This window comes from Myxocyprinus asiaticus, chromosome 2 (assembly GCF_019703515.2).
Source record: "Myxocyprinus asiaticus isolate MX2 ecotype Aquarium Trade chromosome 2, UBuf_Myxa_2, whole genome shotgun sequence".
In the NCBI taxonomy this organism is placed as follows: Eukaryota; Metazoa; Chordata; class Actinopteri; order Cypriniformes; family Catostomidae; genus Myxocyprinus; species Myxocyprinus asiaticus.
In genome coordinates, this window is record NC_059345.1 from 32,217,167 (window position 1) to 32,505,524 (window position 288,358).

The 288,358-nt window shown below is 41.0% G+C and overlaps 2 protein-coding genes across 3 annotated transcripts; one reads left to right on the top strand and one right to left on the bottom strand.

The window, feature by feature from the left end:
- Positions 1 to 8,661: 8,661 nt before the first annotated feature.
- LOC127455842 (kinesin-like protein KIF18A) lies at positions 8,662 to 67,913 on the bottom strand. Its single transcript, XM_051723993.1, has 18 exons — positions 67,777 to 67,913; positions 66,666 to 67,037; positions 65,751 to 65,908; positions 61,897 to 62,001; positions 61,654 to 61,764; positions 61,137 to 61,334; positions 36,404 to 36,580; positions 36,134 to 36,208; positions 35,490 to 35,590; positions 33,474 to 33,636; positions 30,326 to 30,490; positions 23,262 to 23,383; positions 22,814 to 23,052; positions 21,025 to 21,084; positions 14,772 to 15,126; positions 14,100 to 14,192; positions 13,867 to 13,976; positions 8,662 to 11,308 (listed from the first exon to the last, which is right to left on the bottom strand). The coding sequence occupies exons 2-18, from the start codon at positions 66,982 to 66,984 to the stop codon at positions 11,172 to 11,174; spliced, it is 2,688 nt and encodes an 895-aa protein (XP_051579953.1). The 5' UTR covers positions 66,985 to 67,037; positions 67,777 to 67,913; the 3' UTR covers positions 8,662 to 11,171.
- A 387-nt stretch (positions 67,914 to 68,300) lies between these two features.
- On the top strand, positions 68,301 to 204,343 carry LOC127455854 (12S rRNA N4-methylcytidine methyltransferase-like). 2 transcript variants are annotated; one of them, XM_051724000.1, is made up of 6 exons: positions 68,301 to 68,362; positions 68,886 to 69,162; positions 140,516 to 140,652; positions 170,463 to 170,654; positions 174,825 to 175,003; positions 201,154 to 204,343. In XM_051724000.1, the coding sequence occupies exons 2-6, from the start codon at positions 68,893 to 68,895 to the stop codon at positions 201,609 to 201,611; spliced, it is 1,236 nt and encodes a 411-aa protein (XP_051579960.1). In that variant the 5' UTR covers positions 68,301 to 68,362; positions 68,886 to 68,892; the 3' UTR covers positions 201,612 to 204,343. The 2 variants fall into 2 exon arrangements, with proteins under 2 accessions (XP_051579960.1, XP_051579957.1); XM_051723997.1 differs by having other exon boundaries at positions 68,302 to 68,499.
- Positions 204,344 to 288,358: the final 84,015 nt, after the last annotated feature.

Here is a 288,358-nt window from a genome sequence, read left to right on the forward strand (position 1 = left end):
TGATATTAAATGTACTTAAGTATCAAAAGTACAAGAAATTGCATAAATAATGGAGGTGGTGGGGTGCTTATGTTAGGATAAGTAGGAGTTAACTCAAGAACCACTCTAAACAATTCAGTGAGTGAATGTCCTACCATGATGGCCCTCTGGTGTGCGATACAACAAAATAAAGTAAACAAAGGGAATAAAGACACAACAGATGGAAAAAAAAAAAGGTTAAAGTTGCACTAGTCGATCACCATGCTCTGGACAATGTGATGTCTGTGATGATGGATGTTTTTCTAATATGCATTGCAGCTGCTGTTTTTATGATTAGTGGTGTTTGCTAAGGCAAGCATCACTATTACTATTGCTCACGACAGTGATTTGGACAAAGTATTAAACTTTAGCATGTAACTCATTTCAAGACCATATGTGCTACGGACATGAATGATACCTCAATGACAACTTATTTACAAGTTTCACCTAGCGGGTGATAAAACAGACAAAAATCTCATAGATTTACATTGAAGGGGGGACCCAAGCCATATCTGGAGACCAGAATATCAGAAACTTGGGGGTGCGGGCTCTTTTTACTTGGGCCAGTATGCAACCACCCAGAACATCCTAGCAACTACATAGCAATGTTCCAAAACCACTGAAAGCACCATATCAACTGGATAGCAACAGCCCTAGCAACCACATAACAATGCTCTAAAAACCACTGAGAACACCTTAGCAACTGCATAGCAGCTGGCAACCACTCAGAAGCAGCACTCACATTTTCCTCAGAACATATTAGAACATGTAGTTTCTTTTAGATACTGTTAAATATGTGTTTTTACTATATGATTGTTGCTCAATTCTTATGTGGTGTTTAGCTTACCTGTTTATATATGTGCAACTATGTGTGTTTAAAATAAAGAAAAAGTGAGTGTTAAGTTGTTTTGGGTACAATTAGTTTAGAAGATTTGAGTTTTTATTAGATCAAAAAAATTCCGTTATTGTCGATTCATACATGACACGTTGGTTAAATGAAAACCGGTAACCATTATAGTTATGAACGCGACATCTGTTGTTATAGATAGGAACAGTTCTCCAGGAAAGGCAGGAGACGCGGATTAAAATTTACATGAATAGTCTCTCTACTTTGGATTCCCTTAGTGGTGTCCCATTATGTGTTGTGGGGTGCTTCTCTTGTGATTTTGATCCATACTGCTATGCAAGGGATTATACCGGTTTATTGAGAAGAATCGACCCAAAAGATTAGACTCAAATGGTTTGTTCACGAAGTTACTGTCAGCAGCTTGCATACAGCTGACATTTGTAGTGATATATATATATATATATAATGATTATTATTATTTAGTTGGTATTGAAAAGTAATGAAAGGGTTTGGCCATTTTTTTTCAGAATAAAAGTATTAATTTTCTCTTCAAATTGTTGTGAAGCTAAAGTCAACAGAAAAATATATATCTGACTCAAGTAAAGAAGAAATATCCCAAAACTTCTGAAGTACAATAACGAAGTATTTGTACTGCATTAAACTGCACCTCTGATAGAGACTTTACACAAGTCCCTTGCTTCTCAAAATTTTAGAAAGAAATTTTATATTTTATAAACTTTTTACACTTTTTTGAGATTCAGTTTTCCTCATCTTAAATTGTCCTTACATAGAAGTCCATATTCCTTTGTGCAACCATTTACACTCTAAAATCTAATTAGTTAACCGTACTTAAAAAGCATGTAAACCAATTGCCTTAAAAAAAAGTAAATATGCTTATTTGGCTCGAGTAAAGTGAACTAGTCCACTTTACTTTACAAGTATATTTACTTGATTTTTTTAAGGCAATTGGTTTCCTCACAAGTAAATTCAACTTGTTACATTTTAGTGTAGTAAATACTCTTATACACTGTATAAAAACACAATACATCACAACAATTTTTTCAGGCACACCTGTTTGTGGTTTGCGCAATAATTAATCCCTTCCTGCAGGAGCTATGCATAGACAAAGGCCAACATTTATTTTGTTGACCTTTAACCTACCTTTGGTACAAACTGCATATTATGTATGCTCAGTTTTGAAGCTGTACTAGCACTTAATAATAATTAAATAATAGTGATTGAACAGGATCTAAATAGAAACATTTAATTATTATACTTAAATGGACAAAATGTGTTTGGTGGTTCATAAACATTTTTCATGCTGTGTAATTCATGATATGTAGTTGCACCTGGATTTGACACTGTTGTCATTGCAGAATATCAAAGCTCTTTTTGTTATAAAGTAAATCAATATCTCTTTTGAAATGAAAGAGATGCGGCCTTAATACAGCGCTATAGACATCTTTTGTGCATCCTTTTCATTTTTATCCTTGGTCTCTATTCTTGCTCGTTCTCTGAAGAATTTTGGCTATCAGGGGCATTTTATGCAACTCCTACTGAGGCCATCTTTGAGTCCACATCTATTTATGGTCCAATCTCAGGTGTTCTTGCTAATCAAATCATACTTATTCATTATCTTCATCCTTTCAGACATTCAACTATTATCATCCTGCTATTTCTTTTTTACCTCCCTAACACTGTTAAGTTCCTCTCAAACCAATAATTTCCCCTGCACCACTACTACTTTTTGCATGTTAGCCCAACACACTGTATCCTCTGATAAAGCCTTTAAATTATTGCTATTTGTGTTAAAGATACAGGAATCATAGAAGACTAAATACATTTTTAGAGTAAACTAAAAGATTATGTTATAATAAGATCTAAATAGAATATACTGGAAAGATAATATAGATATACATTTCACAGACACTTCAATATTACTATTAATCTTGTGTCAGTTGTGTTTTTACATCTACCAGTAATCCACACCGTGCACATTTAGTCAATATGATGCATTATACTACACACCCACACATAAATCTGCGTAATGGCACTTTAGGTCAGATGTAAAATTAGTTATGTAGTGATATGCACAATCATGCATCATACTGTGGGGTCTCTGAAGTGTTAGCTGGCAAACTCTACTCTCTCTCACATGTTGGGAGTACAGTGCTGTAATTAGCAGGGTACACAAGCATGGCATCAGTGATGTATGCTGGCTGGTGGGGGAGAGAGGCTACATTGCATCGTAGGAGGCACTGCTTGTGTTTGTTTACGATGAGACGGGGGCGTATTAGCCTGTGTTCCACCACTTACCTGTCACGAAAACAGCGAGGTGCAATGTAGTTTTAGAGTCTGGAGAGCGCTCACCCAAAGTCTCTATTTTTTCTTCTTTGTCTATACATTGTTTTCCCGTCCGTCACTCTATCATAGCCACACCACACTGATGCATCCTGCTTCACTTATCTCTTGATAAACAGCTCTACATACACTGCCTGGCCAAAAGTCACGTCAAGCCTTTAGTGTTGATTATGACGTGCATTCATCTTCGCATTGTTTCGACAACTTTATTTTCTTCCAGAGATGCATTAATGTTTTGGCTGAGATCTTGTATTGATGATGGGAGATTCGGACCACTCCGTAAAGTCTTCTCCAGCACATCCCGAAGACTTTCAATTGTGTTAAGATCAGAACTCTGAGGTGGCCAATTCATGTGTAAAAATGACTCCTCATACTCCCTGAACCACTGTTTCACAATTTGAGCCTGATGAATCTTGGCATTGTCATCCTGTAATATGTCTGTGCCATCAGGGAAGAAAAAAATTCATTGATGGAATAACCTGGTCATTCAGTACATTCAGGTAGTCAGCTGACTGAAGCAAGCCCAGATCATAACACTGCCTCCTGAGGCTTGTACAGTAGGAACTATGCTTGATGTGTGCATTGTTTAATACGCTTCACTTCTTACCCTGACATGCCCATCGCTTTGGAATAGGGTAAATCTGGACTCATCAGACCACATGACCTTTTTCCATTGCTCCACAGTCCAATCTTTATGCTCCCTAGCAAATTGAAGTTGTTTTTTTCAATTAGTCTCACTAACAAGTGGCTTTCTTGTGGCCACACAGCTGTCAGACCCAATCCTGTAAGTTCTCGTTGCATTGTGTGTGTGGAAATGGCCCTCACTTTCAATAATTTCAACTCATAGCCATGAGTTCTACTGTCGATTTTTTTATGATGTGACTTCAAGCATTTTAGTGATCTCCGATCATGATCATTCAAGATTTTTTTCCGACCACATTTCTTCCACGAAGCTGACGGTTCACCACTATCCTTCCAGGTTTTAATAATGTGTTGGACAGTTCTTAACCCAATTCCAGTGATTTTAGCAATCTCCTTAGTTGTTTTCTTTGCTTGATGCAGGCCAATAATGTGCCCCTTCTGAAACACAGTAACATCTTTTCCTCGACCACAGGATACATCTTCCGACATGGTTGTTTAAGAAATGAGATGCTGCACACTGCATCCGTTAGGGTTAAAAGAATTGTTGCCAGCTGAAACACATCACTGCAATAACGATCCAATCATAGGCTCTTAAGAATCTGCTTATTTATTTCCAAACTGCAACTTCTTTTTTTTTTTTTTGGCCAGGCAGTGTAGCTCAGCTACAGTTAGTGTACCAGATTATGTCATACTTGTATGATTGTATTTTGAAAGGCATCTACAGTATCTCTCTTATATTTTTTTTATGATTCCTCTTTAAAGGTGCACTCAGTAATTTTTTCCTCATTAAAAAACTCCTAAAGACATGAATTGTAATTTTGCAATATATGCAGGAAATCATGACCACTCAACATTTAAAAGAAGACTCCAGTCATATCAGTCATTTCTCTCCAATTTGGAATGCCCAATTCCCAATGCACTGGTAGCGTAGTGACTCGCCTCAATCCGGGTGGCGGAGGACTAATCTCAGTTGCCTCCGTGTCTGAGACAGTCAACCCATGCTTGTTGAGCGCATTACCGCGGAGACATAGCAAGTGTGGTATCCACCGCAACATCCATGCACAACTCACCACATGCCCCAACGAGAGTGAACCACATTATAGCGACCATGAGGAGGCTACCCTCCCTAGCAACTGGGCCAATTTGGTTGCTTAGGAGACCTGGCTGGAGTTACTTAGCAAGCTCTGGGATTTGAACTCCTGAACTCCAGGGGTGGTAGTCCACGTCTTTACTCGCTGAGCTACCCAGCTCCCCCCATATCAGTAATCTTATAAAAGCTGTTTTATTCTACATGGAGAAGGTCCGCACATGGGGGCAGCCATGTTAAAATCACACGACCAGCCGAATACTACACGCTTAATCTCAGTAACCGTCCTGTTATTTGACACTTTCACTCATTGATTAAAGTAATCATGGCTGACTGTGAATACTACATTTCTACAATGGCTTCTGAAACTTAAAACTTGATTTTAAATGATGCTGCATCCAAGCTGCTAAGTATTATTTTAAGTCCATGATGACACAAAGACAAAAGTGAATGAGTGCACCTTTAAAGAAGGTAAAAGCGGTAAGGGAGTCCTGTATCTTTGTCAGTTCGACAAAAACAATTGGTGAAAAAGACATTTACAAATGAGGGGTCTCTCAAAGGCCTTGATGTAGAAGGTACAATACATTTTTTATTTATTTTTTGTATCTTATCAAAGTCAAAAAACTAAAAACTTCTTAATAGTCATCACAAGAAGTTCTTTGTCTACTTGACAACAGCAGTTGGTGCAAAAAATGTGGTTGTCTCATAGGCTTTCATGTAGGAAGTACGATAAAAATAAAATCTTTGTTTTGAATCTCATCAAAGTCACAAAACTAAACAACTTTGGACCTTCGACAGACTTTACACATGCAACTTTTGTTTAACCATTTATATCACAAAACAATGCATGTGAAGTCTCTTGGGGGCCTCTGATAAGACAATGACTTCAACGTGATCCCAGATTCTACCTGCAGTTGCTAAGCAACATCCACCTCCAACCTCTCACTCAGATTCATTGGACAATCTTGGAAACACAGCAGTCAGCCCATTGGCTTGAAGGAAGTTAATAAACTTTAGTCACAACCTGCCCCTTCCAGATAAAAATAGGGGGGAAAAAAACACTCTGAACAGAATTTTGTGAATGAGAGAGAGAGAGAGAGAGAGAGAGAGAGAGAGAGAAGGGAACAGGAGGAGCCAGAGAGAGTGTCAGTGCATATGCTGTTTTCTTGTTGCATGCTTTAAGCTAACTGTTAAAACAAAGCTTACAATGAAATCAGGGTGAAAACTGTTGGCTAAGAAACTGACATCAAAGTTGCAGAAGAGACATTTCCATGTATTGTAGATGACACTGGCTTTCGCCCTGGAGATCGGAGCTTAAGAGACACTAAAAAGGGGAGGCAGGTATCCAATTGCATGCTCAACATCAGTCTTTTGTGATGTTTGGCTGTGGGAGTATGAAAGCAGCAACCAAGGGGGTTTTACAAAGTAGATCCTATTACTGTTTAGTCTCGACAACAGTCCCACCAATGATCAATACTATTTGTTTGCAGTAGCAGTTATCAAATCACTGGTGACATTTTGTACACAGTTGTATTTAAGAAAAATATAGACCACACAAAACTCAAGTCACGTTGAAAGTGTGCACATTATATATATATATATATATATAGAATAAAAGTCCATTATTTGGCTGTCCTATCCCTTAAAGCACTTTTACCTAATAAAAATAGATGCTTTTAAAATACAATTATTAGTGAAATACCAATGCACAAATTTTATAACTGCGTCCTACTGCATAATCACCATCAGAAATGAGACAGAACTGCGGACTGTGAAATGAAATAAAGATACAGAGAAATAGTTTTGCAACAGGACAAAAAAATCTAAGGGAAACATGCAAAAAAAAAAATATAGGGAATATTTATACTTGGGGGTGGGGGAGTCTCAAAAACATGCATTAGGTGAGATAAAGTAAATAATTTTTCAAGACAGAATTGCTCAGGGTTACAGTTGCTTTACAAACAGAAAAAAAGCATTGGTGATTATTCACTTAAACTTCCATTTGCTGAATACTTAAAACCTCACAGTAAGCTGAATACATTATCTCAAAAAAAAAAAAAAAAAAAATTAAAATCACCTAAACCTGACTGCAATTAATAAGTAAAAGGGTTTAATATGCTCTTTAAACTACAAAAAGTCTGCAACATGAAATATCACAGAATTACTGCTGTGATTAAAGCTGCTAAAGAGATATTTACGGTCACCATGAGATTAATGTTAAATTCTCAGAAAAAGTAAATTTATTATGAATACATTAATGCACATTAATGGATGCCTCTAGATTCAAACTGACAATTATGGGATATTACAAGTGTGACAATTCTTGCATTTGATAAGTGAATGGACTCACTGCAGCTTTGATTTAAATTGTCATGACTTTCAAGAAAAATTCAATTAGCAATACAAATTAATGACTTGGTTTTTTTAACACTCCTGCTGCTGATTTACCTTTTTAGATAATCGCGTGAGAAGGTAGTCGGATACCTTACATAGAAGGTTATGTGATGGGTCTCAGAAGCCTCCCACAACCTATTGATGACATTTCTGATTTGGGCTTGTGGAGGTTCAGCAGGTTTGAAGCCAAGTTTGTTTTTGAGTGCCCTCCTAAGACATGTTCTGCTCTTATTTCAGCTTTGGCCTATTCTGTGTTGATACTGAACAAGAAAAAGAACAGAGGACATAGTAAACTTATTCGAGGGTGGAAAATTCAGAATTCAGACAGAGAAGAGTGTCATTATATCATTAATGGAGGAGAAAGAGAGAGATTGTGTGGTTTTGGCATTGTGCTTGACATTGCTTCACAGCTGTCAGGTGGCCTGCCCATTACACTACTAGACTATTTTAACAAACATAATGCATTATGTGAGAAATCGACTGATTATGTCATAAACACAATCCATGAGAACAGCCCAGAGAGCAGTAAAGTGTAATTGTACTAACTTTCCAGGTGTTGAGAGGAGTGAAACCAGGACCAGCCATCAAAACATCATTGGTTTCATAGCAATTCAGATTCAGACTTTCTCATGATGTTTGGGTGCTGCTGTGGCTCTATTGTTCTATATAACTATTCCAGAGTATTGTTCTTTTTAGCAAAGCTAGAGCAGCCATACTCACATATACAGGCAAACACAGTTGGAGATATTTGAGCAAATACCAGAAGCATGAAATATCTTCAAGCCATGTTTAAAATTATGCTTACATAAGGGAAATGACATCCTGTATTAGCTTTCTCAAATGTATGTGCTACATTAACAGAGAGCCTGGTTCATTGTAGCTATCAAACTGTTAATTGGTTAACAGGTAACATATATGGTAAATCATGATATTATATTTAACAAGTAATTTTTACAGTAAAATATTGTAAATTTTTAGATATGATTTTTTTCATATAAATAACGGCCTTCCATTGTTACTACACTGTTTAACCATACATTTGAAAGTGAACAGCAGATGTTCCAAAATGTTGGTATATTAGGGTTACATCATTTAATAATATAAATGGTAGTGAACTGTAAAATATACAGGCACTAAAATGATACCCCATAATGCCTGAAACATGGTCATTATATTATTTTCGGAAACATTTAGGCAACCGCAACTGCTGGTATTTTACCGTTAAATGAAACAACATTTTTATTTACAGTATGACTAATAAAATGCAATGTTCACCAATTATGCAAGTTGTTATTGTAAACATTAAGGCTAATATATTGATATTTTCTGTCCAGTAGAAAAAGTCTTTATAGAAATTCATATAGAATGTTTCTCCCGTTTTGTGCAAGTCAGTCAAAAATGACACAGTATATTTGAATGTCTCTATGTCAAAACCCAACACTGACACATTTGATCACAAAAAATACATTATTCCATTGTTGGCACACTGGACATCCTCATAAGTGTGGACATCCACATCAAAACAAGGTGTAAGAGCTTTAGGGATGTGGTGCTCTGGATGCCATGAGTTCAGTAGATCATCTGCCTGTAGGCGGTTACATAATTATCTGATAATAACATTATTAACAGAATTAATTACAGTTAACTCCTTAGGCATGATGCCAGCACCAGCAAGCTATTCATTGCACACACCACTGTCTCCAAAACCAAATAAAAAAAATAGTTACATAAGACTTGAAATAAAAATCGCAACTTTAATCTTTTCATAAGATATTTATAATACTATTTACATCACTTGTCAATACTACATATAACAAGGACCGAGACAGCTAAACCAGCACATTTATTCAGAATCCAGCTGCATTGTTTGTACATTAATATTGGAGGAAAAAACGTATTTGATCTAAAAGCCATCCAACAGCAATAATACATGTTTATGCATTACCTGAGCTGCGATGGATGGAACTATTTGAGCATTAATACATATGTCAAGGAAAGGAAAATGTTGTTCTGGTTAATCAGGAACATACTTACGCAGAACTTCATTTTCTTGATTGATATGTAAAGAAGTTTGAACACCTCTGTTCAGTTTTAGTGTTATAAGCACAACAAATCACATTCAAAACAAGGTTGTGACAGAATGAGTTAAGCCTGAGGCTGGCTTGCATCATCTTGATGAGTTTAACTGCAAATAAATGTGTTGTAAAAGTGCTGCAGAGTGCTGAAAAGATATTTAGCCTGACAATTAGTGGGGTGCCATCTAAACACAAGATTCTTAAAATAGTTAAGAATACTGGTAGAAACCCAGGCTCTCCTCTCTATGTACCATTGAACAAGTCTAATGCATAATTTTATACTGCCCATTTCTAATGATTATATTCATTGTCAGAAAGTTTGTCAATAAGAGCTTGGCATTAACTGGGCCATCCTTCTAATGAGAGGCTCAGTTTTCTTTTGTTTCAGATAGTTTAGGCAGCATGCAGGAAATGGACCATGCTAGACCTTTCACCAGTTTCCAGACTCCTCTTTTCCCCTAGGTCTAGACCTAATACTAGTTCAGAACCTACTGTAAAGCCTATGAATCACCAAGAAACAAGCTGCATTTGGAGACAGTCAAAGTTGAGGTTGCATGAAAATCTGGTTAATTGGACTGGATTAATAAGGTAAGCTCTTTAGCTACAATAATAAAATGTTATAAAGTAAAAATTCAAGAACTGAAATAAGTATTAATAAATGTTCTAGAAATATCAAATAATTATTAACTTTTTTTTTTAATCCTGCACTGTTTATTTACAAAGCTCATATCAAAGAAATGTTCACAGGAAATTAAATGCAATCTTCATGATAAGAGATAATTTCAAAGAATGGAGATTTTTGGAAAGGGATTTGTGTTGGGCATCCAGTGTTTGGTTACTTCAATCCTTTACAACAGACATTTCTGTAATGTACTAATCTTTAATATTAATCCATATCACTGTGGGTGTCTAAATCACGGTTATACTACACTAAAATCACAATATTATTTCAATGTTGAAATAACCCCCCCCCTTTAAAAAAAGTTTTACTTGGAAATACTCAAGGCTGATTTTTCCCCACAACAAATTTATTATCTTTAACCTTTTTTTTTTTTTTTTTCAACATTTATTTTAAATGTTGCCTGGCCAACATCTACATTTCTATTGTGATGCAAGTTTAAATGTTGAAAGTCACAATAAAGTACACATATGTGGATACTGTACTGGTGGATAGCAAAATTATGTGTTAAATTGCATGCTTTCATCCCACTTTTCTCCTTTTAATTTTTGAAATATTAAATTTGACTTTTACAGTAAATCATTTATTTTCAGCATGGGGACAGTGAATGCAAATCATCTAATTTAAAGCTCAGATAAAAAAAAGGTTGACATTTCTTTTTTTTAATTCATTATAAAATAGAAACACAACTGACCTGAAAGTTGCTCTCTAAATTGAGCAAATTTTAATTAAAACATTTAAAAAGGGAGAAAAAGAGTCACTCAATAATAAAACCAAGTTGCTTTATAAGATCTAAACATCAGTAAAAAAAAAAAATTAAAAATACTACTTTAATGTGTGTATCCTGTTAAGATGGACAAATCTGATATGCACTTTTAGAGGTTAACAAAAAAATAAAAAAATAAAAAATTAATAATATGTCCTGGAAATATTAAGCCCAAATGCTTATGCCTCACTCTTTAAAATTACATTTCATGTTTAGTTCTTTTCTACAGCAACTCTAATGAGAAAGAAGCGTGTGGGGCAATGTATGAGAGACCTGTGGCTTTCACAGTATGTGAAGCTCCCTCACATCCTCTTGGTGACTTTTTTAAAGAGAGCAGCGGGCCCCATTGAGCTCGATTTAGGCTTGCGCTGGTCAGGTTGTTGGAGATTCCCCTCAGACACGCTCCGTACAACTCTTCTTGGCTCATTCTCTGATGATACTGGACACGATGGAAGAGAACAGACAGGGAATTAAGGGTTTTTATAAAATTTAGTGGCTCTGAAATTTCATTCAGTGAGCTGTTGGAAAACAGTTAACTATCACAAAATCAGTGGTGCAGTGGTGGCTCAGCGGTTAAGGCTCTGGGTTACTGATCAGAAGGTCAGGGGTTCAAGCCCCAGCACTGCCAAGATGCCACTGTTGGGCCCTTGAGCAAAGCCCTTGACCCTATCTGTTCCAGGGGCGCTGTATCATGGCTGACCCTGCACTCTGACCCCAGCTTAGCTGGGATATGTGAAAAAAAAGAATTTCACTGTATATGTGCAAATGATAATGTGTGATAAATAAATAAAATAAAAAAATCAATTTTATACTATAATAAAGGAATGTTCAATACAAGTTGAGCTCAATTGACAGCATTTGTAACACAATATTGACTAGAACAAAAAAAATGTTTGACTTGTCCCTCCTTTTCTTTAAAAAAAAAAAAAAGGAAAGCAAAAATCTTGGTTCCAGTGAGGCATTTACAATGGTGAATGGGGGCCTTTACACTTTAAAATACTCACCATTTCAAAAGTATAGCCACAAGACATAAAGGATAGATGTGTAAAAATGATTTTAGTGTGATAAAATCACTTACTAACCTTTTCTGTGTAAAGTTATAGCCAATTTTACATCTTTGTTGCCATGATGTAATGTGAACAAACCCTAAAACGACTTTAAAAATTACGATTTAAACAAATTTACAGCTCAAATAATACACAAGTTTTAACAGAAGAATTACTGCAAGTGCTTTTATAAAATTATAAGCTTCACATTTCTGTTTGAATCCTCCAAATATTGGCCACATTCACTTCCATTGTGCCTCACTGTAACCTCGATTTCAGCTTTTTTTGCTTTTCTCCCCAATTTGGAATGCCCAATTCCCAATGCGCTCTAAGACCTTATGATGGCGTAGTGACTCGCCTCAGTCCGGGTGGCGGAGGACAAATCTCAGTTGCCTCCGCATCCGAGACCATCAATCCGTGCATCTTATCACGTGGCTTGAGCGGGTTACCGCAGAGACATAGCGTGTGTGGAGGCTTCACGCTGTTCTCCAAAGCATCCACGCACAATTCACCACGCGCCCCACCAAGAGCAAGAACCACATTATAGCGACCACGAGGAGGTTACACCATGTGACTCTACCATCCCTAGCAACTGGGCCAATTTGGTTGCTTAGGAGACCTGGCTGGAGTCACTCAGCACGCCCTGGATTCACACTCGCGACTCCAGGGGTGGTAGTCAGCGTCAATACCCGCTGAGCTACCCAGGCCCCCAAATTTGCTTTTTTAAAGATAAGGGGGGATGAGTCAAAATATTTTTTTGTGGTAATCAAAATTATGCCACAAATGCTGTCGATTGAGCTTAACTTGTATTGAACCCAGAACATTCCTTTAATGAAACAAGATTATATATCTACAATAACACCTACAATTTCACTATTTACACTATATTATTTGACAGAAGCATTGTTTATGTGTTATGAGTAGTCATCATTTAAAGGAATATTCCAGGTTCAATACAAGTTAAGCTCAGTCAACAGCATTTGTGGCATAATGTTGATTACCACAAAATATTATTTCCACTCGTCCCTCCTTTTTTTTTTTTTTTAAATCGAGGTTACAGTGAGGCACTTACAATGGAGGTGAATGGGGGCCCATTTTTGGAGGATTTAAAGGCAGAAAAGTGAAGCTTATAATTTTATAAAAGCACTTACATTCATTCTTCTGTTAAAACTCATGTATTATTTGAGCTGTAAATTTGTTCAAATCGTAACTTTTATAGTCGTTTAAGGGTTTGTTGACATTACATCATCATGGCAATGAAGTTGTAAAATTGCCTATAACTGCAAAGAAAAGGATAGTAAGGGATGTTTTCACACTAAAATAATGTTAACACGCATATTAACATCTTGTGGCAATACTTTTGAAACTGTGAATATTTTAACGTGAACTGATTGGCCCCATTCACTTCCATTGTAAGTCCCTCACTGGAACCAAGATTTCTGCTTTCTTTAAAGAAAAGGAGAGGCAAGTCAAAATTTATTTTTGTGGTAATCAATATTATGCCACAAATTCTGTCAATTGAGCTTAACTTGTTTTTAACCTGAAAAATTCCTTTAATAAAAGAAATAATTCCTAACAGGACCCCATAAATGTGGTAAAATATCTGTGCTGCACGGTTACTCGTGGCTTATTGGTTTATGAAACGGTTAAATTCAGCCAATTTATGCCATAATATTGTTTAGGAGAAAGACAGCGTGAGAGTGAGAGAACCACTGGAAGTGGAAAGAGGAGATTGTGTGCTTCTGGCTGTGCGCCTGACATCGTTTCACAGCTGTCAGCCAGCCCGCCCATTACACTATTACAATACTTTACCACACATAATGGATTATGTGAGGACTTCATAAATGGAATATAATGAGACGCTTATGTTCTGCATCCAAGATACAAATGGAGAGCGAATAGAGGGTAACTGCAATTGCTCAAGTGTGGAGAAGGATGCAGCTATACAAACCTCCAAAACGCCTGATTCGCAATGGTTTAGATGCCTCGCAGGGATCTCTCTTTATGCGCTTGGGTGCCGCGGCTCCTGCTTGAGAACTGTCCTCTTTCCCACTGTTGGAACTGTTGCACGCACACACACAAAGTGAGATTTTGGCAATTAGCAAGTGCAAAATGTCAATGAGCCATGATCTAAATGGCTCCTCTTAATGCCCCAGCAAACACACCCCCACAATAAACACGCACCAGTTGAATTTGCGCTTGCCCTGAGCCGCGGAGGTCATGGACATGTAGGATGGTTTGGCTCTTCGCAGGTCTAAAAGTGATGGGATCTCCAACCTAGAATCAATTGGGGCAGAAAGTCACTCACTGCATCTTATGCATCTCACACAGGCCAGGTAAACAGATCTAACTGATGCACTTTAAAAGCAGAAGTGTGTCATTTCTGTGTCACTAGTACCAAATGTAATTGGAAAAATAATTTCTGTTTTCAAACAGACTCCAGAAAACACCTGCTGTCTTCCATTGGTTGCACAAACATATAAACTCTCTCCAAATTCATACCATTGGCAGAGCCAGTGTTGCTATATCGAGCTGAATGGGACAATGAAATAAACAGGGGAATGTTTTAATAGCGTCAAAGTTCCAAAGTATTACACTTTGTAGAAATCAATCTACAAAAGGCTTAATTTTAGTTGACTCTGCATATTAAACAGGGAAAAGAGAAAGAATTTTAACACAAGTTACACACATCAGCTTTAATATGCATCATTGAAACTAAACAAAAAGTGTTGTTTCTCTACACCTTTAGCATTATTAACCCATGCAAATATATTATGCAGGAACAAATCAGTGTCAAAATGGGCATTTAGTAACAATACTGATTTTGATGGATGCTGTTCTCGCCACAGGTGGTACCTTTTAGATGGCTCATTCCCATTGTTAGCGCGTAGTGCCCGGAGCGTTGTGTGCCCAGGGGGCTCAGGTGACAGGATTATTGTGGCATTAGTGGCTGTTGGGTCCTCGCTATGACCAATGTCGAAAGTGCCGTTTGGATCACAGGTGCTGGAGGTGTGTGGCTGGCACTCAGGGGTGTACTGTAGTGGGAACATGCCCTCCTGTCTTAAGACCTCTCGAAGGGCAGGAGGGTAATGGGACAGCACAGAAATTGGTCCATCCTCATCTGGGTTTGCAGTCGACACAGACAGCTTCCTCCTGATTGGTTTTTTAGGAGGACATTCAGCTTCTGCCTCTGGATGTTGAGGGTCACAGCCTGACAGAAAGGAAGCACAAAATTTAGCTCACAGAAGCTGAATGTTTGAAATGATCATGTTCTTTAGTACAGGCTTTCCCACCCCTTTTATCAATTAATTTCCATTACTTTTTTAGACATTACTCATGCTTACTGGATAACGATTTAAGTAATTTTATAGAGATTGCACTTAAAAGTGATTTCTAGCCAATGAAATATTTTGAATATGAATACTTTATGAAAACGAACACTTTTTTGTTTAAAGGTAATGGGTGTATTTTGAGAAATACTGGTAAATCAGCTCCGGCAATTTTTCGGAATAAGTTGCAACATTAACGGGAAAGGTACATTTTGAAAGTTCCATTATGTGTAAACAAAGCCTGAAGAATTAGGTTGTATTTCTGATTGTAAAAGTCAGATGGTTTTACATGGTAACTGTGCCTCAGATGCAAATCTATTGTTGTTGTGTTTGTTAAGATGGAACAGATTTGCCAAAACGGTCTATTGGTTGGGTTATCCTCAGGGGGTTTCTCTGAGACCCCATTTGGTGGGTTCCACTCAGGAGCATCCTGCGGATGCTACCTACTGTGTTCCTCTCAGGAGGTCCTATGGGATCTCCTGTATGTTTAGCTAGCACATTTGTTATGAGGTATAAAAACTTTGTCATATAGACAGTTCCTTGGGTTAAGTTTCAGAAGGGCTATGCTACCTGATCGTCATCAATAAACTCTTCCCTAGTATTAGATGAACTCTGATACATTGGTGAGCAACCCAACATCTGGTCAGCCAAATACAAGATCTAACAATCCGTAAGATTAACAGTTTAAGCACATACAAAGTCAGGTGCTGATGCAAAATAGTCTGCTTTGGGCCAGACAGAAAGTTCTGATGGAGATGACGCAATTACTCTGTGCTGTTAAACGTGAATTAGGAGTCAAATAAATAAATACATTTGTCAGGTTGGACAGATAGTGAAACTAACATGCTTCTCTTCATCTGAAAGAAGAAATTGTTAAGGAACAATAACTAATTCTGTAATTTTTACTTGATAAAATAACTAGCCTCCTTCGGAAACGAGGTACACACTGAGCCAAAAGTCTTTCCGGAAAATAACATTAGAGTTTAACAGCATTTTGGTGCCCATGTAAGAATGGTACCAAAATGGAAAAAATACGGAAAGCCATTACATATGTGAATAACAAATGTGGTACATTAACCAGAAAAAGCAATCCGGAATTCCAACAAGGCAACTGGAATTTAACCGGTTTCATGTGCAAAAGTGACTACTTAAGAAATTGGCCTGGAAATCACAATTTTAAATTCTGATATTTCTAGTTTTTCCATGACCATGGAAACCCTGTTAGAAGCAGAGCAAATCTCTTCTTTAATTAAATACTAACAAACGCAAGAGACTGGCATGAATATATACTAAGTTTTTAACCATCTGTCCACATCAGGAGAGATGCTGCACACACATGCAGTTTACTTATGCAAATACACAAGCATTCTTTACTCGTAGAACAATGAATAATTTAGCAGTGCATGTCACATGACTATGAGTGCATGTCAAGGTCTTTATATTTAGCTAAAACCAGAAGCCTCACTTATTAAACGTATGCACGATCAGCTTTGAGACTACGTCAAAAGTGAGGAACAAATAAGGATTTATAAAGGCGGAAACTGACGTTAAAAATGTTATGCGTGCGTCAACTGACAAGCATGTGTACAAAGATTTTTTTTGTGCTAATGCTGCAGTGTGTAAAGTCAGAATGTGGCCATATTTTTGGATACATGAGTAATGTAAATGCTTTATTTTGGACATCCGGTGTAACAATAGTCATTTATAGCTCTATCTGCACATTTCAATAATACATTTATTTTGAGACCTACGAGATAACAGGCAGGTGTAACACACGGTATGTAATATGTCAAGCACATTTGTGGAGCGAGGAGGAGATATTATAGTTTACAGCCCTTAAAACAACTAAATTAATATACAGATGGGTGAAAGCACAGCAACAGTCTCAAATTTAAAACTCGCCTATATATTTTTATCAATTCATCCTTCGGCCTCTTGTCTGCTATTGTTGAGGACATAAATAAAAATGAATGATTTGACTAAAATGCAGAGTAATCAATGGCAAGAGCAAGCAGAAGAGAACAGCAGGAAAAGAACGCGCAGGTAGTTTATACAAAACACGATTGCCATGTAGACTACGCATATTTCATAATAAGCAAAGAAAAAAAGAGAGAAAAAAGAAATTAGTAAAGCTCTTTTTGGAATTAAGGTTTAGCAAGAATATGAATGGACATTGGTTGAAGAATAGAGCGGATTTACAGTTAACATGGTAAATGAATGGATTTATTACACATTAACTTTTCTTATGAATGAATGAACAAATTAATAACTTTCGTATGAGGTTTAATTGTATTTGGTCCACCATATTAGAATATTTGGGTGTTCTGTAGGCCGAGTCCATGTATTTGTTCATGTGCACATGATTTTAAGATAAATTGCGATTTATAAAGTTGGATGCATTTAGAAAACAAAACAAAAAAAAAAAAAGTGCGTACAAACATTTGTGAAATAGTTAATAAAGTATTTAGGAAATTGTTATACATTCACATTTAAGATAATTCTACAAACGTCTTTGTAAATGAGGCCCCAGTTTCTTTGCTCAGGACAGACAGTATGTGTATGTGTGCGCGAGTGGGTGTATGTGGGTGGGGATGGCAAGGGAGGCTCCAGGAAGATGTTGGAGAGGTCTGACATTGGATATTGAGTGGCAGAGTATGCTTGAGCACGTCGCAGTCTGGCCGCACACTGACTCACACGATGCAGAAAAGAGAGGGAGAGAGAGACACTGCGGCTGCATCTTTTAAGTGTTCTTGACCAATGGCGATGCTTCAGAGCTCCTGCTGGTCAAACTGTTGACACATGGCCATCTCTCTTTCACTCTGAGTCAGTGCTGATTCTCAGAAATCTGGATTGCATGAGAGAGGACCTGACATCCTGTTAATGACTAACTACACACTCTTTTAACAGCAAAAGAAAGTTTGAGAACTGAAAACAGCTCTTATGAATCTCAGACCAAACAAGCTTCTCTTTCATGGCTTCTCAAAACCAACAGCTGTGTAAAATCACCAGAGAGCTTGCGCACAAATGACAAGCATGCAATATAACTTCATGTGAGAGGCACACGGCATCAATGAACAGGTGAAAAGGCAAAAAGAGAGGAACAGCAATGTATGGCCCTGAGGCAGAAGAATAGGTGCGATCAGCAATTGGTGGCAGAGTGCCCTTGGTGGCGTATTTTTGGCTGGTGGGATTAAAACATGCATGAGGCACTATTTCTGGAGGAAGCTACGGCGGATTAGGGTCACCTGGCTCCTGCCACCCTCGCTCATCCCTTGCTCTCTATTTTTATTGCAAAACTGTCCTCACCCAATCCAGGAGCATTTCATTCCATATGAGATAGCTCCCCCTCCCTGCACTGAGCGATGATTTTATGAATGAAATTCGGAAGGGCGGAGATTGGGCAGTACTGAGAGAGACAAGACGGAGATAGCGAGGTGAGGAGGGGAGATAAGACAATAGAGAAATAGACTGATTACAAGCAAGTCAGAATGAGCTTGGGAAAAAGACACAGAAGAGAGCACTAAAACAAATAAAAACAGAAATTATGAAAGGGGAGGTAAAACAAGCAAGACAAGAAACAGACTGCAGACTTTAGAGTGCATTTTTACAGGGACAGGTCTGAGATGCAGGGACACGGCAGTCTCGTGCACATCAACACGTGACCCCTCCCACTTCTCTCCTCTATTCCATCACAATGTTTTTCCAGCCTTTCACTCTCTCACTCCCTCTCTCCACAGATCACTTGAGCACGAGTGCAGAGACGATATCGTCATGAAGCGCGTCAATGGTGGGGGTGGGGCGGAGGTTCATTCATAACCCTCTCTTTCAATCGCTGTATCTCTTTCAGTTTCTGCAGACATGGCTCCATCTCTATTGTTTTTAAGAAGGGGACCGGGAACACAGCGCAGGATGAACTGAACTTAGCTCTTATTTATGCCTGAGTGAATTCCAAAAGAAATTGTTCAACATTGAAGCCTCAAAAATAAACATTTTATTCCCTGACCCTGGTAAACATTTAGTTGCTGAACGTTTTTGTAAGTGATAAATGTTATGTAAATCTGAAAATTATGATGACACAATAATAGACCGGCGTGCAACAGTGATATGCCATTCAAATAACGGGCAATCTCTTAAAATGGTCATACAAAGAAATTCAAAGAAAATGCATGATGAATTTATGGTCAGAACTTCTGTCTGTCCAAAAGAAATAAGTACAGATTACTTTAACGGATATAACACCTTAAGCAAAGTGGAGCATAAAGTGGTGCTCAAGGATGTCAGTTTTACTTTAACACAAAGTGTCTTAACACAGCTCATTTTAATTAATTACTTTTTATTAGATTTTTTTTTTTTTTAATGTGATGCCCCAAACTTGGCAAATGTGGCAAATCCAGCAACGTCTTTTTCAGAATCGCTTGTTATAGTAGCATGGAAAATTGTAAATAATTTTTCCCCTAGGGGACTGAAAAAAACCTGTGAACAATTTGTGTGCGCAATATGCTTCAGACGGTTTGTGGGTGCACCTTCTGAGTCTACGCATCAACCGACTGATGCCTGACTGCACATTTGCACAAACACTTGCTTTTATGAGACATCAAGCAAATCATACTTCAATTAAAAAAGAGATACATTTTCAGTGGAGTGAAAACAACTTTTGGAAATAAAGTCGTGTTTTATACTGTCCTGAACTGGTCAAACTCCATATGGTATTTGAAATTAATCTTTACAAATTTAAACAACCAGTGGACAAGGGGAAAAAACTAAACACTAAAACAAAAGGACACCCCAATCAATCTGTTAAAATGACAAATTATACACATAGGAAATTTGTTTCTCTAATAAATACAATGTGCAACAATGCGACTCATGGAGAAAATTCCTAATACTATAGATGCAGAAGTACACAAGATTTTTTTCCCCATCCATAAATATTTAACAGTATCCGTCTGTATTTCTCCACTTCCCTCTTTTTCTTTCTTTGAGCAGGTCTCTGCATTTTCCTGAAATGTGTTTTTCCTACAGCGTGTCTCAATCAAATGAAGAACACCTGTTCTGCAGCAAATATCATTACTCTCCATTTACTGAGAAATAACTCACTACTCCTTCAATTTTCCAAAGATTTCCTCTCTTTTCCCCTTTCTCTCACCCTTACATTCCCTCCATGCCGTAAAAGCTCATTGTTGTTATATTTCATTCAGTCATCGTGGCGAATGCAGCAACTATGTTTCTGAGCTAAATCATCAATCATGCTGTTTTGTATAAATTGCCAGTGTAATTAAAGTCTTAAAGACACAGATATAATTTAGCTATTGAAACACAATTTTATTTTGATGCTTACATGGATATAACAAATGATCAAAGTACTAAAAGGGGACCACTGCAAACAATATAGCGAATTTAAAAAAGCTGTATGGTCTAGTAGAACAAACACCTGTACAAATGTAAGCATAAGTATAACTTGTTATAAACATATGTCTCTCCACACTGCTATTTGACAAAGTGCCTGGCCACCTTTGAGGGATCATTCTCTCTCTCACACACACACACACACGTCAGTATGAGCAATGAGACAGAAGCGGACAGCTGGATTGATGACTGAAGCTGAGTATGTTCAAGAAGCAGACCATGGGGAACAGAAACGGAGAGAGACAGAGACAGACAGACAGAGAGAGAGAGAGAGAGAGAGAGAGAGAGAGAGAGAGAGAGAGAGAGAGAGAGAGAGAGAGAGAGAGAGAGAGACAGAGAAAGAGAGAAAGAGAGAGAGAGAGAGACGAGTTTACCTTTAGATGAGTATGTGGGTCTGAGGCGTTGTGAGGTTCGCCGTAAGTGTTTCTCCGCACCTGATTGAACACAATGAATTGTTATTAATTTGCTCTGTTCCTTCCTAGGGAGGTAAACATTTACATCACACGTGAAGTTAACTAGTTAATCAAGGCACATATATCTGTCGACACTCACACAATGCAGATCACAGATCACATTACAGTGACACTAAAAACAGTAAATCACTGAGAAGAGACTAAATCAGAGCACTGTGAGGTGGCTGTTTGACACTTAAAACGAGATGAAAGGAGGAAGCTTACTGACATTATCTAATGGAGATTGTCTGTGCAGTTTGAATGGTCATGCTGATCTGCTAATGACTGAACATGTTATTGTTAATGTTATTCTGCCGAAAAATTAGCAGCATTAACAACATGTTATTGTGAATATCTTCACATAATTCTTAAGCCAAAAAATATGGGTCAGTTCAGTCTTTTAGGTGAATTTTGGTAGAACAGGTTCACCATTTAGCCCACTGTACCCTATGTTTGTTCCTAATCCTAATCATATGGAGCCTGTAAAGACCAAAGTATACTTCGGTCAGATGCGAATGCTGTGCGTTAGTGTTCAGGATGCGTGACGCAAATCTCATAATCAGTGCTCGAGCACTGAACGTGCACATCCCGATTTTTCTAACAGTGGTCTGCGCATGCGCCTGGAGTTTTTTGCACTAATTAGTGTGTCCACTAGGTGGCAACACTCACATTTGAGCCGTTGCTGTCACAAAGAAGCGCTAGATGTAATCACCGCTAAACAACAGGAGATGAAGGTAAAAACAGCAACAGTGGATGTGCAAGTCAAGAGCGCGTGTGTGAGGAGGTCTGGAGATACCTGCATTTATACAACTTGAGTCTTAATGGGTCTAAACTCCTGAAGAGATAGTTCTGTCTCATAGCAGTCGTAGCACGCATGCACCAACCACCTGTGTATGCGTGTCCAGATAAATAGAGCATACTTTGACAGACTCGCATTCAACTGTACGCAGACACTGAGTGTTTGCGTCAAAATGGAAGTATTCCCTGCCAGGAACAACCTGAGGCACCTTTCTCCCATCATGCACCAGCCATTATTTATTCATTAATATTCCCCCACCCCACACTGTGCCTTATCAGCAGAGACATACGGATCATACAGGTCATTTATACACAGGAAAGGGGAAAAGGCGGCTGTAGGAATTGAAGTACAAAGAGCCAATCATCTTTTTGATGTAGACATTACCTGTCAGTTTACTCAAGTACGTGCAAATGCATTAGCTGGACCAACCTGAAAAATAGCGCTTTTTTGTGATTGTGAAGCTAAAGAAGCACATTTTATGATATCATTGTTATCAGATTTTATTGCCAATTTGAAATATGTTTCTTGAACATAATCTTGACAACCGGTTTTGGAGATATCGCTCTTTCACCATTTAGGTAGACAGGAGCTGTACTTGCATGGCTAGAAAACAGCTACCTTGAGGCATTTCAGAACATGGCCACAAAGTGAACTGATTTTGATAGCAGCTGGATAAAACAGTTTTGTCAATCTCTGAATGCTGGTTTAAAGCATTGAAATGGTTTGTTATAAAATAAAGAGTTCCTTGTTTACATTAAAATGTAAACTGCAAATATATATATATATATATATTTTTTTTTTTTTATATTTTTTTATTTTGTTTTTTTAAGCGAGACGTGTCGACTACAGAAAATGAGACAGCATTTCATTTGAATTTGTGAATCCGTTTAATCGTATGAAGGTTTCACTCACTGCATGGTGTGCTCTGGTGACAAATGAGGCGTGAGAAAGACAGGATGGGTTGTAGACGAGTGTTTCCTGAGCCACCATCACCCCTCTCCTCTGCTTTCTCCTGGTCTGCCCAGACCACACCCCTCTCCCTGTGCACCAGACGCTCCAGCTCCTCCCACTCAGCGTCATCTGTGCCGATGCTCGCGGCCTTCAATGCCAGGTGCTGTCGGCGGCAGGTGGACAGCAGGGCGTTCAACAATCTAGCAGGATAGGTGGAAATAAAGAGTGGTATTGCTGAATGATACAGATGTACATTTACACTGGTACATTCTTTGTAGAATGTTCTTTTTATTATTCAATTTAATGTGGAAATTTACAGAGCATACAAGAGCTCACAAACCCATTGATTCACATGACTAAGCTCGAAATCACAAAACCTGGTACAAAACCTCTACAAGTGTTGACATACTTGTGCGTGTGAGCGTTCTCCTGGTCTTGCACACTGATGAGGTGGCCTGTGTGCTCAACCTGTTGCTGAAGGTCAGCGATCTGTAGCTGCAGCTGATGGCTCTGTAGTTCTCTTTTCAACTCCTGTATGCAGAGACAAATTGAAACAATGTAGACAAATGCTACAAAAACACAGCAGCAGCAACCTTAAATGGATTTTTTTTTTAAAACATTGAAAAATTAAACCACAAACAGCTGGGCTAGTATATTAGTAGACATCCATCAGAACTACATTTTCAAAATTGACTAGGCAGTGGGCTGTCTGAATGACTGTACGATCTGAATGATCTGTTTTAATTATCATAATAAACTTAATAAAATTCTTAATAAAATTAGGCTTGTTTCTGATTCATCTGACCCCAATCAGACACATTTCTTGGGGACATTTACATAAGATGGGTTCTTGCATTCAGAAACAGCTAGATGGAGCAAGAAGGAATGGAACAAAATGCAGAAGCCTTAAGATGTTTTTTTTTATTTTTATTATTTGCACTATTTTAAATCAACTTGCAGTCTTAAAGCAACTCTCATGACAGGATGAAAAAGAAGGAAAAAAAAAGCACAAGATGCAATGCGATACAATGGGCAAAGACGTCCATCTAAACATGTTTGGTTGTAGCGTTGGTGTTTTAAAGGGGATGAATTTAAAGAAGCAACTTTTCTGAAAGAAGATTGTACCAAACAAGGGAACAAAATGCTAATATATATATATATATATATAAAAAAAACTAGTCAACCTCACTAATCATCTAGTCTGTTGTTGGATAACTAGTCAACATCACTAATTGTCTAGTCTGCTGTTGGACGACTAGATTAGTGGACCATCCTGATCCCTAGTCAGAACACAGGTATGCATGTGCAATGTCTTATATTTTAGTAGTTATATTTAATAAAATGGCAAGCACAGGCGTGAGACTGGCACAGATTTCTGGGTGAAGATGAGGACGGCGAGATTAAACCATCTCATCTATGCACTATAATGAGAAAGGCAACAGAGGTGAGACACTACAAAAATGATGAAACGGCTTAGATGTTGTTTTTAGTCTAGCTCTGTTTTCTTTCTGACTGAAAATGCACCTTCTGAGGAGCCTTCTACCCCCTCTGACGCAAGAAAACGCAAAACAGCACAGCACGGAACATTTGATGGGCGGGTGCGTCACTACTCCGTTCAACTTCCAGGAAAAGATAAAAAACCATGAGGAAAAATGAGAGCGAGAAGAGGTGCGGATTTAGGTAAAGCAGCTGTAGGGAGTGATGAGGAACAAGCATTGATTTTTCTTTTATTAAGACATCCTCCGGTGGGGAAATGGAGAAAAGAGGGTGGCAGAGGGGGTGAGAGAGACTCACACAGAAACGGTGCTTCAATGGCCGTAAGAGAAAACAAAGGTTCTGCAATAAGACAAAATCAGTTTCTGATTAGAACGGAGAAATAGGCTTGTTAAAGAAAACTAATGATGCTTGGTGATTTTTGCCTGTTTTTCTACTTCACTAATAAATGGTTCACCTCCTATAGTGAGACTGCATGCATAGCGACAAAATACTTCAATTGCTTCAATGGAACGTGACTGTGAAATTAAAACATAGGCTCAGGTGACAACTCTTCCTGTATACAGATAATGGTATTCATCTTTAAATCTAGTTGGCCGTTTCGCAGATGGGCTCAAACAAGTGCATCAAAAGAGTGCCGCTATCCAGGGCATCTGAGGAGTATGCCTTTCTCACACTTCAACACTACAGACCGGCACCCTGGTGCTTCAGTGCTTGGGTAGAAAGCATGAAAAACATCATAATAACATTTAGAAACGGATAACAAGCAGAGGTCTTCCAGTCAAGGCTGAAATGAAACCTCAAATAAAGAAATGAAATAAAACTCAGCAGAGTATATCACTGTGTAACAGTTTTTTTCCCCTGGGTAGTAGGTGTTATTTCCTAATTGCTTATGCCTCAAAAGTATAGAAAATGGCTATTATTCCCCATAAACTTTGCTTTTGTGACCAGGACAGTGATATTTTGAAATGTACCTATTTCCAATGAGAAAACGGGCGAATGTGTCTTTTCGTTCACATAAAGCCAGAAAAAAACAACATATGAATCCAATTTAACATGTATTTATACTAAAGTAATATTCATAGCCATGCTGGTCCATAATGGTAACAAGTACCTGTCTCTTCCCCTGGCTCACTCGGTGCACCTCAAAGAGGATTACAACAGCATCAAGACCTTGCTGGATGCCTTGAAATACGAGTATGGCTGGGAGGTCATAGAAGACTTCAAAATGGTGGCATTCCTGATGGGTCTCCAAGGCGGTTTTACCAAGTTTCCCTGCTATCTTTGCCTTTGGGACTGCAGGGACACCAAGGTGCACTACTACAGGCGGGACTGGCCACAGCGGACAGAGTTCTCTGTTGGGAGGAACAACGTCAAGTGGGAGCCACTGGTGGACCCCCGGAAGGTGCTGATGCCACCACTGCACATCAAATTAGGCCTTATGAAACAATTTGTCAGAGCTCTAGATAAGGAGTCGGCAGCCTTCAAGACTTCTTCCCTTAGCTGTCTGAGGCAAAGGTCAAAGCCGGTGTCTTCATCGGACCACAGATAAAGAAGTATTTTGGATTCATATATTGTTTTTTTCTGACTTTATGTGAATGAAAAGACACAAATTCGCCCATTTTCTCACTGGAAATAGGTACATTTCAAAATATCACTGCCCTGGGTAAGGTTGCACCAGCTGTGCGTAAGTTCTCATGTAAGTTAGGATGTAAAGTTCACACTAAGGGCTTAGTAACTACTAGTTAGTTTGTAACTAAGTCAGTTACAAACTGCTTAATTTGGTTGCACCACCTTTTCTTAAAGCAAGACTTAACTAGTAGGTCGTAAGCTCTCCATAAAATAACGCGTAGTCGCATAATATGTTTACCCGTATTTATCCAATAAACAGCCTTCAAATTTATACACAGAAGTGTTAAAAAACCATGAATTTCAATTTGATCTTGTTACGGTTGATGTTCAAACCTTGTTTGCTCACGTAACTGTCAGCTGTAATAAATTATATCCCCATTAAAATATGATACGTAATAAAAGTAGATAAATAGTATATTTGCCCTGTGTAAATAACAATATTATAGGAACTGTACCTAAAATAAATAAGGGGTGATAAATACAAATACAACAGGCTAGAAAATTAGACATTTATTCATTTTAATATCTTATATATTTTGAATGTGTTGAAACTTGACACCGGGTAACGCATCCTGAAAACTACACCGTTAGATTGGTTTCATGCTGAAGAGCCGTTTAAAAGTTTTTTTAAATGTAAAAATGTAAATGTAAACAGGTGTAAATGTCAACATCATAATGTATGTCGAAATGATTGATGCCTATCACGCAAAACATGAGCTCATTGATGTCATAAAATATCAGTCTGCTTCTTTATTCCATCCGTTAAGCCTGGTCGGAGGCTTCCGTAAATATTTTGTTTATATGTAGGGTTACGTTTAATGGTGCAATGCTCAAATATTTAGTAGTGCGTAAATTGTGACTTAGTGCCCATTTACACCACAATTAGGCTAAGTTTGAACTTACACACAGCTGGTGCAACCGGCCCCTGGTCACAAAAGCAAAATTTGTGGGGAATAATAGCCTTTTTCTATACTTTTGAGACATAAGCAATTAAGAAATAACACTTACTACCCAGGAACAAAAATTGTGTTACATAGTGTAATCAGTGGAGCTGGGAAAGTTAATGTTTTATTTTTGCGATTAATAGTTGACTATTTAACTAAAAAAAAAATTAATGCAGTATCCGTTTTCTTTTTTTTTTATTTCACTTCCTGAAACTTCACTAATGTTTTCCCCACTTCCTATGGCTAAAATTGACATAAATAAATTTCCAGGAGGTACACGGTCGACTCCACTGCACATCCTAGCACAGAAACTGATTGTGTGTAGCAGTGCACACTTAATCATGACTTGTGATGCATTTCCCGGGCATAATAAACATGGGAGCGGATTTACTGTACAGAGAATGGAGACTTCACCTGCAAATGGTGAGCCAGGTGTGGAAGAGATACAACAAGCTGCCATATTTATTCGTATTGCCCAAAAGCTCACTCACTATCATCTGAACCAGTGCCAAAAGCAAAACCCAGCGCGTTCGTGATAGAAATTGAATGACAGCCAGAGAAAATAAGTTGAGATTTTAAACTTCAGCAAATCAAACTTCAGAATTCAATTTGTTTAATATCTGTTTTGTCCAAATTCTAATTACAGGATGTCCACTGATTTTATGGCATACACACATATACTTGTGTGTGTATATGTATATATATATATATATATATATATATATATATTTATACACCTTTAAAAATGTGTCTAACTTTATCCGCAAAAAATAAATAAATAAAAAAATGAACATTTTAACATAAGTAATAAATTAAAATAAATGACTAACAAATTTATTTCAAGTTCTTTGAGACAAAGTAAAAAGTAAATATATTTATGATTAGATTTTTTATGTTTGTTGTAATTAAAGGTGGGCGATATGACCAAAATTCTATATCACGATACGAGTAATTTTATATAACGATAAATATCACAAAATAGTTAAATTTTTCTGAAAAATCAATACAATTGTATTATATATTAAGCCATGTCACAATGTGTAATTTTGAGTTATCCAGTCAGTTATTTAAATACTTTATAAATAAAAATTCTTCATCTTATATAATTTTCTCTTTATTTTGAACTTGACAAAAAAAAAGAAAAAGAAAAAAGAAAAAAAAGCCACATTTAAGTTTGATGATGTGCACCAATTCTCTTTCTTTTTATTATTGTTGTTGTGATTATTTTGATTATTGTTATAACTTTCCTCAAGAAACTTAACATCTTCTCAAAGCAATGCAAAAAGTAAAACATAAAAAAATATCCATAAATAAAACACTTAATTAGGCTTTTTGTATTTTTAGTAAATCTCTATAAACAACATATAAAATATCTAAAAGGAAAATATGTCTGGTTTGTTTCCTGATATCAAACATCATTTGAACAGAATTTTTGAAAGGGTATTGATGTGTATTTTAAAAATCTACTTGACATCGAGAGAAACCAGAATGAGTAGTGTGTGTGATCTGCACTTTTTCTGTCACAGGAGCTCAAGGAACTGGGATGACTTCAATACTCGCACGCACTTGCATGTTTCAGACTCGCACAAAACACAGCTGCGTGTGTTTGGATGGGAGGCATGTTTGGAGCACGGGATGAAGCTCATTGAATTTGCTTTAACGGTGGCTCAAGCAAAATTTCATGCCGCAGAAGTGGATTCGGTGTTATTTTTTCTCACGTTCTAGACAAGCTTTTCATCTGATGACACGTGCAGCTGTCAGTGAAAAACTGCATTTCATTATTTCTATCAGTCTCATGTGAAGCCCTGACCACTGATATATACCGACCAGCCACAACATTAAAACCACCTGCCTAATATTATGTAGCTCCCTCCGTGCCGCCAAAACTGCGCCAACCCGCGTCTCAGAATAGCATTCCAAGATGCTATTCTTCAAACCACAATTGTACAGAGCGGTTATCTGAGTTACCGTAGACTTTGTCAGTTCGAACCAGTCTGGCACCAACAATCATCCGTGTGATTATCTAATCAGCCAATCTCTTGGCAGCAGAGCATAAAATCATGCAGATACAGGTCAGAAGCTTCAGTTAATGTTCACATCAACCATCAGAATGGGGGAAAACATTTTATCTCAGTGATTTAGACCGTGGCATGATTGTTGGTGCCAGATGGGCTGGTTTGAGTATTTCTGTAACTGCAGATCTCCTGGGATTTTCATGCACAACAGTCTCTAGAATTTACTCCTGAATGTTGCCAAAAACAAAAAACATCCAGTGAGCAGCAGTTCTGTGGACGGAAATGCCTTGTTGATGAAAATGGGTCAACAGAGAATGGCCAGACTGGTTCGAACTGACAAAGTCTACGGTAATTCAGATAACCGCTCTGTAAAATTGTGGTGAGAAGAATAACATCTCAGAATGCTATTCTGAGATGCGGGTTGGCGCCGTTTTTGGCGGTACAAAGGGGACCTAAACAATATTAGGCAGGCTGTTTTAATGTTGTGGCTGATCGGTGTATATGCGCACATGGATATATCGACATACACAATGTACAAACCTTGCAAATTGCTGTTTTCTGCTCAGTATCACGCTTTCTAAAGCCAAACCAATTCCACACTACGAAGGACGCACTTTTCCTTCATAATCTCCTCTCATTTTCTCATTCAAATGTATTTGAGGAACGAGCAGTCCCTCAGCCTTCCTCCATATATCCAACAGAGTGTAATGCGTGTGCGTTATGTGCTGTACACGTCTCGTGTGGCAATTTTGCGTTACCGTGATAGAGACGATAATCTAAAATGTATACTTGTTGGCAAATTTCTAATGGTTTATCATGTCTTCCAGTATATCACCCACTCCTAGTTGTAATGTACCATGCACCATGATTAACCCGATTAATCAGAAAACTGTGTGATTAATAAGTTAAAACATTTTTATCGATTCACAACCCTAATAATCAGTTTTCTTTTTCTTATTTAAATTGTCATAATGAAGTATTCTATAATTTCTGGCACTGAGGCCTCAAAGTGTGGCCATGTATAAAAAGCACCAGCACTGAACTGAATAAAAGAGTTGGTTTCCTGAAATGCATGTAGTAGCACAACTACAGAAAATAATGATGTATATAGTTATATATTATTTGTTAATGAATTTCTGTTTTAAAGCTGAAGTGTGAAATTTCTGCATCATCAAACGGAAGTGCCAAAGTAAACAGCTTTCTCAAATACTCCCCTATCTGCCATTGGTCAAACAAGCAGATGGTCCCTGGAAAGTCAACCTACGAATGGTTTACATTTAGTTGTCAATTGAGGCTGGAGGAAAATATTTTAACAGTAAAAATTCCACACATTTGCTTTTAACGCACAGGTTACATGTAGTGACCTGAAGTCTTGACCCTCCCCTTACCTCTGGAGAGTGTCCTTCGTGTCCGAGCAGCTTCATCTCGTTTTCGATGCGGTGAAGCCACCCCTCATTCTCCTGGAAGCGTTTTTCACTCTCCAGCAAGCGTTTCTGCAAGTGCTCCTGATGAGACTTCAGGGAGGCCAGCTTACGCTCGAATTTACAGGTGGCCTAAAACAAACAAAAATAACAATCTTGGAGAATTCGCCACAGTTCTTCTATCTATGTAGAATGTTTCAATTGCTTCTGTCTCTTCATGTGTCCCAGACTGACTCGATGTTCTTTGGGAGCAGTGTCATCTGTTGCAGGGCTCCATGTTCTTCTATTCTATTTGCAAAAGGGATGCTTGGGAGTCTAAAAAGTATATTTCCTACTGACACACTTAAGTTGAATATATAAATAACCATCTTAAGACACATTTTTTTGTAAAACATCTTAAGTGCTTAAGACTTAGCAGATGCACAGGTAGCTGTAAAAACCTGCCGGGCATTATTGCCTGCTGCACCTCCACCAGTGCCTTCAGCCCAGCTGTGGGGTCATCAGCCGGGAGCCACCTATCTTCAATGTTTTGCCCCATTAACCCCAGACATCTCCTGGTGGTGGGGCAGCGGTCAGGGACGTCTCCCTGCCACCCCCCGCAGCTGGACATCGGATCCCCTCCAACACCTCATCCATGCCTTCCCATCCAGACATCCTTCCTTCACTAATTACTTGCAACCAGGGTTCTGTGTCATAATACCTCGAAATGATACCATTTTCTCCCCTTTTCTCCCCAATTTAGAATGCCCAATTCCCAATGTGCTCCAAATCCTCGTGGTGGTGTAGTGACTCGCCTCAATCCGGGTGGCGGCGAATCTCAGTTGCCTCCGCATCTGAGACGGTCAATCCACACATCTTATCACGTGGCTTGTTAAGCGCGTTATCGCGGAGACATACCGTGTGTGGAGGCTTCACGCTATTCTCCGCGGCATCCACACACACAACTCACCACGTGCCCCACCGAGAGCGAGAACCACGCATTATAGCGACCACGAGGAGGTTACCCCATGTGACTCTACCCTCCCTAGCAATCAGGCCAATTTGGTTGCTTAGGAAACCTGGCAGGAGTCACTCAGCACGCCGTGGATTCGAACTCGTGACTCCAGGGGTGGTAGACAGTGTCTTTACTCGCTGAGCTACCCAGGCCCCGGCACCTCCCTTTTTAACAGGACCTGATCATGCCGCCACCTGTACCGTCCTTGTGCCAGGGCTGTCTTGCACCCAACCAATATGTGCTGCAAGTTTGCTCTTGGGGCCTCACAGAGGGGGCAACTCTCCTCTTCGCTATACCTCAGAGACAAATTCCCAGGGCTTGGTAGGGTATCGTAGGTGGATCTTATTAGAAAACTTAGCCTGGCCTGTGGCACCTTCCACAGGTCAGCCCACCCTAAATCTATCAGATGTCCCCTCCCATATGGTCCAGTGCCCTTGCTTCTGCTGGCCGACTGCCCTAACCTTATACCCTTCCTCTTCCATCCTAGTTACTTCCGTAACTGCCATTGCTTTCCTCTGTTTTCTAGAGGCTGCTGACCACAGTTTGGGAGCCACCACCTATCCAAGGCCTATTCTTCTTGACTGTGTTCTTCCAACAATCTCTTGATGCTTTAGTCTTTAAACCGCCTGGTTTACGACCTCCTCTGCCTTCCAAGTTTTGCCTGTTCGGACTTGGACTTGACCTGCCCTCACTGCCTGGTCTGTTGATTCCCGCAGCTCCAAAATAAGACTGTTTTTTTCCTGCTTGTAGCCCAGAGTGAGTGATTTTAGAGGCAGTTGTAAAGCATTGCTTCTAAACAATGCTACATCTGAGAGACAACGTGGCAGGCCTAGCCACTTCCTGGTATAACTGTTGGCCTTGGCGTCCATCCTTGCCACTGCCGCTGCAGAAACCCCACACATTTTTAGCGGCCACATCAGGTGATGGTAGAGTGTAAATTGGTAACACCAAACCTTGAATTTGCCAGGGAGATCTTATCCAGGGCCTCTTTCAGTTGCTTCAGGACCAACTGGCCATGTGCTTGTCCAAAAGATCTGTAGTGTATTCTCTCCCTAAATTTCGAATAGGCTGCTCTGCCACAAACGGGATTCTTTCCCCCTCCACCTCAAATAAAATCCAATCGTTCCTCACTCCCCTTTCAAATAGAAAGTCTACGTGATTTTGTTGGCTCAATCTTCATTCTGGCACATGCCAATAGCTCTTTTAGCCTTTTCAAGAGCAGGTTTGTACATGCAGCAGTCTGGAGGATGCTTGTGACATCATCCATTTATCTGCGCAGACCTGGAGGATGCTTGTGACATCATCCATATATCTGTGCAGAGCTGGCAATCTCACCCCAGATTGTGCACGGATTCCTCGGACCATTTGTCTAGCACCAATCAGGACGATCTCGAACACAGCCGTGAACAGGATGGGAGAGATTGAACATCCCATCGCTATTCCTTTCACGTTGTGTAGTCCCGTGTTGCATGACATATCTTCAAGTTCCCATAGTAGCTGTCTACCAAGCTCCTAATGCATTCTGGTACATGAAAAAACTCCAGTGCATAGCTAAAAAGCTGGTGTGGAACTGATCCATAGGCATTTTCAAGTCCAGCCAGACAACATGGATGTCTTTCTTATCACTCTTGGCAGACTGGATATGCTCCCATATTACTGACGCATGTTTCACACACCCGAACCTGGTATGCCTGTCTTCTGCCAGCTTGTGTCCATGTATCCATTCTTCAGGAGGTAGTCAGACATCCTCGTTGATACCACCGAAAAGAAATGCTTTCCCTCCACGTTCAATAGAGTAATGCTCCTAAACTGACTAATGTTGGTGGATCCCTGCTCTTTGGGTATGAAGATGGCCACTGCCCTTTGCCACTCCACAGGTATGCACTGCTTCTTCCAGGCAACCCTCAACACCTACCTCACCTCACTCAGTTTAGGCGGATCTACGTCAAATTCCACTACTGGCTCTACTGGCCATGGATCATATCCAGGGGAGCCAAGAGGGTTGTCTTTGTAGAGGACATCAAGTTGATGTTCCATGTGGTCTTTTAGTTCCTCTTTTGCCATCAACAGTTTAAACGACAGTGTGTGTGTGTGTGTGTATGTGTGAATTGGTGACGTTACCCTCTCTGCCTTGTTGTCGGGGAAGAAGATCAGACCCTGCTGGTGCCAAAGCTCTCTGTGTCTCATAGTCAATCTGCTTTCATTCAGCTGCTTTTCAATGTTCAGCTGCTCTTTACGGAACTGCAGAAGCGCTGCAAACACACTGCGCAGAGACTCAGACATCCTGCAAAAACAGAAAAAAAGCACACAGCCATTAGTGTGAAAGTATGTTCCATGTAATTTTTCCTCTTTTCGTATAAAAAAAAAGAAAAAAGAAAAAAAAAAAAGAATTAAGTGAATATCAACTTGAGCAGTATTAACAGCATCTGTAGCCTGCTGTCGATTACCAAAAGATGATGAGGTTGACCCCTCTATGTTTACGAAAACAAACGAAAAACGTGTGCACAATAATGCACTTACAATGGAAGCCTAGCAGTCGACATTATTTTCTGTGGTAATTAACAGCAGGATGCAACATAGCCACAATGAAAAACAGATAAGGCCAAAACGACCCATTACCAACCTATTCCATTCCTGAGTGAATATATATTGGATTTTAGTGCAAGTTGAATCATTTGCTGACTGAATCATCACACTGATTCAGCCTTTTGCAACACCGCAAACACTGACCCAAATGAATGTTCTGAGATATCACCTGAACTATATGTGGGCGGTATTAGTTTTTTATTAAAAATAAATAAATAAAAAAAGTCCACTGAGAGAGAGAGAGAGAGAGAGAGAGAGAGAGAGAGAGAGAGAGAGAGAGAGAGAGCAGAGGCTTTATCTGGGGCCATCTATGCAGTGTCGACAATGCCAGTCTCCTGCATTTTTAATGTGGGCAAGAGACTGCCGCCCCTCCTAGCTGCTCAGCACCTCTCTCGACAAGTTGTGAATTCTGATGTCGGTGAATGAAACACGTAGGAGTGAGACTCATTCAGCTTTCCCCCTCCTTCCCACCCTTGCTATTTTCCCTCTTTCTCTCCTCCCTCTGCCTGTCCTTCATTTTCTCCCTCCCATCTACGGATGCTGCAGTGTTTTTTGCTGACGAGAACCACAGACAATAAAGCCATAGAGACTGACAGAATCTAGAGGCTGAGGGTGGGGCAGAGGGACATGTTGCAAAACTGTGATACATTTCCTCTCCAATACATGCAATAAACAAGACCGAGAGAGAGAGAGAGAGAGAGGAAAAAAAGAAGAAAAAAAAAACACCCTGAAAAACTGGGGGCCTGGGTAGCTCAGTGAGTATTGATGCTGACTACCACCCCTGGGGTCGCGAGTTCGAAACCAGGGTGTGCGGAGTGACTCCAGCCAGGTCTCCTAAGCAACCAAATTGGCCCGGTTGCTAGGGAGGGTAAAGTCACATGGGGTAACCTCCTCGTGGTCACAATTAGTGGATCTCGCTCTCAATGGGGCGCGTGGTAAATTGTGCTTGGATCGCGGGGAGTAGCATGAGCCTCCACATGCTGGGAGTTTCCGTGGTGTCATGCACAATGAGCCACATGATAAGATGCGTGGAGTGACTGTCTCAGAAGTGGAGGCAACTGAGACTTGTCCTCTGCCTCCCGTATTGAGGTGAATAACCGCGCCACCACGAAGACCTAGTAAGTAGTAGGAATTGGGCATTCCAAATTGGGGAGTAAAGGGGATGGTTAAAAAAAAAAAAAAAAAAAAAAAAAAAAGAAAACCTGAAAAATTTAAGAAACAGAGGAAAACACAAAGAACAAGCCTACTCTCTCCACTGGCCTGATGAAAAATGCAGAGGTAAGGAGACCTCCACCTGCGATGGTGTCTGGCTTTGTCCTGTGTACTCTTACTCATGAATAATTGAGACGTATTCAAAGTTTCAAAGGACAACATTAAAGAGCTGCACATCACACATGGCATAAAATAAAAAAATATCGAAACAAACAAAAACACAGGTCTCAAGATGCATGCTGATCCCTGCAAATATAGTTTGCTCTGTTGCATGACTGCACACTTATACAGTAAACACAACTGTTCCCATACGCACACGAGCGCGCACACAGTGCTTACTTCTCCAGTTCAGCTCTCCTCTGGATGGGGACTGGATTATGGGCAGGAACCTCCACCTTCCGCTCCTCATACTCTTTGAGTTTCTGTTTCAGCAAGATGATCTGCAAACACAAACATACAGACACTCACTTGGTCTCTGTAAGCAAACTAGTCTCATGAGGATTAGACCCATCTCACCAATCAGAAGCAGCAAACCAGATTTAGAAGTGCTACAGAGTGTGTACAGTACATGTGTATGAGTTGCTAAAGCAATAAGCCACGAGAGGCTGTGGGTTATAGTGATTTTACTATGGGTGTTCTTAATCACTGTAAGGCAACAGACTTCAGTGGCTTATTGTTTAATAAAACGTCAGCAATAGCATTAGGATACAAGACACCAATGTTCAGTAAACATTTAAATTTATCATTAATAATAATTAGCAATATAGTATATTATACCAACAGTAGGAGTTTGCTATTGCCAAGCAAATTGGCGCATTAGTATAGAACGTGCGGTCACAGGTATGGGTTTACAGTAATTTAGGAATATAGAGTCAGAACTATTCGTTTTATAAATTCAAACCATCTAGTTCCCCAGCAAGGGAACAGCATAATGGGTACAGAGACAATCAAAGATGAGACCCTTCAAGCAAACTTGTTTTTACCTCAGCTTTCTGCTTTTCACAGATGACTGCATACTGGCCAATGTGACTGTCTAAGCTCATCACATTACTCTTCAGCTGAAACACAGGGAGAGACAGAAACAGAGATAAGACCTATGCTGCGCTTATAAAAGCACTCAAATCCTGTTGACATCAACATGAGCCATCATTGCTCAGTCTCCATTGTTCAGTTTTACATTGAAATTGTGGGTGATCAAGGCATATTGTTGGTCGAGGGACTGCTGAAGCTGTGTGTGTATGTGTAGGACTTACATTGGACTTGATCTCTTTGGCACGGTTGGCATATTTGAGAGTGTTGTGTGTATCTTCATAGGAGAAAGAGGAAGGGCTGACGTTAGCGATCATCACAGTTCGGCAGTTCCCACCCAGAGAGTCTTTGAGGAGCCGTGTCAGCTTACTATCTCTGTAAGGAATGTGTGTCTTCTTACACTGAGAAGAAAAAAACAAGCCAAAAATTAAATCCAAGAATATCATGAAATGTCTACTAGACATAAGAAACAATGACTAAAGAATAAATGGATTCAGCCTGCTAGAAATGGGATATGACGACTTGGTAAGGCATAAATTTAATTTCAGGCCATTTCTGAGATGAGTTCAAATTTAATTCACAATGAATAACCATCTGAGCATTTCAGAGAAAGTTAAATGTGTGTCCATCTTTCTAAACTTGTTATTTGTGAGATGAGTCCAATTTGTTGTAAAATTGCACTATGAAGCAGAATTGACAAATCAATCAAGCAAGCATTTTTTCGGTAAATTTCTTCAAAGAGATATTTTCTTATTTCTTCCAAAATTACATTGACTAACTCGACTACTAATACTGATGTGGACCGATGTTCTCTAAAAGATCCTGACAATAATTTCTAATTTGTCTCATTTATGTAGAACTTCAATAGCTTCATGCTGTTACACATGTTCAAACAGCCAGTTGGCACTCGATCTTTCATCTCGCTGACCTGTCTAACCCGAGAAAGAAAGCATTCACAAACTGACTGTCTAATTAATCACAAAATCTAGTGACTGGTGCACATTCTGGCATCCATAAAACATCAAAGCCAAGTTTCTATTTAGCTTATGTGAAACTGTTAACATACATGAAGAATGACATATGGATAATGTGCCAACACGAACACAAACATAGGGGAAAACAGCAGTCGGGGAGGGTTTTGTGGAACTTTTGCATCTCTGATTTCATTCAGCTGATGTGTATCATCTGGACATTGTGTGTGTTAATGTTTTCTTTATAGTTTCGAATCAAGTGGTGGCCTGCTGGAAACTTAGCAAATCCCTTTGCAAGGGGGTGAAATGAAAACTGTGTCCCACTTTTCTGTTGATTTCACCATCTCTGTTGGGAATTAATGCACCAAGAAGAAAAGAGGGAGTAGAAAACAGACAGAGGGAATTTTTTTGAGGTAAATCAGCAGCTTATGTAACCTTCAAAAACTACAAGCAGCTACTGCCATCACAAAAGCAAGCTTTCGAAAATCACATCTCTGAAGCCTGCATGTTCCCTCTGTGGGCACGACTGTATTAGCTGTGTGTGAGTGTCAGTGGCCTGTTTTAGGCCCTCATAGGAGAACGTGGGTAAGAAGAGCCATCTGCGTGACAGGTTAATGTATGCGGATGGCATGAAAACAATACCTATGAAGCTGCACTGCGGAGGGGCCCAGAGACGGGGACAAACCTCCTCACCTTACACACACACACAAACACACACACACACACACACACACACACACACACACACACACACACACACCACTAGTGGTGCACCAATCAGGAAATTTGAGGCCAGTACGATCTCCGATTTTTTAACACGTAGATTGGCCGATGCCGATTTTTTTTAAAAGTGCCCTTTGCCACACTTTTGCAAGTTATATTGTGCAGTTATACGTTTATGCTCCACACAGATAAATTACGTTAACACTTTACAAAAAGGTTCCATTTGTTAACATTATTTAACAACATTACTGTAGTTAACATGAACTTAATGTTAGTTACAACAAATACCATTAAATATTTTAAATCAAAAGTTTTATTAATGAACATTTATTGCACTATGAACTAACATTGAACAATTATAATTTTATTTACTAACATTACAATTAATAAAGGCTTTAAAAATATATTGCTCATTGTTTGTTTATGATACCTAATGCATTAACTAATGTTAAAGAATAGAACCTTTTTATTAAGTTACCAAAATTACATTAATTTTGAATTGCTAAAATACTAAATTTGTTTTGAAAAAGTTTAGTTCTGTTCAGGTCATTGTGACATACTGGTAAGCAGTAAAAACCATGAGAGCATCACACACAGCAGAGAAATCATGAATATCTATGATTTGTTTACTGTCTTTGGCGTCTTGTTGTAACAAATCACTAATTAGTAAATCAAATGCGTGAAGACGCGGTGCCATTATGGTTAAAATGTAATTGTTGCGATTAGTGGTAATGTGACCAATATTAATCTGATTTAAATTGGTATCCTCACAGAATAGCGCTGAGATGAGTGACTGATGATGAGGTATTGAGAGTACCCGGGTAGGGTTGCACAAGCTGTGCGCAAGTTCTCATGTAAGTTAGGATGTAAAGTTCACACTAAGGGCTTAGTAACTACTAGTTAGTTTGTAACTAAGTCAGTGCTTAATTTGGTTGCACCACCTGTTCTTAAGGAAAGACTTAACTAGTAGGTCGTAAGCTCTCCATAAAATAATGCGTAGTCGCATAATATGATGTTTACCCGTATTTATCCAATAAGCAGCCTTCATATTTATACACAGAAGTGTTAAAAATCCATGAACTTCAATTTGATCTTGTTACTGTTGATGTTAAAACCTTGTTTGTTCATATAATGGTCAACTGTATTAAATTAAATCCCCATTAAAATATGATGCATAATAAAAGTAGATTTGATAAATAGTATATAAATAACAATATTATAGGAACTATCTAAAATAAATGATAGGGGTGATAATAAATACTAATACAACAGGCTGGAAAAACAGACAATTTTAATATCCTATATATATATATATATATATATATATATATATTTGGAATGTGTTGAAACATGACACTGGGCGACACACCCTGAAAACTGCACCGTTAGATCGGTTTCATGCTGAAGAGCTGCTTAAAAGTAAAAATTTTTCTCTCTCTCGTAAATGTCAACATTGTAATGTATATTGAAAGGATTGATGCCTGTCACGCAAAACGAGCTCACTGATGTCAAAAAAATATCAATCTGCTTTTTTATTCCATCCGTTAAGCCTGGTCGGAGGCTTCCGTAAATATTTTGTTTATATGTAGGGTTACGTTCTACCTAAGTGTAATGGTGCAACGCTCAAATATTTAGTAGTGCGTATATTGTGACTTAGTGCCCATTTACGCCACAACTAGGCTAAGTTTTAACTTATGCACAGCTGGTGCAACCGGCCCCTGGAGAGCGTGCATGTTTGATTGACACCGAGAGTGAGCATATTGAAGGGAGATGCTGAAAGTGCTCATGATCGCTCTGTCTCTATCGCTCAACACAACATCTGATTGTCACGACATATGATTTGTATACGCATGTTTATTTGTTGTTTAATTCGTTTTTATACCCATTTGCAGTCTCTTTATCCTATCCGTGTGCTCACAGTGCAGCGAGTCTGAATTACTACCGTGACGACTCTAGAAAATGGGCAACTTAATATTCATGTACATGTAATTCTTACACATTTTTAGAATTTAGAATGGCCAACAATTCACCTTCCAGGGGCCACAGTGTCATGCATTGAGGGCTGAGAAAGCACATATTAATTATAGTAGCAGCATGTGTGTGATTTCCTGTGTGCAGGAAAAAAAAAAGATCGGCCCTGATTCTAGGCACGATCGGCTGATCACAGACTTAAGATAAAGATCGGACGATTTAGATCGGTGGCCGATCCATTGGTGCACCCCTACAAAACACTCCAGAATCAAACAGCAAATTAAAAAACCACGAAAGGCACAACACAAATTAACACAAACAAATAAATACACACACTGCACATACTGATAACAGATCACTTTGGACAGTCAGACTCAGTACTTTTACATGCAATTCAAAACTTCAATTTAAGTAAAAAATATCATATAAATGTTTTAGTTGTTACATGTTTTGCAAAGTCGGACTAAAAGTGCAGTCATACTTGGCTTTGAACATGCAAAATGTTTCGGACAACACAACGGACCAGGATATGATGTCACACTGGAGGACATCGTACTGGTTTTAGTAAATAACATTTCCCAAATAACAAATAGCATCATATTCAAAATGTTAGAAAATATAGTCTTCTCACTTTTCAGCAACAATAAAAACATGCAGCTCTGAAATATGTATCTTTTAAATTGAGCCAAGAGGTCAGTGTTTGACACTTCAATCTTTAATTTTTCACGTGTCCTCTCGTCATCCAGATTCACAGTTCAGAGTTCACCAAGTTTGAACTTTGGTAAGCAACATCGAATGAGCTTGCATTGAGTGAATGGAGCGCAAAGTGTCGAATACCCGCCTCTTAACTGACCTAGATAATGCGATTGCTGCTTGCATTTGTTTAGCATGCATACACGTTAATCTGACTACAATTGGCTTCTGTGTTGTGCGCACACTCTGGAAGACCGGTGACATGATGTGTATTTAACACTTCCTCAGCTAACATCCTTCCTTTAAATCTTCAATTATGCATTGTGTCATGTATACTTAGATGACTGTAGTTCGACTACGCAAAAACCTGATGCAGCACGATTATAAAGGAGCATGCAAACATACTGACTGTCAACACAACATATGGACTATATCCAATAACTACATAAAATATATTTATTCAAAAGAAAGATGACAAAAATGTGGATACTGCTTTAGTAAAAAACAAATACAAAGAGCACTTGTTATATCTACAAATGAACACACAAATGAACATGGTTCAAAATTTCAAGATTTTTGACCATTACCACCACATTTATGGGATAAAACAAAGTAACACTGAATGCTGAAATTCCAGACAAGGCAAATGAGCACAAAATTAAACTGCTTTAACCTTTAAATAAAGCCTCTCATTCCACTTTAGTGTTCAGTAAAATAAACTGAAACAAAGCCAGCAAAAAAAAAAAAAAAAAAAGAAAAGAAAAAATTAGTATGGTTCTGATTAACAGTATAAAGACTGCAGCTATTTGCCTGTGGAATTGCCTACTCTGCAACCATGGTTCTGAATGTATGCACTGTGTCTCTCAAATATAGGGCTGTCACAATTATGAAATTTGGCTAACAATTAATTGTTAAATAAATAATTGCGATTATGACTATTAATTGTCTGTTTTAGGGCTTTCAAGATTATGACAATTACTTGTCATGCAAATTGTCAGTCTTAAGGAGTATGTGTGCTTCATGCACCTTAAGTCATTTATTCAAATTTAACTTGGAATCATGATAAAATAGGGATAATATAATTTAAATCTGAAGTATGTAACTTTTTCATTGTTAAAAACTTTCTCCAGTCCTAGCTCAATATGCAGAGAAAACTATTAAGCCATTCATAGGTTAATTTTCTCAAAAACTGTAAGCACTATGTTTCTGTGGCACAATGAATATGGCTCTGTTTGTTTTTGTAGACAAAAATATAATTGTGCCAACATATTAATGTATTTAATTACAAAACTAAAATTTTATTTAAAAAAAAAGTTTTTGAAATGGATGACTTGGACTGAATAATTAAGAAAAGCAGCCAATAAGTGCCCAACATAGATGGGAACTCCTTCAATACAGTTTAAAAAGCATCCCAGGGTGATACCTCAAGTTGGTTGAGAAAATGCCAAGAGTACATTTCTGCAAAATCTAGGCAAAGGGTGGCCATTTTGAAGATAATAAAATATAACAGTTTTTATTTATTTTTGATTTTTTTTAGTCACAACTTAATTCCCATATTTCCATTTCTATTACTCCATAGTTGTGATGACTTTACTATTATTCTAAAATGTGAAAAAAATAAAAATAAAGAATGAGTAAGTGACCCTAAACTTTTGAACGGTAGTGTGTATATATAATTATCTATCTATCTATCTATCTATCTATATATATAGATAGATAATTCAAAGACATTATTGTGGCAGAAGCATAATTAAATACAAAAAGTGTCTTTAGAAGCCAATGTATAATTTAATTTCCATATTATTGAACATAAGCCTATTCATGGCCTACAGTCCACAGCAATCAGATTCTCAATCTTTTCAAGGTAGACTAGGCTGTTCTCACAAGACAGGTTTCTGCGTTTGTCTATGGACGGACACTTTTGGAGTCTCTCTCACTGGTTGCACCATGTTTTAACTGGCTGCATTTTTAGGATCATGTGTCAAGTTAAATGCAGTTTAAAATGTAGTTAAAAACACATGCCATAAGACTCAAAATTAGAGTTTTCAGCTTTTAGTCCATATCTATTAGCTCCAAGATAATCTATATGCAGTGTAAATCTAAACGTTGACAAAATGCATTTTCAGAAGATAAGCATTTAAATCTGTCTCTCTCTTACCACCAAAAAGACTCGGAACATCCATCAGGTCACAGAGGTTGGTAAACCTTGTCCAATTAAATGCTTTCTAGAATGAAAACGCACCCTCCACCTACAACTGTTCAGCGTGTCTGGCTGTGCTCCAACTGGCACTGATCATGCCTTCGAAGGCACTTAGAAGGGAACTCAATCAATGCTGTAAGGTCGTTCCAAACAGAATTTCCAATAAGAATCGCTTAAAAAGTGAGTTCTGACTGACCGTTATCACCTTTAAACCATCTGAAGCTTTCACAGTGGAGGGAAGTTGTCTTCAAAGAGATTAGGGCATTGGCATGATCACTTCTGAATGCGATGCGTGGAGAGTTTATATAAAGGGGTAGGTGTGTGTGGCTGTAAATTAACCTTTTGGCTATTTTTAAAAATGGAACTAGTTGTTCGAAATGTCCCACCCCCTCTTCCTGTTTCAGTAGGAAATAAGTAAAAAAACACCAATTCAAACTGCGCCCGTCAAGGCACTTCACATGGACGCTTTTAAGAACGTGTCCTGCTGTGACGCAAGTGTGGTTTGTTGCCTGTACAGCTAAGGCTGCGTTGACTGCCCCCTTTTGATGGAATTGACATACTGCATAATTAATTGCATAAAATTAACATTTTTTTTTTTATATAATTAGTCGCACTGAATTACCGTGTTAAAACGATAGCCTTACTAATATCCAAGCATTTTTGCATCACATCCCCTGAATTTCCCCTCAGAAAAATAAGTCTTTTTGTCTATCCATCCAAAGCATCTTTACTTATGCAATTTTTAAGACCAGTAATTAAAGTCCATTTAAAAAAGCAGGAACAAACCCCCCCCTTCAATGTTGTGTTTTTTCCAACAACAACAAAAAAAAGCTGTAAAGGCAAAATAATCTGTCAGAATGAGATGTACGCAGCAGCAAAGCGAACAATAATTAAGGCATGGTTTGTAATAGCGTATGGCATGAAAGCACCGCAAGGCCGATTTAAAAGCTATTTTGTAAGACTACATTCTACATCCGTCATGGGCTAATAGGATTGGGTGGTAAATTACCCTCAAACCTTCTCTGAGATGGAAAATCTGGATACAATTCCACACAGTGTCTCTGGTGGAGGCTTTCTGGAATCAACACTAGCAGAGGTATCACACACACGAGAGGGATATGTGTACACAACAGAGCCCAGGCTAAGTGAGTAGGCCTCCTAATTCTGATAGTATCAGTCCCTGAACCACAGAGCTAGTGGAGCCTTTGGTTTTGTCCCAAAAGCAAAGAGAAGAGGAAAAGGCTAAAGCCATCAGAGCCGGGGGCAGCGAATGTGCCACTGCACAGTTTGAACTCCGCTGACCCAGACTGGATAAAGACCAAGTAAGGCAACAGTAAATAATAGTGATACAGTAAACACATTCATTTACATAACAAGATGCTGGTAGATGATCTGGTAGGCCCACACAGAATCTGCACACCTTTTCCATCTTTTCTGCACTGAAGAAAAAAAAAAATTGCTGAATAGATTTAAATACGGTAAAATGTGTTAAATGATGCTAAAGAGTACTACACTCTACACTATTCGTAGCTAAAAACATAATTTAAATAACCAAAATGTTTAATAAATGAAAACACAAGGGGTGGGGGATTTCTGCAGAAATCTGTAGCGCTGTCTACAGGTGCATATTCGGTGCAGGCCTGCTTTTTGGACAATAGAAAAGAGGTAAACTTTTCAAAGGGCCTTATCAAAGTGAAAGATAGAGGCTGTCAGCTCTGGATTAAGTGTGTTTTACACTTGGTTCGATTGCTTGAACTGAATCAGAATCAGCTTTATTGCCAAGTATGCTTACACATACAAGGAATTTGTCTTGGTGACATGAGCATCTAGTGTACAATACAAAACCAATACAAAAACAGCAGGAAGACAGATAATAATAAAAAAATAATAATAAATTATACGCATACGTACATACACATACGTAGTGCAAATCTAATACAAATGTTATCTGTTATGTATAGTGCAAATACAATCTGTTATGTACAGTGCAAATGTTGTTGTTTTTTTCTCAGAGAAATGAAATGGCAGAAGAGGTTGGATGTGTTGGATAAATATAAGAAAGACTAAACTGTGCATTGCACATAGTTATTGCTCAATGGAGCAGTTTAACTGTTCATGAGATGGATAGCCTGAGGGAAAAACAGTTCCTGTGCCTGATGGTTCTGGTGCTCAGAGCTCTGAAGCGTCGGCCAGAAGGGTGCAACCAATAATCTGCTCAGCAGTCCGAACTGTCCTTTGTAGTCTTCTGATGTCTGATTTCATAGCTGAACCAAACCGGACAGTTACTGAAGTGCAGAGGACAGACTCAATGACTGCTGAGTAGAACTGTATCAACGGCGCCTGTGGCAGGTTGAACTTCCTCAGCTAACGAAGGAAGTACAACCTCTGCTGGGTCAATGTGTGTCTCCCACTTCAGGTCCTGTGAGATGGTAGTGCCCAGGAACCTGAATGACTCCACTGCTGCCACAGTGCTGTTTAGAATGGTGAGGGGGGTCAGTGTTGTGGTGTTCCTCCTAAAGTCCACATTCATCTCCACCATTTTGAGCGTGTACAGCTCAAGGTTGTTTTGACTGCACCAGACAGCCAGCTGTTCAACCTCCCTTCTGTATGCAGACTCATCGTCATCTTGGATGAGGCCAATGACAGTTGTGTTGTCTGCAAATTTCAGGAGCTTGACAGAGGGGTCCTTGGTGATGCAGTCACTGGTGTAGAGGGAGCAGAGTAGTGGGGAGAGCACACATCCCTGGGGGGCACCAGTGCTGATTGTACAAATGCTGGAAGTGAGTTTCTCCTGTCTCACAAGCTGCTCCCTGTCCATCAGAAAGCTGGTAAACCACTGACAGATAGACATGGGAACAGAGAGTTGGTGTAATTTATTCTGGAGTATAGCTGGGATGATGGTGTTGAAAGCTGAACTGAAGTCCACAAAAAGAATCCTTGCATATGTCCCTGGTCTGTCCAGATGTTGCAGGATACGATGCAATTCCATGTTGACCGCATCATCCACAGACCTGTTTGCTCAATAAGCAAACTGAAGGGGATCTAGAAAGGGTCCAGTGATGTTCTTCAGGTGGGCCAACACCAGTCTCTTAAATGATTTTATGACCATAGACGTCAGGGCGACAGGTCTGTAGTCATTAAGTCCTGTGATTTTTGGTTTCTTTGGGACAGGAATAATGATTGAGCGTTTGAAGCAGCATGGGACTTCACACTGCTCCAGTGATCTATTGAAGGTCTGTGTGAAGATGGGGGCTAGCTGGTTAGCACAGGACCGAAGACACGCTGGTGAGACGCCATCTGGGCCTGAAGCTTTCCTTGTCTTTTGTTTCCAAAAGTCCTGGCTCAAATCATCTTCACAGATCTTAAGTGCAGGTTGAGTAGAAGGAGGGGGGAGGAGGGGGGTTGCAGGAGGTGTTTGTGTGAAGTGAAGGTCAGAGTGGGTGTGGGGTGTGGGATTGGGCCTTTCAAATCTGCAGTAGAACACATTCAGGTCGTCAGCCAGTTGTTGGTCCACCACAGGGTTGGGGGTAGGAGTCCTGTAATCTGCGGGTTGTTTCATGCCACTCCACACTGATGCAGGGACGTTAGCTGAAAACTTGTTTTTCAGCTTCTCAGAGTATCTTCTTTTAGCCACTCTGATTTCCTTGTTCAGTGTGTTCCTGGCCTGATTGTACAAGACTTTATCCACACCCCTGTAAGCATCCTCTTTGGCCTGACGAAGCTACCTGAGCTATGCTGTAAACCATGGGTTGTCTTTGTTGAACTTTAAATAAGTCCTAGTAGGAATGCACATATCCTCACAGAAACTGATATATGACTTAACAGTATCTGTGAGCTTGTCCAGATTGGTGTCTGCAGCCTCAAAACACTCCATATCCGTGCAATCGAAGCAGGCTTGTAGTTCCCACTCTGCTTCATTGGTCCATCTCTTTACAATCCTTACTACTGGCTTGGTTGATTTTAATTTCTGCCTGTAGGTTGGCAGAAGATGAACCAGGCAGTGATCAGAGAGTCCCAAAGCTGCTCTAGGGACAGAGTGATATGCATCCTTTATAGTTGTGTAGCAATGAGCCAGTATGTTCCTGTCTCTGGTGGGGCATGTAATGTGCTGTTTGTATTTGGGCAGTTCACGTGTGAGATTTGCTTTGTTAAAATCCCCAAGAATAATAATAACGGAGTCCGGGTATTGTTGTTCTGTGTCTGTGATCAGTCAGCTGTTGCAGCGCTGTTCACACACGCGTTTGGCGCGATATACACACCAGAATAAATGAGGAAAACTCCCGCGGCAAGTAGAACGGCTTACAGTTAATAAAGAGCGCTTCCAAATTAGGACAGCACATCCTCTTTACCGTTGTTACATTTGTACACCAACTTTCATTGATGTAAAAGCATGTTCCACCGCCTCTCGTTTCCCCGTTAGCTCCGTGATGTGATCTGCTCTGAACAGCTGAAAGGCCGGCAGATGTAACGCGCTGTCCGGAATGGTTTCACTCAGCCAGGTTTCTGTGAAGCACAAGGCAGCAGAGTTTGAAAAGTCCTTGTTTGTGCAGGTGAGGAGATGTAGTTCGTCCATTTTGTTAGGAAGAGAGCGGAGATTTGCAAGATGAATACTCGGCAGCGCTGTTCGAAAGCCACGCCGACGGAGCCTGACCAGCGCGCCTGCTCGTCTCCCTCGCCTGCATCTCCTAGCACGTTTAAACAACACAGCCGCGCCGCCAACTAAAATGTCCAGCAAAACATCTGAATATTCAAAAACCGGGAAAAGGTTGTCTGGTATATGCTGCCGAATGTTCAGCAGTTCGTCCCTGGTAAAAATGACTGGAAAAATATTACTAAACACAGGACAAACAAACAAAAACAACAAAAGAACTGAAGAGCTACACACCGAGGCGGCCATCTGTGGCGCCATCTTTATGTGAATCAGAGCTTGTTTCCTCCCCTTGCTAGTCTGTTCACATCATATAATTTGGGTCCGATTTCATCATCAACGTAAGTAAAAGTGGCAACTGTTTCCTCACTGTAACTAGGAAATAACTCAAGATGAAGTGTTATTAAAGTATTCATCTCTCTGGATTTTCAACCAAAAAGTTACATGCACAGAACGACACTTGTGTTTGTCTGCCACGGATGCTTTGAACGTACAATGATGTGATGAATGTTAGTGTTTGTCTCCCGAGAGCTGGCGGATGCGTTGCAAGAGATGTGAAGAAAGTGAGCTGCTGTCTGAAGGGGATTTATTTGGAGACAAGCAGGTATGAGAAATACATTATACCATAATAACAGCGATCGGGAGCCTGCAAAGACGCAGATTATACGTCATCACAAGTGGTTCATATGCACGATTTGGTATGATTTTAACTATAAATCAGCAGTCTCCTTGGCATTCATGATTTTGAGCTCAATTACACTTCCTAGCGTCTTCTAGTGCTCTGCGTATGCATTAAGCACTAAGAAGTGCGCCGAGACTCAAGATGGCGGCTAGTATGGCTGCTGCGTTGCGAGCTCTGACACAACATAGTAGTGTTTTGTTTGTTTTGCTCACAATTCTTATTTTTTTTGTCTTGGATGTTGTCTGCCTTATTGTCTACAACAGACAAACACTTTTGGACATTGGTTCAGCAATTTCACACAGTAAACCGGACTTCAAATTCCTCAATGCCAACCCGCTGTTTACAAACACGCAAGCGGAGCCTTTTGTCTGGGCAGTACGGACACGGAAACGCAAAAGGAAAAGGGGAAACAGAGCCGGCGTTCTCAGAGTAAGACGCCGCGCAAATCGACCCCCGCTACCCACTATTCTACTGGCAAATGTTCAGTCTCTGGATAACAAGCTCTGCGAGTTGAAAGAGCGGATCTCTTTCCAACGAGAGACGAGGGACTGCTGCATTATCTGCCTTACGGAAACTTGGATGTCTGCAGAGATTCCAGACTCAGCCATTGAACCCGCGGGGTTCTCCGTGCACCGAGTGGACAGAGCGAAAGACCTCTCAGGTAAAAGCAGAGATGGTGGTGTATGTTTTATGATCAACAAATCCTGGTGTGATCAGAGGAACGTTCATTCTATCAAGTCTTTCTGCTCTCCTGATCTGGAATTTCTCATGCTTCTGTGTCGACAATTCTGGCTACCGAGGGAATTCACAGCGGTCATTATCACAGCTGTGTACGTCCCGCCACAAGCCGACACAGACCGGGCACTCAAGGATCTATATGGGATTATAAGTAAGCAGGAAACCGCGCACCCTGAGGCCGCGTTCATTGTGACCGGGGACTTTATTAAAGCCAGTTTCAAATCAGTCGCACCAAAATACCACCAGCACATTAGTTTCAACACACAAGGGGACCGGGTTTTGGACCACTGCTACTCTCCCTTCCGGGACGGCTACAAATCCCTCCCCCGCCCACCATTTGGCAAATCGGACCACTCTTCCATTCTGCTTCTGCCCGCTTACAGGCAGAAACTGAAACAGGAAGCACCCACCCTCAGAACAATCCAGTGCTGGTCGGACCAATCAGACTCTACGCTACAAGACTGTTTTGATCACACGGACTGGGAGATGTTCCGGTCCGCCTCTGATGATGACATCGAGCTTTACGCTGATAGCGTAATGTGTTTCATCAAAAAGTGCGTGGAGGACGTGGTTCCGACCAGAACAATACGGATCTATCCGAACCAGAAACCATGGATAAATAACGATGTTCGCGCGGCACTTAATGTGCGGACTTCCGCTTTTAATTCCGGGAATGCGGAGGAGCATAAACAACCCAGTTATGCCCTCCGAAAAAGAACATCAAAATGCCAGTACAGGAGCAAGATTGAAGGACAGTTTAACACCACCAATTCTAGAAGCATGTGGCAGGGAATTAACATCATCACGGACTTTAAAGGGAATAAAAACTCCACCATGAACACCGCTGCCTCTCTCCCGGATGAGCTAAATATTTCTTATGCTCGTTTTGATGGAAATAACACCGCCCTCGCGGAGAGAGCTCTCGCGGCTGAAGCTACAGAGGTTAGTTCACTCTCCGTCGCTGTAGCGGATGTAACCCGATCCTTCCGACGGGTGAATATCCGCAAAGCCGCGGGCCCAGACGGCATTCCGGGCCGCGTCATCAGAGCGTGCGCGAACCAGCTGGCTGGTGTTTTTACAGACATTTTCAACCTTTCCCTCTCTTTGTCTGTAGTCCCCACGTTTTAAAACATCCACCATTGTGCCTGTTCCTAAGCAATCAAAAATAACTTGCTTAAATGACTGGGTTCCTGTTGCTCTAACCCCCATCATCAGCAAATGCTTTGAGAGACTAATCAGAGATTACATCTGCTCTGTGCTGCCTCTCTCTCTTGACCCATTGCAGTTTGCTTACCGCAACAACCACTCCACTGATGATGCCATTGCATCTACACTACACACTGCTCTCTCCTACCTGGAAAAAAGAACACTTATGTGAGAATGCTGTTTGTAGACTACAGCTCAACACCATAGTGCCCTCCAAGCTAGATGAGAAACTCAGGGCTCTGGGCTTAAACAGCTCACTGTGCAGCTGGATCCTGGACTTCCTGTCAAGCAGATGCCAGGTGGTTAGAATAGGCAGCAACATCTCCTCATCACTAACCCTCAACACTGGAGCCCCAAAGGGCTGTGTTCTCAGCCCACTACTGTATTCCCTGTACACACATGACTGTGTGGCAACACATAGCTCCAATGCCATCATTAAGTTTGCTGATGACACGACAGTGGTAGGTCTGGTCACTGACAATGATGAAACAGCCTACAGAGAGGAGGTGCACATTCTGACACACTGGTGTCAGGAGCACAACCTCTCCCTCAACGTCAGTAAGACAAAGGAACTTGCGGTGGACTTCAGAAGAAAAGACAGAGAACACAGTCCCATCACCATCAATGGAGCACCAGTGGAGAGAGTCAGCAGCTTCAAGTTCCTGGGTGTCCACATCACTGAGGAACTCACATGGTCCATCCACACTGAAGTCGTTGTGAAGAAGGCTCATCAGCGCCTCTTCTTCCTGAGACAGCTGAGGAAGTTTGGAATGAACCGCCACATCCTCATACGTTTCTACACCTGCACTGTAGAGAGCATCCTGACTGGCTGCATCTCCGCCTGGTATGGCAATAGCACCGCCCACATCCGCAAAGCACTGCAAAGGGTGGTGCGAACTGCCAGGCACATCATCGGAGGTGAGCTTCCCTCCCTCCAGGAAATATATACAAGGCGGTATGTGAAAAAAGCTTGGAGGATCATCAGAGACTCCAGCCACCCGAGCCATGGGCTGTTCTCATTGCTACCATCAGGCAGGCGGTATCGCAGCATCAGGACCCGCACCAGCCGACTCCATGACAGCTTCTTCCCCCAAGCAATCAGACTTTTGAACTCTTGATCTCCCACGATCAAAATACATCAGCACTGCACTTTATTACCCTTACTCTTATATCTCACACCAGACTGTCATAAATTATAATATTATCATATTATATTCTCTCATAACAACTGACTATCAACTGACAGCCTGAATGTCAATACAGTACAATACTGTACATTCTTTATATACTACTATAAAAATAAAAATATGTAAAAAAGTGTATATATTGAATAATGTGTATCTATATAGTGCGTATTGTATACTGTACAGTGTACGTTATTATTTGTATACTGTTGTGTGTAAATCAGACATTTAAATTGTGCTGTGTTAATTTGATGTTATTGTAAATTGGTATATGTCTCATCACTGTCACAACTGCTATGTAGATCGGAACTGCACCCAAGAATTTCACACACCATTGAACTTGTGTATATGGCTGTGCGACAATAAAGTGATTTGATTTTTTTGATTTGAAGTGTAACAAAAAAAATCACTTGAAATCATGATCGTGTCTAGAGACCGCAATGCAAAAGGAACAGTCAAAAAGGAGTTACTATTTGGACTGTTCTCATCCAAAACAAATTCGATCACTTCAGAAAACATGGATTAAACCACTGGAGTCTTATGGATTTCCTATATGTGTCCTTTTTAAAGCTTGATAATTTGGTCAACATTCACTTGCACTGTATGAACAAACAGACATCATATCTACATTAAAATATCTTTGTGTGTTCCACACAAGAAAGAAAGTCATACGAGTTTTGAGACGACGGAAATGGGAAATCATTTTTGGGTGAACTATTCCTTTAAGGCCCTGGGTAGACACAGCAAGTGTTGTGTATATATATATATATACACACACACACACACACACACACACACACACACGTGCTCAAAAGATTGCATACCCTAGCAGAATTGGTAATATATGTAATATTTTTAAAGAAAACATCAGAGTCAGCAGGCAAAACACATTTCTTTTATTTCTTATGGGATTCATATTCAACTGTAGGTTATAACAGAATGGCACAATCATAAAACATGGCAACAAAGAAAAAAATGAAATGACCCCTGTTCAAAAGTCTGCATACCCATAGTTCTTAATATCGTGTATTGCCCCCTTTAGCATTAATGACAGCATGCAGTCTTTTGTAATAGTTGTCTATGAGGCCCCAAATTCTTGCAGATGGTATAGCTGCCCATTCGTCTTGGCAATATGCCTCCAGGTCATGCCAAGTCTTTGGTTGTCTTGCATGAACCGCACGTTTGAGATCTCCCCAGAGTGGCTTGATGATATTATGGTCAGGAGACTGTGATGGCCACTACAGAACCTTCACCTTTTTCTGCTGTAACCTCTGGAGGGTCAACTTGGCCTTGTGCTTAGGGTCATTGTCGTGCTGGAAAGTCCAAAAGCAACCCATGCGCAGCTTTCGTGTAGAAGAATGCAAATTGTCTGCCAGTATTTTGTGATAACATGTTGCATTCATCTTGCCATCAATTTTCACAAGATTCCCTGTGCCTTTAGAGCTCACACCCCCCCCAAAACATCAGTGAGCCACCACTATGCTTCACAGTGGGTATGATATTCTTTTCACTATAGGCCTTGTTGACCCCTCTCCAAACATAGCACTTATTGTTGTGACCATAAAGCTCTATTTTGGTCTCATCACTCCAAATTAAAGTGTGCCAGAAGCTGTGAGGTGTGTCAAGGTGATGTTGGGCATATTGTAACCGGGCTTTTTTGTGGCATTAGCACAGTAAAGGCTTCTTTCTGGCAACTCGACCATGCAGCTCATTTTTGTTCAAGTATCATCATATTGTGCTCCTTGAAACAACCACACCATCTTTTTCCAGAGCAGCCTGCATTTCTCCTGAGGTTATCTGTGGGTTTTTCTTTGTATCCCGAACAATTCTTCTGGCAGTTGTGGCTGAAATCTTTCTTGGTCTACCTGACCTTGGCTTGGTATCAAGAGATCCCCGAATTTTCCACTTCTTAATAAGTGATTGAACAGTACTGACTGGCATTTTCAAGGCTTTGGATATCTTTTTTTTATCTTAAATTAACCTTTAATTGCCATTTAAACCTGTGTGTGTCACTTGTGTATCTGTAACAAGGCCAAATATTCAAGGGTATGTAAACTTTTGATCAGGGCCATTTGGGTGATTTCTGTTATCATTATGATTTAAAAAGGAGCCAAACAACTACGTGATAATAAATGGCTTCATATGATCACAATCCTTAAATAACAGACAGTTTTTTTGCATGATCAGTCATATTTTCAAAATCAATGGCAAAATTTCACAATTTCTGCCAGGGTATGCAAACTTTTGAGCACAACTGTACACAACTGTACACACACCCCTTCAAAAGTTTAGGGTCACTTACTCTTTTTTTATTTGTCACATTTTAGAATAATTATAGTCATTACAACTATGGAATAATAGAAATGGAAATATGGTAATTATGTTGTGACTAAAAAAAAATCCAAAATAAATCAAAACAACGTTATATTTAAGCATCTTCAAAGTGGCCACACTTTTTCTACAAAATCTAGGCATGTACTCTTGGCATTTTCTCAACCAACTTCTTGAGGTATCACCCTGGGATGCTTTTTAAACAGTATTGAAGGAGTTCCCATTTATATGATGGGCACTTAGTGGCTGCTTTTTTTAATTATTCGGTCCAAGTCATCAATTTCAAAAACTTTTTAAATAAAATTTTAGTTTTGTAATTAAATAAATTAATATGTTTGCACAATTATATTTTTGTCTACAAAACTAATTTCAAACATTTAAGCATACGCCTTCAGATCAAAAGGTTTTTACGATCATGAGAAACATTTCAAGCAAATAACCCCAAACTTTTGAACAGTAGTGTATGTATATATGTATGTATATACAGTGGTGTGAAAAAGTGTTTGCCCCCTTCCTGATTTCTTATTTTTTTGCATGTTTGTCACACTTAAATGTTTCAGATCATCAAACAAGTTTAAATATTAGTCAAAGATAACACAAGTAAACACAAAATGCAGTTTTTAAATGAAGGTTGTTATTATTAAGGGAAAACAAAATCCAAATCTACATGGCCCTGTGTGAAAAAGTGTTTGCCCCCTAAACCTAATAACTGGTTGGGCCACCCTTAGCAGCAACAACTGCAATCAAGCGTTTGCGATAACTTGCAATGAGTCTTTTACAGCGCTGTGGAGGAATTTTGGCCCACTCATCTTTGCAGAATTGTTGTAATTCAGCCACATTGGAGGGTTTTCGAGCATGAACTGGCTTTTTAAGGTCATGCCACAGCATCTCAATAGGATTCAGGTCAGGACTTTGACTAGGCCACTCCAAAGTCTTCATTTTGTTTTTCTTCAGCCATTCAGAGGTGGACATGTTGGTGTGTTTTGGATCATTGTCCTGCTGCAGAACCCAAGTTCGCTTCAGCTTGAGGTCACAAACAGATGGCCGGACATTCTTCTTCAGGATTTTTGGTAGACAGCAGAATTCATGGTTCTATTTATCACAGCAAGTCTTCCAGGTCCTGAAGCAGCAAAACAGCCCCAGACCATCACACTACCACCACCATATTTTACTGTTGGTATGATGTTCTTTTTCTGAAATGTGGTGTTACTTTTACGCCAGATGTAATGGGACACACACCTTCCAGAAAGTTCAACTTTTGTCTCGTAAGTCCACAGAGTATTTTCCCAAAAGTCTTGGGGATCATCAAGATGTTTTCTGGCAAAAATGAGACGAGCCTTAATGTTCTTTTTGCTCAGCAGTGGTTTTCGTCTTGGAACTCTGCCATGCAGGCCATTTTTGCCCAGTCTCTTTCTTATGGTGGAGTCTTGAATACTGACCTTAACTAAGGCAAGTGAGGCCTGCAGTTCTTTGGATGTTGTTGTGGGGTCTTTTGTGACCTCTTGGATGAGTCGTCGCTGCACTCTTGGGGTAATTTTGGTCGGCTGGCCACTCCTGGGAAGGTTCACCACTGTTCCATGTTTTCGCCATTTGTGGATAATGGCTCTCACTGTGGTTCTCTGGAGTCCCAAAGCTTTAGAAATGGCTTTATAACCTTTTCCAGACTGATAGATCTCAATTACTTTCTTTCCCATTTGTTCCTGAATTTCTTTGGATCTCGGCATGATGTCTAGCTTTTGAAGATCTTTTGGTCTACTTCACTTTGTCAGGCAGGTCCTATTTAAGTGATTTCTTGATTGAAAACAGATGTGGCAGAATCAGGCCTGGGTGTGGCTAGAGAAATTGAACTCAGGTGTGATAAACCACAGTTAAGTTATGTTTTAACAGGTGGGGCAAAAACTTTTTCACACAGGGCCATGTAGGTTTGGATTTTGTTTTCCCTTAATAATAACAACCTTCATTTAAAAACTGCATTTTGTGTTTACTTGGGTTATCTTTGACTAATATTTAAACTTGTTTGATGATCTGAAACATTTAAGTGTGACAAACATGCAAAAAAATAAGAAATCAGGAAGGGGGCAAACACTTTTTCACACCACTGTATGTATGTATATATATATATATATATATATATATATATATATATATATATATATATATATATATGTATATATAATGTATGTATGTGGCGCGGTTACTCACCTCAATCCAAGTGGCAGTGGACAAGTCTCAGTTGCCTCCGCTTCTGAGATAGTCAGCCTGCGCATCATCACGTGGCTCGCTGTGCATGACACCGTGGAGAATCATAGCACGTGAAGGCTCATGCTATTCTCCGCGATCCACGCACAACTTACCATGCGCCCCATTGAGAGCAAGAACCACTAATCGTGACCATGAGGAGGTTACCCCATGTGACTCTACCCTCCCTAGCAACCGGGCCAATTTGGTTGCTTAGGAGACCTGGCTGGAGTCACTCAGCACACCCTGGATTCGAACTCGCGACTCCAGGGATGGTAGTCAGTGTCAATACTTGCTGAGCTACCCAGGCCCCCGTAGACTTTGTCAGTTCAAACTAGCCTGGCCATTCTCTGTTGACCTCTCTCATCAACAAGGCATTTCAGTCCACAGAACTGCCGCTCACAGGATGTTTTTTTGTCTTTGGCGCCATTCTTAGTAAATTCTAGAGACTGTTGTACATGAAAATCCCAGGAGATCAGCAGTTACAGAAATACTCAAACCAGCCCATCTGGCACCAACAATCATGCCACAGTCCAAATCACTGAGATCTTATTTTTTTCCCCAGTCTGATGGTTGATGTGAACATTAACTGTAGATCCTGACCCATATCTGCATGATTTTACGCACTGCGCTGCTGACACACGATTGGCTGGTTAGATAATTGCATGGATGATTGTTGGTGCCAGATGGGCTGGTTTGAGTATTTCTGAAACTGCTGATCTCCTGGGATTTTCACACACAACAGTCTCTAGAATTTACTCTGAATTAGTGATGGGTCGTTCATTTTGAACTAATCTTTTGTGTGACTCAGAAGAACGAGTAGTCTCAGAGAGTGATTCGTTCATTTTGTGTTGGCCGCGCACGTGCATTGCACAACCTCTATTCGTTTGTTACATGAAAACCGCATAGGCGCTGTAGAGGAAACAGAAATGTTTAGTTCACTTCGAGTCTTCTGGTCCGAGTCGTTCGTTCTTTTGTCACGTGTCAGCCGTAAACGCTATGTACATACGGCTGTCACGTGACAAAAGATTCCAGAGGTGAACTAATCATTTCTATTTCTCATAATTTGTCCTTGGCTGCATTATCAATTTTTCCTTATTGGGATTTGGCCATTGAAAATTTAACATTTTAATTTAATTCTGCTTAAATGAACGAAATGACTTGAATAAAGATTCGCTCATTTTGCTGAACGAGACTCAAAGATTCAAGTCAGTAAAATGATCCGATCTTCCCATCGCTACTCTGAATGGTGCCAAAAACAAAAAACATCCAGTGAGTGGCAGTTCTGTGGATGGAAACGCCTTGTTGATGAGAGAGGTCAACAAAGAATGGCCAGACTGGTTAGATCTGACAAAGTTTACAGTAACTCAGATAACCGCTCTGTACAACTGTGGCGAGAATAGCATCTCAGAATGCTATTCTGAGATGCGGGTTGACGCAGTTTTGGTGGCACAAGGGGTACCTACACAATATTAGGCAGGTTGTTTTAATGTTGTGGGTGATCAGTGTTTAAATATATACATACACACATACACACACACACACACACACACACACCTGCATATATGAATAATTTCCATATCCTCACTGTAGTGACACATCACACATCTCTCTAAACTACAATACCAGATACATGTTTGGACATGCCAACTCATTCTTTATTATTACTACTTAGTCCACATATTAGAATGATAGTAAAGTGCCAGGGATGTGGCATAAAGGGTGGAACACTTGCGGTCTTAAGACTTACATAAACTATTGGCAAAACTGGTTTGAATCAGGCCTGAGGCAGGGCCCAATCCAATCCCTCATCCATATAATTAAAAATAAAGAAAGATGTTAGGATCATAAAGTACATACTAAAAGCCCCGATATACTTCTGGAGAAGTTCTTATTCGTTCTTCGTTCAGGGGTAAAAAGAAGTTCTAAACAGCCGAGCAATGATATACTGTTCCCGAACATTTAGACACTCGCCACACCGCTGTGGGAGGTGTTTAAAGGTTATTCATTTAAATATGAGGACGCTACATGTAAAACTTAAACTATTGTGACATTCAAATGTGTTATCAATTACTTTGCCTCATTCAATGAGTAGAATTCACATGAGGTCAAAGTAAAAGAAGCTGTTTTAACCACTCGGAAATGGTTTAAGTAATATATATGTAGTAGATAATCTCTAATTTGTCTTGTTTACATTGTAAATTCATGACACAAAAGCGCTACCACGTGGCCATAATTTGCACAGATTACACTGTTATTGTAATTTACAGGATGATGACACTGATACTATTGCAAAAATGAGTGTATAAAAGTGTTAATGTCCAGAATAAAGATAAAAGAATGATGGGCAGATGTGTGAATGGCTTTCGCAGCAGATGTCACATGAGTGAATGGGCACTTGAGAGATTCTGAGTAGATTTGATTCCTTTTGTAGACTAAATAAACAAAACCAAAATCATATGACATGGTCTTGAAAAATATCTCTATGTGAACGATCGTACAGGTGTAGGTTTGTTTGTTTGTTTTTAATGCCATGCCAGCTTCTATGGCTATTTCCATGGCGAGAAATGTGTAAGGAATTCTATAAAAGGTTTTTTATCTATTTTTCCTAAAAACTACAAAATTGTGTTCGGTTTGACTTTGTTAAAAAAAAATTCCAGAGTGCTCACTGAATAAAAAAAAGTTTCTCACAGGGTTAAGACCAGTACAGTCTAATAAAACATGTTTCAGGGATAATGGATTCTGGCAGAAGGTACATGTTGGTGAATCTTCTCCTAATATTAAAAACTTGTGTCATCCTGGAGTGACCTATTCGACAGCAGGTGTAGACGATCTAGTCCCAGCGATTTGAAAAACAGAGAGGAACTTCTTTTGCCAACAATAGGGCTGATTTCATGGAGTTTGTTCATGGTGCATTGATCCCACTCAGTTTGCCATTTGTTTTTAATATATTAATTTATTATGGGTTTTAGGTCAGTGGGAGGTATTGGACACTTTTTGAAATCCACTGATAAGGCCTCTTTTGCAGCAGTATCTGCTTCCTTATTTCCTGGGATTCAGCAGAAGCAAATATTGAAATTTTGGGCCTCCAAATCCAGCGGTTTGCATAGAATCTTTACAAGCATTGGGAGATCATTTTTTAAAGATGACATTGCTTGAAGACATGATTTTGAATCTGAAATTATCAGAAAGTTTCTCTGTTGCATAGTCTTTATGAAGTCCAGCGCTAAGACGATAGTGTTTGCCTCTGCTATAAAAACTGAGCTGTGATTGGGGATGGATATTCCTTTTTTTTATGGTTGATCACAAATGCAGATGATACACGATCCTCAGATTTTGATCCATCTGTATATATAGGGATATGTGATGGAAATATTTCTCTAATGAAAAGGAGTTGTTGTTGAAAGTCATTTGGGTGGGTTTCAGATTTTTTGTTTCTTGTTAAGTCTAAGATTATTTTTGGTTTTTTTAAAGTTCCAGGGGGAAATTTTACTGAAGTGTGTCAAATGTGGTTTGATCTGTAGTCCAAAAGGATGGATATGTCTTGGTTTTTGTTAGTATAGGCTTGAAGAAAGGGTTGAGAAAACAGGATGGTAGGCTGGGTTTTCTTTGTTGGTCTTCAGCTTTGTTGTATACTGTAGGGCTAGTTTAAGGTGTCTGTTCTCCAGAGAAAGTTAATTTGCTTCTACATGCAAACTTTGAATTGCCGATGTCCTAAAGGCCCCTAAAGCCAGATGTATGCCTTGATGATGTACTGTTGTTCATGGATTTAAGACATTTATCTTCTAAAATCTTTATGTGAGGGATCAAATTCAGTTTACTGTCAAGAGTTACTCCAAGGAATGTGTTCACCATCCATGAATATCTCTGGGTCAAGATGGAGAGAGCATAGCTGGCAAAAATTTATACAAACAGTTTTAGTCTTTGAAAATGTAAAACCATTTGATACTGACCAGGACTGCATACTGTTAATTGTCAGCTGGATTTTCTGTTCAATGTTATTCATAGATTTGCTTCTGTAGCAAATACCGATGTCATCAACATAAAGACTGCAATGGATACCCGAACCAATGGCTTTTGCAATGCCGTTGATTTTGATACTAAAAAGGGTAACTGATAAAATGCTTCCTTGAGGTACTCCTAGCTCTTGTTTATGAGGGTCAGATAGGGTATTACCTACTCTGACTTTAAAATGTCTGTTTAATAGAAAATTAGCAATAAAAACGGGTAAGTGTCCTCTAAATCCAAGTTGATATAAATCCTTTAAAATACCGAACTTCCAAGTGGTGTCATAAGCTTTCTCCAAGTCAAAAAAGACAGCCACTGCATGTTCTTTTCTGATGAAAGCATCTCATACGTAGCTTTCAAGGCTGATTACAGGTGTAGGTAAATTTGCACCAGCTTGCTTATAATGCTACACGCTGGTGTGTCATCATTGACTGATTTTGACTGACTGAATAAGATAAACAAAATTAGTTGTTGGCCTCAAGGTAGGTGGAGCCTCTGGTCACACCTACCGATGACATGGACCAATGGCAGTAAGAAGATAAGAAAGGTAAAAAAGCAGCCGGTAAGAATTTTTCCTAAAAGTTCGCCCAGACGAGCTGTTACGAACCACCAAAACAAATGCAAAAACACCTTCTTTTGGGCCATATTTTGTTCTAAATGACGTCACACCCATTCGTTCTTCGATTTCGTATGAAGTATATCTGGGCCTTTAGGCACTTTCAGTCATGTAAGCAAAGGCTTCAAGATCAGTGGTTTCAAACTCTTTTTAGTTTCAGGGTTGCATTGGAGGGAAAAACTTTTTCCCACCTTTTGCAGGCCCATTTTATATTTGTTAAACCTTACAAGCACACAATCAAAACACACTCTCCTAGAGCTTAAAAATAGCAAAATTACCTTCATGCTGCTTTAATAACTATTATTGGTGTGAGAAAAAAAGAGAGCATATGGAATTTACTAGTTTCATTCTCAAAAGGCCCTTAGATTAAATACAAATATTAAATTGGTTAATAGGGATATTAATCAAACAAAAATATTGACAAGACCACTAACTGCTCTCGTCTAGATAACTTTATAGCTTTAATAAGCCATCTAAATGGAACATGAGCACAAAGTTTGGGTCTACACAGTACCTGCTAAAGATCAAACAGTTGTAAAGATAATGTTAAAAATAAATTCAGGCAAGTGCATCCAAACTTTTGACTGGTAGTGTACGTATTGCCTCAAATTGTAGCTTGAATTGGCAGAATCAAATTCACATAAAATATTTTCAAATTATAATATGAAATAATGAAACAGATCTGTTTTCAGTAAGGTCTGGGTAAACCCTCAGTCTGTTTTCATCTTCAGAAGAGGAATAGACCTACTTTGGGGTTGGCAAGTGTGTTGATAACATTCCCCAGAGCAAGGAGGGAGCGGTTGATGTTGGCCCCCTCTCGGAGACGAGCCCCCTTGGCATTGGTTGCACTGGCCCTTTCTGAGCCAGCCAGGTCGATTAAGCTCATCTTAGCCACACGAACATTTGGATTAAGACTGGCTGTCTTATCCTGCTGCCTCAAGTAGATCTGAAGAAAAAATATGGAGTGAGAATATTTAGATTTCTGCTTGACGTCTTAATAAGCCAGCTGACACTGGCTTGAACAGTGCAGTATTTCAATACCCCCACCTCCCCATTCACTCTAGTCAACAGCAACACCTTATGACCCCTCAGTACACTCAATATCAAACTAATAGGAATCATGCAAATAATAATAACACAAATAAAGTAAAAAATAAAATAAAATACTCGGAAACAGTACGAGGCCTTGCTGCATCAAAACAGTAACACAGAACCGGATGTGATAATTACAGAGCAAAGCAACAAGGTGGTGAGGAGCCCTTTACCTGGAATACTGCATGGGAGCGGGAAGACGTGGCGTTCATGTCAGTAGGGTGCTGCGTCCTGTTTTTGTTGCCATAATCAAGAGCTTCAAGGATGTGCTCTGCTGATTTGGGCTACAAAGTAATGAGACACACATATTGCATCAGAGAAAGCTAATCAATGAAAACTCTTAGTGGTCAACGGTGACATGAACCAGAAACCCAGAAAATGTACACGCAGAAATGCCATGTGCAGTCCCACTTTACCTGGTGCAGAGTGAGTCCTTGAACCACTACACCATTTGAACCATCCTCTCTCACTGCTAACGGACCAGAGTTAGTTATTAAATCCCGAATCTGCTCATTATAAACCTGTTCAGGAGAAAATGCAAAAATCCAGGTACTCAGAACACAAGTGGTTTGATCACGTACTGTTCCAGGTACAATAAACCAGACAAGATTTGGGCTCTACACAGAACTAGCACTTAATTAAATCATATTTATATATACAGTGCATTCAGAAAGTATTCAGACCCCTTCATTTTTTTCACTTTTTGTTATGTTGCAGCCTTATGCTAAAATGCTTTAAATTATATAAAAAAATTCACACATCAATACCCCATACCCCATAATGACAAAGCAAAAAACAGATTTTTTATAAATTTGCAAATTAAAAAGAAAAAACTGAAATATCACATTGACATTTTCTGCCATTCTTCTCTGCAGATCCTTTCAAGCTCTGTCATGTTGGATGGGAACCATCGGTGGACAGCCATTTTCAGATCTCTACAGAGATATCTGATTGGGTTCAAGTCCGGGCTCTGGCTGGGCCACTCAAGGACATTCACAGAGTTGTCCCTAAGCCACTCTTGTGTTGTCTTGGCTGTGTACTTAGGGTCATTGTCCTGTTGGGAGGTGAACCTTCGGCCCAGTCTGAGGTCCTGAGTGCTCTGGACCAGATTTTCATTAAGGATATTTCTGTATTTTGCTGCATTAAGCTTTCGTTCAACCCTGACCAGTCCCCGCTGCTGAAAAACACCCCCACACCATGATGCTACCACCACCATGTTTCCTCCAGACATGACGCTTGGAATTGAGGCCAAACAGTTCAATCTTTATTTCATCAGACCAGAGAATCTAGTTTCCCACCGTTTGAGAGTCCTTTAGGTGCATTTTCATGTGTCTTGCATTGAGGAAAGGCTTCGGTCTGGCCACTCTGCTATGAAGCCCAGATCGGTGGATCTTCTACAAGTTTCTTCCATCTCCACACATGATCTCTGGAGCTCAAACAGAGTGACCATTGGGTTCTTGGTCACCTCTCTTACCAAGGCCCTTCTCCCCGATTATTCAGTTTGGGCGGGGCGGCCTGCTCTACGAAGAGTCCTGGTTGTTCCAAATTTCTTCCATTTAAAAATTATGGAGGCCACTGTGCTCTTGGGAACCTTTAATGCAGCCATATTTTTCTTTTGTAGCCTTCCCCAGATCTGTGCATCGACACAATCCTGTCTCTGAGCTCTGCATGCAGTTCCTTTAAACTCAAGGCTTGGTTTTTGCTCTGATATGCATTTTCACCTGTGTGAAATTATCTCTAACAGCTGTTAGAGATAATTTCCCACAGGTGTCAATCCTTACTGCTCTTCTCTACACAGATGTCGCTCGGCCACACCCACATCACCACAGAGACCTTTTATAGACAGGTGTGTGCCTTTCCAAATCATGCCCAATCAACTGAATATGCCACAGGTGGACTCCAATTAAAGTGTAGAAACATCTCAAAGATGATCCAGAGAAATGGGATGGGAATGTGATAATTCAATTTTTTCTTTTTAATAAATTTGCTAAGTTATTAAAAGCACCAAAATATGGAGTATAGATTGATGTGAAAAAATAAAATAATTTAAAGCATTTTAGCATAAGGCTGCAACATAACAAAATGTGAAAAAACAAACAAACAAAAAAACCAGAGGGGTCTGAATACATTTTGAATACACTGTATCCATATTCTTTCAAATGGACCGGAAGAAAGTCAGTCTGTGGGTAATCCAGACACGGAACTTGGAAGATGGAACCATCTATTTTTTAAGAATTAAATAAAAAAATTAATTAAAGGTGAAGTGTTTACTTTGTTCCATTCATGCACCAATCATAATATCAAAAATTATGTTTTCAAAATGTTTTTTCTTGAACACTACCCCTATATGCTTTTGTTTAGAAAAACAGATAGCCCTACCCCAGACTCACACAATTGGTTGAGCCAATGTTGCTGCTATATTGGGCTGATAAGGATGCTAAAAAAAAAAAAAAAAAAAAAAAAAAACAGAACAATGTTTTGATAAAGACAGTGCTTACAAATTTCAGTTAATAAATTTACGAATGGATTACTTACAGTTGCCTTTGCATTTTAAGTTGAAGTGTGTAATTTGTGCACCACTTGCGCCACCAAATGGAATTGAAATAGAAACACTGTTTTCAAACAACATTCCGAATATGCCCCCATCTGCTGTTAATTGAACAAACAGATAGTTGCACCCGAAACTCACACCACTGGTCAAGGTGTTGTGTCGGGCTGGACAGGTCACTCAAAACAAACAGAGAATTTTTATAGTGCAACAATTTGAGAAAATTTGCCTACATACAGCTTGCTTACAGTTGTCTCTGCATATTAAGCTGGGATAAGAGAGACCGAAAAAGTAACACACCAGTTTTAAGCCAGGATATGAAAAGTATTTTAAAGGAGTAGTTTACTCAAAAATGAAAACTGTCATAATTGACTCAAGCTTCTCTCAATGCGCTCATGAAGACAACGGATGTAAAGATGTTCACCCAAAAAATAAAAATAAAATTGGGGGTTATTTCTCACCAAACTCATATGCCTTCAAAAGACTTCAGTTACATGACATTTTTGGGTCATTTTTTTAAAAGGGATAGTTCACCAAAAATGGATAATTCTCTTATCATTTGCTCACCCTCATGCCATCCCTGATGTGCATGACTTTCTTTCTTGCTGAACACAAACAAAGACTTTTTTAAAAGATTATCTTGGCTCTGTAGGTCCATATGCAATGCAAGTGAATGGTGACCAAAATTTTGAAGATCCAAAATAAAAATACAGCATAAAAGGGGGTCTCACACTGGACGCGTCTGGCGGATGACTTTGCGAATTCAAATTCTAAACAATTGTTTCTATGTATGTTCCTATGCTGCCGCTCCACATCTGTCGGTGCCGCCCACCTACGACTCCGGAGTGCCACGATGAGCAACTCGCCTATTTTCCCTTAAATTTTACCCAAATCATCATCAATGGACATACATTATTTACTCTAACCTTGGTTACTTTTGTGTCTACTGTCTGCCACCTGTACCGCATCGATGTGCCTTGTGTTTGATACCTGTGCCATTTTCTAGCCACGACGCGGAGCTTCTTGTCCGGTATGCTGCAGCCTTAAAAGTAATCAATAAGACTCCAGTGGTTAAATCTATATCTTTAAAAGCGATATAAGTGTGGGTGAGAAATGGAACAATATTTAAGTCCTTTTTACTATAAATTCTCCTTGTATGCAAAAACAAATGAAGAATATGAAAGTGAACGTGGAGATTTATAGTAAAAATGACTTAAATACTGATCCGTTTCTCACCCACACTTATCATATCGCTTCTGAAGATATGGATTTTTACCACTGGAGTTGTAAAGATTACTTTTATATGCTTTGTGGAGCTTCAAATTTTTGGTACCATTTCACTTGCATTGCACAGAGCTGAAATATTCTTCACAAAATCTTTGTGTTCAGCAGATGAAAGAAAGTCACACATCTGGGATGGCATGAGGGTTAGTAAATGATTAGAGAATTTTCATTTTTGGGTGAACTATCCCTTTAAGCTTTAAAGTGAGGCACCATCCACTTTTGTATTGTATTTTGTATAGTATTGAAAAGACAGACTGCAATATTCATCTGAACATCTCTTTTTGTGTTCCACATAAGAAAGAAATTCATACAGGGTTGGCTTGGAACGAATAAGGAAGAGTACACGATGACATTTTCATTTTTGAGTAAGCTATCACAAATCACTATTAATAAATACACAATGCCATTTTAAAGTCTGTGATAGTCTCAAAACCTCACCTCAAGATAAGAAAAAGCTATATTAAAAACTTTGTCCTCCTTGGCGAGGTCCATTCGAGCGAACAGTTCTTTCATAGTGAGATACATCACTCCAGGGGAATCACTAGTGCCCAACATTGTGTGTGTTTTTCCAGCTCCTGTAGCTCCATAGGCAAACACTGGCCAAATGCAAAGACATACATTCAAGAACATGAGCAGGTATACCTCCCATAACAACATCACCCCCAACCTAAACATAGTCAGAATTACTAAAAGTAATAAAACAGTGCCAAAGAATAAAACTGCATTTCACTCTATGTTTTCAATTTAAAGTTCCTGCTTAAATCTTGAGTTAAGAAGTGGAATAAGTACAAGAGAACTACTTGAACCATCAGCTGGGTATTGCTGTTTTGCCCTTGAGACAGGCTTAAAACCCATTATTTGCTCTGACTGCAAACATCTATAAAGAAATAACAACAACAGTATTTCTCCTTAAGCCCACGTACAACAAAAACATAATATATTAGGCAAGAGATAGCATGATAAAAGTCAATACAACAACCATGCAAAGCACGGTGGAATACAACACAAGTGAATGGCCATTTAGATTTTTGGAAATCCATTTATCTGATAAATTAAAAGGGTTGCTCTTATAAAAACAATATTATACTCAGAAAACAAAGCACCATTACAAAAACAAGGATTTGCTTATTTTTGACAATTCCAGGCGCTTTCAAGTACTGATATGCAACTTTGATGATAGCTCTGAATTCTGCATAAACTTCCAGCAATTAAAAGATTGTCAGCTCAACACTGCATACCTCTAACAATTTGGCTGTTGTGTATCACTTCATAAATCTTGATGCTATTGTCTGAATCAAAGCACATGGCACAGAAAGATCATTCAAATCAATGAAGACAAAAAGATTGCCTCACCAGTGCAGTTGTAGCCATTTAGCACACCATCCACTATTGCTTTAGTGGTGTTCTCAAAAACTTCCACCTGTGACGAGTCCTCCCTAAACACGCTGTCAAACACAAACTTGAGGTCTTTATTGGCTCTTTTTCGCACATCCCTGTTGCCGACCCTCTGCCCCCTGAAAAATGTCACTTCCTCATCTTTGGGATCAAAGATAAGCATGTGGTTGTCGACAACACTGACAACGTTTCTGTAATTTCCATCCTTTTCTCTGTCATTTAAAGGACGGACACGAACCACCACTTTTACGTGGCTGCATACCTCTCCATCTGACATTGTCCCGTTGTACAGCTTCACAATAAAATCTCTGCTTCACGATGTTTGTTTACCTGTGCAACAAAAAGAGAGTATAATTAACCAACAGAGTGAGGCCAAACAACGATCTAACACTTAGAAAAATAAAATATATTAAGTTAACTATAGGCCAACAAAACGCAGTGGAAATATCAGCACATTTTTATAGCACAGTAGTAATCTATTTTATTCTTTCTGAACAAAGTATGCATTCTTCTAATGATAACTAACAATAGTCATACTTCTATACTTTTCATTTGAAAGAGCATTATTTTTGCAGATTATCCCATGACACTCATTACCTTTGAGTCTCAAGAAATAAGTATTACATTCATGTAAAGACCCATTTGCAATACATCTATGCCATGGACAAGATAAATGTTGTATTCGTGTATTGCGATAGCTTGATAACATTATGGATAAATAAACCCAACCAGAAGTGTTAATAAAATTAACGTGGAGTTTCATACAACACTACAGTCAATAAGACTTAACTTAAACACTTTGAATTGCAAGGCCACGACTGAAACATGCATTCTGAATGGGCACATATTTATTTTAATTGCACCATAGCACAAGGCAAATTATATTCACTGCACATAGATTACATCGGACTACAAACTACAGTTTATATTTGATCATTACCTTAATACTTGCTAACTCTTACTAGCATTGATTAGTAGCATCTGCCAGTGCCGAGCTAAAGCATCTCTTTCAGTTTCACATCAATCATAAAATATTTGGTTAACGCTCTAAAAACTTTCATTAACCTACCATGTGATACAATATGTATCCAAGATGAATGATCTAACAACCGTAGTAAGATCAAATTTAACTTCAAACTTTCTGTTCGTCCTGATTGTAAGGAAAACCAAAACAACAAGCGCGAAGATTTCAAACGCAAGCTGCCGTTCAGTCCCCGCAGCTGATTGGACAAGCGCAGTCATACGTCAAGTGACGTCAGACCGCGAGCGCCCTGGAGATTTGTTTTACCATGGAAAGCCTCTTTATATTTAATTATATGATTATTTTGACGTAACATACTATGTCACAGGTTTACGTTTAAATGATTTAAGCGAATATTATAAGCCCAATTTGAATTTAACGACCAGAATGTAGGCTCACTGAATTTAAATAAATCGATAAAGTGCTGCATATGCATTTAGTCATATTCTACTTATGTAAATATTTTCTAAATTGCTAACTGATATTTTTAAGTGACAGATCCCGAACAATGATTGTCACTGTACAAACGGAACATTAAATCGTCATTTCGCGTTTCTTCCGGAAGCCATCAGGGCTGCGCTCATGAACAATCTTCGCTGCTACATGTTGTTGTGTTGTTTTATCTGTTTGCATTGTAGGTTTCTGCGTTGTATCTTTCAGACCTGACGTCTAAATAGAGCACCCACATTGAATTCGACATACTGTACAGTGTGCGAAGACACATGCTTTAAATATATCACGTGTTGACAGTGGACAGGACAACAAATAAATGTATAATATGTAGTCTTTTTTCTTTTATTTTTATTGATCCGCCCAATATATGCTTGCAGGATTATGTTAATGGATTTTAAATGGTTGGCATGACATTTGAAAAATAGACCATTTATAAAATAATCTCTGTCTCTCTCTCTCTCTCTCTCTGTCTGTCTAAAGTAAATCGTTTCTTGTATCAATTTTGCATGTTCATGCCATCTTTTTTATTTATTTAATATATTTAATGTATTATGAATTTTTTAAGTTCTCTTTAACCTTTGATGGTGGTTACATAGTAGTTGAAACAGATGCTATGTTTCAAAACATTGTGTCTCATGGGTTTAGAGCTTGTCATTATCATTCTTATTAAATGTCTCATATGTTTTGTACACTGTTCTGTGCAGGGTCCAGATGTCTCTATTTTATAGGCGTTTCATGGTTGCATCCTGCAAACCGACTTTATGGGTATGGAGAGATGTTGATCCTGACCAAAGCTCCAGAATGCTGAGCCAATGTTGGAGGAAGTTGTGGCCTTCAGAAAGAACCTATACTGGCTCAATTCCTTCAAGCCCTGATTCTGATCTCAGAAATGTGGAGATGTCAACTCAAAGTGAGAAAGACTTTCACACTCCTGTTATGGTGAAAGAGGTACTGCAGTGTTTGGACATTCAACCAGGACAGGTCAGTCCTTCAGCTTTCTTTTACTGAATTTAAATATTTAGAATGTTACACTGACCCTAGACTGTTCAGACGTAACGCCAATTTATAGGCCAACCCAAGGCTAATTCACCATGGGTTCCCTTTGGAATTTCATATGGGGTTTTTGTAATAGCTGTTTTGGATTTATGAGTACAATAAGGTCCTGTGTTAAAATATTGAATATATTTGTATATTTTGTTCTGTATCAAAAAGTACACAGTCATACCTCAAACATGAATTTTGAAGCCGCTATGTTTAAAAAAAAAAAAATGTAGCTAAAAACTGTTTTTTAAAAAAGTATGCAGCTAAAAATTTGCTACATAAGGACTAAAACGGTTGTCTGTTTTGTCAGGCACACACTCAGAAAGCAGTGGTAGTAGTAGTTTTTATTTAGGAACTTGTAAGCAACATATGATTAAAAAAAACACAGTGGCTTCAGAATTCCTGTTTGTGGTAAGACTGTGTAATCTATGTTGTAGAATAAAACGTGAAAGCTTCTTTAATTTTAATCAAAACAGCCATCACAGAAACCTATAGGAAATTTAGGAGGGAACCCATGGCTCAAAAATGCTAATTGTCTTTTAGGAATACAACCAGAATCAGCTCTATTACATGTATAAGTGTGTGTTCACACTTTTAGTTCGGTTCTCTTGGTCCTCTTGGTCCGGTCCAAAAAAGCAAATGATACATTTAGTCCTGGTTCGCTTAGCGTTCACACTGGCATTTTTAACACCGAACCTAAAGATACGAAACAAAAGGCATCAGGAAAAAATCACAACCTGATTGGACAGCTTTTATGAGGTATATTTTCGAATTCCTCCATTGCACACACAAACGAAGATATGCTGCAAGGACGTCTGACGGTGGTTCCGACACCTGTACCGAACTATAATGGGCAACATAGCTCCTATGTTGAGAAGAACCAGGTATGCTTGAGGTCAGTATTAGGCTTCTGTTTTTGGTCCGTTTAGATGTCTTTGGTCCATGTTGCATTCATATATCAATCGAACCGCACCAGAGTTCGTTTGGAAGCGGACCGAGACCCACTATTCAGGGGGTCTCAATCCGCTTGTTTGGTGCGCACCAAGGTTCGGATGGCAGCGTTCACACTTGTTCAAATGAACTGCACTAACAGAGAAATTGTACCAGAGTTCGTTTTAATTGAACCAAACCTGCCAAGTGTGAACACACCCTTAGTAGACAGCATTTTGTGAAGCCATATTTAAATTGTTTGCATTTTTGGTCTTAAAAATACAGTCTGTGATTGTTGAGACTAAATATTTGTCCCACGTTTTTAAGCATGTAGGTGGTGATAGAGTAAATTTACAAACACATACACTGCATTCATGTTTTTTAAGAGCATTTATTATTGTCTAATACTAGATTGATTTTTGTTTTGAATCTGTAATGGAAATCTAAATTGATGGAGCACTTTACTAAGACCTAAGTCTAGTCATGAACTCAGGTTTCATTAGGTAAGGTAGTAAAATCTACATATGTCTCACTTTGAAGATTAAAATACCAAAGCATTTAACTTCAACCAAATATCTTATGCAATAAAAAATATTGGCACGTTTACCTTGTACCCAATATCTTATTGAATGGCAGTATCTAAGCAGAAAGAAATCATATGATTCGTGAAAGATTTAGATAGAAATAATTAATGAAGGAGACCATAACGTTTATCCTTTATAACTCCTACACAGGGTGCAACATTGGACTTCTGTGTTTGTGTATTTGTGTATGTATGTGGGAAAACCTGGAGGCGGAATGTTGACTTGTCATCGCCTCTGTGTTAACCACATGCCGTCTTGACAAGAAAAAAAATTTGCTCGTCACCAAAACTTTCAGGACTCCCGATTTGTTAACTGTCCCCTTTTGGGAAGGGTAGGGAAGTTAGCAGCGTGCTCACAGACCTTGGCTTACTTTAACGTGCTAGCAGACCAGATGGGCGTGAGTCAAAGGGCCGTCTGCTCTTGTGGGCAGCTTGAGATGGGCATTGCTGGGTTCTACAGCTCAAAGCATTGCTCTTGCATGTGGGGGCTCCGGGTCAGTGACTGAGTCACTGATGGCACCACCGTTGGCTTGTTGGCAGAACGTGGGGCGCCAAAGTACCGCACCACTCCTGACTAAGGTTTGCACCTCTTAACTTCACTTTCCGCCCATGGGCCAACTGGTGCAGACAGAGCTTGCCAAAGGCCTGCATTTAGCCAAATAATCAAATAAAATAATGAGACGGTCTGTTCTTCAGTAAGGAATGTATCTTGCAGATGTGTTATGTACGCAATGCCGCTTGGCTTGTTGGCAAAAGAACTTTAGGTGTTTGTAATGTTCAGTTGATTTAAATAATAGTTAAAGGATATACAGGTGCATCTCAATAAATTAGAATGTCGTGGAAAAGTTCATTTATTTCAGTAATTCAACTCAAATTGTGAAACTCGTGTATTAAATACATTCAGTGCACACAGACTGAAGTAGTTTAAGTCTTTGGTTCTTTTAATTGTGATGATTTTGGCTCACATTTAACAAAAACCCACCAATTCACTATCTCAAAAAATTAGAATACATCATAAGACCAATAAAAAAAACATTTTTAGGGAATTGTTGGCCTTCTGGAAAGTATGTTCATTTACTGTATATGTACTCAGTACTTGGTAGGGGCTCCTTTTGCTTTAATTACTGCCTCAATTCGGCGTGGCATGGAGGTGATCAGTTTGTGGCACTGCTGAGGTGGTATGGAAGCCCAGGTTTCTTTGACAGTGGCCTTCAGCTCATCTGCATTTTTTGGTCTCTTATTTCTCATTTTCCTCTTGACAGTACCCCATAGATTCTCTATGGGGTTCAGGTCTGGTGAGTTTGCTGGCCAGTCAAGCACACCAACACCATGGTCATTTAACCAACTTTTGGTGCTTTTGGCAGTGTGGGCAGGTGCCAAATCCTGCTGGAAAATGAAATCAGCATCTTTAAAAAGCTGGTCAGCAGAAGGAAGCCTGAAGTGCTCCAAAATTTCTTGGTAAACGGGTGCAGTGACTTTGGTTTTCAAAAAACACAATGGACCAACACCAGTAGATGACATTGCACCCCAGATCTTCACAGACTGTGGAAACTCAACACTGGACTTCAAGCAACTTGGGCTATGAGCTTCTCCACCCTTCCTCCAGACTCTAGGACCTTGGTTTCCAAATGAAATACAAAACTTGCTCTCATCTGAAAAGAGGACTTTGGACCACTGGGCAACAGTCCAGTTCTTCTTCTCCTTAGCCCAGGTAAGACGCCTCTGACGTTGTCTGTGGTTCAGGAGTGGCTTGACAAGAGGAATATGACAAATGTAGCCAAATTCCTTGACATGTCTGTGTGTGGTGGCTCTTGATGCCTTGACCCCAGCCTCAGTCCATTCCTTGTGAAGTTCACCCAAATTGTTGAATAGATTTTGCTTGACAATCATAAGGCTGCGGTTCTCTCGGTTGGTTGTGCATCTTTTTCTTCCACACTTTTTCCTTCCACTCAACTTTCTGTTAACATGCTTGGATACAGCACTCTGTGAACAGCCAGCTTCTTTGGCAATGAATGTTTGTGGCTTACCCTCCTTGTGAAGGGTGTCAATGATTGTCTTCTGGACAACTGTCAGATCAGCAGTCTTCCCCATGATTGTGTAGCCAAGTGAACCAAACTGAGAGACCATTTTGAAGGCTCAGGAAACCTTTGCAGGTGTTTTGAGTTGATTAGCTGATTGGCATGTCACCATATTCTAATTTTTTGAGATAGTGAATTGGTGGGTTTTTGTTAAATGTGAGCCAAAATCATCACAATTAAAAGAACCAAAGACTTAAACTACTTCAGTCTGTGTGCATTGAATTTATTTAATACACAAGTTTCACAATTTGAGTTGAATTACTGAAATAAATGAACTTTTCCACGACATTCTAATTTATTGAGATGCACCTGTAGACTACTTGAACAGTGTTATTTTTCTTCACAGTTTTTTTGAAAATACAAAAGCAATGTCAAATTATAAATGTTGGGCTGGCCCATAACAGTAAACTGATATATAGTGGAGAAATGTTATGTATATGTTACATCATGTTAATTTCAATACAAGGAATGATTTACAGCAGAAAATCCAAGATGCACTTTTATTGCCCTTACATTTACATGTACTAATGGTACAGGATATTTTTTGGGTCAAAAATTGTCTTCAGTGGTGGCTGACCTATACATTCATCCACGTTGGTTTATGACATATTTGCAATTAATTAATACAAAACATAATTACTTAATTGCATTTGATGTTTAGATTGGATAAGAGTTATTTTTAATAGATTCCATCTTATTTAATTATTTATGTGAAACAATTTGTTTGTCAAAATACCACATTTACTGTTACTACTGTAAAATCGTGATACATTTTAATAAAGGTGATGATGGGTGGTCGTGTGGCGCCATGCAAGGGTCGGACGTGTGAACAACGAGCTCTGCACACTTTGCTAATTTTTTATTATTTTTGTATCATAAACTGGTGAGATTCGATACACCCTGCTACATAACTGTTCTAAGAAGTCAACATGTCTCTGGAGATATTAAAGGACACTTACGTGCTCAAGCTGATACCTCAGATAGGCCCGCAGAACTCAGTTTGGACGGTGCGGCGGAAGAAATTCAGCGACAACTTGCGAGCATGTCTGTAATGCTGACGAAAGTCATATCGGACCTGGAGGATCTTGCTGTAATACGTCGATCGATTACAGCGATGGAGGCGAAATTCTCTGAGTTGGTTACAAGAATCGGGGACGTCGAGAGACGGATTGATTTTCTGGAGTCATCAGAGTGGGAATTAGCTGCTTATCCGCTAGCGACCAAGATAGACTTGGAATGCGTTTGGGAAAATTTGGAGGATTGGAGAATCGTAATCGGCGTAACAACGTCCGAATTCGACAAGAGAGAAACGTGATCAATTCAAGGAATGCAAGAAACTTTTACATCAATGGAAGATCGCTTTTGCACTGATGTTTCTGGCCAAACTGAGAATAGATACTAAGGATGGCCGCAAAATATTTACATGCCCACATCAAGCATTGTCTTTCATAGAGACAATGGGGTGAGTAAACCATTTGGTGTTTCTTACGTGGCCCCCAAGTGAGCTTGACTTGCTGAGCATACACTTGACTGTCTGAGGGAGCTGGGCGCCATTTTGTTTCTTTTTGTGCTGGCTCCGCCTAGTGGCTGGAGTTTGTTTTGTGTAGTAACGCTCCTTCAAGAATCTCTTACATCGACGGAGGATCGCTTTTGCACTGATGTTTCCGGCCAAATTGAGAATAGATATTAAGGATGGCTGCAAAATATTTACATGCCCACAACAACCAATGGCTTTCATAAAATTAAGGAACTGAGTAAGTCATGGTGTGTTTCTCATGTTGCCTCCAAGTTAGCTTGTCTTGCTGAACATACACTTGACTGTCTGAGGAAGCTGGGCGTTTTTTTTTTTTTGTTGTTGTTGTTTTTTTGTGCTGGTTACACCTAGTGGCTGGAGTTTGTTTTGTGGACTAATACTCCTTCGGGACAGTTGTGGATGAAACTGCTCGTTCTTAGTGCTTATGCCTCCTATTGACTGGAGTTTGTTTTGTGGAGTAATTTTTTGCAGGACATTGGAAGGATTAGGTCATCTGCTGCACTTACGAAACAGCCGGCTCACTGAACATTCGTTTGACTGCCCGAGGAAACTGAGCGTTTTCTGTTTTTTGTGCTGGTTCCACTAGAGGTTGGAGTTTGTTTGAGTTTGTTTTGTGGAGGAACACACCTTCGATACAGTTAGGGCTGCACCCTGATAGCTGACCAAAGGTTAGTCGATGAGAAGAGTCTTGGTCGCAGAAAAAACTCCACATAAAACCAACGAACACCGGTATTAGCGCTGGTTGGACGCTAGGTGGTACTATGCGGTAATTTTCATTAAGCAGCGTTAAATCAAAATACTTACACAAATGAAGACATAAAAACAATTATAAATGTAAAAATAATAATTATAATGATGATAATAATCACTGAAATATAAATCATGGTTCGAGGTGAACGTGTTTTTTTATTATTTTATGTTTTAATCACAGAGGTAGGCTATAGGCTGCAGAGTTGGTCACAATAAACTGCTCTGTGGAAATAAAGTGAACTGAACTCAAAACACCTCCTGAGCTGAGATGTCTGAGATCATTTGCAGCACTCATAGACGATACTGTTCTTGCAAAAAAATTAATGAAAAAAATCGGAAGACAGAAACAGAGAGTGAGAACCGTTTAGATGCGTGTGTTCCACGAGACTGCACGCCTCCATATCAGCGCATCATACATGCGCATAGATAGCTTTTCTGTCATCTTTCTTAATAATGTAATAAAGTGTTTCTTCAAGCGCGTGTCTATGTGTCTACGGGCAAATTATTTGTGATATTAATTTGATAATAATAGCCTAATAATAATAATTTAATACATGGGAAAACGCGCCAAATATCGTCTTGACATTGTCAAAGGCATCAGCTATTGGCGATCACTCTGACCATCGTCGATCCCCGAGATCATTGTCTGTCAGCACAACCCTAATGTGCATTTCTCTCTATAAATTAAATAAATGTTCAGACAGTCTCCATGCTGGTTTTTCCGACACATTCAGGATCATTACAGCTTTTGCCTGTGTCACTGCGGCTCGCTTCGTGTGCACTTGTAAAATTTATATTTGAAATACTCGTTAGTATTTCTCTGTAATGTAGAACAGTGTTAGCAATGTTACTTATGTGAGGGGGAAGTCACCAACTGGCCCAAGGACGGTATCCAGTGGCGTGGCTGAAGGTCTCCTGCGTGTTCTGTCTTATTGTGCGTGACATTAAATAATACTTTGATTATTTGATTTGAGTTCCATGTTTTATTAATCTTATCATTAATTCTTTTCTTTAAACCTATCTCAGCCCCCCACATACCAAGTCGTAAATCTTACTGATAAAAACCGCGCCAAAATCAAACAAAGGGAGTCCAAAACAGACTACAAATCCCATGAAGCCTTGCTCACTAAAGGATCGAACTCTCAACTCCTATTGGGTGAGGCACACAACAGAACGCACCTCAACCATGACATCATCAGGAGTAGAAATACCTCTGAAATGCTTCCGGGATTTGCTTCCAGCAACTTTGCTCGCCGTGTATAGACGCAGCTCATCGCTGCTCTCAGGTGCAACCTCGTGGCACAAGGAAGTAACATCCGACTTGAAACTGTGGCCATACAATCTCCATCTCGCTGGATGAGTTGAGATTACTCTGTGTTCAACCGAACACGCTAACGGATCCGAAGGAGACCGCTGAGCAATCCACATCTTCATCCGTTTGCCTGCAGAAGTGAAGAGATGAAAGATTTCTCTTCCATCTTCAATCAAGTCGACGTTTCTGATTTCTAAGCCAGCCCGCCGAGAATCAGCAGCCGTACTGCCCGCCGACAGAGCGAGGAACAGAGCCTCCCGTCATCACCCAAGCCTCGAGGAACCGAGTCTGAGTTAAAGGACGGATGAACACACATTCTGCATCCTCATGTGATTCAAGTAAGAGGTTTATGTCTGGGCAGAGATAGAATATTATAGTGTGTTATTCTTGTGTTTCAAGGTTTTTGCTTGGACAGTTTACGGACCGCCATGTCCGCTCATTATTAATATTCAGGGTATTAATTATCACAAATTTGATTTGCTGTATTGTGGTCCAACCACAGTGGGCTGTTGTGCATTTCCGCCATCGCGGGTGAGACCGTCAAACTGAGTTTATCCATTAAAGAATCAAAGAAAGCGGGACTGTTTACGAGTGGTCCACCACGTCTCTGAGTGATAAACTAACAGCTGCTTTCTCTCCCACGATCGCGAAATCGGCTTTGGGGCCGTCACTTAATTCTCTCTCTCTCTCTCTCTCTCATTCTAACCACACACGACCCCTCACAAACATTCTGGCACACATTTTTGGCTCATAGATAGCTTCGTAATAAAGCTCAGCTTTGTCCCTAAGCTATCGTACAAGCGGATACATGCGGTAACTGGTAGATGCCATTGACTGGTTTCTCTCCGCCCAGATTCGCGGCCATATTCCCTGGCCGGAAGTCTCGCGTGACATACTCTCCACGAGAGTCACGTCCGCCATTTTGTGCGCGTCCCTCCTTATACACACACACACACACACACACACACACAGACTCGCTCTCACACACACACACCCTCATGTGTTATAGGATTATTTTGATTTCCATTGTAGGGCTTTACCGGTTGTTTAGATCAGTGTTACTATCAGAAATAATGAATAATTATTTCTGTAGTTATTAATTAATATTTAAATTAATTAATTGGATATAACTCATTAAAACCTCATATGGGACTCCAGTAAATGTAGTGTGCTACGTTTAGGAGCAAGTTTGGTTATTAGCAATAATTAATAATTATCAAAGATAATTATTAATTATTAAAATCAATAGAACATTGATGAGAATCAGTGTTAGCTTTTTTTAATTCTTTAAATCAACAATTATCAAAGATAATCGTTAATTGTTAACATCGATGAAACATTAATTAAAATTAACACTAGCTTATTGATCATTCAAATTCAATCAAAGATAATTATCAATTATCAAAAATCAATAGAATATTAATAAGGATTAACATTGACGGGGCACCACCCTGGAATCAGGGACTAATAACCGAATATTAAAACAGTCTCAATATTAGATTGTTTTCTTAGGAAAATCGGCATCCGAAGAATATCGATTTTCGGGGAAAAAACAATGAATGAAGGTTTGAATCCGAGCACTGACATCCCGTCAGCATGACACAGGTGTATGCAAAACAAACCAAAACCCTTCTCTTTGTAATATAAACAAAAGTTTATTTATGCAGTAATGTCAATTAATAATTAATACAATGCAGTCAATAAACTTCTGACTTACAACTACAAACTAAACAGTGATATGATTAGATATGGAAATAAAAATAATTCTATAACACATAGGGTGTGTGTGTGTGACAGTGTGTGTGTAAGGAGGGACGCGCACAAAATAGCGGACGTGACTCTCGTGGAGAGTATGTCACGCGAGACTTCCGGCCAGGGAATATGACCACGAACGGGGGCGGAGATGGTGTCTACCAGTTACCGCGTATATCCGCTTGTACGATAGCTTAGGGACAAAGCTGGGCTTTAGCATTTAAGCTATCTACGAGCCAAAATGTGTGCCAGAATGTTTGTGAGGGGTCACGTGCCTGCGTGTGTGTGTGTGTGTGTGTGTGTGTGTGTGTGTGTGTGTGTGTGTGGTTAGTACGAGAGAGAGAGAGAAGTGACAGCCCTAAGCTGATTTCGCGATCGTGGGAGAGAAAGCAGCTGTTTAGTTCATCGCTCAGAGATGCGGTGGACGGCTCGTAAACAGTCCCGCGTACTTTGACTATTTAGTGGATGAACTCAGATGCTGTCTCACCCGCGTTGGCGAAATTTGCACAACAATCCAATTTGGTTGGACCACAATACAGCAAAACAAATTTGTGATAATTAATACCCTGAGTATTAATAATGAGCGGACATGGCGGTCCGTAAACTGTACAAGCAAAAACCTTGAAACACAAGAATAACACACTATAATATTCTATCTCTGCCCAGACGTAACCTCTTACTTGAATCGCATGAGGACACAGGTAGAATGTGTTTTCCTCTGTCCTTTAACTTTGACCCGGTTCCTTGAGGCTCGTGTGATGACGGGAGGCCGTTTCCTCGCTCTGTCGGCAGGCGGTAAGGCTGTTGATTCTCGGCGGGCTGGCGGAGAACTCAGAAATGTCGACTTGATTGAAGATGGAAGAGAAATCTTTAATCTCTTCACTTCTGTAGGTCAACGGATGAAGATGCGAATTGCTCAGCGGTCTCCTTCGGATCTGTTAGAGTGTTCGGTTGAACACAGAGTAATCTCAACTCGTCCAGCGAGATGGAGATTGTATGGCTACAGTTTCAAGTCGGACATTACTTCCTTGTGCCACGAGGTTGCACCTGAGAGCAGCAAAAAGCTACGTCCGTATTCGGTGAATTAAGTCGCTGGAAGCGAAATCTTTAAGCATTTCAGAATTATTTCAACTCCTGATGATGTCATGTTCGAGGGACGTTCTGTTGTGTGCCTCATCCAATAGGAGTCGAGAGTTCGATCCTCCAGTGAGCAAGGCTTCCTGGATTTGTAGTCTGTTTTGGACTCCCTTTGTTTGATTTTGGCACGATTTTTTTATCAGTAAAATTTACGACATGGAATGTGTGGGGGCTGAGTTAGGTTTTATGACTTGTGTTAGGCCTGCCTTTGTCTTCTGTCTGAATACATGAGTCCCAACACTCCCCCCTTTGTTCTGAAGAGTTGGTTGTTGTCTAACATCTTTAGAGCAACTGAAGGGCCGAACAGTTCTTGTCGGTTCACAGTAACCTGTGGGTTATGCCATCCATGTATTCCTGATAGGAAAGAAAAAATGGTTGCACAGTCCATACAGTTCATTAGAGTTCACAGAGTCTTTATCGTCTGGACAGAGATTGAGGCACATCTGGGCATAGAACTTCTAGCTAATTCTAAAACTACATTCATCACACATAAACATTTCAAGTTATTGGAAGGCACAGCATTAACCATAACACAATCCTTTGTTGTTCTTTGGTCATAACACAGAATCAATGTAGAACTTGACATTGGTTACTAGGAACAAAATGTTAGAGGAAAGGAGGGTTAAAGGTTAAAAGGCTTATCCTTGGAAATGATGGGGTTAACCTGTGGGATGGGCTCAGACTGGTGTGTAAAACACGGCTGTATGAGAAGTGAGTCCAGTCTGGCCTGTAGGTGTTGAATGTACCTGTACATGGCGTGAGCAATAATTGCAATGATGATCCAACCACTAAGGAGGAGCCAGAGGGCAACCAAACTGATAGGGTGTTCTCAGTAAGATGAAGATCTGCTTATGTGACTATGAAATATAGTGGTCGAGCCAGTTGGTTTGAGACTGAACTTCACTAATTCTATCCCTTCAGCCTGAAGCTGCTTTTGAAGGGTGTCATCAACGGTGAGGCTGTGACCTCTAAATGGGTCCATGATCTCAATTTCTGCGTCATTTTTGTCGACGTTGAGATGATGGAGGACAATATCGTCAATGTGCACGATGGCTCTTTGGGGAACCGTTAAGAACACCGTTTGGTTTGGTAGCCTTAGTTTAGTGGCCTTAGCTTAGTGGCTGTATCATGGCAGTCGTATGACTTCGGTGGCTGGTGTGTTAACGAGCCAGCGACTGCCTGCTCGCTCTACCTTTGTCTCTGTTCCTTCATCTTTGATGGACATGCTACCGTGACACTTGTTCAGGGAGGTAGTTAGTCACCTCTCTAACAAAGGGGTTGCGTTTTGACAAACCCAATGAATGTACTTTGTCTTGGTACACATGTTTAGGTTAGGGATAAAGTAGAGCGAGGGGTCCTCATCATGGTAGGTGAGTGTTGGTGGTGTTTTGAGGTGAATGTGTGCTTTACCTCTCTGAAAACTAACATTAAATACAGATTTTAGTCTATATATATTCTGCCTATGACGGTAGATTGAGGATAAATCCTATTTTGAGGTTCTGAGGATTTACATGGATTGGAATTTCAATGCCAAAACTATATGCCAAGTGTATCTGTGAAGGTTGCACAATGGAGATGGTAGCAGATCTAAGGATTTGTTCGACAAGGTCTAGGGAGACCAGGTAAGCTGGAATCCTTCCACCTACACTCAGACTGTTGACTGAGGAGCTAATTTCCTTGAGGTCCTGCATTAGATCTCTAACGATACACGCATAAGTTGTTTTCTCTGACAAAGTCCCTAAAGCGTGCAAAGTGTTATTGATAAGAACGGATTGCAAATTTACAGTGACTATAGTACCCTGAAGGGTTTTACTCAGGCCCTGAAATTGTTCTTATTGGAGTCGTCGTCTCTGCTGGATTTTTGGACGATGGCGACATGTGCATCTAAAGCTGGCGAACTGTTTTCTGGACCATATGGTCTCGGTATGTCAAACTGAGCCCACATGTGTCCATGACGGCAGTCAATGAGCGGAGCCAATCGGTTCAGTAGGTCCTGGCCAACTAACAGTGGTTCCGTATTAATGGGACATATGTAAACAGGGTCTGTTAGCATCATCCCTTGAAAGGTGTCAATCCAGGCCCATTTGTGATAGACGACCTATCTTGCGTGTATCTTGTGATGCTTACGTTGTAGGTCTCTGTCTATTATGGTTTGCCAAGGGAGAGCTTTGCTCTAGCCACCTCTGCGAAGGTGTTGGAACCCATTAGACTATTTCGGAACCGGTGTCGAGTAGTGTGTGGGAGCTGAATGACCCATGTGTCAGGCGTTGCCCTTACGGTACAGATCGCCCAAGAAGGTCAGAAAAGGAGGGTGTGGCATGTTAGGAGTGACTGTTTTGGGGAGCAACTTCGACACTGTTCCCCTTTTCCCGACCTACAAAGTAAACTTTGGCGTTAACGGGAGGGGGTACATCGTCTAGTCGTACTGACGGGTTTTCAGTGCCGTGTTCCTTTGAGGAGGTCGACGGACCTGGTGAACAACGGAGCACGTCGAGCTTGGTTACTAACTCAGTCAAGCGTCTCCTTATATCCTCCATTTCCTCTCTCAAATCTTGTTCTCTGAGGGGATTTGAAACCTTGCCTACCCACTCACCTTCTTGTTTGGGTTTTCGTTCGAAACGCGCATTTGTTTTCGGCCGGCGAAAGTTTTGTTGTTTAGGCCTGCCGTGACCCTGGGGGTGTGTCTGGTCACCACCCCCCTGGTTCTGTTGCCTACCGTGCTGGCGGGGTGATCGGCGCCTTTGGGGTCCTGTTCTAGCATTCACCTTAACGCGAGGCATTTTGTTGCCTTCAAGCGCTAGGTCTGCACATTCTGAGGCTTGGATCCCCAGGGCTCTGGCGTCACCTTCATGCCCTCGGGCAAGGCACACGCATCTCCCGTGCCAGTTGCGCGTACTTTCTGATTTCCTGCATGGTGGGGTTGCCCATTCTGCAGTGCATCGTGATGTCATATCGCACACACTCGTGGAGGTTGTGAAGGAAAAGAAACTTGAAAGCTCGTTCCTCCTCCAGACCTGGTTCGTTACTTCCTTGGAAGTACGTGGTTCTCAGGCGTCTATAATATTCACGCGGAGGCTCGTGCCTCTTCTGGGTGATGGCGAAAGCAGCTATGGTAGCGGAGGCTTCATCGATATACAGCGAATACTCCTCACGTAGGGCGTTACACAGAGCTGAGTAGCGGTTTCGTGTACCAGTCGGTAGCGTTTCCATGAATGCATGGACACTCCTTACTGTGGTCTTCCATATAAGCTTGAGTTTTTCACGCGACGAAGCGTTAAGCAAGTCAATCAGGCAGTGCTCAATTTCCCTAAGATAATTGTCGATGTTTGAATCTTGATTACTTGGGTCAAAGCGTTCTATGTCCCCTGCGAGGGACTCGAGTTGTCAGATGCGCAAGCGTTGGTGTCGGTATGACCACGGGTCGTCCGAGTCATTCAAAACTTCATAGTCACTCGGATCGCTATAGCGATGAGGACGACTTCCTTCCCTTCGTGGTGGGGAAGGAGTCCAGTCAACGCGTGGGGGTGGACCCCGGGTTGCATACAGCTCCCTGGCTAATGGGATCTTCGAGCCACTTACACCACTCTGGGCTTGAAAATAATTGTCCCCCCTTCGTGGTGTGGAATCAGTCAGTTTGAAATGCAAGGTGACGTGACTGAAAACTGACTGAGGAGGGCAACTGTAAGGAGGGGCACCTGCATCCAACCAGCAAGCCGCTGGAGGAGTTTGAAAGGTGTCTTGGAGTACGAAGTCAGAGACTGTACCACTAGGGGCAGCTCGGCTCCTAGCGTGTGTCCCTGGGTTTCTCAGGGGCACATTTCTATGCGTTGCACTAAAAAGGCGGCCCTCTTCTATGTCAGATGTTGTGCTGTGTGTTTCAGCTGCACTTACCTGATCTGACTCTACTTTTAGCTGGGCAGCTTGAAGCTGCCTGCGCAGGGTTTCGTTTTCCTCCTGCATCCGGCATTATCTTCCTGTGCCTGGACTTTCTCAGCTTGAGTGCACCTAAAGTCTTGGTGCAGGCTGAAATTTTCCCTCTGCACCGCTTGGTAGCTGCTCTGCAGCTGGGCGAGCTGGGCCTGGTGCTCGGTGGTTTGCAGTTGGGTTTTGCGGTGATGAAGAAGGAACATTTGGCCCACTAGGTCCAGGATTGTGCGCACTGGCTTCCCAACCGGGTTGTTGACATAATCAACTAGTTCCTGCAATGCTTCATCACAACGACTAATATTGTAGCCGTTAAGGTTATTTCTCTCCTCTATGGAGAGACGGAGGACAGCAGCAACTACATTTTGCAGTGCTGGGTCGACTAACCTCTGTGGAGCTTCAGCTCCAGTCACGCAGGGCGATTGGTGACTCATTTTACTGGGGCCGTAAAAATTCTTGTGATAGTAGCTCTGACAGCTTGTTGTTTTACAGTTGATATAATGCTAACACGAAAGCACAGTTGAGAGGCTTCGACCTGTGGCTTACGGTCTACTGTTATGTAATGTGCAAATTTCATTGTGTTCTCTCTTTGGTGGACATCAATGAAGTGACTTGGCACCTCTCTGTAACATTTAGATGAAAGCGTTAGGAGTTAATTAACAACAACAGCAGATTTTAAGCAGACTATAGTAAATTTACCAACCCCTAATTCAGTCTTAAGAGCATTTTCACACCACACTGGCTTATGTTTGGCAGGTTTTGAGAAGTAAATTGTCAAACAGAACCAAACTTTGAAGTAAGGATTCAAGTTATTACTTTGGATTCTTATGCATACACACTGTGACAGAACTGGCACGTAGGATGCCTCACACGGGGCACCAATTATTATGTAGGGCTTTACCGGTTGTTTAGATCAGTGTTACTATCAGAAATAATGAATAATTATTTCTGTAGTTATTAATTAATATTTAAATTAATTAATTGGATCTAACTCATTAAAACCTCATATGGGACTCCAGTAAATGTAGTGTGCTATGTTTAGGAGCAAGTTTGATTATTAGCAATAATTAATAATTATCAAAGATAATTATTAATTATTAAAATCAATAGAACATTGATGAGAATCAATGTTAGCTTTTTTTTAATCCTTTAAATCAACAATTATCAAAGATAATCGTTAATTGTTAACATCAATGAAACATTAATTAAAATTAATACTAGCTTATTGATCATTCAAATTCAATCAAAGATAATTATCAATCATCAAAAATCAATAGACTATTAATAAGGATTAACATTGATGGGGCACCACCCTGGAATCAGGGACTAATAACCGAATATTAAAACAGTCTCAATATTAGATTGTTTTCTTAGGAAAATCGGCATCCGAAGAATATCGATTTTCGGGGAAAAAACAATGAATGAAGGTTTGAATCCGAGCACTGACATCCCGTTAGCATGACACAGGTGTATGCAAAACAAACCAAAACCCTTCTCTTTGTAATATAAACAAAAGTTTATTTATGCAGTAATGTCAATTAATAATTAATACAATGCAGTCAATAAACTTCCGACTTACCTTATATGAGGTTTTAATGAGTTAGATTCAACTAATTAATTTAAATATTAATTAATAACTAAAGAAATAATTCTTAATTATTTCTGATAATAACACTGATCTAAACAACCAGTAAAGCCCTACAGAAGGAAAGTTATTTATTTTCTTAAACGTAAGAAATATTGTGTTTCTTCAAGAAACGCATCTTTCCCCGCAGGAAGCTGAAAAATTTGGCAAGATAGGGGGTGGACATGTTTTTTTTAGTGCTTACTCAAGTAAGAGCAGGGGAGTCATTACATTGATAAGCAAACATCTACAATTCAAATGTCTCAAACAGAGTAAAGATAAATTAGGGAGAATCATTATTGTTTTGGCAGAAATTCAGGGGCAATGGTTGATTCTGGCTAATATTTACGCACCTAACGCTGATGATCAGGGTTTCTTTTATAGATCTTGAAGGGTGTAATGGACTCGACATGGAGGTGAAGGTAGAATCCATATGCAAGAATTTTATTACAATCAGCAGACAAATCCAAGACACAAGGCATAGACGTAATCATTGAAGCAGGCAAAGTAGTCATTACAAAGGTAATCAGTCCAACCAGGCAAACAGAGCAAAACAGTAATCCAAAATCGGTAATCTAGTAAAGCAGGAACAATGGTCATAACAAGTAGGCAATAATCAGGCAATGAAAATAACGCTTGGTAAGGCAGTGAAACTGGCAATACTTCGCAAAGTCATAATGGAAGAGCATGGCTATTTATATGGTTCAAACAGGAAGGAACCATAGAAGAAATAGTACAGTGTCAGTATTCGGGAGAGGGCTCCCTCTTGTGGTCGGCTGAAGGGATACCAGCCTCATTCGTTACAAAGGTATGTTGCAAACCGTTGGCACCCCTCATGATATTATATTGGGAGGATACTTTAATCTATATTTTAATGAAGCAAAAGTGTGCAAGCCCCCTAGAGCAACATTGATGCTTCACAGGATGTGTAAAAATCTTGGTCTTACAGATATTGGAGACTTCTAAACCCATCTCGGGGGACTATAACATTTTTTCATCAGTCCATAAGATTTACTCTAGAATAGATTTTTTTACCTCATTTCATCTGTTGATTACTCAATTGGAAACATCTTAGTCTCAGATCATGCCCCGGTGAGTTTAGAGGTGTTGCCACATATGGAGAAAAATAAATTATATAGTTTGCGCTTTAATGTATCCCTTTTGCAAAATCCTGATTTTCAACAAATGTTAAAAGCTGAAATCAATGTTTATATGGAGACCAACTGGTCCTCAGTATCCTATGTGGGTGTGGCTTGGGAGGCACTTAAGGCAGTTCTTAGGGGTTGGATCATACAGTATGCCTCATTCATCAAAAATCCAAAGCACGAGGACTCATGAAATTGGAAGGGAATATTACAAGTGCCGGGGCAGAGCTGAAGCACCGAATGTCGTCTGATGGCCTTAGAGAATTGACCCAATTGAAATACAGATGTAATACTATTTTGTCACGGAAGGTGGAGTTTTAGCTATTGAGGGCAAGACTGTCATACTTTGAGTCGTGGGACAAAGCAGGGAAGCTAAAACAGAGAGTGTCTTTTTCTACCATTCCCTCAGTGAAATCTGCTGGTGGTGAAATTTTTTACCTCTGCCATTGATATTAATAATGCTTTTAAAGAATTCTACCTTGATATTTATAGTTCCACATCTTCATCTACTGATGAGAATATTAGAAATATTGTGGAACAATTAGAATTCCCTAAACTGACGACTGAGCAAAAATTTTTTCTTGATTCTGAGATAACCTTAGGAGCTTGGTGAGGTAATTAAGGCCTTGCCTACAGGCAAGGCTCTGGGGCCAGATGGCTTTGTGGCTGAGTTTTTTAGATCTTATGCTACAGAACTGGCTCCACTTTTGTTAGAAATTTATACAGAATCATTAAAGAATGGAAAGCTTCCACCAACCATGACACAAGCACGGATCAGTATGATTCTTAAAAAGGACAAAGATCCAAGCAAGTGTAAGAGTTACCGTCCAATTTCCCTGATCCAGCTAGACATTAAAGTATTGTCAAAAATGTTGGCTAACTGATTAAGTAAAGTTATGACATCTCTTATACATATAGATCAGGTGGGGTTTATTCAGGGCTGCAGCTCTTCTGACAACATTAGCCATCTCATCAATATTATGTGGTCCGTGGCGAATGAGCAGACTCCGGTTGCTGCCAACTCACTTGACCCTGAAAAGGCATTTGATATGGTAGAATGGGATTATCTTTTTAAGATTTTGGAAATATACAGGTTCGGGAATACTATTATTGGATGGATTAATTTACTTTTTAGACACTCGGTAGTGGCGGTACAAACAAATGGATTAATTTCAGATTATTTTACTCTGGATAGGGCCACCCGGCAGGGTTGCCCCCTTTCCCCATTATTGTTCTGTCTTGCCCTGGAACCATTAGCAGCCACGATAAGAAGGGAAAATGATTTTCCAGGGGTGGTGGCGGGAGATGTGGCGCATAAGCTTTTGCTTTACGCAGATGATATTGTTTTTTATTCATCTCCGACCCCACTAGATCTATGCCTTGCCTCAACAGAATTCTGAATTCCTTTTCTAAGTTCTCAGGATACAAAGTTAATTGGTCTAAATCTGAAGCTTTGGCTCTGACAGCGTACTGCCCAGTAACGGCTTTCCAGCCGGGTGCCTTCCAGTGGCCCAAACAGGGTATTAAGCAAATTTGTCTGATTTAATTAGAGTTAATTTTGATCTTTAATAAAAAAGGTTTTCGAGCGATGTGGGCAGGTGGGCTTCATTACATTTATCTATGATTGGGAAGGTTAATGTTATTAAAATGAACTGTATTCCAAAATGTAACTACCTGCTACATTCTCTCCCTGTAGATGTCCCCCTCTCTTATTTCAAGCAATTTGATAGCATAGTGAAGTCCTTCATTTGGAATGGTAAGCGTCCCAGATTACATTTCAATAAGTTACATAGGCCGATTGACAAAGGTGGGCTAGGCCTACCCAAGATTTTGTTTTATTATTATGCATTCGGTGTCAGACATTTGGCTCATTGGTCACTTCCACCTGAGAGAGCCCCTCCCTGGTTTGGTATTGAACAGGAAGTTCTTGCCGCTATTTTGCCATTGCAAAGCCTTTCTATCAAACTGTTTGGAGAAGTTACACCCCGTTATTTCGCATTTGCACTCTGTATGGTCAAAAGTGTCCAGAGTGTTTAACTCTGACGTTTATTTAAATGCTGCCTCGAGCATATGGCAGAACCCAAAATTATGTATTAATAAGTCCTCTTTCTGCTGGTCAGAGTGGATTGTGGGGGAGGTTAATACACTCGGTGACCTATATGAGAGTGGAGTGTTGAGATCCTTTGAAAATTTGGTTCAACATTTTGGGATCCCCATATCTTAGTTTTATAGGTATTTACATATGCGCCACCTACTCTGTACTATTTTTGGGAGTAGCATACACCCCCCTAAAGCGGCAGATACTCTAGGAGTGGTGATTACTGCTTTTGGAAAAGGTCATGAGGCATCAGTGTATTACTCCCTGCTAATTCAGAGTCTGGGGGACGGAGTTTTAACTTCTATCAAGAGATTACGGGAGAAAGTTTTCAACTTGGCATTGGAGGAGGGAGTGTGGGCTAGGATTCTTAAAAACATCAAGTCTGCATCTAGTGATGCAAGGGTGCGTCTTATGCAATTCAAGATTTTACATAGATATTATTGGACCCCCTCTAGATTGCATAGGCTTGGTCTTAAAGACACACCTACCTGCTGGTGATGCCAGTCCGAGGATGGAGACACAGCCCATGTTTTTTGGTGGTGTATTTAGATCCAGAAATTCGGGTTGAAGGTTCAGAATTTTGTGTGTGACATGGTGGGCACTCGGGTTTCGTTCTGCCCCAGACTTTGTGTTTTGGGCGATGGGGCGGTCATTGATGTGGGGAATAGTCACATAGAGAATTGGGTTCTGACCTGTGTGATGATCACCAGGCAGATTATTTTGAGGGGTTGGAGGTCAGCTGGTGCGCCCCCATTTCCGGAGTGGTGCACGGAGATGGGGAGGGTGATGGCTTATGATGAGGTGTCATTGGGAAGATGGGGTAACTTAGATGTGTTTGTTGGGAAATGGGGCAATTATTTGAAGTTTTTGGAGGGCTCTTGGGGTGGGGCGTGGTGAGAGTAGTGTAGTTTTGTTTGAGTATAATATTATATATATATATATATATATATATATATATATATATTTTTTTTTTTTTGTGTTTGTTTGCTTTTTTTTCTGTATATCTACACATATGTGGATGTTGTTTGGGGGCGGGGTTGGGGATTTAGAGGGGTGGTTGTGGGGTTTAAATGTTGTTTGTATATATATATATATGTTTTTGCTTTTCTTTGTTATTGTAAGATTTAATAAAAAATGTTAATTAAAAAAATAAAATAAAAGTGATGATATCGCTTTTCCTCGTCAGTGCTTTCTATTTTGTTGGGGCTGTCCAGCTGTTTGAGAAATTTGACTTTCTCCATAGTGCTTTAAATTAGAAAATTCTCAGTAGAATTCAAATGGGTTGCATAGGTTTTATGGTCTGCGCCACGATGTTGAGGGAAGTGATCCGCTCTGTGCTATCCACAAAATGTGGTGTGCAAATTCACATTTTAGATGAAAGGCATATTTATTGCATAAAAATCGGCAAACATGAGATGAATCTCATTAAATTTGCTTCGGTGACCCGGTATTTCGCTCTGGTGGCCGCCAAAAAAATTTTAATGCAGGAAAATACTGAAGGTGAGCCTTATAGTCAGAAGAGATCTGTTTTATAGCTTGAGGCGTTTAGTATCAAAATCTACAAACTACCAGGAGATTAGTAATTACAACAAAAGCATGAACCAGCTCATTTCCCCCTCATTAAACAATTTAGCCTCTCTTATTATTACACTGACAGACAGCGTAATAAAAACTGTTAGTCAAGCACTTACTGTGTCTGCTCAGAGGGATCACTCTAATATTTTGATCTATCATTGTAAAGAAATCAACCCCACTGCAGAAGTTCTCGTCAAACGAGGCAGGAGTGAGTATGAATGGAGCTCTTAGGCAATCTAAGAGTAAATGCTGCAATTACACCAAAGTGGGTAAATGTAGGCTTTCAGCTGGCTGTCACCTCCTACGCAGTTATCCAGGAATGGATAGCGGCAGGTGAAGGGCTTTTACGCATCACCCCCTGGCACGGCAGTTGAAGAGTAGGGATTTCACTAACTGTGCATCAAAATTGGCTTGTATGCGGGATTGCCCATGAATGTTCTGTGACGACATACAGATGATGCATTAATTGACCACATTTTGTATACCTCCGGTTGAGAAAACATCACTTTTTTCTAATAATTGTATTTCCCTTTTCACTCACTCATACAATACCTGCGATGGTATAACTACTCAAATTCAAATGGTTTCAAATTCAAATTCAAATGTTTGCTACGCGCCCACTAGAAGCCTGCGGTCGGCAAAGGAATGTCGCCTTGTTGTACTAACTCAAAGAGGCACCAAAACACTTTCCCGGACTTTCGGCTTCATCATACCACATTGGTAGAATGACCTTCACAACTCCAACCATGAAGCTGACTCACTTTCTGTCTTCAAAAAACAGCTAAAAACACATCTTTTCCATGAGCACTTAACCAGTCACAAAAAAAAACAAAAAACAAAAAACAAATCTGCACTTTAATCTGTTTTGAATGCTATTCTGATGCTAGTGAAACTTTGTAATATGGCACTTTTCATACCACTGTCTCCTTAAGATGATTTGCTTATGTGTTCCTCTTTTGTAAGTCGCGTTGGATAAAAGCGTCTGCCAAATGAATAAATGTAAAAATGTCGATTAACACTTTGGCAGCTGCACACTTCTTTTCACTTTTTGCTTTCCAGGTGTCACGAACATCTGTGGAGGCCCACACTAAGTCCCAATTGCCATGGGAACTGTTGAAACAGTTGAGGGAAATTACCCATATTTAGCTTACCACCCAGAGCCATAACAAAATGATTTTACTGCTTTCCAGCCTTGTATTTAGAATTTCAAGTATAAAATAAAATACATTGTACCAGGGGTGTAGTCAAGACCAGAACCCTCCAATACCCAGACCAATACCAGACCCCCTAAGACCCAGACCAAGACTAGACCCATCGAGACTCAGATCCAGACCAAGACTCTTCAAGACCCAGATCCAGACCAAGACCTATCCCCAAGACCAAGATCCAGACCAAGACCTGTCGGTCCATGAACCAGGCTTTTCCAAGTTTTCAAATGCAAATTTTACCTCTGCATGCTCTGACATTTTCCAGACAACTATATAGTAAAAAACTGTCCAGTTTTACAAGATGCCTTTGTAACCCAAATGCCTAGCTATATAAATAATACAACTAAAGTGAAGTGAATTGAATTGGTTAGTGGGCAGCCTGTATGGCATTGGTACACCAATTCCTTTTGTTCCCTCACCACCTCGCCACTACCTGGCCAAAAAAAAAAAAAAAGAAAATTTGCCGTTTGGATTTAAATAAGCATAGACTTAAGAGCCTATGGCTGGATCATTATTGCAGTGATTAATATGTTTCAGCTGGCAACAATTATTTTAACCCTAACTGATGCAGTGTGTAGCTTCTCATTTCTTAAACAACCATGTCGGAAGACGGATCCCATGGTCGTGGAAAAGATGTTACTGTGTTTAAAGGGGCACATTATTGGCTTGCATCAAGCAAAGAAAACAACTATGGAGATTGCTGAAATGGTTGGAATTGGGTTAAGAACTGACCAACGCATTAATAAAACCTGGAAGGTTAGTGGTGAACCGTCAGCTTCATGGAAGAAATGTGGTCGGAAAAAAACCTTGAATGATCGTGATCGGAGATCACTAAAATGCTTGGTGAAGTCACATCGTGAAAAATTGACAGTAGAACTCTCGGCTATAATTAATAGTGAAAGTAAGAGCATTTCCACACACACAATGCGGCAAGAACTTACAGGATTGGGACTAAACATTTGTGTGGCCACAAGAAAGCCAATTGTTAGTGAGGCTAATCTGAAAAAAACAACTTCAATTTGCTAGGGAGCATAAATATTGGACTGTGCGCAATGGAAAAAGGTCACATGGTCTGATGAGTCCAGATTTACTCTATTCCACACTGATGGGTGCATCAGCGTAAGAAGGGAAGCGCATGAAATGATGCAACTGTCATGCATAGTGCCCACTGTACAAACCTCTGGAGGCAGTGTTATGATCTGGGGTTGCTTCAATTGGTCAGGTGTAGTCTCATCAATGTTATGCGGTAGTAAAATGAAGTCAGCTGACTACCTGAATATACTGAATGGCCAGGATATACCATCAATGGATTTTTTCTTCCCTGACAGCACGAGCATATTCCAGTACAGCAATGCCAAGATTCATTGTGCTCCAATTGTGAAAGAGTGGTTCAGGGAGCATGAAGAATCATTTTTACACATGAATTGGCCACCACAGAGTCCTGACCTTAACCCAACTGAAAGTCTTTGGGATGTGCTGGAGAAGACTCTACGGAGTGGATCGACTCTCCCTTCATCAATACAAGATCATGGCCAAAAATGAATGCAACTCTGGATGGAAATAAATGTTGTGATGTTAAAGAAGGTTGTCGAAACAATGCCACGATGAATGCGTGCTGTAATCAATGCTAAAGGCGTTCCAACTAAATATTAGAGTATGCGACTTTTCTTTTGGCCAGGCAGTGTATAAAAAAGTGTCATATATGGCTCTTTTTTGCATGCATCATTTAAAGAAATAATAGAATTTCAGTTTATCCAATAGGATCTTAATGTATTCTTAGTGGATACTTACAGTTGAAGTCAGAAGTTTACATACACCTTAGCCAAATACATTAAAACTCAGTTTTTCACAATTCCTGACATTTAATCATAGAAAACATTCCCTGTCTTAGGTCAGTTAGGATCACTACTTTATTTTAAGAATGTGAAATGTCAGAATAATAGTAGAAAGAATTATTTATTTCAGCTTTTCTTTCATCACATTCCCAGTTGGTCAGAAGTTTACATACAATTTGTTAGTATTTGGAAGCATTGTCTTTAAATTTTTTAACTTGGGTCAAGCATTTTGGGTTGCCTTCCACAAGCTTCTCACAATATGTTGCTGGAATTTTGGCCCATTCCTCCAGACAAAACTGATGAAACTGAGTCAGGTTTGTAAGCCTCCTTGCTCGCACACGCTTTTTCAGTTCTGCCGGATTAAGGTCAGGGCTTTGTGATGGCCACTCCAATACCTTGACTTTGTTGTCCTTAAGCCATTTTGCCACAACTCTGGAGGTATGCTTGTGGTCATTGTCCATTTGGAAGACCCATTAACGACCAAGCTTTAACTTCATGGCTGATGTCTTGAGTTGTTGCTTCAATATATACACATAATTTTCCTTCCTCATGATGCCATTTATTTTGTGAAGTGCACCAGTCCCTCCTGCAGCAAAGCACCCCCACAACATGATGCTGCCACCCCCATGCTTATGTTTTTCCTCCAAACATAACTATGGTCATTATTGCCAAAAATTTCAATTTTCATTTCATCAGACCAGAGGAAATTTCACCAAAAAGTAAGATCTTTGTCCCCATGTGCCCTTGTCAACTCTAGTCTGGCTTTTTTATGGTGGTTTTGGAGCACTGACTTCTTCCTTGCTGAGCAGCCTTTCAGGTTATGTTGATATAGGACTCGTTTTATTTTGTGTATAGATACTTGTCTACCTGTTTCCTCCAGCATCTTCACATGGTCCTTTGCTGTTGTTCTGAGACTGATTTGCACTTTTCACACCAAACTACATTCATCTCTAGGAGACAGAATGCGTCTCCTTCCTGAGCGGTATGATGGCCGCATGGACCCATGGTGTTTATACTTGCGTACTATTGTTTGCACAGATGAACATGGTACCTTCAGGTGTTTGAAAATTGCTCCCAAGGATGAACCATACTTGTGGAGGTCCACATTTTTTTTTCTGAGGTCTTGGCTTGTCTTTCTTTTGATTTTCCCATGATGTCAAGCAAAGAGGCACTGAGTTTGAAGGTAGGCCTTAAAATACATCCACAAGTACACCTCCAGTTCAGTATACCTCCTATCAGAAGCTAATTGTCTAAAGGCATGACATCATTTTCTGGAATTTTCCAATCTGCTTAAAGGCGCAGTTAACTTAGTGTATGTAAACGTCTGACCCACTGAAATTGTGATATAGTCAATTAAAAGTGAAACAATCTGTCTGTAAACAGCTGTTGGAAAAATTTCTCATATCATGCACAAAGTAGATGTCCTAAACGACTTGCCAAAACTATAGTTTGCTAATATAAAATCTGTGGAGTGTTTAAAAAATGAGTTTTAATGACTTCAACTGTATGTGATTCCTTTAGGATTGGTTCAAAATTATGAAAAATTCCTTCAAAATTTTTTGCAACATAAATGAACTCAAACACAGATGGCTGCTTCACATGTTAACATTAAATGCCAAATTCATCTTTGCTAATCAAAGTTAAACAGAGAGATGGAAACTTAATTGAAAGCTATTGTTGGAAAACTTAAACTACTAAAACAACTATGCATAAACAGAATGTTTTTCACTGACAGTAACACTGACCATCTCTGATCGAAATAAAGACAAATGCTGATGTAAAAGAATAGCAATAATTGAAAAGAACAGTTTGAAAGAATTGATTCACAGAAATGAGTCGGACTTCCCAAAAGCATGGGTAACTGAGAATTGTGTTTCATATGTATTTTTAATACAACCAAATAACAATGTTTATTTTTGAAAATCACAGACATGTCTGTTGAGCGCATGAATGCAACGGAGGTGTTTAATTCACCGCCGCAGAAGAAATCTGCTCAGCTCGCTCACAGATTTGAGTTCTGCTGCTGCACTCTCGCGAATTATCTCACTATAAACAACCAGGTAGAAATTATGTAATAAGACATTTATTGTGCAGTGTAGACAGCTTCTTTGATTATAATGGTAGTTTTTGCAAGAGTTCAGAACTCAGTGAGTTTACGCTGAACTGAAGTGATTGACAGCTTCAGTGATTATAAATTGAGTGTTCTTTGCTCGCTTTCTGTATATAATATAATCACAGTTTGAATAATAGTTGTTTTTCATGCTTCTAAGAGTAACAATGTGAAGTTGACCGTTTCGTCAATGTCTTGATTTACTGATTTATATAACAGCAATGATCTAATTCAGTAACACAGTTCTTAGCTTGTTTGGGATATGTAGCTACATAAATAATATGGCATGCAGTTCATTTATATGAAACAATATTATTAATAGTGAAGACAGGCTGGTTTGAGTATTTCTGTAACTGCTGATCTCCTGGGATATTCACACACAACAGTCTCTAGAATTTACTACGAATGGTGACAAAAACAAATAACATCCAGTGAGGGGCAGTTCTCTGGACAGAAATGCCTTGTTGATGAGAGAGGACAACCAAGAATGGCCAGACTGGTTTGAAATGACAAAGTCTACAGTAACTTAGATAACCACTCTGTACAATTGTTGTGAGAAGAATAACATCTCAGAATGCTTCTAATATTAGAAAATGTACTTGTGAACTACAGTGAGTGACCAGCGATTTCACAATTCTCTCATTCTTTTAGAGATTAATTAACCTGTTTTGTGTCTTTCAGAAACTTCCTTTGACACAGAGAGAGAGAGAGAATGAGGAGACAAATAGAGACAATTCTTAGTTAATTCACACCAATTGTCTCTCATTCTGGCCTTTTTTACCTTCCACTCATCCATAAATTACCCATACTAGAGCAGCCTCATTAGCAACCAAATTAGCCTTGAAAAAATTACATTTGGTACAATTGGATATTCTATTCACCTTGAATTGCAGATCCACTTTACCAACTGGGTAACCATTTTACACTAATTATCTTAGCCATCAGGATGCAATTGTAGCATTTGGCTAATTGAATAATGAGCAGTATGAATTCTACAGCTTGATAAAATGGGTGTAATGGGGAAGCCATTTGAGAGTGACAATAGCAGTGGAGAAGGAGATGGGGGAGTGGGAATTTTTGCACGTCTGAGGGGAATAGACATGCTTGTCCATATCAAACCTACAACCCTGTCTACTGTGTGTGTTATACTGCACTGTGCGTGACTTATTTGAGCAGGTAGCGATGCATGCCTTGCTCCCTTCTGTTTAAAAATTAGTTCAAATTGGTTTTAAAAGTTCCATTCAGTTGGATTTATTTATTTTTCATCTGGGTGGGGGAGGTATAGTTTACATTAAATAAAAATGAAGCGAGACTGATTTCATTTTGACATCTTTTCATTTTCCGCACTTTCTTTCCTGTCCCAATCTTCAAGTGCACATAGAGCTTAACTGAGTGTAACAGATTGATATGTGGATGTTCACAGGTTCAGCATTTTCATTCCTTGCCATTTCAGGCCAATCTCTAAACCAGATGTGACCCTCTAGTAATAATGCTTTTGCTGTCTCTCACAATGTTAGACCCAACTGGAAAGGCCAAAAGGCCACTATACACGTGTTACAGAAAATTTCTCACTGGCTTTTCATTACATTGTTATTTAATTACAAATACATAATTTAATTATGAACAGGAATTATTCATAGCACTAGATCATTTCAAATAAAGATTAACAGTGCACAACCTAATTAATGTGCATGAGCTTCATCATTTTATTCATTTTTGGAACCCAATTGAATATTGTATAATACAAAATTATTACTGAGAGACCCAGTCAAGTTTATCATTATGTTATAATACTAAATTATCATTTTTATTTTGAGGATTAGATTTTTTAAGTAATATTTTTTTCCGTCCTATTTACTTAAACTGGAGCTTCTATGTTCCAGGTTCAATACAAGTTAAGCTTAATCGATAGCATTTGTGGCATAATGTTTATTACCACAAAAGTTAATTTTAACTTGTCCCTCCTGTTCTTAAAAAAAAAAAATGAAATCGAGGTTACAGTGAGGCACTTACAGTGTTAAAACTTGTGTATTATTTGATCTGTAAAGTTGTTTAAATCGTCATTTTCACTGTTGTTTTAGGTTTTGTTGACATTACATCGTCATGGTAACAAAGTTGTAAAATTGGCAATAACTTTACTCAGAAAAGGTTAGTAAATAATTTTATCACACTAAAATCATGGTTACACGCATATTGTTTATGTCTTGTGGCTATACTTTTTTAAAATTTAGTGTTTAAGTGGCCCCATTCACTTCCATTTTAAATGCCTCGCTGGAACCTCGATTTTTTTTTTTTTTTTTTTTTTTTTTTTAAAGAAAAGGAGGAATGAGTCAAAATAATTTTTTGTGGTAATCAACATTATGCCACAAATGCTGTTGATTGAGCTTAACTTGTATTGAACCCGGAACAATCCTTTAACTCTGTAAACTGCACACTGATTTTTCAGTGTTCTGCATTTGGTGAAACGCTGTCATCTCCCTCTTTTCTGTTATATTGTGCCACCTTTGTAAATTTGTATAATAAATTGGAGTGGTTACTAATGTTTGGAATTGTACAATGCATCTTTTACAATGGATGTAAACTGCTCTAAAAGCACTGAAAACACAAGCCAATAAGCCCGCACGTGCAGAGAACAGCGTGTTACCTATTTATTAATCACAGCCTTTTGCAGTTTTACAATCAGTTATGACCATATCGGCATATTTATGTTATTTTGATTAATTGTGCAGCCCTGAAGGATCGTGAAATAAGTCTGTTGATGCGTTCTTTATGAAGCTTAATGGCCAAATAAAAACCGCATTAAAATTAATCGCGATATGCACAATATTGCTTAATTTTATATCATCAGCAAAATCATCAAGATTATATCATGAATATTCAATATATCACCCAGCCCTATGTGCTGGTCAAAAGTGTCCAGTGTCAAGTATAATGATATATAATAAGCATATAATACTATAAGTATATAATAATTGGGAGAAACGGTGCAATTTGTTGTCACACCAACTTTGTGTTCTTAATTATTGTCATGCAGTTATACAAAAAAGAAATTTGATTACAAGTGAAAAGAGATGCTACAACCATGTGCAAACAGTGATGTGTTTTGCCTGTCCACTTGTGATCGGATTCATAGGCGGCAATTTATGTTTTTTCCGGGGGTGCCCTAACCCTCCGAGCAAAACTGTGAAGAGAAACACACAGACATTTTGTTTCTTTTTGTTTATTGTAAACACAATAGGAATGTAAATGCGTAAACATTAAGGATTTACTGCTACTAATGGAAGAGATGTTGGTGTCAACTGAAGTTTTCGTTTTAATTACAAACCTGTCCCTTTTAACAAAATGCAAAGATGAATTCTAATGAGGCATTGCGAGTATTATGACCCGCCAGAACCGCAATCCCGAAGTGAGATCCACCAATCAGTTCCAAATTACCGCTTTTTTCTATTAAAATCAAATGTTTTAATTTTGTTAGTTAATATTAAAGCTTTCTTGTTTGGGTCAAGGCTGAGAAATATTTATTAAATATTTTTTTTAAATGCCAATGGAGAAAATTAATGGAGAATATCTCGTGCTTTTCCGTGGGTGCTCGGCCATTCCCGTATGTGCTTGCAGGGTTGGGAGGGTTACTTTTGAAATGTATTCCACTACAGATTGCAGAATACATGCTGTAATATGTAATTTGTAACATATTCCGTTAGATTACTCAAGGTCAGTAATGTATTCTAAATACTTTGGATTACTTCTTCAGCACTGGTAGATTTTTTTCACTTGTTTTGACTATAAAAACTCTGCCAGTACAGTAAGACAAAATACACATGTTAAAAATACATTCTCTGAAAAACCTAAATATCTTATGCAGTGTTGTTTCTAAAACAAGATAAATCAAATTGATCTTGTTTTAAGGATTTTTAGATGTTTTTACAGGAAAACAATAAAAAAATTATCAAGAATACGATGTTTGCCCTAATATCAAAGGTCTTACTAGAAAAAAGAAATTATGATCCAACATGAATTTTCTTGATAAAAAAAATATGATCGTGCCTGGTAACATGTGCATGCAAAATGGCTAGAAATAGCATTTTAGCTTAGCGTAAAGCTGACAATTTACACAAGGTTTATTTCTATTTCTTCTGCTCCAAACTTCAAACTTACTTTGACTCTGTCTGCTCTTATGAATGTAACACATCATAAGAAAGTGTTTCACCGCTGTTCAAATGCTCTTTGGATCGCATCATTTATATGTATAAATGTTTTCCATCTGAAAGGACTAAATATTAAATTAAACAAATGACAATAAAATGCAAAGTAATCTCTTCAGTAATCAAAATACTTTTTGAATGTAACTGTATTCTAAATACCAATTATTTAAATTGTAAATGTAGTGGAATACAGTTACTTATATTTTGTATTTTAAATATGTATTCCCATTACATGTATTACGTTACTCCCCAACCCTGGGTGCCTGAGCCTCCGAGCACCTACAGGATCGGCGCTTGTGATCGAATTGCCCATAATGCATCTTAATACCAGGTGTAAATAGGGCCATAATGGCAACAGAATGTCCTACGGTGATGTTATAAACAAAGCAAAAGACTGGTTCTTATTGACTGATCACATTGTGAATTTCCCCTCCATTATTATTAGATTTATACACTGAGATCTGGTGGGCCCAGTCTCAGATCTCACCATTAGGACTTTTTACTCAATGAAGGTCCACCCACGACCTAGCCAATTTCCTCTGATAGATTCCTCTGCACTGGCTTTCCCCTGGAGCCTGCCCACGGACAATCGAAGCCAGCCACTGCTTTATTCATGTCCTTTCTCAATTAGTGGCCCTGCTCTTTGCGCCTGGTTACACACATTTGCACGCCCACTCGGTAAAAACACACCCTGACAGGAAGTGATTTGTTTTGTTTTATTGCCTGTTGGAATCCCCAACGCCCCCCTTTCTGGTCTTTACCGCCTTGTCCCCTCCCTGTGGAGAGTGTTTGATCCAGGCAGGTGGACCAGCGGGGATGGACACAGGCAGTCATAGGGGAATCCTCTGCTCTGGCTCAGGCTCTGTCACCAGGGAGGAGGGATTGCAGCCAAGGGAGATTAATGAGCTGTCAGACTGTAGAACGGGGGAGGATTCGGGAATTGGCTGAAGTTACCTTTTTGTGCCGATCTGGGGTCAGTTGAACAGTTTAGCTTACAGTGATTGAGAATCGGAGTAAAGGAGTAATCTCTAAGGTCTGTGTAAAGAACTGGGTCTTCTGATAAGCAACACCCTGTCAAGATGGAGATCGTGGCCACCAACATCTCTCTTCTCCTTGTTCACTGAGGTAGAATATACTTTCCTGTCATTGTCTTACGCCACCAACATGATGTCTTACTAGTATGATTAAAAGATTAGATACAACAGTTCAAATGTAAAAACAAACATACTCAATCACCTTTTTTAGCAGCTACATTTGACAATTTCTTGTCATTGCCACAGGTGGCACCCAGCATAGTTGCATCTCAAGCAGTTTGTGTAACATAATAATGAACACACAGTCCGGCCATGAAAGACCTAATGATGACAATTGATGATGATGATGTTGAAGTGGTATTTATCAACAAGCAATGATGTCAACACATTGACAGGGCCAGTAGTGCCGGCGGTGGATCTCAATAAATTTTCAAGTAACATTACACTCGCACTGGTCATGCATGGCAAATATTTCCCTGCGCTTAGGTGTAGACAGCATTCTCCTGGTGGAGATGTTGTGCTGTGGATATTTCTGGTCGGCCCTGGTAAGCTGCAGTCTCCTCCCTCTGCCTGTGGCAGAATTTTTTGAGGAGCATGGCCTACTGAAAGACGAGGCTGGTGAATAATTGATCCCTGTAATTAAACACTCCGACAAGGGATGGCAGAGCTGATTGACGGCCAGATATTAAGCCCAAGCCTCGTAAGGTTGCAAGTTTAGTCTGGGGTTATCAGTGGCCATGAGCAAAGTCTCTCTCTGTCTCTCTCACTCTCCCTCTCCCTGACTTCTCATTACTCTCATGAATAGACAATTAGGCCATGGTGGTTGGGGCGCGGCATGAAAGAGAGTCTGTGACATCATTAGCCAAATGTATCATGGCTGTACCAGGTGGTTAAGCTGGCACAGAGCGGACAGCCACTTAGTGGGAGCTCAGCAGAGTCCCTCAAGCATTCTACGTCACCATGGCAACACACCCGTTGAACCCCCTGGGGCAATGTAGCCGTTGGTCACTGTTATACTTCCTATTAAAACATCTTTTAATAAACTGTATGTTCTGATCAGCTACTTCTACAGGCAATGCAACCCTTACAGCAGCACTTGAACTTTGAATTGCATGTCATTTGCAATTCTTTTCCCTTACATTCTAGGTTCAGGAAAAAAAAAACAACAGAAATTTCTGTAGCTTTGAGATACATATCACTTCGTATTAGTCATGGTGCAGTGTGTCACTCTGTAGCTCTGTACGTGAAGCAAAACACCCACTTTGATGGTAAATAACTCCAACACTGATGTGAAGGATAATTACACTAATGATGCAAGTAACTCCCCATGGGAATAAAAAAACACACAAAAAAAAAACTCAAGCTGAAGAATGGTTTCTAGAAACCCACTTCTGAAACCTTGCTTTAATAACTGATATTTAAGTATGCGGTCTCTATCAAACAATATTGCTGAAATATGGGGAAAAATAAATAAAGTGAAGCCTATCCAAGACACCGGAGCTAAGTTTTTACTGAGGGTTTTATTACAATATTTACATTTGTGCCTAGTGGGTGAGCGTGGGCTTGCTAATCAGATGTATGCCCTGTGGACAGCTGGATAGAGCGATGACTCATCACAGCAACATGGCCTTGATTGGGGTTTGCATGAGAGCTCAGAAACCGCAGGCATGCTATTATTTGAATTATGATTCTCCATAATTTATTGCACCAGATTTCCGTACAGAAGCCTGGCTGCCGATTGATGGGACGTTGAGAGACATGATCGCATTTAATGCAGGTGCTATTGTTGCAAGACAGAATCGGGGCACTGGAGTTAAAGGCAACACTAGATATTGTCTCGTGAAAATGAGGCTGTGAGGATGCATTTATGATTGTTATCCTCCCTCTCACTGACTCACAGTTTAGATGTCAAGCTTTACCCTAAGCAAAGCTTTGAAAGTGAGGCGTCAGCACCTGCTGTTGCTCTTTTCCATTGCTGATCTCAACTTGAACTTTAATGGTGCTGTAAGCCATTCTGGAACTTTCCCCAGAGTCAGTAGCTGAATTAGCCACACCCCCTCTTCCCAAATCCCACCCTACAAAGACACACATGCACAAAGAGGCGTGTGGAGATCGTTATGTCAGAGATGGTGCAGGAGAGCATCTTTATTCCACCGGACTGATTTCACTTGAATTTGGCGACAGTAGGTCGAAGATTCTTCAGTTGAGATTGATCGGTGCTTACCGAAATTTGAACCACTGCCCCCAGTGGCAAAAGCTGGAAGTGTTGTTAAACATATGAGCAGGTGTGAGCTCCAGTATCTGATGAAATGTCCAAAGATGTCCTGCCAAAAGTTAGTTGTTTTTAGTGGGATATTATGTAATACAATAAACAGAAATGCATATTTTACTAAACATATGTCCTAACCCAAACCCTTAACCTAAATGTCAGTGGAGAAAAAATGTAATCTTAGAGAGAAAATGCATCCTCCAAACTGCGCTCATCATTGATTATGTGAACGCTATTACTTCCTGGTTTCCATGGGACCAGAACCTGTGCCTCTGAGGCTGCTCGCACAACACGCAATCATTACTGCCAAATAAAAAGGAAAACACATTTGAACTGATACAAATGTCTAATGGGAGATGGGACCTTTCAGTAACTCTACAGAATGGGGTCCATTTCAGTGTACAGCAACATTCGATAGCAACATGTTTAGTTTCCATGTGATCATGCTGGTGTCATGGGTAAGAAAATAAAAATGCAATTTGATGTCAGCAAACCCAACAGTTACACTGACCTTGTACAGGTAATATGATGTTAGTTCATCTAAAGCGGTAGCAGCATAGCATTCTCTTCCTGTTGCCCATATATGGGCTTCCCTGTGAACACGCAAAATGATTGACAGGCAGAAAGCAGCATAGCTAAGAATCTGTGACCCGCATTTCTGCTGTTTACAGTGCCTAGGACTGTCACAAAGACATGAGTGATATTTCATGACACTTATTTCAGTGATGTCTGGCAGGTATTAGGATGATTTCTGCATGTCATTAATTTTTTTTTTTTTTAAATAAATACACATTTTAGATAGAGATACAAATATTTTACAGCTGCCTGAATTAAAACCCAAAACTGAGTAAACTTATACTCAAGTTATGACGGCAAGGCTGTCAAAGTAGGAGGCTCGCAGAGCATCTTGCTGCTCCTCAGTGTTTTTTAGCACCATTGATTCCACGCTGGGGAACCAGGTGTCGATAGGCACCACAGGTTGTGTCCAGGGCCGGAAGCGCCGTCACTTCACAAAAGGTCAGATGGCCTGTACTTTTTTTTTTGTCTTTCTCTGCCTCTCCTCATTTTCAATCACTGGTAGATTTCATTCAGCAGACACTTCTTCCCCTGAAGGGAGTGGAGGTGAGGAAAAGGCGAAAAAAAAAAGTTTTTGTGCTTTATGAGTCAGCTTCCTGACACAGAGCCTTTCTGCCCAACCGTGGCCTACACTAGCTAATTGAAAGCTCTTTCTGATTTAATTAAAGTGCTGTCTTTGGCTTGATACATCTGACTGACAGTTTCTTTAGACATAGTCCACTCCTTTGTATATGTACTCTGAAATGTATAGGACTATGTGTGTCGATGCTCCTCTGAGACACAGACTCTTACTGCTTTGAGGTATGATGTCACCGGCTCCTGCTAATTCCTAAATGGATGGATGCAATAGTTATGAGGGCCCATTTGGGTTTTATGTGTGACAGGAATTGTAATGTATGGCATTTCATTTCAAGAAGCAGGTGTCGTGGTTGGTTATGGTTGTCTATGAGAAGTATAGATGCCTTGAGGACAGAATTGTGAGTCAGTGCCGTAAGCAAGGCCTTTTTTTTTAATCTGCCAACTGAAATGGCATGAGCATATGTTCTTGTTTTTAGGCTCATTGCTTGTTTATATTTATAAAAGTAATAATAATGTAGTGCCTTGCTAAAACTATGGTCAGATACCATGCCAGTATTTAGGTAATCTGTTAAATAGTTTTCCATTTAATAAAAAAAGCGTTTTTAGAATTAAATATACTTGTAATATTTTTACCTTTATGTTGGGAAGAAGGACTGAAAATGCCTTTGTCTTGTTTCCCCCCCCCTTGGGTGTTAAAACATCTGGCTTATACACTAAAAATTTTTTGGCATGGATTTAGTTAAAATATACAGTACTGTGCAAACGTCTTAGGCACATAAGATGTTTCACAAAAACATTTGTCTTAAGATGGCTATTTATATCTGCTACTTTAGTGTCAATATGAAATATAAATTGTATACTCCCAAATAGAATAGAATAGAAGAACAGGGAGCCCTGCAACAGATGGCATGGCCCCCACAGAGCCCCCCACTGAACATGGGGTCAGTCTGGGATTACACAAAGAGACAAAAGCAATTGAGACAACCTAAATAAATAAAAGAACTGTGGCTAATTCTTCAAGAAGCTTGGAACATCCTATCTGCCAACAACCAAGAAAAACTGTGTCCAGTTGTAAGTAGGATAATTGGTGCTGTTTTTAAGGCAAAAGTGTTCACACCAAATATTGATTTAGCTCTTTTTCTGTTTACTGGACTTTGTATGATGTTAGTTGATTAATGAAAACTATTTATGTCATTATTTTTTTTTAAGAAATCCTCACTTTGAAAGTTTTTCACAAGTGCCTAAAACTTTTGCACAGTACTATATATGTAGCATTTTGCATTATGCTTTTTAAGTAAATTCAACGTATGATAATTTTATGTCAGCATAACTAGAAAACCTTTTTAGATATGCACAAATGTATCAGTTCATTCATTGTTATTTATTTAAAAAGACAGGTCACGCGAATAAGATTTAACAACAAATAGCATGTTGTTTCGAATTTACTTCAATATTATTGATTCCACATAATTTAACTAGATTTAAAAGAAATTTATTCTACAAAGAGCTGCAGATAAAGCTGCACTTCAACCACGCACATTCACATGCGCAAGGAAAAATTACATTGATTGAACAGGATCCAATTTCACCAAAGGGAATACCAATCACCCTAATGGTGTCTTTACACGAAACAACAAATTACAGTACAACAACATCAATAATACTAAAAAGAGCTAAAATCTCTATAAATTCTTAACAACAACTAATTAATTGCCCCAATAAGTTCCTTTTGACCAAACAAACATGCTTAAATTATTCAAGCGCAAGGGCTTATGGGTATTCCCCGCAACCTAAGTTTTGTACTTGATCGCTTGAGTTGGTAGTACTTAAAATCTTATTTTTATGGATTTTTAAGCCAAAGAAACTCACAATTATTCTTTTATATTATCTATCACTCCAAGTTCACCTTTTAATTAATATTTTGTGTTGTACACATTGATGCAAATTATGTAAAGCTAAACATTTTTATAAAAATTTATGTTTCTGAGTAGAAGCTATTTATTTTCATATGTTATGGTTGTTAAGCCTTCGATATATATATATATATATATATATATATATATATATATATATATATATATATATATATATATATATATATATGTACTGGAAGAAAAAAGTTAAATATACAATAAAAAACAATTGTACAGTAAAAAAGACAGTAGTTCAATCTACTTGACCTACTAAAATCTGCTTTGTATTTGAAATGTAATAACCACCATGCTAATGAACAGTGACCAATAAATGTACATTACACAGTTACATTGCAAAATATAATTTTCTTATTGACTATTTTTTCTTGTTTTCCAGTAAAAATATTGAAATATCAATTTAATTGAGAAGCAAAATTACATAAAATATTATGGCTTGTTTCTAGAGAAATCTAACAAAAAGTAATACCTTTTATGCTTAAAACAAGAAGAAAAACTATTTCTCAAGGGGGAAAAAAACTTGTTTCAAAGGGAAAATAAGTAATTTTTCTTACCCCATTGGCCCAATTGTTTTCTTTTTTCTTGTTTTAAGCATAAACCCCACTAAATTGTTAGATTTCTCTGAAAACAAGTTTGAGTATCTTATGTCATTCTGCTTCTCAAATATTTTGTTTTCTTGTTTTAAGGGTGTTTAGATTTTTTTTTATAAATATTTAGAAAATTATTTTTTGCAGTGTATCAACACAGAAGACCAAACATCATCAGGATAACACGCATAAAATAATGTGATAAACATAAATTACACAGCATAAAATGTGGCATAAAACATCCAAATATACCTAACTAAAAACAATTGTAAGAAGAAACATTGCTATTTAAAAAAAATAAAAATAACCAAATGTGAAACATCACACAGAGACTTCTGGGAATGTTTTTTTTTTTTTTTTTTTTTTTACTCTTTTTGTTTCACTGTAAATGATAAGTTGACTCATATTTTTTACTTACAAAAACAATTGTAACAGTATTTTATTGTAAATATATGTGTATTATCTTAAATAATACACATATATATAAATAAAAACATGAAGAAAAAAACTATATATAAAAACATGTATTCTGTGTATGATAAGGTAACAGTTAACCAATTAACATGTTTTTGCTCTAGCATTTTTGCATTCTTTACCAGTTAAAATGACAAATTTCCTGTTACTAAGTGTTGATTTATTGCTTCTTTAAAGGGGTTATGTTTAGAACATGGTGCTGCCATAGTGTTTTTAATTCAGATGTTAAAATTGACAAGTCAAAAGCTCTTTAGCACTGTGAAGTGTGGAAGCCCTGGAAACTCTAACATGCCTCTGTTGTTTGTATAGCTTCTAACTACATGTAGATACATATCTGTTACACAATTGAACAAGCATACACACACCCAGACACAGGCATGTGTATACATTTTTCAGTGAAAGACTCTGGTTATGTATAATAAGTGAGGGGTGTTTGAGTTACAGCGGGGCTCTCATCTGCTCTGCCTGTAATGCAAGCAGTCGAAAGACACAGATAGAAGCTCAGGGGTCAGGTGGGCTGTATGCATTACCGTGTGTCGTGCTGGGTTTCACTTGACGGACCTCACCTGGGGAAGAAAGAGACAAGATAAAGGAAATGAGGCATGTCTTCAGGACAATCACTCAAGAATGTTGATCTATAAATACACCCAGAATTAATCACGTTTATCTGTCATTTTATCAAATGTATTTTTGGTCTGTTTGCCTTCATCTTTAACAAGCACAATTGGCCATTCTGAAGCCGAGTTAATCCTAACCACTTAGAGAAGAAAATAGCAGATTGCAAAGTTCTAGAAAATAGATTGCTATTTCATCCAGTTTGTGGAGGTCACATATCAGTGTCATTGGTATTGGTACTGTGCATGTCTGTTATCAGGAAACACTTTGTCAGGAAAAGGAACTCCTCCTGTGGCGCTGATGATGGACTCTTTACAGTAGAGGCAGTGGAAATTTACTCTGAATTACCTGCATAGGTGGTAAGCTTAGGAGGGAGGGCTCACAGCCGACTCAGAGTGGGCTTAAAGTGGGTGAAGAAGTCTGTCAGCACATTATGCTCATTTGATAAGTCCTTTGAGGATGTACTGCACCTTGAATGATGAGTCATATTTCAGCCATTGTAGAGGGCCCAGCAAGATCTTTGATGCAAAAAGTTTGTCTTCATCAGTACCTTTCATCAGTTTCATCAATGTGTTTTTAATGGCAGGGAAGCGTCACACAAACACTGACTCTTAAATACCCTTAAACACATTTCAAGACATTATACCATTAAAACCTGCCAGTCCCATCAAGTGTCAACCAAGTTGTTCAGGGCAAAAGAGTTCTTCTGTAGTTCTTTGTATAACAATGGGTTCTCATCAAGAACCTTTTTTTTTACACTGTTGTGGGGATGGGGGTGTGGTCGTGTGTCTGTTTGCTGGAGAGAGGGAGTGGTGTGGCTTTTCAAGCTGGTTGCCGTAATTTCAAACAGCTGTTTATTGTTACAGTGATGATGGAAAGAGACCTTAAAAAGCAGCCAAACACACCAGAGAAGTCAGAGAGAGAGCGACACGAGAGTGCAGCATTGGCGTGTTTTCTGAGTGTTTAAGAAGTTTATGTTTATTGAGAGTTTTGTTACTGACCTGAGTGAGCTAAGAAAAGCACAGAGAAGAGTGTGAACAGTGTGCTAAAGGCAGAAAAATAAAACCTTACCTGAACTGTGTCACTGCTCCCTGTCTCCTTTCTGTACCTGAACATTGAACTGTGTTACACTGGTGCCAAAACCCGGGACATCTCTGAGGAGATATGTCATCATGGAATCTTCACCACTGGGCGAAGTGATCAAGACCCTTGCTGGCATCCAGCAGAACCAGTAGCAAGCCCTCATCGAACTGCGGCTGGAGCAGGAACAGCGTTTTCAACTCCTGCTCCAGGCCCAAGTGGAAGACTGATAGGCATTCCGGCGACTGATCACCCACGAGGGGGTTGCTGCTGCGACACTGGAACTCACCTCAACCATCCCACAGGTTACCCTAGTTAAAATGGGGCCTGTTGATGATCCTGAAGCCTACCTCGACCTATCGAGAAGATGGCAGAGGTGTGGAGATGGCTGCCTGACAAGTGGGCAGCCTGGTTGCTGCCACTACTCTCCGGGGAAGTGCAACTTGCGGCCCAACAACTTCCTGCAGCCAACCTCCTCGTCTATAATGACCTGAAGAGAGCCGTCAACACTTGAGGCTGCTAAGGCATGGCCGCCCATTCACGTTTGCACAGCAGCTCCGTTATGCCTGCCGGGAATGGTTGCTGGCTGAGGGACCCCGTGGCACTCGAGACATCGTAAATCAGGTGGTACTAGAACAATTCATCTCCCAGCTGCCCTGTGGTATGCCCGAGTGGGTCCAGTGCCACCGTTTGGCGTCGCTGGAGGAAGCTGTCCAGCTGGCCGAGGATTACAAGGCGTTGTTCCTGGGAAGCAGTGAACCGGAGTCTCTCTCTCTCTCTCTCTCTCTCTCTCTCTCTCTCTCTCTACTACCCCCAAAACCCACCCCCGTTCATCCTCTTTCCATCCCATCCCTGCCCCCAGGAAACAGGGTGGTCCCATACCCAAATTCCTTCTCCAGTTAGGGGGGTCTTCCCCCACACCTATGTCCCCTGCTAACCCTGTCTCTCTCCACTATTCCTCCCAGTCCCACAAGTGTGGTAGTGAAGCCCAGGCCGGTCTGTTGGAGCTGCGGGGAGCCAGGACATTTCCAGGACCGGTGTTCAGTAATGGAGGTGGGGACTCTGACCCGGATCCCCGATGCTCCACAGGCCGCCTCCAGTCGAGCTGGGGCGTATCGGATACCAGTGAGTACCCAGGGGGATACATGTCAAGTCATTTTTATTTGTATAGCGCCTTTCACAACATACATTGTTTCAAAGCAGCTTTACAGAAAATCAAAGAAACTGAAACAGAAAATGAAACCGTAATATCTATAAAGTCTTAGAGTCATCATTGTGTAGTTTGATTAAATACGATTATGAAGTGTGTATAAAAATAAGTAATTAAAGAATAATTGTATTTAGAAACCCAGTGAACAAGCTGAAGGTGACTGTGGCAAGGAGCACAAAACTCCATAAGATGTTGGTTAATGGAGAAAAATAACCTTGGGAGAAACCAGGCTCACTGTGGGGGCCACTTACCCTCTGGCTACCAGCATGAATATAATGCCAATATTACTTATGTGCAGTGCAAGTCATGGTTTAAAATTATTAAACTAAGTAAGTGTTAAGGGCCAGTGTTTAAACAAAAATTTTGTAAGAACTGTAAGATTAATGACTAATGTCTTTGAAGTTCAACTGGATTAACTGCAGAAGTTCATATAGATGCATTGTCCATTGTTAGTTGGCTAATGAAGGCTTTTGTTGGCAATTTATTGATAGTCTGTGTATTTCATTTTAAGAGTGTAGTCCATCATTAGACCAAGGTAATGCTGGCCGAGATCATTGAGGTGCTTTGCAGTTCAACCAGACCGTAATTTCGGAGAGGTCCAAGGTTCAGGTAATGGCATATGAAGTATCCCATATGTTATGGTTGGAGTTGGCATCAGTTCATCCGCTGTGGTCCATCGTAATAGACTGAAGTGATGTCTGGCTGGCACCGGCTGCATTTAAGAGACACGTAGCAGTGGAGTCCGATACCAGGCAGGAATGGAGCTGGATCTGGCCAGTTCTGGTGAACTCTGGTGAGTTATAGATCATGATCAATGTTTCAGGTTCTGGCAGACCTAACTAAAGCATCCTAATTGTGTGGTGAAGAATAAATTAGGTGTATGCCTGGCTAAATAGATGAGTCTTTTGTCTAGACTTAAACTAAGTGAGTGTGTCTGTGTCCTGAACATTGTTAGGGAGACTATTCAATAGTTTAGGAGCAATATAGGAAAAGGATCTCCTTTTGTGGATTTTGATATTCTAGGAACTATTAACAGGCCAGAGTTTTGCGATCATAAAGAACGTGATGGAATATAGTGTGGTAGAAGGTCATTTAAGTACTGTGGAGCTAGATCATTCAAAACTTTGTATTTAGTTAACAGAATTTTAAAATTAATATGAAATCTAACAGGTAGCCAATGTAATAACGATAAAATGGGGCTAATATGATCATATTTCTTGGTTCTAGTCAGCACTCTGGCTAGTCACATATCAAGCTTTGGTGGATTCTGGCTGTTCCCAAACCTCCATCCACCAATGCTTGGTACAAGACGGGGCATTGGGCACAAATAGTCGGGTGAAAGTGCGGTGTGTGCACGGAGATATTCACACGTATCCGGTGGTTACCACTGAGATACTATTCGGGGGAGAAAACAGAGAGTAGAGGCTGCAGTTAATTCCCTCCTCACCCATCCACTGATTTTGGGGATGAATTAGAATTTATTAAGGGAAATATGTGTGGATGGATCTGTGAAATGATGTCTTGGTGTGTGACGTGCATTGCTATGGCGGGAGAGGTGGTGCCAGGGCCGTCTACGTCTGCTCTGCGTCAAAATGACGCAAGGGAGGGAGTCCCCGCCCTGAGGGAGTTCCCTGAAGGCGATCTCTCAAACACACATTTGACCAAGTGAGAGTAATCGATGGTCAACAGCTCCACCCTAAAGTCGTGCTCGCATATGCATAATTTTCAGTTATTAAAGATCGGTTGTATCGAGTGACGCATGACACTCAAACAAAGGAAAGCACAACCCAGTTATTAGTACTGAAGAGCCATCGGTAAACTCTTTTCAAGGCAGCTCACTATAATCTGATAGCTGGATATTTAGGACAGGAAAAAACACAACCAAATAATGGCCCGTTTTTTTTTTTTTTTTTTTTGGCCAGCCATTCATGGAGACTTTCGCAGGTAGTGTGCAGCCTGCCGTGAATGTCAGTTGGTGAATCCACCGGCCACCCCAAAAGCACCATTGCACCCCCTACCACTAATCGAGGTCCCCTTCAAAAGAATTGGCATGGACATTGTTGGGCCATTAGAGCGGTCGGCACGCGGATATCACTTTGTATTAGTCCTGGTGGATTACACAACACGATATCCGGAAGCGGTACCCCTGCACAACATCTCAGCATGTAGTGTTGCAGAGGCACTCTTCAAAATCTTCTCCCAGGTGGGGATTCCGAAAGAAATCCTCACTGATCAAGGCACTGCCTTTATGTCACGTACACTATGCGAGCTGTACAAATTATTGGGTATTAAATGGATTCAGACAAGCGTGTATCACATGCAAATGGACAGCTTGGTCGAACGGTTTAATAAAACCCTGAAAAACATGATTCGTAAGTTCGTACACGAGGGTGCGAGGCATTGGGATAAGTGGTTGGAACCCCTATTATTTAAGGTCTGGGAGGTCCCGCAAGCCACCATGGGGTTTTCCCCTTTGAGCTCCTGTATGGGTGTAGGCCACGTGGCCTGCTGGGCGTCATACGGGAGACCTGGGAGGAGGGGCCTTCACAGAGGAAAAACAAAATTCAGTACATTCTTGACCTTAGAGCAAAGCTACACACATTGGGGCAGTTAACACAGAAGAATTTGTTCCAAGCTCAAGAACGGCAAAGCCAGCTCTATAATAGGGGAACACGATTATGAGAATTTGCACTGGGAGATAAAGTCCTTGTATTACTGCCCACCTCAAGCTCTAAATTACTCGCCAAGTGGCAAGGGCCCTTTGAGGTCACACGGCGGGTCAGAGATCTCGATTATGTGGTTAAGCGAACAGATAGAGGCGGGGCTCATCAAATTTACCGATGCTCGAGATGGGCGTAATAGAAGAGTCACACAGCGATTGGGCCAGCCCAGTAGTTCTGGTACCTACAGTTGAAGTCAGAAGTTTACATACACCTTAGCCAAATACATTTAAACTCAGTTTTTCATGGGGGCCTGGGTAGCTCAGTGGTAAAATACACTGGCTACCACCCCTGGAGTTTGTTAGCTCGCTAGTTCGAATCCCAGGGCGTGCTGAGTGACTCCAGCCAAGTCTCCTAAGCAACCAAATTGGCCCGGTTGCTAGGGAGGGTAGAGTCACATGGGGTAACCTCCTCGTGGTCGCTGTAATGTGGTTCGTTCTCGATGGGGCACGTGGTGAGTTGAGCGTGGTTGCCGCAGTGGATGGCGTGAAGCCTCCACACGCGCTATGTCTCCATGGCAACGCACTCAACAAGCCACGTGATAAGATGCGCGGGTTGATGGTCTCAGATGCAGAGGCAACTGGGATTCGTCCTCCGCCACCCGGACTGAGGCGAATCACTACGCGACCACGAGGACTTAAAAGCACATTGGGAATTGGGCATTCCAAATTGGGAGAAAAAGGGGAAAAAAATCATCCCCCCCCCCACTGAAAAAACTCAGTTTTTCACAATTCCTGACATTTAATTGTAGAAAACATTCCCTGTCTTTGGTCAGTTAGGAGCACTACTTTATTTTAAGAATGTGAAATGTCAGAATAATAGTAGAGAGAATTATTTATTTCAGCTTTTATTTCTTTCATTATGTTTCCAGTGGGTCAGAAGTTTACATACACTTTGTTAGTATTTTGTAGCATTGCCTTTAAATTGTTTAATTTGGGTCAAACATTTTGGGTAGCCTTCCACAAGCTTCTCACAATAATTTGCTGGAATTTTGGCCTATTCCTCCAGACAGAACTGGTGTAACTGAGTCAGGTTTGTAGGCCTCCTTGCTCACACACGCTTTTTCTGTTCTGCCCACAAATTTTCTATTGGATTGAGGTCAGGGCTTTGTGATGGCCACTCCAATACCTTGACTTTGTTGTCCTTAAGCCATTTTGCCACAATTTGGAGATATGCTTGGGGTCATTGTCCATTTGGAAGACCCATTTGTGACCGAGCTTTAACTTCCTGGCTGATGTCTTGAGATGTTGCTTCAATGTATCCACATAATTTTCCTTCCTCATGATGCCATCTATTTTGTGAAGTGCACCAGTCCCTCCTGCAGCAAAGCACCCCCACAACATGCTGCTGCCACCCCCATGCTTCATGGTTGGGATGGTGTTTTTCAGCTTGCAAGCCTCACCCTTTTTCCTCCAAACATAACAATGGTCATTATGGCCAAACAGTTCAATTTTTGTTTCATTAGACCAGAGGACATTTCTCCAAAAAGTAAGATCTTTGTCACCATGTGCACTTGCAAACTGTAGTCTGGCTTTTTTTATGGTGGTTTTGGAGCAGTGGCTTCTTCCTTGCTGAGCAGCCTTTCAGTTTATGTCGATATAGGACTCGTTTTACTGTGGATATAGATATTTGTCTACCACATGCGACATCCATGAAGTTGAATGAAGGTTATTTTATTCTCCAATCCAACCTAAGTGTATGTAAATTTCTGACTTCAACTGTAAGAGCGACGGGACGGTCCAATTCTGTGTGGACTATCGAAAATTGAACGTGGTGTCCAAATTTTATGCGTACCAAATGCCCGGGATTGATGAATTGCTCGATCGGTTGGGCGCGGCTCAATTTTATTCGACACTGGATTTAACATAGGTTATTGGCAGATCCCCTTAACTCCAATCTCCTGAGAAAAAACAGCTTTTTCCACATCGTTCTGCTTACACCAATTTGTGACTCTTCCGTTCGGTTTGTTCGGGGTCCCCGCCACGTTCCAGCGTCTCATGGACAAAATTCTCAGGCCACATACAACATATGCCGCCACTTATTTGGACAATATAATCATTTGGCGGTGGCACATGCAACATCTGAGAGCTGCCCTGAGGTCGCTGTGACGGGCGGGGCTCATGGCCAACCCGAAGAAGTGCACAATTGGGCAGGTGGAAGTTTGATATCTGGGGTTCCACTTGGGTCACCTTTAAGACTTGACAGTAAACGCCCACTGTTATGATTGGCTCTTTGCTCTTGACTGATCTGCTCTCTACTTGCCTACTCACTGCTCAATGTTACTGGGTGGGCAACGTAAGTGATAATTTAAAGTAGGCATTGATGTGTTGTTTTGGAGGCGGTCACGTGCAAATGGAAAATGTCTACCATGGTGTGACATCACAATGTGGAAGTAGAGAATGAGTCGTTTTGAAAGCTTGGTTTAAAAACAAAATGCTCTTTTTTGCAGTGAGAGGAAGTTTTGAGTTCTGAAACTTACAGAATGTTTTTATAGTACAATAAATTCATAAATGTCAAAATGTCATAACCCCTTTAAATATTCGATTTAGGGGCCAAGGAGAGAAATCTTTTCCAAGTGGTACAATAGTTCCAGCATTTTGGTATTCCCCAGTAAAATGTTATAAATGTGATGTGATCGCAATAAAGACTGTGGTAGTAGCATAATGTAATGTGAGGATCTGGGCTGCCAATAGATTGCAATAGTGGCTGCCCACTTTTTAAGCGGCCTTGGTTCAAGAAGCAATTTTCCCATTTATTTTCTCCATAGGCATTTCAGAAAATTCTTCAGTAAGGAGTTCAAAGCCTTGAACCAAATCAACCAGCTATGTAATGAATCACAATATTGCAACCTTCAAATTAAAAAACAAAAATTAAATAAAAAAAAAATTTGTTACAAAATCAAGCTTTTGACTGACAATGATTATAAAGTGTAACTATTAAAAGTTAAATGCCATATATTTACATTTTATTGCAAAGTATTCAAACATACATTATACAAGTATTTAATTTTAGAATGTAGGGAGACTCTATTATGTGATTCGCAATGGGAGTGGAAGGTCAACATTGAGCTCTTGTGCCGTGATTTCGGTTAAAAGTGACTTCTCTGATTGGTGGAGCTGTCTTCAGGATTATGAGTAGTGTAGTACTTCACCTTTAATTGGACAGTTAAACAACATTTTTAAAAAGTCAGGTTGAAATCATACTGACTTTTGACTTCTACAGATGCAAATATCAACACTTAACCTCTGAATATATATTGGTAGGTCTGTTTTGAAAGATTTATATGTCTCTATGGAGAAAATGAATGGCATTCTTACTTCTGGAACCCTACTGTTGTGCTCTATAGGCAGTAGGTTCACTCCCATGTAGGGGCTAACAAGGAACTGCAGAGTTACTTCACATTCTCCTGTCCTGGTGTGAGAGGAACTGAGCTGATCTATCTGGGTGTTTTGCAACTCAGTAAAGTGATACAGAGATGCTAGAGCATTATGTCCACAACTGTATGGCTCATTAGTCTGTCAGTACAGACACTGGGCCTCTTGCCCACACAGGGAGTAGACTCTCGTGCAATGATACCCCTCATGTTTTTAGGACTTTTAAAAGTGTGGGTCAGTTAACTGTACGACTTTTCGCAGTGTCCTTAGGCTCATGCAGTCTGAATCAAACTGCTGAGTGAAGTTTGAACTTCACATTGTGTTAATGAGAGCTCACTTTACAGATATCTCCAGTTCTTAAAGGGATATTTCACCTGAATTTCAAATGAAAATCCTCTCATCATTTACTCACCCTCATGCCATCCCAGATGCACATGACTTTCTTCTGCTGAACACAAACAAAGATTTTTAGAAGAATATCTCAGCTATGTAGGTCCATACAATGCAAGTAAATGGTGACCAGAACTTTGAAGGTTTAAAAAACATATAAAGGTAGCATAAAAGTAACCCATATGACTCCAGTGGTTAAATCCATATCTTCAGAAAAGTGTGGGTGAGAAACAGATTAATAATTAAATCCTTTTTCACTATACATTCTCCTCCCTGCCCAGTAGGTGGTGATATGCTCAAAGAATGTGAATTGCCAAAAACACAAGAAAATGGAGATTTATGGTAAAACAGGACTTAAATATTGATCTGTTTCTCACTCAAACCTATCATATTGCTTCTGAAGATATGGATTCAACCACTGGAGTTGTATAGATTACTTTTATGCTGCCTTTATGTGCTTTTTGGACCTTCAAAGCTTTGGCCACTATTCACTTGCATCGTATGGACCTACAGAGCTGAGATATTCTTCTAAAAATCTTTGTTTGTGTTCAGCAGAAGAAAGAAAGTCACATCTGAGAGAATTTTCATTTTTGGATGAACTGTTCCTTTAAGATGCCAGTATTCCTTCTCACCATGGCGGAGAGGGCCTTCATGTCTGGTTAACTCTGCTTCCCATTCCATTCAGGAGGTGTTGTGTGTGTGTGGATGGGTTTGCATGCTTTTAGCTAGCGTTCTGTTAGTAGGTTATGATTCTGCACTCTTCCTGTGCTCTTCCTCCATCCAGCGGCCTTTGCTATATAAAATCCTCTATGAACTGCTAATTCCTCTGTCTTAAAACACTGTGCCTCAGGGCTCCCTCTGTCAGAGGCCTTATCCACTGCACCATTCACACACTCTCTCTCCCTCTCTACCCATCCATCCATCCTTCCTGACATCCTTCCATTTCCTTTCATCTCTCCTTTTTTCTTTAAAACATTATCAAATGACTTGAACTTCTTATCTTGTCCCTCAAGTCTCTCTCTCTCTCTCTCTCTCTCTCTCTGTCCCTCTCTCTGTCCCTCTCTCTCTTTTCTGTCTCTCTCTCATCACCAGTCTTCAGCAAGGATGTCTTCATTTAGCTAGACCTCTCTTTATAGGTCCTAATGGTCACAGCGGCTCCTTTGTCCACATGTACTGGCATTGAAATTCACCTTCAGGATGGATTCCATCTGTCTTTTTCTTCTCTCTTTGCTCTCTCCCACTGCATTTTCTACTTTTAAGAGTTACTTCCAGGCTTCAAGCCCTTTTCCCCTCCCACCGTAAGTGTTTATACTGTATTTGGTTTCATTAGAGTTTAAATATAGCTTGTATTATTTCGTTTCTGTTCTATAGCTTGCCGACAATAGTGTTATTTTCCCTCATCCAAGCGAGTAGAGCTCTTTAAATACAGGTCCCACTCTGTCAAGGGCTGCTATTGAAAAGAGGGTGCCAGATCAGATTTGACCTTGTTTTTTTGTCTTGCTCTCATTTAGGCATATTAAAGCAGGCCCTCTGGTATCAGCAGATCTTTTGAATTTTACCCCAGTTTTGCAGGCTGGACTTTAAAGCTTAAACATTCTGAATAGAGAGCACGCCTGTCTACATGCAGGACAAACAATTAACAGCAGCTCTGCATTTGGGAGATTCACGCATAGCCTGACTTAAATCTGTTTTAATTTTACATTTTTTATTCATTGATGAAAAGTATACAATGCTAATCTGTATTTCTGCCCCACACAAAAAATGTGGAATCATGATAAAGTGATGATATCAGATGCTAATACAATTGTATTGGTATATATGGTATGAATTGATTATACCCATATACCTCAATATTTACATGGTACTTCAAGGTACTTTAAAGCAGTGTTTCCCAACCATTGTGCCGCGGCACACTAGTGTGCCGTTAAAGATTGTCAGGTGTGCCTTGGAAAAGAATCAAATTCCACAAAATAAATACATGCATGAAAAAAAAAAAAATCATTTCAGAGATCCAAACTCCTAAGAAAGAAATGTGCCATTTTGAAACCATAATCAGTCACTTTTGTGATTGTGAAGAACAATGATTAATGTGCAAAAGTGACAGATATTTATACGCGTTAAGGGTCTTTCACATGATTCGCGTTAGTGCTGCAGAATACATTGAAGTCTATGAAGTGATGCCACTTTACACCAAAGTGTTTTTCACACACATGTTTTTGCTTCACCAAAAATGTCTTTGAGAGTACTAAGCAACAAGAAATATTTAAAAACTGTCCAAATTTGTGAAGAGACATTGAATGTCTCATCATTTCTTTTAATTAAATATTACCTTATTTTTTATGAATATCAGAGACCCCAGTTATTGAACTAATTTAAATTCACCAAGAAAACGCTTAGACCTAAACATAAATGAGTCCTTTTATTACTTTCTGCTATCAAAGCAACTGCAAAATGTTTTTCTCTCTTCCAAATACGTGTTTTCAATGTTTATTGTGCACACCTCCCGCTTTTTTACGTTGCAAACCCCTCCCAATCGCTTTCTGCAGAAGAGCGTTGACGCCTCGACTCAGCTCTTGTGAAATGCGCTTTACAATGATGAAAAAACATTATTGAAACTCAAAATTATTATTATTTGTTTATTATTGTGGTCTTTTCTGATAAAAGCCATGCTCATCAGTTTAAATAGGCTACTGTAGGAAAATGATACCATATATCTGCTTTGTGTTTATAATTCTTATACTGAAGTCAGTAGATTTGTAGCCATGCAAGTTTTAATAAAGTTATTGAAACTCACTATTATTAGACTATTATTGCTGTATTTTTGGATGAAAAATAATGCTCAGACTGAAGGAAGACTATAGATCTGCTTTGTTCTTTTAATGCTTAAACACTATAAAGTCTCTTGGTAGATTTCGGTCATGAACGACTCAAAATGATTCACTGACTCACTCATTGCACATAAGACGCTCATTTGTCACCACCTAGTGACATTTTCAGAAGGGGTCACTGAACTAATCAGTTAATAAAATTGAACAAATTTGTGAAACAGAAGCAAGCCTCACCGAAATCCTCTTTATTTGCAGCTAATTCTGCACAATTGTGAACTTGAATAAACTTGAATCACTAAAATTGCTGGAATTGATGCTTTTAGCTTATTCTTTAAAACAAATATCCCCAGAAAAAATGTTCGTGGACTAGTGATTGTCTTACCTTTTTCACCCCTCATGAGTTTGCATCCCTGCAATTTGTTGTGGCATTGCAAGAACAAATCTACAAATTAGAAAAGAAGCAAATTAGCAAAATTTAGCGCTCTTGCCTCCTGTGACCTCACACAGCGTAGCCTGCTTATATGACTTATATAAGTCTATTTTTGCATAGCCGAATTTCAAACATTATAAGTAAACGCTACTAAGATGGACAGAAAGCATGGACAAGTTCTTGAAAAGGAAAAATATTGACAATGGTTAGTCTATGAGGGATAGTGGTGTGCCGTAGAATTTTTTAGTCGTAAAAAGTGTGCCGTGGCAGAAAAAAGGTTGGGAAATACTGCTTTAAAGAATACCATGGTTATAAATATAGTAATACTATGGTACTACGTAAGTAGGATATCTTCTACTTTCCTTAGTATAACAGGCAGATAACTGAGAATCAGGTACAACTGCTCGAAACTTATATGGTTTAATGCACTATTGGTGCAGAAAACATGAATTGTTCACCACAGATACTGCACCATCTCCTTTCATCTCTAATGAAAACAATGATGAATGATGTAGTTGGCCTGCCATGCTTATTAATAAGCATTTTGATGAAACCCAGGTAGTGCTTCCTAGTTCCTGCAGAGAGAGAAAGAACAGAGAGAGAGAGGGGAAGAAAGGCGAGAGGAGTTATAGTGAGTCATAGAGACACACTGGCGCTGTCTCCAGCTTTCCCTCACCTTCAGTATCAAAACATCTCATTATCAGCTGTCTTTCACTACTGCCAGAGTCAGAACTACACTACTGCTGTATTCTTCTCCAACATTTCATTATTGCCAATGCAGTGCACCACGATTCTCAGTAATTTAAAATGGTTGGTATGTGTATTTGTGTCTGTGTGTGTGTGTTCGGTGTACGTCACTAAGGGCTCCACAATTGACTTGTTGTATTTGTCGTGATACATGCTGTGTTTGAACATACTGTGCCGATTCTGTCTGCTGGCTTCGTATTCAATACTTTTTGTTCCCTCACCTTTTTTTTTTCCATTAGTGATTGAGTAACCAGAGAAAACAGAAAGACTGTTCAGACGAGCACCTGAGGAAGGCACTGGATCTAGTGCTTTCTTCATTCAAATAAATGCTAACATTTTTCACGTTTGCCTTGTCATCATTGTCATCATTTACTCAACCTCAAGTTGTTGGAATGGAGATATTAGGCAGAAAGGTAGCCTCAGTCACAATTCACCTTGTTTGTTTGGAAGAAAGATGCAATGAAAGGGTATGGTGACTGAGGCTGTCACTTCCTAACTTTTGTGTTTCCCAGAAGAAAATCATACGGGTTTGGACCAACATGAGGGTAAATGGTGACAGAATTTTCATTTTTGGGTTACAGAAATAGCTCACCCAATACCTCTGTTATCATTTGCTCACCCTGATTTTGTTCCAAACCTGTATGACTTTCTTCTGTGGAACACAAAAAGAGTTGACAAGGCTAATTTATACTTACTGGGCAAACAGGCTTCGCTCAGTTCACCTCCAAATGATGACGAAATGTAGTGACATTATTGTTCTGCCAATGTGTTTGATTGGTGATATTTCTCCTGTTCGCATTCATCTAGGAGAACTCGGCTGGTCAAAGAGCATTGTTGATTGGTTAAAACTAATCGTGGGTGTGGTTTCGACATGACGATTTTTATTTACAATCACAAATACCCGCTGAGTTGTTGTTACCTAGGTTACTGTCATTAAAATGGATAACTTTAAAGCCCTGCTCGAGACAGCTTTCCTGATGTGTCGACCACCAGAGATTTGACAGCCCTCCGTGATGTCACCCTCAACAAACTAATTTTAACACAACGTCGCACGTAGTATAAACGCCGACTTCGTTCACCTAGGGTGCTTTAGTTCATCCAGGAATAAAAAGCTCAGATTCTTCCATAGTATGAATCAGGCTTGAGTCACCATTCAGTTCCATTGTATGGAAAGAAAATATTCAATGAAAGTGAACAGTATCTGAGGCTAATATTCTGCCCAACATCTTCTTTTGTGTTTCATGTAAGAAAGTCATACGGGTTTGGAACAACATGAGTGTGAGAAAATGATGACAAAATGGCAATTTTAACAATCCGTTTAACATACTCATTGCAGATGTCATGACTTTTGTCATGCTACACAATTTTTGTGCATAAGCAGACCTGCTAATAATTACGCGGGACTGCTTTGGCCAGAAAAAGTTAAAAGGGTAAAAGAAGGTTAATTAATAAAGACCCACACACCCCAACACAGCAGTGACATTCTGAGGCAAGCTTTCTCTTTCGCTCTTAAACACACATGCAAAGATTTGAATTCTTGTCTGGTGCTTATAGAAAGCCTGTCAGTGAGAGAAGTTTTGCAGGACTGCTCAGAGTGAAGGGTGGGTGGAGATGGGAGCTGCATATGCCATAGTAAAAGCCCTGTGATATCTGTGGGGGCGTCCATCCAGACATAAATCCCTTCCTCGGGCTATCCCTCTCCTATCTTTATCCCCCTCCTCCTCCTCTCCCTGCAGGATGGAGGGAGTCCTCCATCAGATCTAGCCCTCCCCAGACTCTACTTGGTCAATGAACCCAAGGCTACAATCTGTCAGCCTATAAATGACTGTGGGCCTTTTAGAAGCCTTCACCAGATGTGAAAATATGGCAGGAATCAGTTGTCATTTTTTTAAGAAGTTATCTCTGTTGTACTTTTCACTGTCTCTCACTTTTTTTGCCCTGAGTGACGTGAGTGAAGGATCTTGGCTTTTTCAAGGCGTCAGTCACTAGAGATTAATCTATTATCAATGCCAGTTAGGCAGCATTACGAACTTTATACAGATTCCTGTCTCATAGCCGAATTTCTCTTTTTTTATTCATTTGCAAGACCCTTTGCTCTTAATTGGGCATGTAGATAAATAAAAAATGATATCTGTGCCCAGTTTGTGGTTTGATTACCAAACAGAAATCCAAGAGTTGTATGTTTTCCCACTTTCCCCCTTCTTCAGCCCCAAGAGGTGCTAGAATATTCACATTCTTGTAACACAGGCAAAGCTTCTGAATAAGACATGCTGGCTAATGCCAAGGGTAATGTGTTAAACACCTCCCCGACGGAGGGAGATGGCTTTAATTTTTTCGTCTTTATTCATTTTTCATCGTCGCTGATGATTTGGGTAGCTTTGAATGGACTTGGACCAACTTTGGAAATGCCACATAAATTATTGTTAGGTTTAAGTTTGGCATCAGCACAACACAAGGACAAAAATTCAGGTAAGAGTTACCAAAGAAAAGCTGAATGATTGACAAGTTTGCAAGAGGATAAGGTAATAGTTTAAGATATAGGCCACAAACAGACTCTGGTGCACAATGAGCTGTTATAGTATCACAGCAGACCTCCAATGAACAGGTTCATGAGCTGGGGGCAGAGCTGGTGGCATGGGGGCGGGGAGGCTGTCAGGCTCTGTCTGATTGGACATTGACAATGTGCTTGGGAGCAAATGAGCACACCACACAAATATACAGTACAAAAACATCCATACTAAAGCATCCACTGACAGCAGCATACATTACTGCAGACTCAGGCACTCTGAGACCTCACCCGGGGTTGGTCCATAGGATAAGCTACAGATCTTTGAACAACTTTAACTGCTTGGGTTAGTTTCTCATGGCCACAATAGCCTTAGGCTTTTCCTCTCCCATCCTTCCATGAGGTAGATATAGTCACCTTAAACTGCCCGTACCCAAACAGATACACACTTTCAGTCAACCAAGTGTCAACAAGAATTTTTGCAGCCATCATTCAGGATGGTGGTGAGACACTCAGCAAACATTGGCATTGCTTCTGAGGCTTTACAGTGGCACGTGAAAGTGTTGTTTTGACTACAAGGCCTATGTTGTGCTCTTAACAGGCTTAGACCTTCCTGTGAGGACTTTAGCTGTCTGCAGGGATACTTGCGCAATGGTGAATAGCCTAGGAATGCTGTGTTTTTTGTCGCTCTTTACTATTTATTCAGACTAACAATAGACAAATCTGCTTTACAAATAATGGAGTTAGTTAAAAACAGCCTTGGAACAAAGCGCTCCTTCTGAATGAGTTTGGACTAATCCATGACACAAAATGTGAAACAGGAGGCATGGGCTGCATCTTTGAGGGGGCTGGGAAAAATGTTTTTTTCACTGCTATCCTTCTCATCCTCCTGTCCTTCTGTAGACTCGTGGAAGCATGTCAGGTAGGTCCTCTCAGGTGCTATGAAAACAAGCATTGTAGAGCAACACAATACATGTGTCTTGGCGGTCTACTTCAATGGGTACAATCAACTACACAGTTCCTCTTGACAGAGTAATTGCCAGAAGCTTTTCCTGTGTTTTAGCAGGCACCTCATTGGTTGCCTAGCCCTTTCACTTTTTTCTTTGGCCCTGAATCTGGTAGTGCAGTATGGAGTACAGTATTTGGTAGGGGCCCAGTGACTCTTTCCAGAATTAAGTGTTTCTGGGTCAGTCTTTTGTTTCTCAAGAACATGGTTGAGATTTTAAGCATTCACCTGGTCTATGTGCATCAGTCAAATTCCTTCCAGCTTGCCAAGAATGTTACTGGAGGCAATCTTGGACTCTGTTTTGACATGCATTTGGGTGGTGTTGACCTACATTAATACTAAGTGATTGTTAGCAATAAAATGGATTGGAGAATAAAATAACCTTCATTCAACTTAATGGATGTCTTGATTATTCGGGGTGATTGGATGCCTTTATATGATAACTACAGTTGAAGTCAGAAGTTTACATGCACTTGGTTGAAGTCATTAAAACTCATTTTTTAACCACTCCACAGATTTAATATTAGCAAACTATAGTTTTGGCAAGTCATTTAGGACATCTACTTTGTGCATGATGCAAGTAATTTTTCCAACAATTGTTTACAGACAGATTGTTTCACTTTTAATTGACTATATAACAATTCCAGTGGGTTAGAAGTTTACATTCACTAAGTTAACTGTGCCTTTAAGCACCTTGGAAAATTCCAGAAAATAAGCCAATTAGCTTTTGATAGGAGATGTACTGAATTGGAGGTGTACCTGTGAATGTATTTTAAGGCCTACCTTCAAACTCAGTGCTTGACATCATGGGAAAATCAAAAAAAATCAGCCAAGACCTCAGAAAAAAAAATTGTGGACCTCCACAAGTCTGGTTCATCCTTGGGAGCAATTTTCAAATGCCTGAAGGTACCAGGTTCATCTGTACAAACAATAGTACGCAAGTATAAACACCATGGGACCACGCATCCATCATATCGCTTAGGAAGGAGACAAATTCTGTCTCCTAGAGATGAACGTAGTTTGGTGCGAAAAGTTCAAATCAATCCCAGAACAACAGCAAAGGACATTGTGAAGATGCTGGAGGAAACAGGTAGACAAGTATCTATATCCACAGTAAAACGAGACCTATATCGACATAACCTGAAAGGCTGCTCAGCAAGGAAGAAGTCAATGCTCCAAAACTGCCAAAAAAAATAAAATAATAAAAAATAAAAAATAAAAAGCCAGACTTCAGTTTGCAAGTGCACATGGGGACAAAGATCTTACTTTTTGGAGAATTTTCCTCTGGTCTAATGAAACAAAAATTGAACTGTTTGGCCATATACAGTCCATCGTTATGTTTGGAGGAAAAAGGGTGAGGCTTGCAAGAATACCATCCCAACTGTGAAGCATGGGGTGGCAGCATCATGTTGTGGGAGTGCTTTGCTGCAGGAGGGACTGGTGCACTTCACAAAATAGATGGCATCATGAGGAAGGAAAATTATGTGGATATATTGAAACAACATCTCAAGACATCAGCCAGGAAGTTGAAGCATAGTCGCTTTTACCAATGTTTGGGTATGCTGTGTTATTATGCTTATTAGAGTATCATGTCTGTTAGCTTAGCAGCATGCTAACACCAAACTTCATCAAAATCAATTTTGACTTGACTCGAGTCACCCGCACACTTTGTATTAGGATGCTGTTAGTATGATGCAGAGTTGCTGCCTTTGTAGAACATTCAAAATCAGTCACTTATGAGGTTCCATTTCAGGTGGAATGCTACTTTTGGAGAAAGCTGCCCATGTAGCCTAAAGACAGGAAGGCAGTTAGCTCGGTTTTGGAATAGAGCCAATGTCATTTTAGTAAATATGAGATTGATGGCTGATTTAATGATTGGAATGACTATGCAAATCAGGTTGCCCAATGTAAACAGGCTTTATTTTATTTGTAATATCCTCCCTATGTGCTCGCTGACAAATGTGCCATGCCAGATGCACGGTTGTACAACACTGAGGTTTACAAATGTACAGTAGTCATTAGATTGCAGGATTTTGTCAGCAGGCGTCAATCATCCCGCTAGTTATGCAAATTAGTTACAAGGAGGTAATTATAGAGGAAACTCCCATTTCCCAGCAGAGTTTGACAATCTCCTCTCTTAGGCCCATAGTCTCTTGGATGCATGTGGTTTTACTTTTTGAATTGCAGAAACTCAAGCCCGCTCCGATCAATGAACTAAGCTCTGGTTGAACTCTGAGATTATGTTGATGAAAGCGTGCAGTAAGAATGACTTGTTGTGGACATAGAGGGCATTTGTTTGGTGCCTGTAGTTTTTATATATTATATATATATATATATTTACATTTTACATTTTTGTTTTGATACTCTGTTCGTCTTCCTTATATGTCAGATACACCATTGATAGAGCCAAGCTATTGTTCTCCTGGAGAGCGTAAGTGGCACTGCTCAACCATACAGCCACACTGTCTTGAACTCACAGCCCCTGTGCCGTGTGCCACCTCCACCCATAATAATACCCTTGTGCACTTCAGATATTGTACCTCCAGCTTGGAAGTAATGTGCCCGACAGATACATGTGCTGCATTAGTGGACCTACAAATTACATGTAAACCGAATCTTGTGATGAGCCGAAACACAGAATGGAAAAAAGTAACAAGCCACCCATTTCCACCCCCCCATCTCCCTTGCACCATGGCAACCGCACGACGAGGTAAAGCGATCCTGTTCTTGTCAGTCTCTCTCCTTAATGGTGCGTCTGTTGGTGTAAGGAGATATTTCCAAAACTTCCCTGGTTGACATTTTAGATACCCTGCTGTAACTGAACTGGGCATGGGAGCCACAGGTAGAATTTGTACCAATTCTCAGGTTGCTGGCCTTCTTCACTTATTGCAGTAAACAAATGAGAGACAGGTCTGTTGACTCATCTATCTGTATCTGTTCTTGCTCTGTGTTGTAAGTGCTGTATGTCAAGGCAGTGCCACTGTTTGCATATATATGTGGGTCATCTGTTCTTTGCCACGGCTTTGTTTTGTTGATTCATGCTTTGCGCTTTTGTCACAAACAGTATTTTAACCAAGATGACAGGCTGATCGAGTGTGGTTGACTGGAATCTCTTTGTCAGGCAGCAGTGACCCACCTCAGTGTTCGTGGTACTTTGAAATTCAAAGTGACACCTGACTCTCATGTTCCCTCTGCTGGTGAAGGCAGAAACTGCTGTCTGGAAGGTCTCATCTTTCTCTAACCTCATTCAGCATACAAAGCAACTTGGCACAACTTTGTGCCCTTTCTTCTGCATGTGCCCTCATCATTGTTTCATTTGTTTACTTTCCCTTTCTACAATGTCATTATGAATGAAACCTTCTCTCTGTTCCTGACCTGTGACAAGGAAAGAGGTGCGATGGATTTCTTCTTGTGAAAGACCTCTGAGGCTCGGCTTTACCTCTGCCCCTCTATCCTTCTGTTGCTTTTTCTCATTGCTGTAAGTCTCACCTCTTCTCTCTTCCCTGAGCTGCATCAGTCCAGAAAGACCAGGGAGCCCAGCCTTCAACACCACTCTGTATGAAATATCAATGCAGATGACTCACTTCGTCTTCAGTGTCAATCACCATTGCAAATGCCAAGCCCATTATAGCTAAATCCTTCAGGGAGTTGTTACGTCCATCTCCGGCAGTGGAGAAGGCAGGTTTCTTAAAGGGGCAGTGTCCCATAAAAAAGATAGCTGCCTGACTATGCTGCAGGAGACATGAATTTTTCAGTCTGTTTTATTTTATCCTGCTAAAAACAGATTCTTACATCAATCCTCTTTACCTACCGCCCCTGCACATAAACACAACCGATGACCAGGAGAAAAGAAAGCTTTAGAAAACTGGGTACAAAAAACCCAGATACTCTGAGCCAACACCCAGTGGTTGTCCCACGGGACTGGTACGCTATTTTCGGCTTGCTCTGTGCTTTCGTCATGGTAGAGGTAGTCAGAGGTTGTCGCATTTGATGCTGGGTTATTGCATCTTGCGTCGCTATGGGTTTAAAAGAAGAGACAACTCCTTCAAAGCCATCAAGGTTATAAAGTTTAGCTGGAGGATGTTACTGATTGACATTAATGGTGCATTATGGAATTTCTTTGTTTTAGCGTATCGTTACAGGCTCCCAAGGAGTAGGATACCTTTATAACACTAACTACAATTAGAAACAGTTCAAAAACATGGAATGAACCATTGAGAGAGATTCACCTCAACTGCTCTTAATAGAAACATACATTGTCAGATTGTCTAAATATCATATGTAGATAGACCACACAAGTTATTAATGAAAAAATCACCAGTCCCTTTGGCCTCCTTAACCGTCATGCTCGTACTTCATTTAAAAAATGTCCCATTTTGTATAATCGGTTCTCCATCTTTGGATCTATTGAAGCTTGAAAAAAATAGGCGCTCTTGAAACTCAAAGAAATGAAAGCACTTTTAAACATAATCAGAGGTGAAGCACCAATTGTTGGACCCCTTGCACAGGACTATTGCTGTTGTCACAAGGGCTATGTTGCAGTAACGATGCATTGAAAAGTCCAATGAACCCATTTCACAGTCCTGTTATGACGTGTTTCTGCCTTCTTTAACAACGTAAATGTAGCAAACTTTTTATTTTTATTTCCAATTTTAAAAATATTTAGTGTAAATTTATAACATTATACTTTGCATTATATTACCCTGGAATACGTTTTAAAAAATCAGTTACCACAGCTGTGATGAGGCGTCTAACACAGCCGCTGAGGAAGTGACAGAAAATGTGGCCTATTTCTCTCTTCTTGGAGCAAATGGGTAAGCAAAAATTAAATTAGCTGTGGTCTCCCATTCACCGTCATTCAAGTTTATCCAACTATGACGACTTCCGCATTCGCGCACGTGGAAGTGTGAAAAGGGTCTGTTACACTAATGTGTGTTTTCTCCAGCAGTGGTTTTGTTGTTGGTTTCAACCATGTAGTACAAAACCCTCTTAAATTAGAATTTGTTTTGTGAATTCTATGCTCTAAAGTAAATGTTCACTATCGTCATATTTTAATTGTAGCTCTTGGTAAACAAGCAAACATAATCAAACCATACTGGCATACATTCAGGCAAGGCTCGACTACTAGACTATATTTTGAAGGCAGATTCCCATTACAATAAGGTTTAAATGTGTTTGTAGGAAAAAGGTATTTTTCATGAAAGTCAGTGCAGGTTGTCACGTGTTGTAAATCAGTGGTTCTCAACCTTTTTGACTCCAATGCCCCCCATTGTCCAAGACCATTTTCAAAGCCCCAGAAGCTAGGAGCATCAATAGATGAAAATACTTATCACAATTCATTTCAGGGTACAGACGTTTCAGGAACTATCAGTTTATATATTGTAGGGCTGCATCATGATTTTAACCAATTACAGCATTTATATGAAGTTATCATATATCAATGTAAATTATTTTGAATAATTTGAAGTCATCTTGAGAACCCCTTGAAAGTTTGCTGAGGCCCCTTATATTTTTATGTGTTACCTTTTCCTTTTCTGTTTTTTAATGAATCACCCCATCAAGTGTTTGGTGGCAGGTCCACTGTGAAAACGTACCCCATATAGTGTGACATGCCCTACCATTGGGGTAAGTTGTCACAAAAGGTTAACGTGTGTTCAGTCCTTGGCAAATGTTGCTTTTTTGTAGCCAAGATTTTACAAATAATTTAAAAATAAATTGCCTTTTAAAACTAAAACTACCCTGTGTAATATGCTCTGAGGTAAAAGTGTGACAACTAGCCCCAGTCTCCACTATATTATGAACAATATATAAGGCAATATAATATGTATGTTTATATATACACTACCAGTCAGAAGTTTTGAAACACTTGACCGAAATTTTTCTCATGATCTTAAAAATCTTTTGATCTGCAGTCGTATGCTTAAATGTTTGAAATTAGTTTTGTAGACAAAAATATAATTGTGCCACCATATTAATTTTATTTAATTATAAATCTAAAATTTAATAAAAAAATTGATGACTTGGACCAAATAATAAAGAAAAGCAGCCAATAAGTGCTCAGCATATAGATGGGAACTCCTTCAATACTGTTTAAAAAGCATCCCAGGGTGATACCTCAAGAAGTTGGTTAAGAAAATGTCAAGAGTACATTTCTGAAAATTCTAGGCAAAGGGGTGACTACTTTGAAGATGCTAAAATATAACACAGTTTAACATAATTCCCATAGTTCCATTTATGTTATTCCATAGTTTTAATGACTTTACTATTATTCTAAAATGTGAAAAAAAAAAAAATTATAATAAAGAATGAGTAAGTGTTTCAAAACTTTTGACCGGTAGTGTATATAATAGACATATATATTTATATATGATAAATATTTTTAATAAAAAATAATGCAAAATACTGTTTAATGTTCAAAATAGTCAATTTTGGACCCTGTCTGTCCTCATTCAATTTTCTCTCTACTCTTTTCTATTTTGAAATACCAATTTCTTTTTTTTGGCTACATTTAAATGACTAGCCACTAAGCAAGTTAATAATCACACTCTACACCACTGTCTGAACTTGACAGCACAAAACCAGACAAGAAGACCAGACTAGTGATCGACTGTTATGTTGGCGCAACTGATAAATTGGCTGATATTTGGTATTTTTACATTACTTGCATCGGCCGATAAATTTTCCCGTTCGGCCGATTAGTTTAGCAAGCCGCGAGGGTGCCGTGAATCTCTCGTTTGCATGTGAAGGAGCCATCTGAGGCATGTAAACAACCAATTACAGTTACCACAATGATAGACCAGCGTGCAGATGTGCACAAGCTTGTGATATTAAGTGCTCGCGCTTTCATTCTCCCTCTGTGTTATCAACAGTTCCCTGTAACTTTTAACTGTCTTATCTATTGACAAAAAGGCAAATAGTACTAAAAATTATATAATGTACTGTCTACAAATATGCAGATTGAATGTCTTTTAAATATTTAATTCACGACCCTTACAAAACAAAAATCCAGTGATTTCTTCCTGTGAAGTGCCTATTCATGTGGAGCGCTTATTGATCTTCCTCTGAAACACGCATTATATCAGCCTGGATCAAAACTGTGTCCCTCTGACTCAAATTCTGTGTTACGGTCAATCTGTGACAAAAGCAGGCAGTGATCCGGGCCGTGTTAACTGGAAGCGGTCAGTTGCTGTCACTGGATCCACACAGCAGAGCGTGAGAGCAACTTTAAAGTCAAAGCGCTTCAAGGCACTCGCTATATGTAGGTTAAAATTGTATAATTACAGCCCTCTAGATTTACTAATTGCACATTTGCGTAGTTCCAAATATGCTTGGACACTAAAAGTTACTTTCCAAATCTAAAACAACCCCATAACTCTGGGTTTTTGTTGATTAGATGAATGAATGAGAGCATTTCACTGTCATTGTCAACTCAGCTACAAACAGAAACTCAAAAATACTTCCTTCAGTTTCCCACCAAAATAAATGCTTGAGGGTTAAACCTGACTGCATAGCAATGCCACATGCAAGTTAAAAAAATATTAAATTACATAAATATGATACTTTTATTTAATAATAATATAATAATAAAAAAATATTTTTTTATAGGATGAATAAACAGAAACCCTGAGAAGCTATCTACTATCAAAAACACACAAAAATCATATTTGTTTTACTGATTTTTATTTCATTTGAACAAAGTTAAAGTTTTGTGTGAAACTGAGTAAATATGAGTGAATAATATTAGCCATTTTCATTAGGGGGTTTAGCTAACAGGGGGAGACAACAGACAGAAAGTGGAACTCCACACAGGTAGATGGCTAGAAATTTGTGCGCTTTCCAATAGAAAGAAATTTTATTGGTCTGCATGGCCTGCCGGGGAGTGCACACACACAGCCACGCACACACACACACATGTTGGTGCGGCTATCCTTATGAGGACTCTCCATAGACAATGGTTTTCATACTGTACGAACTATAGATTCTATCCCCTATCCCTAACCCTCACAAAAAACTTTCTGCATTATTACATTTTCAAAAAAACATCGTTTAGTATTTTTTTTTTTTTAAGCGATTTCAATTATGTGGATACTAGAAATGTCCTCATAAACCACATGTATAGCATAATACCCTTGTAATTACCAGTTAGTAACCTAAAAACCTTTCCTCGTAAACCACCCAAACCCACCCATATGCGTGCGTGCACACAAGCGTATTTTAATGACTATTGACAAATGCTATCTCTCAAATAAACATTGACAAGTTTTGGTATGAGACATTCATTGAGAAATTTGTCACTTTTTGAACTTGTGTGAATTGTCCTGGTGTGAATGCCCTTACAAAGTGGTTTGGTCAGGTTTTGCTATTCTTCTGAGGAAATTTTTAGAAACTTAGTGAGTGTTTGGCCCATATGTCCATTAAAAATTGTTACAAAAAGGGCTCTTTCCCAGCTGTGTGTTCGTTTGTATTTAACACTTATTTAATGCCTTGTTCCAGTAAAGTCTAGTGCTTAAATCTTAGTGAGATTTAGGAATATTAACAAGCTGGTCCCAAAGTCCTTTTGAGTTCCCTCCCACACCATGATCCCTTCTTAATGTAATGAACTGGCCATGGAGACGGTGTTAGGATCCATGTGCTGGACGTTTATTAGAACACAAGCAAACAATCCAAATCGACAGGCAAATAGAGATAGTTGTTATGCAGGTGGTATAATCCAATAAACCAAAAAGACAGTCCAACAAGGCAAACAAAACAAAGGGGTATCCAAAAAGCAGAAAATCCAGGAATCAGGCAAAGGTCATAACAAATAAACAATCAGCAATGGCATTGGAAAAATGCTCGGTAAGGCAGGGTAAGCTGGCAATACTTCACAATGTGAGAGTGGAAACAGCATGAACCCCGCCCCCCCCACGAACAACTCCTGGTGTTCTTCTGCTGGGACATCCCCTTGGTTGTGGTGCTGGATGATCAGGATGGGCATGATGAATTTCTTGGATCAGGGACGGGTCCAATATGTCCTTGGCAGCTACCCATGATCTATCCTCTGGTCCGTAACCCTCCCAGTCCACCAAGTATTGCATCTGGCTCCCTCGTCATCTTGAGTCCATGATCTCTCTGACCATATACGCTGGGGCTCCATCTACCTCCAATGGAGGTGGAGGCTCAGAATCCGTGGTTCCAGAGCCAGACGCCAGGTGGACGGGTTTCAGCAAAGACACATGGAAGGAAGGAGAGATACGGTATTTAGCAGGAAGCTCTAAACGGGTTTATTTGATGGATAATTCTGAAAGGACCCGCATACCTTGGACTGAGCTTCCTGTAGGGTAGCCGCAACTTGAGATCCCTTGTGGACAACCAGACCCTCTGTCCCGGCTGATAGTTGGGATGGGGACGCCGCTGCCGGTCAGCCTGGAAATGTTGAGCTCTGACAGCTCGCTATAAACGGACATGTGCACTGTCCCACACCCTCTCACTTCACCTAATCCAATCGTCCACCGCTGGCACCGTAGAAGGTTTTCCTGACCAAGGGAACATCGGGGGTTGGTAGCCCAGCATGCATTGGAAGGGGGTTAGACCTGTAGAAGTATGGGTGAGGGAGTTGTGCATATTCGGCCCAGGGCAGGAAGTTGCTCCATTTCTCCTGTTCACGGCTACTATAGCTTCGAAGGTATCTGCCAATCTCTTGATTCAGATGTTCCGCCTGTCCATTGGCCTGAGGGTGATAACCAGAGGTGAGACTCACATTAATGTCCATCTGTTTGCAGAACACCTGCCAAACTCGTGACGTGAACCTCGATCGGACACGATGTCCTCTGGTAATTCATAGACCCTAAAAACTTGGTGGAATAAAGCATTAGCGCTTTCCATGGCAGTGGGTAAACCCTTGAGAGGGACAAATCTACATGATTTTGAAAATCGGTCAATGATTACCAGAATGGTAGTGTATTCATGGGAGTTTGGCAGGTCTGTGACAAAGTCAATGGACAGGTGAGACCATGGTCTTTGAGGTATGGGCAGTGGTTGAAGCAACCCCGTGGCCAGTTCTCTGGGGGTCTTGGATTGAGCACACACCTGGCAAGACTTGACATAATTAGTCACATCATGAATCACAGATGGCCACCAGAAGGAAATACGTACCAGAGTGATTGTTCTTTGGATGCCAGAGTGTCCTGTTCTCAAGGAAGTGTGGACCCATTGGATCATCCTTTGATGTAGAGCTTGGGGTACATTGTGCTTGGTTGGGGGGCAGTTAGGTGGTGATGGTTCATGCTGTTGTGCTCATTGTATTTCTTCCATTAAGTCCCAGCTAATTGGTGCTATGATGACAGATCGTGGCAGGATGGACCCAGGGTGAGGTTGGAGGTGAGGTGGATCGTGTCTGTGTGAAAGAGCATCTGCCTTGCTGTTCTTGCTGCCAGGGTGGTAAGTGACTGTGAAATTGAACCTGGTGAAAAACAATGACCATCGAGCTTGGCATGGATTCAATCTCTTGGCTGCCTTGATATATTCAAGATTCTTGTGGTCGGTGATAACTTGGAATGGGTGGACTGCCCCCTCTAACCAATGACATCATTCCTCGAGTGCCACTTTCATGGCAAGTAACTCCTTATTCCCCACATCATAGTTATGTTCAGCTAAGTTCAACTTTCTGGAGAAGAAGGCACAAGGGTAAAGCTTGCCTGGTGTTCTGTGATGTTGTGACAGGACTGCTCCAATCCCACAGTCTGAAGTGTCTACCTCAACGACGAAGGGAAGATTGGGGTCAGGATGTTTAAGTATTGGAGCGGTTGTGAAGCTTGACTTGAGGGAGATGAAGGCTTGGTATGCGGCATCGTTCCATGGCAACTTGCTTGGCTTTCCCTTGAGCAATGACGTGAGTGGTGCTTCAATGGTACTGTAGTTCCTAATGAAATGGCGATAGAAGTTGGCAAAGCCCAGGAACTGCTGTAGTTCCTTGAGTTTAGTATGTCAATGCAGGGACGTAGACCTCCATCCTTCTCCACGAAAAAGAATCCTGCAGCAGCTGGGGAGGTGGAGGGATGGATGTAACTGGAGGCAAGGGCTTCCTCAATGTAACTCTCCATGGCGAGGGTCTCAGGGCGTGACGATGCATAGGCCTCGCTTCTCGGTGAAGCTGTATTAGACAGAAGTTCAATGGCACAGTCCCATGGACGATGAGGAGGAAGTTGTGTAGCTTTAATCTTGCTAAACACTTCACTGAACTCTGCATACTCCTTGGGAATCGTGGTCTCCTTCTGTGATTTAGGGCTCTCTACACTGGTGATAAAGCAAGGCCTGGAAACAGCAACATGAAGACAATGTTCATGACAGAAACTTGACCAATGTGCGAGCTCACCTTGGTTCAGCCAGGGATGACCCAGGATAAGAGCGTGATTGGGTGAGTTGATGACATATAGTGAAATATTTTCAACATGAAAGTCCAATCTTGATGGTTATAGGAACAGTCTGTTGGGTTATGCCAGTACCAGTAGGTGCATTATCCACAGTGGTGATGTTAAGCTTAGGAAAGCATTCAATGGTGGGTATGTTGAGTTCTTGTACAATCCCCTGATTAATGAGATTAACAGCAGCCCCAGAATCCACTAATGCTGTAACATATCTTACATGATCACCAATGTAGAGCTCTACAGGCAAGAGAAAATTATGTGAGATGGGTGATTTAATGTTCATAGTACTCACGTGCTGCCTTGACTCAGGGAACCTTGATTTCTTGTGTGGGCATGCAGCATTGAGATGACTTGGTGAACCACAGTAAAAGCAAAGGTTTTCGTTGCATTGTCGTTGGCGTTCCTCCATGGAAACACGAGTGTGAGCAACATGCATGGGTTCAGGTGATACAGTGAATGTCTGAGCCTGTACTGAGACTGTAGAATCCGGGGTGAAACATAACTGAGGCTGTGAAGCATTCTGAAGCAGGTTATCAATCTTGATGGCCATAGTGATATAATCAGAAAGATTCATACCTTCACCCTTGCAGGTTAGTTCTGTCCTGAGTTTCAGGTTAAGCCCCTAGCGGAAAACGGTCTTCAGAACGACATCATTCCACCCACTCTGAGCCGCTAGTGTCCTGAACAGAACTGCGTAATCTGCTGCTGATCGATGGCCCTGGCGTAGATGAAGTAGCTGAACAGAGATATCTTGACTGCCCGCTGGATACTCGAAGACTTTGTGGATTTGTTGAACGAAGTAATCAAATTAAACCTGGATTTGAGTATCTTTATCCCAAACTTTTGCCGTAAGCAGTGACATCAAAAAAGAAAATTTCCTGGCATCTTGATCAAATGATTCAGGCTGATTTTGAAAAAATACCTTACATTGTCGTAAAAAAACCCTGGCATTTTTCAGCAGAGCCATCAAACTTATCAGGGAGAGCAAAGCTTACCGGGTTAGCATGAGGAGTTGGCAGTGAGTGAATGTATTGTGTCAAACATTCATTGGCAGCTCGTAGTTTGTTCAGCTGGTCTTGGTAACCCCTTAATACCTCGCACTGGTGCGTGAATGTGGCCTGGAGCTGTGAAACTTCCGCTGGATCCATGTTAGGCGAAGTATTCTGTAATGAACTGGCCATGGAGTATTAACAAGCTGGTCCCAAAGTCCTTTTGAGTTCCCTCCCACACCATGATCCCTTCTTAATGTAATGAACTGGCCATGGAGACGGTGTTAGGATCCATGTGCTGGACGTTTATTAGAACACAAGCAAACAATCCAAATCGACAGGCAAATAGAGATAGTCGTTATGCAGGTGGTATAATCCAATAAACCAAAAAGACAGTCCAACAAGGCAAACATAACAAAGGGGTATCCAAAAAGCAGAAAATCCAGGAATCAGGCAAAGGTCATAACAAATAAACAATCAGCAATGGGGGAAAAAAAAAAAAAAACTCTCGGTAAGGCAGGGTAAGCTGGCAATACTTCGCAACGTGACAGTGGAAACAGCATGTTATTCATATAGTTCAGACAGGAAGTAACCAATGAAGAAACGGTACAGAGTTAGTATTCGGGAAAGGGCTCCCTCTGGTGGTTGGTAGGAGGGGTAACAACCTCGGATGTTACACTTAATGCCCTGAATTGCCGTCTCCCCCTTCTTAAACTCTCCACGCTCTCTCTTCTGTTCATACCTCTCCATTCCTCTTTAGAAAGACATTTTGTATTTTATTAAATATTTTATTACTTAGTTAAATGGTGTAGAATAGAAATTGAAATGATGCAGAATAAAAATTGTAATGTCACATTTATATTATATTTATGTGTTGTAACTCAGTGTATACAGTAGTTGCTTTTTCACAATTATATTCATTTTATTACATATTTCTTTAGTTACTTTATTGTGTTTTTACAAGAAATTCACAGCAATGGGTATGAAGAAGTTTTGTAATTATTATCTATTGACCTAAACGGCTATCAAATAAAACTAAAGTGGCCCTACATTCAGTAAAAAACCTCTTCCATCCAACAGGCCCTTTCAGAATAATCCAACCTATATGGTTTATGTTTTGTTTTTATTTTCTAAATGTTTTCATTCTCTCTGTGTATCTGTCTCTCTTTCCTCCTCTCACTCGGAGTATTGAATGGCACACCATGCGTACTGATGCCGGTTGTTGTGACTCATCATGTCGTCCTGTTCTCCCTCCCCTTTAGCTCTGCTGGCTTTTCAGACAGGAGAGGGAGACGCAGCCCCTCCAACACTGATGACCTCCTGTTCTGCTCATGCACGCTTAAACCCCTCCACCAACGTCACTATTGATCCGCATGCTTCTGTCTTTTTCTCTCTAAGACGATCACCCCAAAAAGCCCCATCTTTGTACCAGTGTTCCAGAACGGATGTGGTCAATTTGAACAAACTGGAGCTTTTTTCCCACTGTACAAAATGAAAGGGCAAAAAGTCTGCCATTCTAATATGCAGATGTGAGACTTTTGAAATGTTTGTCTGCAAGATATGAATGAAAATGTGGCAAATAGATGTTGCAATGGCAACATCTATATTTTAAGTAGTTGTACTATTATAATATAGCTATATACACAAGCGCATACAGTATGTTGTTGTTTTCGTATCGGTATCATATGGGGGCAGTTGAATTTGTGGGTTGAGTCATCAACTGAAGAATAACTCTAAAATACAGGAAAAAATCTAATTAGAGAAAAACGGATGATGCCAGGAAATCATTTAAAATCATAGGGCCAAGCTCCACTGAACCACTAAATGTTTTAACAGTTGTTAACTCTTTTATAAATGTTCAGCTATTTGTTAAAACTGACTGTCAAAAACAGCTCTTATTAAATAATGGAATATTGTACTTTAAATCAGCTGAAGAGCTAATATTAAACAGGATTTAATGTGGCAAGCAAAAAAATTGCATTTGAAACAATTTGGCTACCTCATGTAGTTTTTTTCTTTAATCCAGTTTTCTCACAGTATCTAATTCTTTCCAAACCATAAGTTAATTTGTGGCTTTTCATGACAGAGTAACATGAAGGATGAAGATTTTGTGGTTGCTATGGACACAGTGCAAAAGCTTGATAGAGCATCATTATTTAAAGGCTTTGACCTCATGCAGTGGAGGGGACAATGCAGAAAAAATACATCGATTTACAGCTGTTCTATTTGTTATTCATTACTAAAAGAAAAAAAAAAAAGACTACTATGTAGACAAAACATTCGAATATGAAATTGGAATATAAATGTTCTGTTTGACGAAGTTGGGAGCCCTCAAGCCTAAAGATGAAATAGGGAGTGACTCACATATGTGCATACGCAGACGCTATCATTCAGAGCGTCTCTCCCATGAGGGAAACAGGAACCAAATCTCTCATTCTTAACATGAGATTAAATTGGAAATCATGTCTGATGACATTCTAACACACCGTCCTACCTCTTGCTCTCCCCAATGTGTTTTCCACAGCCAATACTAATGACATGTATCCATTAGAAGCTACTAATTACTCTGTTTTCATGGTTAGCTGCCCGGCGGTGGAGTGGAACTTTTGGCTTACAGTATATGGTGTCTGCCTCAGAGCAGGTTGCCTGTGTCTCAGTCAATCACTGTGCAAAAAGAGCCACATATGCTGTAGTACAAGCACTGCCAATATTTTGACAGAGTTGCAGGAAGACACAATTCACACAGTGTTTCTTATACATGTCTTTTGGACCAGAATAAAATAAATAAATAAATAATTGTTTTAGATTTTAATTTATATTTACTTATTTATTTATGTATGTTATATACACTATATGGACAAAAGTATTGGGACACCTACACATTACACCTACAGGAGATTTTATGACATCCCATTCTAAATCCATAGGCATTAATATTGAGTTGGTCCCCCCTTTGCAGCTATAACAGCTTCCACTCTTCTGGGAAGTCTTTCTACAAGATTTTGGAGTGTGTCTGTTGGAATTTTCTGCCCATTCTTCCAGAAGAGCATTTGTGAGGTCAGATACTGATGTTGGATGAGAGGGCCTGGCTTGCAATCTCCATTTTAGTTAATCCCAAAGGTGTTCGATAGGGTTGAGGTCAGGGCTCTGCAGGCCAGTCAAGTTCTTCCACACCAAACTCATCCAACCATGCCTTTATGGACCTTGCTTTGTGCACTGGAGCACAGTCATGCTGGAACAGAAAAGGGCTTCCCCAAACTGTTTCCGCAAAGTTGGAAGCATAGAATTTTCCAAGATGTCTTGGTAAGCTGAGGCATTAACACTTCGGAAAATTCTATCCTTATTCTATCCTTAAATAAAAACGTTTTTTTGCATGATCAGTCATATTTTCAAAATCAATGCCAAATTTTCACAATTTCTGCCAGGGTATGCAAACTTTTGAGCACAACTGTGTGTGTGTGTGTGTGTGTGTGTGTGTGTGTGTGTGTGTGTGTGTGTGTGTGTGTATATATATATATATATATATATATATATATAAAATCAACAGTTTATTACAAACAAATATTTGATAAAGTGGACATTGTAGGTGTCTGATATAAATGTAGTATTGTTTTGTAAGTTGCATATATGCAGTTGATTAATAAATCACAATAAAACTGTAAATTGTGCTACAATTACATTTTTATTCTGAAGCTCTAGCAGGCTTTTCTGACCATTGACAAGTGTGAGAGAAGCAATAAATGTGTTTGATTTGTCTTGACAAATAATTGATCGCCACTTCAGGTGAGAAACAAAACAAACACGTGAATGTTAAGCATTCTGACAAGTGATTCAACAGATTCTTCTTCACACGTTTTTGACAACATACAGAGTGCCATTAGTTAAGTTAGATTGTCAGGCAGCTAAACAGCAAATATTTTGTGTCTGTGCTGTTGTGGATGGATCTTTATTGTTTAGGATCTGATGTGTGGGTGGGTGGATCTGAAAAATGGACCCAAGGTGTAGCTGGCACTGTGGCTCAAAGAACCCACCGAGACACTTTCAACAGGAGAGACGATGACTCATGCATTGACTTTTGAGTGAGAACACAGGATAGTGTCTTTAGTGTGAGTACTGTGACGTGTTTGTAGGGAAGAGAAAGAGGGAGAATGCGCAAATGTGTTTTGTAACCTTTGTGAAAAGTAGTGACAAACTTTATGCGCAGTGGTACAAGCTGTCATGTACCGTTTGGACATGAACTCCCTGCTGAAAAAACCCCCAACTTAAACCTGCCTATAAGCTGGTTTGCTGGTCTTAGCTGGTTTAAAATGGTATTTCAGCCTTGCCAAGGCAGTGCTCAGCTGGTTTAGCTGGGTGGCAAGCTGGTCTCCCACCAGCTGAAAAGAGCCAAACAACCCACTAAAACCAGCCAACACACCATCCTGAGCAGGCTGGGAGACCAGCTAAGACCAGCAAACTACCTTAGGCTAGTTTAAGCTGTTTTTAGTGGGTTTAGATAGGTGGACAGCTGGTCTCCCAACCTAGCCAGGTGAAAAGTGGCCAAAACCCCTCTAAAACCAACTACCTGGTAAGACCAGCAAACCAGTTTCGGTTGGTTTAAGCTTTTTGTTTTTTAATTAGGCCTAGTATCAATCAAAACAGTTATCCTTATGTTGTAAATGAGATTTTGGAAAGAGAGTATGGATTTCAGCACAAAACACCTTTATTTTACATTCCTCTCCCTGGTTGTTTTTTTTTTTTCAACAGGTTGTCCTGGACTTGACCTTTGGGTCTGGAGGCCACTCGAAGGCCATTCTACAGTCAGCGCCTGGTGTAACAGTGGTGGCTGCAGATCGTGACCCCTTGGCGTTCCAACTGGCTCAGTGTTTATCTCAAGAATACCCGTGAGTTTACCTTTTAATCAAAGGTGGGGCAGTTCAGGCACTGTCTAGGCACTGTTTGTAGAGCAGCAAAACTGAACATGTGTCTTAATACCAACCTCTGACCTCTTTACCTGCTCCCTCCCTGTTTGGATCATGTGGGTGATGATAATGGGCACTGTAGTTTTTTGTTTGTGTATGTTTGTGTGTGTGAGATTCTCTAGAGCAGATACAGAATCCCCGCTCTCACCCACGCTCAGTCGAAAGGCCCCAGCGTCTCATTTGTCAGCGGGGCCTAAGGCTTCATTGACAGGGAGAGACGCTGCAGCCCACGCAGGTCCCCCTGTTTCCTGCGTGAGAGAGTGTAGGATGAGAGGGAGAAATAGAGATAGTGGTTAATAAAAGAGAAACAGGAGAAGGCATGAGGGCTTTGCAGGCGTGTGGATGTGTGTGCATGAGGTAGCACTGAAGAAAGCTAGAAATTAGATGTTTCTGACTCTGCAGCGTGGGTAGAGATACCTCTTTACGTGGATTCCGGGGAAACCTGTCTCAGAGGGACTGCTGCTACAGAAATGAATGTAGGAGAGAAGAATGAGGGATGGTGAGTGAGAGAATCAGGACAAGCTATTCTGTCAGCAGCTATATACTTAGCAAATAAGGCCTTTAACTCCCACTCATGATGAGAGGCTGGAGAAGTTGAAGAATCATATAATTAGCCTATAGTATTGAATGCTTGGGTAAGAGGAACAGGCAGCCCTCTCCTCTCCTGTGCTTACAGATGCTGGTCAAGTTAGCTGTGTTGTCCTGTAATTATATCAAATGTCATTTTTAACAGTGGTGCTTTTTTTATCATGATAAATCAGATCATGTCAATGTATATGTCTAAGTAGGACAAATTTTCACTACGAAACAGAACAAAGTACTTTGTGGTTCACAAATTAAACAAATACTTAATACTTATAAATAGTTCTAAATATTAGATATAGTTAACTTATAATAACATGAACATTAGGCTACTTTTGCAAAAATGAAAATTCAGTCATCGTTTATTCACCCCTGTGTTGTTATAACCCTATATGACTTTCTTTTTTTTCTTTTTTTTTCTCTCCCCTTTTTTCCCCAATTTGGAATGCCCAATTCCCAATGTGCTCTAAATCCTTGTGGTGGCGTAGTGACTCTGGGTGACGGAGGACAAATCTCAGTTGCCTCTGCGTCTGAGACCGTCAATCCACGCATCTTATCATGTGGCTTGAGCGCATTACCGCGGAGACATAGCGTGTGTGGAGGCTTCACGCTATTCTCTGCGGCATCCATACACAACTCACCACACGCCCCACTGAGAGCGAACCACATTATAGCGACAATGAGGAGGTTACCCCATGTGACTCTACCCACCCTAGCAACCGGGCCAATTTGGTTGTTTTGGTTGCACATCCTGGATTCGAACTCACGACTCCAGGGGTGGTAGTCAGCGTCTTTACTCACTGAGCTACCCAGGCCCCCCTTTCTTTCTTTTTCTTAACACAAAGAGAGAAATTTTGAAATGTTTTTGTTCTCAGTGATTTCATACAATGGCAGTTTATAGTGACTAACTCTTCAAGCTTCAAAAGGACACAAAAGTATAATTCAGTCTAATGAATCATTCTATGAAACTCATGATTGTTATGGAAGCATAGGATAAGGTTTGGTATGAAACAAACCGAAATCTAATATATTATTTAACGAAAATGTTCACTGACAGTTGATCTCCTGTGCACGTTCATGATTCTGCATGCAAGCTTTAGAACACTTTGCACCAGAGCAACAGTAGTTATGCAGCATGCACGAGATGAGGCGTTCAAGCGAAAACTCATTTTGTTTTGCTTCAACAGGACCACCAATGATATTAACAACAGCTGCACACAAACCAGAGAACAAAACTTACAAACATGTCTGAAGAGTTTGTAGTGAAATAGATGCATTTCAATGTCCAGACTTATTTGTTTGAACCGTCAAACAGAGAGATGGGGCTGAAGGTAGCTACCAGTACCACCACTCCCTATACACATATTACGCAGTCTGCATAGGGCTAAGTGCAGTAGTAAGTGCAATTAGTGTGGTTTGGTTAAGTGCTCGTGGAACAGATGTGTTTTAAGCTGGTTTTTGAATGTTGAGAAGGTGACAGCAGATTGTGTGGAGGTTGGAAGTTCATTCCACCACAGAGAAGCAGAGAAAGTGAACGATTATGAAATAGACTTTGAGCCTCTTTGTGATGGGGCTACCAGGCGTCGCTCATTCATAGACTGCAGAGAGCGAGTTGTAGCATAGACCTGAAGAAGTGAATTGAAGTAAGAGAAAGTCCGGGTCTAAGCCTTGAATTTGATGCGGGCAGCTACAGGTAGCCAGTGGAGTGAAACCAAGAGTGAGGTGACATGAGCCCTTTTTGGCTGATTGAAGACCAGATGCGCTGCTGCATTCTAGACCATCTGCAGTGGCTTAATTGTGTTAGCTGAATGGCCAGCCAACAGAACATTACAGTAGTCCAATCTTGAATGGACCAGGAGCTGTGTAGCACATTCAGACAGGAAAGGTCTGATTTTCCTGATGTTGTAAAGTGTGAACCTGCAAGACCAGGCGGTTGATGAGATGTGTGCAGTGAAATTAAGCTGGTCATCTACCACTACTCCCAGGTTCCAGGCTGTTCTGGTTGGTGTTAGTGTAGTTGAACCAAGATGAATAGTGAGGTTGTGGTCAACAGATGGGTTGGCTGGGATCACAAGGAGTTCTGTCTTGGCAAGGTTGAGCTGAAGGTGTCGTTCCTTCATCCAGGCCAAAATACCAGAGAGGCAGGCAGAGATACGAGTTGAAACAGTAGGGTCATCAGGCTGGAACGACAGGTAGAGCTGTGCATCATCTGCGTAGCAGTGGTAGGAAAAGCCATGCGCCTCAATGACTGGTCCGAGTGATGTTGTGTACATCGAGAAGAGGAGGGGACCAAACACTAATCCTTGAGGAACCCCAGTGGTCAGCTGGTGTGTCTTGGACACCTCTCCAAGTGATTGATGCTTACACAGGTCAGCAGGGTTTTTTGACTTGTGCCACTTTCTCTCCACAGCCCTCAGCTCAGTTTGGTGATCACAAAGTGTCTCCGACAGCCAGGGGCTGGAGGGTGTGGCACGTGCTGGCCTGGAGATAAGAGGACAGACACTATCAAGGCTAGAAGTTAATGTTGAGCATAGAGCATTTGTAGCTTCATTTAAATCAAGTGAAGGGAAATGGTTAGTGGAGAGAAGGGATGCAGAGACTATGGAAGAGAAGTGAGTGGGTGAGAGAGAGCGAAGGTTGCGGCGGAAGGAGACCATAGGTGGAGTAAGAGGTAAAGAAGAAGGGAGAGTAACAGAAAACTGGATGAAGAAATGGTCAGAGATATGTAGAGGGGTAACAAGGGGATAATTGGAGATACAATTGCATGTAAGGATGAGATCTAGCTGTTTCCCTGCTCTGTGAGCTGCAGGGGTGTGCAGTTTTGTAAGGTCAAATGAGGTCAGAGGATCTAGAAAGTCAGCCGCTTGAGGTTTTTCCAGGTGGATGTTAAAGTCCCCAATAACCACCAGAGGAGTGCCATCCTCAGAGGACAGCAATACATCTAGCTCTTCAACAAAATTGCCTAGTTGACCTGGGGGGCGATAGATGACCAAAAGTGGATTATAGAAGGATTAGTGACAGTAATGGCAATGATATTCAAAAGTTGTGTTATTGTAGAGAGAAGAGAGCGGAGTGAATTTCCATGAGTTTGAAATGAGCAAACCAGTTCCTCCACACCACCCAGTCAGATGAGGGGTGTGGGTGAAAGTGAAGTCAGTTGAGAGAGCTGAGGGAGTTGCAGTGTTGTCTCTGCAGATCCATGTCTCAGTCAGAGCCAAAACATTGAGTTTTGTCTGACTGGCAAAGGCCAGAATGAAGTCAGCTTTGTTGACAGCTGACTGGCAGTTCTACAGTCCAACAGAGCTGGAGAAGGGCAGTGGAGAGGCAGTGCTAAGTGACCTAAGATGCTCTGGAGTGCATAGTCTACAGCGTGTGCATGTAAATTTCACCTACATGAGACAACAGGAATGTACTGAAAACACATATTATGAGTAGAATAAAGAATAACTATGAGAAAAAGAGAGAAGGGGCAAAACTTAGCATAGTGGCTGGCTGCTTGTCAGTGTTCTTGCTCGGTGGACTCGTGCAGGTAGACTTGCAGGTCTTTACCCGAGATAGGCCTTCACACGAAGAGGGCTGCACACAAGGGCTGCCGCTTCCGCTACAGTTCTCTCACTACTTAAGTACTAATTGCTGTTTAGCTGAGTCCAGCACACAAATTAGCAACTCAAAGTCAAAAAATGTCATAAGCCTGAAACTGAAGCAGGATTGCCCCAAAAAGCTCCCTAATAGACAAAGGTTTACCTTAATTGTCAAATCAAAATCAAATCACTTTTTTGTCACTCAACCATATACACAAGTGCAACAGTGGGTGAAAGACTTGGTTGCAGTTCCAAGCAACATAGCAGTCATGACAATGATGAGACATATACCAATTTACAATAAACATCAGATTTACACAAAATTTATGAAACTAATATACACATAATTACAACACAATATACAAATTATAATATACAGTGTACAGTATACAATACACACAATATAGAATACACAGTATACAATAAAAATAATATATGTAAATGTGCAGTAAGGTTGTATAGTAGTTGTATTGACATTCAGGCTGTTGGGTGATAGTCAGTTGCCAGTTTGTTGTTAAGATAAATATAATTTATGACAGTCCAGTGTGAGATTAATAAAGTGCAGTGCTGATATATATGTTGATCGTGAGAGATCAAGAGTTCAAAAGTCTAACTGCTTGGGGGAAGAAGCTGTCATGAAGTCAGCTGGTGTGGGTCCTGATGCTGCGATACCGCCTGCCTGATGGTAGCAGTGAGAGCAGCCCATGGCTCGGGTGGCTGGAGTCTCTGATGATCCTCCAAGTTGTTTTCACAACGCCTGGTATAGATGTCCTGGAGGGAGGGAAGCTCACCTCCGATGATGTGTCTGGCTATTCGCACCACACTTTGAAGGGCTTTGCGGTTGAGGGCGGTGCTGTTGCCGTACCAGGCAGTGATGCAGCCAGTCAGGATACTCTCTACAGTGCTGGTGTAGAACCGTGTGAGAATGTGGTGGTTCATTCCAAACTTCCTCAACCGTTTCAGGAAGAAGAGGCGCTGGTGAGCCTTCTTCACAACAGCCTCTGTGTGGACAGACCATGTGAGTTCCTCAGTGATGTGGACACCAAGGAACTTGAAGTTGCTGACCCTCTCCACCGGTACTCCATTGATGGTGATGGGGTTGTGTTCTCTGTCTTTTCTCCTGAAGTCCACCACAAGCTCCTGGCGGATGGCAGTGGGCTCCTCCGCCTTCGAGCGAACCACTCTTGAAGCGAGAACCGGAGTGAACAATCAACAGAACTTTAATTATAACCATATATATATAATCATAAAACGCTGAACTGAAACAAAGACACACACACAGGCACGTGCATCTCTCTCTCTTTCTCACTGGCATCCCTGTCTCCTCTTTATCCCTCTCCCGGCTGATTGAGCTGATTCAGCACTAGGCACGCACCCTCACGGCTCCGCCACACCCTCCTCCTCATCACACTTGTTCTGCCAGGTAAACAGCAATGAGCCTGTTGTATACCTCAACAAATGCTGAGTCCAGCCCACAAATTTGCAACTCAAAGCCAAAAAGTGTCAAAAGCCTGAAACTGAAGAAGGATTGCCCTAAAAAGCTCACTAATTGACAAGCATTTTCCTTAATTTTCAGTGAAGTGCAACACAATCTCTTGACTAAAAACAATTACTAGTCCAGCGTCACAGCAAACAAACAAACTACAGTTGTTGTTCCCCTCTGATAGACCAAATGCTTGTTCTGCCATGTAAACAGCAATAAGCCTGTTATATACCTCAATAAATGCTGAGTCCAGTTCAAACTCTTCAGACATGTTTGTAAGTTCTGTTCTCTGGTTTGTGTGCAGCTGTGTTGTGCTTTCTGTTGTTAATATCACTGGTGGTCCCGTTGAAGTGAAATAAAATGAGTTTTTGGTTGAGAGCCCCATCTCGCGTGTGCTGCGTACCTGTTGCTCTCGTGCAAAGAGCTTTAAAGCTCGCGTGCAGACTCATGTATGTGCACAGGAGATCAAATGACAGTGAACCTTTTTATTAAATAATACATTAGATTTCAGTTTGTTTTACACCAAACCTTATCCTATGCTTTTATAACAATCATGAGTCTCATTGAATAATTCATTAGACTTCTGAATTATACTTTTTTGTCCTTTTGAAGCTTGAAGAGGTGGTCACCATAAACTGCCATTGTAAGACATCGCTAAGCACAACATTTTTTCACAATTTCTCCCTTTGTGTTAAGAAAAAGAAGTCTTATAGGGTTTTAAAAACTTAGGGGTGAGTAAACAATGACTGAATTGTAACTTTTGGGTGAACTAATCCTTTAACATAATTATACAATGCACAACAGACTATTAGGATATTAGTTTATTTATTTTCATGTTTCCCATATTATTAGTAATAAAATGAACAAATAAGCAAACCTGAAAATTTAATTGCAAATTTGTTTTAACATGATAAATTCACAGTATGCTTCAGTCCCTACTCCACCAATGATATTACACACTTTTAAGTATGCATACAGCTGAGAGAATGGTAAGCGTTAGAGCAAACCTCACTCTCTGAATGCCCTCTTGTTCTCATCTTCTTTACTGCTCTCTCATTTGCTGAATTCTCATTGAATGCATGTCCTAAGGCTTTTTTAAATTCTTATGAAAGGAGAGAAATGGCAAGGTGTTAAGATAATTGCATCTGTTGTCTTAAACAGCTTTAATCAGACACGCACACACGGTATTACAGTCATGCTCCAAGGGAACCACGTCACTGATGATTTCAGTACCTTCTGTTGCCACAGTATCTCCTTGTCGACTCTTACTAAGAAAGAAAATAAATTCATAAAAACAAGATATTGGCTATATACAGTATATATATATATATATATATATATATATATATATATATATATATATATATATAAATGTATATGTTTGTATGTATATATGTTTGTATGTATGTGTGTATATATATATATATATATTGTATCTACAGTAAATTGCGACTGTGATTCGATTAAAAGTTTTAACTAATTAATCGCACAGTTTTCTGTGATTAATAGTGATTAATAATGGTACATGGTACATTAAAACAAAAATTTAAATATAAATATATTTATACTTTGTTCCAAAGAACTTGCAAGAATTTCATTGACAGACACTATACATACATATATAAAACAATCTGAATGCTGAAGTTTAAAATTTCAAAACTATTATTTTCTCTGACTGCTGTTTAGTCTCTCTCGCGTGGTTTCGCTTTTGACACTGGTTCAGATTACAGTGAGTGTTTTCAGGCGATGCTAAAAGATACGGCAGCTTGCCCGGATCTTTCTCATACCTGGCTCACCACTTGCGGGGGAAGTCTCCTTTCTCAGTACAGTAAATCTGCTCCCGTGTTTATTATGGTGTTTTTAATAAAAGAGTAGCACAAGGCCATTTGTTTTGCATAATAAATGCACATTTTTTTTTTTCATATCAAATTGCTTGTCTGTTCAAATGGCTGTCTCTTTTTTCTGTCTATTGATGCATTGTCCAGGTTGCCTTGCTTCACCATTCAGCAAAGTAAATATACATTCATCAAAGTTTTGGACCTTTACTCTAGGTGCTTGTGTTTGATTGACTGACGTTTTCTCTGTGCATTTTCATCTCTGTATTTTTCATGCTCCACACAATCAGTTTCTGTGCTAGGATCTGCAGTATATTTGAGCGTGTACCTCATTGGAGAAACAAGGATGTGTGTTTGTATGTGAGATAGAGAGAGAGAGAGATGGAGCATGTGCGATCACCTGTTGATGATGCTGTTGTCTGTTAGTCAGCTTTCTTTTTTTAAATAAATTTGTTTTTTTATTGATTCCAAATACAAATTTAAACAAACAACACAAGAATGTTAGTCAGCTTTCTGAAGATAATGTCATTTTGGTAAAATCATCCTATTTTCTCAGTGGAAAAATGGCCATCCTAGCTGGGGTATTCCTCCCTATTTCACGGTAGCCAGTGCGCAAGAGTCCTTCACTACTCTAGAAACCGCAGTCTCCTCCGCCATTATGTCCTCTCCAATGTGGAAAGTCCGGTAAGAGGTGCCTTGAGTTTGTGTAATTAGTCTGTTGTGTCTCTCAGCTGTGATGAGCCTTAATGCTAAAGTTGTTCGTTTAAAGCCGTTTAAAGCTATTTCCTAGCTTTAGTAGTGTAGTAGTAATACGAGCGATCATGGAGTGCTGTTGAATATAAACACTGAGTGATGCTGACTCACTTCACGTCACCAATTGGCTCATATTGCACCCAAAAATGGTCTTTTGCCTCCACCTGCTGGCTAAAATATGTAATGTCACAAAATTAAATGTAAAGAGACAGATGGCTCTTAACACATCTGCACTGTTCTTACACTTTAGTTTAGAATGGCATGAAAACAAGCAGAGTGATGCACAGTTTTTTTTTTTTTTTTTTACTATTTTCAGAACACACAAGCCTTCTGTCATCATCACCCCGTGTTTCAGCTCACATGAGCAAGGCACATGATAGTAGTGCCATTATGAAAATGTGGTATCCTTGATATTCTTTTTAAAGAGCGTGATGAAAATTTTAAGATGGTCACCTTTTCTTTTGCCACTGATTGCAGACATTGAAAAATAATTCACAAACCTAATTAAAAATGTTTACTGTGCCTGTCATTAACTTGCAGCATGTGTTAGCAATTAAGCAAGCTATTTGATTTATTATGTTTGCCAAGCTTGTCAATAAAGTCTTTCTCGGGGTGTCTACCCATTAAAGCAACAGTTTACCACTACACGACAGACTAAAGAAAGAAAGATGGTGTTTAATAAAGGAGAAGCACAAAAGATCACTGCCGTTGGTTTTGCATTAGAAAAGGGCCTCCTATTTTTTTCATCTCAGATTGCTTGTCTGTTCAAATGGCTGTCTCTTTTATGAGGCCTTGTCCAGGCTGCATTGCTTCACCATTCACCAAACTGTGCTTGTGTGTGTGACTGACTGATGTTTTCTCTGTGCATTTTCATCTCTGCTCCCCTGCTGAAAGCAGTCGATCAACATCTTGTCCTGGACTGCAGTGACGTAGCTGCAGGAGACAGGCTGCTTGGTACTGGGGAATATTTCAGGCTTGATTTGTTTGGGAACGTCAGGTCACTGTGGACTCTCTCTTTACCTGGTATGGACTTAGCTTGAACAGCATATAACTGGTTATGCTCTAATCTCCAAGGGATGGTCAAAGCATAAAAACAGCTTCTGATTTTCAGGCAAATGTGTTGTTTTTATGACAAATAATCTAACCAGAGTCTAAGCATACATCTTTAACACATTTTATGTCACATCCTCCTTTGCACACATCAGTAATATGTTCCTCTTGTGCCATGTGTCCAAGTCAAGAAAATAAATCGTTCTGACTGTCCACTGTGGACTCCATGCAGATGATAAAGTCACAGGACAGACTAAACTGGGCCAATAGGAAATAGTTTCTATTTGATTATTTAATGAATATTGGTTGATTGTTTAACAAAAAGATTTTGTATCAATCCAATTTTCTTTATATCAGAGTGTTTAGTAAGTATGGGTGGATTGATCTTTAAAAACTGATACATCTAATCATAAGATTTGCTTTTGAGTATTAAACCTCGCATATAATAGTATTGATATAAAGTGTTTTCTTTTAACAGCGATTTTTATTATGTATTTATTTTGAAAATGAATTATATTTAAGAATGATAAGATATAAGAAGTGATGTGAAATGTACTAGCAAAATAGTTATCCTTATCCTATAGGAGATATCCTTAGTGTTTTTTTTTGTTGTTTTTTTTGGTTTGTTTGTTTGATTTATTTATTTATTTATTTATTTTTAAAGGCAGGATAGATTTAGCCAACGATAAAACAGATGCTATGGGGAAATTGTAGAAATAAATTTTTTTCCAATCAAAAAAGGTGAAAAGAATAAAAGTAGCAGATTTGTGCGACCTTGTTTTGGAGTTTAGATGAATAGGGCTATATGCATTCTTGCTTAAAAGGTTAAAGCCGATAAATAATTTTACAGTTGTTGTTCAAGTCAAGATCAAGTCAAATTTTGTTTGTCATTCCAGCTATATTCAAGTATACAATGGATTGAAATGTCTAGAAAATCTGTTATAAAATGACAAACAAAAAGAAGTCTAACATTTTATTTGTATTTTTTTATTTTTTTCAATAATAATAATGTTAGTTTTCAGTTAAATATTATCTTAAATATATTTTATTTGGCCATAATTACCTATTAGATTTTGTATTTTCTACCAAAATATTTTGTAATGGTATTGGTATCAGTATTGCGGTACAGGCCTTGGTAGATCTTGGTATCGCATGAAAAAGAAATGTGTGGTATTGCTCATCTCAACAGTTTGGTGTTATAAGCCCACTAGCTTTTCTTTTCTTTTTTCTATCTGTTTCCAGGTAATATTTTATTTTGCAGAGAATAAAATTTTGACCCTGGTCTACATCATACATACGTCATGGGGATTTTCTGGATATTCTGCATAATTTCCTGTCATGTACAGCTTGTTCTGGGATGGAATGCTGGGCAAGTGTTTATCAGTATCCTGTGCTTAATTTTATAGTCTCTTTCAAGTCAACTCTTGTGTTTGCACAAAAACATACCATTTTCCTGCCCTACCAAAACAACAGAGCCTTGAGAATCTGAGTGGCTCTGGCACAAGTATATAATTAAATGGTGTTATCAGATTATTAAATACATTTTCAGTCTAAAGTTAATGGAACATGGCCACGTCTATTGTTATGAAACTGAGTGAGCCAGTTAACTTATATTTTTTGCTTTACCCTTTTAAGTTTAGATGATGTCAGTATTGTGGGTAGCAAAACTATAAATAGATTGGTTTCTTAGCAATTATGAAGCCATACTTGGCACATGCACACTCGCTCACACATATCTACACACCCATGAAACTTGTCTTTTTTTAATAATATAAGATCTTACATAAGGCTTTGCTATCTCAAATGCTCTGTTTAAACCACATAGACTTTAGTAATTTAAAATTCTTATGTAAGTGTTTTGCATATTCTCAAATTATTCTGTGGGTAGCACAGCCACAGATAAGCTTAGGAAAACCCCACAGTGCTTTAGGAGGCAAAAGAGAAGAGAGTAAGAGTGCTGAATAACATTACGAGAGAGAGAGGATTACTGTATGTAGGCAGGGGTAATGAATATGCTGACCCAGCTCTAACTAGCTCCTAATGTATTTGTTTCACCCAACTGATAGGACTCATTATAATTATGTCAGTTACGTCTCTGAAAAAGCAATATGCCACAAGAGACCATGCATTACAGTGATTTTATTACAGTAAAGGTTAGGTACGGCACAAAACTTGTGTATTTTTTTTTAGGAAAAAATACGGCAATGAAAATGAAAAAACAGTCTTTTTCAAATAAAGACATTGTCACAGAGCTGCTCTCTGTTCCCTGAATTTCCCTTAAATTAAATACCTCTTCCCTTTAAAATAAAGACACAAACACGTATACAGTATACTTCGATGTATAAACTTTATTTACCATCAGGATGCACCCACTGGCGCATTGGGGCTGTAAACTGGGCAGTGGTAGCTCAGCGGTTAAGGCTCTGGGTTACTGATCAGAAGGTCAGGGGTTCAAGGCCCAGCACTGCCAAGATGCCACTGTTGGGCCCTTGAGCAAGGCCCTTGACCCTATCTGCTCCAGGGGGGCCGTATCATGGCTGACCCTGCACTCTGACCCCAGCCTAGCTGGGATATGTGAAAAAGAAGAATTTCACTGTATATGTGCAAATGTATAATGTGATAAATAAAGAAAATTATTATTATTATTAACTGTACATGTGGCAGATGCAACTGATGGAGTACACACGCTTACACACAAAAACATAACAGTGCATGCCTCCGACAGGCCACGTGAGTATGGAACAAATGGAGATTCATTCTACATTACTTAAATGAAATATACTATCTGTCTTATATACTGTACTATCTTATATACTATATTACCTGTAATCAGACTTGCGTACATGGCTGTGGCCATCTTGTTGAACTGTAAAAAGACCCAAAAGGACTTTTATTTTGTTTGTTTGTTTTTCCCTGTAAATAATTTATATATATATATATATATATATATATTTGTAAATAATAATAATAATTTTCTCCTCATTTTTCCACTGTTTTCTGCAAAATTTCACACCTTCACTGTTCACTGGCTTGGGAGAAGAAATAAAAATACTTGCATTCAAACATCCTCCATTTTTCCTGTATCATATCAGACCACATTTCCATTCAAACCGTAACAAGTAGTGTTAGAAGTGGGATTTCAATGCCACAGGTGTCACAGGCATCACGGGATGAAAGGATGGACCAGATATGGCCATACAAGACCAGTGAAGCACAGCATGCAACACCAATTCTAGCAGCTTCAGGGTCAAGTGGGAGCCATGCAGGCAGGGGCTGACCGAGCTATAAGCTAGACAACAAAGTGAGCTAGAGCCCAGATGCCGACAGGCGAAGGCCCATCCTCTGGACTGATGGAACCAAAATTACATCCAGTGACGAGATGATGACATTGAACAGTTTCTTATGACTTAATGAGAGGATGGCTACAGCATGCAGGTTGCACACAGCCAACTGGACCATAAGACTGGTACCCTCTATTAACAGGGAAGGCATGTAGTGCATACGTGGCCATGGACTGTACCGATGCTGAGGATTATGACAAAGTCAATGAGGCCATCCTAAAAAAGTACTAAATTAGTGCAGAGACTTACTGTCAGAGGTTCCACTCTCCAGAGATTCTGCCAGGTGAGACACCCTGTGAGCTCTATGTGTGGCTGAAGATTTCTTTTCCAAGTGGGTCAAGCCAGAGAAGTGCACAGTCCAGCAAATATCTGAACTCATTATCCTGGAGCAGTTTATGCCACTGCAGAAGAAGCAGACAAGCTGGTCGAGACCTACCTAGTAGCTTGCCGAGAATTCCAACGCAGATTTGGACATCAGAGTCAAGGCTAGCCAAGTGAGTCTGGGGGTGAGGGTGGTCATGCCCAATATAGATCTAGAATAACTCAAAACCAAGGTGACAGAACTAGCAAACAGGAGGTTAGGTGCTATTATTGTGGAGAGATAGGACACTAAGCGCCTTTGCCCTGCTAGAAAAGCCAAGAATTCTGCCCTCTGTTCTGTTCCCCACCCACATCCAAATCAAATCAAAATCAAATCAAATCACTTTTATTGTCACACAGCCATATACACAAGTGCAATGGTGTGTGAAATTCTTGGGTGCAGTCCCGATCAACATAGCAGTCGTGACGGTGATGAGACATATATCAATTTACAATAACATCAAATTAACACAGCACAATTTAAATCTAATATACACATAATTACACACAACAATATACAAATAATAACATACACTGTACAGTATACAATACACACAATATAGATACACATTATTCAATTAAAAAAAAAAAGTATATATAGTAGTATATATAGAATGTACAGTAGGTTGTATTGTACTGTATTGACATTCAGGCTGTCGGTTGATAGTAAGTTGTTAAGAGAGAATATAATATAATAATAATATAATTTATGACAGTCCGGTGTGAGATATAAGAGTAAGAGTAGTAAAGTGCATCGCTGATGTATTTAGATCGTGGGAGATCAAGAGTTCAAAAGTCTGATTGCTTGGGGGAAGAAGCTATCATGGAGTCGGCTGGTGCGTGTCCTGATGCTGCGATACCGCCTGCCTGATTGTAGCAGTGAGAACAGCCCATGGCTCAGGTGGCTGGAGTCTGATGATCCTCTGAGCTTTTTTCACACACCGCCTGGTATATATGTCCTGGAGGGAGGGAAGCTCACCTCCGATGATGTGTCTGGCAGTTCGCACCACCCTTTGCAGTGCTTTGCGGTTGTGGGCTGTGCTATTGCCGTACCAGGTGGAGATGCAGCCAGTAAGGATGCTCTCTACAGTGCAGGTGTAGAACCGTGTGAGGATGTGGCGGTTCATTCCAAACTTCCTCAGCCATCTCAGGAAGAAGAGGCGCTGATGAGCCTTCTTCACAACGACTTCAGTGTGGATGGACCATGTGAGTTCCTCAGTGATGTGGACACCCAGGAACTTGAAGCTGCTGACTCTCTCCACTGGTGCTCCATTGATGGTGATGGGACTGTGTTCTCTGTCTTTTCTTCTGAAGTCCACCACAATCTCCTTTGTCTTACTGACGTTGAGGGAGAGGTTGTGCTCTTCACACCAGTGTGTCAGAGTGTGCACCTCCTCTCTGTAGGCTCTGTAGGTTTCATCATTGTCAGTGATCAGACCTACCACTGTCGTGTCATCAGCAAACTTAATGATGGCATTGGAGCTATGTGTTGCCACACAGTCATGTGTGTGCAAGGAATACAAGAGTGGGCTGAGAACACACCCCTGTGGGGCTCCAGTGTTGAGGGTCAGTGATGAGGAGAAGTTGCTGCCTATTCTAACCACCTGGCGTCTGCTTGACAGGAAGTCCAGGATCCAGCTGCACAGCAAGCTGTTTAAGCCCAGAGCCCGGAGTTTCTCATCTAGCTTGGAGGGCACTATGGTGTTGAATGCTGAGCTGTAGTCTACAAACAGCATTCTCACATAAGTGTTCTTTTCTTCCAGGTGGGAGAGAGCAGTGTGTATTGTAGATGCAATGGCATCATCAGTGGAGCAGTTGTTGCGGTAAGCAAACTGCAATGGGTCTAGAGAGAGAGGCAGCACAGAGCAGATGTAATCTCTGATTAGTCTCTCAAAGCATTTGCTGATGATGATGGTCAGAGCAACAGGACGCCAGTCATTTAAGCAAGTTATTTTTGATTGCTTTGGAACAGGCATAATGGTGGATGTTTTAAAGCATGTGGGGACTACAGACAAAGAGAGGGAAAGGTTGAAAATGTCCGTAAAAACACCAGCCATCTGGTTCGCGCACGCTCTGATGACGCCACCCGGAATGCCGTCTGGGCCCGCGGCTTTGCGGATATTCACCCGTCGGAAGGATCGAGTTACATCCGCTACAGAGACGGAGAGTGAACTAACCTCTGTAGCTTCGGCCGCAAGAGCTCTCTCCGCGAGGGCAGTGTTATTTCCCTCAAAACAAGCATAAAAAGTATTTAGCTCATCCGGGAGAGAGGCAGCGGTGTTCATGTTGGAGTTTTTATTCCTTTTAAAGTCTGTGATGATGTTAATTCCCTGCCACATGCTTCTAGAGTTGGTGGTGTTAAACTGTCCTTCAATCTTGTTCCTGTACTGGCATTTTGCTGTTCTGATAGTTTTTCAGAGGGCATAACTGGCTTGTTTATGCTCCTCCGCGTTCCCAGAATTGAAAGCGGAGGTCCACACATTAAGTGCCGTGCGAACATTGCTATTTATCCATGGCTTCTGGTTCGGATAGATCCATGTTGTTCTGATCAGAACGACGTCCTCCACGCACTTTTTGATGAAACACATTACGCTATCAGCGTAAAGCTCGATGTCGTCATCAGAGACGGACCGGAACATCTCCCAGTCCGTGTGATCAAAACAGTCTTGTAGCGTAGAGTCTGATTGGTCCGACCAGCACTGGATCGTTCTTAGGGTGGGTGCTTCCTGTTTCAGTTTCTGCCTGTAAGCGGGCAGAAGCAGAATGGAAGAGTGGTCCGATTTGCCAAATGGTGGGCGGGGGAGGGATTTGTAGCCATCTCGGAAGGGAGAGTAGCAGTGGTCCAAAACCTGGTCCCCTCGCGTGTTCAAACTAATGTGCTGGTGGTATTTTGGTGCGACTGATTTGAAACTGGCTTTATTAAAGTCCCCGGTCACAGTGAATGCGGCCTCAGGGTTTACGGTTTCCTGCTCACTTATACTCCCATACAGTTCCTTGATTGCCCGGTCTGTGTCGGCTTGTGGGGGGATGTACACAGCTGTGATAATGACCGCTGTGAATTCCCTCGGTAGCCAGAATGGTCGAAACAGAAGCATGAGAAATTCCAGATCAGGAGAGCAGAAAGACTTGATAGAATGTACGTTCCTCTGATCACACCAGGATTTGTTGATCATAAAACATACACCACCACCTCTGCTTTTACCTGAGAGGTCTTTCGCTCTGTCCGCTCGGTGCACGGAGAACCCCTCGAGTTCAATGGCTGAGTCTGGAATCTCCGCAGACATCCAAGTTTCTGTAAGGCAGATAATGCAGCAGTCCCTCGTCTATTGTTGGAAAGAGATCCGCGCTATCAGCTCGCAGAGCTTGTTGTCCAGAGACTGAACATTTGCCAGTAGAATACTGGGTAGCTGGGGTCGATTTGCACGGCGTCTTACTCTGATGAGAACGCCGGCTCTATTTCCCCTTTTTCTTCTGTGTTTCCGCGTCCGGACTGCCCAGACAAAGGGCTCCGCTTGCGTGTTTGTAAACAGCGGGTCGGCATTGAGGAATTTGAAGTCCGGTTTACAGTGTGAAATTGCTGAACCAATGTCCAAAAGTGTTTGTCTGTCGTAGACAATAAGGCAGACAACATCCAAGACAAAAAAACAAACAAACAAAACACTACCATGTTGTGTCGGAGCTCGCAACGCAGCAGCCATACTCGGCGCCATCTTGAGTCCAATCCACCACATACTTCACCCCATGTGCCATTTCAGAACTGCATCGCAGACAGTGGTACAGGTATTTGTGAATGGTCAGTCTGCCAAGGCCCTAGTTGATACTGGTAGCACCCAAACCTAGTACACGACAGCTTGGTTCCTTAAGATGAGTGGGAAGATCAGGACCATTTTTTCTGTGTGCATGGAGATATTATTGAGACCCTGTTGCTGAAATTTATTTGACAGTGAATGGTCAGACTTTCTGAGTGCCTGTCACAGTATCTTCCAAGTTGCCTCATGAGGTGGTATTAGGGCAAGATCTTTCAATTCTTAGTGACTTGCTGTCCCTGGTTCAGTGCTGTAGTGTTGTGACCAGAGCCCAGAGTGCAAGGTCAGGCTACAAAGGGTTGCCTATTGCTGATGTGGAACCTGAGGGCCCCAAAAAGAATTGCCTGTTTAGAAGGGAAAGGCATCAGCTGAAGTTTGAAGGTAGTTGGGAGAGTAGGCAATCTGAAGAAATTCCCCACCCAGAAGTGTCTTTTAGTGTGACCATCCCAGAGGACATAGCTCAGCCAAAAAATAATGCTACTTTGCAGGGCTGGTTCCAAATGGTGTCTTAGGTGGATGGAGTTAAGAAATGTGCTGTCTCTTGTTTTGCAGAGGAGAAATACCCTAAAAAAAGGATACTCTACCAGGTGAAGATATGTAGCCCTGGAATTCCCTGAGTCAATGCATCACACAGTTATGACCCTGTACATTGTGTTCCATTGGCAGGACACTTAAACAAGCATAAGACTGTGGCAAGGATTGCAAGTCATTTCAGTTTGCATAAAATATACACTGTAAAAAAATGGCAGTGTCACATGAGATCTCCTTGCCAGAGCTGAGTAAGAAAAAGCAGAACTTCCATATCAATCTGCTGAAGGAGTTCCACCCCAGGGCTGAGCCAGTGCACTAACATCTAGTTGCTTGTGATGTTGGGGTGCAGGAGGAACCAGCAGAGCTGTACTTCCCAACAAGTTGCACACCACAAGCTGTGGATTTATCCCATCTAGAGACCAAGTCAAGCAGTTGCTGGAGCTAGAGCTGTTTCAGGACCTGGATATACCAAACTTGTGCAACATGATGTCATCCGCATGGAGGTATCCCCAGCTCGCCAAATGAGCTAACGCATCCCTGAAAACGCATGCCCGAAAACCTGCTGAGTGTGCTCAAAAATGAACCAAATATAACGCTCTCCAAAGGTGTCATTAAGCCGTCCACCAGTGAGTGGTGTAGTCCCATTATGCCAGTCTCCCAAAAAAAATGGCACAATAAGATTCTGCATTGACTTCAGACAGATTAACAGCCTGTCTAAATTTCACCCCTATCTGATGCCCAGGATTGTTGAGCTGGTGGAAAGGCTGGGCAAAGCCTAATACCTCACCACTGTGGACTTGTGCAAGGGGTACAGGCAGGTGCCTTTAATGGCCAGGTCAAAATAATTGACTGCTTTTAGAATCCCTCATGGGCGCTACCATTTCTGGGTGATGCTGTTTGGTCTGCAGGGGGCACCTGCTCTGTTCCAGCATTTGATGGACCAGATCCTGCAGGGCATGAGGGAGTTTGCTGCAGGTTACCTCAGTGAGACCTGGGAAGACCACTGTCAACACCTGAAGCAGGTCCTAGGGAGGATCAAGAAGGCCAGCTAACCATCAACCCAAAGACATGTTCAATAGCCCAGAAAGAGATAAGCTACCTGGGTTTGTGATTGGTGGAGAAGTCATCCACCCATAGTTAGAGAAGGTGGAGACCATCTGCAGCTAATGTCCACTGACAACCAAGAAGCAAATGAGATTGTTTCTGGGCCTTTTGGGGGTGGTACAACAGATTTATACTTAACTTCTCTGCCAGGGCCTCTGTGCTTGCATATTTCACAAATGCCACAGCTCAGCAAGGTGGTTTGGATGGAGCCTTTCAAGACTTAAGAGAGGCAGTGTGTGGAGACTCTGTCCTGCTTAGCCTAGACTTCCAGAAGCCATTCATCCTGCAGACAGATGCCTCGGGAGGCATAGAACTGGGTGCTGTGTTGCTTCAGTAGGTGGAGGGTGAATACAGACTGGTGACGTTCCTGAGCTGAAAGCTGTTTCCACGAGACACCGTGTACTCAACAGTTGAACAAGAGTGTTTGGTCATTAAATGGGCTCTGGATTCGCTCGTTTATTACCTCCTTGGGAGACACTTTGTGCTGGAAATGGACCATCAGGTGCTGCAGTGGTTGGACTGAATGAGAGACTCCAACGCACAGATTACATGATGGTATCTTTTCCTCCAGCCCTACAAGTTCACTGTTCAGTATTATCCAGGAGCACTGAACAGTGTGGCAGATTTCATGTCGCATATCCCAGAGGATGTAGATACAGGGACTGTTTCCTCAAACCCTGTTATTGAAGGGGCGGAGGTGTAACCCAGGATGACTGCAGTTATGTGCAGAAAGGGGGAGCAGCTCTCCGTTGCCCAGATTTTCCCTTTAATTAAACACCCCTTCCCTTTAACATAGAGACACAAACACCTATACTTGGATGTATACACTTTATTTACCGTCAGATGCACCCAGCTAGTCAGAGAGACACAACGGCACAGTGGTGCTATAAACTGTTCACGTGGCAGATGCCGCTGATGGAACACACACGCGCACACACACACACACACACAAACATAAAAGTGCATGCCCATACTGGCCACCTGAGCACAAAACAAATGGACTTCATTGAACTCTATCTGTAATTGGACTTGCATACATGGTGGTGGCAATCTTGTTGAACTGTTAAAAGACCCGAAAGGACTTTTATTATTTTTTTATACCTTTGCTGTGATGCATCATGGGAATGGGGAGATACCAAGTATTGTGAAGAGGGGGTTATTTGTGCTGTTAAATGATTTGTGCTTGTAAACTATCTCAATTCTCTGCATATATTGATTTAAAATAATTATTTATTGTTGATTGTATGTAGAGGTGAAAGTTGTCATTCTAACATTCTCTTGATGTTAGGAAGAATGGTTGTGTAAATATCCACAATGGGGAACTGCTAGTTAGTTTTTGACTGGGGTTCAGTGAGTAACGTAGTGGCCAGGGGCGCATTAACACACAGGCTTATATGGGCTGAAGCCCAGGGGCCTACAACTACCATGGGACCTACAACTCCCATGGGGCCCAGCGGGAGGAGCGTGTTTAAACGCTTTCAGCGGGAGACACGGTTATTGACATGGTGACAGTGCGCAACCGTTAAAGGTGTCCTTGTAGTGCTTGTTCAATGCACAGCAGACCAGCTAGCCCATGGACCCACAGGTACCTTAAAGCGCCCCAGGTAGTGGATGTAGTTTCTAAAGGTTGACCGATAGATTGGATTTACAGATTAATCGGGGCCGATAGTTGCATTTTCTAACTATCGTCTATCGGAAAAAATCAACTCTGATAGTTTCCAATAGTACTTTTTTGACTAATTCCTCCGTGGCCAGCGCTGGAGGGTTCTACAGTCTGAACTCCTCTGTTCTACAGTATAATGGCACCCTCTAGAGGTAAAATAAAAAACAATCATTCCTCATGGAGTTTGTTTTGCAATGTGACTAGGCTATTTATATAGACGGATGCTTCGGTTTAAAACATCGACAGAGAAAAGCCAAGGTACAATACACATTATTATTATTGTCATGGTACAATAAATTAGTCGTTTAACACAACTAAAGGTGGTTTGATAATTAATTTGTTTATAACTAATAGCTGTACTGGAGAATTGCATTGCTGACAAGGTGGAGAGATGATAACATTAGAGCTAACATTACATTTACATTAATTTGGCAGACACATTTATCCAAAGCGACTTACAAAAGAGGAAAACATAAGTGAATCATCTTAAGGAGACAGTGGTATGAAAAGTGCCATATTACAAAGTTTCACTAGCATCAGAATAGTATTCAAAACAGAATAAAGTGTAACAGGAATTGTTTTTTTTTTTTTTTTTTTTTTTTAATGACTGGTTAAGTGCTCATGGAAAAGATGTGTTTTTAGTCATTTTTTGAAGACAGAGAGTGAGTCAGCTTCATGGATGGAGTTGGGAAGGTTGTTCCACCAACGTGGTATGATGAAGCTGAAAGTCCGGGAAAGTGTTTTGGTGCCTCTTTGTGTTGGTACAACAAGGCGACATTCATTAGCCGACCGCAGGCTTCTAGTGGGCGCGTAGCTCTGCATAAATGATTTTAGGTATGCTGGAGCAGACCCAGCGACTGTTCTGTATGCCAGCATCAGAGCCTTGAATTTGATATGTGCATCAACCGGCAGCCAGTGGAGAGAGACAAGGAGTGGTGTAACATGTGCTCTCTTTGGTTGATTAAAGACCAGATGTGCTGCTGCATTCTGGATCATTTGCAGGGGTCTAATTGCACATGCAGGGAGGCCTGCAATGAGAGCGTTACAGTAGTCCAGTCTAGTTATGACAAGTGACTGTTGTGTGGCATGTTCAGAGAGGAAGGGTCTTATCTTCCTGATATTGTAGAGTGTAAATCTACATGATCTTGCAGTCTTTGAAATTTAGTCTGCTGTCGATGGTTACCCCTAGATTTCTGACCGAATTTGGAAGGCGTTACTGTAGTTGCACCCAGCTGCACGGTGATGTTGTGTTCAACAGCAGGGTTGGCTGGAAAGACAAGGAGTTCAGTCTTGGTTGGGTTGAGTTGTAGGTGGTGCTCCTTCATCCAGGCCGAGATGTCTGCCAGGCAGGCAGAAATTCGAGCAGTCACTGTGGTGTCGTTGGGCTGGAAAGACAAGTAGAGTTACGTGTCATCAGCGTAGCAGTGGTAAGAGAAACCATGTGCCTGAATGATGGGTCCCAGTGATGTTGTGTATATAGAGAAGAGAAGTAGCCCAAGCACTGATCACTGAGGTACCCCAATAAGTAGCTGATGAGGCTTGGATACCTCACCTCTCCAGGCTACCTTGAAGGACCTACCTGAGAGATAGGAGTTAAACCAGTCAAGCACAATTCCTGTGATGCCCAGCGAGGAGAGGGTAGAGAGTATGATCTGATGGTTGACTGTGTCAAAGGCTGCAGAAAGGTCCAGCAGAATCAGGATGGATGATCTGGATTCAGCTTTCTCCCGTCTCAGAGACTCGAATGGTTAGAACAATGTTACAAGTCAAAGATGGAAACTGCTTACCTTTCCTCTTAATACACTGTTTTGAAGAAAAAGAAAAAAAAAAGTCACAATGGGGAAGGATCGTGCAGATCCACTGAGTTTTTTTTTTTTTTTCGGGGTTGAGGGTCGTCCAGTATGTTCCAGTCAGGTTATAAACATGAGCATTCCGAAGTGAATTTATAAGTTAATCATCAGTAGAACTATGTGTTTCTCTGCTTGCACCCGTAATAAAAGAACTCACAATAAACATTATTCTGACAAGTAAAACAGTTCATAAATTTGTTACAATTTGGTGGATTGAAATAGAATCTATCTGATGTGCAGTTACAGGTGTTGTTACAGTGGCTTCAAACGTGGCTTCTCTAATCAGATTTTAGAGCTGGAACTATGTGTTTTACAATGAAGCCGTAAAAAGCTGTTACAGTGCATAACTTTCATACAATGGTGGCAAAAGTTACATGTTAAGAGACACCAATGATCAATCAATAATCCCATTTAGTGGTAAAATAATCACAATAAGCAATTCTTCTGCCAAGTAATATAGTTTATTGGCCTAACTGTAGGCTGTTAATTGCCATAATAATATAGAATTCAATTGATGAGCAGTTTCAGGGTAGTTCGTATTAGCTAATTTTTAACAGTTTTAAACCAGAGAATATTTAGCCTTAGATGGAGAACTTGGAATAAAATAAATAGGAGAAATTGGAACAACCAATATGGCAGATGTAGAACTTAGGTAAAAGCCTTAAAGGTAAAAGAGCCAGTCACCTCTTATATAAAGACATTGCCTGTCATGTTATTTGATCATAATCTTGACCCACCGTTTTAAGGATTTCTGTCTTTCCCCATTCAAGTAGATAAGAGCTGTACTTTAATGCCGCTTGTATCCATAGAAAATAGCTGCCCAGGACTGTTCCCAAATTAGCAGCCGAGTGAACTGACTTGCCTTGAAATGGACTTTGTTTAAACATGACTCACCCAACAAGATTTTAGAGCCAGAACTATCTGTTTTATAAACAGTGATTTATCTTTTTATAATGTTAATGTTGTCTATGATTACTCTGTCAAGATTGTCTTCAATGTCTATAGTGTGCAATCAGGCACTTAGGTTTGAACATTCGTGTTGATGTGCAGCACTTGACAAGTCAGCCACTGCGAAGCCGCTCACTCTTATACAGCTAATAACACACGACATAGCACCTTCCACTCAGGCTAAGTGCTAGGCATTATTGTCATATTGTTATGCATAGAGTTAGCCTATATCTCCTCACTTTTGCAAAGTTTCTCTCAATTACACCATCAGCTTTTTATATCATAGCAAAGAGACAAGTAAGTGTGAAACTTTAGGCAGCTGTTACTGAGGAAACTAGGTATGATTAACAAATGAAAAGGATTTATAATATTAGGACTCTGAATCCAAAGATGACTCTTAAAGGCATAGTTCACCTAAAAATGAAAGTTACTCATCCTCATATCATTCCAAACCTGTATGTATGTCTTTCTTATGCAAAACACATACAGATATATTTGAATGAATATCCTAGTCCTTCTTTTCAAAACAATGGCAGATGATTTTAAAAATAACCCAAAAGTGTGATAAAAGTAGTCAATGCTTGCGAGTCGACATAAAAAAAGTTTGCATGTTTATGAGCACTGTTAGGGAAGCTCGGTCAGAGTGGCATGCGTGTTCAGACAGGAACAAGTTGAACATGCGAGCCACTGTGAATGAGCTCTAATTGCGCTGAGGCACGCACAGCAGACGGACAAGGATATTCATTTAAACTTTTCCTTTTGTGTTCTGCATAAGAAAGTAAGTCATAAGTGTTTGGAACAACATGAGGGTGAGTAAATACATTTTTAGGCATTTAAGAGCATTTTTGGTAAAGCTTTTTACACTGTACAGCATTATCAGGGTCACCAGAACACTAGTTATCTGTGGGATGGTTAAAAGATATTTGTTCTCACATGCCATTGACACATTGAACAAGTGACATATCTTGCATGTGTGCCAGTGTGAGCGGGCTCACCAGTTGTCAACACATCAGATTAGATACATATCTGTCATTCCACACAATAACATTTGACATAATGCTTGTGTACATGTGTCATTAACACAATACCGGCCATGACAGTCTGTGTCACAACAATCTGTCCTCAGATATTCATTTAATTCTTTTTGGTGAATAAAAGGCACATATTCTGAAATGTGTAGTTCCTGTTGCAGCTACCTTTTGTTAAAACAGATTAATATGTTTACAACTCTGAATCAAGCCGATCAAATAATATTTTTTATTACGTTTTATAGTTTTATTTGATACTGTTAACTAATGGTCTGCTTTGTGTTACCTTTCTCTAGATGAGTTTCCATTCAAGTTGCAGATTTAATTCATGAAAAATAAAGGAAAATCGTAATTTTGCAAAAAACTATTTGCAAGTAAAGCAGCGCTTCAATCCCATGAGAACAAAATCATCACTTCTGTAAAAATGGCTAAAGAAATAGTTCTTGCCACTGTGGCTGTTTCATTAAATGTAATAAACGACTTGTGATTAACTGTGCGCAGACAAAACACTCTGACGAACTTCGTGTTTGCTAGGCGATCAGCAGCTGATACCTTATGTCTGGGAGTGACAGCGAGTCAGACAGTTCTAGGAGGTAATAGAAGCCAAATTTCAGAATGACCAGATCAACATTTGAGATGCTATGTGATGATATTGGTCCCTGCTTAGTCCAGTAATGAGCAAGTTATTCAGTCACATGACTTGTTGGGGCAAAGCCACATTACTTTTTTTAATGGGCATTCGGTAAATGTGTTTCCATTGTAGTTTATGCGCATTTCTTCTTACTGAATAAAAAATGTTTCCACCTCAATCGATCATGTAAGTTTTTATGCAGATTTCTTTAATTTATTTTTTTATTTTGGTGATTTGTTTGTGTGCAGTGTTGCTGAAAGAATAGTTTGAAATTGGAATGTAAGCTGTGTTAAGGGTCTTTCTTACGGGATGTTATATTTGGTGTAATTTTGTTGAGTTATGGTGCATTTTTTGCCTTTGTATTTTGTTGGTTTGTGTGGCTGATAGAAAAGGTTGGCATTTGAAAAGAAAAGGCACTGAGAATCTCACTACTGCTCTGGATTTAGTAATCAGTGTTTTTGCTCAGTTACTGATCAGTCAGTGTCAAAACATGCCATTGCATTTCCACTCTGCATGTGAAATGAGCAACAGACATGGAACATTGTTTACTGACTCTGCCGCCTTCATCTTATCCATGGATTTAGTTAGAACTGTTTTCTTCTGATTTTGAAGGGCCCCCTTTTAAACAAGAGTATAGATCTGGTTTCACCTCAAGCTTACAATAAAGTACATTGTACATTCCAGCACCAAACTAAAACATTCTACAAAATGTAACAATCTTCCATCTATTCCAAACATCTGTTGAACCCACACAAGCCCTCTCAAGAAAAAGAAAAAAACCCCAATGTAAATCTTAAGCATATTGAAGAAATTCACTAATGAAGATCTTGCTTGTCGAGGCACCCGCTGCTTGTTTATGTATTCAGACAATACATTTCCTTCCTCAAATTGCATATCTGAGAATCGTTTTTGTATATTTCATGTCACAGTCTTGCTGTGCCAAAGCCTAATTAGCTTGAGTGGTCAGAATAGTTTTACTTTACGCTTAGGATCATATTGCTTGTGATTTCAGGGTATGTTGTTGGCTGAGGCAAGTGTAAGTCAGCTTTATTTCTTTATTTCAATAATATGCACAAATATTGGTACAAATATAGATACTTAGTAGTACTTCAACCAGATATTGGGACTTATGAGAATAATAGCATAAAACAAAACAAAAATGACTGCAGAGAAGTCTGGCACCTTTGAGGCCCTGAATTGACTGTGTATTGACGCAACAGCAGAGGCAGCATTCTATCTGTCAGAGGCTATCCCTTTCTCCCTCCAAACTCGCCAATTTATGGGCTGGGAGGGAGGGAGGGATGGGGCTCACCGCTCTGGCGGAGTGTATGTCTTTGTGTGGGTGGGCAAGAGAAAGCCTCACTATAGATTTTCCAGCAAATTAATGAAGGGACCGAGCAAATGTGGAGGTGGAAAAGAGAGAGAGAGAGAGAAAGAGAGATAGAAAGCCTCTTCCACTGTGCAAAAGAACTGAGGGAAGCCCTTGCAGCAGGGCAAAGGCTGAGCAGCTCCCTCACCCTTGATCTTTCAGCTGGCCATGGGTGTATGGACAGAGGCACTCTAGGGTCCTATGGGCAAAACCCTCGGCCAGCCCCATGAGTGGGAGAGAAGGACCTTCGATAACCTTGGAGGTGGAGGAAATGGAGGAGGTGATTGCTCTCCCTTTGTACTCTTTTTCATTGGTCAGGAATCTACGTGTTTAGCATGACTACAAAGAGGTGGTCTGTGGTACTGCCCACATGGCCAAATTAACACCTCTGCATGGAAGCCCTTTTGCTCATCCACCTTATTTGTCTCTCTACCATCTGATTTATAGTTGTCTACCTGGGCTGTCCTCAACTCACAGGCTGTCTAAAGGTCACATGAACAATGAATGGCTCCTCAATACCAGGGAAGGAACTCTGCAAGAAGACAGGGGAGACAGAGTTGATGCTAGACAGCTTGTGTCTGTGTTTCAGGAAAGGCCAGCTTAAACTTGATCTGATGACTGATTATGGTTTAAACCGTATTCATATGTTCGTAATTATAATGTGTGAGGCACTGTAAGAATGACTTTGTTACTCATATCTGTGAAGTCTCTTCAGATAAAGGAGAGAAAGTAAATTAAAGCAATAATGACAAAAGAAAGAAACAGTTATGCATAGCCACCCACCTGTCCCTCTGAATGATTGAGAATTAAAGAGAGGCATCATCAGTACTTAATGTCAAACCAACACCTCCACTTCAACTCAAATAAAACACTTGTCACACATGTATGCTGCATCCAAAATGGCGTAATGTCACAGCATGCACTGTATTTGATGAAGGATGCACGTATCTGCTGTCAAAACAGTACGTTCTTTTAGGTATGCATGCAAGTAGTATGAATAGATTTCGGACATCATCCGGGGACGTGAGCATTGACCCGTGACCTGCATATATGAAGACCAACAACCGTGAAAATGATCTACTCTGGTTTTGTTAAACAAGCTCAATTTAAGCGCAAGGAGCAATTATCTTGGTATATGTAGCACTTACAGTTGAGAAGAGCCGTCTGACTTGCCGTTCTTTTAAATCCAGCGTTTTGAATGTGGCGTCACTTCAGCTCCGGAGGGATTATGGGAACATTAAGTGTCCAGTAGATCCGCACTTCAGAATCTCGCCAGAAATATAATGTCATCCGGGTATTTCTGGCTTAATGCTTCATGAATACTGTGGATTCGGACATACTACTCCATTGGCATACTGTTTTTGGCATACTATATAGTACTATATACTTCTATACTTCTCTAACCTGTCTAAAGACAGGTTAGAGAAGTATGGATATTCAGACGCAGTGATACTTTAACATTCATACTCCCCCTACATTAGAGTGTGTAAATATTTTCCACTGAATAACCATGTAACATTTGCACATTCTTGTTTGTATGTGTTTACATGTATTCATCGGTTTGTGTGTCTGTGTTTGTTTTTCAATTAAGTTTAAGCTGTGACTGCGATCTCTCACAACCCTCATCTTCTGGTCTCCTAGGTGATAAATAAATGAAATGTTGTTACCTTTCATGTGGGATGCATATTATTTGGTCTGTCTCTCATTTTCCCTCCCTGTACAACCCACTAAGGTAACCAGCCCAACAGAGACAAAATACCTGCCACATTTTGTTCAGCTTTGTAGGATTGGAACCTTCTTTTCTTTTTTTTTCTTTTTTTTTGCCAATTACAGACTATGTAAGACTAGAAAATCCTTTGTACAAAGACCAGAGTATTTAAAGTAATATTTTGTGTTCAATACAAGTTAAGCTCAATTGACAGCATTTGTAGAATAATGATGATAACCACAAAAAATAATTTTGATGTGTCCCTCCTTAAAGAAAAAAGCAAAAAATGGGTTATGGTGAGGCACTTACAATAGAAGTGAATGGGACCAAACTGTAAACATTAAAATACTGTTTAAAAAATATAGTCACAAGACGTAAACAGTACACATGTAAAGATAATTTTAGAGTGATAAAACCGCTTACTAACCTTTTCTGTGTAAAGTTTTTTAATTTTCAAACTTAATTGCCATGTGGACATAATGACATAAGCCCTAAAAATACCATAAAAGCAACAATTTAAACAACTTTAGAGCATAAATAATACAAGAGTTTTAACAGAATTAACAAATTAATTATTATTATAAAATTATTCTGCACATTTCTGCCTTTAAACCCTCATAGAAATTGGCCCCATTTTCTACCATTATAAGTGCCTTAATGTAACCTTGATTTTTTTTAAAGAAAAGGAGGGATGAGTTCAAATTCTTTATGTGTTAATCAACATTATGCCACAAATGCTGTTGATTGAGCTTAATTTGTATTGAACCTGGAATATTCCTTTAATGGGCAGGGCACTGTTTTATTGTAGTTACAGCTAATTATTGAGGCATAATGCATTTTTATGCCATATTGTTCATAACAGTTGTCAGTTGAGGGCACTATTTTACTACTGTTGTTTTTAACAACCATTTCTGCTCTCAATAAAGTTAATTTTGGTATCTTTGGAGTTCGGGGTTTTGGAAAGAGGAGGTGTGGCTAATCCAATGGCTCCGTCTCGTGGAAGTAGAACGGCTGAAATCGCTTACAGCACCTTTATCTTTAAATGGACCCTATTATGAAAATTTAGATTTTCCTTGATTAAAACAACAAATGTTTGATGTAATATGAAACATATTGTTACTTTCAGAGCTCATAACTTTCTCCTCATTTCAAAAAGACCATTTTATCAAAAGGCATTTATTAAAAAAGCATTTATTAAAAAAATAAGTTGCAAACAGCTTGTTCTGAACTTCTGACAGACAAATACATGCACACGACATGTCAACTTTTCTATTCAGTGTTCTGCAACTTGGCCCATACAGTGAAATACTAACAACAGTTATTAGAAGTTAATTTCACATGTGAAGAGCGAGTTTAAATCTTTTAAATCTTAAAGGCACAGCAGGAAAGACACCTCTTTAAATTCTAAGGGTCATAGGCTTTAATCACACTGCACAAAATTTTATTTGCACTTGAAATTCAATCCATAGAACTGATTGTCCACACTGTCATTTTGCAAGTGATGAAATTAGATCTGTTTATTCAGACAGTGAAATCAATATCCAGTTTCTACTTTGGTTGCCATAGTAATGACTTAAGCATCAGCACGATGCCACGAAACATACGCTAGTAGCTTTCATTGTGGAAAGAGAACATTTTTACCTCTGCTTATGTCTGAAATGACATTCCGCCACGTTGCATCACACAGTGTTGAAAGATCATTGTTTTCTGGAATCTTTAGCTGGTTAACCATTCATTACATAGTGAATGCCAAATGTGAGCAAAAATGAGTTCAGACGTACAGTAGCTGTAGACACTACTGCTCTTTGTGTAGGATGAGTAAAAAACCATATGAAATAATCTGACCATTCAGAATGAAACATGTGAATTTTTATTTGTATCTGATTTCAACTCAATGAAGTATTTTTTGCTGTTCAGACTACAAACAGTTAAATAGATTTGAGTCAGAAACACAAAAAAAAAAAACAAAGCCATAGAGTGTTCGGAAAATGAACATGTAAAATTAAATTCAGACTGTTCTTTGCGCAAGAAACCTATGATATGAGTCCCCATCTTTATTTTCTTCCTCTTAGTGTTTTCTATTCTATTCTGTCTTTCTCTTCTGTATAGGGGCCAGGTAAAGCCAGTGCTCGGGAGGTTCAGTGAGCTGAATAACCTGCTCCCAACATTGGGTTTGGGACCGAGAGATGTGGATGCTGTCCTTCTGGATGCTGGTTGCTCCTCCATGCAGATGGACTTAGCAGAGAGAGGCTTCTCCCTCAGCAAGGATGGACCACTAGACATGAGGATGGATGGAGACAGGTTTAAACATTAACTTGGCTCACTTTCTAAGTAAAAGTACTCATTGTTACTGTTTTTCCAAGCATAATTTGTGCTATTAGTAATGCTTTATTCACTCTCGATGCATTGTGTTGGCACCACAGTTATTATTATTCAGTTATATATGGCTCACTCAGTGTGAAGCCACATTATTGATTACATCTACAGAGTCTCCTCTTTTATAGTTGTTCAAAACAAATTCTGAACAGGTGTAAGGCATAACCTAATTAGAGCTTAATGAAATAAAGAGATGACTAAGCACTGCAGTGATTCACATTCCATATTTCTGAGAAAACGTCTTAACAAAAATGAGTGCAGACATTATCAGGATGTAGTGTCACTCAAAAAACCCACTGGACCAATTTTACATTGTTTTTTGTAAATGAATAATATGAAGGCCCCATGTCATAGTTGGCTTTTAACATTATTTGACTAAACAAAACAACAAAAAGGTATTAAATTGCACTATAGATTGGTTTTAACAATAGTTAATGCAAAACAATTGGTGCAGTCCGATCGCTATCCATTTATGATGTTGTGATGCAGTGTGATGTATTAAATTATGAGAAATGTATTATGTTGTGTTTCGTATCAGGAGGTAGTTGGCAATGTCCAGCCCTAATAAATATCCAATATACTCAAACCAATACCTCCATAGAATATCCCTGCAAATTTCATATTATTTTCTGCAGTTCAGTTCTGTGATATTGCAGCACTATTTAGTCAAATGAATTGCACGTATCCAGTTGTATTTAATTGATATCTACCATAGCTATAAATAAACCAGTCACCTTGTTATGGTATGGGTTCCCTCTGATTTCTAGAAGAGTGAGAGTTATTTCTTATTAGGAAGTTTGGTGGAAGTTTCCAGTGTGATAATGAGGTGGAAATCCCACCCACCATAACCAACTCTGAACTTTTTCTGGGGGCGAGATGAAATGGTTGAAGAAAGAGAGGGAGAGAGAGAGAAAGAGTGAGGAGATGTAAAGCAGGTCGATGAAGGTTCTGCCCACGGTGTCTGAAAACGCTTTATTCTTGCTTTCTCACAAAAACCAATACAAGAATTCCCTTTTACGACAACATGACGTGGTCAGCCAAATCTATCTGGCCTTCAGGAAGAACAGAACATACTTACATTAATCAGTCATTTCTCTGTTTGAGTTACTCATTCTTTGCTCTTAGTCGTGCCCACATAAATGACAAACTATTATTATTCCAAGGATCATGTAAGATTCAGATTGACTAATATTCTAAAGACAGGTTAGATTTTGTTTTGTATTAGTTGGAAGAACATCTCTCAAAGTTTTATTTGCCTTTTTTGGGTATGGCACATGCCAACTCTTTTGTCAAACAGTTCTTTATCATCTACACAATCCAGGTCCTCACAGTGGTGTTTAAAACATGTCTTAGCTATTTTTCTTTGTGTTTTTCCTTATGGGACAGTCCACAGGCAAAGGGATATATCATTCCAAAGTACATCAAGGTACCAATCCCAAATTCCAGGGAATAAGTACACATACCTAAACATCTGAATCAAGATGTTTAGACTACAGTTGAAGTCAGAAGTTTACATACACCTTTTAAACTCAGTTTTTCACAATTCCTGACATTTAATTGTAGAAAACATTCCCTGTCTTAGGTCAGTTAGGATAACTACTTTATTTTAAGAATTTGAAATGTCAGAATAATAGCAGAGAGAATTATTTATTTCAGCTTTTATTTCTTTCATCACATTCCCAGTGGGTCAGAAGTTTACATACACTTTGTTAGTATTTGGTAGCATTGCCTTTAAATTGTTTAACTTGGTTCAAATGTTTTGGGTAGCCTTTCACAAGCTTCTCACAATAAGGTGCTGGAATTTTGGCCCATTCCTCCAGACAGAACTGGTGTAACTGAGTCAGGTTTGTAGGCCTCCTTGCTCGCACATGCTTTTTCAGTTTTGCCCACAAATTTTCTTTTGGATTTGAGGTCAGGGCTTTGTGGTGGCCATTCCAATACCTTGACTTTGTTGTCCTTAAGCCATTTGCCACAACTTTGGAGGTATGCTTGAAGTAATTGACCATTTGGAAGACCCATTTGCGACTGAGCATTAACTTCATGGCTGATGTCTTGATGTCAATATATCCACATAATTTTCCTTCCTCATTATGCCATCTATTTTGTGAAGTGCACCAGTCCCTCCTGCAGCAAAGCACCCCCACAACATGATGCTGCCACCCCCATGCTTCACGGTTGGGATGGTGTACTTCGGCTTGCAAGCCTCACCCTTTTTCCTCCAAACATAACGATTAGACCAGGTGAAGTTTCTCCAAAAAGTAAGATCTTTGTCCCCATGTGCGCTTGCAACCAGTAGTCTGGCTTTTTATGATGGTTTTGGAGCAGTGGCTTCTACCTTGCTGAGCAGCCTTTCAGGTTATGTCGGTATAGGACTTGTTTTACTGTGGATATAGACACTTGTCTACCTGTTTCCTCCAGCATCTTCACAAGGTCCTTTGCTGTTGTTCTGGGATTGATTTGCACTTTTCGCACCAAACTACCAATCTCTAGGGGACAGAATGTGTCTCCTTCCTGAGCGGTATGAATGCTACATGGTCCCATGGTGATTATACTTGCGTACTATTGTTTGTACAGATGAACGTGGTACCTTCAGGCATTTGGAAACTGCTCCCAAGGATGAACCAGACTTGTGGAGGTCCACAGTTTTTTTTCTGAGGTCTTGGCTGATTTCTTTTGATTTTCCCATGATGTCAAGCAAATAGGCACTGAGTTTGGTAGGCCTTAAAATACATCCACAGGTACACCTCCAATTGACTCCAATCAGAAGCTAATTGCCTAAAGGTTTGACATAATTTTCTGGAATTTTCCAAGCTGCTTAAAGGCGCAGTTAACTTAGTAAATGTAAACTTCTGACGCACTGGAATTGTGATATAGTCAATTAAAAATTAAACTATTTGTCTGTAAACAATTATTGGAAAAATTACTCGTGTCATGCACAAAGTAGATGTCCTAAATGACTTGCCAAAACTATAGTTTGCAAATATGAAAATCTGTGGAGTGGTTAAAAAATGAGTTTTAATGACTTCAGCCTAAGTGTATGTAAACTTCTGACTTCAACTGTATATGAAGCACAGTATAATCGCACAGTGTAAGTGTTTTGAATAGCTGCCGACTGCATTAGCTAGTGCTTATTACTATTTCATAACACATTCAATATTCATGTTTATTTGTATTGGTAAGTTAATATACAGTATTGTGCAAAAGTCTTAGGCACATAAGATGTTTCACAAAAGCATTTGTCTTAAGATGGTTATTTATATCTTCAGCTTTCAGTGTGTCAATAGGAAATATAAATGTTAGACTCCCAAACATTAATTTTGCAAATAGAAATGATTAGAATTGAAGAACAGGGAGCCCTGCAACAGATGTCATGGCCCCCACAAAGCCCCCCACTGAACATCGTGCCTGACTGAGATTACATATAGAGACAGAAGCAATTGAGACAGCCTAAATAGATAGAAGAACTGTGGTAAATTCTCCAAGAAGCTTGGAACATCCTATCTGCCAACAACAAAGAGAAACTGTGTCCAGGTGTACCTAGGAGATTTGGTGATGTTTTAAAGGCAAAGGTGGTCACACCAAATATTGATTTAGATTTTTTATGTTTACTGGACTTTGTATGACATTTAGTGATAAATGAAAACTGTTTATTTCATTAGTTTTGTAGACATTCTCACTATGCAACATTTTCACAAGTGCCTAAACTTTTGCACAGTACTGTATTTCCACCTTCAAGCAGACAGGGATTTGGCTCTATACTGTAGGTGTGTAACACTGTTTATCCCGATGTCTTCATTCTACTACGAGTGTACATACATAATTATTTATTTATTTTTTATCCAAAACAAAGAAAAAATAAGTACATATTTCAGTTCAGGACTTGATATTTTTATATTTGTCACTTACTGTTTCTCCCTCCTGTTCTCTCTCATGTACACACACACTCGCTATTTTTATAGATCTTATGCCCACATCTCCCAGACTGGGAACGGTGGGAGGGGTGTTCACTGGTGTCTTAGAGCTGTCAGTCTTGGCTTCTGTCAGCCAGGAACTTGTGACGTCAAGCTGCTTAATTGGGCTCCTCTTTGTGCGTAGGTACCCCAACATGCCCTGCGCGGCTGACGTGGTCAACGCCTTAGATCAACAGGCGCTTGCGTCTGTGCTGGCCGCGTACGGGGAGGAGCGGCACACCAAGAAAATTGCTGCGGCCATCGTACAGGCACGAAGTGTATACCCCATCGGCCGGACCATGCAACTGGCCAGCATTGTAGCAGGTACCCTGCCTCATTAATTCCCTACACCGTCTCGCTCACCATTGGGCGAGAAAGAGAGAGAGAGAGAGAAAGATATTAATGCAAAGACTCCCTACGGGACCTATTTGTCCTGGAAAAAGAGAAGGGAAGAAAAGATGCTGTTTCTAATCTGAAATCTCTGCCGTCCTCCTTCCTCCACTCAGCTGTCTGAGTATCCATCAGCAACATATCCCTTGCATTTGACAAGGCTCTTATTAATAAAAAAAAAAGAAGCAAAGAAAAGAGACGCGAGAAAACGAGAGAAAGAGAGAACGAGCAAAAAAGCTGCAGGTGGGGTTTCGTGTGTTTTTTATCCCCTTCCCTTAATTCGAATTTAGACTCGCACACCCATCCTGTCCTCCCCCAGACTCCCCCCTCCATGTATCCTTTGATTTGCTTCTCGCACTCCCTGCCATATACAGCTCCCTCCCTTTTTGTGCCCTTCACCATACCCCCACCAACACACTTCTCCAAACATGCACGTCACACACCACATTGCGGCAGCTCGATGGTTTTTGATATTATATTTATTGGCTGCATTATTTTAGCTGTTGCTGTTTCCATCGCCTAATGCTGGCGATGAGATGAAGAGAGGGAGGGTTGGAGAAACAGAGAGCTGTTTCAGAAGATGATGGTAGCACGAGTCAAGCACGTGCATCACGCAGGGAGAACAGGTGTGACTAAGGGCAGTTGTCTGATCTTCTTTGAAGAGTAGAGCGAGTCAACAACAATGTTTATTCCAATCAGTCTGGAAGGTTCTGACTCCAGAGGGTCCCTGGGGGCCACCAGTGGGCTGCCGGCATTACCGTTGCCTAGGGAAACAATTGATGGAGGGAGGATATATTTGTATTTTGATATGTATTTATTGGTGGTGGTAATGATGTGGGAATGGGAGGGGTTTAGACACTATAACAATGGGTATCAGGGGAGTTCTCTCTTATGAACTGTTTGGTTCCTTACGTGAGTAAATAAAACCCCATAATACATTTCTGCCCTTGCTTTCGGGGTGGACCAATGTCTCTGCACCTTCCCTTATATTTTTTATTTTATTTTATTTTTTTGTGGAGATGGATCTTCGCTGTTTGTTGTGGTGGTTATTATGTTCTGTCTTACTGATTTCCTCATGCCCACCGGTCACAATTCTCCTTATAATGATATCAGCTATGTTTAGTGTCATTTAGGTCTTTTCTTTCAGCTTCACCTTGAAAACCTTCAATGGTTGGGGTTCTTGATCCATGATAACACAGGGAATCCCAAACCATGGCTCTTTGCTGGTACTGTTTAATGAAACACATTAGAGAAGAGTCGAGGTCACACCAGTCTAATATTCTCATCAGTATGAACCCAGCTGGCGCGACAGAAGATTATCCGGATTCCCCAAGGAAAGTGTCCCTTGGTCCCAATGCACAGATCAACTTTCTACATATCAGACTGGTTTGAATCATAATGAGCTTCAGCACAAAGCTGGCTTGAGGCCAGTAACTCACACCCTCACGGACCGTAGCCAGCTACACCAGCCTCTCTGTACAACTTCAGCCCATCAAGCTTTAACATAAAACCTTCAGATTCATTTGGAAAAGCTCACAGGTTTCGACAGCATGGTTAAACAGTTACTTAAGCTGCTGGTCATGCTTTAATATCACTGTAAGAGACACTAATCAGCCAGTTATTGATCACTGGTTGAAGAGCAGACTTGTTGGAGCACTGATGAAAATTGATCTTTCGGTTTCTCCATCCGAGTTTTCTCAGGCCCACATCGCAGTTTTTGAATTAAGACTGTCCTTAGAGTCTGTACTCCTATTTTCTGGAGTTCTGTCTCCATAATATCACTTTAAAGTCACCCTAAAGTGCCTTGACAAGCACTTTTCGATTTGCTGTTTTGACGTATTTCCTACTGAAACAGGAAATGGGGGCGGTACATGTCGAATGAATCATCCCATTTAAAAAAAAATAGTCAGTAGGCTTTAGTTTACAGCTACACACACTTTGCACCACGCTCCACATGCTAGAGCCACTTACCGGGGAAACTTGAGATGTGGTCTCAATACCGGCCAGCTTTTCCAAAGTTTTGAGAACCGAATAATGATCTAACCATCAACATTACTACATAACCAACCGACAAACGCACATAGAACAATGCAGTCTTTGCTTACAATGAGGTGGGAGCCGTTGTTCCAGTACAGATGAATGAGAAACAAGTGAGTAAAAAACAATATATCTATGTTTTGAATCAAAATATACCCAACATAATGAATAAAGAACACTTAAACTGTTTATCCCAAGAAATCTCCAGCTGCGCAAAAAATATAATAAAACTCCTGCCACTTTTCCTTGCAACATAAATGCAAATTCTCAGATATTGCTCCTTATTCAAAGTGTAAAAATTCAAGCTCCCCTCCCTCAAGGTTGAGGGTGTTAAGAGGGCAAACCATTTTTTGTGCAAGCATAAATTGTTTACAAAACAAAAACAGCAACATCCAATAAGAAAATAAGAATTGTCAATTTTGAATTGAAAGTGACTAATTTTAGCTAGTAATGTTGTACTACAGTTGACAATCTTTCCTCTGGTAAAACAGTAAGTGACTCTTTCCAAAATGAGTCTAGTTAGAACCTTTTGTCTTGAATGATTAATTGGTTTGTTTACTGGTTGTTTTTTATTTCATCTTAATACAGTATATCTATTGATGAATCTACAGTACTCTTAGGCTGAGTGTTAGAATTTCTCCTTTGGATTTAGAATGCAAATAATGTTTTTTCTTCCTTAGTTGGGAGCACACAGTGCAATTTTTGCAACAATTTTGCCATCTGAGACAAATGACAGGGAACATAAAATATTTCTTTTTTCAAAAAGTAATAACATTTAACATACAATAACATTAATTATTTTATACAGAATTGATTAATCTTGGTTAATGTAACACACAATTTCTTTCTTCTGTGGAACACAAAGGGAGATGCTAGGCAGAATGTCAGGAACTTACATCCTCAGTCACCATTCATTTTCATTGCATCTGTTTCATTGCATCTATAAAATGAAAGTGAATGGTTACTTCCACTGTCAGTCCCTACCATTTCTCTTGACAAAAGGAATTCATTTGGGTTTAAAATGACATGAGGGTGAGTAAATAAGGACAGAATTTTAAATTTTGGGTGAACTAACACTTCAACTAATGTTAACATATACAACTTTTAATGTTAAGTGTGTTGTTATAAATAAAAATTAACATTAAACAAGAGTAATAAATCCTGTAAAAGTATTGTTCATTGTTAGCTCATGTTAACTATTGTAACACAATATACAACCTTATTGTAAAGTGTTACCAAATGTTGATACTAGCTTGTTTATATAATATGCCATTTAAATATATTTTTGATTTAGGACCCTTCACGTTTTGATCATACTATAAAAATTACATAGAGACCTGACCACTTTGAAGAATGAGCAGTCTGTGAATGTTTTTTTTTTTTTTTTTTTTTTTTATCTGCCGTGCCACAACTGACTCATTCTGACTTGCAAATGTTATCAGCAAGGGGTAAGGGGTTGCTCGGGTTTCTGCGGTACCATTTCAATTTTGTTTGAGGATGTCAGAACCAATGCGGTCTGGTGACTTAAAACACCCGGTCAGTGCTGTCAGTCGAGACCAGGTACGATGCAAATCACACAGTCTGATATAAAAGATTGTTGATTTTGCACTGTCTGCTTTGGCTTTATCCAAGATCTCACTGTTTTTATATTATACAATCTGACATGCAACAATCATAAAGGACACAAAAAAATCACAGTGAACACCTGGCGTGAAGCTCGGCATCTAGCTATTTAATTAGTATATACTAGCAGTCAGTTGTCCTCTTTGAGTAACTTTGGATTCTCATTCAATTCCATAACTCCTTGTGGCAACACATTTCTGGCATTGAGCTAACAATTGCTGTAGGTAAAACAAGTGCATTCACTGTTTGCCACAAATATGTAAATAAAATTGATTGTTGTTGGAAAAATTTTGAATATGCAACTGTTTCATAAAATACTTAATGAAAGGTTGTTCACTACCAAACCAGATTTCACATCATCCACAAGTCATACAGCAGTTCACAAGGAAACAACCAGACACCCCTTTCTTATGTGGACTGGATTGCGAGTGTTACGGCCTGACACGTGTCAACACCACAAGCTCTCACATGAAAGCCTGTAAACACTGTAGATCAGGGGTCACCACAACACAAGTTTGAACCTGCAAACTCAGTGTAGCTCAGATCCATTACTAATGTGAAATTCATTTATTTTGCCTACTTCTTGTAAAAGTAATTTATGTGAACAAAAAATGAAAACAATGCAATCAACATATTGCAATATTCCTACCAGCCAATAGCATCACTGCCCTTTCAGCCTCAAATAACATTCATGATATTCTGTGTCCCTTGTTGCTTTTATAAAGTAGGATTTACTAGATAATAATGAACCATTACTCATTGAAACCCCTGTGCAAAACAGCTCCTACCTCACCCATGAATAAGGTTCATGTAATGTCCCTTCCTGAGCTTTCAAAGAAAACAGCATAAATTGGCACTGTAGAATAATATAGAGCCCTTCATCTCCTTTCTTACCGGCAATCTGATGTGATCAGCATAGATTGGGAAATGTTGTGCAAATTTTTGTTAACTCTTCAGGGTAAACAGGAAGATGGAAGGCTTTAATTTGAGCTCTTTCTCTCTCACTTTCTCTTATTGCTCTTTTCTTTCCCAGAGGTGAACAAAGAGAAATATGTAAGTGTCCATGAGATACATTTGCCGGAGATGAGTCATTAGTGTGCTGTCATGGCGCATGCAGGATTGAGTCTTTTCTCAGAACATATTCACCCTTCAACCATAACAGTGTTCCATGAGAAATGAGGAACAAATAAAGGAATAAACCGCTTAACTCCGTCTCACGTCTTTTTCAAACATGCATCACGCAAAATCAACGCAATCCAACCTAACATTTAAATGTTAAGTGTGACTTGGCTCTTTCCCAGCTCCCATGCGGATCCTTGTCTGCCTTATGACTTCACAACTTGTGTTGTTTCTTTGTTCCTTTCTTAAAGATGAAGAGGTGGATGAGTCAAATGTGAGGCATGTTTTAATCAGTTCATCTTTAGGATAGTTTGATCACAAAGGTCTGACATATCATGGAAATATGGATTTTAAATGAATCATACCTATAAAGGGCAGCAGTTCATGTGCTCTGAATAACTCTTGTGCTAAAACATGGCTAACAGAACTAAGGGGAAGGCATTCAGTGCATTGGTGTGAATTTGTTACACCTGGAGTGATATGGTCAATGTCATTTTTTAAGTAGTTTTTCCAGGGGTCTTCTAAACCCTGAAGAATGGTTTCAAAATATCTGTTGATTTTGTTATATGTAGCCTTCGATTCCTTCTCAGCTTTTATATACAGAACATTTAGTTGGTCTGCAGTTAAAGGGTGAAGGATCCTTATTTGTTGATTTATGCATCAAGCTTTTAAACTATTTCCTTTTTAGATCTTGAGAGAGCGACCCTCTGTTCAAAGGATCATATTAGTGTCACAGTTTTTATGTTACATCAGGTCAGTTTTTATGTTACATCTGTATTGCTTGTAAAAATTGCTTGTAAGAAAATCAATAAATCACAAATCTACACCATTAATTTCTTGGTGCTAAATATTGGAAAAACAAAATAATGATCTAAATGCTCTAGATTCTGTCTTTTCATCTTAACGATTTTTTATTTTTTATTATTATTATTATTTTATTATATTTGGAATTACACAGCCTTGAATTTCAATATGATAGTGCTGCCCCTAGTTCATCCTTGTTCAAACAACACGAGATTGTGATTAGTAGAGAGGAATTACAAAGGGAAATCCGTAATTCAATTCACGGTCAGACAAAGAATTAGCCCTCTATTCAAACTGAAATGGGTTTGTGCTGAGGCTTATTCAAGAGAGATCTCTGCCTTCATTACAGGAAGGTGTCATGCTGTAATCAGTTTGATCCAAATAAAGACATACTGCCAATTATCAGATTCATGAGCAGCTGGGTGTTGCCCTCTAATCCTTACCCTCTCATAAAAGACTGACAACCAATTACATTACCATTTAACAAAGCAACATTTGCACTGAATTTGACTCTACTCTCTTATAGGTAATGTTTTTATATACATATAAATTCATACAATAGATATACAATTGTATCAGGATCATCTGCAATATAACATTTAATTTCTGAGTGGGGGAATATAATTATTATAATTGTTTTTTTGTGATACCATTTTATTGGGAAATCTGTTAAAAATGTTTTTGTCTTTAAATTAAGATTGACAGGAAAAACCCAGAAAATCTGGGTTTTTTATTAGTATTATTTGTCCAAATGAAACTAGTGCCCTTTTACAATTAACAGCCCATTAGGCTTCTGTGTAAACATGAGTTCATTTTAAATTTAGAGGTAATTACAAAGATGCTGTTCTTATTGTCACACAAATCAGCAGTGCTGGATCTGGATCTAGACTGTCAAGAATAGGGGGGCAGTGACATTAGATGGTGGGCATTTTACTTATAAATATGAAATACTGAAAAACCCAGCTGCAGTTTGATCTTATCTTATTTATTACGAGACAAAAATATCTCCAAATGAAGCATACAACAAAATTGAAGTTTCTCAAAATTCCCTTTTCAAAAATGTAGCCTACCATGGTACAGTGATGGTGTCAGATATACAATGGTACTGTAATAAATATTTTGACTGAATTATTAGCATATTCATATACTATATTTTCATGGTTCTTCAAGGTACTTCAAAGAATAACACAGTGCTACCATGTGTAATGTTCTATGGGTATGTTCCTTTAAGACCCATGCAGGGCTGCCCCTCTCTCTCTCTCTTTCTCTACCTGTGTGACGGGAGAGCAAGAGACAGATCATGAACTGTATTCGTGTTATGTTCAATGCAGTTCATAAAAATACAGTTAATCTGCGAAATGGTAACCTGTTGCATGTGAATCATTTACTTTCAAACCGAAGAAGGTTGCACATGTTTCATGTAATGCCAAAATATTTTAATGTCATGCTCCTTCTTCATTTATTGTTTTTATACACTTTAGGTTAAAAATGTTTTTACATGCAGTCATTTTAAAGCTGTACATGCAGCTGTTGAAATTAGTAAAGACTTTCTTCACTGGCAAAAGAAAAGATGCAATGTTCCCTTTCTGTCACTCACTCGACGTTGTGTCGAGGTAGTGACACTAGGGGTTCGCTCTTGAGAGCCCCAATCACCTTTGCTTTATTCAGAAAAGGCCAGTGAAAGTTGACGAGTGGAATTTGCATGCCACTCTCCGCCCCGGACATATGGGTATAAAAGGAGATGGTGTGCACCACTCATTCAGACTGGTTCTTCGGAGCCGAGCGCATGTGTGTTCGTCCCGTCAACTTACCTTCTGCTGCTGGAATTTACACCGCATATCAGCAGTCACCCTCGCACAATCAAGTGTTGTACTTCCCGTGGGCGCTTCGGTGACTGAGTCCACAGGTGTTAAAAGAGTATATTTATATTTATTATCTAAAAGAGCTCACACAAACGATTGGCATCTTTTTAAAGATGTCCTTTCGCCTTTGTGCTACTGGGTGTGGCCGTTATCTCTGCCCACCGGATGGCCACAAAATCTGTCTCAAGTGCTTGGATCGCCAGCACGTCGAGGCAGCTTTTGTGGAGGGGTCATGTTCTCAATGCGAGCTCAAGGTCCACTTTCTCGATGCACCCATCCCCCAAGGGGGGCTCTTTGGCGACATTGTCGAGGACTTCGCCCGTCAGTTCTTGATGGTGAAGAAGCAGATGGAGGCCATCAAACATATCCGAAGTCCTGCGCCCTGTCTGCCTCTCACCAGGGCCGTCCTCCTGCGGTGTCAGCCCCGGCTCCCCCACCATTGGAGCCTGTATGCTGGCCTCTGAAGATCTTCCTGCAGGAAGGCGGCACCACCTGCCCATCAGCCAGCTGCCAAGGACTCCAGACGGGCTTCAAAGCAGTCCTGAGACCCAGACCCAGGGATGAGGCAATTCTCGTTGACTGGCCTTACCCAGGTGTGCCCCTGGGCCAGCACGAGGTGAGTACCCTCGTAACATTGCCGGGTGCCTTCTGGGCCCCGGCACCCAAATTGTCAATAAAAGAGCAGTTTTCTCAATTCTCCAATGCTCAGCCCCTCCGGCCCTCATGACGGCCAGGCGCTGAAAGTCTTTCCGGTCAACGAGCGGAATGCGAGTATCTCATGTTCTCTTGTTTTCTGTCGAAAGAAAGCCGGCAAACAGGTAAGTACGGTGGTTCTTGGGGCCGCTCGCCCGCCCCAGCCACCGTTGCGGGCTCACGGGGCAGCACGCCTCCCCCCGGACGATCTTCCCGTTGGGGCGTCTGCTCTGCCTCTCCGCCAACCACCCACCCCGGGCGTGATAAATCCAATCATCCCCCTGGTGCTGTTAGCGCAGAGGCTGGAAGCCTAGTTAGCACTTTGCAGCCCATCACGATGGCTCATCAGGACGATCTGGCTCGGCTACGTGATCCAGTTTGCCAGACGGCCGCCCAGGTTCAGTGGCGTCCTCTCCACCACGGTGCGAGGCGAGGTTGCCTCGGTCCTTCGGGCGGAGTCCGCCACCCTTCTGGCGAAGGGAGCAATAGTGCCCGTCCCCTTAGCCGAGTCGCACGAGGGCTTTTACAGCCCTTATTTATCGTGCCCCAGAGTGGGGGGGGGGGTTGCGCCCAATCCTGGATCTGCGTGGCTTGAACAAAGCCTTACACAGGCTTCCGTTCAAGATGTTGACGCAGAAGCGCATCCTGACATCTGTACAACATCAGGATTGGTTCGCGGCCATCGACCTGAAGGATGCGTACTTTCATGTATCGATCCTTCCTTGACACAGACCCTTTCTTCGGTTTGCCTTCGTGGGACGAGCATACCAGTACAAGGGTCCTCCCTTTCGGTCTGTTCTGTCTCCTCACGTCTTTACCAAAGTCGCAGAGGCTGCCCTGGCCCCACTAAGGGAGAAGGGCATTCGCATCCTCAATTATCTCAATGACTGGCTGATCCTAGCTCACTCGAGAGATCTATTGTGTGTGCACAGGGACCTTATGCTTCGGCACCTCGACCAACTGGGGCTTCAGGCTTCAGGACCTAGCAGGCCTTCTGCCAGCGGTGGTAGACATGATCACTCAGGCCAGAGCCCCCTCCACAAGGCGGCTGTACGCTCTGAAGTGGTGTCCCTTTGCAAATTGGTGTTCTTCTAAAGGGGAAGATCCTACAGGAGGGCTGGAGCTGTCTCCCTCTACCCTGAAGGTGTACATGGCTGCTATAGCAGCATATCATGATACACTGGATGGGAGACCCTCATGGCATCATGACCTGATCACCAAGTTCCTCAAAGGCGCGAGGAGATTGAATCCACCTAGACCACGCCTGATTCCCTCTTGGGGTCTCTATGTGTTACTACCTGCCTTACAGAGAGCCCCCTTTGAGCCCCTGGAGCAGGCCGAGATCAGTACTTTATTGCTGAAAACGGAAGCCCTCCTGGTGGCACTCACTTCTATCAAGAGGGTTGGGGACCTACAGGCACTCTCTGTCACCAGTGAATGCCTGGAGTTCAGGCCGGCACACTCTCACACTCTCTCGGTTACATGCCCAAAGTTCCCAGCACTCCCTTCAGAGGAGGAAGACCAGGCCTTGTCGTTGCTGTGTCTAGTTCGCACCCTGCGCATCTATCTGGACCACACGCAGCGCTTTAGGTGCTCAGAGCAGCTCTTTGTCTGCTTTGGAGGGCAGCAGAAGGGGAAAGCTGTCTCCAAACAGAGGTTGTCCCATTGGATTGTGGATGCCATTTCTCTGGTTTACCAATCACAAGACCTGCGGTACCCTTTGGGAGTCTGGGCACACTCCACCAGAGGTGTTGCATCCTCCTGGGCACTGGCAAGGGGTGCATCTCTAACAGAAATATGCAGAGCAGTGGGTTGGGCTACACCCAATACCTTTGTGAGGTTCTACAACTTGCGCATAGAACCAGTTTCGACCTGAGTGTTACAGGGTAACAACAGGTAGGCCGGGCAGCCAGTCGGGTGTATCACTTGCATTGCACCTTTCCCCTTTTAAGGTGATAATGTGCACTATCTTGTCCACAACCGTTCCTCACAGCTGGTGAACACTGGACACCTCTTTAATTCCTTAAGCACTATTCGGTAGCAAACTCAGTGGAGGAGTAACGCCACCAGGCCCAGTACTCGTGGTATGCCCCTTTTCAGTTGAGCCTGTGTACTTGGGCTCAGTGCTCCATACGTGGTGATTCCCCCCTCGGTAATCCCGTATGATGCGTTTCCACTGTTCAGTTTCCCCTCAGGTGAACCCTGTGTTTCCCCTCGTCAGAGCTCTGCTCTGCCTCGGCCACTGTTGCTGTGTACCCTCTCCATAGATAGGGCCCTCCCCAGTGGCATCATTCCATATGTGAACTTCCCCCGTCGGTAAGTCCATGTGAGATACTCTCCTCATGTTAACCTCCCTTTAGTAGGATGTGGTCTCCATAGTGCTCTCCCTCCTGGAGAGGTCAGAGCACTTCCCCAGCACTATTCTAGCTGGTGCTCGGCATGAAAGTGCTTAATACAAAAATCAGGAAAGGCCACCGCCTGTAGCTTCCTCGGGTAAGTGCCTCCTCCCACCCTTATCGGGACCAGGGAGACACCTTACCTAACTCGCAGGAAGGTCACGACGTGGTCGAGCGCTCACTGCGAGGCACGCAGCAGCCTGACCGTGTCCGCTCCTCCGTACCTCGCGACACAGTTCAGCGCTTGCGCCGTTTCGTATAGGAACCCCTAGTGTCACTACATCGACACAACATCGAGTGAGTGACAGACAGGGAACGTCTTGGTTACTGATGTAACCCCTGTTCCCTGATGGAGGGAACAAGACGTTGTGTCCCTCCTGCCGTGGCACTGAACCGACCGCTGACATGGCCGGGACTCTCTCTCGGCTCCTCAGCACAACTCTGAATGAGTGGTGCAAGCCATCTCCTTTTATACCCGTATGTCCGGGGCGGAGAGTGGCATGAAAATTCCACTCGCCAGTTTTCATTGTCCTTTTCTGAATAAAGCAAAGGTGATTGGGGCTCTCAAGAGCGAACCCCTAGTGTCACTACATCGACACAATGTCTCATTCCCTCCATCAGGAAACAGAGGTTACATCAGTAACCAAGAAGTTTGTTTTAGTTGTTTGAACATTCAATTTTCAGCACTATTTTTGTTCTCTAAAGTATCTTCCTGTTACTGTTTTACTGAGTGAGAAACGTGGCTCCAAATTATTCTGTGCGTGAGTCGCCTGTCCGAAAGATTCCAACTTAACCATGAATGAACGAATTCAGGCAGTTTTGTTAACCCCTTTTTACAGTTAATTGAAAAGAATCGACTCAATCAAGTGATTCAAATGAATGTGATATCTCTAGTACTGTTTCTGAAGAACCGACTGAAAATATCAGATAGACTATGTCATTGCTGAAAATGTACTGACTTCTGAATAATACTTACAAATAATATTTAAAAATTGTATTGCTGATTCTGTTGTTCTTTTTTTCTCTTTTAAAATGTTTTTGGTTAGTATTGTTATGTTAGCTGAAAAAAAAAATATATATATATGTCAAGTCAGAATCTCCTGACTCCAACTCCGACTGACAATGAAAACTTAGTTATACAACCCCAATTCCAAAAAAGTTGGGACGCTGTGTAAAATGTAAATAAAAACAGAATGCAATGATATGCAAATCTCATAAACCCATATGTTATTCACAATAGAACATAGAAAATATATCAAATGTTTAAACTGAGGAAATGTACCATTTTAAGAACAAAATAAGGTACTTTTGAATTTGCTGGCTGCAACACGTCTCAAAAAAGTTGGGACGGGGACAACAAAAGGCTGGAAAAGTAAGTGTTACTAAAAAGAAACAGCTGGAGAAACATTTTGCAACTAAATAGGTTAATTGGCAACAGGTCAGTAACATGATTGGGTATAAAAAGAGTATCTTAGAGTCTTTCAGAAGTAAAGATGGGCAGAGGTTCACCAATCTGCGAAAAACTGCATCTACAAATTGTGGAACAATTTTAGAATAATGTTCCTCAATGTAAAATTGCGAAGACATTGAATATCTCATTATCTACAGTACATAATATCGTCAAAAGATTCTGAGAATCTGGAGAAATCTCTGTGCGCAAGGGACAATGGTGAAAATCAATATTGGATGCCCATGATCTTCGGGCCCTCAGGCAGCACTGCATTAAAAACAGGCATGATTCTGTAATGGAAATCACTGCATGGGCTCAGAAACACCTCCAGAACTCATTGTCTGTGAACACAGTTCGCCGTGCCATCCACAAATGCAGGTTAAAGCTCTATCATGCAAAGAAGCCATATGTGAACATGATCCAGAAACACTGCCATCTTCTCTGGGCCAAAGCTCATTTAAAATGGATTGAGGCAAAGTGGAAAACTGTTCTGTGGTCAGTCGAATTTAAATTTGAAATTCTTTTTGGAAATCATGGACGCCGCGTCCTCCGGACTAAAGAGGAGAGGGACCATCCGGCTTGTTATCAGTGCACAGTTCAAAAGCCTGCATCTCTGATGGTATGGGGGTGCATTAATGCCTATGGAATGGGCAGCTTGCACATTTGGAAAGGCACCATCAATGCTGAAAAGAATATGCAGGTTTTAAAGCAACATAGCTTCCGTCCAGACGGCGTCTTTTTCAGGGAAGGCCTTGCATATTTCAGCAAGACAATGCTAAACCGCATACTGCATCTATTACAACAGCATGGCTTCGTAGTAGAAGAGTCTGGGTGGTGAACTGGCCTGCCTGCAGTCCAGACCTTTCACCAGTTGAAAACATTTGGCGCATCATGAAACGAAAAATACGACAAAGGAGACCCAGGACTGTTGAGCAGCTAGAATCCTGTATCAGACATGAATGGGACAACATTCCTCTCCGAAAACTCCAGCAACTGGTCTCCTCAGTTCCCAGACATATACGGACTGTTGTTAAAAGAAGTGGGGATGCTACACAGTGGTAAACATGGCCCTGTCCCAACTTTATTGAGACGTGTTGCTGCCATCAAATTCAAAATTACCTTATTATTTCCTTAAAATGGTACATTTCCTCAGTTTAAATATTTTATATGTTTTCTATGTTCTATTGTGAATAAAATATGGGTTTATGAGATCTGCAAATCATTGCATTCTGTTTTTATTTACATTTTACACAGTGTCCCAATTTTTTTGGAATTGGGGTTGTACACTTCGTAGTAGGGGTGTGCAGCAAAGCCATTATCTGTATTTGTATCTGTATCTGTTCATATGACAATATTATCTGTATCTGTCTCTGTATTCGGATAGAACCGGGTTAAACCGAAAGTACTTCAAAACTAAATTAAACGCCCATTTTTAAATATTACTCTCACATTTATAGTTTCTATTAATAGAATATGCCTTGTATATGCCTTTTCATAATAATAGCCTAATAATAATAATAATAATTATTATTATTATCATTATACAATTATTATTTAAAAAATATATATTGTTGTATTCTTTTTTTTTTTTTTTTTTAACAGATGAAGCTGAATTTGTAGGCTGTTAACTGTGGAATATGTTGTGGATTCTTCTGGTATTTCTGATATTAATATCTGCATGAAACAGAATTTTCATTTGTCTGTTCATGTATGACAATATTCCGGAGGCACGAGGTGTCAAGCAAAATGTGAAATGCCAAGCACACATTTTGCAGTGAATAATAAATACAAATTCAAACATTAAAAGAAATGAAAATAAAATCTGTATAGCCTACAAACAGGTGTAAGTCCAATAAGTCTATCAAACTTTTTTTTTACAATAGCTCACCATTATTTAGTTAAATAGTAATAATAATAATGTTCAATTTATATAGCACCTTTCCAGGGTTCAAGAACACTTAACATTCTAAAATTTAGCACAGTTTTAAGAAGGAAAAAAAAAAGAGCAGTTAAGACTTTATTTTCGGAATAAATTCTTAACAAATATAATAATACACATCACCTTAATCGCTGATGTGGACATAAATGTGGTCAATTTTAAAAGACGGATATACGAGCTCCGATGTGAAATCATCACTTCAGGTCAGGAATTTAACATTGTGCTCTGGTTTTGGCTATAAATAAATACATGGGAATCACACGTGAATCATGTGATACATTAACAGACATTTCAAGAAGTGGAAAGTGTACATTATGTCATATCTTAGTTAATATTACACTTGACAAGCTCCAGATGTGCACAGTTAACAGAGACCGCAAACGGTCTGAAATCACACTGTGCACATTTTCATTCATAAGGTTTACACTTGAGAAATTTTGGCTGTGCAGTTTCAAAAACTAATTGTAAATTTGGATATGTTTATTTGATTTATATTGCATTTATATTGCATTCAAATATATTGAAAATGAAATTTTTCAAGGGAAAATATAGAGGGGCAGTGCCCACCCCAGCCCCCCTTTAGATCCAGCCATGCCCATCAGGATCCATGGCCAGTTATGTAGAATTAATAGTGATTGCTGCTATGTAAGGAGAGCTTAAAGGAACAGACTGATTATTGTATTCATTCCCATGGTATTTGTTTGGCAGTTATGGTTTTTAGGGATTTGATTATTTGATGCTTTCTTTTAAAAATGAGAATTATTTTTCTCAGCATTTGATGATTAACGTTTATGGCCTGCTAAACCTGAATTTGATTTTATTATTTAGCCCTCTTTCAAACTTTTGTTTTGCTTTCTTTTAATTTTTCTCTTCATTTCTCATTCATATTTTTCTCTATTCCTTGTCATGTCTTGATTTTAAAATAAGAGAGGGGGCAAGAGGTTGGGCAGAGGCATGTGGTCTTATTGATTGGCCAGTGTCTCACTCCTCCAGGCCCAGAAGTGCAGGACTTGAGAGATGCAACACCTCTCTTTTTCTTGAGCTGTATATCTCTCCTTCTCCTCCACTCATTCTACAGCACTAGCATTATCGGTTAATTTTTTTCTTGAACTATTCCTAGAAACTGTTCTACAATTGTGTACCAACTTTTAAAACATATACACTTTTGCTTATTGTCCTTTAGTCCCAAATTTGAGGGATGGTTGGGCGAGCAGATGTAACTGGATACCAAGTACTTTGTGAGGCAGTAAAAAACTAAGAAAATCTTAAGAGCACCATATTTTTGCCTACACAGTGAAATAGCTCCCTACAGAAAAAATAATAATATTTATTGTAATAAATTAATAACCACTTGCTTGATCTAAACAAAACAGGTGTTATTTTAAAGCTTAGAATCTTTACTTTGCAATGCATATAGCTTTACAATGCATATATCCTACCAATTCTTAAAAAAAAAATGCTTTTTAATTCGCTGACAAATTAGAACTGTTTTATTATTAGAACTTACAGCAGACTATCAGACAGATTCAAACGAGCCCAAACAGAACATAATATGATAAGTAGATCTTGAAATTTTCCTCAGAGTGTACATGGAAAGACGATGCGCAAGAAGGCGCTCAACACACGTTGTGTGTGTGTGTGTGTGTGTGTGTGTGTGTGTGTGTGTATGTTTGTGTGTGCGCGTGTATGTTTGTGTGTGCGCGCGTGGATTGGGATGCTCCTGAACACTTCATATTTCTGTATTTTGTAGTCTAATCCATTCATTTCTAGTAGCCGGTCACTTTAAACCGGGAGCACCACAAGTGTAACAAAACCAATATAATTTTATGAAAATTATCTGAAAAAAATTGTGTGAAGCCCTGTGTGAATAAAATCATTGCATTTTTTTCCCAAATGGATGAAATAAACTACAGTTTTCACAAAAAAAAAAAAAAAAAAGTTAATCAGTTTTGACCAGAACCCTCAAGAATGCCTTGCCTCTTAGACTTACATTGTAAGTGCATTAATATAAACAGAATTTTTCTTCTTTTTGCCAACTGAGGGAAGTCTAAACAGTTTTCTTTAGTAATCGACAGCATGCCACAGATGCTGTTGATAGAACGTCAGTTGTTTTGAACCCTTAACATTCCAAGGTCACCAAATCGAAGTAACCTTTCTTAAGACTGCTGGTGGATAGCATGAACAGAATCTTTGCGTCCTCATATGCAATTTTAAGCTCTCCATGTTCAGGGAAAACATCACCTCCCTTTTTCATCCTGAGCCAATTCATCTCAGAACAATATACAACATGGACCTATGAACTTTGGGAGCTTTATAGAACAACCTGTATATTTTGTCTCTTTTCAGATTTAGATATCTCTTTGATGTGTTTTTGATGTGTCTTTTCAGATATATAGTATAATATACACCAATCAGCCACAACATTAAAACCACCTGCCTAATATCGTGTAGGTCCCCCTTTTGCTGACAAAACAGCTCTGACCCATCGAGGCATGGACTCCACAAGACCTCTGAATGTGTCTATGGTATCTGGCACCAAGACGTTAGCAGCAGATCCTTTAAGTCCTGTAATTTGCGAGGTGGGACCTCCATGGATTGGATTTGTTAGTACAGCACATCCCATTGATGCTCAATCGGATTGAGATCTGGGGAATTTGGAGGCCATATCAACACCTTGAACCAGTGTTGTAGTACTCAAGATTGGTCTTGGTCTCAGTCTCATCTCGGAATCGACTGCATTTTTACTCTGTCTTGTCTCGGTTTCAGACAAAGAGGACTCGGGATTTTATTTCAAGACTGGTCAAGACCACAACTGCGGGGATATCACTAAATTGCCTGTGCATTATCTGATTTATTTGTTAACATCATTACTGTGATCAGATGTAAAACTTCCTGCTTCAAATGCAAGCAATAACTTGACTCATTTCTAATATTACATTTTTGTTACTGTTAAAGGCTGTCACCCCTCCCCATCCCCCATTCACACGCACTCCAAGAAACTGAATAGGATACAGGAGAAGAAACTGTAGCTGTCTGAGAGATGTCAGCCAAATTTTCTGTAATACTATTTGGCTACCTAAACCAGTGTTTCCCAACCACTGTGCCCACTAGTGTGCCGTCAAAGATTGTCAGGTGTGCCATGGAAAATGATCAAATTCCTCAAAATAAATAAATACTATATTTTTTTCTGGTATTTTAGTGAAGGCATAGAGACTGTAGAAGAGTTTTAAAGTTGCCAGTTCAGTAAATTTTCCATTGCAAAATATTTTATGCAACCAGTTTAAATATTTTGTCCATCATAACATTATTGTTCTGACAAACCCTAGTCCGCTGTCAAACGCAACTCCTCACATGCCCACAAAATGATGCTTCATCATTACACTTGTAGTAAATACATTCAGTCAGTGAACTGAATGAATGAATAGAATACAACAGGTGTATTGTTTTACTCAAAGACTAAAAGCTGTTTATTTGTGAACAACATAGATTTACAGATGTTATGAACAGATGTGGCTTAATTGTCGCTATTCTCTCATGAAACATAAAAAGAATATGAGAAACTTACATACGATTACTAAAAGCAAATTCTCCTGTTTTAAACAAGTCCAAAAACACCATGATTCGGTGTGTAGATTCTGAAGTACTGTAATCTTCATGGAGCGTGTTTGACATCTGAACCAGTGAATGGAGGCCGGGTGTCAAAATCAACAATGCGATTTTGTCCCGGTGCGACTTATAGTCAAGTGCCACTTTATTTCCAGAAAATACTGTAAATAAATAAAATGAATAAAGAATTTATTTACAGTGCTGTTGCAAGAATTAATTTGCAAGAACAAATCTACAAATTGGAAAATGCTCTTGGCATCTGTGACCTCATTATACAGCGTACCTATGTTACTTACAGTTTTTGCATAGCCAAATTTCAAACATTATGAGTTCATGCTACTAAGATAGACATAAAACATGGACACGTTCTTGTAAAGGAAAACTATGGATGATGGTTATGTGGGATAGTGGTGTGTCATGGGATTTTTTAATCGTAAAAAGTGTGCCGTGACAGAAAAAAGGTTGGGAAACACTGACCTAAACCACAAAGAGTTCATCTGCAAAAAAGCATCCAAAAGAAAACACACAGCAGTAGTAAATTCTGCAATGCAATGCTTACCGTGACGGCTGGGACCACGTCAAACTTTTATCAGCATTTAGAAAAAAGCATAAAGAAAGGTAAGCTAAGTGTAAGTGATGCTAGCAAAGCTAGCTAGCTAATGTTAGCAATCTGCTTCTTGCTGCATTCCATTCAACTCGGAGAGTCGGATTTTCCAACTTCCTACTGGGAAAAGTGCAATGGAATGCTACTTGAAGTAGTAATTACAAATTGGAAAGTTGTGCGGAAATTTTAAACTCCGATTTACCCGAGATGCAGGTGCGTGACATCACACAATCTTGTCGGCACCCAGGAAGATATACAAAATAAGTGATAAACATTCACTTTTATTAAATAATATCAATACATTTGTCAAAGTTCCTACATTATATGACATTAAAGTGTGTTTAACAAATGTTAAACATGGTAAATTATACTTTCTTTTAGTGCCCGACTGATATATCAGTATCGGTTTTTTACTGAAATGCGCCGATATGAAAACTTTTTTTCAGAACATATAATGCAGAAAACAATGCTTTAGAATTGGTGTCATAGCGTAGTTTGTCCAGCAGAGCGCGGTGGCTCTGCAGACAGGGCGGAGTTCAGCTATGTCTCGGTAAGTTAACTAGTTTGTGAAATTCATACTGGAAACGTAATAAACAATGACCCTATAATTTGACCTTTTCAATATAACTAATATAACATTAACCTTGTGGATTGTGTCTGATGAGTGTTGATTTCATGCTATGTTGTTACCTAGTTGGTGAGACACAGTGCTGTGTAAAATAAACAACGTCCGTCTTTTACTCTCCATGACAACGAGCTTATAGCTAACTAGCTAACCACGTAGCTACTTTCATTGTTGTCAGCTGCGTGGAAACTAATGTATTCACCAAACTGTTTTGTTCAGGATTCACAGTTTGGTACCCCCTTCAACCGAACAATTCCAGTCATTGCATTTATAACATGTAATATTTAAAAGTCTGGTTTTCCACCATTTAAAGTTTTCCCTGAACTTGTATAGCAGAATACAGTATAACACCGCTGCCGCTGTTTATCTTGACTCAGCAGTATTAATATAGTCAGCATTTGACTGATTCTAAACAGTAATACTGATGTTTATTTAGCTATTTATTTTATTTTTATTTATTCTTTATTTTAATAGTCAGCATTTGACTGATACTAAACATTACTGATGTTTATTTAACTATTTGTTTTATTTTTATATATTATTTATTTTAATGGTCAGCATTTGACATACTAAACAGTACTGATGTTTATTTAGCTATTTATTTTATTTGTATTTTTTCTTTATTTAAACGGTCAGCATTTGACTGATACTAAACAGTACTGATGTTTATTTAGCTATTTAATTTATTTTGTTTATTCTTCATTTAAATGGTCAGCAAATGACTGATACTAAACAGTAATACTGATGTTTATTAAGCTATTTATTGTATTTGTATTTATTCTTTATTTTCTCAGTGTTCATTTCTAGAATTTGTTGACAATGTATAATAATAATGTCAAATATTCTTTGATAAAAATATTTGTTTAAGAAAGCAGCCTTCTGAGTACCTTTGCATAGTCATATCGGTGCCAAATCTGTGAAAAATCCACATAGAAAAGGTCTGTTTTCATTCCAGCTCAAAAATTAAATATATCGGCCACCATATCGATAATCGGTGAATTTTCCCTCTCTAAAATCGGTATTGGTCTCAAAAATCCCATATCGGTTGGGCTCTACTCTCTTTTGATAATTGTACACCTGTAGCACAAATGCTAGTACTGCAGATTATTTATAAATTGGGTTGATAGGAGACATATCTGTTGACGGTCAGACACCTGCTAAGCTAACGGGAGCATTGCAGTTTTGTTTCCTTTAATGTCATCTTCTGTGCATCTGGCCTTGGAATGCCTTTAGTCGGAGATCAGAGATATCAAGTGGAATATCCCACATCCGATTTGAATGGAACACAGTATCTGTACCTAAACTCATCTTCACCCCTCACCCAAAGAGATTTAGCGAGTATTGGCTATACATATTAGCTACCTATATATTTACTGTTTTTTAGGGCGCTAGTTTCAGTTGCTTGCCAGCTATTTGCCACCTAGCTAGGTGTGCAAGCTACCTAATTTAGTTAACATATATTGAGGGATGTAGCTAATGCAGTTTTAACTTTGTGAGAGATTGAGGGGACAGGGCATGTAGTGACAAATTGTTGTTCCCAAGTTACGTTTTTGCATGTGATAAACAATGACGAGACAGGCCACAAAAGCTATGTAGCTAATGTATATAAAGTTACGTTACATCAGTGTTAGCTAATGCCACCTCCGACATAAATGCTACACGCCGTAGTAACGCTCCCTCACTTGGGTGAGAGAGCTAGAGATGTGACAGCAGAGAGTGGAGACCGAGTAATGCTCCACCTATATGAAACATTTACATTTTAAATAGGCTGCTTTGCTTATGTTTGGCATTCTTTGTTCTATTTTCTAGATTTAGCTATGTGGTTAGCAAATTGCACACATTTATACAATGCTTGTTGTTGGTTCAAAAACAACCAAAAATGTATTATATTGTTTAAGAAAAGACAGAGAAAAGTGAAGACTTTAGTACTGAATAATTGTTTGATATATTCTGTACTTAATGATGGTTTCTAAGGGAAGAGTCATCCAGAAAACCTGATGTGATGCTTGCACAAAAATGTTATTGTTTTAGGTGGATGATAAAACTTTGAAGTTTTTGAATAAAGTGGAATAAAGATGATTAAGTTGATTTTAGCTCCTTAGTGTTTGTTTGTATTTGTTTGCTCATAGAAAACAAAGGAAAATTCACACATAAAATTCACCTCTGCAATGCCTTTTGATTATTTTATCAAGATATTTCTCAAGGTACACTGATACACACACACACACACACAGACACCTATATATATATATATATACAGTTGAAGTCAGAAGTTACATACAACTTAGCCAAATACATTTAAACTCAGTTTTTCACAAATCCTGACATTTAATCGTAGAAAACATTCCCTGTCTTAGGTCAGTTAGGATCACTACTTTATTTTAAGAATGTGAAATGTCAGAATAATAGTAGAGAGAATTATTTATTTCAGCTTTTATTTGTTTCATCACATTCCCAGTGGGTCACTTTGTTAGTTTTGGGTAGCCTTCCACAAGCTTCTCACAATAAATTGTTGGAATTTAGACCCATTCCTTCAGACAGAACTGGTGTTACTGAGTCAGGTTTATAGGCCTCCTTGCTCGCACACGCTTTTTCAGTTCTGCCCACAAATTTTCTGTCAGATTGAGGTCAGGGCTTTGTGATGGCCACTCCAATACCTTGACTTTGTTGTTCTTAAGCCATTTTGCCACAACTTTGGAGGTATGCTTGGGGTCATTGTCCATTTGGAAGACCCATTTGTGACCGAGCTTTAACTTCCTGGCTGATGTCTGAGATGTTGCTTCAATATATCCACATAATTTTCCTTCCTCATGATGCCATCTATTTTGTGAAGTGCACCAGTCCCTCCTGCAGCAAAGCACCCCCACAACATGATGCTGCCACCCCCATGCTTCACGGTTGGGATGGTGTTCTTCGACTTGCAAGCCTCACCCTTTTTCCTCCAAACATAACAATGGTCATTCTGGCCAAACAGTTACATTTTTGTTTCATTAGACCAGAGGATATTTCTCCAAAAATTAAGATCTTTTCCCCATGTGCGCTTGCAAACTGTAGTCTGGCTTTTTTATGGCAGTTTTGGAGCAGTGGCTTCTTCCTTGCTGAGCATCTTTTTAGGTTATGTTGATATAGGACTCGTTTTACTGTGGAAATAGATACTTGTCTACCTGTTTCCTCCAGCATCTTCACAATGTCTTTTGTTGTTGTTCTGGGATTGATTTGCACTTTTCACACCAAACTATGTTCATCTCTAGGAGACAGAATGCGTCTCCTTCCTGAGAGGTATGATGGCTGCGTGGTCCCATGGTGTTTATACTTGCGTACTATTGTTTGTACAGATGAACATGGTACCATCAGGCATTTGGAAATTGCTCCTAAGGATGAACCAGACTTGTGGAGTTCCACAATTTTTTTTCTGAGGTCTTGGCTGATTTCTTTTGATTTTCCCATGATGTCAAGCAAAGAGGCACTGAGTTTGAAGGTAGGCCTTAAAATACATCCACAGGTACACCTCCAATTCAGTACATCTCCTATCAGAAGCTAATTGGCTAATTGTCTTAAGGCTTGACATAATTTTCTGGAATTTTCCAAGCTGCTTAAAGGCACAGTTAACTTAGTGAATGTAAACTTCTGACCCACTGGAATTGATATAGTCATTTAAAAGTGAAACAATCTGTCTGTAAACAATTGTTGGAAAAATTACTTGTGTCATGCACAAAGTAGATATCCTAAACGACTTGCTAAAACTATAGCTTGCTAATATTAAATCTGTGGAGTGGTTAAAAAATTAGTTTTAATGACTTCAACCTAAGTGTATGTAAACTTCTGACTTAAACTGTATATATAAACTCAGCAAAAAAAGAAACGTCCTCTCACTTTCAACTGCTTTAATTTTCAGCAGACTTAACATGTGTAAATATTTGTATGAACATAAAAAGATTCAACAACTAAGACATAAACTGAACAAGTTTCACAGACATGTGACTAACAGAAATGGAATAATGTGTCCCTGAACAAAGGGGGGGGTTAAAATAAAAAGTAACAGTCAGTATCTGGTGTGGCCACCATCTGCATTAAGTACTGCAGTGCATCTCCTCCTCATGGACTGCACCAGATTTGCCAGTTCTTGCTTTGAGATACTACCCCACTCTTCCACCAAGGCACTTGCAAGTTCCCGGACATTTCTGGGGGGAATGGCCCTAGCCCTCACCCTCCGATCCAACAGGTCTTAGACGTGCTCAATGGGATTGAGATCCGGGCTCTTCGCTGGCCATGGCAGAACACTGACATTCCTGTCTTGCAGGAAATCACGCACAGAACGAGCAGTATTGCTGGTGGTATTGTCATGCTGGAGAGTCATGTCAGGATGAGCCTGCAGGAAGGGTACCACATGAGAGAGGAGAATGTCTTCCCTGTAATGCACAATGCTGAAATTGCCTGCAATGACAACAAGCTTAGTCCAATGTTGCTGTGACACACCGCCCCAGACCATGACGGACCCTCCACCTCCAATTTGATCCTGATCCAGAGTACAGGCCTCGGTGTAACGCTTATTCCTTCAACAATAAACACGAGTGCGACCATCATCCCTGGTGAGACAAAACCACAACTCTTCAGTGAAGAGCACTTTTTGCCAGTCCTGTCTGGTCCAGCGAAGGTGGGTTTCTGCCCATAGGCGACGTTGTTGCCGGTGATGTCTGGTAAGGACCTGCCTTACAACAGGCCTACAAGCCCTCAGTCCAGCCTCTCTCAGCCTATTGCGGACAGTCTGAGCACTGATGGAGGGATTGTGCATTCCTGGTGTAACTCGGACAGTTGTTATTGCCATCCTGTACCTGTCCAGCAGGTGTGATATTTGGATGTACCGATCCTGTGCAGGTGTTGTTACACGTGGTCTGCCACTGTGAGGACGATCAGCTGTCCTTCCTGTCTCCCTGTATCGCTGTCTTAAGCATCTCACAGTACGGACATTGCAATTTATTGCTCTGGCCACATCTGCAGTTCTCATGCCACCATGCAGCATGCCTAAGGCACGTTCACACAGATGAGCAGGGACCCTGAGCATCTTTCTTTTGGTGTTTTTCAGAGTCAGTAGAAAGGTCTCTTTAGTGTCCTAAGTTTTTATAACTGTGACCTTAATTGCCTACCGTCTGTAAGCTGTTAGTGTCTTAACGACCATTCCACAGGTGCATGTTCATTAATTGTTTACATTGGATTGGATTTTTACAAAATTGTCTTTAAAATACAGTGTCCTGAAAAAGGGACGTTTATTTTTTTGCTGAGTTTATATATATATATATATATATATATACATACATACATATATATATGGCAATAAAAGAGGTGAATGAAGAGGAATCGTCATTTGTTTTCTGTGGGTGTTTTTATGGGAATGTGGATCTTTCAGATCAATTTGAGGAGTGCCTATGGTTTGCATGTTCCACATTTTATCATAAGTGTGTCATGCAGTGTGGGACTTGCACTGGTCTGGTCTTGGTCTTGACTCAGTCTCGCCCTGTCTTGGTCTTGACTTGGTCTCAACCCCTCAAAGTCTTGGTCTTGTCTCGGTCTCGATACACTCTGGTCTTGGTCTTGACTTGGTCTCGGTTTAGGTGGTCTTGACTACAGCACTGCCTTGAGCTCTTTGTCCTGTTCCTCAAACCATTCCTGAACAATTTTTGCAGTGTGGCAGGGCGCATTATCCTGCTGAAAGAGGCCACTGCCATCAGGGAATACATTTGCTATGAAGGGGTTTACGTGGTCTGCGACAATCTTTAGGTAGGTGGTACGTGTCAAAGAAACATCCACATGAATGCCAGAACCCAAGGTTTCCCAGCAGACCATTGCCCAGAGCATCACACTGCCTCCGCCAACCTGCCTTCTTCCCATAGTGTATCCTGCTGCCATCTCTTCCCCAGGTAAACAACGCACATGCACCTGGCCATTCACATGATCTAAAAGAAAATGTGATTCATCAGACCAGGCCACCTTCTTCCATTGCTCCATGGTCCAGTTCTGATGCTCACATGCCCATTGTATGTGCATTCGGTGAAGGACAGGGGTCAGGGGTCAAACGCAACAAGCTGCAATGCACTGTGTGTTCTGAAACCTTTCTATCATGACCAGCGTAAAGTTTTTCAGCAATTTGTGCTACAGTAGCTCTTCTGTGGGATCGGACCAGATGGGCTAGATCTTCACTCCTCACATGCATCAGTGAGCCTTAGTCACCCATGACCATGTCGCCGGTTCACCGGTTGTCTTTCCTTGGGCCACTTTTGGTAGGTACTAACCACTGCATACTGGGAACACCCCACAAGACCTGCTGTTTTGGAGATGCTCTGACCCGGTTGTCTAGCCACCACAATTTGGCCCTTGTCAGAGTCACTCAGATTCTTACGCTTGCCCATTTTTCCTGCTTCCAACACATGAAATTCAAGAACTGACCGTTCAGTTGCTGCCTAATATATCCCATCCCTTGACAGGTGCCATTGTAACGAGATAATAAATGTTATCCACTTAACCTGTCAGTGGTTTAATGTTGTGGCTAATCAGTGTATAGGGCTATATCACCTTTATTACCTTAAAGGTGTAAAAATACTGTATACAACAACAAAACTGACTACTGTTCAACTGCCAATCTACCTGTACAATATCTGTTTTAGTAATCAAAACAAATTGCCTCGCAATTTTCTTCTTTTTCAGAATAAGAAAAGGGGCCCTTTTTTTGTTTGCAATGATTGAATGCAAAAATTACATTCTCAGCTGACATTCTGACATTTTTTTCACAGGGACACTGACACATTTATTTAAATATTAAAGGGATAGTTTGCCCAAAAATGAAAATTATGTCATCATGTTTCCTAATGTTGTTTTTCCAAACCTGTAAGACTTTATTTCTTTCATGGTAAACCAAAGAGCATTTTAGATAGAATGTAAGCCTCAGTCACTCTTCACTTTCATTGTATGGAAAACAGAGCAGTGTTAACATTCTTTAAAATTTTTCCTCTTGTGTTCCACGAAAGAAGTAGATCAGATGGGGTTGGAATGACATGAGTGTGAGTAAAAGAATTTTAATTTTTGAGTGGACAATTCCTTTAAGTAGACACCAACAAAGAGTGCACTGAAAAGGTCTCTTAATGTAAAACTAATGTACACATTACTGGGTTCCCATTACGTCAGCAGGGGAACGTTGCCTTAAGCCTCCATTGGCTTTAGCATTTTGATCAGTTTTACTCAGCTTTTCCTTAGCTTTACTCAGCTGTGATATTTTATAAACTCAATAATCATGGTAAGATTTGAACCTTTCACAATATGCCTCTCTCATTTCAGGAGCGTTTCCAGCCAGTGCACTGTATGCCCGGCGTGACCGACTGCAGCGGCCATCACACGTGGCCACCAAAACCTTCCAGGCCTTACGGATGTTTGTGAATGATGAGCTAAACGAGCTGCACACTGGCTTGCGTGTGGCACAGACTGTTCTCCGTCCCAAGGGGCGACTCTGTGTTCTTACCTTCCACTCCTTGGAGGACCGGCTGACCAAGCGCTTCCTCCGTGGAGAGGACTTGGCTGCCCCGCCACACCGTAGCATTCGCCAGCGAGCCAAAGCCCAACATGGAGTAGAAGAAGAGGAGAAAGAAGATGAGGAAGAGTATGAAGAAGAGGAGAGGGGACGAGAGAGCGCCCATTGGGTTAGTCTGCAGAAGAAGGTGATGAAGCCAAGTGAGGAAGAGTTGCAGGAGAACCCAAGAGCACGATCAGCTAAACTCAGAACAGCCATAAGACGATAGAGGTGATCCAATTTCAAACAGTGTGGAAAAAAACTGATCAGAGATTTATTAAACATTCTAGTGTAAAATAAACAATAGAATTCCAGAATTTGTGTTTTGTAACAGTTGAAGAGTGCAGATAAATTGCACTGAAATCCAGAAACTGCCTGACTGAACGGCATGAACTCACATGACAAACTCAATTTTATGTCAGGTTGGGGGTGCTCATGGTTGAATCCATCTTGTTCCTACTGAGCCTTTGCCTCCCCATTACACTAATAATTATACCATACAACATAACTGGTTCTGTGACTTCAGCGCAAAGCCAAATTCAGGATCACTTCACACATGGGTTCTATCCAACTCTCACCTTTTCCCTGACTCATTTACGCTGCACTCATGCCTATAGGGCAAAGTCTGGCTGCTTCCTATGAAGTTTCTAAAGTTTCTATTAACAGCTAGAATAAGATTCTTCAGTTATAACACACTGATCCTTCTTTATAGACGAACAATCTTCAATGTGACAAGAGGCCAGGAGAATTTTCACGGGTGGAAAATTAAAAAATTTACATAAAACCTTTGACACAATTAATGAGTATAGCTTCACATCACTGCAGTAAGTGTTGGGGTGCAAACGTGGGTGTGTGTAGAGCCCACATGTAAGTTGGCAGTGCAGCATGTGACAGAGAGAGACAGAAAGAAAGAGACAAAAAGATTGCGTCTCTATTTATTGGCCTCTCTCCCTTTGTTGAGCTTGTTGGGTGAGTCACACACCTGCAGGACTTGGGTGGGATTCAGCTACCATGGTAATACTCAGTGCCTTGTGTACTGTACTCTGTTCGTTGAGTTGCTTGATTCACATGCATATTCCCAATTAGTCCCTGTTTTTAACACCCAATTATATTGGTTCACCCTGAATGAGAATTAATGCAGCTATTCAGCCATAAATAATATTGAATAAATTGTTCAATGAAACTGTTCAATTTCATGCCTTTTCTTGGCAAATCATCTTACAGATATACATTAACACATACATGTAAAAATGTTCTTATAATTAGGGATGTAGATTTAACATGTTAATACAGTGCAATTAATTATATATTAAAAAAATAAAGCATTAAAAAATGTATGCAATTAATCATGTCCCCAGGCCCGGACTGTATCAAAGAATATTCCTACTTTTGGAACAATTCAAGCTTGAAGTACCACCTGTTTTCATGGTTTCAGCAGGGGGCAGTAAGCAAATCTCCAGCTGTATAGACAACAAGCTTGACAGAAAAACAAACCACACTCAGGCTTGTTTGACACTAGCAACAGCACAAGATGAGAACACTTTCTTGCGTTCAAACACAACTGGACGGAGTGCAATTCCAAATGCAGGGTTCTTAAGAAGTATTTTTTGACATTTCAAACTACGTTTAACTTAACACAGTAACCTAAAAATGCTGTTTATGATGCAATGCAACCTAAGCGAGACACTTCAAAAGTGTCCAATAATATGGAAATAAACAATATATTGCCTTCTAAAGCCATTTTATGTATTGTCCTAATAATGCTTTACTGGTCTGCCACAATAATGCAATGCATTTTAATTATCTGAATTATTACATTTATAATTATTTAAATATAACTATTTATAATTATTTAAATATTATATATTGAATTATTGTTATTTGAGGGGCTTTATCGGCAAATATATATATACGACTAATTGTGATAATTCAGTTATTTAATCGGCATATCATGTATTTAATTTAATAAAAAAAAATAATTGATTGGTAGCCCTAAATATAATTTAATTCTTTGCCTATGGCATAACAGATACACATTAAATACAATTTCTTTCAGCTTTAGGTTCATTATTGATTATTTTCCAAGAAAATGCTTTTCAATCACACATAATTGTAGCCAGGGAAAGTAGCTTTAGTCTAGGTTCAGAGTTTAAAGAGGATAGACTGTAGCCAGTGCTGCCTCCAACTGGTCAAGATTTATAAACAATGCACAAACAAAAAACAAGAGCCTGTTATCTTGTACTCCACCAAGTTCCAAATAATCCTTTATTTAAAGGGCTTCTCGAAAGAAAAATTAAATAAAAAGGCCACATTGCATTAGTTTGGATTGTTCAGCTTGGCATGAATCAGCACAGAGACTTTAAATACTCTGTGACTCAAACATGTCAGAAAGTTTTTTTTTAATGTGTGTTTTTATTTTTTATTCATTGTGTCTGCATCTTACTTACTTCCCCCCCATCTCTAGCTCTCCTGCACAATCTTATTCTGTTGGCTCTAAATATACACCTCCCTGTCGTTACCTTGGAAACTAAATGGCACATGTAACATTGAATTTAATGGTGTTTAAGTGTGTTTGCTATTCTAATAATGGTGTGATCAGCCAGAGCCTCTGCTCTGCCTTGGACACCTTTTCCTCCCTCTCTACTCTTGCTGACGTCACAGCTACTCTCACAAGCTGCCTGCATGCTAATATGTGTCGGATGTGAAGCCTTGATCCTGCTGTGAGATGAGAGTGTTGGAAAGATGTTATGTGATGATCAGAGGAGCAAGATTTCAGATAGCAGCACTGGAATTCTGATTACTTGCATTCAAATTAATTGTTACTTTATAAAGCTGTTATAAAATGAAACATGCTGCCTGCATTGACAAATGTTTCTCACAGCCACCCTAAGCTATGAAGTTGTAATTGTGAAAACACAATGAATGCACATTCTTCACAGTCACTGTAAAAATACATAAATGTAGGTGTAAATTGTAAAATTGGTGTCTCTGAATTTTTAAAGTACATGTAAACCAAACCGAACGGTATGAAATTCAGATCACCTGTTAAACACTTTGATATACAAGTACACAACAAGAGTGCTATCATACCTCAGTACCACATGCTTTAGCAATTCTTCAGTTAGACAGTTTTGTAAATACAAAAGCTAGCAGTTTCTGAACTGATGGAGCTCTCGCTGAGAGAGAGAGAGAGAGCAAGAGAGGATTTCTTGTCTCTGGTGTAAGTTTATTTCAGGCTGACCCTTCTGGCTGTGCCATGCGTTGGCAGCACTAATGCAGTCACACAAACATGTACATGTAGCATCGTTCTCTTCACCAACTTTTCATTAAGATCTTAAACTCTCCATGACTTGTGCGTTTAGTCTCTGGTAGGGAGAGCAGTACAGAAACACAGGAACGCACCTGTAGATCTCTGTCAATTATATTTGCTCAAACTGTAGCATCACCATCAGAATATTCTGTAGTGAACTTTGAACAACAGTACTGAATATTTCTCAAGAAAGGAGGATTGCACCAACTCTTTGGTTTATTGCAAAGAATAAATTAATTAAGACTTACCTCAATTAATACAGTTACACCCTAAACAGCGACACACTGGGTTCTGTACCAGTAATAAAATATTTAAAAAGTAAACAAATTTATGACACAGTTAATATACACTCAAGTACCTGCTAATTAGCTTTAAGTAGTGGCTTTTTCATCAATTATCTTAAGCCTACCTACGTTTTTGTTTTAAGTGAGAAAAGGAACTGCAACTGTACCATAACCCTACACTTTTGAAAGAAAGAAAAAATAAAGATAGAAAGAATATGAGAACAAGAATAATGTGGAATGTGAACAGTCCTTTATTTACCTTCACATGAAGGCTGTTTTGAATAGAGGAAATTGTATTCTGATGGTCTTGTCTGCTATAATTTTAAGGCCTTTTGAGGTATGAATAGGGCACATCTAAAGACATATAAGTTTACTTGAGGATACACAGAAGAGTTACATTTTACTTTTACCATATAAATTTAGCTTTAAATGATAAAATACAATTTAAAGGTACTTAAGTATATCTAAAACAGTCGCCAAGTTGAAACTAGCACAGCTACACACAATTGTTCAAATTATGCAAATATAAAATATTCTACTTAAAAGTCTACTTTTTCACCTGTGTTATCATTTGATTTACACACACTGCCATCTGCTTTCTCTCTCCATCACTCACCAGCCCAGCTGCTTTTTGACTACAGACAGCTTCTATGTGCAGATTCCCCTCCCACCCCAAACCAATTTGACTGTGTGCAGTCACGGCTGGATGGGCCGCACGCTGAAGAGGATGTGAAGGATCGGATGGTGCGTGCGTGCATATGGATGCACCCTCTGTGCAGAAAATCAGCCTGCTATACGTATCTTTCAAAATAAGTGAACGTGGCCATGTTAGAGGAAACTAATGGCTTTTAATGCACTCCAGTTGCCCCCCCATTAACACAGTGGCTTATTAGTGCCACCTCACCAATTTCCCAGCAGGCTCCTCTGTGAAAATATGTCAGAAATACTCCCATGCACTGACTCCATTCCAGTGCTCATGTTCCCATTCACTTAGCTATGTGCTTCAATGCCACATACAGTGTAGTAGACAGCTGTTTTAATTTTAAGCAATCAGCAACATAGCTGATTCCCATGCTTGCCCAGTAATGTCTTGCCACCCATTAGTATGCACTGGGTTTACAAGGTGGATGGAGTGGTTGTTTGAGTGGTTGCGGCAGACCTCTACAGGCTAACCCGAGCAGAGAATTGTAGAAGACACATTGTCTTTCTATAGAACGTATCACTTTTCATGTGTGGATGCAAAAACATGCAGCTGTATATAAGCAAATCAACATATTTAATAGAGCTTTTAAACTATACTCAAAATAGGCTTACATCCTATTCTGTTCCAGGATTTTAATTATCAGTTTAGAGTGTTTTTATAGCTCTACATAATTAGAAGTTATTTGCAGCTCGAGCGCTTTGGTGTTTATTGGTGTGTCATAGCTGTGAATATGGTTGCTCTCAGTGACGAGTTCTGTTTCCTCAGCAATGCTGCTCTGTTTGCAGCATCTCACTAACAAGGTGGTGTGACGTCTTTACTCTCAGCCAATGAACCTTCATGCTTCTGGATCACACATTCACAGCGGTCTGTCACAGCATCAGCTCCCACTTCCTCCAATCACACTTGAGTTGGAGAAGAGACAGACAGGTGAGGCAGCGAAGCGGAGGAGCAGGTTTCTCATCAGGTGCTCTGTAAGCAGCCTCCACCCCAAACACACCAGCACACTCAAATCTCTTACCCACCTCTCTTCCCCCTCCGGCCAACCGCTCTCAACATCCGCCCCTACTTCGGCACAGCCTGTGCTATAAAAAGATTTCTGAATGAAGACGAAGCTTTGAGGTCGAAACTATTTGAATGATTTTTGTGAATGACGCAGGGGCTCATAGCCTCATGAGAGAAAGATCAAACCCAGAGGAGAAGACAGCTATGTCGAGAACTCAGCTGGGTGCTCCACAACCTTTCACTGACTTTCAATTAAAACTTTGATAACAAAGAGAGGAAAATATATGAAGAAGCAGAGGAGAAAATCAGGCTAAATAAATCTCAATACGGGCTTTAAAAGTCTCCTTTGTGGCCAGCGGGGATGGGTATATGTCTCAGCACACATCCAATTCACTCTGCATTTCTGTTTATGATCTTTTATAGAACAACCCATCTGTGTGGTTTGAGGCAATTACTCCCTCTCTCAGACATATTCATATAAACAGAAAAGAATTTCCCATGCTCTTTATAAATATTAATACACACATACGTACTGTTCTAATACTCATTTTTCTCTAGGAAGGAAATGAGCATTAGAACTGCTTTATCCTCAAACCATTGCTACACTTAATCTTGACTGGGTTATAATGAGAGCTTAATGTGAACTATTTTTCATCATAGTACAGCATTGTAAATTGCATTAAACATATTAACATAAACATAACATATATTTTTCAAGCCATGAACATATATTTTAGGCTATAATTACAAACTGTATGGGTGCATACATTGTTTAGGAAATAAGGAAATAATCTTAAAATTTGTAACAGAACTCTGCTCTTGAGGTTGTGATCATTGGACCAAGTCTGAGGTAGCTATTGAAAACTCTGTTGAAAATTATATCCATTGCTTAAATTAAAAACTGCTTTCTTAGAGAAAAAATAAATATAAAAAGGTCCATTGGGATTTTACATAGAACCCCAGTAAAGTCCTCTTCAAGGCAAGTCAGTCCACTTGGCAGCCATCTTGGGAATGCTCCCGGGCAGCTATTTTTTTATGGATACAAACAACATGATATCTCCATTGGGTCAAGATTATGACCAAATAAGTTGAACGCATTTCAAATCAGCAGTAAAATCTGACAACAATTTTATAATAACTTGAGGGTGGCACAGTGGCTTAGTGGTTAACACTTTCACCTCACAGCAAGAAGTCCTGGCTCAACTTAGCCTTTCTGTGTGTAGTTTGCATGTTCTCCCTGTGTTCACATGGGTTTCCTCCAGAGGTCCCCCACAAGTCCAAAAACATGTAGGTTAAGTGAATTGAAGACTCTAAATGGCCCCATAGGTGTGAGTTAGAGTCCCCCAGCCACTAGGGGTTGCATCAGGAAGGACATCTGGCATAAAACAAAGTCAAATATGCAGATCACAGATGGTCTGCTGTGGTGACCCCTAACAGAAGCAGCCAAAAGAAGTGCTTCTTTAGTTTAGGTCAAGGAAAAAAAATAAAATAAATTCAGGCTGGTTCGGCCAATGCTCATTCACATTTTCAAGTTAATTGACAGGCTATATCTCTATCTAAAAGGCAATTGGCTCTTTTACCTGTAAGGCAGAACTTCCTTTTCTACATCCACCATTTGAGGCATCCCAATTTCTTCCATTGATTTTAAAACAAGTCCTCCATCTCGTTCGAAATAGTCCCAAATACAAAGAACCCATTTATGCCAAAGATGCTCAGTATACAAAGAAGGAATACCAAAATGCTTTATGCATGTAATTTTTTCTTTTAATCTTATATGTGTAAGGAGTTTTAAACACTACATTACTTTTGCAATTCTATCCTGCAGGAAAACAAAACTTTAACAGTGAACTTCTAGTTTTGAACTTTGTAGCTTTATTAGAAAAAATACTAATTTGCAGATCCTACATCCTTTATCTAATTTATTAATACATGCATGCTATTGTTTATCTACTCTTCAAAGTTGGTGGTGTCACGCCTCCCTCGGGTTCTCCACCTCCCTCAGTGTTCCGCTCCTCTTCTCCCGACTTGTAATTCGCCACACCTGCACACAATCAGCTCACTCCTTATGGACTGCTTAAATAGATCACCTTCGCTCCAGCTCACCGTCAAGTCTCACAAAGGACTATAGTTTGATCATGCTGCTCTCATGTAGTTTACTTTAGCTATATTGTTCTAAGCTTGAGGAGTCTCTTTGTCGTTTGTTTATTGTAAACCCAGTTTCTGTACCTGATCCTTCCTCTTCAGTTCAGTGGACATTTTACCTGGAAACTCACCTCGTGGTTCCTTCATCAGCCTGTGATCTCTACTTACCTTAACTTACCTGTTTATTCACCTGTGTCACCTCATCTGTGTTTGATCTCACCATGTATATCCTGTTAATCCTTTGAGTCTCAAACGCTCTCGCACCTGGTTTCAACTAACTAAAACTTGTGTGGCTTGAGTTCCTAACAGGTTTTATATGGGTTCGCCACAATTTGTGAAATACTCGGTAAGGAAAAGTAATAACATGATTTAACCACGTTTTCAGTTGTCACGTCAAAAAAACAAAAAACAGCGATACAGCTTTAAAATTGACAAGCATTAGAGCTTTTAAGGTTGTAGTCCACAAAGACAGAAGTGAATTCTCAATGGGTTCCCTCAGGATTCCTATGGGGTTTTTATTATGGGTTTTTTGAACTTATGAGTAAAACAAGGTCTGTGGTAAACATTACTTGACGATAAGTGTATGTTTTGTTCTACAAAATAATTACACACAGTCATGCCTCAAACATGAATTTTGAAGCTGTATTAAATTACAGACGGTTGTTTTTAAACACGCGACGGCTGCAAAATACATATTTGAAGTATGAAAGTGTGAACTTTATATTGTATAACAAAATGTCCACGTATCGTCAAGTAATGTTTACCACAGACTTTGTTTTACTCATAAGTTCAAAAACCCCATAGGAAAACCCACCCTGTGTTCCAAATGGGATAAATCCGCCTCCGAAGGGCACTTCGAAGGGGGAATGATTGTGGCTGCCATGTTAAAGGGTCATTCCAAACTGAAGGGCTCATAAATAGCTGCTTTGGTGGGCTCTTTGAAACAGGCATTTCCATAGTTTTGATTTGTTTTTTCCTCAAGAGTTTCCTACTGTAAGCTTGTGAAAGTGTGATGGCTCGTGAGTCGTTATACTACATAAACGTTATTTTTGGGGGGGCATCATTTTAATACAGTAATAAACAGAGAAAATATGTGTTTACAGACTTTATTCTTTTAATGTGTCACTAGTCCTTCAAAACCTCACTGGTCAAGTGGCTTTATTGTCATTTCAACCATTTACAGCAGGTGCAGTACACAGTGAAACGAAACAGTGTTCCTCCAGGTCCATGGTGCTATATAAAAGCAACACAGAACTACATGAGACTACCCAGACCTACACAGGACTACGTAAAGTGCACATGTGCAGACATGTGAAGCAGCACAAGACAGTACAATAATGACTAAAACAGGACAAAAGTTACAGTAAAGGACAGTGCTGTGCCGACCATTACACAGTTCTGGTATGGAATAAAGTGCAAAAAGATATTACAATACAATAATAAATGCTGTAAAATGTAAACATAATGCACTAGTTAGCAGCAATAAAATGCAATGGTCAATACAGTATTTGTTTACAGTGTTTTAACAGCAATTTAAGAAATGTGCAAAAATTGCAAAGGGAGTGGAGTGGTGTTCAGTTGAGTTTGAATGTGTGTGCGTGCGTGCGTGTATGTGGGTTGGTGTCAGTCCAGTCTCTGGTTATTTAGGAGCCTGATGGCTTGGGGTAAAAAACTATTACACAGTCTGACCGTGAGGGCCCGAATTCTTCTGTACCTTTTGCCAGATGGTAGGAGAGTGAAGAGTTTGTGAGTGGTGCGTGGGGTCATCCACAATGCTGGTGGCTTTGCAGATGCAGCATGTGGTGTAAATGTCTGTGATGGAGGGAAGAGAGACCCCGATGATCTTCTCAGCTGTCCTTACTATCCGCTGCAGGGTCTTGAGATCTGAGACAGTGCAATTTCCAAACCAGGCAATGATGCAGCTGCTCAGGATGCTCTCGATAGTCCCTATATAGAATGTGGTGAGGATGAGTGATGGGAGATGAGCTTTTCTCAGCCTTCACAGAAAGTAGAGGTGCTGCTGGGCTTTCTTGGTTATGGAGCTGGTGTTGAGGGACCAGGTGAGGTTCTCTGCCAGGTGATCACCAAGGAATTTGGTGCTCTTGACGATCTCCAAGAAGGAGCTGTCGATGTTCAGGGGTAAAGCATTCGCCCCGTGCTCTCCTGAAGTCAACAACCATCTCTTTTGTTTTATCCACGTTCAGAGACAGATTGTTGGCTCTGCACCAGTCCGTTAGCCACTGCACCTCCTCTCTGTATGCTGTCTCGTTGTTCTTGCTGATGACCCACCACAGTCGTGTCATCAGCGAACTTGATGTGATTACTGTGCATTGTTGTACAGTCGTAAGTTAGCAGAGTGAACAGCAGTGGACTGAGCACACAGCCCTGAGTGCTCAGTGTGGTGGTGCTGGAGATGCTGCTTCCGATCCAGACTGACTGAGGTCTCCCAGTCAGGAAGTCTAGGATCCAGTTGCAGAGGGAGGTGTTCAGGCCCAGCAGGCTCAGCTTTCCAATCAAATGCTGAGGAATGATTGTGTTGAATGCTGAACTGAAGTCTATGAACAGCATTCAAATGTACGTGTCCTTTTTATCCAAGTGGGTGAGGGCCAGATGGAGAGTGGTGGCGATGGTGTCATTTGTTGAGTGCTTGGGATGATGCAAACTGCAGGGGGTCCAGTAAGGTGGGCAGCAGGGTCTTGATGTTCCTCATGATAAGCCTCTCAAAGCACTTCATGATGATGGATGTGAGTGCAACTGGACGGTAGTCATTGAGGCAGGACACTGAAGACTTCTTCGGCACGGGGACGATGTTGGTGGTCTTGAAGCACGTTGGAATGATGGCACTGCTCAGGGAGATGTTGAAGATGTCAGTGAAAACATCCGCCAGCTGGTCTGCACATCCTCTGAGCACTCTGCCAGGAATGTTGTCTGGTTCAGCAGCCTTCCATGGGTTGACTCTGCATAGAGTATTCCTCACATCAGCCATGGTAAGACACAGCACCTGGTCATTGGGAGGAGGGGTGGTCTTCCTCACCGGCATATCATTCTGCGCCTCAAACCGAGCATAGAAGTTGTTCAGTGCATCTGTAAGGGAGGCATCACTGTCACATTCAGGTGATGTTGTCCTGTAATTGGTGATGGCCTGAATACCCTGCCTCATGCACTGCGTGTCGCTGCTCTCTTGGAAGTGGCTGTGGATTCCCTGGGCATGTGCACGCTTTGCCTCTCTGATGGCCCGAGACAGTTTGACCCTCGCTGTTCTTAGGGCCACCTTGTCACCTGCTCTGAAGGTGGAGTCTCGGGTACTCAGCAGCGCACACACCTCTGCAGTCATCCACGGCTTCTGATTGGAGCTTGTAGTGATGTCTTGGAGACAGTGACATCATCAATGCACTTGGTGATATTGCTGTTCACTGATGCCATGTACTCCAAGTTTATGGAGTTGCCATCGGTTGCAGCCTCCCTGAACATGTGCCAGTCAGTGTGCTCAAAACAGTCCTGAAGAGCAGAGATGGCTCCTGCTGGCCAGGTTTTCACCTGTTTCAGAACCAGTTAGAGTGTCTGACAAGCAGTCTGTATGCTGGGATTAGCATAATAGAGATGTGGTCTGAGTAGCCGAGGTGGGACTCAGCTTGTCATGCACCAGGGATGTTTGTGTAAACAAGATCCAGCATGCTCGTCCCTCTCGTTGCAAAGTCCACATGTTGATGGAATTTAGGGAGCACTGATTTGAGATTTGCATGGTTGAAATATCCAGTGACAATAAACAGTCCATCAGTTGTTGGATGCTTTCTATACTGTAGTAGTGTCTGGCGATGGTAGACACAAGCACCGGTTTCACCGATGTCCATGTGCCATATGTCCATGTGCTCCAATATCCATGTGCCATAAAAATGAAAGTTGGGCTAAGAAACAAAAATAGCAGGGGAGTCGCGTGGCGCCATGCGAGGGTCGATCGTATGAATGGCGAACTCTGTGCACTTTGCTAACTTTTTGTATCATAAACTGGTGAGATTTGATACACCCTGTTACATAACTGTTCTAAGAAGTCAACATGTCAAAGAATTCAAAATCCTCAGGCTCTGGAGATGTTAAAAGACACTTACGTGCTCAAGCTGTTACCCCATGACAGGCCCGTAGACCATGTACTCGGTTTGGACGGTGCGGCGGGAGAAATTCAACGTCAACTGGCGAGCATGTCTGTAATGCTGGCGAAAGTCGTAGCGGACCTGGAGGATCTTGCTGTAATACGTCAATTGATTACGGCGATGGAGGTGAAATTCTCTGAGTTAGTTACAAGAATCGGGGATGTTGAGAGACGGATCGATTATCTGGAGTCATCGGAGAGGGAATTAGCTGCTAATCCGCTAGCGACCAAGACTGACTTGGAACACGTTTGGGGAAAAACTGGAGGATTTGGAGAATCATAACCCGTGAAACAACGTCCGAATTGTTGGAATTCCTGAGCATGAGGAAGGCTGGGATATGGTGAAATTCCTAGACGAGCTCTTCCCAAATCTGCTCAACATAACAGGCCATAAGCTGGAAATCGAGCAAGCTCACAGAGTCCCGGCTTGCAGATCCACTGAGGGAGACAGGCCCCGATCAATTCTGGCAAATTTCTGAGATCATCCGATAAAGATCTTGTGTTACGCGAGGCGAGGAGTAAAGGAAGGCTTTCTTGGAAAAACCACAGCATTTTCTTGTCCCTAGACTTTGCGAATTTGACGAGAGAAACGTGATCGATTCAAGCAATGCAAGAAACTTACATCAATGGAAGATCGCTTTTGCACTGATGTTTCTGGCCAAACTGAGAATAGATACTAAGGATGGACGTAGAGAATTTACATGCCCACAGCAAACGATGTCTTTCATAGAGACAATGGGGTGAGTAAGCCATTTGGTGATTTTCATGGTGACCAAGTCTTGCGAAACATACACTTGATTGTCCAAGGAAGATGGGCACCTTTTTGTTTATTTTTGTGTTGGTTCCGCTTAGCGGCTGGAGTTTGTTTTGTGGAATAACACTCCTTCAAGAAACTCTTACATCAATGGAAGGTCACTTTTGCACTGATGTTCCTGGCTAAATTGAGAATGGATACTAAGGATGGCCGCAAAATATTTACATGCCCACAGCAAGCAATGTCTTTCATAAAATCTATGGGCTGAGGAAGTCATGGTGTGTTTCTCACGTTGCCTCCAAGTGAGCTTGTCTCGCTGAACATACACTTGACTGTCCGAGGAAACTGGGCACCTGTTTTGTTTCTTTTTGTGCTGGTTCCGCCTAGCGGCTGGACTTTGTTTTGTGGAATAACACTCCTTCGGGACAGTTATGGATGAATCTGCATGTTCCTTGTGTATTTTTTGCAGGACATTGGAAGGATTAAGTCATCTGCTTCACTCATGAACAGCCGGCTCACTGAACATTTGTTTGACTGTCTTTTTTTTGTGTGTGTGTGTGTGTGCTGGTTCCACTAGCGGCTGGAGTTTGTTTTGTGGAGGAACACACCTTCTGTACAGTTTTGTGAATGAATCTACACGTTCTTTGTGTTTGTTCTACCTATTGGCTGGAGTTTGTTTTATAGATTATTTTCTGTTATGTAATTCTGTCTCACAAAATTTTTACCGGACTTGAGCAATCCGATGGCAAAGTTGCCGCGGGGGCTCTCGTAGGCGTACATGGACTGTTTGAGTTTAGAGGGATGGATGCCGGTTGGCGCTGTCGTGCATGGGGTTAATGCGCACTTTTTTCTTTTTTTCTGTTTGTTTTGTTCTGGGGAAAGTTCAGTGTTTTATTGTTGCACCAATGTGGAATGTGGTCTTTATAATTTTATTTTTGACACACAATCTAATTTTTCTAATATGTCAAAATATCAAATGTTAATATGAGTGGATTGTCTCTCTCCACGTGTAATGTGAATGGGTTGGGGCACCCCATAAAAAGAAGGTTATTTCTTTTCTTAAATGTAAGAAATATGCGTTTCTTGAAGAAATACTATACTTCCCCACAGGAAGCTGAAAAATTTGGGAAGATATGAGGTGGACGTGTTTAGTGCTGGCTCAAGTAAGAGCAGGGGAGTCATTATATTGATAAGTAAGCATCTACAATTCAAATGTCTCAAACAGATTAAAGATAAATTAGGAAGAGTCATTATTGTTTTAGCAGAAATTCATAGGCAAAGGTTGATTTTGGCTAATATTTACGCACCTAACATTGATGAACGGGGCTTTTTAATAGATCTTGAAGGGATGTTGCAAGCCGCTGGCACCCCTCATGATATAATATTGGGAGGAGACTTTCATCTTTTGATGGACTCAGTCCTTGATCATAGTGAAGCAAAAGTGTGTAAGCCCCCTAGAGCAACACTGACGCTTCACATGATGTGTAAAATTCTTGGTCTTGCAGATATTTGGAGACTTTTGAACCCATCTGGAAGGGACTAACATTTTTTTTCTTCAGTCCATAAGATTTATCCTAGAATAGATTTGTTTTATATATCTAAGTCCCTCATTTCATCTGTTGTTGATTGCTCAATTGGAAACATCTTAGTCTCAGATCACGCCCTGGTGAGTTTAGAGGTGTTGCCAAATATGGAGAAAAATAAATCATATAGTTGGCACTTTAATGTATCCCTTTTGCAAAATCCTGATGTCCAACAAATATTAAAGGCTGAAATCAATGTTTATATGGAGACCAACTGGTCTTCAGTATCCTCTGTGGGCGTGGCTTGGGAGGCACTTAAGGCGGTTCTTAGGGGTCGGATCATACAGTATGCCTCATTCATCAAAAAATCCAAAGCACGAGAACTCGTGGAGTTGGAAGGGAATATTAAAAAATCAGAGGCAGAGCTGAAATGCCGAATGTCGTCTGATACAGATATAAAACTATTTTGTCGCAGAAGGTGGAGTTTTGGTTATTCAGGGCAAGACAGTCATATTTTGAGTCGGGGGACAAAGCAGGGAAGCTTTTGGCTAGATGTATAAAGAAGAGAGATTCTTTTTCTACCATTCCCTCAGTGAAATCTGCTGGTGGTGGAATTTTTACCTCGGCCATTGATATTAATAATGCTTTTAAAGAATTCAATCTAATGTTTATAGTTCCATGTCTTCGTCTACTGATGATAGATATTAAATATTTTGTGGAACCATTAGAAGTCCCTAAACTGACGACTGAGCAAAACATTTCTCTTGATTCTGAGATAACCTTGGAGGAGCTTGGTGAGGTAATTAGGGCCTTGTTACAGGCAAAGCTCACAGGCAGATGGATTTGCTGCTGAATTTTTTAGATCTTATGCTACAAAATTGGCTCCACTTTTATTAGAAGTTTATACAGAATCATTAAAGAGTGGAAAGCTTCCGCCAACCATGACACAGGCCCGAATCAGTCTGATTCTTAAAAAGGACAAAGATCCAAGCGAGTGTAAGAGTTACTGTCCAATTTCCCTGATCCAACTTGACGTTAAAGTATTGTCAAAAATGTTCGCTAACCGATTAAGTTATGACATCTTTTATACATATTGATCAGGTGGGGTTTATTCGGGGCTGCAGCTCTTCTGATAACATCAGGCATCTCATCAATATCATGTGGTCAGTGGCGAATGATCAGACTCCGGTTGCTGCCATCTCACTTGACGCCAAAAAGGCATTTGATATGGTAGAATGGGATTATCTTTTTAAGATTTTGGAAATGTATGGGTTTGGGAGTACGTTTATTGGATGTATTAAGTTGCTTTATAGACACCCAGTAGCGGCGGTACAAAAAAATGATTATTTTAGACTCTGGATAGGGGCACCCGGCAGGGTTGCCCTCTTTCCCCATTATTGTTCTGTCTTGCCCTGGAACCATTAGCAGCTGCGATAAGAAAGAAAGATGATTTTCCAGGGGTGGTGGTGGGTGGTATGATGCATAAGCTTTTGCTTTACACAGATGATATTTTATTATTTGTCTCTGACCCCACTTGATCTATGCCTTGCCTTCACAGTATTATTAATTCCTTTAAGTTCTCGGGATATAGAGTTAATTGGTCTAAATCCGAAGCTTTGGCTCTGACAGCGTACTGCCCAGAAATGGCTTTTCAGCCGTGCGCCTTCCAGTGGCCCAAACAGGGTATTAAATATTTGGGTATTTTATTCCCAGCAAATTTGTGTGATTTAGTTAGTTAAATTTGACCCCTTAATAAAAAGGTTTTTGAGCGATGTGGACAGGTGGACTTCATTACATTTATCTATGATTGGGAAGGTTAATGTTATTAAAATGAATTGTATTCCAAAATTCAACTACCTGCTACAATATCTCCCTGTAGATGTCCCCCCAAGCAATTTGATAGCAAAATCCTTCATTTGAAATGGTAAACTTCCCAGATTACATTTCAACAAATTACATAGGCTGTTTGACTAAGGTGGGCTAGGCCTACCCAAGATTTTGTTTTATTATTATGCATTTGGTCTCAGACATTTGGCTCATTAGTCGCTTCCACCTGAGAGAGCCCCTCTCTGGTTTTGAATTGAACAGGAAGTTCTTGCCCCTATTTTGCTATTGCAAAGCCTTTCTATTAAATTAACCAGAGTAGTTAAATTACACCCCGTTATCACGCTTTTGCACTCGGTATGGACAAAAGTGTTCAGAGTGTTTAATTCGGACATTTATGTAAATGTTGCCTCGAGCATATGGATGTTCATATGCATATGAACCCAAAATTATGTATTAATAAGTCCCCTTTCTGTTGGTCAGAGTGGATTGTGAAGGAGGTTATTACGCTCGGTGACCTACAGTTGTGCTCAAAAGTTTGCATACCCTTGGAGAATTGGTAATATGTATGTACCATTTTTAAAGAAAACATGAGTGAGCAGGCAAAACACATTTCTTTTATTTCTTATGGGATTCATATTCAACTGTAGGCTATAACAAAATGGCACAATCATAAAACAAAACATGGCAACAATGAAAAAATAAAATGACCCCTGTTCAAAAGTCTGCATACCCTTAGTTCTTAATACTGTGTATTCCCACCTTTAGCATCAATGACAGCATGCAATCTTTTGTAATAGTTGTCTATGAGGCCCCAAATTCTTGCAGGTGGTATAGCTGCCCATTCGTCTTGGCAAAATGCCTCCAGGTCATGCAAAGTCTTTGGTCGTCTTGCATGAACCGCATGTTTGAGATCTCCCCAGAGTGGCTCGATGATGTTATGGTCAGGAGACTGTGATGGCCACTCCAGAACCTTCACCTTTTTCTGCTGTAACCACTGGAGGGTCAATTTGGCCTTGTGCTTAGGGTCATTGTCGTGCTGGAAATTCAAGAGTGTCCCATGCGCAGCTTTCATGCAGAATAATGCAAATTGTCTGCTTGTATTTTCTGATACCATGCTGCATTCATCTTGCCATCAATTTTCACAAGATTCCCCATGCCTTTACAGCTCACACCCCCCCAAAACATCAGTGAGCCACCACCATGCTTCACAGTGGGGATGGTATTCTTTTCATTATAGGCCTTGTTGAGCCCTCTCCAAACATAGCGCTTATGGTTGTGACCATAAAGCTATATTTTGGTCTCGTCACTCCAAATTACAGTGTGCCAGAAGCTTTGAGGCGTGTCAAGGTGTTGTCGGGCATATTGTAACGGGGCGTTTTTGTGGCATTTGTGCAATAAAGGCTTCTTTCTGGCAACTCGACCATGCAGCTCATTTTTGTTCAAGTATCGTCGTATTGTTCTCTTTGAAACAACCACACCGTCTTTTTCCTGAGCAGCCTGTATTTCTCCTGATGTTACCTGTGGGTTTTTCTTTGTATCCTGAACAATTCTTCTGGCAGTTGAAGAAATCTTTCTTGGCCTACCTGACCTTGGCTTGGTATCAAGAGATCCCCGAATTTTCCACTTCTTAATAAGTGATTGAACAGTAATGACAGGCATTTTCAAGACTTTGGATATCTTTTTATATCCTTTTCCATCTTTATAAAGTTCCATTACCTTGTTACGCAGGTCTTTTTACAGTTCTTTTCTGCTCCCCATGGCTCAGTATCTAGCCTGCTCAGTGCATCCACGTGAGAGCTAACAAACTCATTGACTATTTATACACAGACACTAATTGCAATTTAAAAAGCCACAGTTGTGGAAAATTAACCTTTAATTGCCATTTAAACCTGTGTGTCACCTTGTGTGTCTTTAATATTGCCAAACATTCAAGGATATGTAAACTTTTGATCTGGGCCATTTGGGTGATTTCTGTTATCATTATGATTTAAAAAGGAGCCAAACAACTATGTCATGATAAATGGCTTCATATGATCACTATCCTTAAATAAAATACTTTATTTTATTTTTTTTGCATGATCAGTCATATTTTTAAAATCAATGCCAAAATGTCACAATTTCTGCCAGGGTATGCAAACTTTTGAGCACAACTGTATATGAGAGTGGAGTGTTGAGATCTTTTGAAAATTTGGTTCAACATTTTAGGATTCCCAGATCTAAGTTCTTTAGGTATTTACAGCTGTGCAATCTGGTCTGTACAGTTTTTGGGTGTAGCATGCACCCCACTAAAGCAGCAGATACTCTGGAAGTGGTGATTACTGCCTTTGGAAAAGGTCATGAGGCATCAGTGTATTATTCCCTGTTAATTCAAAGTCTCGGGGACGGAGCTTCAACTTTTCTCGAGAGAATGGGAGAAAGATTTAAACTTGGTATTGGAGGAGGGAGTGTGGGCTAGGTTTCTAAAAAAATCAAGTCTACATCTAGAGATGCAAGGGTGCGTCTGATGCAATTTAAGGTTTTACATCAATTCTATTGGACCCCCTCTAGATTGTATAGACTTTGTCTCAAAGACACACCCACCTGCTGGTGATGCCAATCAGAAAATGGGGACACAACCCATGTTTTTTGGGGGTGTGTTAAGATTCAAGAATTTTGGTTGAGGGTTCAGAACTTTATTTGTGATGTGTTGGGTGCTCGGGTTTCATTTTGCCCCAGGCTCAGTGTTCTAGGCAACTGGATGGTTATTGATGTAGGGGATGGGTTCATGAAGAGTTGGGTCCTGGCTGGTGTCATGATCGGAAGGTTGGTCATCCATAAGGGATGGAAATCAGCTGGAGCGCCCTCATTTCTGGAGTGGTGCACGGAGTTGGGCTGGGTGGGGGGCTTTTGAGGGGATGGTTTGTAGAAGGCTGGGCAACATGGGATTATTTACTAAAAAATGGGGTAGGTATTTGTATTTTTTAGAGGGCTCTTGGGGTAGACGGTGGAGGGAGATGGGCAATATTGAATGTGTGTGTGCATTCTTATTGTTTTTTCTTTTCTTTTTTTCTGAATACTTTCTGTTGATTTATTGTTTATTTGTGTGTCATTGTTGGTTTGCTGTTGGGCTACTGGGGTGTATGTTTGTGGCAGGTGGGAATGTTCGGAGGGAAGGGTTTAGGTCCATGTAATTTGATTCCGTGTTTCCTGTTATGTTTCTTTGATTTGTCATTGGAATCAATATAAATAACAATTTTGGATCCGGAGCAAAACCAAGAATATCAAAGAGAGGATGTGATGGAGTTTACGTGTCTGTGTATACCACTATTTGTGAGTATATGACAAGGAGAGACTGATAAGGCCATTAAGCAGCTGAAGAGGGGCAAGGCAGCAGGGGTCGATGGAATCCCACCTGAGATTTGGAAGCATGGGGGCCCAGTGCTACACACAAAATTCCATGAGTTCTTTGTCTGCTGCTGGGAACAAGGCAAACTACCACAGGACCTCCGTGATGCAGTCATCATCACCCTGTACAAGAACAAGGGGGAGAGTCAGACTACTCCAACTATTGGCAGATAACTCTGCTTTCTGTCGCAGGAAAAATCCTTGCAAGAAAACTCCTGAACAGACTGGAACCCACCATTGCAGAAGAACTCCTCCCAGAGAGCCAGTGTGGCTTCAGAGCTAACAGGAGCACCACCGACATAGTATGTGTTCTCAGACAGCTCCAGGAGAAATGTAGGGAACAGAACAAGGGACTGAACTGAATTTGTCGACCTTGCCAAATCGTTCGACACTGTGAGCAGAAAAGGTCTATGGCAAATCATGGAACAACTAGAATGTCCCCAAAAATTCCTCAACGTGATCATCCAGCTACATGAAGACCAGCGTGGCCAAGTCAGACACAGCACAACCTCTCAGAGCCCTTCCCAATAGGCAGTGGTGTAAAGCAAGGCTGCGTCCTCGCGCCAACTCTCTTCACGATCTTCTTCAGCATGATGCTCCAAAGGGCCACAGTAGACCTTGATGACGAGGATGGTGTCTACATCCGAGACAGCACCGATGGCAGCTTGTTCAACCTGAGGTGACTAAAGGCCCACAACAAGACAGCAGAGCAACTCATCCGAGAGTTACTCTTCACTGACGATGCTGTCCTTGTTTTCCATATGGTGACCGATCTGCAGCGCATAACATTCTGCTTCGCAGAGGCTGCCGAGCTCTTTGGACTAGAAGTTAGCTTGAAGAAGACAGAAGTTTTCCACCAGTCCACACCTCAGGAAGATTACCACAATCCCCACATCATCATCGAGTCAGAGCTGAAGACAGTCCATCAGTTCAGCTACCTGGGGTGCTTCATCTCCTTGGACGCCAAATAGTGCATTCGGCAGGCTGTACAAAAGAGTCTGGAACAACAAGCATTTGAAGAAAGGCACAAAGATCAGTGTGTACAGAGCCGTTGTACTGACCACCCTCCTGTACGGCTCCAAGTCGTGGGTCACCTACCTACACCACCTGCGACTCCTCCTTGAGCGCTTCCACCAGCGCTGCCTCCGCACCATCCTCAACATCCACTGGAATTACTTCGCTATCAAAACTGAAGTCCTCGAACAGGCAGAGGTCACCAGCAATGAGGCCATGATGCAGATTTTTTTTTTTTATGTTCTGGCCACCAATATGACAAAGACATAAGACGTTGAAGTCAATGAAGACGTTAGACCAACCTACTTCAAAACAATGACATAACCACAGAAGGCACGTTATGTACCATTATTTCCTTTTATTAACACCTCCAAACTTTTGCATTGCATTACCTGCAGCATTAATTTTTTTTACCATTGCGGTATCTTAACGGAAAAGTTTGCACAAAATGTATAGTTCTCTCATCATTTACTCACCCTTATGCCATCTCAAACTCATATGGCTTCCTCTTTTCTGCACAAAACATTCACATCTTATCTCCATCAAAATATCTTGATTTGTATTCCGCAGAAGATAGAAAGACATACGAGTTTGAGGCGACATAAGGCTGAGTGAATAATGAGAAAATTATTATTTTTAGAAGTGTCGTAAGTCTAACAAGACCTAATATATTTCATAGTAATAAAGTCATAAAAGGACTTCATTCCATTCCATTTCAATCTAATGCCAATTTGATATTGTATATAAATCCAGTCTTTCTAGCACCTACACTAAATAATGCTACTAGATAATTTTCACTCTTGTTAGAGAAGCTAAACCAGTTGTCTGCAGGTTTGCTCAAACCAGAAAAGTGTCACGTTGCCACCAGCACGTAGCAATGACTGGAACAAGTCGAGGGAGGAGGGGCTATCAAACAACAAAGATACCACACAGCTGATATATCTTACACCATAATCTGAATAATTTTCGTGCCATTGTGTGAATTATTACTGTTTATTATTATTATTATTTTATTATGTTTTTATTTTTTTGTCTTTATTGATAGTTTGGAGAATACTGAGACATAAAGTGTTGTTGGTAATGACTACTTAAGCTTTTGTGTGTCTTTGTGTGTGTTTTGATTGCTGCTGCACCTCCTCTGCAGAGCAGCCAGCTAGAAAGAGAGAAATAGAGACATTCACAGACACAGAGACATTAGTGCAGGAATACACATACAGCCTGGACCCACCTTTGGAGGATGAGACCTCGGGGAGTCCCAGAGCGATGTCAGAGGAAGACCTGTGCTGTGTTGGGCTGTGTGTTCACGTGGGTAAGTCTGCTGCTGCTTTTGTCTCAGGACTCATGAGACACAGCACACAGATATTTTCACATCCATCTGCACTCTCCAGGTGGAAAAAAGATTCAGCAGGTGTACTCAGCAGGAACAAGAAAATGTACACAACATACATTTATCTCTGAATAAAATAGTATACACAATCGTTAAAATGTGTTTTTTAATGTTTCTGGAAGAAATTCACTGAGGTTGCATTAAATTCATCAAATATATATATATATATATATATATATATATATATATTACATTACAAAACAATAATCATTACAAAACTATAATCTTCAAACTTTCTTTTCATCCAAGAGTCCTCTGCTTGCAGCAATGACCTTATAAAGCTAGCAGTTTATTAAGATACTGTATTAAGGTGAAGTATCATAGCATACATTCTACAACACTTCCCATAGATGTGGTTGGCTTGTAGGGCACTTTTCATGGACCTAATGGTCCAACTGTTCCCACAATAGCTCATCAACTCAAACTTTGATTCATCCATCCATAAAACTCTTCGTTTAATCATTTTTCATCCAATTTCTTTGGCCCATTCTACAATTTCTTCTTATTTTCCAGTTTAAAATGTAGCTTTTTATTTAAAACTGCCTAAAAAGCCAGCATCCCAGATTCTTCTCTTTACTGCTGCAGATGAAACTAGTGTGTGGCCATTACTATTCAATGAATCTACTAGCTGAGGACCTGTGAGGCATCTTTCTCAAACTAGTAACTCAAATTAGAAACTCTGATGTACTTGTCCTCTTGTTGTTGTGCATCTGAGCCTTCTTTTGAAACCAAAATTTTGAATTTAGAAATGAAAGCTCAATACTAATATAATAAAACACTATATATTTTATTGTGATCTCCTCTCTTCATTTAGTTGCATTACCCTTTTCAACTGTGCGAAGATAATAGGAAAGGATTCTCTTGTACCAAATTAGCACATTAGAATGATTTCAAGGGTATTACTGTATATAACAGTTTTTTCTTAGAATACTGGAATAATGGCTAATGAAAATAATTTGCAACACTATTCATATTTTTGATCATATTTTTGATCAATTAAATGCTACCTTGGTGACCAGAAATATAAATTTCTTTCAAAAACATACAGTTGTCATTGAACATTTGAACGGATTCCAGACTGTTGAATGCTATTTTATAAAATGGATAGTACCTGCAAGCCATCATTTTAATACACATCTCGATCTATCACTTTAACCAACATTTCTGTTTAAACAAAATTTTGGGTGACAAAAGAAATAAAGTGAACTACTCTTGCTAAATCTAGAAAATGAATAGAGGGTGAGTTGTTGAGAGTTGTGAGAGCTGTGTGTGTTAGTAGGTGAAACACTGTAAAAACCAGTTGGTAAAACTTTGAACGACACCAGCATTGGAGTGTTGGAGATCTGTGCCAAGCTATCACAATCGTCTTGCTTACGTCGGCAGTCCTGCCTTTCTTGCCTCTCCACTCCCATTATTCCCACTGAGGAAAATTACCCGTTGGCCGCCAGAGCCTGAAATATTCCCAGCAGCACTCCCCTACCTCTCTCTCTCCTTTATCCCACCCCCTTTCCCTACCCCACTACATCCACTCAGGAGACTGACAGTCACAGGGGTTGGAGGTGAATTGGAAAAACATGGGGTGCAGCCATAACAAGTGCCCTCGGGTAATGACAGGTTTGGCTGGGGTGTAAATTACCCTTCATATTGCTGTGTTCACTCAACTGAGGATGAGAACAGGCTGCTGGAATGAAGCTGTTTCTTTGCTCGTTGTATTTCACATCAGCAAGGCGGAGGACGGCAGCCGTGGCTGTTTTATCAGGTTGCTTGTGTGGTTTACTAACAGAGCTGAAGCAGGGGCCTGTAACTGTCTGTAATGGTTATCACTGTTGCCTCTCAGGGTTTGCCTGGTTAAGCACTAATGCATTTGGGATAGTAACATCTCTATTTGAAACACAGACACTGTAGCGGCAGATGAGTCTCGCTGTTAGATGAGATCACTGTAGATGAGACTACAGAAGCTATAAGCGAGATTATGCTTTATGTTTTATGCTCTGGTGAAGCCTAACATTTGTTATAGTGTGTTCAACACTTAAGAACTGAGATCTGTAGATATATCACCAAGCTATTGTTTTATCAATTTGTGCAGTCCTACATTTACTCTGTTTAATTAGTCTCTGTCAGATCCATGTCACACCATGGAATTATCCCCTCATTATGTCTTTTTCTTCAGCCTTTGGTTCTTCCGCTGATGCTGTCATCCTGTCAAACCTAAATCTTCCCTTTCAGTAAAGATGATTATGAGATGCTTATGGTAAAGTTATGAATCTTACATTTCCGGATAATGAGTATGACTCTCTTTTCCACTAATCTAGATCCCATACTTTCCCAGTCTACTGTGGTATTCCAGTACACATCCACCCACCTCCTAGATCCGGTAAACCGCTCAGTGCCATCCTGAGACCCATTTGTGTGTTTGTGCATTAGCACATTAAAGCTTTGCAGACAGGGACAGAACTGGAGGGCAGTAGTGGAAACAGGCAGATTCCTCCTGGCTGACGGCCAGAGGGGTTTTTAATGGCTGACCTGGATCCCATTATCGGCTGTTAAACCCCTGACCCCCCTCTTTACCCACCCTCAGCTGTTCAAAGAGGTATGGTGCTCTTGGCAGCCGTGCAAGTACATCCAATCAATTGCCCTTAATAGGTGTGCAATTTTCTACTTCCCTCTGTATATTTATTTGGGTAACAACAGTGACCAGTGATCAGGCCTAGGAAGTATTGGAAAACAGATTGGTCAATGACAAGGTAGAAGGACAGATGAATGGATGGATGGATGGACAGACAAATGGAGTGTTGCATGTAGACAAAAAAAAAAAGAAGAAGAATAACTGGGCCTGACTAGCTTAGTAGATCATTCCAGTAGTTCTTAATCATTGAAATGAAATTGGGGATGTCAAAAGTACCGGTACTTCGGTACCAAGTTGATACTAAAATAAAAAAAATCAGTGTTTCTGCAGTACTGGTAGTACCGATCACCAAATCAATTAGGTCCCCGTGCACTTTCTGACTTACACATGACTTTCAAATGCTCACATGCTTATTTGAGTGCGTGCTCTGTTATTTCTTTTTCAATGAAATGGACAATTAATCAAATTAAAATCATGATATTTACTCCTAGTGTGATTATTAAACAGCAAAAGGATACAAATTAATCAAATATACAATTTAATTAAATAATAAGTCTGCATGTGCTGCGTGCTTCAAAATTTAATTTGTGAATCTGCACATACACTAAAAACACCAATCTTATCCAATTTTCATAAGAGCGCTAATTCTAAGTGCAATTTTTTGTGCCATTGCAAAGCACAAGTGGGCGTGGGAGGGAGTGTTTGCGCTACTCTGGGTGTTGGCGTGCAAACTGATGGTGTATTCTAAATGAAGTGCCGCAAAGCGCAATTTGCTATCTTCCTAAGAAATATGTTATTGCACTAAGACGTTCCAATACCTCCTCTTAACTCAGCACAAAGACCAAATTCAGTTCCTGCATTTGCAGTTTGGAGATTATACCAGCAGGTGGTAATAAAGTTCATGTCCAAATTCTGAAAGTACAGAACATCAAATTATGTCCCTTCAATCGCAGTTGAAGCCATTTGTTGAACAAAGCCATTTTTGTTAAACTTTCTAGAGGTCCTGGTTTATTTTTTTCAATTATTATTATTTTATTTACAATTGTATTTAAGATTTAATTTGTACCCTACTAATAATTTTCTACCTGTTGTCATAGAGTGATTCTTAAGTCACTGCAAAAGGGACAGGTGGAAGAGGGAGAGAGTAAAATGTTAGGATTTGGTATGATTTTTTTTTACCACTTCGTTATTTTGATTATATTTTTATATTAATTGTAATTTGAAATGAAAAATATTTTTGGTTTAATTTTTTCGTGTTTTAATAAATGAATTACATTTTTCAAAATCAATGTTGACGGTAGAAGTGAAGTGCGTGCTGATACAATCACTGTTAATTCTAGCCATGATTTGTGTGTCAGTAGATGAAAATGATTATTAATACTTACATTCTCTTTAATTTAATGAAGCGTACATCCAAATATTGACGAAAATCAAATTTTTCATGCTTATAAAAGGAGCGTGTTACTGTCATAGAAATATGCCTGACATTAATCAAGGATGCAGTTAATTCACAAAAGAACGTAATTTTCTATTCTTCTAATTCAGTGCATAGAGTCCATTTATACTACCATTTTTTTTCTTTTTTCTTTTTTTTTCTTTTTCCCCTTTTTCACCCAATATGGAATGCCCAATTCCCAATGTGTTTTTAAGTCCTCGTGGTGGCGTAGTGATTCGCCTCAATCCAGGTGGCAAAGGACGAATCCCAACTGCCTCCGCGTCTGAGACCGTCAACCCGCGCATCTTATCACGTGGCTTGTTGAGCGTGTTGCCACGGAGACATAGCACATGTGGAGGCTTCACGCCATCCACCGTGGCATCCATGCTCAACTCACCACGCGCCCCACCGAGAACAAACCACATTATAGCGACAACGAGGAGGCTGCCCCATGTGACTCTACCCTCCCTAGCAACCGGGCCAATTTAGTTGCTTATGAGACCTGGCTGGAGAAATACTACCATTTTCTTATGAATGTGCTGTCTTTGTTTATATCGCTGATGCTTGACAGGTAATGGACTATATAATAGGATGCAGACGGTGGAATAACCGGAGAAGAACCTCCGAATTCTTTCTTGTTTTAAGAACCTCAGAATTAAATTGCACTTGACCCATCCCATTTGCACGTTGCGTGGGCGATTTTGCCAAACCCACTTGCGCCTAGAATTAGCGCATGCTTGCACGAAAATACTAAAACTTCATGGCCATGCCCACTGACTTTGCGCTTATGACTTAAATCATAGCACTGCGCTTAATGCTTGCGCCCTTAAAATAGGGCCCTGTATATCTATAAAATTAAATCACTGCATTTTGTGCAGTAATAATCGCTCTGGGCCACATAACCAACGTCTTATATCTGGAGGTGTCAAACTACCATCAAAACTACAGAAAATGGTAAAGCCTTCACGTCAAAAAAAAAATAAAATCTTGATTTAAAATAAAAGCTTGACGCATGAAAACCGCAACAGAAATATATTACTACTGTGTAGTATAATGTAATATTTACTGTAATAATAATAACAATAATAGTTATAATTATATTTAAGCAATACCTCACAAGCAAGTGTTCTGTACGTACTGAATAGAAGTTTTCATCAGTGTTTTTATTTATAACGTGATGCTCTGTGCAGCACTTGCCAAAAATAAGTTTTAGATAATGCTGTGAGGATCTTTAATGAAGCACTAAATTTGATTAAAAAAATACAATAGTATGTTGAAAGTAATTGTTCTATTTTCATTTGATTCAAGTTTTTATGAATTTATTTGATTGGACACAGTTTTGATAATGAAACTGAATTAGGCCTAAACTTTAAAACATGAATAATAATAATAATAATAATAATAATAATAATAATAATAATAATAATAATTTAGGGGGAAAAATCAAACTGATTTCATAGGGTCCTATTTAAAACGTGCAATGTTATTTAATTGAGAAAGACATTTACATTTATTATTTACGTTGACACATTTAACAACTTAAATTGGCTAAAGGAGTGTGTTCAATGGAATATTACCTTTTTTTTTTATTATTATTATTATTTATTTATTTATTTTTTATTTTTTTTTTTTGTGGTATCGAAATTGGTATCAAGATGGCATGGCCCTGTCTCTCTGTTAGTCTGGGTTTTGGTCTGGCAGGGCCGTGGCATTATCCACCCATGTCTGTCTCTGTGTAAGCGCGCGGCTTATGTTGTATTTCCTGCCGCGCACTCTTCTGTTTGTTATTGACGTGGGTGCATCGCGCTTGTGTCTTCTTGGCTGCATGCACTCGCGTCAATAATCCTTGTCTGTCTCTCGCGTCCGCGGACGCGCGTTGCGCTCACTTTGCGCCGCGCACCCAGGACGTAAGCTGTCTTCTTGTTTGTGCTGAAGTTCGGTCACTTCGGTAAGGTGTCGAGTGTTTGTGTGGCCGAACTCTCACACAAGTGTCTGTTCTCGTCTTGTTTGTCGATTGGCATGAGTGTATATCGCCTCATTGTCTCAGCGATGTGCGCTCATGCCAATCGGTTGTTTTGCCTGCTTGTGAGAGCACGCAGCTTTGTTGTTGTTTCTGTAGTGCTTCTCAGTCTGACGTCACACCCCGCCTCCTTGTTTGCTCGTTATTGTTTCATTGTTAACACCTGCTCTGGATTAACCCTCTTGATTTCTCTACCTATTTTAGTCTCTTCGTGTTTGCTGTCCAGTGTTAGTTCATCTTGTAATGTTCTCTGTGTAGACCTGTTTATGGTTCCTCTGCGTTTCAGTCAGCCCATCACCTTCCAGGTTCCAGTGTGGTCCGGTTGGTCCTGTTTCCCCTCTGCCCGATTCCTTGGATTGCTTTTGTCCCCTTCGGGGTAGTTTGTGTTTTCCCCCTTGTGGGATTTTTTTTTTTTTTAAATTGTTAAAGTGTTTCTGAACTCCTGCGTTTGAGTCCTTGCCTCTTCCCAAACCCGTGACATTACGGACTGGCCAGACATGAACCCAGCGGCGATTTTAATTTTTTTTTTTTTTTTTCTCCTCCCGCTTCAGTCCGGCAGGAACTCCCGTTACCCGCACTTGAGCCGTGATCTGAGTTGGCGTCAGGGCAACTGCCCTTTTTGCCTTTTTACTGAGGCATTCCTCGATGCGGCTCAAGGGTCTGGTTTTGGTGAGGTCACCCTAAGTTATCTGTTCCTGACCGGACAGGAGGAGCCTGTTGAGGAAGGAGTACCTTCTCGGGCTATGGGAACCCAACTTTGATGCTCCCAGCCTGGCCAGCGTCTCCAACCATGAAGGCTGCTCCCTGCTGCAGCCAGTGCCCATGGCCACAATGGCCATTCCCCTCCTGATGCTGTCAGCACCCACAGCCACAGAGGCTGCTATGGCAGCAGTGTCCCTCCTCCTCTTCTAGGCGAGACGGGCACCATCCTCAAGCGCCCATGCCTGCCACGGCCGATGAGCCAGTGGCCACGCTTGCCATGGCCAACGAGCCAGTTCCTGAAGCCTCGTCCGTCCCCAGGGTTTATGAACTCTGCGTTTGGGTCCTTACCTCTCCCCAAACCCGTGACATCTAGAATCATGGAATTTTAATGTTATTGGTTCTGACTACTGAAGTTTTAGTATCATGACAACCCTAGTTTAAGTGGTTTTCTAAATGTCTCTTGGATTTTGATGGATTCATTGCTCGCTGCAGGTGATAATTCACAGCACAAATACATTGTTGTTGGTACAAACCATGTTTATCCTTGTTGCAAGTGACCCTGAAGTTATAGTAGTCTAGGTTGTATGTTCTTTTACATTGTGTACTTTTGTTCATGGTTTTAAAGGATGTTATTCTACCTGTCAGTGTTGGCGTAGCCTAATTTAGATTTTAGCTTTTGCCAAGTGAACCCCCCTTTTTTTTTTTTTTTTTTTTTTTTTTTCTTTCTTTCCTGTACCGTAGATTGTAATTGAGCACACAGCTTTTGATGTCAACAACAAAAGACAGAGTAAGCAATTTCTCTTTGCTTTTAAAAGGTGATTTCAGTGTTTGGTTAGTTACCTAAAAATAGTAATTAATTACAAATTACTTATTTCTCATTGTAATCAGATACTTTACTAATTACTTAATTGAAAAATTAATCACATTACTAATTACTTGCATTATAAAACTTAACAAATTCAAAATAATATCGATAGGCTCTATTTTTATCACTGCGCAATGCTACGCTCTACACTGTGTGCAACGTCTTATCCAATTTTCATGAGAGTGCTAATTCTAAGTGCCATTTTTGTGCCATCGCAAAGCTTAAGTCGGCGTGGGAGGGAGTGTTTGCGCTATTGTGGGTGTCGGTGTGCAAACTGAGGATTTATTGTATGTAAATGAAGTGCCGCAAAGTGCAATTTGCTATTTTTCCTAAGAATTATGTTATTGTGCCAAGATGTTTCAATTCCACCTCTTAACTCCGCACAAAGACCAAATTCAGTTCCTGCATTTGCAGTTTGGAGATTCCACTAGCAGGTGGTAATAAAATTAATGTCCAAATTCTGAAAGTACATAACATCAAAGAATGTCCCTGATCATTGCTGTTGAAGCCAAAAATTATGAGATTTGTCTTTTTCTAGAGGTCATGGTTTATTTATTATTGTTTACAATTGTATTTGATTTAATTTGTAGCATACTTGTAATGTTCTAACTGTTGTCGTAGAGTAATTAAGTCACTGCAAAAGGGGCTGGTGGAAGAAGTGAGTGACATATTTAGATTTGGTATGATTTTTTTACTGCTTTGTTATTTTGATTAGATTTTCATTTTATTTGAAGTGTAATTTATTTGTGGTTTAATTTTTTCATGTTTCAATACATTTGTAATTTTTCAGAATCAATGTTGACAAGTGAAGTATGTGCTGATACAATCACTGTTAATACTAGCCATGATTTGTGTGTCAGTAGATGGAAAAATATTCTCTTTAATTTAATGGACCGTACATCCAAATTCTGATGAGAATTGCATTTTTCATGTATAGAAAAGGAGTGTGTCACTGTCCTAGAAATATGCCTGACATTAATCAAGGATGCAGTTAATGCACAAAAGAGTGTAATTTTCTCTTCTAATACAGTCCAATTACACTACCAACTTCTTATAAATGTGCTGTTTTTGTTTATATCACTGGTGCTTGACAGGGAATGTACTATATAATAGGACATAGATGGTGGAATAACCGGAGAAGAACCTCAGAATAAATCTGCACTTGTCCCATCTTATCTGCGCATTGCGTGGGCAATTTCGCCAACCCCACTTGCGCCAAGACTTTTACGAAAATACCAAAACTTCATGGTCATGCCCATTGACTTTGCACTTGTGACTTAAAGCATTGCGCTGTGCTTAATGCTTGCACTCTTAAAATAGGGCCCTATATTTCTTTCTTGTTCATTGTTACACCCAAGTCATACACTCAGTACCTCACATTTTTCCTTCACAATGACTCGTAACAGGGACATAATTCAAGTATTCTACATAAATAATATATTAGAAATAAGCATATCCCTATAATGTACTTAAGTAATTAAATTAAAAGTTAAAATGTAATGCATTACACTATTATTTTGACTAAAAAGTCATTAGATTACAGTAATTACTTTGAAATTGGATTAAGCCAAGCACTGGTTGATTTGTGTTATGCTATACAATTAAATGGTTGGTTGCATTTTATTAGTTGCATTTAGCATTTTTCCCCCCTGCTGTCTGTGTCCCTATCAGAATGATCGTCGCAACCCATTTTTGAATCATGACCCATCGATTGAGAACCACTGAACTATACCTTTAAACTACAAAAAAGGAAAAAAAATAAATAGAAGCTACAGGCTACCGCAGAGAAGCACTAACTGGCAATGTGGACAGTCTGGCCTGGTAGTCAGGTTGAGAGATGACATAAACAAACAGTGGCCAGCGTTTCCCTGTCATTTACCATGTTCGCTCGGACAGATGGTCACCCGACCTTAGATCATCAGAGGCTTGAGTCATTTCACAATAAAACAGCTGTCCAACCGGAAGTCAGACACTCGCCCAGAGGAATTTTTGTCATTCTCTCCTTCCTGGTTAATTCCCAACCCTGTCTCTCTTGCTTTAATTCCCTCTCACTATCTCTCCTACTCTCTTCATCCTTTATTCTTAGTACCTTATTTTTATATTTAACCCCTTTGCATGTTGTGTTGCTCATCATTCCCATAGTTACTCAGCTACCAGGGCTTTGGCCAATCATGTTCTAGATGGAAATTCATGGGTCAATTCTCATTCAAATATCATGTTGTATGATCAATGGGAAACTAATTTGAATTTCCAGTCTCTCCTTGTGAGTTTCGAGGGGGATAAGTCCTTGAATTTAGACATAGAGAGCTTCTTAGAGTAAATGATGGATCCCCCCCCCCCCCAACCAAATGTCATTACTTCTTGTGGAAAGTTAGTACTTTCCAAAGAGATATTATCTTACTTTAAATTGTTTAATTGTATAGTTTAGAATAATAATTTCTTTATAAAATTGTATTTTTGATCAAGCAGACCTGCTAGAGGCAGTTAAAGTTTTAACCATCAAGTTGGGCTCTCAAGGACGATGAATTCAGAAGAAACCCTGTCATTCCACTAGTCCGTTTCCTGAGACATATAGCATTGTGACAATGTGTTTCCATATCCACTTTGGTCAAACATGCTCAAAGTGCATTCCATTACACATTTCCAGCATTACACCATTGCCAAACACATTAGTTAACTACTGTACATAAATTGCATAAACAAAACACAGAACACAATGTAATGTCAATAAATTCACCTTGAATGTTGCAAGCCATTTTTTTCTGAGAAAAGAATAACATCAACATCATGGACAGTGTAGGGAAAAGATGGTCATATTAGTGTTTTATGGGAATTTGAGTATGAACAGTGAAAGGCCAGCAAGCTGCTCTCTTTCCTGCTGCCAGCCCAGCAGCAGCATCAGCACTCAGCCTATCAATTATTAAGCAATACAATTACCATCCAGTCAGCCAGTCAGTTATTTTACCTCATGGTTGACATTTCGAAACGGAGAGAGTGCCAAAGACGGGGCAGGAATGGAAGGGGGGAGGAGGATTGTAGGTATGTGAGGGGAAATTGCATGGGGTGAGTCAGAGTGTAGGAGTGCTATTAGGCCTCATTCACCTCCAATGAATGGGGTGTACCTGACTTCCCCCAAATAGCCCCACAGATCTGTTTTGCTGCAATGCACCAGCAAAAACAGTCAGCCTGTTTCAGTTCTAAGCAGCTCAGGTCTAGACTGCATTCTTAAATGATTTACAATCATTTTTTTTTTTTTCACTGCATACTTTTAAGACTGGCTATTCTAAAATAAAGTCAATTATTTGCCATCAGCTTATTGATTTTCAACAAACTTAAATACTGCCTGTTTTTTGAAGAATTTGTTTATATTGAATTAGTTAGTCTTATTGACTTGGGACTTTATGTTATTTGAAACCTTTAGCAGCCAGCTAAACCTCAGGCATATTTGTTTTGTAATAAGCCTTTTAACATGTAATTAGAAAGCTGAGAGTATAACCACATCTCTCATCTCATGCATTCTGGCTTGTATTTCTCTCTCTCTCTCTCTCTCTCTCTCCTGGAATACATTCATATCAGCAACTGCAGCTATTTAGTATCACAAGCTACTGCTGCCTGAAAGCTTTTCCTCATGCACCCTGCATGCTAAAGACAAGATGCAAGTGCCACTCCAATTTCATCCAATGAGTAATTGCACAGGCAAGATAATTATATACAAGTTTAATGTCTGAAGGGGCTCACTTATTGAATTTTATAATAATACTGCCACTGAACAGGCACCCTCTGCCCTCCCTCTGTAGTGCTGTGTTAATGGAGCACATCTGGAAACGCGTTTAGTATGATCTCCGAGCACAAACATACACATCTAGCCCAACAATTAGGGGCAATGCAAACAGATCAGCATTTTGTGAGAGTCTGCAAATCTTTAGATCACTTAGAGTGCCCAATTAAGCATATCATATTTAGACAAGGTATAATTATAACATGATTAGTCATAATCTGAGGATATGTCTTTTTTGGTGAAAAAAGTCTCCCCAATTTGGAATGCCCAATTCCCAATGCGCTCTAAATCCTCGTGGTAGCATAGTGACTCATCTCAATCCGGGTGGCGGAGGACGAATCTAAGTTGCCTCCGCATCTGAGACCGTCAGTCCGCGCATCTTATCATGTGGCTTGTTGAGCACGTTACCACGGAGACATAGCGCGTGTGGAGGCTTCATGCCATTCTCCGCGGCATCCACGCACAATTCACCACATGCCCCACTGAGAGCGAACCACATTATAGCGACCACAAGGAGGTTACCCCATGTGACTCTACCCTCCCTAGCAACCAGGCCAATTTGGTTGCTTAGGAGACCTGGCTGGAGTCACTCAGCACACCCTGGATTTGAACTCACGACTCCAGGGATGGTAGTCAGCGTCTTTACTCGCTGAGCTACCCAGGCCCCAAATTGTGGATTGTTTAAAGTAAGCTCTTTAAAGAATCAGTTGAGTCAATGATGTCTTTTTTCTGAAAGTTCCAAAGATAGTAGCTGCAGAAAAAAAGGAGATGGGTCTTAAAGGTGAAGTGTGTAATATCTATGCTATTAATGTCACCATGATGATACCGCACATCATGATGGCGCTGCGGATGGCCGCCTCAGTGTGGAGCGCTTCTATTGTTTTGTTATTTTTGTTTGTTTGTCCTGTGTTTAGTAATCTTTTTTCAGTCAGTTTTACCAGAGACGAACTGCTGAACATTCGACAGCATACACCAGTCAATATTTTCCCGGATTTTGAATATTCAGATGTTTGTTTGACATTCTAGTCAGAGGCGCGGCTGTGTTGCTTAAACACGTTATGAGATGCAGGTGAGGGAAACGAGCAGGCGCGCTGGTCAGGCTCCGTCAGCGCGGCTTTCGAATCTAGCGAATCTCCGCTCTCTCCCTAACAAAACGGACGAACTACATCTCCTCACCCGGACTTTTCAAACTCTGCTGCCTTGTGCTTCACAGAAACCTGGCTGAGTGAAGCCATTCCAGACAGCGCGTTACATCTGCTGGGCTTTCAGCTGTTCAGAGCAGATCACATCGCAGACTTAACGGGGAAAACAAGAGGCAGTGAAACATGCTTTTACATCAATGAAAGTTGGTGTACAGGTGTAACAACGTTAAAGAGGATGTGCTGTCCTAATTTGGAAGCGCTCTTTATTAACTGTAAGCCTTTCTACTCGCTGTGGGAGTTTTCCTCATTTATTCTGGTGAGTGTGTATATCGCACCAAACGCGTGTTTGAATGCTGCGCTGCAACAGCTGGCTGATCAAATCACAGACACGGAACAACAATACCCGGACTCAGTTATTATTATTTTGGGGATTTTAACAAAGCAAACCTCACACGTGAACTGCCCAAATACAAACAGCACATTACATGCCCCACCAGAGACAGAAATATACTGGATCACTGCTACACAACAATAAAGGATGCATATCGCTCTGTCCCTAGAACAGCTTTGGGACTATCTGATCACTGTCTGGTTCATCGTCTTCCAACCTACAGACAGAAATTAAAATCTGCTAAGCCTGTATTAAGGACTGTAAAGAGATGGACCAACGAAGCAGAGCTGGAACTACAGGCCTGCTTTGACTGCACTGATTGGAGTGTTTTTGAGGCTGCAGACACCAATCTGGATGAGCTCACAGATACTGTTACATCATATATCAGTTTTTGTGAGGATATGTGCATTCCTACTAGGACTTATTTAACATTTAACAACGACAAACCATGGTTTACAGCGGAACTCAGGCAGCTTCGTCAGGCCAAAGAGGATGCTTACAGAGTTGGGGATAAAGTCTTGTACAATCAGGCCAGGAACACACGTTTTCAGCTAACGACCCTGCATCAGTGTGGAGTGGCATGAAACAACTTACGAATTACAGGACTCCTGCCCCCCACCCTGTGGTGGACCAACAACTGGCTGATGACCTGAATGTGTTCTACTGTAGATTTGAAAGGCCCAATCTCACGCCCCACACCCACTCTGACCTTCACTTCACACAAACACCAACATCTCCTGCAACCCCCCTCCTCCCCCCTCCTGCTACTCAACCTGCACTTAAGATCTGTGAAGATGATGTGAGCCGTGTCTTTCGACAGCAAAGGATAAGGAAAGCACTGGGCCCAGATGGCGTTTCACCTGCATGTCTTAGATCCTGTGCTAACCAGCTGGCCCCCATCTTCACACAGATCTTCAATAGATCACTGGAGCAGTGTGAAGTCCCATGCTGCTTCAAACGTTCCACTATCATCCCCATCCCAAAGAAACCAAAAATCACAGGACTTAATGGCTACAGACCTGTCGCCCTGACGTCTGTGGTCATGAAATCATGTGAGAGACTGGTGTTGGCCCACCTGAAGAACATCACTGTACCCTTTCTATATCCCCTTCAATTTGCTTATCGAGCAAACAGGTCTGTGGATGATGCAGTCAAGATGGGATTGTATCATATCCTGCAACATCTGGACAGACCAGGGACATATGCAAGGATCCTTTTTGTGGACTTCACTTCGGCTTTTAACACCATCATCCCAGCTATACTCCAGAATAAATTACACCAACTCTCTGTTCCCTTGTCTGTCTGTCAGTGGATTACCAGCTTTCTGACAGACAGGCAGCAGCTTGTGAGACAGGGGAAACTCACTTCCAGCACCTGTACAATCAGCACTGGTGCCCCCCAGGGATGTGCTCTCCCCACTACTCTTCTCCCTCTACACCAATGACTGCATCGCCAAGGACCCCTCTGTCAAGCTCCTGAAGTTTGCAGATGACACCACTGTCATCGGCCTCTTCCGAGATGACGATGAGTCTGCATACAGAAGGGAGGTTGAACAGCTGGCTGTCTGGTGCAGTCAAAACAACCTTGAGCTGAACATGCTCAAAATGGTGGAGATGATTGTGAACTTTAGGAGGAACACCCTAACACTGACCCCCTCACCATTCTAAACAGCACTGTGGCAGCAGTGGAGTCATTCAGGTTCCTGGGCACTACCATCTCACAGGATCTGAAGTGGGAGACCCACATTGACTCCATTGTGAAAAAGCCCCAGCAAAGGTTGTACTTCCTTTGCCAGCTGAGGAAATTCAACCTGCCACAGGCACTGCTGATACAGTTCTACTCAGCAGCCATTGAGTCTGTCCTCTGCACTTCAGTAACTGTCTGGTTTAGTTCAGCTACGAAATCAGACATCACAAGACTACAAAGGACAGTTCGGACTACTGAGAGGATTATTGGATACCCCCCCCCCCCCCCCCCCATACACTTCCAGAGTGAGGAAAAAGGCTGAAAAAATCACTCTGGACCCCACTCACCCTGCCCACTGCCTTTTTCAACTGTTGCCTTCTGGCCGACGCTTCAGAGCTCTGAGCACCAGAACTGTCAGGCACTGGAACAGTTTTTTCCCTCAGGCTATCCATCTCATGAACAGTTAAATTGCCCCATTGAGCAATAACTATGTGCAATACACAGTTTAGTCTTTCTTATATTTATCCAACACATCCAACTTCTTCTGCCATTTCATTCCTCTGGAAAATAAAAAACAAAAACATTTGCACTGTACATAACAGATTGTATTAGATTTGCACTACCCATGTGTATGTGTGTATGTATGTACGTGTGTGTCTGTACGTATGTGTATAATTCGTTTTAATTTTTAATTTTTTATTATTATCTATGTCTTGCTGCTGTTTTTGTATTGTTTTTGTATGGTTGTACACTGGAAGCTCCTGTCACCAAGACAAATTCCTTGTATGTGTAAGCATACTTGGCAATAAAGCTCATTCTGATTCTGGTTCTTCTTCTTCTGATAAAGAATTGCAAAAATAATGACTGTTTTCAAAAAGGTTTCCATAACACTCCCCCTCTGCCACTTGGTGACTAAACAAACAAAGCTGCTATTCTAAAACCATACTATAGCACTGTATGAGGAAACAACCAAAATTTAAGTCGTTATTTTTGCTATAGCTGTTGGGTAAACAAGTGAACACAATAAAACCTTAGTGGCATACTTGCAGGCAAAAATTGAAACAAGTAAAACTGTATTGCCATCTAATGGATTGTATTTTAGGACCATAGTGCATTTCACTTTTGTTTATGTTCTTTATGAATTTTTCAGTGAGTAGCAAAATAAGCATCTGATTCATGATGTTTTGTCACATACCATGGTACTGAATTATTTATATTTATGTACCATGGTATTTACAGGTACTTCAAAGAATACCATGGTTCAATGTATTCTTGTACACCACAGTAATGCCCAACTTTTTTACTTGTTTTTGAGTACTTTTGAAAAAAATGCCCGTTATTGAGTGAGTCAATGCTCCAAAAATTTCAGTCTGTGAGTGAGCATCCATATGATTTGGATTGAATCATGAACCAATTCAAACCATTTTGCTAAACTTGTTTATCTGATTAATTTACAAGAATCGACTCAAAGGAGTGATTCATTTGCAAGTTTTGCAATCTTTTTCTCCAGGCCAGCTAGTTTCTTATGGATGAAAATAATACACAAGAACATGGTAACAGAATTTAGTAATTGTGAGTTTGTGAAGTTTTAACATGTAATAGTAGTTGAGCAGGGTTTTGCATTTTTGATTGTATAAGTTTTATTTGATATGCTACATTGAAGCAAATTTTGATTTAATTTGATTTATTTAATTTATGTGTTATAAAAAATAGAGGGGATGAGGATGATCTGCAAAAGCTGTGACAATTCGAACACTGCATCTGTGTGGATGGAGACAGCTCTTTGTTTTGTGGTATTTCACGTCAGTGCTTCAGCTAAATTATCACTCCAAATATTGGCCACATTTACACAGTCAGTGTTTGGGATTGACAACTGTATTTACTTCTATGTGGGAGTCTCAAAATGTCCTGTTCATACAACAGCTTACAGTAGCGGCTTGAATACTGTCTGTCTGAACAAACAACCGAAGTCAAGCCCATATTCTAACAGTGACTAAAGTAAATATCAAAGATGGTGGCATCTTTACAACTGGCAAGTCTGACTTATCACAACTGTCGACGCACTATTAAATAAACAAGTCTAATCAAGGCTCGAGTTCATACGTTAAATCTTAAATAACCGGCACTGTCTTTGAATGATTTTTAAACAAATGTAGAGCATTTGAGTCGCATGACTCGTGCCCAGACCACTGGTGAGCTCTGGTGGAAGACTGGTGGTTGGAGCTTCGGATAGCACACAGCTCATATCTCCTTCACTGCAAAAAATGTATTTCTTCATTAGTATTTTTGTCTTGTTTCTCAGTAAAAATATCTAAATATTCTTAAAACAATATATATCCTTGACAAGCAAAATGGCTTAAGATATTAAGTCTTGTTTTCAGATAAATCTTATAAAATTTTGGAAACTTTATGCTTAAAACAAGAAGAAAAAAAATCTGCCAATGCGGTAAGAAAAATAAACTTGTTTTCCCTTTGAATTAAGTATATTTTTCTTACAGTTTTTTTTTTTTTTTTTTAAGCATAAACCACTAGATTTAGTTAGATTTATCTGAAAACAATACAAAATATCTTATGCCATTTTGCCTGTCAAGTAAATTTATCTTGTTTTCAGAATGTTTAGATATTTTTACTGGAAAACAAGACAAAAATACTAATTAAGAAAATTATTAGTTAATTAAACTAATGAAAAACACTAGATACATGTGTGTACAGTGCACCATGGCTCTCACATTATATGACGTCCAGTACAGTTCCATTCACACAGCACGGGGTTTGGTGAAAAAGCAGTTGTGAGTCCTGTAAATTAGCGGGTGTCAGTTCGGTTATAGAATGCGGTTGTCACTCTCGCAAATAACCGAGCTGTGTGTGAACATAACCATATCAAGCACTGAAAACCGTATTCTGCTGCTGTGTAAATATAGTCATTGAGACATAGCATCGATAAGTAGCACCAGGTCTGGTTGTTTATCTGTTTAAAGAGCACAGAATTGTTTCTGCACTGATTAAACCTCATTTAAACATAGGCTTGTCACGATCTGTCAGGCTCGTGGGGAGGGCCTTCAGTCTGTTATAAAAATAAATTAAATAAATAATTGTTATGAAAGCTTCTGTTGATGTCATAAACCTGTGGTCTGTGTTGTGGTGGCGACTTGTTTGTTTACCCATAGCACAAAACATACACTGCAAACACAACTGGGGTGTGGATGTGATCTGATTAGGTCCTGTGATAAATCTTCAGCAAGTCTACCTGTTTTTCTGTGTGTTTGTGTGTGTGTGTGTGAGTGTGTGTGAGTGAGAGTGTGTTAGAGTAGCAAGAACTTTGCTTGGCCTGGCGCTGAGCTGAAGTGACGTCAGTACAGGGGTCTCTAGGGAGGAGGCTGAGTCAGAGACATGGCTGCGGCTGCAATGCTTTGCCAGCATCAGACACATTTGCATTCACATTCCTTCATACACCCCAGCCCATCTGCCTGTTTGTGTGTTGCTTCTTATGCTACATTAGTGCTTTAATCAGGGGGAAGATATTATTTTCCATAATGGTGGGGATTTTACTTTGACTTCTGTTGTTTGTATAATGAACTAATTATATTTTCTTTCCCCTAACCCTAAACCTATCCCTCCCACAAACCTTTATGTAATATTTTATTTAGTATGTTTATTGGGCCACACAATGTAGCTGATTTTAGATTTTACTATACCTGAAGGGATATTTAGTCCCCACAGTCCCCCCCCCCCCCCAAACAGTACACACACCTTATTGTTTTCCAAGGCCAGCTTTTCAGCTGCTCACTTTTTTGTGGTTTAGTGGTTTGTTTTATACAGATGACAAAATGAGTAGTGCAGAATATAATATGTTACTAGAGACTGTTTGCTCACAAAGAGCTCAGTAGTGAGGCCACAAAAGCAAACAGTGGAAATTTGTAATTCACGTCACAATTATTAGATGGTTTTACATAAGCTCTACCTGAGGCTCTGTTAAAGCTTAGGGTGGATTTATGCACGTTGTATCAAATTTAGCCTGTGAATTGTGTTGTTTCAAGAGATGCAGACTCATGGAGAAGTGAGGCAGAATCAGGCACTTGCCAAGTGGCCATTAGAGCTGCCATCTGGCTGAGCTCTGCTGGATTTTGTTCTCTCTTTCATTGGCCATTCTCATGGGAAATCTGTATTCATTTCCCAACACAGGGACAGAAATAGAGACAGGGGAAGCGAGAGTGAGGTGTGGAATTTTGCAAATTGGAAGGTATAACTGCTGGATTTACCTCTGAGATATACTGTATGTTTTCTGAAAGCATTTTTTTTGTTTTTTGTTTTTTAGCCAGAGTAATATCATGTAATAGATGCTAATTATGAAATCTAATTTTTCTTTCTTACCATCATCGTGAATATGGATGTACAGATTAATCAAATGAATCATTATTATTCTTTCTCTTTGTCTGAAGTGTAAATGTACTAAGTATTTATGAACAAAATGCTGATCCTAGTAAAGATGAGCAAAATAAATTGTGATACACTGTTCTCAAGAATGTGTGTGTTAAAAACATCAAATGGAATGCATGGAGTTCAATGCATCCTTGAGGCACCTGTGCACTTCTATTGATCTTGCTGTACCATTAGCATCTGTCTTATCTAAAGGAGCTCAGCCCTCACACTTGTGGGAGAGACACTCATTTTCAGTCCAGCAGCCCACATCAACTCCTCTTCTGGGTGTTGCATTAAAACTTAACATTCTAATGAACACCACCCTCTCTATCTCAGTTTCTTTAGACAGGCCACAGAAATGGGCCTGTCCTCTCCATCAGCTCTCTTTCTCCCCAGACAGACTCAGCAATGGCAGGAACCCACTTATACAACTTATATGCGAATAAGCTCTTATGAATAGATTTTAGAGCATCTCTACATCAGCCTAGGACTCTGCAACCATGTTTTTTAGGACAATGATGATCTACAGTATGAACATATCTTAATTGCCAATGTTTGTGATGCATCCATCCAAACATCTTCTATAGCCGCTTGTCTTGTGCAGGGTTGCGGGTAGTGCTGGAGCCTATCCCAGCTGTCTCGGCCGAACACAGGGAAACACCCTGGACAGGTGGCCAGTCCATCACAGGACAACACACACAGACATACACATTCACACTCTCTGTTTGTGATACATGGCACTGAAAATGTACAGATGTTAATCCTGAACACAGCAGTTGAGCAGATGGTCGCGGTCCATCGTTAAGTGTAAGATATTAATGATTTTAAAATGTGATGAGTCACCGGACATCCAGTCATAGGTTTCAGAATAGAATGTTATAATCTAGCTTCTTTTTATACCTCCTTTATTTTATACTAGCTGTGTGGAACCCTGTCTAGAAAGCACCTTTTGTTCCACTCCGTCTCTCTCTCTTGCTCTCTCTTGCTTTCTCTTGCTTTCCCCCTAATTTTTTCTCTCCCCACCTTGGCTGACAATCTCCTGATAAAAGTGCAACATTGTGGGACAAATTGCCCCAACAGCTCAATGATCCTGTCAGTGCAGTGCGCTGGCTCTCAACCCAGTGACAGAGGCTATTACTCACAAATAGTTCTCTCAATAAAGCCAGCCAGGCACATGAACAGCTCATTCAACCTTTTCCGCTAAACAGGAGGAGATAAAAGGGTGTAAAAATCCACACAAACAATATACAGTAAATATAAATAACAACCTCGACAACTGGCACTCAAAGCCTCTCTTTACTGTGGGAATTGAATCCGGTGAATGAGCTGGTTACATCTCAGACAATAAGCTAAAGGAAAGAATACAAACACAGAATGTTAGCAGCATCCAATTTCATGATTTGAAAATTGGACCCCTGTGATTCCTCTCTGAGAGTGTAGTTCATTATGTGAGACTTTTGGTGGAGAGAATAAAGGAAACAGTTGAATTTAATGTGGGAAACTATTTAAAAGTTACTTTGTGAGCAGCTTTGGAGGAATGAGTCACATTTCATTAGTAATCACATTTTAATTCTTGACTGAACACCTGTTGTTTCACAGCTGGGGGTGTGGACTATGAATGGCAAATTAAACATTCAATGTGCTCTTCTGGCACTGTGTTCACACAGCTTGTTTTTCTGCTGCAAGCGTAAAGCTGTTTTCAAAGAATCCCTTCAAACCCAGTTCTTTAGAGCGAATCATTACTCTTACATTTGGTAAGTCTGTAACTCAAAGCCCACCTTCTTGTAGCAACAAATGTATGATTCATGTTTGCGCATAAAATTAAATGTGGTTTATGTTGGGGCCTGAGCAGTATCTCAATTATTAATTTCTATCATGAATGAATGTTGAATCTCTTTGCTGACACAGCCTCTCTTCCTGTCAGGTGTTGTTCATGACCTGTGTCTATACAGTACCTGCCTCCGTGTCCTGCCTATGTCTTAAACATTGTTTCTGTCCTCTCTTTCTTTTCCTTCTCTCTCTCTCTCTCTCTCCCATAATTATGATTGTTTAAGCGACATAGTTTGTGGATGGAATGAAGGCTTCTATAACTTTGCTATCAATAATTTATGCTGTACTCATTGTACCTTCTTATGAAAGGTACAATGACATCCTTGGATAGGTTGTCATGTTCACAGATTTGCCCTAAAACTACAGTTGAACTTTGTAAAGGTTGTATTAAGCCTGTCTGATTGACCAAGGCAAGACCATTAGAGTGCCTTAGGGCCTGTGATCTAACACAGACCCACATAAAAACTGCGTCATCAATGGCTTGTGGCTCACTCATTTTCTTATGTGGGGTGTCTGAATTAACTTGATCTCTCTCCTCCATCCAAACATAATGTGTATGATGCTATTTAGGCAACAATTAAGCCATGGTTTGACCAGAGAGCTGCTTGGCACAGACACCCAACTCATTAAGCTGTGCTTTTGATAAGGGGTTGGATTGGGGAGGATGGGAGTAATCATGACTCACCCATCATTACCATTAACATTTTAGAATCGTTTCAAGAGAAGACACATAAACATCAACTCAAGCTCCCCATCCCCCTTCACACCAACCGGAGTACATGCTTACATTCAGACTCCATTCCCTACACACACAGCCCCTAGACAATGACCTCCCAGCTAGCCATCGATTATCAATAATGAATGTGAAATGGGGAAGAGGAGCGAGAAGGCATGAAGCGGGATTAGACACAGTTTTGCTTCTGATGCTCCTTGCTGATTTGTCCTTCAGGGCAGCTTTGTGAATGGACTGCTTTCATGAACCCCTTTTTTCTTATTTTCTCTCATTCCCACATTCAGCTACTCATCTGTCTCTGTCTTTTGATTGAAACGTCTTGTCCTCTGTCTGGGTAAGAGAATGTGAGGAGGGACAATTAGCATTGTTGTTACCTTTCTGGGAAATCCTCTGCTAAATTGAGTGACCATTAGCATAGCAGAGATAACTTATTTGATGATTTCTAGAGACTGCTATGATGATTATTTCCATCATCATAACAGGTGTTCTGTTGAACTTTTACCATACATTAGAGAAAATTTGTATTAATAGCATATTTTAATGTACCTTAAAGCAGGGGTCTTCAACCTTTTTCACTGGCCGGCCAAAAATTATGCATTGCCAGACCTGCCCCCCAGAACCCCAGCACGGATTAGATGAGCTGCTGAGGATTAAAACACGCGTCATGGTTAAAGGGCCAGGATGCTGGGCCGCCATTCCTCTCGATGCTGTGGCCCAGGAAAGCATGAGCTGCTGGTAAAGTCACCGCCCCTTGTGGCCCGGACCAAGAGGGGAGTGTGTGCTGCCGCCGGACACTGCCTTTGTCCTGGACCATTCCCTAGGCACTCCCTTAACCTACATTAAGGCCCCCCACTGCGAGGACACCAGATTTAGCCTTTGTTTTAGACACATTCCCCCTTGGACACTTTATTTCCCCTTTTTAGACATTTTATGTTGTTTATTTTTTTTAAATAAATGCCTTTTCGAGGCCTGTATTTGTCTCTTGTTCACCCCGCACACAGGTTGATAATCTCAGCGATATCTTTTTACACTAAGTAGGCTGTTGTTCTGAAAGCAAAAAGCAACTATCAATACAAGAAACTGTAGACTGTCATCCGCTCAAATGTACAGCACAACCAACGCAAAGCAGACACGTTTACTTGTGTGACCCTCTACTGCAGCACTGCTCAAACTGATCTGCGTCACGCTATCAGTGGCTCGTGATGAGCAGTGGTCATGCAAATGGTTTGTCTGCGCGCTTCTTCTAACTATTGCAGATTTGTCACACTTTAATAGTGTTTGGTTTTCCATTCACTTCATAACTTAAAAAAAAAAAGAATGCTCAAAAATGAGAAAGGATTAGTGCCCCTAAGATAACTACATGAAGCACATTCTCTCTCTCGTTATCGCTCTTGTCCGAGTGATTATTGCGTGCCAATGGTGGATTAAACTAATTTGCGGACCCCCTGAGGTGCGACCTCCGGTTCAAGACCCTTGACTTAAAGGAATAGTTGCTCAAAAAATGAAAATTTTGTCATCCTTTTCTCACCCTCATATTGTTCCATACCTGTATTTCTGTCCTTCTTCATGCTGCTCTTTTCCATTGAAAGAATAGTGTGACCAGGGATTGTCAAGCCCTGAAAAGGATAAAAAAGCATCATTAATTTAGTAATATTTCAGTAATTTTTTACTTAAAAACTTGCCCTCCGCTGTAGCTATCAAAGCTCATTTGCACTTCTATAGTTGATTCAACTTGGTGTGTTACATTCGGTTACGCAAGAACCTGTTGATGTCATGGACATCAAACCTGGCGCAACGTGTCTTGACATGCTAAGAACAACATGAGGGGTGAGCTATTTCTTTAAACTTTTTGAGCCTGTTAGAAATAGGGTAGTTGACAAATCAAATTGACTATTAATATTAATCATAAAGATTTTTGGTTTAAATTTATACAATACTTTTTTTATATAATTTATAGGGAAAGTCTACTGTATATTGTAGGTGGTGTGAATTTTTCACCATTTTTAGAATTTCTCGCAACTCATTTCAATAGTCCTGCGGATGAAATGAATTTGTAGAAGTACAAATACTCCATGTTGTTTCTTATTTAATATTAGCTCATAAACTACAAGAATAATAATTATACAAGAATTAGAAAGATGTTGTTCAGAATGGTATCAGGTGAAAAATAGCATGTCATACTGCAAGACACTGCTGCCATTGCTTGAGATGTTATCTACCCATTATCTATATTTGACCTAAAATGTAAGATGTAAGTTGATCTAATGAAAATTATCTCACAAGAAATAAATAAAATTAAAATTAAAAAAAAAATAATTTCTGTATACATTTATGATTACTGTATAATGATCAAAACCATATATTTTGGAAATATTTTGGCCAATTATTTGTTATGCAGTGTTGTGTAATTTGTTTCTGTACTGTGTTGTAAGAAATATTTGATTAAGGACATGCCAACATTTTAACTTGGCTAAGGACTTTGGAATTTGGACAGGACTTTGTCTTGTCATTCTAAAACAAAACCTGATTTTAGATCACATAAAAATACAATGACTGACCACAACATTTATTTATTATAATTTTTTATTTATTTTTTTTTTTTTGGAATGTCATGTTTTGCTATAGTAATTAATGTTATAAATTTCCATGTATCTTTCCATATTTCCATCTGTTATTTCACACAGCTGTAGCACAAACTTTCAGTTAGCTGTCTCACTCATCTAGGTGTTTTTTTTTTTTTTTTGGCCACAACAGAACTGACAATGTGTCATCAGTGTGCAGATTATTTCTTCCATATATCCTCCAATACATGGCACACTTGTTCAGTGTTTTTCTTGTAGTGAGCTCATGAACAATTACATCAGTCAATGCAAGAGATCCCTTCAGTTCCTTCAGTGATGGCCTCTGAAGTGTTACATATTTGCTCTGAGTTTTTGACAACCACTCCTGATTAGAGAAAGAACACTGCTGACCATCTGCCTAACTATGGATTAATGGAGGCTGAAGTTCATTAACAATCATATCACATCAACACATTTTCTGAAGTCCACAGAAATCTCTTTAGGTCAGAACACGATAACTGTCAAAAATCTGTGTTGTGAAAAGCTTAATCCTAAATGAAAACATGTAAAGTTCGTGTTTATTTTAAAAGGAAAAGTTGCAAAAATACACACCTGTCATCTCATTGAATTGAACACCTTGACTCAAAAAACTCTCACTCAGACCTGACTACCCTGTTCAAATACTTTTTCTTCAAAGGCGTAAAAAAAAAATTAAGTTGAGAAAAAGTCTTGGTTACTGATGTAACCTCTGTTCCCTGATGGAGGGAACAAGACATTGTGTCAATGTAGTGACACTAGGGGTTCGCTCTTGAGAGCCCCACTCACCTTTGGCTTTATTCAGAAAAGGCCAATGAAAATTGGCGAGTGGAATTTGCATGCCACTCTCTGCCCCGGACATACGGGTATAAAAGGAGATGGCATGCACCACACATTGAGAGCTGTGCTGAGGAGCCGAGAGAGAGTCCCAGCCAGGTCAGCGGTCGGTTTGGCGTCGCGGCAGGAGGGACACAATGTCTCATTCCCTCCATCAGGGAACAGAGGTTACATCAGTAACCAAGACGTTCCCTGTCTGTCACTCACTCGACGTTGTGTCGATGTAGTGACACTAGGGGTTCCTGTAGGAAATGCTGCAGGCACTGAACCGTGTCACGAGGTACGGAGGAGCGGACACGGGCAGGCTGCTGCATGCTTCACAGCAAGCGCTCGACCACGTCGTGACCTTCCAGCGAGTTAGGTAAGGCGTTTTCCATGTCCCAATAAGGGTGGGAGGAGGCACTTACCCGAGGAGGCTATAGGTGGTGGCCTTTCCTGATTTTTCTTCCCTGCTGAGTACCTGCTAGAATAACGCTCAGAGGGAGAGCACTATGGAGACCACATCCTACTGGAGGGAGGTTAACATGTGGAGAATACCTCACATGGACTTACTGACAGGGAAGTTTGCATATGGAATGATGCCGTACTCATTGTGGGCGAGGCAGAGCAGAGCTCTGACGAGGGGAAACACAGGGTTCACCTGAGGGGAAACCGAACAGTGGAAACGCATCATACGGGATTACTGAGGGGGGAATCACCACGTATGGAGCACTGAGCCCAAGTACATGGGCTCACCTGAAAAGGGGCATACCACGAGTACTGGGCCTGGCGGCGTTACTCCTCCGGCCACTAAAGAGGCATCCAGTGTTCACCAGTTGTGGGGTGAACTGTTGTGGACAAGATAGCGCACATTATCACCTTAAAAGGGGAAAGGCGCAATGCAAGCTATACACCTGACTGGCTACCCGGCCTACCTGCTGTTACCCCGTAACACTCGGGTCGAAACCGGTTCTATGCGCAGGTTGTAGAACCTCGCAAATTTATTGGGTGTAATCCAACCTGCTGCTCTGCATATGTCTGTCAGAGAGGTGCCCCGCCCCTCGCCAGTGCCCAGGAGGATGCATCACCTCTGGTGGAGTGCGCCCGGACTCCCAAAGGGCACGACAGTTTTTGTGATTGGTAAGCCAGAGAAATGGCATCCACAATCCAATGGGACAACCTCTGTTTGGAGACAGCTTTCCCCTTCTGCTGCCCTCCAAAGTAGACAAAGAGCTGCTCCAAGCATCTAAAGCTCTGCGTACGGTCCAGGTAGATACGCAAGGTGCGAACTGGACACAGCAACGACAAGGCCGGGTCTTCCTCCTCTGAAGGGAGCGCTTGCAGGTTCACCACCTGATCTTGGAAGGGAGTGGTGGGAACTTTGGGCATGTAACAGGGCTGGGGTCTCAAGATCACATGAGAGTGTGCCGGCCTGAACTCCAGGCATTCGCTGGTGACAGAGAGCACCTGCAGGTCCCCAACCCTCTTGACAGAAGTGAGCGCCACCAGGAGGGCCATCTTCAGTGACAAAGTGTTGATCTCGGCCTGCTCCAGGGGCTCAAAGGGGGCTCTCTGTAAGGCAGGTAGGACCACAGAGAGATCCCAAGAGGGAATCAGGTGTGGCCTAGGGGGATTCAATCTCCTCATGTCTTTGAGGAACCTGGTGATCAGGTCGTGCTGCCGTGAGGGTCTCCTATCCAGTGTATTGTGATATGCTGCTATAGCAGCCACGTACATCTTCAGGGTAGAGGGAGACAGCCATCTCTCCAGCCCCTCCTGTAGGAAAGACAACACAGAACCGACCGCACATCTCCATGGATCTTCCCCATGGGAAGAACACCAATTTGCAAAGAGACACTACTTCAGAGCGTACAGCCGCCTCATGGAGGGGGCTCTGGCCTGAGTGATCATGTCTACCACCACTGGCGGAAGGCCTGCTAGGTCCTCCGTGTCCTGTCCAGGAGCCAGATGTAGAGATTCCAGAGGTCTGGCCGGGGGTGCCGGAGCATGTACTGCCCCTGAGTGAGAAGGTCCTGCCTCAGGGGAATGCGCCAGAGAGGGGCTACTGCCAGGAGCATCAGGTCTGAGAACCGGAGAAGTCCGGTTGGGCCAGTACGGTGCAACCATCAGGACTTGTTGCCCATCCTCCCTGACTTTGCACAACGTCTGTGCAACAAGACTCACTGGGGGTAACACGTACTTGTGCAGCCCCCGAGGTCAGCTGTGCACTGAGGCATCCGTGCCGAGGGGAGCCTTGGACAGGGAGTACCAAAGGGGGCAATGAGAGGACTCTTGGGAGGCAAACAGGTCCATCTGTGCCTCCCCGAATCTCTCCAAAATTAGCTGGACTGCACAGGGGTGGATTCTCCACCCTCCGTGGAGCATTACCTGCCGTGAGAGCGCATCCGCTGCATTGTTGAGGATGACCGGGAGGTGAGTGGCTCGCAGAGACTTCAACGTCTGCTGACTCCAAAGAAGGAGGTGGCGGATGAGTTGCAACATGCGACGTGAGCGTACACCGCCCTGGCGGTTTATATACGCCATGGTCACTGTGTTGTCTGTCGGGACCAACACGTGCTTTCCCTGAATCAACAACCGAAGCCTCCGCAGGGCCAGCGATACTGCCAGCAACTCTAGGCAGTTGATGTGCCATTGCAGGCATGGCCCTGTCCAGAGCCCCGATACTGCCTGCCCATTGCACATGGCACCCCAGCCCGAATTCGAGGCATCCGTCATGACCATGATGCACCTCGAGACCTGTTCTAAGGGAACCCCTGCCTGTAGAAATGCCAGATCTGACCAAGGGCTGAAAGTTTGGCGGTACCGTGGCATGATATTCACACACTGGGTGCCGTGGCGCCATGCCAACCTCTGGAGTCCGTAGCCTGTGCTGGAGCGGTCTCATATGCATCAACCCGAGGAGGAGTACCACCGCCGAGGATACCATATGCCCCAGGAGGTTCTGAAATTGTTTCACTGGCACCGCTACCTTTTGCCTGGAGGTTCTCAGGCAGGCCAGCACTGACTGTGCATGCTCGTTCGTAAGGTCATCATGGTTACTGAGTCCAACTCCATACCGAGAAAAGAGATGCTCTGCGCAGGGGAGAGCTTGCTCTTTTACCAGTTGACCTGAAGCCCCAGTCAGTCGAGGTGCTGAAGCACAAGGTCCCTGTGCGCACACAATAGATCTCGCGAGTGAGCTAGGATCAGCCAGTCGTTGAGATAATTGAGGATGTGAATGCCCTTCTCCCTTAGCGGGGCCAGGGCAGCCTCTGCGACTTTGGTAAAGATGCGAGGGGACAGGGACAGACCGAAAGGGAGGACCTTGTACTGGTATGCTCGTCCCTCATAGGCAAATCAAAGAAAGGGTCTGTGTCGAGGGAGGATCGATACGTGAAAGTACACGTCCCTGATGGCCGTGAACCAATCCTGATGTCATACAGATGTCAGGATGCACTTCTGCATCAACATCTTGAACGGAAGCCTGTGTAAGGCTCTGTTCAAGGCACACAGATCCAGGATTGGGCACAACCCCCCCCCCCCCCCCCGAGCATGATAAAATAAGGGCTGTAAAAGCCCTTGTGTGACTCGGCTAAGGGGACAGGCTATATAGCTCCCTTCACCAGAAGGTGGAACCTGGGCAGCCGTCTGGTGAACTGGATCACGTAGCCGAGCCGGATCGTCCTGATGAGCCATCGCAATGGGCTGGAAAGTGCTAACCATGCTTCCAGCCTCTGCGCTAATGGCACCAGGGGGACGATTGGATTTATCACACCCAGGGTGGGTGGTTCATGGCCAGGCAGAGCAGACGCCCCACCGGGAAGATCGTCTGGGGGGGGCATGCTGCCCTGCGAGCCCGCAACGGTGGCTGGTGGCTGGGGCAGGCAAGCGGCCCCAAGAACCACCTTACTTACCTCCCTGTCGGCTTTCTTTTGACGGAAAACAAGGGAACGCGAGATACTCGCATCCTGCTCGTTGACCGGAAAGACTTTCAGTGCCTGGCCGTCGCGAGGGCTGGAGGGGCTGAGCATTGGCGAATAACCCAGGGAATGAGGAAACTGCTCTTTTATTGACAATTTAATGACTTTGTGAGCTCCTCGTGCACTTCCGGGAAGAAGGGCACTGGGGCGGGGCGTGGCCGTGAGTCGTGGTCTGAGCCCAGAAACCAATCATCCAGTCGCGAACGCTCAGGGCAGGGCAGAGGGTTCCATTCAAGCCCGATGTTCGTGGCTGCCCGGGCAAGCACGGCTGCCAACTCAGCGTCCGCCTCATCCTGAGCTCTACCACCCGAGAGCAGGAGCTCAGAAGATTCATATGCTTCTGAAAGCAGAAGCCCACCCTCCGATGCTGCGACCGATAACTCATCCTCGTCGCAAGCCCCGAACGAGACATTAAATCCACACTGAGGCGGACTGCCTGCCTCGCTCGTGCTGGGGGATGGGAGGCCCACGGGGACTGAGCCAGCAGAAACGCTCCCATATCCACATCCAGATCACCTGCGGTGCTTGCCGATGCAGCCGCCTGAGTCTCAACCCAGGACGGACCGGGTCGGGAAGCAGCCGCGGTGGCTCTCTGCTTCACGAAGAAGAAAGAGAGCTGCAACCGCAACATTATCATGGGCATGTTCTCACAGTGAGAACATGACCCCTCCACAAAAGCTGCCTCAGCGTGCTGGCGACCTAAGCATTCGAGACAGATTTTGTGGCCACCCGGTGGGGAGAGATAACGGCCACACCCAGTAGCACAAAGACGAAAGGACATCTTTAAAAAGATGCAATCATTTGTGCGAGCTCTTTTAGAGAAAATATACTCTTTTGAAATATACTCTTCTAATACTCTTTTAACACCTGTGGACTCAGCCGAAGCACCCAGGGGAAGCACAACACTCGATCATACGAGGGTGACCGCTGATATGCGCCGTAAATTCCAGCAGCAGAAGGTAAGGTGACGGGATGAACACACATGCGCTCGGCTCCGAAGAACAAGTCTGAATGAGTGGTGCACGCCATCTCCTTTTATACCCGTATGTCTGGGGCGGAGAGTGGCATGCAAATTCCACTTGCCAATTTTCATTGGCCTTTTCTGAATAAAGCAAAGGTGATTAGGGCTCTCAAGAGCGAACCCCAACGCGATGGGGCTGTTAAAAACACTACTGGACCTGACCGCAAAACTGTAAGAAAACAGTTCCCTATCTGTCACTCACTCGACGTTGTGTTGATGTAGTGACACTAGGGGTCATTCTTGGGAGCCCGAGACACCTCTGGTCTTTAATAAAAGGCCAATGAAAATTGGCGAGTGGTATTTGCATGCCACTCCCCTGGACATACGGGTATAAAAGGAGCTGGTATGCAACCACTCATTCAGATTTTCTCTTCGGAGCCAAATGGTCATGCTCACTGAGGTGAATTCCCACGACTGTTCATTCACCTCTGCTGGATCTGACGGCGCATTTCAGCGGCTTCTCCCTCCTCTGCACTGGTGCACTGCAGAGAATGCCCCTGGGCGCTTCGGCAGAAATAAGCGTATATTTCTCTAAAAGAGTATATTTCTCTAAAAGAGCGGCACACACGGAACATCTTTTTAAAGACGCGTCTTTTTAAAGATGCCTTTCCTTTGTGTGTTATTCCTGGTTGCGCTCGTTATCTCTCGCCTTCTGACGGTCACGATCACTGTCTTTCGTGTCTGGGCACTGCTCACGCGGAGACAGTGTTCGTGGATGGGTCATGTACTCATTGCAAGAACATGTCCATAGCAACGATGCGGACGCAGCTTACCTTCGTAAGAAAGAAAGTCACGCCAGAGGCTCCCCGCCTTGGTCCTTCTACCCACGGGTATGAGGCCAGCGCGGCTAGCACTGGGGGTGATTTGGGGACCCCAATGGGACTGCCTCCACCGGGAATACCCCCACGGACCTCCCATTCCCCAGCAAGCTCGTCTACCCTGATCGGGCTTCCGGATGAGTCCGCCAGCTCATCTCACAGCGAGTTCGACCTCTTATTCGGAGCCTGCGAAAGTGATGAGCTCTCGAGCGCAGCATCGGAGAGTGGGCTTGTCCAGTCGGACGTGGAAGCCGCAGCTGGGCTCCTCCCTTCGGGTCCGGTCGCCCAGTCACAGGCTGACGCGGAGATGGCGACATGCTTTCCTGGGCAGCCACGAGCGTCAGGCTAGAATGGAACCCTCCGCTCTCCCCTGAACCCTCGCAGCTCGATGATTGGTTCCTGGGCTCGTGGCATTAAAGCCACGCCCTGCCCCTGTTCCATTTTTCACAGAAGTGCATGAAGAGCTGACAAGGTCGTGGGAGGCACTTTTTACTGCCAGGTCCTGATCTTTCAGCTTCCCCGCCCTCACTACCCTCGATGGTGGGGCGGCCAAGGTCTATTCGGCAATCCCTCTGGTGGATAAAGGTGCTCGCGGTGCACCTATGCCCGCAGAGCGCCGCCACCTGGCATGGGCACACAAAGCTCCCATCCAAGGCCTGTAGGTTTACATCGTCTCTGACGGCCAAGGTCTACGGTGCCGCTGGACAAGCCACCTCCACCCTGCATGCCATGGCTCTCCTGCAAGTCCGCCAAGGCGCTAAAGGAACTACACAAGGGTAGTTCCGCTCCGGGATTGATGCAGGAGCTGCACTCGGTGACCGTCCACCACTCTATTTGGCAGGTTTGGCACTCCAGCGGTGGTCTCCCTGCCCCTGAGCGCCAAGCTGTGGCACAAATCTGCCCCCGATGTGACAGTCTCCACGGGTCATAAGGACAGGCCTCTTCCTCCCCCATCCCAGGCTGTTCCGGGGGTGGTCACAAGGAGCCAGGTAAGTACTTCGATGTCCCTGAACTCAACACAGCCACGACATGGTGTGGCACTTCGAGCTCCGCCCCACCACGAGGCCCCACCTGCCGGTACGTCCGATGAGGTTGTCCCTTTGGTCCCCCTTGCGTGGAACTTGGATGCGTGGCTTGCACTTTCCAATCCGTCGCGATGGCTGGTCCGGACCGACCGACTCAGCTACGTGATTAAGTTCGCCAGGCGTCCGCCCAGGTTAAGCAGTATCCACTTCACCTTGGTGAAGGACGAAATTGCTGCTACCTTGCGCGTGGAGATCGCCACCCTCCTATGATAGGGTGCGATAGAACCTGTCCCTCCGGCCGAGATGAAGAAGGGGTTTTACAGCCCCTACTTCATCGTACCACAAAAGGCGGTGGGTTGCGGCCAATCTTGGACCTGCGAGTACTGAGCCAGGCTTTACACAGCCTCCCGTTCAAGATGCTGATGCAAAAATGCATTTTGGCGAGCATCTGGCATCAAGATTGGTTTGCGGTGATAGACCTGAAGGTACACATATTTCCACGTCTTGATTCTACCGACACAGACCCTTCCTGTGGTTTCCATTCGAGGGTCAGGTGTATCAGTACAAGGCCCTCCCTTTCGGCCTGTCCTTGTCCCCTCGCGTCTTCACGAAGGTCGCGGAGGCAGCTCTTGCACTGTTAAGGGAAGTGGGCATTCGCATTCTCAACTATCTCGACAATTGGCTAATCCTAGCTCACTCTCGGGACATGTTGTGTGCACACAGGGACTTGGTGCTCTCGCATCTCAGCCGATTAGGGCTTCGGGTCAACTGGGAAAAGAGCAAGCTCCTCCCTGTTCAGAGCATCTCTTTTTTTGGTTTGGGGTTGGACTCGTTGAGTCTCATTGACAGCGCGCCTCATGAAAGAGCGTGCAAAGTCGGTGCTGACCTGTTTGAAGGTGTTCAAACAGAAAACAGTGGTTCCACTGAAACTCTTTCAGAGGCTCCTGGGGCATATGGCATCCTCAGCGGTGGCCACCCCCCTCGGGTTGATGCATATGAGACTGCTTCAGCACTGGCTTCAGACTCGAGTCCCGAGATGGGCATGGTGCCGCGGGACACATCACATGGCCATCATGCTGGTCTGGCACCGTCTCTTCAGCCCTTGGACCGACCTCTCATTTCTACGGGCAGGTGTTCCCCTAGAGCAGGTCTCCAGGTGCGTCGTGGTCACGACAGATGCCTCCAAAACGGGCTGGGGCGCTGTTCACAATGGGCACGCAGCCACCGGCTTATGGACGGGCCCGCGGCTGCGTTGCCACATCAACTGCCTGGAGTTGTTGGCAATTCTGCTTGCCCTGCGGAGGTTCCGGCCGTTGATACAGGGCAAGCACGTGTTAGTTTGGACAGACAACACGGCAACGGTAGCATATGTCAACCGCCAAGGTGGTCTGCACTCACGTTGTATGTCACAATGGCAACAGCCCCCCCCCCCAGCGAATTCCCCTGAGGAAGGACCTTCTTTCTCAGGGACGGGGCACCATCTGGCACCCGTTACCAGACCTCTGGAATCTCCATGTCTGGCCCCTGGATGGGACGTGGAAGACCTAAGCGGTCCACCACCCGCGGTGGTAGACACAATCACTCAGGCTAGGGCCCCCTCTTCGAGGTGTCTGCATGCCTTTAAGTGGCGTCTGTTCGCTAAGTGGTATTCTTCCCGACGGGAATACCCCCAGAGATGTGCAGATGGATCGGTGCTTTCCTTCATGCAGGAGAGGTTGGAAGGGAGGCTGTCCCCTTCCACCTTGAAGGTGTACGTTGCTGCTATAGCAGCACACCACGACACAGTGGACGGTAAGTCCTTGAGGAAGCATGACCTGATCATCAGGTTCCTGAGAGGCGCCAGGAGGCTGAACCCCTCCAGACCGCGCCTCGTTCCCTCATGGAACCTCTCTGTAGTTCTTCAGGGTCTACAGAGAGCCCCCTTTGAGCCTTTGCAGTCAGCTGAGCTTAAGGCACTCTCCTTGAAGACTGCCCTCCTGACTGCACTCACTTCCATCAAGAGGGTAGGAGACCTGCAAGCATTCTCTGTCAGCGAAACGTGCCTGGAGTTCAGTCCGGGCTACTCTCACGTGATCTTGAGACCCCGAGCGGGCTATGTATCCAAGGTTCCCACGACCCCTTTTAGGGACCAGGTGGTGAACCTGCGTGCGCTGCCCCAGGAGGAGGCAGACCCAGCCCTGTCGATGCTGTGTCCGGTGCGCGCTTTACGCATCTATTTGGATCGCACACAGAGCTTTAGGATCTCTAAGCAGCTCTTTGTCTGCTTTGGTGCATAGCGGAAAGGAAGTGCTGTCTCCAAGTAGAGGATCGCCCACTGGCTCATTGACACCTTAGCTATGGCATATCACGCCCAGGACGTGCAGCCCCTGGTAGGGCTACGAGCCCATTCTACCGGGGGTGTAGTGGCCTCCTGGACCCTGGCCAGGGGTGCTTCTCTAACAGACATTTGCAGAGCAGCAGGCTGGGCAACACCCAACACCTTTGCAAGGTTTCATCCCAGGTTTCATCCCAGGTAGTGGCACACAATACAAGCGGATAAGCCCGGGATAGCCGGCCGGGTTTATCACTTGCACATAGTGCCTTTCAGCTCCTCTGAGCTGAAGACGTGCGCCATTAATTCCCAGTAGTGTTCACAAACTATGTTCCCTGGTTGACATCCTCCGAGCCCTGTGGCAGTCAAGTTTTTGGAGAGACTCGCTGCCGGCCCAGTACACGTGCTACTAAGAGCGCTGTCCTGATGTAGGTGCTCCGCATGTGGCGGTTCCCTGTAAGGTAACCCCATGCGATGTATATCTCCCGCAAATTCGTTTCCCTGTTGGCAAACTGCGTCTTCCTTGGGCAGAGCCCCCTCTGCCACAGTCTCCATGTTTGTAGTAACTCCTCCCCCATTGGGTAGGATCTACCATGAGACTTCTCCACATGGTCGGCAAGACCATGTGATGTATTTTCCACTTAAATATTCCCCCCTCTCTTTGGGCGAGGTGTGGTCTCCGCAGTGTCCTCCCCTTGGGAGGGACACCCCCCGACTAGACCTGGTGGCCCAGTCGGATAATCCCCCTTGTTTTTTTTTAGGGAGTGGAAAAAAAGAAGGATAAAAGAGGCCATGACTGGGTTAGTCTGTCTCTATCTTTTGGGTAGTCGACTTGTCCCCAAAGGGCCGTTCGACACTCGTAACTATGTTGGGGGAGGTTACGTGTTGGCCTGGTGCGCTAGCTACGAGGCACCGTCACACACCACTAGTTCATGTAACACAGTTCAGCCAGTAGCGTGGTTTTGTATAGGGACCCCTAGTGTCACTACATCGACACAACTTCGAGTGAGTGACAGATAGGGAACGTCATGGTTACTTGCGTAACCTCCGTTCCCTGATGGAGGGAACGAGACATTGTGTCCCTCCTACCACAACGCTGAACTACCCGCTGAAATGGCCGGACCTTGTCTCGGTTCCTCAGCATACAACCTGAATGAGTGGTTGCATACCAGCTCCTTTTATATCCGTATGTCCAGGGGAGTGGCATGCAAATACCACTCGCCAATTTTCATTGGCCTTTTATCAAAGACCAGAGGTGTCTCAGGCTCCCAAGAGTGACCCCTAGTGTCACTACATCGACACAACGTCTCGTTTCCTCAATCAGGGAACGGAGGTTACGCAAGTAACCATGACGTTCCATTCATGAATATTTCAAATGTCAGAATCAGAATCAGAATGAGCTTTATTGCCAAGTAAGCTTACACATACAAGGAATTTGTCTTGGTGACAGGAGCTTCCAGTACACAACAATACAAAAACAGCAACAAGACATTTAAAAAATAATTAAAATTGAATAAAAAATAGATAAATATTGAAAAGAACAAAGTATATATAAAATACACAATAGACATATATATATATATATATATATATATATATATATATATATATATATATATATATATATATATATATATACACACATACACACACATACAGTACATACACATACACATATACATACATATACATATACATATACACACACTCACATAGGGAGGAGGAGTCAGGAAGCACATATACACATATATACACATATACACGTATATACACATATACACATATATGAATATATATACATACATATGTCATGTCTGTTTTATAGTTTATGGTGCTGCTGTGCTTGAGTGGACAATATATTTAATTAAGATGCAATGTGTTGGGTGTGCGTTATGTGGAAAACCTGAAATTTAGTTTTATAATGTTGTGGAGCTTGTTCATTCTCTTCAGATTGAGTTTCAGGTATGGTTGTATTCAAGGGGCTGCACGATGTTAGCCAATCATAACAGTGGGTGTTTACGTTGAAGTTTAAAGGAAACGCTTAGGCCAAAACTGAGCGTTTCAGACAGAGGGCCAGATGTGGAAGTAGGGATGTGCACGGACAGGGTAGAAAATGATAATATATTACTAAATTCTGTTCTGGTGCAAAAAACTTTACTAACATTATCAGTGGACCTCAGGGAAGATAATACAATTATTTAAAAAAGTATGTCATGACCCTTTTAAATAAAAACAGCAAACAGTAAAACAAAAGACATATTCTTGCTGCAATACTTGCTGGGAACTCACAAACCATTAACAAATCAGCAACATTGTTCAACATGAAAGTGTTTGTCCAGACAACTCTATGTTAGGCTAGTTGGACCAGCATTTGGGAGAATATTGTTGGTCTAATGTATTTGTGTGTTGATTCATAGTATTTCACATTTCCTAGTACTGGTGACTCAAAACATTCTGATCTTAACCTTTCTCAACGTACAAATGCTTGTTTTGTTGACATTTCAATGTCCTTTAAGGGGCGGTCACACTAGGCTTTGAGCATGCAAAGGTTTTTTGGACTGCATAATGGACAAGGGCCTCGTTCACCTAAAGCATCATATAAATCATCTTAGAATTACCAGCAGTTTCCCAAAGCCATCATAACTTAAGTAGTACTTAAAGTTCATCACAGATCTACGAGTGCTCTGGAATAATCATAGAGTGCTAAATAGCACTGTAAGGTCATAGGCTTATGCAGACAACTAGAGGACAATAGTAAAATTACACTTACATACAATTTAAACAGTTAAGACTTCAGTAAGAATGTATTGCACCTAGCAAAAGTGCAGGTTATTTGCACATGCTGTCTGTCCTGGTTTAATGGTCAATTCACTAAAGCAGTTATGCAGATCAGGCAATTGCACAAATGAGCCTACAAAATTGCTGCTGAATGCAATTTGCATGCACAATTCTGATCTTCCGGTCCGATTCTGTGCGCTATATGGCAGAGGATTAATTTTACCACATGCTTTCATCTGGTGGTATTACCGTGATATAAATTGCACCTGGCAGTTTTTTTTAAATTTTTTTATGAAGTGCAAACTATATATTGAGGCTAATTTACATAGAAAGGAGGCGTGTTTGCGTGGAAAGAAATGACAATGACTTACTTTAACTCCTCATGATACATCATCCTCTCTGACACCTAAGGGCGCTGTCACTCACAACAATGTTGTGCTGCGTTGATCATGTCACCAGTATAATTTTGGTAGCAGATCTATGCTTCATCAGTGCATGTATGTACAAGTACCCCTATGTAAGTGCTTTCATCATCCTTTTGTGCACTTGCAATTAGGGATGTGCATGGTAACCTTTTGTAATATTCAATTAACCGCGAATGGTTATTCGATCAAGCGTGAACGGTTATTCCATTAACCGGAAACGGTTATTCGATTATTTGTTGGGAGTAGGGACTCAGGAATTAAGAACTTTTTTTTTGCAATGGATTAGCATCAAACACTACTCAAAATAACAGAAATTAAATTGCACAGTGAGCTATGAGCCAAAATAGCACAACACATAGATCTTCAAATGATAAAATCACTTGCATTAAAGTCAAACAAAAATAATAAAAATATCACTGCCTGCAACATTGCATTCTTAACCAACATAAAATATGTAATTTAAGTGCTAAACCTGATATAGGCTCTGTCTTGGCAGTGAACGCTAGTATTGTCATGGGTGTGGAGTTACAATTGTGGTATATTTACCTAGAGATGCTTTGATTTTTAAAAGGTTTAGCATTTAGAATTATTGTCTGCACACCAGAGCAAAAGGGAAAAAACACTGTTTAACCGTTTATCAAGTGCTGAATCTTTGCAAGGTGAAAAAACAATCTTGAATCATGTGTAACAGTCACATTAAAGGTGCTGTAAGTGATTTTAGCCATTCTGGAACTTCCACGAGACAAGGCCATTAAATTAGACACAGCCCCTCTTTCCAAAACACCACTCTCCAAAGATACAGTTGAGATGTCACCGAACAGTAAAGCATTGCATCTTTTTACTCTTGTCAAACACAACAGTAGCAAAATAGAGCCCTTAGTTGACAATTGTTATAAATCCAAATATGACATTAAATCTTTATGTTCAGCTTCAACTTCTACACTGTGAGAACGAGCAAAATGACTGACAGGCTGAAAACACATCAAAGTCTTCTGATTGGCTGATGAAAGAATGTGGCCCGCGGTCACAATTTTGTTTGCTGTTTACACAGTCTAGTGCTGTCACAGAGACCAGAGCGATATCTCAGGACACTTATTTCAGTGATATCTTTCAGGGAGAAGGAACATTGTCTGCATATTTGCAAAAAAATTTGCTTACAGCACCTTTAAGTCGTTTTTGCAGAATATAAAACCTTTGTGACTCCTGCACTAAAAAAGCTAGATGCAGCGCAACAAATGGTGAAACAGAACACATGTGTCTCAAAATGTGTTTATAAATATTGAAGTTATTTTTAACTTAACACGATGTCTAGAAAAGGCAGCGGTCCTGTGCAAAATGCTGAAAAAAGTGAGATGCGATGGTCAAAGAAGTCCGTCCAGTGTGTGTTTACACAAAAAAACATTAAAAAAAAAAAACTGCACAGAAGCATACAAAACATGTGTTATCAGTGCCTACTGTAATTTGCCCTATACTTGAAAAACTGTCCAGAACCTGGCCCAAATCCCGGCGGTTTGTTGGGTACTGTCAGGCTCGCATCGGGTTGAAGACCTTTATTGAACATGTAGAATAACCAAATAGTGATTTTTTATTCAAATACTTGCGTGTCAAACAGTTAAACGAATGTCCACTATCCGTGCACATCCCTACTTGCAATAGGCCTACAGCCAACAGGGTAAACCTTATTATATTTTTTATACTCTTCACTGACCCTGCAGCTTGCGCCTCGAGCCACAAATGGATTTGCAAACGCACATACAGTATGATGAATAAAGCAGTGATTGTGTAAAAATAATAGATTGTACTGCACAAAATAATTACAAAACAATATATTTTTATTTATATAGTTAATTAGTTTGATTATTTAAAATAATAACTTTAAACATTTGTCAGAGATGTAAATTATGTAATTATACTTGTTAATATGTATATTGTATATATGTATATTGCTATAATGAAATTACAGTGATGAGCGACACGATATGGTCACATTTCAACACTACACACACAGATAGTGACTCTTAAAGTAGGGGGCAGTGGTTGCTCAGCAGTTAAGGCTCTGGGTTACTGATCAGAAGGTTGGGGGTTCAAGCCCCAGCACTGCCAAGATGCCACTGTTGGGCCCTTGAGCAAGGCCCTATCTGCTCCAGGGGTGCCATATCATGGATGATCCTGCACCCTGATCCCCAGCTTGGCTGGGATATGTGGAAAAAAGAATTTCACTGTACATGTGCAAATGTGTGATAAATAATTAAAATATTACATTAAGAAGCCCTTAAAGTGCATTGTTGCACTGTCATGTTAAGTGCAGTTGTTTTAAACGCACATGAAATAGGAAAGAACTTTCATAACTTTGCACATAGAGAACCATCTTAAAGGAATAGTTTGCTGATAATTTACTCACCCTCAGGCCAACCAAGATGAAAGAGTTTCTTTCTTCATCAAAACAGAATTAAAGAATTTTAGGATTTCATTTCAGGCCTCCTCCTTTAAACAATGCAAGTGAATGTACTCCATTTTTTTGACAGTCCAAAATACATATTTAGGGTGCATCAAAATAATCCACATGACTCCAGTCGACAAATAAAGTTCTTCTGAACCCAAACGACTGATTATTTCTAGAAACAAAACAATACTTATATACTTTTTAACTACATATGTTCACTTCCATACATCTCTGTGATGCACGCTCATGAGAGGGATGACATAAGCTCATTGATAAGGTCATGCATCACATGGAGGAGGAGTCAGGAAGCATGTCATTGTTTACAAGAGAAACTTGCACAGACCACAGACCAAGCGCCGTTCACAAACCAAAACAGTCCAAAACAATTTCAAACATGATGTCAGATGATTTTGATTTTAGAAGTGAAGAGGAGATGGAGTTTTTCACCCATCCCTGCCTATTTGAGCCCAAATACACTGATGAGGAACTGAGGGAGATGGAGGAGGCTAAGATCTATGGAGACAGGGTAGGGCACATGTAGTAAATGCCAACAGAGGCAGAGAGCCTGTGCTGCCACAATTGGACCATAGCAATCCCACCGTTGGAAACAATTAGTGAGGCATTTTGAACAATACACTTATACAAATACAAATTTACAGCAAAGTCAATTAAACTTTTGTACAGTGCTCCTCTTGTAAACAATGACACGCGTCCTGCCTCCACGCGTGACTTTACCAACGAGCGCGTGTCACAGAGATGCATGGAAGCGAACATTTGTAGTTAAAAAGTATATAAGTATTGTTTTGTTTCTAAAAATAATCAATCGTTTGTGTTCAGAAGAACTTTATTTGTCGACTGGAGTCATGTGGATTATTTTTATGCACCCTAAATATGCATTTTGGACCGTCAAAAAATGGAGGACATTCACTTGCATTGTTTAAAGGAGGAGGCCTGAAATGAAATCCTAAAAATCTTAAATTCTGTTTTGATGAAGAAAGAAACGTCATGGTTACTGGTGTAACCTCCGTTCCCTGATGGAGGGAACGAGACGTTGGTGTCGATGTAGTGACACTAGGGGTCACTCTTGGGAGCCCGAGACACCTCTGGTCTTTGATAAAAGGCCAATGAAAATTGGCGAGTGGTATTTGCATGCCACTCCCCCGAACATACGGGTATAAAAGGAGCTGGTATGCAACCACTCATTCAGGTTTTACGCTGAGGAGCCGATATAAGGTCCGGCCATTTCAGCGGGTAGTTCAGCGTTGTGGCAGGAGGGACCAACGTCTCGTTCCCTCCATCAGGGAACGGAGGTTACACCAGTAACCATGACGTTCCCTATCTGTCACTCACTCGACGTTGGTGTCGATGTAGTGACACTAGGGGTCCCTATACAAAACGCCACAAGGCTGAACTGTGTTACGTGAACTGGCGGTGTGTGGTGGGCAGACTTGCTGTGTGCCTCATAGCCAGCACACCAGGTCGACACGTAACCTCCCCCAACACAGTTATGAGTGTCGAACGGCCCTTTTTGGGGACAAGTCGACTACCCAGAGATAGAGACAGGCTTAACCCAGTCATGGCCTCTTTCCCCTTCTCTTTTTCCACTCCCTAAAAAGAAGGGGGATTATCCGACTGGGCCGCCAGGTCTAGTCGGGGGGTGTCCCTCCCAAGGGGAGGACACCGCGGAGACCACACCTCGCCCCAAGAGAGGGGGGACATTTAAGTGGAAGAATACATCACATGGTCTTTCCAACCATGTGGAGAGCCTTCAAGGTAGATCCTACCCAATGGGGGAGGAGTTACTACAACATGGAGACTGAGGGGCTCTGCCCAAGGAAGACGCAGTTTGCCAGTAGGGAAACGAACTAGCGGAAGATATAGATCGCATGGGGTTAGCCTTACAGGGAACCGCCACATGCGGAGCACCTACCCCAGAACCGGGCTCTTAGTTAGCGCGTGTACTGGGCCGGCAGCGAGTCTCTCCGAAAACTCGACTGCCACAGGGCTCAGAGGAAGTCAACCAGGGAACAACCTTTGTGAACACTACTGGGAATTAACAGCGCACGTCTTCAGCTCAAAAGGAGGTGGAAGGCGCTATGTGCAAGCGATACACCCGGCCGGCTATCCCGGGCTTATCCGCTTGTGTTGCGTGCCACTACCTGGGACGAAACCGGTTCCACCCGGAGGTTGTAGAACCTTGCAAAGGTGTTGGGTGTTGCCCAGCCCGCTGCTCTGCAATGTCTGTTAGAGAGGCACCTCTGGCCAGGGCCCAAGAAGCCGCTACACCACGAGTAGAATGGGCTCGTAGCCCTACCGGGGGCGGCATGTTTTGGGCGAGACATGCCATAGTTATGGCGTCAATGAGCCAGTGGGCGATCCTCTGCTTGGACACAGCGCTTCCTTTCCGCTGTGCACCGAAGCAGACAAAGAGCTGCCCAGAGAGTCTAAAGCTCTGCGTGCGATCCAAATAGATGCGCAAAGCGCGCACCGGACACAGCAACGCCAGGGCTGGGTCTGCCTCCTCCTGGGGCAGCGCTTGCAGGTTCACCACCTGGTCTCTAAAAGGAGTGGTGGGAACCTTGGGCACATAGCCCGGTCGGGGGTCTCAGGATCACATGAGAATAGCCCGGACCGAACTCCAGGCACGTTTCGCTGACAGAGAACGCTTGCAGGTCACCTACCCTCTTGATGGAAGTGAGCGCAGTCAGGAGGGCAGTCTTCAAGGAGAGTGCCTTAAGCCCGGCTGACTGCAAAACTCAAAGGGGGCTCTCTGTAGACCCTGAAAAACTACAGAGGTCCGATGAGGGAACAAGGCGTGGCCTGGAGGGATTCAGCCTCCTGGCGCCTCTTAGGAACCTGATGATCAGATCATGCTTCCCTAAGGACTCACCGTCGACTGCGTCATGGTGTGCTGCTATGGCAGCAACGTACACCTTCAAGGTGGAAGGGGACAGCCTCCTTTCCAACCTCTCTTGCAGGAAGGAAAGCACTGATCTGACTGCGCACCTCTGGGGGTCTTCCTGATGGGAAGAACACCACTTAGCGAACAGACACCACTTAAAGGCATACAGGCGCCTCGTAGAGGGAGCCCTAGCCTGAGTGAATGTGTCTACCACCGCAGGTGGGAGACGGCTTAGGTCTTCCGCGTCCCGTCCAGGGGCCAGACATGGAGATTCCAGAGGTCTGGGCGCGGGTGCCGGATGGTGCCCCTTCCCTGAGAAAGAAGGGCCTTTCTCAGGGGAATTTGCCCGGGGGAGCTGTCACGAGGAGCGTGAGGTCCGAGCACCACGTCTGGGCGGGCCAGTAGGGTGCTTACCAGGACGACCTTCTCCTCGTCCTCCCTGACCTTGCACAGGGTCTGTGCGAGCAGGCTCACTGGGGAAAATGCATATTTGCGAATGCCAGGGGACCAGCTGTGCCAGCGCGTCTATGCCGAGGAAGGCCTCGGTGAGGGCGTACCAGAGCGGGCAGTGGGAGGATTCTTGGGAGGCGAACAGGTGCACCTGTGCCTGACTGAATCGACTCCAAATCAGCTGGACCACCTGAAGGTGGAGTCTCCACTCTCCCTTGAGGGTAACCTGTTGTTACGGCGCGTCCGCCGAAGTGTTGAGGTTGCCCGGGATGTGAGTGGCTTGCAGCGACTTGGTGCTGCTAACTCCATTGGAGGAGACGGCGGGCGAGTTATGACATACAGCGGGAGCGCAGACCGCCTTGGCGGTTGACATATGCTACCGCTGCCGTGCTGTCTGTCCGAACTAGCACGTGCTTGCCCTGGATCAACGGCCAGAACCTCCGCAGGGCGAGCAGAATTGCCAGTAACTCGAGGCAGTTGATGTGCCAACGCAGCTGCGGACCCGTCTAGAGGCCGGCAGCTGCGTGCCCGTTGCCAACAGCGCCCCAGCCCATTTTGGAGGCGTCTGTCGTGACCACGACGCGCCTGGAGACCAGTTCTAGCGGAACACCTGCTCGTGGAAACGAGAGGTCGGTCCAAGGGCTGAAAAGACGGTGACAGACCGACGTAATGGCCACGCGGTGTGTCCCGTGGCGCCATGCCCGTCTCGGGACTCGAGTCTGGAGCCAGTGCTGAAGCGGCCTCATATGCATCAACCCGAGCGGGGTGGCCACCGCCGAGGACGCCATATGCCCCAGGAGCCTCTGAAAATGTTTCAGTGGAACCGCTGTTTTCTGTTTGAACGCCTTCAAACAGGCCAGCACCGACTGGGCGCGCTCGTTCATAAGGTGCGCCGTCAAGGAGACTGAGTCCAACTCCAAACCGAGAAAAGAGATGCTCTGAACCGGGAGGAGCTTGCTCTTTTCCCAGCTGACCCGAAGCCCTAGTCGGCTGAGGTGTGAGAGCACCAGGTCCCTGTGTGTGCATAACCCGTCTCGAGAGTGAGCTAGGATTAGCCAGTCATCGAGATAGTTGAGAATGCGAATGCCCACCTCCCTTAACGGGGCAAGGGCAGCCTCTGCGATCTTCGTAAAGACACGAGGAGACAGGGACAGGCCGAAAGGGAGGACTTGTACCGATACGCCTGACCCTCGAACGCAAACCGCAGGAAGGGTCTGTGTCGAGGAAGGATCGAGACGTGAAAGTACGCATCCTTCGGGTCTACCGCCGCGAACCAATCTTGATGCCGGACGCTCGCTAGAATGCGTCTTTGCGTCAGCATCTTGAACGGGAGTCTGTGTAAGGCCCGGTTCAGTACTCGCAGGTCCAAGATTGGCCGCAACCCACCGCCTTTTTTCGGTACAATGAAGTAGGGGCTGTAAAACCCCCTCTTCATCTCGGCTGGAGGGACAGGTTCTATCGCGTCCTTCCGTAGGTGGGTAGCGATCTCCGCGCAAGGTAGCAGCGTTTCCATCTTTCACCAAGGTGAAGTGGACACGGCTGGACCTGGGCGGATGCCCAGCGAAGTGAATCGTGCAGCCGAGTCAGACGGTCCGGACCAGCCCTCGCGACGGACTGGAAAGCGCAAGCCATGCACCCGAGTTCCGCGCAAGGGGGACCAAAGGGACAACGTCATCTGATGTACCGGCGGGTGGGGCCTCGCGGCGGGGCGGAGCTTGAGGTGCCACACCCCATCGTGGCCGTGCTGAGTCCGAGGACATCGAAGCACTTACCTGGCTCCTTGTGACCACCCCCGGAACAGCCTGGGACGGGGGAGGAAGAGGCCTGTCCTCATGACCCGTGGAGACTGTCACATCGGGGGCGGATTTGTGCCACAGCTGGGCGCTCAGGGCGGGAGACCGCCGCTGGAGCGCCAACCTGCCAAATGGAGTGGTGGACGGTGGTCGTGATGCCAGCCGTACACACCGAATATGTGACCCAGGGAACAAGGAAACCACTCTTGCGGAGCTCTTGAGTACTGCAGCCACTTGGGCATGCAGCGCAATTAAATGCAAAAGGTAACAAAAAGAAGATCTGCTTACCAGCTCCAGAGCAGCGGGTTTCGTTGTCCCTGGGTCGCCCGTCTCAGGGGCGCTTCGAAGATCTCCGTGGGTTCTTCGGTGCCGGCTGTGAGACGGGTGGCGTCGGCTTCCTGCGGTGGGCTCCACGCCGGGGCCGGGCCGGAGGGGCGGGCTGCGGCGGAGCCGGTGCAGTCACCGCAGGGGGACGCCCTCGGCGATGAGTAGATGGGGGGATCTTGAGCCACGCCGGGGCAGGACAAGCCGGCTAGCATCCATCTACTGCTCTACCATCGAGAACTGCTGGGCAAAGTCCTCGACAGTGTCGCCGAATAGGCCCGCCTGGAAAATGGGGGCAGCAAGGAATCGTGTCCTGTCGGCCTCACCCATCTCGACCAGGTTGAGCCAAAGGTGGCGCTCCTGGACCACTAGTGTGGCCATCGTCCGCCCGGGAGACCGTGCCGTGACCTCCGTCGCTCGGAGAGCGAGGTCGGTCGTCGAGCGCAGTTCCTGCATCAATCCCGGGGCGGAACTACCCTCGTGCAGTTCCTTTAGCGCCTTGGCAGACTTGCAGGAGAGCCATGGCGTGCAGGGCGGAGGCGGCTTGTCCAGCAGCGCCGTAGGCTTTGACCGTCAGAGACGACGTAAACCTACAGGCCTTGGACGGGGGCTTTGGGCACCCACGCCAGGTGGCGGCGCTCTGCGGGCATAGGTGCACCGCGAGCGCCTTTATCCACCAGGGGATTGCCGAATAACCCTTGGCCGCCCCACCATCGAGGGTAGTGAGAGCGGGGAAGCTGAAAAGATCGGGACCGGGCAGTAAAAGGTGCCTCCCGCGATCTTGTCAGCTCTTCATGCACTTCCGGGAAGAAAGGAACGGGGTGGGGCGTGGCTTTGAGCGGCGCCGCGAGCCCAGGAACCAATCACAGAGCCGCGAGGGTTCAGGGAAGAGCGGTGAAATCCACTCTAACCGACGCTCGCGGCTGTCCGGGAAAGCATGTCGTCATCTCCGCGTCAGCCTGTGACTGGGCGATCGACCCTGAAGGGAGGAGCCCAGCCGAGGCTTCCGACTGGACGAGCCCGCTCTCCGATGCTGCGCTCGAGAGCTCATCACTTTCGCGGGCTCCGAATAAGAGGTCGAACTCGCCATGAGACGAGCCGGCGGACTCACCCGGAAGCCCGATCGGGGCAGACGAGCATGCTGGTGAATGGGAGTTCCGCGGGGGGATACCCGGCGGAGGCGGTCCCATTGGGGTCCCCAAATCGACCCCAGTGCTAGCCGCGCTGGCCTCAAACCCGTGGGTAAAAGGACCAAGGCGGGAGCCTCTGGGGTGGCTCGCTTCCTTAAGAAGGCGAGCCGCGACCGCAACGTTGCCATGGACACATTCTCGCAATGAGAATGTGACCATCCACGAATGCTGTCTCCGCGTGAGCAGTGCCCAGACACGAAAGACAGTGATCGTGACCGTTAGAAGGCGAGAGATAACGAGCACAACCAGGAATAACACACAATCGGAAAAGCATCTTTAAAAAGACGTTCCGTGTGTGCGCTCTTTTAGAGAAATATATACTCTTTTAGAGGGGAAAAATGCTCTTTCAGAAAATATACTCTCTAGTTTTTCTGCCGAAGTGCCCAGGGGCGTTCTCTGCAGTGCACCAGTGCAGAGGAGGGAGAAGCCGCTGAAATGCGCCGTCAGATCCAGCAGGTGAATGAACAGTAGTATTCAGCTCAATGAGCATCGACCGTTCGGCTCCGAAGAGAAAATCTGAATGAGTGGTTGCATACCAGCTCCTTTTATACCCGTATGTTCGGGGGAGTGGCATGCAAATACCACTCGCCGATTTTCATTGGCCTTTTATCAAAGACCAGAGGTGTCTCGGGCTCCCAAGAGTGACCCCTAGTGTCACTACATCGACACCAACGTCGAGTGAGTGACAGATAGGGAACTCAAATACATCTTGGATGGCCTGTGGGTGAGTAAATTATCACCATTTATTACCATTTTTGGGTGAACTATTCCTTTACGAGCTATGATATGTCTTTATCAGGAAAGGAGGCTTAGGATATAATGTCACACAATGTCTTCTGGTTTAAATAAGTAAAAAGTCACAAATAACAACTAAACTTATTTTCAAAATGTTAAAAACTGTCTACTCACTTTCCTGCAACAAAAACCTGGAGTTTTGAAATAAATGTTTTTGTATTGAGGCAAGAAGTGTGTGATGTTTCAACCTTCTATTGGTTACATGTCCTCTCGCAAGACAGAGTTCACCAAACTTGAACATTTGTCCACAGCTAAATGTGATATTTCTTCACATGAGTTTGCATTTGCAGACGTCTGTGTTCAGGTCCAGAATATGTGAGCAGAGCGGATCGGAGCGAGGAGTGGAGCAGCATGATTTTGCCTGGAGCGAGGAGCGGGTTTTTAAAAAATCGGAGCGTAATTTTTTCCTCTTGCTCCAAGAGCGCTCCACTTATGCTCCATCACGGGCAAAACACCTGTTAACAGACCTTAATGCAATAATTCACCACGTGTTAAGCAGTGTTAAACACTATTGGCATGAAGGAAAGATGGAATTTCTGATATAACCAGAAAGAATATGATAAAAAAAAAAAAAAATACTAATTTAAAATCTAGCGGCGCGTGGTAATGTTCGACCTCCAGCGCGAAGGTTACTTTTGCTTTCTGTTTTCATGCTCCCTATTATTGAGTTAAGCTTGCGATAAAGCTTGACTTAACTACATGCTTGTGTCTCGTCTCTTTATTTAGGTTTATTAAAAAAAGTGCAATAATAGAAGATAATAGGCAATAATTAGGCAATAATACATAGGCCTAATAATGTTTTTTTTTTTTTTTTTTTTTTTTGGTAATTTATTAATTTGATTTAATTTAATGTTTCGTTTTTGTTCTGGTAATTTATAAAAAAAAAATGTTAGTTTGGTAATTTATATTTTTGATTTAATGTTTTTTTTTTTTTTTTTTTTTTTTTTGCATCTAGCAATTTATTTAATTGATCAAACCCAGAGAATGCTGCCGATATCTTGGATGGCCTGAGGGTGAGTAAATTATCAGCAAATTTTCATTTTTGGGTGGACTATTCCTTTAAAGCATGATATTGCATGGAGCTTACTACGAAATGCTCGTAAGCACAATGCAATAATTTATTGGATTTTATTTGGACTTTGTGGATTTTTACAGTAGTGAACAAAAGTGCACTACTTTACAATAAGGTTCCTTTCATTAACATTAGTTAATGCATTAGGTATCATGTACTAACAATAACCAATATATTTTTTATAGTATTTATTCATCTTTGTTAATGTTAGTTACTAAAAATACAATTGTTCATTGTTAGTTCATGTTAGTTCATAGTGCATTAACTAATGTTAACATATACAGTGTTTCCCTTATATGCATTTAGCAGCGGCACTGAATTATGAGCGCCGCTATTACATTTCACAAGGTTCATTTAATATTCTTGATGCAACATAGCGCTTGCCAACCCCAGTCAGCTGTGTGCTTTGTACACTACGAAAGAGACCCCACCACATACACACACACATAATACAAACACATACATGCACGTACTCACAGTGACAACACCACATAACACACGTGTCAAACTGACTTCATTTCATGTGGCCCGCGAGCTCATTTCTGAAACGTAGGATGGCAGGGTATCGCAACATTTCACTGACCAATCAGTTAGCACTTTCCTCGTGAATTAATGAGCCTTCCCCTGTCATCTATATGTTTTGGAGCGCATTCGCTTCAAAAGTGTAATGACAGTGCCATCCGGACCATTTATCAACATGTAGAGCAGCGTGAGCGCAGAGCAGGTGTGGTAATTTGCGGACTGGTCTCAACCGAACAGACTATTTTAAATGCGCAGTGAGATGCGCGGCGGGGATTGCGAAACAAGTTTTAATGCGGTACAGAATTGTCTGTTGCAAAACTCCAAATGTCTCGGTGACGAAACTAGTTTAAAACAAACAGCCCCCACACTCTATACAGAACTGACAAAGAAAACAGGAGAAAACATACATTAGAAAGCTTTTCAATTCTCAGATCACACCGGATTTCATTTCATTTCACTCTGAAATCATTTACCACGGATTTACTGTAATAACACTAACTGTACTGTATTACCTATGGTAGTTGTGGCAGAAAACATTTCTAAATGTATTTAGACTGCTGTTTTTCATTACAAAAATGCCATATTTACTATTACTAATCATGGAAGTGAGGAGCCATGCATGGTTTTACCTATGGTTACTATGAACTATTACAAATATAATTGTTAAAACTGTGGATACTATGGAAGAAGTATGGTGCATTTTCATAATTATGGACCAAGCTATCAGTTTTCCATTTGTGTAAAACCTGTTCTCCTGTAATACTCTCTGATTATATGAAAATGTAAGTTGTTTTGTTTGTCTTCAGAAATTCCAAGAGATTATTGTTGTTTAATAGTAGGAGCCTGATGAAGGGAATCTATAAAGGTGAACTTAGTCTCACTGTCAGAATATTTCAATTTATAAAAGATTAGATGTTCATTTTTCCCCCCACAGATGTTACTGTTGTTAATATCATAATTTTCATCTGCATTTCAGTCTCAAAATCAATGTTTTACTGTTAAATGTGTATTTCAATGCACATAATATGTAATATTATAATAATGTTTTAAGCTATTCCCCCACCGATGCACGTTAATACGGGTCCGACGTTGCGGGCTCCTGGACGTGCGCACAACAGCACTGCTGCTGAAAAAGACTTCAGACAATTTAGATGGGTTCACAGTTTTTCTCTCATCACTCTGTAGACTGCTGTATCTAATCTAATATTGTTGTAAAAACATGCACAACTGTGAAAATGCTCTTTATTTATGTTCCATCTGTTTGAGGATATTAAACCTTGTTGATGGACTGTGTCTAAGATGTCTCCATCCCCTTGTTTTCTCAGAATCACTGGTACAAATTAGACTGTTTATGAGAGCTATTCCCACACCCAGCATACAAATTTGCTGCTCTAAATTAGTATCCCATGGGATATTTCCTGTGTAGTCTGTGTTAAATTGCATATGATTAGCAGGGAGAGTTATCCACCACCACCAGTAAATTCAGATGGTTTGTCGGTTTGAGAGTGTAATAATGAATGAATTAATGAACCTTACATTTATATAGCACTTTTCTGACACTACACTCAAAGCGCTTTACATTGTGAACAGGGGATTCTCCTCAAACACCACCAGTGTGCAGTATCCACCTGGATGATGCGACGGCAGCCATAGTGCGCTAGTATGCTCACAACACACCAGCTGTTGCTGGAGAGGAGAGTGACAGAGACAATTCATGCATAATGTAGCAATAATACATGATCACATCTAAATAAAATAACTATAAATATAAAAAGCATTGTCTTATTGATTTTATTCTTTATTTTAATCATTTTATGCTAATTATGTTAATATTTCAAGACAAATTGCTTTATTTTGAAAAGATAAAAGTACATTCAGTCCTAAATAGTTGTTTTGAGCAGTATGAACTAAAAGGCATTTGAAAACAAAAGTGCAAGTTCCTTTTATAAATGTATTAGCCTTAAAATCTATTTTATTGCATTATGCTTTCAAATAATGTGGCTTAAGGAATAATTCATCCAAAAATTACAACAAATAATGTTGTTTCAAACCTGTATGACTTTCTTATGCAGAATACAAATGGAGAAATTTTAAGGAATATCCCAGTCCGTCTATTCAATGCAATTGTAGTTGATAGTGACTCACTTAAACTCACTTAAAAAGTATCATAAATGTAGTCCATGCAACTCGTCAATCATATTGCAAGTCTTCTGAAGGCAACAATATCAAATGTAAATAATTTTTCAGTGAAAATCATGACATCTGTTGCACGATCATTTCTCTATGAGAAAATCTTGTTTAGAGTGGCTCGTCTGTTTATGCGTAAACCTGCTGTCAGGATCCGGACTCTCTAGTTGAGTTTTTGTTGTGCCTGTCTTGTGTATCTAGTGTCAGGATCCTGCCACTTTGGTTGGTCTTGTTTATCATTTTTGTGGCTGGTTCCTGGCACTGGTGTTGTGTGAGTGTACATGGCTTTGTGTTTTCTCATTGCCTTGAGCACTCATGTCTGTGCTGTCTTAAGTGAAACTCCGCCCCCTCCTTTACCTTGTTATTAGATAATTTGCCTCACCTGCCTTCCCTCGTAACCCTCCTCATTTCCTTCCCTGTTTAACCTCATTGTGTTTTATGTCCCTTACCAGTTTGTTGTGGTAGTTTACCCTGTTAGGCGTCTTCCTTGTCGGTTCCAGCCCAGTGTTTCAAGCCCAGTCTATCTGCAGTGTGCAGCCCTGGACCTTGGAGTTTTCCCCTTCGGGGTAGTTTTTGTTTGTTTTGTTTATATTTTGAGTTAAATAAAGACCATCCTACTCTCTGCATTTGAGTCCTTGCCCTATCTTTCCCCCTCACTTGACACCTGCCTTTTTAGCACTTAAAACAATGGAGGTTCTCACATGAACACTTTGCCTTTGTGAATGAGCTTCTCTCATACCACTCATGAATGTGCAATAATTTTTTTCATACCACCTCTTACTTTTTCTTCCTTTTGACCTCTCTCTCAGTTTGGGCTTTGCCTATGTATATATGACACCTTTTACATTGCATTTTGTTTGTCTGACAAGGTTGAGGTCAGGTTTGGCCATTTCTGATTCTCACTATTACAGATAAGAAGAGTAAACCTTTTGACTTTGCTTTGGATTATTTACCTATGTATTGGCTGCCATCCATGTCTGAGAATTGTAAACTCCCATTGCAAAGCTACCTATCTTTTATGTATTTATGTATTTCAATTATAAATACACACTGATTACAGGAATGTTTTTTTTTTAATGTCACACGTGAATAGGTCTCTTCCAATCCTAGAAAAAAATAAACTTTTCTTTGCTTTGTGATGCCAATATACACAACAGAAAATTCAGTTATGGAGTAACTTGTAATTACAAGACTGTATTATGTATTATGCTGTTGGGCCATGTATGCAGTTCTTTGACACCAAACTTGCACTTGAATATCTTTCAAAAGTGGCAAACATGCTTGTCTGACATCTGCGCTAAAAAGCTAGATGCTCGGAGCCTGGAGTTCGCTAGTTCGAATCCCAGGGCGTGCTGAGTGACTGCAGCCAGGTCTCCTAAGAAGGGAGGGTAGAGTCACATGGGGTAACCTCCTCGTGGTCGCTATAATGTGGTTCGTTCTCGGTGGGGCGCATGGTGAGTTGAGCATGGATGCCGCGGTGGGTGGCGTGAAGCCTCCACACGCGCTATGTCTCCGTGACAACGCGCTCAACAAGCCACGTGATAAGATGCGCAGGTTGACAGTCTCAGATGCAGAGGCAACTGGGATTCGTCCTCCGCCACCCGGATTGAGTCGAATCACTACGCGACCACGAGGACTTAAAAGCGCATTGGGAATTGGGCATTCCAAATTGGGTGAAAAAAAAAAGCTAGATGCTCTCAACACATGGTGAAACAGAACACAGGTGTCTCGAGATTTATAAACATTGAAGTTCTTTTAACTTGACACGGTGTATAAAGAATGCAGCAGCCCTGTGCGAGATGCTGAAAAAAATGTGTAGCAGCGATCAAAGACGTCAGTCCATGCGTTTACACACACACACAAAAGTGAAAAGCAGTGCAGACGAATGCAAAACATAATGAAGCAGGAATGTTTAGCAGAAGAAAGATGGACCATAACGAATCCTCACATCAACAATGTTTTGAAGGTGTCTGAAAAGAGAAAATCTATGCGGCTCATATATTTCTGTAAATGGTGTTGAATAATTCTTAGATTTGTTAATGTATTCAGTAACATGCTGTGACAGAGGGGTTAGTTTTCAAATCTTAAGGCACTAAATTAGTCATGAGCATCATAAGAACTTGGAGAGAGTAAGGAGATTGCAGTTTAGCAATTAACATTTCTCTGTATCATCCTCTATTTATCTCCCTCCCTCTCAGTTTACTTAAAGCTTTTGCAAGGAGAGCTGTTTGTGCAACATTGCGTCCTAAAGTTTCACCCAATTAATTATTCAGGAGAACCCCAATGGCCGTATGTCACTGGCTCTGCCATGCTGACAGACCCGTTATTCGTCACCTTTTCAGTCTGTCTCCTGAAGACACAGCACTCTGTTTGGCCTTTTGGGGAGGCTGTAGACAAACTGAGTGGGGTGAGGGGGGTCTTCTCTTTTAAAAAAAAAACATGTCCTAAACATCTGTAGTATTCAAGTTGCAGGTTAGATTATGACAGGATGCTGGCATAATACATGTTAGATTATGATGAACACACGGTTAACAGGAAGATGACATGAGCAGAAAGAACACACACTCATTCATCTTTTTGTGGGAGGATTAAAAACAGTAGAGCAGAGCTTTGTTGGATTCTCACATTGGCAGGAAAAGAATCTGACACATTTTCCCCTGCAGCACTGAAAAAGGAAAGTAAAAAAAGGGAAGACAGAGTGTGTCTGCACTGAGCAAAGTTGAAAATGAACCTACGCAATACACACTCTATTTTTGAACATCTATTTTCACCCAGGTGGATATAAATTTGGTGGTGACTCGGATCCAGGAATAGTTTAATGGTGTGTATTTCAAGCAGAAGGGAGAGAGTGTGGAATAGCTGCATCAGTGAATTTGTTTTTAGTTTATGAGTGTGTTTGGAGGAATGTCTGTCTGTGAATCACACACCTCCTTTCTTGTCTGCAGACCTGATGAGACCAACAATAAATAGGTAAATCCAAACTCACTATTTTTAACCAAAGAGTTCTTGGAAGATTTGAATGTAGCACCCTTCAAGGACAATGAATTATCTTCAGTGCGCAAATAAGGACACATTTTTATAATGTTGAAATGTATTCAGCTCTGTTGTGCAAGCTATATACCCTGTGTATTTATTACTTAGGACAAGGTCAATTTCATAATATTGAAAAGCACATATGTATTAGTTTTATATGCATGCAATCAATTGAGATCTTTTTCATATTGTACAAAACATACTGCAGCCTTCTGCACTGAAAGTATAAAATGAATCTATTTGTCTGTCTGTGTGAGTATTTGTTTGGCGGTATGTGGCTGTATTAGACAATAGAGCAAACAGAATGCAGCAGATCTCTCTACTCCTGTATCTTTATTTGAGCTGCTGCTGACTTTTGTGAATGGACCTGTGCTCCTCCCATTTTTCAGGTGTTGTGCTCCTATTGGCAGAGATATCTCTGCAAGCAAACTGCAACATCACAGCACTCCAAGTTCCATTAATACCTTGCTCGCTCTCTCTCCCTCTCTCCGTCTTTCACTCGAAACCCATACCTCGTCTCTCTTGTCTGATTCTTTCTGTCTCATCCTCCTTTTGCATCACCTATTCTTTTTCTAATTCACAGTATAGTCTTTGTTGTCCACTTGTAGTTCTCGTTATTACTCTGTTTTTGCTCCATCTCTCTATATCTCCTTTTTTCAGGGAGAAATAAGGAGGGAGGGAAAGGGAAGAGCCAGCCTTGAGAAAGAGGTCTGGACCACATCCAACACTGAAATGGATTGCTGACATCAGCACATCAATAATTAAAGGGTTTTATTCATAGCCTGCAAGAGGCCCAAAATTTAATCGACAAATCACATATTCACTTTGAGTTACTTCAAACATCACAACAATTAGAATGCAGGAAACAGAGGGTGCGTATGTGGTTGTATGAGTGTGTCTCTGTTTAAACAACAGAATCAGAATATATTACAAAAAGCGTGTGTCTGTGTGCCAAAGAATGTTACATGTAACCCCATTTTCTATATATAGTCGCAAAGTAATTTCGCACACATATGGGAATTGTGCTGCAGCCCTTGATTTAAAGCAATGGTGAGAGGAGGAATAGCAGAAATAACAAACACATAGAGAGTTAGTTGCATACACTTTTATAACTGAAGTATTTGTAAAAATGAACCTCCTGCACTTCATCATTTACACTGATGAATGTCTCATCGCATTTGTGCAGCCACTGTTTGGATCTCTCATTAGGGAGTAAGGCATGAACTGAGAGATAAGAAGGACAGAAGGTATAATGACAGAAGTATGTTTCTATTACAGACTGTATGTCTATCATCTAGTGCAGGGGTCGGCAACCTATGGCATGCGTGCCATCACTGGCACGCTAGCAACGGCGAGAGAGGAGTAGACAATTTTATTTATATAAATTCCACACCTTCATTCCAGTCTACATCTTGATATAATCCTCATAATCATGCATAATCGTGTTTTCATGAGCTGAATGGAAGCTAAACAAAAAGTAAAAATGTGACGAGACTGCAGTAGACCCAACAGACTCGTGCAGCACGTGTAAGTCATTCGCGCATCACGAGCCGGCAGCGCTTCACGTTCGGTTAATCGCTTTGCTTCGGTGAGGCTGCGTGGATAACAGCCTACATTCCATGTTTCATTTGTTTATTGCTTTCAGAACAACACGTGATCTAACAAGGAAAAGGAAAACACCAATCTCATCAATCCTTGAGATTTCCAACCAAGCATACAGGTTTAAATTACATTAAACGATTAAAAGAGAAAACATAAACCCACATCGTGAGTCTATTCAAAATATAAATTAAACCTGGAAATAAAATTTTAGTAATTTGCAGGTGCAATTCACCAAAAAGAGCTAAATAGTTGATCGGCTTATGATGCGTGAATGGCTTGCACGCACAACGCGAGTCTGGTCACACTCCCATTCAGCTGATGAAAACACACTGTATGATCATGAGGAAGGATTACATCAAGGTATAAATTGGAATGCAGGTACGAAAAACTTAAATAAAATAGCCTGCTCCTCTCTCGCTGTTGCTTGCGTGCTAGTAATTACCCCTCTGTGTGATTTTGAAAAAATTATGACATAATATAAGAAATATTTGAAGTTCCACACAATTTCGTGATCAGTAATCAAATAAGTACATTTGTGACATTAACCGTTATTCATTTTGTACAAAAGGACAGGTTTTCTGCCATTAAAGCACTTTCACAAGATGCTCTGTGAAAATTCACATGCAGGATCATGATTATATCATAATCATCAGGTTTTGCAAAAGTGTTTGCTGTTATGCTGATAATATCATTTTTAATGAAAAATAAACTATTAAATTAGAAAAATGCAAAATAGAAACATTTTCACAAGTGGACTCAAACTTCAGAAAATCACATACATGTGCATGTTTTTTTTTTTTTTTTTTTTTTTTTTCGGCACAGCCATTGACCAGGAAAATAAAAAAATGGCACTCCATGTCAAAAAGGTTGCCGACCCCTGATCTAGTGTATATGTTGTACAGAGGTTCATTGATTCCTAGTAATAGTCTCAAAGCTTAGTCCTCAGGTATGACTTAAAACATTAAGACCAGCAGGTTATTGATAGCTTTTCACTGTGCTGTCTTGACTGTCCCTTAAAATGTGTCATATAGAACAAAAAAATTATTGAATCTGTTTTTTGATTCATATGGTTACCCCATTAGTCTTTGTGTATATAATGCCCTCATGTTCTCCTTGTCCGTGAGCACATTTACATGCGTGTTCTTACACTGATTATGCTTAGTAAGCTGACAACGTGTATGGTCATGTAAATGCAATAAACGGTGTTCCGTTATCGGTGTAAGGTCATAAACGGTGTAAGAATAAACCGGTCAACTTTTTTTGGGCCCATTACAGCGATTTCGCGTGGCATGTAAACACCTTTACCGGTGTTCTCATGGCTTATCCAATGTGCACACGTGTTGAGTGCATGTCTCGTTACGGTTTGACGTCATTAGCAGAGAATAATGTGATTATTTCAAATCTCATGTAAACATGGTTTTCTTGCTTTGTCAGATTTTTCAAATAAGCTGAATTTTGGGAGTAATCAATATATTGGTATGCATGTAAAAGTGCTCATTGTCGGTTCTTGTCCTTTTTTTTCTGTAATGTAGTTCTGTTCTCTTGTTATATGCTCGAGTGCCTTGCTTCTTGTGTTTCTTTGAGTTTTCTTTGCATTTTTAATATACTGCATTTGGATCCTACCATCTCCAGTGTCCTCGAATTACAGAAGAACCAACCTTCAAGATGAGGAGTATCCTGAGTTGTTCTGTGCCCTTGCAAACTGTGTAGATTGGGGGGATATTACTTTCAAGGACCTTTTTCATTTTGGGCTTATCGAGTTGATGAAATCATGTCTGCCAGGAGGCAGATGTGAACTCTCCCTGGTGGACTATACAGATTATGCTCTGAGGCTGAGCTTTTCCCCCTACACAGTGGGGTACAGCAATACTCCCACTGTGGCACCCAGTGCTCTCGCCAGAGCTGGCACCCAGTTCTCTCTCGCCGGAGGTGGCGAGCGGTAAGAGGAGGAGAAGGAGGAGGGAAAGAAAAGCATCCACACCGGTCATGATGGCAGAGATGCCTTCCCCATTCTCCACAACTGCCATTTCTGAGTTCCCTGCTTCAGTGGTCTGTGAGGTCCCAGCTTCTGTTGTCCAAGAGGTCCTAGCTTCGGTGGACCCAGTTCGGTGGTCCAAGAGGTCCCCGATTCGGTGATCCAGAGGTCCCAGCTCTGGTGGAACAAGAGATCCCAGCTTTGGTGAACCCGGTGGTCCCAGCCTCGGTGGTCGCAGCTTTGGTGGTCCGAGAGGTACAAGTTTCAGTGGTCTCAATAATCCCTGCCTCGGTGGTCCAAGCTTCGGTGGTCCTGGTGGTCGTAGCCAGGTTGGTCCCAGCTTTGGAGGTCCAAGAGGTACCTGGTATGGTAACATCACCCTCTGAGTCACCAGCCACCCTGACCTCGCCCTCTGAGTCTCCAGCTGCCCTGACCTGGCCCTTGTCCCTTTAGTGCCTAACCTCTTTGTCCTCAGCCGCCCTGACCTCTGAGTAGCTTAGTGCCTTGACCTCTGAGTAGCTTAGTGCCTTTACCTCTGAGTAGCTTAGTGCCTTGACCTCTGAGTAGCTTAGTGCCTTGACCTTTGAGTCCCCTAGTGCCTTGACCTCCGAGTCCCCTAGTGCCTTGACCTTCGAGTCCCCTAGTGCCTTGACCTCTGAGTCCCCTAGTGCCCCGACCTCTGAGTCCCCTAGTGCCCCGACCTCTGAGTCCCCTAGTGCCTCGACCTCTGATTCGCCTAGTGCCTCAGCCTCTGCATCCCTTAGTGCCTCGACCTCTACATCCCCAGTTTCTTGACTTCTGTGTCCCCTAGTGCCTTGATTTCTGCATCCCCTAGTGTCTCGACCTCTGAGTCCCTTAGTGCCTGACCTCTGAGTCCCTTAGTGCCTGACCTCTGAGTCCCCTAGTGCCTCGACCTCTGAGTCCCCTAGTGCCTCGACCTCTGATTCGCCTAGTGCCTTGACCTCTGCATCCCCTAGTGCCTAGACCTCTATAACATATATGGAATTTCCCTTGCACTTTTTTCAGTAAAATAGCATTTAAGAAAATCAACTGTGAGTTTAAAGTACTGTATGTCATGTTAATTCTGCACCCTGTGGTCTGTATTGATGAAGTGAATCACTTTGGGATTGACAAAACAAATGAGGAATGGCTTAGTTTGGATGGTATCACAAAACTCTCAGCACTGGTTATGAACTTTCTTACTTCAGTCTGATAATTAAAAATCAATTCTGAAGGACATGCACAAGTGTGTCGTTTGCAATTAAAAACTAATCTCTTTACACATGGAGAGAGCCAGGTTGATTTACTGTCAGCCGAAGAACAAGAGATCATTATGAAAAATATGAAGAATTTAAACAGAATGAGAATTTAAACACATTTTCACAGAAAAAATGTACACCATTCCTGCCACAAAAGCTCAAGAGGACTGCTGGAATAAAGTAGCAGAATGTGTCAATGAAATGAGAAATTTAGTGGTCCACAATGTGGTTTAAAGAACATGAGGGATATAATAGTTGTTAAATTATACAATAATTCTATAATTATAAATTATAAAAATATAATTATTCTTATATGTAATCTAAGAGAATATGGCTACAGGCTTCAGTACAAAAACATTGTCCTTTATATACAAGCAGCTCCACATCCAATACTGGTGTTTCTTTTACCTTTGCTGGGTGACGTGCATCACAAATGTGGGGGATTGTGTATCAACAGCGGCTGCTGAAATGTGACCAAAAGGTCATCTCATTGGTCAGTCAGTATTCTTCATCGGGCGAAGAAAAAAATAAGACTGCTATCTGTAAACACTTGGCCAGTCGGAAGATGAATCGGTGCTTGGTGTGAATAATCTGCACCTAAGCAGGAGTCATATAGCATATGTTTATATGGCAATGTACCCCAGTGAAAAGTTATCCACCTTTTTGATCCTCATTCAGAAATTCAGGGTTAGTCAATCTAATAAACAAGTTAATCAGGCCTATGATCACTGTGACTTCAGACACTCTCTAAAATTACTGCTCAGTAGGTTTCAATTAAACAAATGCACCCTCATTTATTCATCTGACAATATAAACAAATTAAAGAAAGCTTGAAAGAAATAACAAATATGTTGTTGAAGTAAAGGGGTTGTGGATATATCTGTTTTGGCTAGAGAGATTCTGCTAGCGGTGTGTTTTCAGTAGTGTGGCGGGGGAGTGCTGATTTATCACTGACAAGCCAAGTAGAGCTCGACTGCTTGCTGGGGAGTGGTTATGAAAACATACATCCAAATGAATGAGTGTCAGGGATTAATCAAGCCCTGTCCTCTGGTCTGGAGGCATGTCATAACTCATTCTATAAAGTTTGTGAGGAAACGATAATCTCAGAGAGTCAATTAGGCTGAGTGCTAATGTGTCTGAACTGCTGCTTAGCTGCTGAAAAGAGGGGCGGGGGTGACTGTGATGTGTAGAGAATTGCCTCTATCACCATAAATCATTGCTAAACAGAAAAGTGTGACTGGGCAGTACATCACTCTCTTTAGTCGTACTAACTAGAGGTTGAAATCTGTGGTCACTGCACTGTTACCTGCCATTTAGCAGACATTTTTCATCCAATTACTTACGCCCTGGCCTCCCGGCTAACGTAATCTTCTGTTTTTGTGTATATCTCATACTAAATTGTTTCAAAAATACAAAACAAAATCTAACATAAAACAAAGGCAATCTGAGCAAACACAAAATACAGTTTTTCAATGATGATGTTATTTATTGAATCAAAAAAGTTATCTAATACCAACTGGGCCTGTGTGAAAAAGTATTTGTTACTAAATACCCAAATCTATGAAACTTTATTCATAATGGGGTTCAGCTGAACTAGACACACCCAGGCCTGATTACTGCCAGCCCTGTTCAATCAAATCAACACATAAATAGAACTTTTTCAGCAGCATGAAATTAGCTAAAAGGTCTCACACAGTAGCACACTATGCCAAGGTCGAAAGAAATTCCAGAAATGATGAGGAAAAAGGTGACTGAAATACATCAGTCTGGGAAGGGTTACAAAGCTATATCAAAGGCTTTGAGACTCCAAAGAACCACAGTGAGAGCCATTATCTCCAAATGGAGAAAACTTGGCACAGTAGTGAACCTTCCCAGAAGTGGCCGGCCTTCCAAAATTCCTCCAAGAGCACAGAGATGACTCATCCAGGAAGTCACAAGGGGACAGCCAAGGACAACATCCAAGGAACTGCAGGCCTCTCTAGCATCAATAAAGGTCACTGTTCATGACTCCACTATCAGAAAGACACTGGCCAAAAATGGCATCCATATAAGTGTGGCAAGGATAAAACCACTGCTAACACAGAAGAACATTAATGCTCATCTGAACTTTGCCAAAATACACCTTGATGATCCCCAAACCTTTTGGGAGAATGTTCTGTGGACTGATGAGTTGAAAGTGGAACTGTTTGGAAGACAGGGGTCCACTTAGCATGGTGGTGGTAGTGTGATGGTGTGGGGATGCTTTGCTGCTTCAGGGCCAGGGCGACTTGCAGTAATTGAGGGAAACATGAATTCTGCTCTCTACCAGAAAATCCTAAAGGAGAATGTCTGGTCATGAGTCTGTGAGTTGAAGCTCTAGCACAACTGGATTATGCAGCAAGACAATGATCCAAAGCATAGGAGTAAGTCCATCTCTGAATGGCTCAAAAGAAGGAAAATTTAAGTTTTGGAGTGGCCTAGTCAAAGTCTTGACTTGAACCCGATTGAGATGCTGTGGCAGGACTTTTACGGGCAGTTCATGCTCGAAAACCCTCCAATGTGGCTGAACTAAAGCAGTTCTGCAAAGAAGAGTGGGCCAGAATTCCACCACAGTGTTGTGAAAGACTGATCTACAGTTATTGGAAGTGTTTGGTTGCAGTTGTTGCTGCTAAAGGTGGCACAGCCAGCTATTAAGTTTATGGTGGCAGTTAGTTTTTCATTTGGATGCTGTAGGTGTTGGATAACTTTTTTGCTTCAATAAAAAAAATATATACACTGGCGGCCAAAAGTTTGAAATAATGTACAGATTTTGCTCTTATGGAAAGAAATTGGTACTTTTATTCACCAAAGTGGCATTCAACTGATCACAATGTATAGTCAGGACATTAATAGCATGAAAAATTACTATTACAATTTGAAAAAACAAATCCTCCACATGCAGCAATGACAGCTTTGCAGATCCTTAGCATTCAAGCTGTCAGTTTGTCCAGATACTCAGGTGACCTTTCACCATACGCTTCCTATAGCACTTGCCATGGATGTGGGTGTCTTGTTGGGCACTTCTCATGCACCTTACTGTCTAGCTGATCCCACAAAAGCTCAGTGGGGTTAAGATCCATAACACTCATTTCCAATTATCTGTTGTCCAATGTCTGTGTTTCTTTGCCCACTCTAACCTTTTCTTTTTGTTTTTCTGTTTCAAAAGTGGCTTTTTCTTTGCAATTCTTCCCATAAGGCCTGCACCCCTGAGCCTTCTCTTTACTGTTGTACATGAAACTGGTGTTGAGCATGTAGAATTCAATGAAGCTGTCAGCTGAGGACATGTGAGGCATCTATTTCTCAAACTAGAGACTCTGATGTACATATCCTCTTGTTTAGTTGTACATCTGGCCTTCCACATCTCTTTCTGTCCTTGTTAGAGCCAGTTGTCCTTTGTCTTTGAAGACTGTAGTGTACATCTTTGTATGAAATCTTCAGTTTTTTGGCAATTGCAAGCATTGTATAGCCTTCATTTCTCAAAACAATGATTGACTGACGAGTTTATAGAGAAAGCTGTTTCTTTTTTGCCATTTTTGACCTAATATTGACCTTAAGTCATGCCAGTCTATTGCATACTGTGACAACTCAAAAACAAAGACAATGCTAAGCTTCATTTAACGAACCAAATAGCTTTCAACTGTGTTTGATATAATGGAAAGTGATTTTCTAGTACCAAATTAGCAATTTAGCATGATTACTCAAGGATAAGGTGTTGGAGTGATGGCTGCTGGAAATGGGGCCTGTCTAAATTTGATTAAAAAAAAATTTGTTTTTTTCAAAAAGTGATGTGCTGTTTTTTACATCAGTAATGTCCTGACTATACTTTGTATCAGTTAAATGCCACTTTGGTGAATTAAAGTACCAATTTCCTTCCAAAACAGCAAAATATGTATATTATTCCAAACTTCTGGCTGCCAGGGTATATTTGAAAACTGTATTTGTTTTTACATTTATGCATTTGGCAGACACTTTTATCCAAAGCAACTTACAGTGCCCTGATTACAGGGACAATCCCCCTGGAGCAACCTGGAGTTAAGTGCCTTGCTCAAGGACACATTGGTGGTGGCTGTGGGGATTGAACCAACAACCTTCTGCTTACCAGTTCAGTGCTTTAGTCCACTACACCACCACCACACCAAACCTTTTTCACTCAGGTTTTTCACTATCTTGTTTGAAGATCTAGAACAATTTAGAATGAAAAATGCACAAAAATATAAGAAATCAGGAAGGGGGCAAATACTTTTTCACATGGTTGTACCTACCTGATGAAAAAAGCGTGTAGAAAAATGCACTATACTAGTTAAAACATCATTGTAAAAGCACAAAGATACACCAAACATACACTATTTTATTAAATGTTATTAACCTCACCATAGCAAACTTTGCCAGCTACCTAGAAAGAATTTGGTTAACTCAACTTTGGCACTGGCAAATTAACAGTCAGGAGTCACAACATACTAAAGCCATTCCACCAGCATGGTTAAGCACAGTTAGCTAACATGCCGGGAAATCCGGGCTGAGAACGGTTTGTATGAACGGTCAAGTGGAACTGCTACTGGAACCCTCACCGTGCTCAGATCTGTTCGGCCAATGGTGGAAAAGTGGCTTAAGTATAAATTAAATAGATTCATGATTATATTTTATTGTTTGTTTTAATGTACCATATACCACGATTAACCTCTTTGCACGTACGATCAAACCAGTGTGATTACTCTAGGCTAAGCTCAGAGGTGTACGATCAAACCAGTGCGATCTGCATTCATGTTGCTGTTTCCCAGCAGAGAGTGACTGAAGCGGTTGTCATGATGAATCAGCTGCTCAAATAGTCTTTTCAACATCACAATATCTTAAATTTTTTTGTTACAAACATTCAAATAATCACAAAATAAAAGTTTAAATCCATTACCGTTGGAGCTGACTGTTTTTATGCAGTGATGCGGCACTGTTTTTTTAAAAGTAAAACAAAGAATGAATAAAATAGTTAGGTTGTTTCTCAATGCTAAGAATGCAGAGAACGGACTTGCGTTTTATGAAGACCAGTTTTGCCAAGCTACCTTGGAAGAATGAACTCAAAAGGACAGGGGGACGTAGAATGCATCTATTGCGAGCTTTGAGATGGACTGTGATCTTTCTGTTGCATAATTGCCCATCCCATCAAATTTGTAGCCAGTGAAAGAACTACACTGTGTGCCCAATTATTAGACAAGTGAGTATTCTGATCTTATCATTATTGCCATGCACATTTTCTAACCCAAACCATATAAACTTGAATGCTTATGAATTCAATCATTTTCAGGTGGTATTTATTTGTGTAATGAGGGAGGGTGTGGCGAAAGCGATTAACACCTTATATCAAGGTGTGCATAATTATTAGGCAGCTTCATTACCTCAGGTAAAATGGGCCAAAAAAGAGATTTAACTGACACTGAAAAGTCAAATATTGTAAAATGCCTTTCAGACAGATGCAACACTCTTGAAATAGCTAAACTATTGAGGCGGACAATCAAATGGACAATCAAACGTTTTGTTGCGAATAGTCAACTGGGGCACAAAAATGCATGGAGAAGAAAAGGCACAAATTAACTGCTAAAGACTTGAGAAGAATTAAATGTAAAGCTACCAGGGACTCATTATCCTCCAATGCTACCATATTCCAGAACTGCAACCTACCTGGAGTGTCCAGAAGTGCCAAGTGCTCAGAGACATGGCCAAGGTCAAGAAGGCTGAAACATGACCACCACTGAATATATTCAAAAGTTGAAGCGTCAAGATTGGGCAAAGAAATACATGAAGACAGATTTTTCATAGGTTTTATGGACAGATGAAATGAGAGTGACTCTTGATGGGCCAAATGGATGGGCATGTGGCTGGATCACTGATGGACACAGGGCACCACTTCGAGTCAGGTGCCAGCAAGGTGGAGGAGGGGTACTGGTATGGGCTGCTATCATTAAGGATGAGGTGGTTGGACCTTTTTGAGCTGAAGATGAACTGAAACTCAACTCTCAAACCTACTGCCAGTTTCTGGAAAGTACTTTCTTCAAGCAGAAGGCCATGACCTTTATGCAGGACAATGCTCCATCACATGCATCCAAGTACTCCACTGCTTGGCTAGCCAGCAAGGGCCTCAATGATGCCCAAATAATGACTTGGCCCCCTTCCTCACCTGACTTAAATCCTACTGAGAACTTGTGGGCCCTTCTCAAACGTGAGATTTACAGTGAGGGAAGACAATACACCTCTTTGAACAGCGTTTGGGAGGCTGTGGTTTCTGCTTCAGCGAAAGTTGATCGTGAACAGATCAAGAAACTGACAGACTCCATGGATGGAAGGCTCATGGCAGTTATTGAAAAGAAGGGTGGCTATATTAGTCACTGAACATTTTGTGTTACTTATTTGTTGCACCTACTCTAAAAATTTAGAATAAACAATTGAGTTGGGAGAAACTCTTTTTGTAATTTAGTTGCCTAATAATTGTGCACACTAATAGTTGCCTAATAATTGTTGCCTAATAAAAGACAAAACTCACTTTTTCT

Coding starts and splice junctions, on each gene's coding strand:
- LOC127455854 (XM_051723997.1), top strand. Junction 69,163..140,515: donor TGGACATTCAACCAGGACAG/GTCAGTCCTTCA, acceptor TTTTTTCAACAG/GTTGTCCTGGACTTGACCTT. Junction 175,004..201,153: donor ACTGGCCAGCATTGTAGCAG/GTACCCTGCCTC, acceptor CTCTCATTTCAG/GAGCGTTTCCAGCCAGTGCA.
- LOC127455842 (XM_051723993.1), bottom strand. CDS start 66,984: ATGTCAGATGGAGAGGTATGCAGCCACGTAAAAGTGGTGGTTCGTGTC. Junction 21,085..22,813: donor TCACCAGAGCACACCATGCA/GTGAGTGAAACC, acceptor GTGTTCAATCAG/GTGCGGAGAAACACTTACGG. Junction 15,127..21,024: donor ACCCACATACTCATCTAAAG/GTAAACTCGTCT, acceptor CCTTTCTGTCAG/GCTGTGACCCTCAACATCCA.